This window comes from Mchenga conophoros, linkage group LG16 (genome assembly GCF_057382185.1).
Source record: "Mchenga conophoros isolate Kocher_MC1m ecotype Shallow Benthic linkage group LG16, M_conophoros_male_GT1.1, whole genome shotgun sequence".
NCBI classification, from domain to species: domain Eukaryota; kingdom Metazoa; phylum Chordata; class Actinopteri; order Cichliformes; family Cichlidae; genus Mchenga; species Mchenga conophoros.
In genome coordinates this window covers 24,375,465-24,614,774 of record NC_140541.1, presented here as the reverse complement: position 1 = coordinate 24,614,774, position 239,310 = coordinate 24,375,465, and the positions used below count along the sequence as shown (strand labels likewise).

Genomic DNA, 239,310 nt, shown 5'->3' with positions numbered 1-239,310 from the left:
CGTGACTGGTTGGAGGGTGACGGGACTTAACGCAATCTAGCGGGGGGAAAAGGCAACATTTGAATGACATGCTGCAGTGGTGTTTAAACACGGGGAGTGCAACGAGATGAGTGGAGAAGAAGTGCTCAGTGCATCAGATGAAGTCTGAGTCTATTTTTCAGGTCTTATTGGAATCTGCACATTACAGCAGTTTCCAAGGGAATTGTGAACTCATAACCGCTGAAGACTTTCACACACCAGTTTCACCCGAGAGCATCATCAACAACAACAACAACAACAACAAAAAACAAACTCGGAAAATAGGTGTTTTATCTTCCTTTTTTTTACTGGAAGAAATGTGTGTCACTGTCCATGTTCCTTCCCAAAGTATATCATCATAACTGCAGGATAATAATACACAAAAAGTATTTTTCTTTTTTGCAAAATGCAGAAAATATCACAATGTAAAGATTTTTTTATGTAAGACCCCATTTTCCACCAAAACTAAGATTTCTGATCATTCCTTTTTCACAGCAGACTCTTGTCACCTCAGCACAATGTAGAACAATTATCATCATATCGCTTTATATTCTTGCTGTTAACGAATTGGTGTTAAAAAAGAACCAAAAACTTTTGCAAGATTGCGCTGAGATTAATGTTTTTCCCTCAGAACAAGCTGCATAAAACAATGTTACCTCATGAGGTCACCACAGACTAAGGTGCACTACGAACTTCACTTGCCACACCAGACTGAGTCAAACCGTATGGAAAACCTTACTCTGGATCTAATTGCAATAATCCAGTAACCTAATTTGACACGTGTGCTGTAGTTCGTGAAATTTTTTATATTTATTACTCTATGTAAAACTAGCATTTCGATCAAGCTGTAATATTAAAATGTTAAAGTCAACAGGTTTATGGTCAAACTATGATTCAGCAGTATGCACAAAGCCAATGAGCAACATCCTGCTTTCAGCAGCCACTAATACAGACCTAAACCAATTAGACTTCATTTACATAAAAGCTCTGACTCACGTTTCAACTTCCCTCCTTCTAATGCACATCGTCGAGGAGGAAATTACACAGCATACTTGCTAAGTTTGCAAACAGTAAGACAACTGGCAATTTAATGTATTTAGTTATCAGCTGACTATGAAAGTTTGGAGATTTTAAATTGCCTACATGTGCCCAGAGTGAATATTGTTGCTGAAAAAGGATGACCAGAAAGCATTAATGCAAAGCAGTGTGTTGGTGCAGCAGCCAGCCCATCTGGTGCCATGTTACTCTTTATGTTCTTGGAAGGATTAATGAGGCCATGCATATATTTTACAGACAGTTTAATGTCCACATGTAAAATTGACAAATGCAAAGTAGCACATAGCTGCAATCAGTTATCAGTGCAGAGTAAAACTCCATTTAGGATCTGAAACAAGTATAGTAATATATATATTAGTATATAAAATTGTCAGAAACTGTTAAAGACTGTATAGACCAAAGCATCCAATTATTGCTTTTCTTCCAATTATACGAAAACGAAAAGACCACCCTGAAGACGTCTAAAGCGTAGCTTGTAAGAATACAATAGCTATACACAATAACAGTGATTCAGCAAAATGTTGTGGACAGCGAGGCAAGTTTCATCTGACTGGACACTTTTGGCTTGATTGCAGCATTTTAGGTTCTGCAACTTTTGGTCCACCTAAATAAATAATGGATTCTTCAATATTCTACAACAGATTTATTCCTGGCAATGTGGAAAGAGCTTGGGCAGATTTTGGAACACAAATACCTTTGTGTGGAAAACTAATCTCAGTTCGAGGTCCATTCACTACTTCCAACTTCATCACACGATTTAATTTCACTTAAACACCTTAAAGTTTCATTTTAGAGTTCTCTTCTTTCTACATATATTCCCAGAAGGCTTCTGGAAGAAAACACAGACAGCTGATGCACTTCCTCTGGATTCATCTCCCATTCAAGTGACTTCTTCAGTCTCAGACTGACTGCAAATTTCTCCAACCAATCATTAAACTGAGCTTGGGCCTCAGTGTTAGGCAGTGGTGCTAATTTTGGCATTGTGCAACTGTACTCTTTATAAGGATGGGAAAAACCTGCATCCAGCTGACTTAAGAAGGTGCTTTTAAGACTTTTAAGACAAAGTTGGAGAGGCAGAGCTTAAGATGGTTTGGAAGTGTGCAGAGGAGGGATGGTGGATATAGTAGACAAAGGATATTGAAGATAGAGCTGCTTCTCTGAGGAAGAAAACCTCAGAGAAGTGTGTATCTGGAGGATATGCAAAAGTTTGGTGTGACAGAAGAGGACCCCATTGATAGGGTGAGATGGAGGCATATGATCCACTGTGGCGACCTCTAAAGGGAGCATCCGGAAGAAGGAAAATGTGAAGTTTTAGAGAATTTCACACTCCTTAAACTAAATGCTTGCAGCTTGTATCTCTAGCATCCTGTCATGTCCATGAGGCATGCACACAGAAATGAGAGCAGAAGAAAAGAAGCGGAGGAGGAGGAAGGAGGGGTAGATCTGGTTTGTTCTCCGCTGCTGATCCTTCCCACAGATGACCTCATGCGAGAGAAGGAGGAGTCCGACGTCCCGTAGCCTACCTTGGTGGAGCAAGTGGGGATTGAACTCGTGTGGAGATACGCTCAGAGTGCTGGTGAAACTTTTAGGACTTTAATATCCATGACATTTATCAGGTAAGATTTAAAGCGTATTCACAGATTGTTTGTGTGGTCGTCGTCGTTGTTGTTAGTTTGTTCACCAGTTGGGAGAAGTAGTGTTAAAGCGTGAGAGTTTTAGTGGCAGTTTGTTGGGAGGAATGTCGGGACATGCCCATTGAGCAGTCTTCAAAACCAACGGGACTGACAGCAGTCATTGGGATTTTTATTTTCAGTGGCACAGACATATTCAGTCTCTTTGTTCGAGTTGGTTTCTCTGCTGCTTTTACTTTACGTTACTGAGATGCTAAATTAGGTCAACTTTAAGGGTAGTTATTCGGTAAGTGGGTTAAAAAAAAATCGCTTTTTTTTAGCAGGTAAAGTTTCCATTCATTTGGATGTTAAACTCAAAGGAAACAACTTTAAAGCAACTAAAGTAAATTTAATCAAAGTAATTAAAAAGATTTGTTTCATAAATACTGACTAAAGAGGTGGCATTTTAATCGATTACTCGATGGCAATAATTTTTAAAATGGCCTCATCTGCAAAAATCTCTAAAAAATATAGTGACTCCATTGCAAAATTCTGAGCACAGTTTTCAGTAAGTAGCAGTAGTTGTTGTTTATTTCTGTTTTCGTGTGGAGAGAATTATAGAAAGGTCGGAAAAGCATCACTTTCCAGGCAGGTTTTTTCATGTCTAAGCATTTTAAACGTTTCTGGTGTCATTCTAAGGCTTTGAATGAAATACAGTATGAGTCAAGGATGGGATGGCCTTGGTCCACACCACATGGTGTGTTCAGTTGATATATGGGTGGATCCCTGGTATAATAATCCTTAAAGTCAGTCATGCAAATATATAAGAAACGGGAAACTAGATGTAAGGACTACAAAATTAATCGGATACAGCAGATAAAATTCATCCACTGGGGGAAATCATCCAACTGCCCACATGTGTGTCAGAATAACTGGGGAAAACCCATTTCAGAGTTGGACTATTCATTGAAGGTGAAGAAAGACCATTGCAGAGTTTCTGTATAGTCGATAAAATGTCAAATGAAAATAAATATTTGGAATTTAAGATTTAATTGGTGCAGATTCGCATGCTACACAGTGTTGAAGTGACCTAAATTACTTTATCACCAGTAATCCGATAAGAAGTGAGGTGAGGGTAGCTATGGACCAGATGTGGCCATCAATGTGTTGTGTAAACACTGTGCGCGCATCATCTTATGCACTGTCAACGTTATTTTCCCCTTTTAGAGGAAAAGGTTCATGGGCATTAAAAAATGGAGGCAGGAGGAACACTTGAATTCAGGGTTCTATTCATAGAGATTTCCAGTGATAAGATTAACTCATATCAATGTTCAGTGGATTGTGTTTATTTTTTAGACTGCATGTCTGAAAGTTTCATATAGTGGTTCGTGTCTGTTATCAGCTTGCTGAGGAAGAACAGTGATAATTGTATTGTCCTCTCATTAGGACACAGATGATTTCCAGAAAGGTCATTACTTTTCTTATGACCGTGTGGTCTTGCTTGATGCTAATGCTCTGTATTTTCTGATTGGATGCGGTGGTTTTGAAAGCAAAACCAAATCCAGATATAGCTGTAGGACTGTAATCTTTTCCACCCACATAAATTGAGTCATTGAAGTTGTTTGACCACTGGCTGGATATGAGTTCTGCTGCTTTCAGCATATTTCCGTAGAGGAATCCTCCTGTAACTAAGCCAGGTGCTCTGAAAATCAAAGTTCCAGTTTTTTGTTTTCACCTCCTCAGAAATTGCTTGTAAATGTCAGGATGAAGCTTTGATCGTTGATCGCATGTGAAGTCATAGATTCAACTTGCTCTCTGATCACTGTCTCTGATAAAGTCTTCATAACCTTAAAGCCTTCAGGCGTTCAGCCTTGAGAGAAGCTGCCACAACATTTGCTATTTCCTCCACTCAGCTGCTTGTTTCATTTTAGCTCCGAGGGCACTTTGCCTCTCTAGTGTTGATTTCCCCCCCCCCCCCCCCCCCCCCCCCCATTTCAGACTCAACAGGTGGGACAGGCTTTGCTGCCGACAATCATGCTGATGGTCAGTTAACGGGAATATGCTCTGTATTAACTTTCCGACATAATTTCAGGCAATTTTACGCTGATTATGAAACCATTAGAGAGGATTTGCATGCCTCTGTGCCAAGGCTAGAACTACCCCAATTGTCTGTTATGAGGTGTTTGAATTGCAGGGCAGTCATCTTATTGAAAGTCCCTCAAGAGTCTGCTTCCCACTCTCTGCAGAGCCTGGTTCCCATGGTCCTCAGCCAGTTGGCTTATAACAGATGCTGGCATCAGAGTCGTATTGTTATGGCTGAGGAGGGAAGGTTACTGGAGCCAGTGACCTGACAGACAGCACACACTGAGCTGGTGCTTATAATAAGGATAATGGTTTTGTCCTATTGAAAGGACCCAGTCCATGGTTCCAACAGGAAAGCCAGATTTTTAGCGGCTTGTAGGGTTCAGGACTCCATATGTGAGCCTACCGGATGGGTTCTGAAAGCCTTGGTGTAAAAATCTGGTGTGAGTAAGGGTCTTACTGCACATTAGCTTGTGTGTAGCCTTATGGGAGTGCCCTATTTTGTAACTACATTAGCAAAAAGTTTAAGAGTGCTACTGTGTTACATATAAGTCTCCATGAAACTCCATCCGTTGTCATGATTAATTGCAACTTATTTTTTGTTTAGCTCTTCCCTCACATGATTTACTTGCATGCTACCAAAACCTTCTGAAATGTGATTGCACAGATTTACTATCAGTGCAAATCAGAATGTTTCCTGTAGCAATAATCTCGTTTCTTGCTTTCAGAATCTGCATCTTCATATACAGATATCTGATTTTAGAGATTACTTTATCCCTAACCTGTTACACATACTTGTCTGTTTTGGTTTGGTGCGTTAAGACGTGCCAAAGCTGTCACTCAAACTGCTGGACAGCTTCCAGTCGACTTGTTTGCAGTTGCAAAGCGAAGGCCAATTGCAGGATTTTGTGACCGTAGCCATGTGATTTCCATCTACGTTTGAAAAGCTTAACGACGGTTTGTGTCTGATGAATGTGGAAACTTTCAAGGAAGGAATCCCCTCTGCGTTATATATCAAGAGGAAGATTATGATGCGCATTGTGTGTGGAATTTACAGAAAACACATGCGAGACACTTTTGCATCTCAAAGCCATTAAAGTGGTTTTAGGGCATGTTGTGACATAATGACATAAAGCAGAAACGGTTACCCCCCTTGAGCTCTTGGAACCTGAACAAAGCACAAATTGTTGCAGGCTGTTATGGAGTTGGTGCCACCCTGTGGGGTAGGCGCTCTGTTGAAGTTATCATAAGAACCTGCAAGTAGGGCTGGGCCATATTATACCGTTCACGGTAATACCGGTATAATGTTAGGCAACGATAGGAAAATGAAATATCGCGATAGAATGGGAGTAAAACGCGCATGCGCAGTGCCTTTGTTTTCATACGCACATGGCCGATTGTTGAGTGAAACAGATGAACCAGAATTGGTTTGTAAAAATGGTGCAACTTCCGTGATGTGGAACTGGTTTGGCGTTTGTCCGTCAGATACACGACAAAGCACATTTTTTTGCAGAACATGCAAGCGGCCGTTGTTATTGTCATATTTGTCGGACTAAGATGCTCTTAAATCTGGGAGTAATCTGGGTCCTGAACTCCGTATACGTCAGGTCAAACAACACTGCAGCATCACTTAGAGTTAAAAACTGTCTAAATTCTTTCATCTTTAATAAAACGATCAGCATTGCTGCTTTACCAGGTGTAACTATAAAGTTTAACTTCCAGGCATCCATGAAAACAAAAGTTATTACATTTAACGGAGTTAGAAGTTAGCAGGAAGCTAGCGGAAGTTAGCTCGCTAGTTTCGCTAGTTACCTAAGCATGATATTGCATGTTCTGACTGAGAGATTTCTGAAAAAAATCAAACGTACAGCTCTGCTATCACTTCCAACATAAATGAAGACAGGAAACTAAACAGCAGTGACGTTTGTAGGGTTACTGAAGTTGGGCTAGCTGGTATATAATACACAGCTATGTTAGCATAACATAAACAGTGAAGCTGGAGGACGAACACTAACACTTTTCCACTTATAAAAGTTAACGTGAAGGTTCTTCATGGTTAGAAACAAATGCAATCGCATGGCAGGATGCTGTAAACGGACCAAACTTCAGTCAGGAGAACAACTGAGATAATCCATCCACAATACGAGGTTAGTCATTAATATACTGCAACAACATGGGAATAGAGCAGCTGCCAGAGAATTCAACATTAATGAATCAATGGTACAGAAGTGGAGGAAGCAAGAAGAATGAGTTTAATCAAGTTTGATTTATCTGACTGCTTTGTTTCGCTTAATGTGCCTTATAATCCCGTGCACCTTATGGTCCGAAAAATACGTACTGCACACTACAGTTTAATGTTGCAAAGCACCTCTTTTTAACTTCAGTGGATATTATACATGGTTATGCTCAGGATATGTCAGCCCATTTCTACTGGAAATGCCTTTTGGTTAAACTTTCAGCAAGGAATTTGCATTTGCACTGTTACATTTTTATAAAGCTTTAATGTACATAAAAACCAGCTTCTTGTTTAAGTGAAAATAAATGGAAGGTTGTCTTTTTGCGCTAGTAATGTTGTGGAGTTGTATTTTGTCTCGCATCAATTATATCGTCGGTTATATCGTTATCACAAATTTTCAAATATATATCGTGATAAATATTTTTGGCCATATCGCCCTGCTCTACCTGCAAGAGTATTATACCAGCCTATTTTATGTTTACTCTTTAAAAGATGTGCATGTGTCAGACGCAACATAACATCACCATCAGGAAATATTCTGTCGCATTCTCGGTGCTGGGACGACAGATTATGTACACACCTTTTGGCAAAGTGGCAAAGCTGTGTAATTGCATTAGCTCAAGTTTCATAAAGGGAATGGCAGCTTGTGTATCAAATGACTTTCCTTACCATTTAATTGCCACATTTCCCCTTGGGTCATCTAATAAAACACTGCAGAATCACAGCCATTTATTTGGAGTTTGTCTTGTATTTCAGTAATGCTGTTGACATTTGCAGAATTTAATAGCCATAAAAAATGCCCGGCGTTTCCTGCAGTATAAGTTGAAAGTCCAGGTGTGAGAGCGAGTATAGTGTGTATGTTTTCCCATATCTGAGCATGTGGTTAGGCTGTGTGTGTCTAAATCACGTGATTGTTTGGAGGTGCTTCTTGGTGCCAGCTGTTAGTGATTTACATTTTCAAGCTATTTTTGAGAACTCCAGAGATGCGGTGATAAAAAGAGAGAGGGTCATATATATAAACCAAAAGAACGTGTAAAAACAGCACAACACACTATTTGGAGTATTCACTTTATTTGTATTTCAAATGAATTTGATGATTATTTAGTTGACACTAGTTTAGAGTCTGTGGGAGGAATGTGCGATGACCTGTGTGCAATATCTCCTTTGCATGTGTGACTGGTGTCTGCAAATTGCACATAGTTGTGTGAGTTGTACTCTCATCTGTGTGCGGCTTGTTGCTCTCCTTCATTGTAGAGTGGGCTGGACCAGTCTGCAGCAAGCACCCGTGAAGGTTGCTGTAGACGAAGAAACCAGGAAAGCCAAACTCGATGGTTTGTTAACAGTTTTACTGTGGCCATATGTCGCCATTGTGGAACGTGTGCTGTTTTGCACTTGCTTTTATGTTCTCCTGGTCTACATAAATACATTGGTTATGTTTGGAAGTATGGAAGTGTTTGGGTTCCCACAAACCGATGAGCCAGTCGTCAACAAAGAGCTGCTGTGTGCAAATGTTTTGTACCCAGACCAATTGTATGTCAGCGTTTACCCGTTTTTTGGTAAAACGCACACCTGAAAAACTTCGTCATTTTGGAGCCATATTGCCAACTTACAGAATGGTAACCTGTCTCAAGTGTTTATTGATATTTGTTTGTTCATTATTACTATTTTATGAAAAATGAATGGAAATACAAAAGTGCAAACACGGCGGTGAAGATCTGTCATTTGTAATGCTTTTTTTTGTTTGGTGCACTGGCGCCTTGCTATAATTCTTTTTGTGACTCACTGATTGATAAAACCTTAATAGAGATGTGTTGCGTGGACTTCCTGTAGACTTTGCGCACTGCTTGTTAATGTTTTACTCTTACTCAAATACCAGTCTCTCACAGAAGTGAATACCAAACTTAGTCCAAGTAGCAACGATTTGGCTTTATTTATTTTTACTGCAGATTTTTATTTCCACTTCACTGCTGCAGCAATTTAGTATCAGAGTGATAAGAGAGTTTAGTCATTATTGAGAACAAGAGATGAGGACGGAAATTGACGCAACATTGTTACTCAGTGTGGAGTTACATCGGAGGTGGTCTAACCTGGGAGCGAAGAGCGGAAACCATGCCGGCTCATCCGTAAATTCATAGTACCTAGTGATCTTTATCTAAATTAGTGCTGTTTTATGCAAATTCACTGCATGGTCTTGCCTTACTCTGACATTCCCACGCCAGGTTTAGTTTCCAGACCCCGAAATGTAACTCCATATTCAGAGTACTCACTAGCCCATTAAACATGCCTTAACGCTTCTAGATCAATGGTTCATGGATAAAACCAAACAGGTTCACTCATTTTCACTGCTGACACAGGGATTAGGGGTATAACCGAACACAAAAGGCACTGTTTTTACTCCATTCTTACTAACTGTCCTACTTATTCACTGATGCTAAAGTCAGTTAAACACTGTTTATTGCCATTATGTAATCTCAGGTGATAGACAAAAGGACAAAAGGGGGTAAAACACGCTCTTGAGTTTGAAGCTTGGCACGCACCTGAACTTTCTGTTAATGAATGGTTACTTCAGCTGCTGTAATAGATAAAGTTTTGTTTCTGCAAATTTTTTTTGTTTTTTTGTTTTGCCTGTTGGGAAAGATTTTCTTCTATTTTGAAGCTTCTCATGCCAGTCTTATAAGTAGATCAGATTTGTTATCTTTTGAAGTTTTGTACTAAGCCATTTGGCTCGTCATCCTCAATAAGAACCAAGCTTATTTTGCCCCAAGCTCGAACCTTGGATTTGTCGCGGCCTTTGATGAAATGATGATTTTCTACTGGCTAAAAGTAAACAAACAAAGGAGTACTGACCTTTTTTCTCATTGTTTTGAAACGTTTTCCCATGATATTTGTTAAATTTGCTGAAATGATCAAGCCACATGATATTACTTACAAGCCATGTAGTAGTTGATGTGATGGTATTACTTTGCCCTATTAGTATTATTATTATTAGAAATGTGTAGTCCTTCATTTCCTGTAGAAATGCACGTTGCCGAGTTCTTCAAAGGCTTCTTTGTGTTCTGGGAAAGTTTATGCATTGGAAATATGATACTATAAACCACTGCTTTTTCTGATGCTTAAAGGCATTTCTTGACTACAGAAACTTGAATATTAGCTCTAATAACAGGAACATGAGAGCATTTAAGTCCATTTCAGCTACAGGGAGGTAGTAGGTTTGATTTCTAGTCCATTTCTTTGACACTGGTGTATCCTTAAGGCTGCTGCAACTTGTACACATGATTCATTCAGACTATGCAGACCTTTGAATCAAATGGTGACCAGAGTGCACTCATTGGTTTTGCTTCTGCTCTTTCTTTTCTCTCATAACTTGTTTGGCACAAATGGTGTCACCTCTTTGGGTTTCTCATTATTTTTGTATACTCATTTGTCATACTGGCTTTCAGAGTTCCAAGATGCATACATGCATACTGATTTTTTGACATTTGTAAGTTGTTTGATACCACATGCCCATTACAGAGACATAACTTGGTTTAACTTAGAACAGTTTTTGTGTATAGCAGTGTGATGCGGTGACTTTTACAGTAGTGAGGCAATTACTATAGACGTCCTGGTGAAAATGTTCAACTTTAGAACAGTAAAAAAATATTTTAATTTTTTAAATCTCTTTACTAGTTTACTACTAAAAGCTGTGAAAGGGGTGACTTTTTCTTTAAATAATTCAGCTGTTATAATGACAGTAATCCTTAATCCATGGCAGTTTTGGCCCTACTTGCCTGCTAGATACCATTTATGCTATTTCGAATCCCTGAACTAGATGGTCTTGACCATGTATTTGGTGTTACTATTTTTTGGAGCATGTTTAATGCTCACAAACTATATGTGCTCATGTATGCTTAATGGTAAAGACCATCAGGCTAACAAAGCATGCTAGTAAGTGCTTAGTACTCCATTTTCTTCTCCAAATATTACCACCTTTAGCTCAGGAAAAACCTGGATAGCAGACCATATGATCACCTGTGTAATTTGTTTGTGGGTTAATCACAATGTTTAAGTCATCCATTAATATTTCAAGGTATTTCCCCCTAATTACAAGATGAAGGCCTGCTTCCTATAGGCTGGTGCAGGGAAAAGGCTGAGCAGGAAACACTTGAGTCAAACCGGTAGAGAAGTGCCATAAAATATCTGTCCTTTTGTTATTTCTCTTCCAGTTGCTTTAGTGTGAATAACAACCTTTTGTTTACAGTGGCTGACACTCAGACTGCGCTTTCCTCTCTACCTACTTCCAGCACTTCCTCTTTCAAAGGTTTGTTAGCTAACTTGCCCCATTGTTTATGGACCCTTGAACTCACAGGCCAGGCTAGGCCTGTTTCCTGCACCCAGCGAATGGACAGCAAATAAAAGAGATAATTACGGATTTCACATGAGAATTTTGAAGTCTCACTAGTTTGCTTCTAGGCTAGCTTGTTTGATAAACCAGCTTGAAGGTCAGCCCAAAGTGAGAATTTCCATGTTGCTATGACAACAGGGTGGAAAACTGAGAGCAGTCAGTCATGTAGAATCAGTTGATGAAGAGAGCTGGCAGGGCATATCAACAGGAAAGAGATGAACGCAAGGGGTGGAAAATAGCTGTTTGCTCCAATGCTGGAAGCTCATCTGAGCTTGAGGGTGCACTCTCTATTGTTTGCCACTTAATAAAGTGCAAAGCAGACTAACTCACCAGCATCAGTGTTTGTTAAATGTTCCCCCACCAGATGTAATCAGGACAAACAATCCCCTTTCTGTTCTCTATATAGGCATCTTCTCAGATGACTATGGTATAGCGAGCTGGCCCCATTAACCACATGTCACGTCGGCATTGTGCAGGTGTTTCGTAACCTGTCTGGATTTGAACTGTGTCACATTGGGAATGACCTGGAAAACAAATATATGGATAACCCGAGGCTCCTTTTAACCCACCCAGGCTCCAATTTCTTTTTTTTCTAAAAGGGAAGCTGCCTTGACATTATACCGCAGATTGGAGTCAGTTTTATTTTTGCCTTGAGCTTTTACAGAGTAACAGACAGCTCTCGTGTGAAGGTCTTCGTGCTGACATGTATGTTTGGTTAAAATGCTAGCAGTGGGAAAATCATGATGCGGTCTTTTGTGTGTATCCCTTTAGATGGTCTGTTGGAACTTTATGACAATTTGCCTCAAATAAACAAGAGCAGCAGCAAATTTACTGCTACTCCTGCTTTTTCACTGGGTAAATGTTGTTTCTGCAGACCCTTGAGCCTTGGTGGCACTTGCACTGCTCTGTTTTAATTTTGAGAGGCCCCTAGTAAGGGGCCATGCTAATATACAAACACAGCTTTGTGCACTGGGATGAACCAGACCTTGAAGGCTTAAAGAATATTGATTCCCATCGCTCTGCGTAGCATGCGGTTCGTGCTTCTTCTCTGAGGGGACTGTCTTACAAATGTCAAATTTATAGCCCTGCTATGCTGATCGAATTACTTCTGCTGTCGTGGGGATTAAGCTTTGATTTCATTAACCTTTTTCAGGATTCCCCACAACCAGTGCCAATAAAAACAATGCAAGGCTTAGGCGGCATTAACACAAAATGTTGTTCGTGATTATCCAGAAGACTTAATGAAGACACTTAGTTTGTTATGAAAATCATCCTACTTTGTCTGTTTTTTTTACATTTTGATCTATAACAGTGTATTCACCGGTCACCTTAGTAGGTACACCCCGTAAGTATTAGGTTGGGCCTTCAGAGTAGCCTTAAGCTTTCATGGCAGAGCACAGTTGCTGCACATCCATGATGAGAATCTCCTGTTCCACCGCATCCTAAAGGTGCTCTACTGGATTGAACTCTGCTGTCTGTGGAGGCTATTTGAGTCCAGTGAACTCATTGTCATGTTCAAGAAAACATTTGGAGATAATTAGAGCTTTGTGACATGATGTGCTTTCCTGTTTGAAGCAGCCTTCAGAACATGGGCACACTGTGGTCTTAAAGGGATGAGCATGATCAGTAACAATATTCATTTACCCCCCCTACTCCTAACCAGGGCCAACACCAACACCAGCAGCAGCCTGAGCTGTTGATACAAGGCGGGATGGATCCGTGCTTTCTTGCTGCCAAATTCTGACCATCTGAATGCTGCAGTGGAAATTTAGACTAATCAGACAAGGCAATGTTTTCACTATCTTATGTTGTTCAATTCTTGTGAATATGTGTGAATTGTAGCCTCAGTTTCAGTGTTCTTAGCTGAACATTTGCTTTAAGATGTGGACTTCTGCTGCTTCAGGGTTTGAAGTGTTGTGCGGAGCTATGCTCTTCTGCATAGCTTAGTTGTAAAGACTGGTTAGTTGAGTTACTGTTGCCTTCCTATTAGCTCAAAGCGTTTTGTCCCCTTCTCCTTTAACCTCTGACATCAGTAAGGCATTTTTCTCCCAGAGAACTGCTTCTTTGTTTTTCAGTGTTTTCGTGGAAAAAATCCCAGTAGATGAGCAGTGTCTGAAATACTCACTCCACTCCATCTGGCACTGATATCATGTCACTTAAATCACCTTTCATCCAATGGTGGAACTTCCCAGTAAATATGGTCATCTTGACTGTATTTACAGTTTGTATCAGTTTCATTGCAGTAAGTCAAATTCATCGAGTTCTTGCCTCATGATTGGACGATTACCTGCCCGCATTTATCAATGAACATGTGAACTGGCCAGTGAGTGTAGATCTAATTGGCACCAATATCATTTTAAGGTTTTTCATTTTTGATGCTTTGGGGAGTTTAAACAAAGCAGTGTTTGTAACACAGTACTTTAGTTTACCAGCTGTTGTTCCGTGACCACCTGTGGCTGTTGCAACCTTGTGTCATAATTGTGTTGGGTTGGCTAGAGTGTATCTATGCCAGTGTCTCGAATCACTCTCCATTACACTGTATGCAGCAATCTTTCTACGTTTTCCCTTCCCGGAGCTAAAATGCTCACGGACTTTTAATAATGCTGTCATCATTGTGCTTTTATTTAAGCTGTCATTACGACAGTGATGACACATGGTTGGCTTTCTTTCAAGTAATATGTACATTGTAACTCCGCACCTGATGCAAACAGCTGATAGACGCATAGCTCAGAATTAGGAATGATTAACTGTATACCATGCCTGAAGAGGTGAACCTCATTCTCTCACTGGGTGCTGACTTTGTGTGTGTGTTTGTGTCCAGTGGCTGTGATGGGGGGGATGGAAGGAATTTGTCATGTTGGCTTTTAGAGTTTTAAGAGGGCGTTTCTCATTTCCTTTGGGTTCACCTGCGTAATGTTTATTGTTACTGTGGCGATGAGCAGCGAGCTCCCACACAGAAACTACCAACTCCTCCTAATTTTGCACTGTGATGTCATGAACTGCAATATCTCTGCCTCTACACATGCGTGAAGTGTTTCCAGCTGCGCGTCCTTTACCCGGAGTCGATTGTTTTAACCGATGCATGAAACTATACATTTTTAGACATAAGTTGTAACGGCCGCCGTTTTCTTTGTGAGTATTTATTACACGGCGTGCTGCGGGGAAAAGCCTGTTCTAATGTTTGAGTCTAAGGTTTATTTTTTTAGCACCTGGCGGCTCTTTTTTTTTTTTTTTTTTTAACTTCTCATCCGTAAATAATCTGCTCTTTCACGTGATTCAGTTTATTTTGAAAAGTCTCAACAGGATCCTGAGCTTTATTGTGAAAGGTTTATGTGGAACATAAACAAGCGGACACGCGAAGGTGTTACCCTCGCTGTTGCTAAAGACAACGCATAAAAACAGGCGCTTGTCCGTCAGTAGTGTGGGTATATAAAATATAAGAGAAAGAGAGAACTTTAAGAAATTAATATAGCCACTACAGTGACCATCAGAACAATGAAAAAATATTGTCGTAAACAGTTTATTTTGCGACACCACGAAACAAACGATAGCGTAAAATGAAACAATAGATGTTTTTATATCGTCATCCGATATATATAGTTATATCGAACAGCCCTAGTGTGCACATGTCTTATACTATGACAAATCAGGTGCATTTCTTGTTAAGGTTTGTTTTTGGGTATAAAAAGGTAAAGGATTAAAAAAACAAAATAAAAAAATGGTGTATAGGGGGGAAAAGGTTGATTCAGAAGCCTCTTTCAATAAGCAGTAAGAGGACCTAGATTTGTGAAGCCTGGCCTCTGGGTTAAGAACTATGTTTTGTTTGCACATGGCATATCCTTATTTGGTTGAAACCATTCTTTTCTCTTCATTGGAAAGATTGCTCTGCTGCTATTAATACAGTACTGTAGGAGCCTGTAATGTGTTCAGAGGGATGGTAACCAAAAATCCCACACAATTAACTGTTCTAGGCAACGCTGTGTTATGAATGTTTTTACTGTTGTCCAGCTACGTAAAGACTATAAATAATCCCAAAGTAAGCAAGAACATCCAGGCCAGACCTTGAGTTCATGTTATACCGTTTAACTCTAAGGTTTCAAAATGAACACAGGGTTGGGAGGAACCATGGATATCAGTTGTAAACACCCAAGTGCAGCCCCGTAGCGTCGATTGCATGTGGAATTCAGGACATTCGACCGACTGTTTTCCTGCATAACAAGATAGCAGAACTTGTCCTTTTCTGTTTAAATATTAGAGCATTCTTTCCATGCTCCCCTCCACTGATGACCTGCAGGAGTGGGAGTGCTGTGGGAACACTCCCGGGCGAGTGCCAGCTAAACAGATAGAAATGCAGATATACAGTACACTGTTTTGCCATTGCTGTGTTCCAAGCTTGAGGACACATTTGGCCTGTTTTTTTTGCTTAATTCTTGATTAAAAACAACAAAAAAGGCATCGTGTGTTTAATCTGTTTTCTTATTTGCACGTGAATACAGAAAACGGCCTCTGTTTTGTTAGACTGACAATGGATGCATCTCAGTTATCCTGTTGTGACTGTGGGTTAATGAATGTTTTTATTTGCTTTAACCCCAGGGGCTCTGCAGAAAGGATTCCAGGAATCTTGCCATGTTCAAGGCAGTGCTGAAGAAGAACAGAGATGGAGGCAAGGGGAGCAAGAAGGATTCAGGTATGTGTAAAATCTGGAAGAAAAACAGCTAGGATCCAGGAATCAGATACCCCAAACACCAAGACACTAAAGCTACATTCAGAGTTTATAAATTCATTCCTGACTAAGCTTTATGAAGTACCCTTCACAGATTGCCTTCTAGTTAAAGATTGAGAATGTGATAACCGAAGTGAGTTAAGTGAGCTGAAGAGAACAGAAGAGAAAGCTAAATCTGAAGTGTGCTCTTGGCAAATATACAAAACTGATGGTGGGGGGGAAAAAAATAACTTTTTCCATTTGACCTATAAAAAAAACAAAACAAACCAGTGCTTCATTTCTAGATATCTGTAAACACTGTTGCCATAACTAGAATGGTACTTGAGGAAAAACCTAAGATGTGCACTTGAACTTTAAAGCTCTTCCTGTACTTGTCCTCTATGCGGGGAGTTTTCCAGTTTTGGTAAAAGATGGTGTGGGAAGAAATGACAGCTATATGATCTCACACATTGTAGGTCACTGGTGACACAGCGCGCCATAGACGGAAATCACGCAGCCATTGCTACATCTCTAACTGTGAGATCAGAGCAGGATACCTTCTTTCTTTCTATCTTTGATTTGACTGGAGATGCAATGTGACCGTTGTGTCATAACAGATGTTTCACTTTGGAAGCTTGCATCGGGCCTTTCCAAAATGACTAATCATGAGTCAGTCTTAGCAATACATTGTTTACTTGTACGTGCAATGGCTTTCTCCAAAGACGTGTCTTGAAATAGCAGGTTGACCATTTATGCTTATACTGCACCTACCAGCCTAGACCTGCTGTAGCACCTGAGGGCTTGCCTCAGAAGTCTGGTTCAAACAGTCTACAGTGTGCACGGTAGATGTCTCATAGCTCCTTCTATCGTGCTCTATCATCCTTTGTCTGATGTGATTGTTTCACTCAACAGCCGGTGTTAAAATTAAAGGGGAAACCGTGACTTTCTTTCCACAGACACACACACACAATACTTCACCACATCACCTCGACTGCTTTCCAGTACATTAAGGGATTGAGATCTGAGCACTGCAGCCTTGTATACATTTTCCTTAATGAAGGTGTTGCAACCTGTCTAGCCTGTATGAATCACTCAGATAGCGTAGTTTTCTTGTTATTCCACACTTAAACACAGAAGTTACTGGGTGTGTGAAGACCAAGAGCAGCAGAGTTTTATGGCGGGATAGAAGTCTTTATCCCCAGCCTCAGTTTCCCAGTTGGAACCCATCCATCAAGCTGAAGTGGCTCTGCCTCCTTTTCTCATGCTGGGACAATAAAAGTCTTGCCACTCCTTTCTGTTGTTTAGGGCTCTTATGGTTGAGAGGTCAGCTACAACTGCTACCTTTGCCCCACTGTTGTGCCTGCATGTGGCCTGTATATCTGTTATATATCTTTATTTTCTGGGCTTTAACAGTTTATTTAGTTACTTGACCTCAATGAAATGTAGGTAATGTCATAAAAAGTTGCTGGCAGATCATCTCTTTATAATCTTGCCCTTCCTGGGACTTAAAATGTAGTTAGGAATACATAAAACCTGATGATTGGATACACTACGCATTATGTACATGCATTTTTTAAATGATTATTTATTAGTCTTATAAGTCTGGTTTTTTTTTCTGGCCCTCTAAGCGTCCTTAGAGGCTGGACTCTACAGACTTTCCTTTCTTCAGAAGATCCAGAAGGACAAAATGTCTGTAAAATGTGCTCAGCAGCATATAATGGAAATAAGTGGGAGGAACGACCTTGATAATCGTATAATTGCACGAGAGCTCAGCATATGTTGGTCATGACTTGGTGGCTATGGACTGGAGGCGACTTTAAAACAGTAAAGGAAACTTGGCCCCCATGCCAGATACCACTACAGTCATTAGCTCTCCTTTGGGATCTCCCCATTGCCAAGACCACAAAAACACACAGCTTGCTAATTTAGTCTCTCCATCTTGTGCTCCTCCTAGGTCCTTCCTCCTTCGTTTCCTCCTCCTTCCCACTTGCCTCTCCTGTAGTCAATCTGCAAGGAATCTGTTTGAAATTGACCATGTGAATCCCTTTTAAGTACTTTTTTATGGTCTGCCATTCCATGAGTGGGCACTAGTTTGCTGTGGGTAGTTGCCTTTTGATGTTCTCATTTTCTGAGAGCTGGGTAATTGTAGCAGGGACATGCTGTGTATAGGAATCACTACGGTCGATATTTGGGACACTGGGAAAATTATTGCATTATAAAGATTAAAATGTTGTTGTAGCTGGTGTTTGCTGGGAGGGTGCATCCCTCTATTTAAAGATCAGGTTGGTAGAAATAATGATGCTGTCTCGCCATGACACGAGTTTATATGAAATTGCTCTGCTTTGTTCTTTAATTTTTAATATAACAGCAGTCGGACTTAACAAAAATGAATAAGGAGAGTTATGTTCTCAAGATGCTGTTGCACGGTGGTGACTTTCCTTTGGGTGAGTTCCTTGGAGACAACTTTTTGTCTTAGTTGGAGTTCAGTCAAGTAATTAATCAGCTGGTTTTCTTTAGCAGCCTGTAAAGTACATAGTTTGTCACCATGTTTTTTAGATCATACCAAGGACCTTTGTTAAGACATGTGAGTCTACATTTTTCCACCAAGATTTAATGCTTTTTCTGGCAAACTGGCCTCAGTGGCCCATTTCTTTACCCTTCACAGAGGCCCCAGTAGCTTTCTCCTTTTGAAGCCTTACTGTACTGAGAGGAGTAAATAGTTGCTTTCTTCACATCAGTTCGTGCTGATATATCCAGGAAAATTGCATTTTTGGCTCGGCTTTAATTGCTGAGTGTGACCATGTGTTACCGTAATACCTGAATGAATGCCCACTTACTTAGGCTTACTGCTCCATGTGCTGCTTGAAGCAGCTGCCACACAGTTGTCTGTCTGTTGTGGGTGATGTAGTGTTAATCTCACTAGCTGTCCACTCTTTGAGGTAACAGTTTCAGCTGTTTATTCCTCCGACTCCCGGCACATTCACCAGCCTTGTACACACAACGAATATGCAGTTACCAGCAGTTGCCAGGACTTTTCTCCCTTTGTTTGTCAGTATAGCGACAGAAGCCACACATGCACCTGGCTGGACCGGGAGGAGCTACTCTGTTGTTGACCTGAGACCTGGGGTCAACCCCTGCTTTATGTCCCCACAGATAATGGCCAGCCACTTGCCCTAGTTTGCAAATATTAGGAGGAATTGTGGGTCTAATCATTTAAATGTGAAGGAAAAGCAAACCCCAGATGTGGTTCTATTTTCCAGTTAAACCAATATACGAAAATGACTACGTCCCCCATAAAACGTGACAACTTTGTTCTTTTTTTTTTTTTTTTTTTTTTTTTTTTTTTGTCAAGGGACTATTTGGTCACATTACTTTTATTATCAAGGTCTGATACGGCATAGAACGTGTTGGCTCTTCAAACACATGACGATAAGCAGCTTTACACAACAACAAAAATTTGTCACCGGTTCAGTGACTTGCAAAGTTTCTAAGTCTTTTAATTCCATTTCAAAGCGATTCACGGCCTGAGCAGACTCTTTGAATTTCAGGAAGATTAAGTGAAAAATTTATGGAATCTAAGTAGGGCTGAACGATTATGGAAAATAATCTAATTGCGATTTTTTGCCCCAATATTGCGATTGCGATGCGATATGCGATTATTTTTTAAGGTATTTGTCTTCTGTATTATTAAACAAAGACAAGCAATACATCATATAGTATGGCCAATACTATATTACATTAATTTTAAACTGTTCTTTCCTGGAAGACAGACCTCTGTTATGATGACATGAGGTGATGCATGAATTGATGACTGACATTTTTATTTAACTTCTTCAATCACAACAGTATATTTGAACATACACAATAGTTTATTTTTAGCTTACAAACATCTGAGCATAAAGTGCTGACAAGGAACCCTGGTGTAAACATTAAAATGAAAGTCAGTACAATGTGCAGATTGCAGAAATATACATTAAAAAAAATCAGTGGCTTTACCACACTCAGTTTTTCGACATCTGTGAACTACTAGACAGTCATTCAATTAAAAAATAATATTAAATAAATAAAACTAATAAATAAAAAATACACACATCTTACTGATCTCTGCAGTCAGTAACATTACACATAAAGTGCAAACATAATAGCAATTGTATAAACACACACACAAACACGCCTTTAAAATTTAAAGGCGTGAAATTGGACGGTCTAGTTCTGATTAGCGTCACCGCTGTCTCGGTGGAGTTTAATAAACTCGGCCGTCTGCTTCTTGCTATCTAAAATATAACCAGACACTGGTGTAAATTCTCGACTGTCTCATACTTCTGTTTAATAAGTTTTCTGTTTGACGTTTAGTCAGCTGTGTGAAAACCAAGGAGGAACCCACCGGGGGATTAATAAAGTTTTATTTTATCTAATCTAATAACTTTAATCTCAGCCAAACCGATTTACTCACGAACAAACAAAACACTGAAAAAAGCCCAACAATAACATTTTTAGGTTGTCTAAGTGACTTATATATTACGTTTAACCCGAGCAGCGAAACTCCGCGGTGATCTGAAAATGATGTGCCGGGAGTTGTGCCGTTCTCGGCCGCATCAGTAACCCTCGAGCTCCCGGCTAGCTGTCGAGCTGGTGGGTAGCAGACGCCTCTGAAAACGTCGAAGCACTTTTGCAAATATGGGATATCTTGATAAACCGAGCAGATATTTGATGTTTACACAACTACTTTCTCGCCTGAAAATATGTTAAAAGTTTATTTTGTGACCCAGAAAGATTAGTATGAGTAATTTTAAAACTTAGTAGCGGCCGCCATTGCTGGAAACTGGAGTTTGGCTGGGCCGCGCTATGAATTCTGGGATATGGTAGTAATTTGGACAGCCTTCGGCGCGTCGCTGTGACGTAATCGGTCTACAAATGCAGCCTCAGGAGGATGCAGCCCATGAATTGTATAATATAATCGCAGTATAATCGCAGCCTTTGCGGTTAGAAAATTGCACTTGATCATGTCGCGATATTATCGCAAATGCGATATATCGTTCAGCCCTAAATCTAAGTGATGTAAAAGACCCGCATTCAAAGTACTGGTCATTCTGTGTGTGTGTGTGTGTGTGTGTGTTTGAGAGAGAGAAAGAGAGGGCATTAAGAACTTTGTTGCCTCAGCTGTGGCGGAGAATGGTACGTGCTGTCTCTGCACTTTCTGTGCGCTTCTTGGGTGTTTTGACATAAAACAGTGATTTGTTGCTAAAGGTCAGACAACAGCAAATTGGTTAACAAAGCAGAATTTTTGTTCAGGTGGCTTTCTGATTTTTAAATACTGCTGTGATGTTGGAATAGATTAAATCTTTTAAGGCAGGCGCCAGAAAAGCGAATCGATCGTACTTTAGGGGAAGAGTTTTTTGGTTTGTTATGTTGTAAAATCTCACATCTATTGTGAATTTTATTGCAAGCTCTGCTCTGCATACTCGTGTATCACCTCTCTGTTGAGGTACAGTGTTAGAAGAACAGCTGGCATTGCAGAGATTCCAGGGAGTTCTCTCTGTTACAGCTGCCCCATTAGGATTATCTTACCGTTAGGGGAAGACTTTCCTCTGTAAACAATAACCACAGGTGGCTGAGTTATTTGTCCAAACATAAAGGAGCTTTTGATATAAGGTTCTCCATTCGAACAAAGGCAGCTTTTTTTTTTTTTGTTACAGGGAGGGAAATGTAAAATCCCGCTTGGTTGTATGTTATCTTTGCTCTGAGATGGCGTCGGTTCAGAATGAAAACACTCAAACAGACTTGCTTTCGCCCCACAGTTTTGTTTCATTGTCTGGTTGCAGAGGATGTGTGTGTGTGATGTCGATGCGTGAAGCCCAGGTTCTGAGGCCTTTGTTCTTTGCTGCTTCGGGTGCAGTCTTCATGTGTGAGTTTAGGATCACAGTAAATTCTTTCACCGTCTCGTGATGTCTAACACTCCACTCAGACATTAACAAACACCACTAGGTGCAGAATCTGCCACAAGTTCCAGTACCTCACTGTCTGTATTTTTCTCACTGAACAGCTGGCAGGCTCTTCTCTATACATGTTATCCGCAGACATTTGGAGAAACGCTACCTGCTTGGCCTGTGGTTGTGAGAAAACTTAAAGAAAACCTCTGTGAGTATATGTAGCTACAGGAAGTGTAGTTTCCAGAGCTCATTCGCTGTGTGACCATTACAGAACAACCACTTAACAACCAGAAAATAAATGAGTGTCAAACAATCTGAAAATACATTGTTAATATCCTTGGATTTACCCATCATATGTAAAGCTCAGAACATTACAATTGTCTCTTTTGTCATAACCTCTTGATTTTACCACTTAAAAGAAAAACTCTTCCAGGTATGAGGCTCTAGATTGCCTATAGTGATAACCTTCAGCTTTTGTCTGAATAATCTGTGATAAATAGGCTTTTAAAATCACCTCTACAGTTGTGTTTGAATTCGTCTCTGTCTTTTTTTTATTTCAAAGAGAACTGGTGATAGGTGTGAAATGGGTTTTTGTTTCCCATTTTGCTCCCGGTCATGTTTATGTAGTTTTTCATGTCCAGGCAGTTGCGGTAGGACCTGAAATGGTGGAGAAAGAATGCACCTGATTTACAAAGGAGACCATTCAGTGCACAGACCTACACGGCTATCAAAGCACTGCACAGCCAGCAGGCAACGATTAGCAGGGCGTAGCTCAAACCACATCTTTCACTTAGACACACACTCATGTGCAAATGCACAAACACCCAAACACACATGCAGACTTGGATGCCCACAAACCTCAGGTGTATCCACATTAGACACTCCCTGTCTTTCCTTCTGAAAAGCAAAATATGGACTCCAGGGAAAAGCAGTGAGCCTGGTTGGCCCACCTCGAGGTTACTTTTTGCTACAACAAACATTAGGAGCAGGACATTTCGCATCACATAATGAAGGACTTTTAAGAGTGATGGTTGTAATCATTTTTGATCACATTCCATATATATAGATTTTGGATTGTCAAGCTATTTTTGATTGTTGAAGCTGGCTAGCATTTTCCAGGAAAAGCACATATTAACAACCTGTACTTCAATGACAACCTCAAGTCTGTTGCTTCTCTTTTTTCCTTGCCCTGACACTGAAATGCACAAAATGTAACATTTTTTTTTTTTTAAAACCAAAAAAAGAAAGCTCTCCCCTGCTTCTGCTTTACAATGACATTTTCTCGTAGATCCTCATTAATCCTATCACCATTTAGTGGAAATTACTATAAGTAATAAACTGTTGTGGTGCACATGTGACTGTGGTCAGAAGAAAGACTTCTAGGAACAGCTGGAAGACACAAACTAAGTTCAGGTTATATTAACAGCTAAACAACTGTTATCCTAAACCTGTATTAAAAAAGTTTTTTTTCAGCATATAAAGATCCAAATCGGAGGCACAGACAGTCATAGTCCCATGGATGTCTACCCATGCTACTTGCGCCAAGTTTAAAGTGATAAGAGGTCACGGTAGTATGGCCTTTGTGACTTTTACGTTCATTCGTTCACAGCTTTTCTCTGAAAGAGGATACAGACTCAGTCATCATCAAAAAAAAACACGGTGATAACCTCCAGACTGCTCCACTGACGACTTCAAAATATGACTTCCCAAACTAAGGGGGCGAATTGCCCCCCCCCCCCCCCCCCCCCCCTTTATCCCACACTCTTTCTGCTTACTCCTCACCCTTCACCCATCAGTCGGCAAACAGTTTTTTCTACTTCAAAGACTAGAAAAAACAGTTTATCAGTTAACGTGCCTGCGTGTTTTCACATGGTCTTTGAAGAGGTGATAGTGGCTGTCATGACAGTTCATTGGCTGGAGAGGTCAGCGGGCCACAGGTTTTTCTAATTACAGCGTGACCTTCCTGGGCAGACACATTCCTTCTGTCTGATTTCTTTTTTTTCCTCTCCTCCATTTTGCTTTCATACCTTCCTCAGCCATTGTCTGTGATTTAAATAAGTACCTAAAGTGTTCCTTTTATGCAGTAGATGATCATGTCACCCATAGGAGATACTACAAAGTGCCAGCTGTTCGTTGCTTCGCTTTGATATTTTTCCCAAGCGTTTTGAGGGTTGGGTTCCTTCTCATCTGCTGCCATCTCTTTGCAGACACCAGCCCATGCTGTCACAGTGTCTGACTCTCAGAAAAGTCTGTGTGGGTGTCTGTTGAGAACTCTGTTCAGTCCTGGGCTCGGCGCCCCCCTTTCTTTCTCTTTAAACCTACTTTGCTCTGCGCTGCTCTGTTCTGCATTTCTGAACACAGATTTTTTTTTCTTCTTTCCTTTTTTGTAATTGTGCCTGCAGATGAATGTCTTGCCATCCTTAGCTCAGGAGGGTTTGCAGCAGCCTGAACTAATGACCTTGGTTCCTTTGTGCCCACCCTCAAAGGAACAGAGGATAACTGCTTCAAGTAGGAGCAGTTTGCATTGAGTGCTTCCTTTTCACATTTAAAAAGTCTTCTAATAAATGTGTTATTTTTGGATCGGTTTTTATTTGAAAACTCTGTCTGCTCAGAATTTGCTCAAAACTGACAAAAGCATAGAATTGAATTTGGAAGTATATGCAGTTGAAGATCATCCTAAAAAAGCACTGCTTGGTGCCCGAATGGTTTATCTACTTTTAAATATATTATTAATCTTTAAAATAAATGTGCTTGTTGAAAAGTTCCTTCTGTTCTGAGAATGAATTGAGGCAAGATTGATTGAAGCTAAATTTGCACAGATTTCCCACTGACAGTGAAGAGTACAAAGCTGCAAGCTTTTCGCTGGTCCTTGTTTGCTTATGGGATTAGGCTCTTTGCAAGGATTTGGTGAACAGCCTTTGTGCCGCATCCTTGTCCATTTAACATTACCGAACAGGCTGTTGTCCAGAGGTTACTGGTGTTCTCATGACCTCACCTGGCCCCAGATGAAGCTGTGCCTAATGGTCTGTGCTAATGGCAAGCTAAATCTGTTGTTAAACCACATCTCCATGGCAACCTAGGTCTCCAGACCACATTTTGCACTTGTGTCTGAAAATAAACCCCACTTTTGTCTCAGAGTAGCTTCTTAATATTTCTAACAGATAAAAGTGAGAAATTGTAGGTTTTTGCAGAAGTATCAGGGTGGAAAAAGATGTACATCTGTAAAGTCATGTCCATCCCTCATCAGTCAGCATTGTAATTCAACCACATTGCAGCGGTGTGGCTCCCCGAGCTCTGTTCACAGTATTAAAATGATTGATCATAGCTTAGATGCGTGTGCTAGGCTTGTCCATCTGTCCTATGTGACAGCTGTTTCTGCGAGTTGGAGAAGATGCCATTGCAATTAACCCCCATGTAAAACCCGTGCAAGAATTTTTTTATGGCATTACTGTGGAAAGATTAATGGGTCAGTTGCTCAGCAGCACCGCAAATCAACCCTTTTTAATTGCATCAGTAAAAACCCCCCCAAAAAAACCTTCTGTACCTAGACCAGGGGTCGGCAACCTGCGGCTCTTTAGTCCTTATACTGCAGCTCGGCATGGTTTGGGAAAATAAATTAGAAGTATTTAGCTGAAGTGTATTTTATTTATGTTCATTCTTTTTTTTTAACTTGTACTTCTAAATTGGAAGATTATTGTGATATTGAAATGAAAAAATAATCAAATATAATTTTATTTTTATATCGCTCTAAATAAGCGTCACACTCGCGGAAGCCGGTGTACCCGCCGAAATACCGTACATTTATCGAGACTTTCAACCCCAGGTAGGCCAATTATGGATCTTCGGATCCACATTATGTCAGCAGCTGTTCTCAACCGTGAACTATGTTAAAAACAAACACCGCTCACGCCTCACAGATGACAGCTTACAGTCCTGCGTAAACATGAAAGTGACTTCGTACAGCCCCGATTTGCAGACCCTGTGCGCAGAGGTTCAGGAGCAGAAGTCCCATTGTAAACCTATCACAGCAGACCCGACAATGTTTGCATGAACATGCTTTTCAGCATCTCTTTATTGACCACTTTTCATACACGGTTGCTGTACGCATACAGCCGGCTGTAACTTTTCAGCTCACAGCCCGACATATACCACCAACAACAGCATAGATGGCACAGACGTTAAGGCGGCGAGGCGTGATTGCGGGTGCCGCTCAGGTGCATCCGCCTCCCCTGCAGCGTCGCTGCAGACGACGCCCCGCCACACACCTTAACCTGGTAAAATACATATTTAGGCAGAATTTTGCAAATATCTATTTTTCATTTTTTTTTAGCAGCATAGTGCTTTTTTTCCAATTATTTTTTTTAAAAGTCAGGTCAAGGCTCCAAAAGCCCAAAGGCGATATAAGGGTGGTAGCTCACAACAGTTTTTATTTGCTACATGGATCATTTTAGTTCAGCTGGGTGTCTTTTTGTTATATTTCTTTAAGAGTTCAAAATGTGTTAATTACATAAATAAAATGTAACTTTCTCTGTAGCACTTTCATAAGCAACACACCTTAGTTGTTCACACAAAGCATAAAGGTAAAAAACAATATATACAGTGTTAACTTAATTTTAGATGTCAAAAAGTATTTGCGGCTCCCAGTGTTTTCTTTTGCGTGGAAACCGGGTCCAAATGGCTCTTTGGGTCTTAAAGGTTGCTGACCCCTGACCTAGACCATTGACCAGAGAGAAACATAAGAACACTAAAGTCCACCAAAGAAAATCTCAGTAGACTGAAATTGTCTATAATTATTAACCAGTTAGTTGTGTGTAGCACAGACTACATTACCTTGATATTCTACATTTTGTTAGGTACACTACTGCTTGCCTTGTTGGCCTAAATTGATATTAGACATTAAAAGCTTGTATTTTCAGCATAATAAATTATTTTTAAATTGTTGTTTTATGCTGAAATAATGTCAGCTTTGTTGGTTTTTCAAGTTCAAACACACCGATCTTCTTCTTTTATATGATGCCAATTAGTTTGAAGCCAATGTAATGTAAAATTAAACATTAAACTTAGACTCTTAACAGAGTTTCTGAGTATGGTTGACTCCAAAGTTGCAAAAAGGCAGGGGAGTTCATAAAATGCTTTCTTTCTTTTTTTTTCCTAAAGGTGGTCTTTTCCTACTACTGCCAAAGATATCGGCTCAGTCTTACACAGCTATCGATTTAGACCTTTTCTGATCAGTGAGAATTTTTTTCAGGTGAGAGTCTATTGACCAAACAATTGACTGGTCGACCCTGACGCTACAGCTATATTCTTTACAAGTCCTTCGCTGCACCTATTGAATATAAATAATTCATTAAGAATGCACCCCTTGCTGGGTTAGTGCCACTCAAGTAAAAAATTTTAAAGCACAGAAAACAACTTACTCCCTAATGTTCACTCAAAAGGCTGATTAGTGTCATACAAGGATGGATAGGAGGCGAGAGGGATATTTACCCTGTAGTCTGGCAGTGAACAGTGTCCCACTTGTCTAGTCTGGGTACTGAGGAGGCCTGCAGAGAGACATTCAAACATGATTCTACCAGCATGAATATCAATAACTCTCCAGCCAAGACTGTCAACAGTGGATGTGCCATAATTTATTCTAAAGCTCTTATGAAATGAGGTCAAACCCTCGACAACTCAGCATGGACACTGGGCTCATTTGGATTTCCATGGATGGTAAAACATTTGCGTTTGTGTCATGTACATCTTTTGTTTTCTTTTTCTTTTGTCTTTTGGATGCATTATGCTAATCTGAAAGAGTGTAATTATTTTTTTTCTTTGTAGGAAATGCAACCAGCTGGAGCACCTGTGAAATAGATTGGTAGCATCCTTCTGCATTCTGTCTGTCTAATTAGAAAACTGCAAGTGGTGGTGTTGTTGTTCTTGGCAACACAATATGTTTCACATCGCAGGATTTAGGTTTGACTTAAATACCCTTTTATTTTCTATGTGCTACCAGAGGTCCTCAAAGATTCTCTGTACGTTCTTTTTAACTCAAAAACACTTCTGCCCCCCCCCCCAAAAAAAAAACCACACACACACACAGAATCACTTTGCAGAATCACACCATCATTAATCTGTCAGATGCATAAATCTTTGTGGAGACCCAGACTTGTGCATTGTATTCATAAATTCTAGTGTACCCATTGTCATCTTCTATAAATCTTAATTAATGTGAAATTGCCTGCACGTGCGGAGGCTGATTTCCACCCCTTTTCATATATAGGCAGGTAGACACACATTGGGGAAAGGAATAAAGGGAAATGTGCTGTTTAACGGAACAAAAGCTTCTAAATTGGGGGGGAAAGATAATCAAGACTTTGAAATAAGACCCGTGATCCCTGTAATAGGCATGTAACTCTTAGGGAATGTGTCAGAAGGTGGCAACTGTCTGACACTCGTCACGATAGCCATTCCTGCTTGCACATACCAACCCCTACATGGTACAGGTTTTGGACCAGGCAGTCAGAGGAAGATCACATTCATGTGTGATTTGCTGACTTCAAACATGATTTCAGACATGCAAGTAGTGCACCATTATCCACTTAGTGTGGCCTCCCTACTCGTTGTTGCACTATATTTAGAATCACTACCACTTTTGTGTCCTTAACAGGCGCCTTTTTTCTTTATTGCATTAACTAACAGATAACAGTTGGTAAGGAAAATATTTGGTCAAGGCAGGCCTACTATCAGCACTGAGTTCAGCTGCAGGTGCGGGCAACATGAGAGACTGGGACTGTTGTGGAGGGCTGCACCGTGTTTCTCTATTTATAAGCTTCTTGGTGTGACCCTCCGCAACAGTCCCAGTTTCTCATGTGGCCACTTGGGTAAATTAATTTCACCTCCCTTGGTTCAGAGCAAAGATCCCTGGTGCAGAGCAGACCATGCACTCATGTACGTGCACGCACATAAGTGCACACTAACGTAGGCAAATCTGTCTTAGATGATTAAGGATCTCTATAAGATACACCTCAATAAATATTTTTATTGCTAATTTGTTTGTGACAAATAACAGAGCAGTATAATCAGCTGCCTCCCCAGTGACCCTGCATCGCCTCAGCCTTTAATTACCAGCTACAATCTAACTTCAGGAACTTCTCCTGGTGGCACATGAAGAAGTCCTGCACCTGCTGAAGGTTCTAGTTAGTGTTCCCTTCATCCTCAGAGCAAATCAGAAGAGCAGAACAATGAATAAACGCTAGAATTATAACTTTCTGTCCAAAATGGTGAAAGTTAAAGTTTGTCCAAAGACTCTTGACTGGTCAGCCTGTCTGTAGGAAAGCACAGGATATGAAGGGTGAAAGTTACCCAGTGACTGCACTATCAAAATAAGAGTGATTGAATTTTCCATTAGTAAACTGACCAGAGACTGTTTTTCTGTGGTTGGATGATTTAAAAAAAAATAAAATAAAAAATTGGCTGTTGTGTTTATGTCAAACATTGTCTGTATTTTGGATTTCCACCTCAGGATATCAGACAAGCTCTGAGACTCTAAGATCTACTTCATTTTAGTATTTCTGCTAATATGTGGGTTGTTGTCTTTCTGGTCTGCTTCTCGGCCCCTTTATTGGCATTCCGGTTGCTTCCCTGTCACAAATCTTAAAATAAAACATGGCAAAGATATTGTCTGGTTCATATCTTTTTCCCATACCCACTTAAATTGGCAATTTGTGAAGAGGAATGGGAAATGTCATGGTGCCTGCCCAGTGCTACCCTTCACCTCCTCCTCCTCTTTCCCCCCAAGACCCACACATACTCCTCCCTTTCAGTCACACTTCCCCAGGGGCCAGTGGGGAAGGCATTCCAGAGCTCGGGCTACTGCAGGGCTGTGTTTCAGAGGAAAGAGAGCGAATCGCACACTCTTAGTGTTTCTAGCTCCAAAACCCTTTGCAGTCTTACTTTGCCTGCAGCATCTTAACATTGCATAAAGCACCTAATTACCAAGTACATATGCATTTAAAGCAAAGCTTTCCTGTTTCTAAAAAGCTAAAACTAAAGATTCTCCTCAGGGACCGCACGGATAGATAAGTAATCCTGTGAAAACAAGTAAGAGAAGAATATCTCTAGAGAGTTTGAAAACTTCATGAAATTTGATGGTTGCAGGCAAAATTAAAATCTTGCGGCATGGCCGTGGGGAGGATGTTAGTGCCTTACTTTAATTGTAGCAAACAGGAAGTCATTGAAATGGGAAAAATCCTGCCAAGATGTCACACATGACACTATTTCAGGAATGAACCTGGGCTGAAATTGGAAAAGCCGAAACAAAAAAGCCATAGCAAGAGAGCTAACAAGTCGGTGGGATTTATTATTTATCACTTTATCAGTCTATGTTTTACAGCCTTTTCTCAGGCTGCCTTGTACAGTATTTTGACCGTTTCTATGGCTACCACTGACTGAGTAAAGTGGTCTGAAATGAGAAGGGCCTCATGGGGAAAGCAATGATGCCTCCTCAGTGTTTCCCAGATTGGTTGCATTACTTTGCCGCAACAAGTAATTTTTATTTTTTTTTTGGTATTGGAAACCAGAAAGCTTTGCGTCTTATTAACATATTACATCCAATTTGTCCTGCGTCACTATAGATGACTCGTACTGAGGACCCTCCCCCCACTCTGTATTCTTTGTCTGTCTGTCTCTCTCCTCTCTGCGGGTTTCTGTGTGTTAACCATGACAGCTTTTGTGAGACTGTCACCTTGGTCTCGGAAGTACACAGTAAATCCACATTGGCACTCAGTCTAGCGAAAGAATTCTCTTCTTTGGTGGATTGTTCCATGGTCATCGTGCTTTGTGTGCTGACTGAAAGAATCTGCATTAATTATAGTCTTTCTTCATTTTGTGTGTAGGGCTTAAGATTAACTGGCGAGAAGCTGATACTTGACTGAGTTTGTAGTTTTGTACAGTATGTGTGTGCAGAGGGGGGAGAAAAACGTATCGTGGCTTGTTATCGCAACATACTGCATTGACTTATATCATAGTTTGCACCTTAAACTTTAGATTTTTGGGGCAGGCAAGTTGATAAATTAATAGAGACAATACTGTTTCTTTGGTAAATTGTTTTTTTGTGTGTAGCATATATAGTATAAGAACTGTTCACTGAGAAATGTGTCAGCCATCACATGGTATCACAAGCCAATGAGTCAGTATGCATCCCTCCCTTCATTAGGGTTTAATCTAGTTCATTGTCTGTGAATGGTGACAAGGTTGCTGTGAAAATTTGAAGCGACTGGTGTGGAAATGTCATTGTCCTGTCCTGATATGTTTGGGCATACTTTTAATTTGGTGTTAGAGAAAGGGTGTTAGCACTTTGTTACCCTGTTTAACAGTGAAGTGAACTACTGGATAGTACAGAGTAGAGGCAAATAAGCTACATAAGCAGTATACCTTTGTAGGACAATGCAAAAGGCCCGTGTCTTTCACATGGCAAATGCATTTGCTCACAAGGAGTGACGGATCCGATTTGTTTGCACAGATTTAAAAGGAGAAATGCACTACACAGACTCACTTCAGGTAATTACAAATGAGTCAGCAGTGTAAACAGAAAGGTAGAAGTGGAAATGAGATAGGACACATGAGAGGGGGGGGAGTATTAATTTGAAGTTGTAGTGATACGACTTTGGTGTGGATAATCACTTTGCATACTAGCCTTTGTGCATGACTATATAATGTAATCAGTTTGCATCAGAAAGAAACACGAAGGCCTAAATGATCCACATGCATAATTAAAATACTTTTGCACTTTTAACCCATACTCATATCAGTATTTATTCCGTTTTAAGAGTTTCCTTTTATGAAGTTTTAATGAAAATGATAGTTTTTCCTTCTTTATGGCATTCTTGCAAACTTACGAGTCAGCCAGTTGGAACATTTGTTGGAATAAGCATTAAAGGTTGTCATAGTTTGACCTGGTCAAATAATTGATTTGTATGCTAATGTATATTTATCTAAATCAGTATCTTGAAATAATATTGAACTGTTTTTATGGGTTGGGCATGTCCTCGTGGGCTCTGGACCTTCACTTTGATGAGGACGAAAGAACGTGCAAGAGACTGTAATCATTTTTACATCATCCTGGGCCAGCATGGTATAATTAGAAAGGGCTGATTTCTTGAACCACAGCAGGGGTTGAAATTGCAGGCCTTGCCCCAACCAGGGTTTTGGAAAGTAACTGAAATAGCACTGGCGAGTTTCTGTCCTTGTGTCCTCCTGCGTTACTTGGTATCGCTCAGATGGCAGCGCAGTCGCCATGACACGCTGCTGCTTATCCACCAGCACTGGGATGACACGCTTTTATGTGGCGCTTCTTGTTTTCAGAACCAACTACCAAAATTACAACTTTGTCATAATCTCTTTAACATGCATTATGGCTGAAATCTGTATCGGCCACGACCTGCTGGCAGCTTTTACTGCGTAACCAGGAGCAGACTTTGTTGGAATAGTGCTTCCGTCTAAATGGGGGCGGGCGTGTGCCTTGCCCTGCTGCAGTTATCAGTAACCAGCGCAGAATCAGAAATGATAGTTCTTTCATTATTATTTAAAAAGTAAAGTTTTATTACATGCACTGCAACCCTAAGCTTTTCTAGACGTTATGCAATTGGCTGCACAGGAGAACGCAAATGTTATGAAAAGTAGTTTCACATTAAAATCTTCTGATTGCTCACATAGGGGCTTTTTTAAAACACATCTTATGCTTTAACAGTCAAGTTGAAGTTGAAGATTTTTATGAGGAAAGACAATAAACGATAGCTCTGTGGTCATGTATGTGGTGGACATGGTCGGTGCCTTAACCCCAGGCGCACTGGGGTAATTAATTGATGTAGGATTAGCAATAGAAATGCAAGGCTTGTCATATGGTTTGTGTTAAATGCTCCCCACTGGGGAGAAATCAACTTAGCTTCCTTGCATCGTCTCATCTCTGTTTGCATAACCCACAGTCACAGTTATATGCACAAACACACTCCCCTAAGGACCCTTTAAAGCGTCTCTGTCAGTGTGCGTGCAGTGGGTCCCACTCAGGTCAAGGTAACGACAGGTCCTGGCCTTCACTGGGTGACCTTTGAATCATTCACAGGTTTTTTTCCATGTCTGCAGGCATGCAGAGGTGTCATTGCGGCCTTTCTGCTTCCTGTCTCTGGCATTCTTCTTTGTTTAGGAGCCCTTTAAAAAACAAGACTGCTTTTTGTCCCCTCTGGTAAGGCAGAGGCGTGGAGTAAATGGGTCCCTGTTTCTGATTAGCCCAGCAGACCAGCGGAACTCATATCCCCAAAGAGAGACATGGGTTGCTAATAGTAGTTTCCCCTCTCGCAATTGAGTCTTCTGTGATTTCTTCAAACCTCAGGCTACAGACAGGAGTCAGCACTAATTTACTGAAGACTTGAAAACTTAACCGAAGCTAATTGACATTACTGTGGTTTACCACAACGGCAGTTACTATTTCGTTCGGTGTACTGACGTATGATCTGTATTGCTAGTTGGGTATTATCTTGAGGTTGATAAATTCATACATATTAATTTGTGGCAATGATGAGTGGGCAACTTTAAATCTGCAAAATAGATTACATTGCTATTAGCCGGCGCTGTGCCTAGATTGGTCTTTCCATGCAGGATTGGTTTTCACTGAAGCAAGACTTGTTTTTTTCCATTTAGGGATCAAACTCTTACTGAGGTACTGAGCAAAGTCATGGTAGAGATTGTGGGAAACAGTTTTTGTGTATGATGCACAGTATTACTGTGTTTTGATAGGTAAGGAAATATCTAGGCCTACGTGTGAGTTTATTTTTTCAAAATCTACTTCAATTGAAAAACTATCAGTAAAGTCTTATGGGTGCAGACAGTGCACAGACTAGGACGGAGACCCCTGGGTGCACGCCCTGGGAGTGTTGCTTGGCAGCCACATGGAGAGTTGAAGCTCACAGCCAAACGTCACACCCCACTGAACGGGATTGTGGAGAGACCCTGAGCGCACAAACAGCAGCTGCAGGTGTTAATAATCTGCAAGCTGAACTAAACAGCCAGTGAGTTTGTGCTTTTGTGCCTCTGTGAACTGCTTTGATACCTTTGAGATCAATTTTAAATTGTGATATTTCGTTTTAAAGGGAAACAGAAAAGTGTGCACAATGCACTTTCATCAAGATTAGAGGCAGCATAACATGTGCAGTCATATATTTTCAACGAGGATCGTGTTTTTAATATTAGTCATCAGAGAGCAGTTTAGCTTTTGCACCTATGAAGGCCCACCTGTGCAGGCACATGGTCTCTGGTAAGAGTAAAAAAGCCAGTTTTACCTCCTTGAAGTCTCAGTCTTGTCAGGTTTGGTTTATGAAGCTGCTAGAAACACATGAACGAGGCTGCGACACGTTAACTGAAGCTCTGTGGGTTAAGTAAAAAGTGTCTGACAAGGCTGGATATTTTAAAACAAAGATGAACTACAATGAAATGCGTAATGCACTAAAACCTTTTGAGAGCAGAGTTTTTCATTTTTTTGTTACCACAGCTTGAAATATAGTCATTTTCTTTAGCCTTTATTCCCCTGTTTGTGCCCGTTGTGATTTAGTACAACTGTCGGCCTAAAAACAACAGTTTCCAGTTTTAAACGTTTTATAGTCTTAGGTCAGAGACACTCAGCTGACATAGCTGGTTTGGGTGGTGGGCAACAAACACACTGCAATTAGCTGAGTGGCAAAATGAAAGGATCTCAGCAAGACGAGGGACGCAACACTTGTTTTCAGACTAAACATGAAAAATAATAAAGGCTTGTTGTTTTCCCAGCTCCGAATTCATCAGTGTTATAGTCTTGCAGAGAGAAAAAGATAACAGTACAGATAAAGAGCTGGAAATGAAACTCTTGAAGTCACAAGCTTTTTCCCACAAAATACCTAAAATACCTGCAAACAACAGACAGTTAGTGAATTGTCTATTATCTCTACTCTGTGGTCAATGACACGCAACTGTGTTTGCACCACTAACGTAATGTTCTCATCTGTACCATGGTCGTGAGAAATTCTAACAGGCCCATGATCCCTGGTTTAAATATATATTATATGACCTTGTTTTTCAGGCATCCAGGTCTGTTTTGACTTTTTTCCCCCCACCTCTACCAGACATCCTTGTTTGTCGTTCCAGCAACCTTGTGAGAGACTTATCGGTGATGTCCTTTTACTGAAAACCAACAGTTTTCACTCTTTTCCTTAATGTCTCCAAATTTCTGCAGTCATTTTTTTCACAGCTATTTCTCCTTCAGTCCTTACTATGACCTGAATGGACCCCAGAAATTTCTTGACTGTAAGAGAAAACTGGGGCCAAGTTCAGCAAAACTTACTATTAGTGGGGATGTTGTTTGTCAGTGGAGAGAGAATTATCAGGATTCTAACCAGCACATTTTCTGAAAGGCTGTAACTGTACGTATATTTTTCTTGGACTGTTTGATATGGGGCGATCGTGGCTCAAGAGTTGGGAGTTCGCCTTGTAATCGGAAGGTTGCCGGTTCGAGCCCCGGCTTGGACAGTCTTGGTCGTTGTGTCCTTGGGCAAGACACTTCACCCGTTGCCTACTGGTGGTGGTCAGAGGGCCCGGTGGCGCCAGTGTCCGGCAGCCTCCCCTCTGTCAGTGCGCCCCAGGGTGGCTGTGGCTACATTGTAGCTTGCCATCACCAGTGTGTGAATGTGTGTGTGAATGGGTGGATGACAGGTTGTGTAAAGCGCTTTGGGGTCCTTAGGGACTAGAAAAGCGCTATACAAATACAGGCCATTTACCATTTACCATATGTTTTGTGCATTCTGTATCCTTGCCAGAGGCCTGTGAGATAGTTGAGTTTTACAGTTCCAGGGAAAAAATGTGAATTATTTTAGCCCTGAGATGCCGAAGCCTCTGCAGGTTGTTGGGATATCTCAACTGACATGACTCTTAAGTGTTGCTTGTAGGCTGGAGGCTGTGCCTATTGATTAGCAGATGTGGTGGTTGTCAAAGAGAGGGCTCGAGGGTGGGCTACACTGCTCAGCTTCCTGGGTAAAGCACATTCCAGGGTGCTGGCTTGGATGCAGATCTCATCGGGAAGGAACACTGCACGATGGTTGTGGAAGCTTGGACGTGCACTTCAGTCTCGCAGTGTTTGCCCATCCATGCTACATGTGTCTTTCAGGTTTCCTTGAGTTCCAAGGGAGGGTTTTTTGTTGTTGTTATGAAATATCCATTAGCATGTTATTGGTCTGTTTACAAGTGACAGTAAAATTTAGTGAAAGGCTGACAGCCGACTTGGTCATGAAAGCTTTTTAATGACCATGTTTTAGGCGGTTTTTTTTGGCATTGCATTTCCATTCCTTTGATGTAATTTCTAACAGTTTTTGAGTCTTTGAAACCTCATTCATGTTCAATATTTTAATTTCAAAAAATATCAGTGAGAGACCAGAACATTTTTCTATTCAAACCTGTGGTACTTGCCTGTGTAACAAGGTTGCACAACAGTACAATGATTGCCCAGACACAAAATTGTGTGGTCATGATTTTAAAAAAGGGACTTTTGCTTTTCTTGTCAAAAGCTGAAGGATTTTTTTTTTTTTTTTTTACCTGATAGCTGTATGTCTTTTTGACATTCAAAAATGCCATCCTGTGGGAACCAAACTGCTTTCTGCTGCAGGAAAGGTTGCCAAGGTTTCCTCTGAGGTTTTTCATTTCTGGCATTCAGAGTCAGGAAGGTTTTGGTACATGATTTCATTTGTGTCAGCCCCAAGGTCTATTTTTTAATCTAAAGTGTACACTAAGGGTTTTTTTTTTCATTCTAAGATACTTTTTTAAAATAGCAAATTATAACTAGAACTATAAAAAATACATTTATTGAGCTGTCCTTGTAAAATTTTGCAAAGTTGAGTCTTTAAAACCCAGGAGACATGTACTTTCTAATGGCAAGACACCTTTTCACTGGCCCAAAATAAATTAAATAAGGGTGTTTAATGTTTTAGCAGTAAAACGGGGGTATATTGAAGCAGTATAGTTTAATCAGACGAATTTAAGAAGATCAAAAGTTCAGACATATTGAATATTCAGTGGATTCAGCATTTTTTCAGATCTAAGAGCAAGGTTTTGCCAGATTTGTTTAATGACCGTTAATTTAATTATGTGTATAGTTTAAAACAAAAACGACTACATCTACATGTGGTCAACCACAGAAACCTGTGGTTCTGAATAAAGCCACCCAAGCTCAGAAAATGTGAATTAGTGAGACAAGATGAAGCAAACCAGTTGGTAAACACAGCTAATAGTCGGCGATCAGAGTCATATTGCAATACATTGGTTGTTTAGTAGCCCTCAAAGCTTCAGATCTTTTCCTACACAAAAATCCAAAAGACACTAGCAGAGTAAGAAAATATGGTAAGCCTAAAGTCAGTGGGTCTATGTTGGGTGTCAAACATAAGGCTCAGGGGCCAGAATCGGTCCAGCAAAGAGTCCAGTCCTGCCTCCCTTTGAAAAACTTAAGGCAAGGCATAAATTTGAGCTTTTTAACTGTATTTCTTTTTCAACTTTTCTTATTGATACAGACGTCCCCCATGGCTGTGCGTACTAAACCAAAGTTTAAAAACAAAAACCGAGCACTTTCTGTTAATTAACCAAATCTTTGTTTAATAGTTACAGGCAGTCTGGGCAACAAGCCAGCGGTAATTTTACACATTTATGTTTACAGTTTAATCGTGCTGAGAGATTTCCTCCATTTACTATAGTCTTTGTCATGCAGAAAAACTGAAAGGTACAATTGAAAGTGCTCTGCTTTTTCTTATATGAAGGTTTATCAGGGGTGAAATGTGCAGCAAATCCTCTTTACACTGACAAAAAGGGCAGTTTCACTGGTCCATCCCACTCAAGATTAAGATTTGTGCTGATTAGGCTTGACGAATATTGAAAAGGGTTATGAAAATATCAGACTTTGCCTAGATCAAGTCCTTCTTTCTGTTTCATGGCATGCAGAAGTGGTCGTGCTTTGTAAACGCAGTAACAAGGTTGTGGTTCTCCTCAACAGGTGACGTTCATAGCCATAGTGTCCAAAGAAGATTCCCGACTGAAGGAAACCCCCAGCCCCAGGGGCCTGGCAGTGGTCTCCCTAATGCACAGGATGAAGTTTTCAGGTTAAGCCTTGCCAAGGGAGTGTCCATGTCGCTCCCCTCCTCACCTCTGCTGCCTCGGCAGTCCTACATGATGCCCTTGCGCAGTAACAAGCGATCACCAGGTACTGCTTGATTAAATTCAGTGCTTGCTTTTCCCCCTCTACCGTCTAATTCTCTTTCCTAAAAGTTAACTGCATGATGCTTGCCATTTTTCATATTATGAATATTTTTTCAGATCTGTTGTAACCTTTAATGTTCCCAAGTTGAGTGATTTTGGTTATTTTTAGTCTTTCTATTTTTTGAAAACCCATCCAGTCACTTAAAATAGATCACACGTCAGGTTCCTTTGCATAACTGCTGACAGCCATCCAGGAGTGCTAGTACAGATTTTAACATATTTATCTCAAAATATAGAAATTGTGAGCTTTGTCATTCTTGGAAAACTAAGTCACACTGTATCGAAAGTAATGATAGCTGGACCACTCTGGATCCCAGCAGTTACTCTGTGGGCGCAGTCTGTTTACAGAGAGTTGTTTTTTCCACTTCACCCTTGTATTTGATCGCCTTGTGTCGAAGAGGAGGCCTCCTGCGACTTCACTGTGTGTTTACACTTTGCTGGCTGATAATAGGTGTGTGTTTACATTTGATCTAAATCCTCCAAAGCTTCTTCTGTCCATTGCGTTGAGGGCATCTTTGTCAGCGGTTGTGGAGAGCTTCAAAGCCAGGAATACCTAATTGTGGCGGAACTCGTTTTAACCTGAGTCTTTGTATTTTGGAGACTTTGCAAAAGGGAGAGAAATCCTTTAAGTGGCCATTGTGGTCCCCACTCACATGTGGCACTCATCTGTGGGCTATCAAGCCATTGTTTAGAGTGGTTACAGCTTTGATCTATTTAGTGTAAAGATGAGGTGATAGGAAGTTTGTAGGTTGTGAATGTCTCTGTGAAAAAAATAATTGAATAACTGCAGTTTTAAGGGTTGAAGATTGCATCGTATTTCTTTGCATTTCTTAGGAAATCCTGTTTGCTGTAGCATTTTTCACTGTTATGCACATTTTCTGCAATTCTCCCAAATCCCAGTACTGAAATAATCCTGAGACCGCGATGCAGTGCATTATGCAGATGTTCAGTGGAAACTGAAAACAATTGCAAATGTGCTTTCTTGTTTAAAAAACACAAATGCCCTGCGAAGTAGAGTTTTGTTTGTTTAGCTGCCACTCAAGTTAAATGTGTTCATTTTCCTCGGATGACTCAGGATTTGCAATGAGTGCTTGAAATGAATGAGCACAAGGGGATGAAGAGAGCTATGAGGCTGGGTTTGTGAAGGAGAAAATGGCCCAGGGGACAGGGGAAAGGGGACACTCATTAAAAGCATATTCCCTCTTGGGGTGCTCTGAGGCATGAAAAAGGGGGAAAAAGTGGAGGGACAAGATAGGATTTTATGGAGGACCACCAGCAGGAGAGGGCTGGGGGAGGGTCTGTTAATTCTCCTCCACTGTCCTCGCAGATAACTGTGAAAACCCATGGACGAGAATTATTAAACACGCTGCAGGAAGGGTTTCAGCTTTGTGACGATGATGCTGAATTTACCTTTTTGTTGAGTCATCAAGGTGTATATTCATTTAGTACGGATCACTCTTGAAACTAGCACGCGTTCATCTGAGTTACAGTAATCCGTATGCAGATGTTTGTAACAGCAAAGCATGAATTATTGGTAAATTCTGACACAAACATAAAGTTTACAAGCGTCTGGTCCTGTTTAATCAGAGCCAGAGGATGTTTTCATCCAGCAAACACATGTGGAGATCAGTCACTTCACAACAAAGGAACAGTGTTTTGGAAATGTATGCTTGACCTGCAAGTTCACTACAAGATACAATATACAGACGTTTCTTGAAGGCGAGGGGTGTACTGCAAAGTGAGATTACTAATTTACAGCTGTCACCTTAGAAAAAAAAAAACAGCAGCACTCAGTGATAAAATTGTTCACTTGGATCAAAATGCTTATTTTAATACTCCCAAAAGTAACAATTTTCTGTAGCATTAGTCTTTTGTCTTATCTGTAAAACTGTTGCTTTTTACTGTTGTATTTTTTGTGTTATTTACATCTTTTTATCACCAAGTTATAACTTCTCTCATTTAAGTAAGGGACACTCATAGGGATCGTTTTGAGCAGAGGAAGAATCACATGACCTGAGAAACACCTATTTTTATATGAGAGTGCAAAGCACTGGAACACAAAGCCTGGCTTGACTGAAAAAAGTAGCTAACCACCGTTGTGATCCCTATTATCTCCAACTGGGGTTTAGGTTTTTTCAAGCTAGCTTGACAAAGAAAGGCAAAGAAAGCCTGACTGTGTTGAACTTCATTTGTAGTGTGTAATATTTCCTGCAGCTTAACATCTCTTACAGAATAAACTGCTTATTATATACAAACTTTGATAGTTCACATGTCATAGATCGGCTTGTAATGGCTATAATCTTCGTTTTGAAGCTAGATATTCATTTTTTCCTCATCAGAAAGTAATAGAAACAATCCACGAAGCTTCTCTAAACAGAGAGAGTTGCTTTTATTCATGTGGCACAACGGTAGTGATTTCATATAACATGGATTATTCAGTGTGTAGAGACGAGATTGATTAGATGTAATAGAAAACAATGTTGCTTCAGACAGGTGAGCCAACACATTTGATCTCCCCTTTTAAAAAATTGCAGTTTCATGTTTTCTGATCGATTTACTAAAAGGGCATAAGGACATGTTCCTATAACTACATAAAAGAGCTTTAAATGGCTATCAACATATAAGTGCCATGTTAAATATAATAAAGCCCGACCTGTTATATTAGGTCCCTTTACATAGTTGACTTGATGCAAAATGTCCCCATTTATTCTTCCTTTTTCTATCACTGTGGGATTGTTTGATTGAGGTCACGAGGAATATTTCCCATATGTATGACCTATATCTGAATACACAACGCTGCCATTTAACTGATTGATTAATCCAGTGATGTTACCTATTAGAAGACTGAAAAGGGCCAGTATATCTAATTTTATTGATGCATACATGGTGTGTCTGATAGCAAGGCTTAGTTGCTCCATCAAAGATCTTCTGCTTTCCTCTGAGAGACATTTCTCTACAAAACAATAACTTGCCAATAGTGGAGAAAAGCAGTTGATTAATTTTTAATTTTTTTTTTTTTTTTTTTTTTTAGTGGTGTGAAACTACTCCTGTCAGCTAGTTCAGGTACACCGCATTCATTTATACATGCAGTAAATCCTTAAGTGCATTTTTTCGCACATCTGTTTGGTCTCCCTCCCGTGCTGCACATCAGCGCTGCACGGGCAGGGGAAGTGGTTTCACAGATTCAGAAAGCATTTTGTGGCTGGCCTTCATTTCCTGACACATTGGATAATCTACTGCAGTTTGGAAGGCCCCAGCTAAGTGGTTGTTCTTTTCATGAAAACTTCACAGGGGACAACAGAGAAACATTGAGTTAATTAGGAGTGTGACGGATGCCTGAGCCGCAAAGTCTGGTGGCGTTGAGTGGCACGGCTTTGATCAGCTAAGCCCAGAGCTTAGCCATGAAACACAGCGCTCTGACATGTGTTGTACAGCACCTAGACTTTACTGTGTGTTTAAAGAGCCACTCGCAGGCCCGTGAGGTGATTACGCTCTTTTGAATGTACCTGTCTTGCCTGTATCCCTCTTGTGCTACACGACTGTCTTCTTTTCAGTTTTATTTTTTTAACATGCTGGTTGAGATAGAAAATTGGGTTCAATTTTGTTCTTGGGTTTTCGGGGGAGTTTTTTGTTTGTTTTTGTTTTAGTAGTTATAAATTCTTTGTGCCCCACCTCGTGACATTCTCCTGGGTATCTCCACAGTGACCTCCTCTGGTTATAGAAGGTTATTGTCCCATTTTTGGATTAAAAATCCTAATGGGCTGCTGATTGAGTTACGGGGGAAACCCCTGCACCCTTGTTGCATATGCAGCAGCTTGCAGCATCTCAGTGTTGGTCACAGGAAGTGTTTGAAAAATCATAAATAGCGGCTGAAATATTTTGGTCCCCATGATTTCCACTGAGAGGCTGAGGAATGATTGAGGCTGAGTTGATATGGACGCTCTTGTTGTACGTGCGGTAGCTGTGTGACCTTCCTGTAGGTAGACCCATGCTTTACCTCTTTGTCAGCCTGCACTGGCTCATAAAACAGCTATTCGCATTATTGTATTGCTTTTATGGGCAGTGGATCATTTTAATTGCCAAATATGCACTGTGGTCCCATGGGGATTGTTCTCTGGTAGGCTCTCGCGTGTATCAAAATAGGTTAACTGTTCTGATGGAACGTTGCCTTTTGGGGGCTTAAGGGATGATTAATTTATTGATTAGCTGAGCAGGCCTGCAAATCACCGCCAGAGAGTATGACATGTATTTGGCATAATCTCTCTACCTAGAAAAGCTTGGAGACTCGTTATTTTCTAACATCCATGTGCGAAGGTCACCTTGCTGATACCATTCCTGCTTAGACTCCTTTGTTTTCTCTTTCTCTACTGAGGAACAGTAGCTTTTGGCTTGCCAGACCTCGTCATGTTGCGTGTGTGTGTGTAGGTGGGTGTGTGTTTGTGTAAACTGATGACTTCATTGCTAGTGGTCTGATCCCTTGGCCTCGTTGTTGCTTATCTCCTCTTTATTTCTATTTTGTGGCAGTAGCTGTGCATCAACAGCATCCAGGCTGCTGTCTCTGAGTGGTGGCTAACCGTTTGAGTCATTGTGCAGTGTGTATTTTTTGTTCCTGTTTTGGTTGGTCCCATAACTTTAGCTCTGGCTGTAAGCGATAATAGCTCTACAGGCCACATAAAAATGTTCTGAAGATTATCTTTAACGTCTTTTCCAGAAAGATCTCAAATACCGCAGACATTAGGTAATGGTAATTTTGTAAAACACTTCAGGATGTCTACATAGATTTGCACGTTTTCGCAAAGCCTCATTGATAGGAAGCAGTCATTAACAAGATGTTCAAGTTGTTTCTGGTTTAGCTAAAACCACCTTGTCTAACAGAAGGCTGTTGTTTGCAGTTATACAGCTGCGGATTATTTTGAAACAGTTTTCACATTATTTTCAGCTTAACACAAATAATATTAAAGGAAACATGAAGGCGAGTACAGGTTTGATATATCAGTCTTCTGTCAAGAGGGTAGAAACTCTCTTCAAAGCCAGCTGTAGCCCTTTTGAGGTGAGCTCTCCTGAAGTCAACTCTGGGGTTTTGACAGTTACCAGACAGCCCTGGGGGAATATTGATGCCTTTCCGAGAGCTGAGCTGTAAAAGACCTTGTGAGGCTACAGGGATCCTTTGAAATGTTCTTCTGATGAGCACGCTATGAGAAGCGCTATCCAGTCCTCCACCTGACTGCACTTGACTACACCACAGGTTTAGCTTCTTATCACATGCGGTCTCCTCTTTCTTTCATCTGCAGTGAAATCTCAACTCACCTACTGCCCCAGAAACCAGTGCTGGATAAACTGTCATAGCTTCCTCTGCTGCTCAGTAGTGCTGAGATGTGTGCAAGATGTCGTCGTGTATTATAATAGATTGCCTTTTATGCCACTGTTCCACTACAGATATGGCTCCAGAACACTAGTTGGCAGTAGAGTGTCTGTTCAAGTCGATCCACTCTTAACAGATAAAAGTAGATGGACATGCAAAGGAAGAACTGATGGCACTAAATGGCACAACAACCAGTTGTTGCATGCCGCACTGATGAATTGATTACGACGCTGTTAAGATGAATATCGATTCTTTAAAAAAATAAAATAAAATTTAAAAATTTGACATAGTCCGACATAAATTCGACTAATATCGGCCAGTATATCAGTTAGGCTCTAGTTTGTGGTGTAGATTTAGCACAGAGGCATAAATTCCAGTTAATGCATATTTAAAATCACTTTGTGAAACAGGATATCTGAGAGTGGTGATGATTAAACATGCAGTTGTGTAGTACAATACAAAAATCATATTAACCAGAGAGGACTAATATTTCTGACTGCTAAAAGAAAAAGGAATCACAAGTTTGTGATTTCAGTTCCTAAAGCAAAATGCTTCTAATACTCTATCAGCTTTGTTGGTTGAGATTTTGGTACGAATATTAAAAAGACTATATTATAAAAGACTGGGTGCATTAGACATGGAGTAAACATGCAGAATTCAGAATACCATCTAGCATCATCTTGCCAGCATATATTCGTTTTCGCTTTTGAGTTGAGCTCGTCGTCACATTTGGAGCATAAAGACGAACGTTGTGGGACTGAGTTCATTCTCCTCGGCTGCACAAAGAAGACACACTGTCTCATTGAGAAGTTGAAATGTGAAGAAGTCAGAGTCCATCTTGAAGAATGCTGGGAAAGCTTCTTGATCACTTCCTAGCTATGAACAATCCTCCCTTTCAGTGGTGTTGACTGGACATTGTAAGTTGTTGGTGATAGGTATTTGACAGGCTGGTATGTGTATAAATGTGTGCATGCGCCTGCTGACTGATAGCTTGCTGGTTATGGATTCCTGTGTCTGATAGTGAATACCAACCAGTGGGTGCTCTGCACTCATAGACTGCAGTCTGTATACTTGCTTTTCCCTGCTTGTTTAACATTCATTTATGTCTGTGAAGGTTCTCAGTCATCCAGGTCATCGTAGTCTAAGGAGCTTGGAAAGAAAGGCGTCTGGTCTTCTTTAAGTTGCTTGAAAACGTTTCACCTCTCATCCGAGAAGCTTCTTCAGGAAGCTTCTTCAGTTCGAACTGAACCCCCCCTGGAAATTACGCCCCTGTTGAGGGTGAGCTAAACCTGGCCTGGCAATTTATCTAATATAGCAAATTAAACCGACATAACATGTTTGGCAGTCAACAAATAAGCTTGAAGTAGGGAAATGTGGTCAGTGTGGTCGTATTTGTTCAATGAATAAATTGTTAAATGTATTCTTCAGATTATTTTTTTCAGACTTCAATCATCCAAACAAATAAATGGCACCAACAGCAGAATGAGATGTTTGGCACTGACAGAGAAGATTTAGCAAGTTTTTCATTAGCACAAACTCAACTATGCTGCTCAACCCACAAAGTCATTTTCTTTACAAATGTGGCACCATTGAGGCGAAATAAAAAGGCCAACGGTATAACATTTATTGGCCAGAAACAAATTTCCTTAGTTTCTGTGCTAGTTTTATAGAAGTTTAAAAAAGGACCGTTCATGTGCGTGGGCTCACATTCATCAAAAGGAGACGCAGGCAAGCTCGTTCTCTTCTTCTAATCAAATAAGGCTTTTGTAAGATGCAAATACCTCAATAACCACGTACTTTGTACTTGGATACACAGTTTTAAAAACAGTTAATAGAAGTATGTGTCTTATTGTGCAGATGAACCTGTTGTGGAGGTTCTTGTTGTTAAGAGCTTTGTTCACTGGTTGTAGACTGAATCACCTGTAACTTCATGGAGTCAAAGAAAGTATTAGTGTGAGATATTACCAGGTACCCTCAGAGGTCTTGTGTAGTCCATATCCTAATGGATCAGATTTATTTATTTCTTTTTGTAATGTGTAGGACTATCATGGTTTTAAGCAGGAATGCCTTTGTGTCAATGTCATAATAATCAACCGAGATACAAAGAAAAAGCACTTTTAACAAGATTTGAAAGGAATGAAGGTCAAATGTTGTCATCCTGCTTCTGTTTTATACATAGTTATATTTGGGTGCTGTTGGCCACATGCTACTTTCCACACCACTCCAGTTTCTTTTTTCTCTCCCTTAGTTGCAGCCTCCTTTTGCACCAGTCTGCTGGTTTTCCCTGCTGTTTTCCGAGGGCATCGGAATGAGATGGCTTCCTTTTGTCCAGGGTTCATGAGGTGTTCTGGATTTGTTGTGTCTAGCTCTGAGATGTGATGTGGAGATATAGCGTAGTTGATAGCTCGGCGATATCGCTCCCTGGAAAAAATCATCACATCCTCCCTTGTTATGATTTCCTGTCAGTTTCTTTTTACAATTAATAAATTTACATTTGTGATTAATCATATACCCTTTGAAATTGATGCAAGTCAGAGTGCAACTCATTTTTGCCTTTCTCTTGTTGTCCTTCATGAGGTCATATATCAAAGGGCTCAATTTCTGTGACCTTCTCACGCCTGTTATAAATGGCAATTGCTTCTTTATCAGTGCGGAGCGTTAATGGAAACCTGTTAAATCTTGAGATGAGATTTTGAACCGAGAGGAAATTCTTCTGTGCCTTGTCTGATGCTCAAAAATGTGAGTCATGCCGGAAGACCTTTTACCATTTCTCTGCATTATCAGCCCTTAGATGTGGCCTAAAATTATCCATGATGGGCAGCCACATGTTTGTCATTTCTCGTGTGGATCCTGTGCTCCTCTTTGTAAACTGAATCTGAACTTGAACATATGGTTTAGATTACTCAAACTATGCCCCTTGTTGTTTTATATGAAATACAGTCAGTGGAACATATTAGCCAGTTCACTTTTCATCCAAGTTATTTACCTGAACTAAGTGTGTGTCTCGCATACAACGCTCTCCGTCCCTGTAGTCCCGTTTTAATTGGAGCCATGTGACTCCCGGGTAATAGGTTGTGCCTGACCATCTGCAGATGAATGGAGGTTTTCAGGATACTCTTTGGCTCTGTCTCCCAAATAACAGGCTGACTTTGATCGCTTTTGTAAATGCTTCACTAACCCAGTCCCTTCAGGCTTTAACCCATCTGTCTGCACAAATCTGTAACATCCCATTGCGTTTGAATGCCAATCCTTAGATTATAGTGCTTTTAAAAGAAAAATCATCATCACCTTTAAAACAGTTTCTTTGCTACATGGGACAGCTTCTGCGCAGCTTCTCTGAATGGACGCTCCATTTGGTTTTGGGCTTTTACTTTGAGTTCTTCTAGTCACTTCTAGTGACAGACGAGAACACCCAGATTGTACATACAGAAGCTCATGCGAGGTATCAAAAGCCACCATTTTTCCACTATGCATTTCAAGTTGCATATCCATAGATGGCACTGTGCATCAAGCAGAAGCGGTTTTATAAATTGCTCCATTTGATTCACAGGAATTGTTTGGGGTTGGGAGTGACTGAATGTGGTAATGTGGAAATCGCAGTCTCTGATCTCCTGTCTGTTCTCTATGTTATGACTGGGGTTACACATACAGTTATCTGATAAGAGCCTGGAGGAGGAGGAGGTTTTACTTGCAGGAGGTCAAGGCCAAAGTAGTTGCAAAGAGTCGGGGCATGCTGTTTTATGGATTTACAGATCTAAATAACACAGTCACCTCCTGTTTTCAGATTTTTTTTTTTTTTTTTGTGGTTACATTTTTGATCTGCTCTTAAGTCTCGGTAAAATGTGAGTTCCAAGTAGAGAACTTAAAAATGTGTTTTAACCAGTGAATTGGCACTTTTAGGAAAGATCAGTAGGCCTTTGCTGCAGTGCTGCTCCACCAAACTGCATGTTTATTCCCAGCAGGGCTGGTTAAACAGCAGCTTTTACTGGATATCGTTTTTTTTTTTTTTTTTTTTGTGCAAAAGTATAAATGTTGCACAAGCAGCTGCGCATCTATGAGGATGGGTATGCCAGTGGTGTGCAACATTTAAAATTGTTACATTAAATATTCTAATAATTTAGTTCTTTGCATTTCACACATTGTCTTACCTTTTATGGGAAATGGGGTCAGAGTACTGTCATGGTGTGAGTGCAGGGAACAGTGCAGCTAGCCAAAGTCATCGCCTTGTGCTCACAATGACGTTCCTCTAAGGGCTGTTCCATTGTCCCAGATACATCATCAGAGTTGGACACTTTGCGGTCAATCTAACCAAAAGATGCAACTATTGTTGCCACAATAGAAGGACACACTTTCAGATAAAATAATGGGGGGGGGGGATGCTTTGTCTGTTTGGCAATTTTCTTCTCTTGCATTTCCAACAATGCACGTGTGCGCTTGAGCAAGGATCTTTAGTTCACTTAGAGGCTAATTGTTGTGGTTTCCTGCTGTAGTTTACATTCCCAGAGCCAGCTAGCCGCTTTTTTACCGAGAGTCTCCAGCAATGCAGACAGCATTCTGAGTTGTCAGACAGACCAGAGCTGCTATCAACGCAGGGAGCTGTCTGAGAGTGTGTGAGTGAGTTTTATGTAAGCTACGGAGTGCAGCTAAGCCTGTCCAACTAAGACACCACTACCTCTCATCTCCAGTGCCATCTGGAACATATTAATCCTGTGAGAACTCTCTCTCTGTTTTCCCTCGGTCTCTTCTGCATTTCTTTCCCCCCCCCTCTCTCTCTGTCGGATGCACGCGCTCTCTCACTCTCTCATTCTCCCTGTATCTTCTGTTCGTGCTGGCAGGTCCAGTTAGGAAGCCCAAATATGTAGAGAGCCCTCGCGTGCCTTCTGATGCCATCGTGTCAGCTCGGAGGAAAGCGACCGATAACAAGGAGTCGTCCCACAATGGTGAGTTTTACTTTTGCAAATTTTCTAAATGGCTGTTTTTGCTGGGGTTGAGGGGAAAAGTGCACTTAAAAACTGCCGTAAGAGAAAATTATGCATGTCATTGCCTGGGGTCCTCATTGTTGTCAGTGGCTTTTAAGAGCAGGGCTTTGTTATTTAAGGGTAGCATCAGTTACTGATGACTCAGTTTAAGTACACAGTACATGTGAGCCCCGTGCAAACACTCGGTAGTGCCGTGTTTATTCTAAACTGTGTGTTTAGATTACAGAGGAGTCAGTTTTCCAGTTTGTGGGGACATGTTGTCTGAGCAAAGCGCTGGATTTGCGGATTTCGGGGTATAATGGGGACAGGGGCTTTCATTTCTCAGGAACTATACATGAAAATTCTTGTGCTTCCACATGTTTGTGAGATGTGCTTTCAGCGTTATTACTGCCTATTCTCACTTTTGTTGGGCGTTGTGTTTGTGTTTAGGGGTAATGTTCCCCTAAGTGCTCAGTTTAGATTTCCAGTAGAGAAGACTGGGCTCAAATTCCTCCCATAGGCTTAAGTGGAGATGTAAGATGTGTAATCTTTAGCAAAAGGCAATGCACAAAGAGCGCTCTATTGTTATGCATGGCTCACATAACGTACATAGAATTTAGTAACTCGGCACAGCTGACTGTCGCATACTAAGGCACGAGGGTGTGTCTGACGTTCAACTAACATAGAGCTCAGAGTAGGCTACCAGCAGATAGCAGACAGTAAATAAATATGACCTCGTCAGTTTCCGTACCGTTACTTTTATTTACTAATTACAAAAGAGAGTCCTTGCTTGTGTGACTGAGCAGAAATATATTACTGGATAAGTCCTAAACCAATGTTTTTGAGCACAAATGCAAATGCCGTTCCAAAATCAACACCCTATTTCTTTTCTCAACACCTTTCCACTATTCCCCACGCCTCCTTATCTAATCTTACCCTCTTCCCTCTTCATTGCTTAATGATGCAGTGAAAAAAAAAATGCTCAAGGGGAGGTGATGTTAAACTACTTCAGATCACAGAAAGGACTTGTGTGTTTAGTATGGACTCGTCTTCAGTTTCATGGGAGAATAATATGGCATTTATTTTAGCACACTTTATGTTGTAGATGTGGAAGTTGGCCTTTTTCTTCTTAATAACCATTCAGTAACTTAAAAAATTAAACAGTAAAATCGATTTTTCGTAAAAGCATTAAGGCCCTTTGTTGTGATTGTGAAAATTATGGTCATGTCCTTCCTTTTATCTTCAGTTATTCATAAGTGTGTTTAGATCTTGGCTGTAGATTTCCTGGCCACAGCTTAAAGGTGCACATGTGTATATGAACACCCCACACTTCAGTTCATGCAAGAACAAAAACCTTTAATAAAGTCTAAGTATGTCTGTGGACCACTGTGAGAAAACTTCTTCCAGAGATCTGCATGTTTCCAGGAGCGCAGTGAATCTCAATATGTTTTAAAAAGGACGAAGTTTGGCGCCATCTGGATGCTTCCTTGAACGGGCTCTCCCACCAGTCTTGGACACTGAGCGTGAAGGGTCTTCTTCAGGTCATTTGGCAAAACCCACAGAGCTTCAGCAGTCCTCTGCAGAGATCGAGGGGGGAAAGGATGACCGTCTTAGCCGCAGTTCATCAATCAGGCCTTTATTGTAGAGCAGCTGCACTTTGAGCAAAGGCATGACAGCCTATTTGGAGCTTGTCAAATGGCATTTAAAAGACTCTGAGAGCACGAGGAGAAAGATTCTCCTGTCTGACAAAACAGACACTGAAATCGTTACGGAGAACTCTGAGCACTGCCTGCCGAACATAATCCACAATCAACACCCCATCGGGCACTGTTCATCAGCAGACAAATACCTTCCGTGTGGTTAAGCATGAAGGTGGCAGCATCAGATTAGATTGGGTGTTCCTGTTAGTGGCAGGGGCAAGAAGAGCTGAGGAAGGTATGAATGCCAGAAGCGGGCACCAGAGACTCAAAGTACATCCTTTCGGCACATCGATGAGACGAGATGAACCTTTTGATGCTTCCAAACCATAAACAGTATTAAAGATGGATGTGTTCTTGCAGTTCTTGAACTTATCAAAGTCATCCACAGAGGACAAAACTGGTGTAAAGAAATGGGGTCTATAGGAATTGACTCTCATTTGAAGCAGTGCTAGAGGAACTACACTTTCTTTCTCTTCCACAGCTTTTCAGCTCCAGAGGTTGCCCCTCATTCCAGATGCTGAGCTTTAATGTGTTTGTAATATCTCGTAATAGAGTTCTCTCAGAAGTGGATGTGATGCTTGTGGAGTGAAACTATAGCATAATGCTAGGATTAGATAAGGAAGTTGGACATTTTGTTTATTGGCTTATTGGGATTCATTTGCGTAGTTGTAAAACTGATATTGCTCTGCTGTCTTAAAACGAATCAGAAATATGCTGAACTTTTTAAAGCCTTATTTTTTTTTAAGTTGTCTGTATATTATATACACCCTGGTAAGCATTTGACACTTAGGGAATAAGCCCATTAACATTAAAAAAATGTAGTTGTTTTCTGCAGCACAGATAATATACTCAATACAAGTACTGAATAATGGGTTGAAGACTTTCAAGAGTTTGTTGTTTTTAGGACCCGGTTTTGATTTTAATTTAATTGAAATGCATATTAATGACAAAAATACACATTTTAACCATTAAAAAAACATCTGTGATGCAATAACAGATGAAAAACTGTGATAGGGCTTTCTGTACTGAAGCTGTTATCTCATGCATGTGGCAGATGTACATGTGCAGGCCTCCAAACTATCTTTTTGCTACTAGATATACATGTATAGAATCATTTTACTGCAAGAAATGAGTTACAACTATCCGATAATTTAACTAAATTTTGCATTATGTTATTTTTTGGGTCTGCTCCCAGTGATAGAGATGATAGAGATCTGGTCAGTTTCTGACAAATTAGAAATGACTGCTTCTAGGACACTGCCCAGTCGTATGTAGTTTATTTTTATTGCACCACATACAACTGTTGGTATAAAAGCTCCCAGGCATTTAAGGCATTTCTGTCTTATTCTGTTCTCTGAGAGTGATTTTTTTTTTTTTTTTTTTTTTTTTTTTATATAAATGTTTTTCAGCTGAAGAAATAACCAGTCCGTTTTAAGGTCAGACATCTACTTACTTCTTCCCTTTATTTGTTCTGCGCACAATTATTCAGTAAATACTGCAGACAATCAGCTGATAGGAAAGAAGAAACTTTCCATCGGGTTCTTCTCGCAGCCGTAGTTGGCAGGTTAAAAAATGTTATAGCTGAGAAATTATAAGAATATAACAGCTCATCACCTAATCGTGCATAATCAGGCACTAATGGTGGCTAATTCTGATAGCCCAGATGCAGCAGAGTGAGGCTCACTTACAGTCTTTTGAATACTTTCTCCCATGTGGACAGAATCATGCATATGCACCATGGGTCACATGTGACAAGGACATTACCCACTATTGCTTTTTTTTTTTTATTTTTTATTTTTATTTTTTTAAACAGAGCATCTTTCAGCTTGTGTTGTCCTCTACTTCAGACAGAGTAAACTGTTGAAGCAGCATGAGACAACTTCATTGCTTTAATAACAAGGTCAGCATCACATTGTTGAGAGACTGCTGGAATAATGGAGTTTTGCAGGATGAAGACTGTGTGTCATTTACAGCACAAATAAAGTGGGAGCTCTGAAGAGGGGCTTTTACTGAAGGACGCCTGTCCTGAGTGTCCAGAACCACGTCCACATCTGTAGACAGAGACAAGTCTTTAGTGCTGCTGAGGCTGATTTTCAAAAAAGTTGAATGTAATTTTCTTTTGACAGTTTTTAATGCAGCGTGAGTTTTGTCCCTGTGTTGCATGGTTACTTCACTTGTTCGTCTTTTGGGTCGGGCTCAAAGCGTTGTCATTTTTCATGCTCTGCATTGTGGCTGAGCAGGATGGGCTGCAGGCTAAGAAAGGAAACATGCTTTTGACCTACTCAGGAGTCATCTCGCATGGCACTGTCTTTGAGAAAGGGTTATGTTTCCTGTGCCTGCGTGTAACTGCAGAGGGTATTTTTATTTTGCCCGAGTGTCCGCAGTTGCCTTTGTCTTTGTTTATGTATGTGTGTGTTTGCATGCTTGAGTGTGTTTGCAACAGGCAGCCAACAGTCTGGTTGACAGAATTGTTTCAGCTGTGCTCTCGGAGTCCCGTCTCTGTCTCAGTCAGTCAAGACTGAACCACAGGTCCTGTCCTCTCCTACAATTATGTCTCTCTTCAAATCCCTCATTTTACAACTCCAGTAAGACCAGTGTCCGAACACTTAACACCTGTTTGTTCATGTATTTATTATCTTGTCAGTGTTAAAACAATGGTCAGGCTTATTTGGCTAAGAATTATGTGAATTTGCACCTCCTAAACCATCTGGTTAAAATATTAAGTTTGCTCCATTTTAAAATAAAACAGTAGTAATCTTAGTCTCGTTTCATCTGCACTGTGTGTGTTACTCATTTGTTAACACTTTCTGGAGGCTGTGTCACCCTTTGTGGTGCTCTTTGCACTCTATTATTACTAAACCAATAAATCCCAGCTTATGCAGTGGCTAAATTTAATCAATTATGAATACGCTCGTGAAATTGTATAATCATGGCCAATTGTTCCCAGTTCATAATGATATTCAGCCTGTCATTGTTCATAATTTGCTCTTCAGGAGAATAGTAACTTTGAGGCAGCAGAAATTAATGCGATGTGATTTTTGTTTTGGCTGGCACAGAGTGATAGTTTTGCGCGTTTCTGTAGCCAATCATGTTAATTGTTCATTCACTCTTTAGCTTTTTGATTAAAATCACCTTTTCACCGTATTTTTATTTTTCCTGCGCTAAATCGTAAAGCTTGATTAGGGTGGTCTGCTCATCTCTGCAGGATCTTTACAGCACAATCTCTTTGGCCCAAGGGGCTGAATCGCCATGTGAGGAAGCTTCAGCTCTGTTGGTCTAATAGTTAATGAAATGCCATCTGTATCTGCCATTGCAGCAACATTAATAACAGCTGGCGTATGGTGTCCAGCTGAGATGCCAGTCACACTATGATTACTACCTCTATGCCGTCTCCCACCCCAGGTACGCTGTTATCTATAGTCTTGATCTCATGTAATGTCTCGCTGGACGCTCCATCTGCGCCTGCAGCAGATTCTAACTCTGGAATGTGCAATAAGACCACTCAACTTGCTTCAGGGGGGCACGTCACCTTGTACTCCTGAACTCAAATGGGGAAGCAGGATGCATGTTCTCATTGAGGGTTCATTAAACGGGCTCCACTGTTGTGGTAATGAAACTCCAGCTGCTAATGAGCACCGGCTGGATTGTTTTCTTGGCAGCGAGTGAGCTAAGGCAGCTCCGCAGATCCAGTCTGTTCTACTGATTCTCTCCCCCCCCCCCCCCCCCCCCCCCCCCTCTAAATTCCTCTGCTTCTCCTCCTCCTTCAGTCTTCATTCTTCTATCAGGGAACCACACGGCTGCTATTTCACACCTGCTCATAAACTTCCTCCGGCAGCAGATAACGATGTTGTTTTGTTTTTGCCTCCATTTGCTGTACAGTTACCGGAATAACAAAGTGGTTCCAGCTACATCCCTGGTTTTCCATAACTCCAGGGTAGCGTAAAAAGTAAAGGACAAATCTGATGCTTTACCTAGAACAGGGAGGGTTTTCTTCGGCTAGCCATTTTACTTATTATCTGCCTTCCATTTAGATAAATAAAACTATTTGCCCTGACGTGTAACTGACAAAAATGTCAGCTGTCATATGACTGGAGACCTAGTGTGGCTCCCCTTTTGTACATAAAATCATAAACTTAGATGAGGTCCGTCTAGGTGGTACCAATTAATAAACTAGGTTAATAAAGTCGAGAAGAGTTAATAACAGTCTTGAGAGTAATGTTCCTGACTGACTACAGGCATCATTTGTGGATGTGATATTAGAGCCAGTGTGAAATTACTGGATATTTGCTATATTACAGCCAGTTTTATTCCATCTCACCAACTATTTTACATCTAGGCACTCTATAGCCTTGTTAGAAAAGTTAGAACTTGGACTCTCCTAATAGCTTTTTATTTTCTTTGTATATACAGACTTCCAATTAGGACTGTAGTGTAATGTAGTGTGAAGAGGTCCCATCCACTGGATTACCCCAAAGCCTTTTTAAATTCTCCCTTAAAGTACCGTAGAGTTGATGGAATAAATAAAATGTGCGTGTTTGAGGTGTGTGTGTGTGTGTGTGTGTGTGTGTGTGTGTGTGTGTAATGATAATTGAATGTGAATAATTGGTTCCTGCTCTAATTATTTGTTATATTTTAAAGTTGTTGTTGTTGTTTTTTTTTTAAAGCACATTTGTCACCCTAGAGTTAGACTACTCCTGTAATGTGGGATTATTAGGGTGTTGCCGAGGTCTGCAAATTGTTTCACTCTTCTAGGATCTCATTATTGGAATATTATAGCACTCTGAAACAAATTAGCTAATTATCATTTTGTTTACCTCTTTCCAAAGGTTTTTCTTGCCTTTGCACCTAAGTTATAATTGGCAGAGCTTAGTGATTATTAAAAGTGTCCTGATAGATAGATAACCTGTATTACTCTGGCACTTATCTTTAAAAACACATTTATTTGACCTTTCAATTACTGATTTATACCGATCAGACATAACATTATGTCCACCAGCCTAACACTGTGTTGCTCCCCCTTTTACTGCCTAAACCACTGAGGGATGGACTTTGCAAAGGTGTTCTTTGGTATCTGGGACTCAGATGTTAGCAAAAGATCCTTTAAGTACTTTAAGTTGCGAGGTTTGGCCTCCATGGATCAGACTTGTTTGTCCAGCAAATCCCACAGATGCTCGATTGGATTGAGATCTGGGGAATTTAAAGGCCAAGTTAACACCTTAAACTTTGCTGTGCTCCTCAAACCATTCCTGAAGCATTTTTGCCTTGTGGCGGGGGCCCATTATCCTGCTGAAAGAGGCCACAGCCATCAGGGAATATGATTTCCATGAAAGGGTGGTCTGCCTCTCTTGGCTCGCCTTCTTCCCATAGTGCATCCTGGTGCCAGGTGTTCCCCAGGTAAATGGCGCAAATGGTCATCCACTTGCCCATGTTTCGTGCTTTTTACACATTAACTTTGACGACAGAATGTTCACTTGCTCCCTGATATCGCCCACCCACTAACCACGACGAAGAGGTAATCTGTGTTATTCATTCCACCTGTCAGTGGTCATAATGCTATGTCTGATTGTGCCATGTTGGCATATTTCTGTAAGGAGGAGGAGAAAAGAATAACTCGTCTATATATTTGTACATCTTCAGTATGTATTTGGGATACATGTGTGGTTAACCTGGTGTACCCAAATAACAAAACCAAGCAAAAGAGCATTAACACGACACAAGACCATACATAACATTTGAAAATAGCAAAGAAGACTAGCAACAGTCCAGTTATCTTCTAATTATATCAACTTGACACGGAAATCAGAAGAACTCTGCTGCTGAATGCATTTAAATAATTAAGTCATAGCAGTATGTTTTCCTTGAGAATCTGCCAAACCACATTTTGACCTTCTAAACTATCCATCCATCCATTCGCTTCCGCTTATCCTTTTCAGGGTCGCGGGGGGCGCTGGAGCCTATCCCAGCTGTCATAGGGCGAAATTCTTCTAAACCTTCTAAACTAGTCAGTAAAAAGTCCTTTGTGAATTCAATAAGCTTCATGACATAATTAACAATGAGATGCAAAAATTGTCTGTGTTTCACGGATTTTAAGTATCTCAAATTGAAAACCTTTGGCAGGGGTCACAGAGGATGTGAACCAGGAGTTATTTTGCTCTACACTTGCTGTCAGAGTAGAATGGAGCGGTTGTCAGATTTCTCACTACTGCCTGGGATCACTTTCCTCAGGTGTGCCGTGCCACCAGTTTCTCATTATCTCATAACATTACTTCATGTTTTTGCATTCTTCCTCTCCTCATTATTTTACAGATACTACAGTAACACTCAAATGAGCTGAATTCTGGATTGTTACTGAACAGGAGATGTTAATTAACTTCAGCTAGTATCTAAGTGCATCCTACAGCTGTCACAACAGTCCACTGCCTGAACGTTAAAGATATTTACTGGTGTTGGCCAGAGGGGCCGATGGCGCGACATGGCAGCCTCGCTTCTGTCAGTCTGCCCCAGGGCAGCTGTGGCTACAACCGTAGCTTGCCTCCACCAGTGTATGAATGCAAGAGTGAATGAATCGTGGCATTGTAAAGCGCTTTGGGTGCCTTGAAAAGCGCTATATAAATCCAAACCATTATCATTATTATTATTATTTCATGTGAAATGAATGGGAAATAATCAGTAGTAACAGTGGTTATTTAAGTACTTATTATGCCTCCAATAACATTTCAGGTTTATTTATTTAGTGTCAGCTCATTGAGATTCTAGAGCATGGGTGGGCAACTCCAGGCCTCGAGGGTCGGTGTCCCTGCAGGCTTTAGATGTGTCCTTGAACCAACACAGCTGATTTAAATGGCTAAATTAGTTCCTCACCATGTCCTGAAGTTCTCCAGAGGCCTGGTAACGAACTAATCATGTGATTCAGGTGTGTTGACCCAAGGTGAGATCTAAAACCTGCAGGACACCAGCCCTCGGGGCCTGGGATTGCCCACCCCTGCTCTAGAGTATATCACGCTAAAGGAAACGGCTGTCCTGTAAGGCTGTAGTTGCTGTCACGTTAGAGCCATTGGAGAATGTAGTTTATAACGGAAAGGTGGCTCATTGCATCCATGAGCAGGCTTGACAAATCAGGAAGAAAAACCAGTGGCACAGCTGAGATGCCCTGCAGCAAGACACCCAGCAACAGATAGTACTTCCCCGTAGCTTATAGTTGAGCAAGTAAGGGCAAAACAGCACATCCGCCGTTTTTTCTTTTCACGAGCTGCATCAAATTGTTTTGGGATTTTTTGTTTTTTGCCTGCCTGTCACATTCGTTGACATTTTTTCGTGTATCCATGTATTCGTCTGTCACTTTGTCAATGGTTAATTGACAAAATGTTGAGCATGATGAATAGGTGGTGATGACAACTATGAAAATGAAATGGAGCTGGGATTTCCTGTTTCGTATTTAGAATGAAAAGTGAGTAAAAGAGGCCATTCAACTAGAATCCATTTAAAAGTTGTTGACACGCTAGTGTAATCAGCAAACCTTCAGCTTTATTAATGCAGTAAATGTGATATGTTTATGTTTTTTCATAGATGCATGCACATGATGGACGATGTTAAAACGCGCTCGCAAAGTGAAGGTTTTGTGTCAAGCTGTGGGTGAAGTTGGCTGTGCAAGTAAACAATTTTTTGGCACAGCGTATTGATTTTTCCAGAGAGACCACGGGTTAAAAGGGGTTTTATTGATTTGGCCCGTGAAGTTTTTATTTGTATGTGCTGTCGTATCATTATGTCAGTCTTTCTGTCTCTTATGATGTATTCATGTCAGGTCTTTAACAACCCCGGCGCCATTCTGGAGCTGCTGATTGGTCCTCAGAGGCGTGTGGTTTTAAGTGGCTTTGAAGAACCTGTGATGGAGTGGTCTTGTCAGGGCAAAGTAATAAAGAGCCGGGTGATCGATTTAATCCAATGACGGAAAAGAAAAAGTTGCGAAGGAAAAACTGAGTCAACAAACAGGATTAGTTTCTGCACTATATTGTGGTTACGAGAAAACTTTGTAAACCCTTTGGAATTGCCGGAGTTTCAGCGTTGGTCACTCATAACATGTACTCTGTTCTTCATCTCACAGTTATGGACAAACAATCTCACTAAACTAAAAAGCACACACGCACTCTAACAGCTGTGCTTTTCATGTCTGTATTAAATACACGAGAGTAATCATTCACATTGCCGGGAAAAAGAGCAAGAGAAAAAGGGACGATGTGCCATGAACGAGGCAAAAGTCAAGAGATTTGGCCAAAACAATGCTAAACATCTCATTTGGATTTGTTTCTACACACCAGCAACCAAAACCTCATCTGAAGTGTTAAGCATGCTGGAGAGAACATTTTGGTTTGGGGCTGTTTTGCTACTTCAGGGCAGGAAACCTTTGGAGCGATCGAGGCAACAACGAATTTAAAATTGTATGAGGAAATTATACAGGAGAATGTCGGGGGAGAAGCGTAGGAGATATTGGATTATGCAACAAGTCAGTGACCCTAAGCATACAAGAAAATCAATAACAAGAAGGTTAGAAAAAAATATATATTTTACAATAACAAAGTCAGGGTCTTGACCTTATCCCATGAGACAGATGAGTGCTGCATGACCTGAAGGCGGCTGATCAATGACAGCATATATTGATAGACTGAACCATTTTTTGTTGGTAGCGATGATCCAAAATTGGTCATCGTTATTCATCTGGAAATTTCTGATGGAGGTTGTTGCTGCCCAGGGAGATCCTACATGTTACTAAATTGATGAGTTTTTTCCTCAAGTTTAAGTCTCTGACTGATTGATTAAGCTGGTTTGACAGATGTATGTCTGCAATTATGAGTAAAAATCAAACCAGATTTTATGAGAAATTAATTAGATCCTATCGATTCCAAAAAGAAGCTACTTTCGGTTCCTACCGTAATCGCAAGGGGTTACCACAAGGGTTTGTATTTAAACAAAGGAACTTGTGTCTCCTCCTGGAATTGACCCGAGGATCTCTCGCAGTCCACAGCTTACATCATTAAAGCCAGAGCTCACAAAATACAGTTTTGCCTTTTTTTTTTCTTTTTTTTCAGCAGCCAAACAATGTTGCACTAATCTCCAGAAGGCGAAGATTTCAACTATGTTTCACAGTCGTTTTCTCTGGCATGTTTCTAGTTGCCTCACATGGTTTGCACCTGTAAAGCTGTTAGTCTCGTAGCATCTTATTCCTAGCTGTTGTGGATCTGTGTTGATAGCCACTATAAAAGCAAAAGACAAGACTCTGACAGGCTAATAATAAAAAAATCAACAACCTGTCACTGCCTGCTAATGTACAGTAGCCATAAATGTGTGATATGCAAGGTGCCCCCTTTTAAAGACCCCAGACCCATTACCATTTTATTGCCAAATGATTAATATCTGTAACCATCTACTAAAAGTTGATGAAGCGCATACAATATGTGGATGCATGCTTGAAATTATTCGACCACAACAGGCTCTCAGCATTGATGATACCCGTTCAGAGTGGGGTTATCAAGTTGAATTGTGGATGTGGGAAATGATCTTGTATGTTATTTTCTTTACACTTGATAATATTGCTGGGTGAAGGCTCAGAATTGACTTATATAATCATTGCGATGTGCATTCAGGACTGAGCGGCGTCTTTGCCTGAGTGATTGTAAAAGGCTCCCCTCGAGCATTTAAATGAGCTGGGTGACATTCCCTATTAACAATGGATTTTCAATGCATAGCGTTCCCACTTCATGGCATTTGCAATGGATATGGGGTGATGCGAGTACAGCATGCATTAGGTTAGCATTCTTTGTCTGCTACTATGTGGACAAAAGCTTGAATTTATTCAGTATAGAACTTGTAGGCTTGTGGGATAAGAGAATTTTTATTTATATTCATTTATTTATTTATTTTAAGGCTTGTAGAATGTTTAAGTTTTTCTAAATTCAAAGTAGTTCTAAAGGACAGAGCAACTTCTCCTGAAGGCAGTGCCAATAAATAAATGTATAATAAAATAAATAAATGCATAAAAGATACACTTTAAAAAAGACAACCCGGTGGGCAGATGTGTCAAGGGGGGTAACATAAATCTTCTGCACAGCCTAAAGTTATGGATACTGTATGAACTCGTCTGGCAGTACTTGCGATGCATATATATCTTGTTTAACACGTTTTGTTCTTGGCTGGAGGAGGCAGGCACGCGACTAAAGTGCCAGGCCATAAGGGCTAATTCGGTTTCGTACCGAAGCCTTTGATAAATTGCTGGCATGGGGTGTTCTTTGACTAAATCCTTCTTGTAGTTACAGTAACACCAGCTGCTTGCATTTTAATTATGATTACATTTCCAGGGAAATTCAAGAAACTTTAGCGTTTATTAAATCTGTATTCGATCTGTTGCTGCGGTTTGTGCATTTTCCTTAATTGGGCACGCTTTGCATGTCTGGAGTAAATGGTTAGCCTCTTCTCAATGATAAAAAGCCAATCCAGCTAATGAATTAGAAGTAGTCATTACTTACATTATTGATTAATCTACTGATGATTTAAAAAGAAAAAAGTGAATTGTTTAACATGTCAAGAACAGTGAAAACTGTCGCAAATTTGCAGAATTTGGGTTCATTTCTTCAGGAAACTTATTTTGTTTCACTGAGGTGAAGCAGGATCATGACATCATTGAGTTTTTAGGATAACAATGAACGCTCACTGAAGGAGCTGATTATTTTTCTATCGATCGACTAAGCAGTAAAGAGTTCCTCTAGTTAAGTATGTAGTGGGTATGACTTCAGGATTGTGTGACTGTTTATAAGGCTCAGTGCTTGAACTTCAAACGAGATAGAGAGAGATTGAATTTAGGGCGTTTATTGCCAGCCCCACACTTCACTGATTAGGCCTTTTTCCAGTTTTATTTTGGGTTGCATGACCCAGTAATTTCACCAGGTTGGAGAACTGTATGACCTTTTGATTGCAAGACTGGCTATTATGACAATTTATTTACTTTAACAGGTAATGCATTATCTGTGTATTGGCATTTGTATGCTATTTGCATGCCAATGGTGTTTGTCTGGTGGTCTGATTTTGACTTGACTCGGGCTTGGCAGCACATTATGCCACAGGACTTGTTTGTGTTTAATCAGATTCACGGTCAACATTATTAATAGCTGCGGAAGAATGGAGGTAAAGGAGAAAATGAAGTAGAGGAGGAGAAAGAGGTGCTGCCAGAGAGATGAATAATAAGCTTTTTGTATCTCGGACATTCTCACTCTTTCTCCCGACATCTTCATCATCAGTGTATGCTTGCCTTTTTGACATCACTAGATTGCAACATCCACATTTGAGTTGCTATCCACAATGGATTTTAGACGATAAACCCAGTATTTTGCATATACTGTTATTATTTATCTGCCTGGTTTTTGGTTTAATATGTAAAAAAAAAAGGTCTGTTTGTGTAAACAGAAAGGTGATTACAAGTTGTCTCTTCCTTGTTGATGGCATCCCAAGCTTGAAATTGCAATCTAAAGTAATTTTAAGGCTTGAGAATGAAGACCACAGACAGTTCAAGTTGTGTTGCAGGAAGCAGAGGTCCACTCATTGATATTCAGAGGCTCTATAAGTGAGAGCTGTAAACAACCCGAAAGCCCTGGAATTGGCGCTCGAGGCATGTTGTAGGGCGCGTACTCACTCACTCACTCACTCACTCACTCACTCACTCACTCACACCCAGTCTCTGCTTTCTTACAATGCTGGATATTCACATGTATTCACTTTCTTTTAGAACACTCACACACCAGCCGTGGCCGCACACGCTCACTCTCTCTTTCCTCTCTTTCTCGCACTCTTGCTCTCTTTCCTCACCTTCTCTGGGTCTGCAGCATAGCATTTCAGAGCAGTGTTGAGGAGGGCAGGGCCAGCAGCGTGGCCTTGTGTGGGGCATCCAGTGTAGAGAGGGAATCTGCCTGCTAGTGTTAAGCATTTCTCTCTCTCTCTCTCTCTTTCTCTCTCTCTCTCTCTCCCTCTCTCTCTCATATCTGTAGATCTGCAAGCGGAGAAACAGCCAAGCTCCTCCTCCCCTGCCACTCAGGAACTGATGACAAGACTGGGCTTTTTACTGGGAGAAGGGATCCCGGGTACGGCACGCATACCTATGGACGACAAGAATGAAAAGAAGGTATTTCATTTTCTCCCTCCCCTCCAGCTCCTCACCGCACTACCAACAGCAGCTGCTGCCATCGCTGCAGCACACACAGAGAGATAGAGGACAGAGAGAAAGCACAAGGGGAGAAGCTAGTTGTGACAGTGTTTCACTTGAATGGATTTTTTTTTCTTTTCCTCTTTTTTTTTTTTTATTTTTTTGCAGCTTGATTTTTTTTTTTTTCCCCCGTGTTCGTTATGGACGGGGTTTTAAGAGGCACCTCTGGAACTTGTTTTCTTGGGACCTCAAGCAACGGTAACTGTCACACTGTTTTGTTTGAACTGTTCAATCTGTCCTGAAGAAAAGTAACTGCCTATTCAAAATTGGCTGCATGTGATTTTATTCCTGTGCATGCTTTTCAGCGCGGCATGCTAGTCTCCCAGTAACTTGAGTGCTATTCCAGGGGCTCTTGAGTGTGTAACAAGAGTGTCTGAGTCCGGGTACAGAAATAGAGTTGTGTTAGGTCTGAGCCTCAGTTTGTTTGGCTTTACTAATTAAGCTGGGCTGTGTGAAGAGCAGAACCCACCACGTTAGGTTTTCATCTCGTGCCTTGGACTGTTTTTGACACTGAAGTAGCAATTCTAGGAATGCAAAGACTTAGAAAGCATTTCATGAATTGTGTTCAGTAGTTGGGATGTGAAAAGAGGAGACGGGCGGTCTGACTCTATGTAGATCTGTGTTCTCGGAGTTCATGTGAAGAGCAGCACGTTATTGTCATCTGTCAGCAATTGTCTTTTCCACCATACTGCTGTTTTACAATGTGCCTTTAACTGTGTTAGTTTTTAGTTTTGCCTCACAGAAAATTAAATGTCAGTCAGGTGTTAGACTTACTGTGTTTATTGGGTGGGACACCGCCTGCAGACTGGAAGTTGACTAGTTATATTAGCATTCCTCAAGATATTAGTCATGCTGCCAGTCATTCTCCCTATTCTTCATCCCATTCTTCTTCCCTATCAGCTTGCCTTTGCACGAGCCTATGGTCTAGAATGAATCAGTCACACTTGGATAAGCATAGGTGAGCTTACTTTTTTGTGAACTCTTGTTCATGTTTGACAACAATGTTTTTTTTGGGTTGCCAGTCTGCCACACCCAAATTTTTCAGTAGTGCAGGAACATGTATAAAAAAACGCTGTGCTGTACCAGTACAGATGTTAACCAAATATTAATATCATGTTAATGATAAACACATGATATTATAAATGATTGCTCTTTTTGTCTGGTTTTTATAGATCTGGTTACATTGCCAAGTCATTAATTTGCCAAAAACACAAAAAATAAAGAGTTAGTTGTGAATTTGACCAATAGCATTATTCTGCTGTCAACAGATATCAGGAAAATTCTATTATAGTAAATATTTTTGGCCACAATAATTGTGTTGTGTATAAATATTGTGACAACCCTAGTTGGGGAAATACACATGTTATTTGCACCTACTTGCAGTAGCATGACAGTAACATAACTGTGAGTAGTATAACAGTCTACTAGCAGTATATTATGCTTGTGAAACCAACTATACCTGAAAGCCACCCCACCCCCCCAGGCAACAAATAAATCTCCAAAAAAGGGTTTAGTTTATTCTACATGGGGAATAAACCAAATTGAATTTTATTATTTAATTCGAGCAGTTCTCACAACAGTAGGAGTGTTTTATGTAATTATTTCTCTGATTTGGCTTAGAACCCAACAATCTTTGGAGCGCTACTAAGCTGTATTAGGGACCATCTTTTGTGTGTTTTCAATTGTAAAGTCAGTGCTTTTGTATGCTAAATAAATGGGCCTGTGGTGAGAAAAGTTCAGTTTTCGTAATTTTGTTGTGAGACTAGGGCAAAACTTGCTTTAAAACCTACAAAGTCATAATCAGTTGTTGGAAGGTGTTGCTTTGCATCTCATTGGGGCAATGATAAGCTACACTGTATTGTGTTTGGATCCAGTTAAAGGAAGATGGGGAAACTGGACAAACCAGCTTTAATTTGGATTTCTACGGTTGTCGGTTATCTCAGACAAAGATTTAGCTGTTGTATGGTTGTCAGACAGGCTGGATGACCTAAAAAAAAAAAAAAGGGTGTCTATTGTGTTCACACAAACTAAAGACTACTTCCCTTGTGAAATACTCTTCAGACTTATTTTGGTTCCTCTAGACATATGAGTGTGTAATTTTTAAGCCTTGCTCCATTTATAGTGCTTATGGCCTTCGGCTTGTGTGTCATGCTCGCATGTAAAGCGCTTGTTTATTTGCAAAGGAATTTTTTGCATTGCTTTCACATGATCCAGGTCAAAGTAGACAGTGATTTTTCTCAATACTCCTTCCAAATAAGGTTGGAAAATTATTTTTTGTTGCTTTTTTTTTTCTTGTCTTTTCTTGTTCGGGCTACAAAAAAATGTGAACTTGTTGCCAGCTGACTTCATTCTCCATTGACATATTTGATTAGTAAAGTACATTCTTGGTGTACCTTAACCCCCTTTTTTCATCTCTCTTCTCCGCAGTGCTCTCTGACTAGCCAGGGCATCAGCCCCTGCTCCACACTAACAAGCAGCACGGCGTCTCCCAGCACTGACAGCCCATGTTCCACCCTAAACAGCACCGCGAGCCGTCCCCCACTCAGCCGCTCCAGCCCCTGTGGGACCATCACCAGCCCCAGTTCCACGCTAGAGAGCAAGGACAGTGGGATCATAGGTGAGGAAGAAAAGCCTGTTTAATAGCTCCCACATTATTCTCAGATTGCAACTTTTATGGTACAAGAAAAAGGTTTAGTTTTTAATAACAATGCACGCCATACATGTCATCTAGAAATATAATTCAGTTTATTTAAACTAATTAGATTTTATTCAAGTAAAATCTAAGTCTCATTTTTGCATTTTTGATTTTTCTATCATCTTGGGATTTTTAGACTTTAGATTAGCTGTTTGTGTCGTCAGTGGCGAAAATGCTGAATGTCCATGTTTCTGTGCTCTGTAGTGAACAATGGGTAACAAGCCATTAGTAGATCCAGTCAATCATTTCTAAGCTGCTTGTTTGAAAAGAACCCCTCGTGCAGTTTATCCTGCAGTCGCATTACCACAGCTAACTTTTCCCCTTCTCGTGGAGCAGTGGCATCTTGTTCAAGTTGATTGAATTACTTGTTTCTTTCATTGTTTAGTTTGAGATGATTCACTGAATTCTTTTTAAAAAAAGTTTAATGTGAACTTTCTTTTTAAAAGACTGCTGCCTGTGGGCGTTTGCCGTTTCTACCTACTGACACAGCTCAGGTCCTCAAAGGTGGCCTGTAGAGTTTTGACCTGATGCTGATCTGTGAAGCAATGTTTGCATAAGTGGTATTGCACTGATGCCTGGCTGCACTAATGTGCAAATTAATATAATGTTGCTCCAAAATGTGTATGCCAGCTAAAGATGTAACATCATTGTAGTTATTAAAGATGACTGTTTTTTTAAGGAAGCAAAAGAAGATCAGATCAGATGAGCATGATGTGTCTATTGGAAACAAGTTCAAAGAATTGCCTAATGATGAGTTGCTGTGCATCCACACTGCCTGACATATTTTACCTTTACAAATAAAGCAGGTACAACAGATTCATATACCAAAACAAATGTCAGGAACTTCACCAGATCACAGGGCATTGATCCTTTCTCTCTCTCGCTTTTTTTTTTTTTTTTACTCATCTCTGGAATTTTTCTTTTGTGTTGATCTTTACTCATACCAAGGCTGCTGGCTTGGGGCTGGCTATGAGCTCTGGATAGCTTTAACTTTAACAACATCTTCTTCTTCCTTACCTTCTTTAAAATATTCAGTGTTCAGCTGGGTGAGGGTGATTTAAGGGTCTGTGGAGTTTGATGTTGGAAACACAGTGAGGCGGTTTGCCTCTAACAACAGGTTAGTGTGTGTCTGTGAGTGTGTGTGCCTATATGTCTGTGGCACTGTGCACATATATGAAACTAGCTGGCTTGTAATCAGACATACTGGAAGCTGATCAGCCAGTCACTACTCCATGTCGAGAAGTTGAATATCGTCTGATTCCGATCCCTGGCCAGTTGATCGGTCCATTTGTACTTTGTACTAAGGATCTGACAGATTAAACAACATTTAATGTCGACTTTGAAGGATATTTGAATACTCTTTACGGGGTAATGTGTACAGAAGTTCAGGGTTGCGCTGTATGCATTTAAAAATGTCTTACTTTGTTCATAATCTAGCAGCTATACACAGGTCAGAGGTGGAAGTAGGTGGCACTTAAATTTCATTTAAATGAATGGTCTTTGATTAAACTGTTACTTTTCACATCATCTCTTTTAATCCAAATTACATAAATCTAAAAAAGAAATTTTCAGTGAAAATAATTTCTTTTGTGCATAGCTCAGAAATATGGCCTCACCATTGCCTCCTCATTTAGTTTGCATGGACCTGTGCAAATTAGTCCCCACCTCACCCTTTCAACCATGTGTCCTGCATGACTGAGCAGCTTGGTGCGAGATGCACTAGTAGCACAGCTCATAGCAATGACAAAAATGTAACACCAGCCTCCAATTTATCACTTGTAGCTTACCAGTGCCTGCACTGGTTTCTGGGTTTGATGAGAACATTAATAATACCAACAGCTCTGCTGATTCCTTAGTAGTCTATTAGTTTGCACTTTAGCATGGACACCCAGTCCCCTTTGCAGCATTGCTTATAATCACTAATCACTTCCTGTGAAGCTCTTCTAATTTTAATTTGCAATCTGACTTGCTTCATCTGCACTATGAGTTAGAACAAAGAAAACACACCTGTGCAGTGTCAGTCACTACTCGTTGTGTGAAACCTTTTGGGATCGAATACCATCTGTGTCACATTATATTCATCCTTCCCCATGTACGTCATTGGGTTTAGACAGAGCTGTATCGGCATGAGACGGCGTTAAGGTGACAGTTGCCACAGTGTGACGTTGTGCTGTATCTGTAGTAATAGCCCTAAAAGACGTCAGGGGATTTACTCAAGCTGACAGGAAGATGGCATAGTCTATTGATGCATTAATTCAACTGCCGTTTCTACTCACAAAGCCTCCAGTGCCTATAAAAATGCTGGGATTCCATTCTGAGTGAGGAATGAATAGCAAATTGTAACTCTATGATGCTGTATTTATCCACTGTTGAACCCCCCCCCCCCCCCTTTTTTTTTTTTTTTCCCTGACTGCACTCCTAGACTAGAGGACAGGGTGCCAGATTTTAAACTTTTCCCTTGCCCTTATGTTTGTCTGATATTCTTGAACTAATAAGAATATCAGACTTGCTGATGAAAATTATAGTTATGCAGGAGAAAGTAATGCATGCCAAAGCAAGATCCAACACAACAATTTGGATTTCCAATACTCCAGAGTTGACATAAATGATTACCATGATTCAGTCATTCTGCCCCCCAAAGCAATATCATTGCTAACGTGCTGAATAATTTATGTAAGCTGCGATATAGTATCTTCCAGCTTGCAGCTTTGACACCACCCAGGATAAGATGTGCACTGGTGCCAAATGTGTTGCTGTCAGTTGCACGCAATTACGTTACTTTAGTTAACTCAAAATGAGTTTTGTGAGAGAATGCCATCTCTGCAAGTGTGGTTGTTAACTTCAGTAAGCAGGTTTCAGGAAAGTTAGCGAAACGAGCTGGTATGAAGTAAAGTCATGCTGCATAAACCCAGTTCTTAATGGAAATCGGTGCCTCCGTCTCTCTCAGCTCTTTGCTGTGGTCACAGACAGATTGCTGGGAGGGTGCATTAGCTGCTCAAACCCACAGACCCACACAGACATGCAGAAAGTAACACTAGTTGTGCATCAAAATCTGTCAGTAATGAAGACGTTATGAGCAACTATCAAACACCTGAACTTTGAAACGGACAGAACACAGTTTTGCAGAAATGCAGCATGTGCTATAACTATGGTCAGCTTGTTTTCCTTTCTTGATCCCTAATTCTACGACCCCTTTATTGTACACCCATTACAAACTATGAAATGCCATGTGCATGTAATTTTCGAGTCTAATTAGCTGTGTTTAGCTATCCTTTGAAGCTGTGACTGACTGGCTGCTTCACTGCTAACAGCAGATTCTTGAGCTGTATCTGCAGCAGAGGGCTTTTAAATCTGCAGCAGAGCGATGTTAAATTAAATTGTTACATCGGTGACTATGGCATGCTAGTCTGCTATGTACTTGAGTGGGCGGGTGGAGTGTTTTTGGGAAGGGGGTGTAAAGTACCACTGGTCTACAACATCCCACCCACGCTCCTTAATAAAATTGTGCAGGAAGGAAAAGAAAGAACAAAGTCACAGTGCGTCCACAAGTCAGACTGATGCCTGTGATTAATGTTCTCTGTTCTTTGAAGTTTCACTTTGACTCTGATTTCAGAAGCACATTAATTTGGCTTTGTTTTGCATTAAAAGCTCCTTGATGGAATTAGTGAGACTTTGCAATGTCTTAACATTTACAAAACAGCTCCCTCAGAAGGTCCTTCACGAGGGGCCTGGACTTGACTGCATGTAGTTGTTTATAAAATAAAAATTCAAATTTTCACTAAGCTTGAATAAATAATTACATATTCTTCTTAGCAAGGTCCTGTAGTTTAGCCAGTCAGATCACGATGACTTTTAATGCCGTGGTCCGAGCAGGGTTTATCGTGACTGCTGCCATGAGAGGACTTCATGTTTGCCCAGGAAACCAGCGCAGGAATCACAGGGTCCAAGATGTGTTTGTTGTATTAATATTAGTGGTGATGCAACGTGCTGCGCCATTATGAAATCCAGATTAGTAGTGTGTGATGCAAACATGGCCAGCTGGCTGGCCGGCTCCAGTCCACTAACAGTGCTGATGTTCCTGTATCCAGCTGCCTGTCATCATGGAGAGTTAGTCCTTTCCTTTGCTTTTAAGATTGTGGTAGGTCGCTGTGTTGGCTCGAGGGGAGATTAAAGGAGTTCTTCTTCTAGAAGAGACACCTGTCTAAACTGAAGGGGTAAAAAAAAAATGTCCATGTTTGGTTTTATATTGTTATTCCTGCTCTTTTGCATTTTCCCCTCCGACTAGTTGTTGCAGTTGCTGTTTGCACTGGATGATTCCAAATCATTCAAACGCTGATTCTTAACAATAACAATACATTACGTTCTATAAATCTGTGCAATATTACTTTCCGAGTTTCACGAGTATAGGAAGACGATCGCTGTAAATATAAAATGAGCTTCTGAGAACTGTTGATAGGGCAATCAGCAAAACCACCAAGCCACTCAAAGCTGAAAGTTCCATTACAGCTCGGTGTCTCACTAGAGATTAAGACGGATAAATGTTCATCGCACATAAAGACCATTACTCAGATATATCTTGTGCCTCTTCCCCTCATTTCACCTCCCTCACTTGCTGAAAATCCCTTCTCTCTCTCTCTCTCTCTCTTTTTTTTTTTTTTTTTAAATTTAAATCTGCTCTCAGCCACCATCACTAGTTCTTCAGAGAATGATGACCGCAGCGGCTCCAGCCTGGAGTGGAGTAAAGATGGCAGCCTAAGAGGCAGCGGTCGCCATGGCCTGGCACAGAGCGTGCGGGCGGACACCTGCTCTCCTGTGGCCGAAGAAGACTCCAGCAGTGCCACAGCAACACCTGCAGACACCCCATCCAGGACAGACCAGCAGCACCCTAACATATCTGCGGGTGCTCCAGGGCCACCACACCCTCCGAGTCACTCACCTGAGGGACCCATTGCGTACCCGCCACAGACATCAGCTTCCCTCATGATGCCGAGGCCAAACTCTGTAGCAGGTAAGACTCCTTGGTTTTTGAGGTCTTGACATCTGGAGTTCAAGAAGTATACAGGAAATGCTCTGTATACTTTTCATCTGTGACTGCATTGTGTTGCCTGTCAAGATCGTAACCGTGAGATACGACCTGTGCCAGAGGCTGACATGTGGCATGTCAGTTTAATCCAAGCGAGTGACAGACACCGAAGAGTGAGAGCATCTGTAGTAGGTTTAGAAGAAATAAGAAGTCAATAGTTCAAAGAACGGACTGTGCTTTTCAGAACAGGAGTATCAAGGCAGAAGTTTGGGATTAGACAGCTGCTGTGTGGTGTGGCTCGCCACTGCCTCGCCATGTCAAACCTAAGCACACGCTCCGGTCTGGCTGATCTGTTCTGCATTCCTGCCCTGGAGCCTCCCTGTTGTGGTTCAGCTTACCATATCCACACAGCTGTCACAGTTGTTGATATTTCCCCCTTCACCCCCTTTTCCCTTATGTCTTTTCACCCATACTATTCCCAGGTCTCCTCATACCTTATTGCTTTTGACCTCAGCCTATTTTTGGTGAATCAAACAGCAGTACGTTTAGCATTTTCCTATATATAATTTTGCCTAAATGCAGTTTGTAGCTAAGCTGACAGTATGAGTCATGTACAGCTTTTATCATCCACTCACTCACCCACCTCCCTTCTTTACTCCTTATCCCATTCAGGGTTGGAGGCGTTGCCTGCAGTTTATCCTAGTGGGGTACGCCCTGGACAGGTTTGACTAGAGATGCGCAGGACCCCCCCCCAAAAAATTACCTTTCAAATGCAAAATATTATTTTTTATTACAAAAGACATGATCAAACTTTCCCTCAAGCTGCAGTAAGTTGCAAGATCTTCTCACACTTAGTTGAAAATAAAGTGCTCTGCTATTGCAAAGAGGCACAAAGAATTATACCCAGCTTTCCCTGACATACTTCACACTAGCAACATATTAGCATGTAGCTATAAGTTTGATTGCGACTATTTGCCTGCACCGCCGTGTACATGTTCCGCATGGACATAGACTCGGTGCATCTGTATTTTGACACGTAAGTGAATCTTGAACTAATCAGGAGTATATTTTATGGCTCAAATGTTAATGCAAGCTTATGCTAATGATTTTACTCCATAATTAGCAGGGCTGCCCATGCTTGTTGATAGAATGAATGTACACTTGAATAAGCGTTGACGGACCAGAGTGGTATGTTAACTGTAAGGCTGTAGAAACAAAAGAGTGAGACTACATTAGAGTCCAACTCAAAGGAGCAAACAGAAAGAGAAGAAAAGACAAACAGTTTAGAGCACAGATGAAATGTTTGTTACATTGAATTTTGAAAGCAGACAATTCTGCCAGTGAGGGAAAATCACAGCAGGGGCAACCTGGGCTGAGCTGTGAAAAGAAGCATAAAAACATGAGTGACTCAGGTCAAACACCTGGCCTAGACAGAGACGACTCAAAGTTTAAAAGACCTCATGAGACTTTTTCCTCTAGAATCTTCCTTGAATATGTTGTTTTGCTTTACCTCTTTAGTCTGTATGTAGCAGCTGCCAATGTTTTGAAGTTCAGATACTTGACTCCTGCCTCCCTTGGGTTTATTCTTGATGAAATATAGTAACAGTTCCCGTGTGTCTACTTCTAGACTGTTTTCTCTCTTTGATAAAATCTAGTCCCAGTTCCTATTCAACATACCAGAGAAATGCAACTGTGTAATGTCCACTCTAGGCCCTTACAATTAGAAGCAGGTAAGCAATTTAACTTGTGAAGGCAGTAATGGAGTAAGATGGGATGAGGACAAGCTATAGAAGAAGTAAGGAGTAGTACATGGTAGGCTCACGGTACTGATATTTCCTTGCATACCATAGCTCATAGCTTGCGCATGTATTTTACACAGTGGCCACTGCTTTGATATTTTCTGCAGCCCACAGTTGGATGTGTTGTTCCCTGATGATTCTATTGTTCCAAGAGTCCGTACCATTTTTACATCTCATCATTATTGTGTGTGACATAAACCTGGACGGTCCAGGCGCACAGTGGCTCATAAAGCTTAACAGACCAGAAAATGTTTGGCTGTTTATGTGTGTTGGTTTGCGTGTGAGCACCGGTGTGCTTGTGTCTGTCTGTCCTCCCAGAGTTTATGGGCTGATGTCATAGTTATGCAGTGTTGCCCTCTGAGACCGGCAGAACACGCACCTTAGATTGGTTCAGGCCATAAATGAAGTTGTCTCATCGCGTCCTTGATGCTCTCTCCCAGGGTTTCGTCACACAGTGTAAAATCTTTCTTGGGGTCACAGCATAGCAGAGACGGCACTTCTGTTCAAGGAAATTGTATTCGGTAAAAACCCCCAAAAAGTAACGAGTCTAAAGAAGCAATGAGAGAAAAGAAGCTACCACGGCGAAACATAATGTATTCATCATTAGTGCATTCATTCTGTGCCAGAACCTTGGTGACTATTGTTTGTCCTGTGTTTGTGAAACAGCATCTGAGATAATGAGCTGTCTGGTTAATCTATAAATTTCTCTTTATTTTATTGATAGATATTAAATAGGAGCACAGAGATTAAAGGCAGAAGCAAACAAATAATCATGAGTTCATTTAGGGCATAATTGCTTCATGCTACAGTATTGCTATTAGTTTTTAATTTTATCTTATGATTATCTCCACCAAAAAGACAAGGTGCTGGAAACATTCCTCAGAGTGATTGAAATTATGGCATGATATAGTTGCTGCTCATCCATGATGTGAATCTCCTGTTTCACTACATCCCAAAGGTGCTCTATTGGATTGAGATCTGGTGACTGTGGAGGTAGAGTGAGTACTGTAAACTCGTTTTTATAGACAGAAGATGAGTACACTTTGGACACAAGGGATCGACATGGTTAGCAACAATACCCAGGTGGCCTGTGGCATTTAAAACCATGTTCAGTTGGTACTAACAGGCTAAAAAGTGCAGAGAACCACCACCAAGAATGGATCAATGCTTTCATGTTGTTTAAGCTAAATTCTCACCTTAAGCATTCAAGTGTCACAGCAGAAATCAAGACTCACCAGACAGTTGTTTGTAAAATGGCTCGTTGTTGGACAAAGGTCACACTTTCTTAGTGTCAGAGTGTATTTTGGCCATCTGTCTGATGCCGATCAACAGATGCATTGCTGGGCCTCTTGAAGTCTCCGTAATTATGTAGAAGGAATGTCTGCATATTGCTGAGAACTGTCGTTTGCACTGCCTTGATGTTGCATGTAGCGTGGGTGTCCCTAGGTTTTGGTGGGAGCGCCACTTTTTGGTGCCAACATGTCCTGTGACAAATTGCACAAATGTTACAAGAACAACATGAATTCATTTAGATTTGTCTTTAGCAGAGCTTTATATTAGGGATTGTATATTACTGTCCACCTCCTAAAGGAAACTGTTTGCTGCTGAGGCAGATTTAAAAGGTTGTTAAAATTGTTACTGATTTTCATCTGGCATCGAAATATTGCATTTAAAGATCTAATACGTGAAATAATCTACGTGTAATGATGTTTACAACAGCTGTTCATTAAATCTAACAAACGTGGCAGGTGCATTGGGTGTAAGATGCACTAAGAGCCTGAAATAAATGGGAACAGCTTTTTCCCGGGCTTCCAGGTGCTTTGTGAACTTCTCTATATCAGTTTCTGTGAAAGTGAAGCCAGTCTGCCCTGTTTCCCCCAAATAGTTCCATCAAACCAAAAAGCAGTGCTGTGGTAAATTAAACTTGATGTCAAATTTCAGCATCAGGATTAGTAATAAGCACTTGTAAATTAACTCTATGCTCTGGTGTTTTCTTTGTTTTATTATTTGCAATCCACTATTTACATCTATCTGTCGCCTCTATTGTAAGATCTTCTGTATAAACTAGAGTTGTTGATGGAATTTCACCTCCTCTCTGAGGTGATATACTCAGTTTATAAGAATCCTAATTTTGAGTAATTGGAGTTGAGCTTTTTTCTTTTTTCCTCTATAAAGGCTTACAGAGTCAAAGGGCCATATTAGTGTTGGCCACTGGAATTCCATGGTTTTGAAATCTTAGCCTGAGCTGCTTGTGGTTGGGTTTCTCAGACAGGGAGATTTGAGTGAGGGTCACCGTGGCGGAGGAATGGTGCTACAATGCTTGTGTGGTGTTTAGCTATTCAGCAGGGCTTTGTGGTTTGAGACAAAGTCAGGTATGGCGCACTCATTGCTCGCTTGTACTCCAAAGTCATACATTCCTCTGGCAAAGCTCGTGCGCCGGGCTCTCTTCACGAATGATAACGGAGCCAAGACTGTGGACTGCAGGCAAATTCGAGGATATGTTGTTTGTCTACTAAAACACTGATGAGGTAACATCTGAATGCTTTTGTGTTTTATTAGAACGACTAAAATCATCTTAACCTTTTCCACATAAATACAACCTATGATTTAAAGATGTTTGCAAAGGTCACACAGTAATTACAAACTCATAAAGTGGCGTAGCCCTTAAATGTAATAATCTCACACTGATTTATCTCATTTGCTCTCATTTGCTGTCTTTCCCGGTAGTTTCTGAGACCATGTGGTCTATTGTATTGTTTTAGGCTGTGTGATCATGTTTAAAGACATGCCAACAGTGTGTGCGATGTCTCCAGGTAGACACGGGAGTCACTTCTGCTTCTGGCTTCATGTATATATTGATCTGTTTAGTGCAGAGTTTAAAATGAAAACAAAAAGAGGAAAGAAAGCCCATTCATTTTCTCGAGCATGAAAAGGTCACAGAGAAATCTTCTAACGTGCCCTTTTTTCAGAGAATTGTTTGGTCCAGCTGTCACAGCAGGAGAAAAATAAAATCTGTTACAGATCAATCAGTTTGAAAGCCCCTTTTAAAATTGTGCTCGGCACTCCATTGACAGATTAGGGCTTATCAAATGCCCAATCTTAAAAGGAACAGAGCGTTAGCTAACCACAGAGGCATTTATATATATGAAATAGCTTATGGAGCAGTTACAGTGGTGGTTTGTTTTTTTTAAAGTAAATGTTGTTGATCTTAGCATAAGGCTATGCAATTATTACAATAATAATTATCCCTTAATATTTACCACATCACATTTTGGGTTATTTAGACCAAAATACTCAATTCTGCTCTACAAGGGCCTGATATCCACTTATGAGGACATTATACTGCTACTGTTCTCTCAAAATTTTAAACTAATATCCTCATATGTGGCTCTTATTTTTCAAAAAAAAAACAAAAATAAGGTTAAAAAGAAAATCTGGTAATTCTTTGTTTTTACATTCATCGGGCCCCAATGTGACCAAATATCAAAGAGAAATTAAAAATGCATGCCGTGGAAGAATTCGGGTCTTAGGAGTAATAGGCAGACAAATGGACCAAACATCAGTGCGTGCTGATATCAGCCTCTTTGCAAATAAAACAACGTTTATTGATATGAGGGATCAGATTTTCTCATTTGTGTCTGAATGTTCAAACGTTCGTCATGAAAAGCTATTAAGGCGTGTTTATACCAGCAAAATCAAACCAAATAAAAGGAAAATGGGTATTTGCATTGGCTATAAGCCGAGAACAGCCAAGAACTGATTTATTCATACAAAATCACAAAATGGGTAAAGTGTAACTGGCTACTATAAAAACAGGAAGATATGTGAAGGGAGTATTTGACTCCCTTCTCCTCTTTAGTAGATTCACCTTGTAAGGAGGCGAGAGGGAGTCAAGTTGGGGAGGGAGGGTGGGGGTGGTTAGAGCAAAGGAGCTCAGTCCTCTTCTCTGTTCTGTCATGGGAAACACAGAACAGGGGGTTTTCAAAGGGCAGATCTGCCCGAGGAAAAAAGAATCCCATTTTCATCAGAATACAGTCTTGACACATTTGTGCAGCTTCAAAGTGACTGCAAGTGCAGACTTCAAGGTATCATATGTATGTTTTATCAATGAGTAGAGGTGAGGAAGAATAGGAGGGAACTCGGGAGTAAAAAGAGGAGAAGAAATGAAGGGGAGGATTTGAGGGATGAGGAGGAATCGTGTGGGAAATCTTGGCCTTGGGGAAAAAATGTTGATAACGACTCAACAAAAGAGAAATGTAGTTATGGTGCTGGGTGCGCTGTCTGCCACGGACGTGAATCAAGGAGTCTATGCAGCTATGCAGCTCCTTTAGCAAGTCAAATTCGGTATTACGTGTCTGTTGAATAAAGCTCTACTGTGCTATTTCTTTTATTCCATGCAAAACAAAGAAGGAAGGGGGGAAAATAGACTGACATCTTGCGGCCCTCCTATGTCAGCATGAGGATTTAGTGGCGATTTGTTGCATAAAGCTGATTTTTCTCTTTATTCTCTTTTGAGTCTTGTCCATACCTCCCACAAAATCCACGTGATACTCTTTGTTGCACTCATTTATGAGTCTGCTGCTTTTTCGCCTTCATTTTTTTCCACATTCCCCTCTTTTAACCCCATCTCTGTGCAGTCTGGATTGTTGATTAATACTGCAGCCGTTGGATAACAAACTTTAATCAACCACTGCGAAGTGAATCTCTTGGTTTTCCGTTTATATTTCCTCTAATATTCTCAATTTCCCCCTCTGCTGCTTGCATACCGAGTTATTTATGTGTGTGTGTGTACGTGCAGCATGTGGACAGAGATGATGTACGCATACGTGTTAAAATTGTAGAGAGGGTGATGCTCTGTTGGAAGGCAGCGCGTTCATTTAGCAAGTGCCTAATGCTGTGGGTGCTGTGACTGACTGAACACTAGAGAGGAAGCAGCCAAGCACTCGGCTCGGCTGCCAGAGTGCCGGCATGGGAGCACCGGGGTGGAGGAATCGCTTTTGTGCCCTCGTCCACTGGGAACACTCTCCAGAGATTTAGCTGTGAGTTTACACCCTGCCTACTTGACTGTATGCCTGCCCAAGTATCTCGTCACTGGGGAGATAGAGAGGGCTTTGAGAATTCCCACCATCCTTCCTTGCTTTGGTCTTAGATGTAAGTAGTTGTAGCTGATGAAAAGTGGCATTTGCTTTACAGCAAAAGGTCTTCCAGGTCATGCGCGTTTGCTTTTATTGTTTTCTTTTCTCTTTGTTTGCAATTCCTTAAGCTTTATCCAGTGTAGATGTTTGTGTATGCACAATGCACTGCAGTAAAAGTAACATCAGGCCCTTCTCCTGTTCCAGTCAAAGTTGCGTTGATGGCAGCTTCCTCAGTTCCCGTTGCCAGCAGACCGGTTTTAATTAGCGGGACATTCCGGAGAGTAAGTTAGCGACCGAGTGAGGGAGTGAAGTGAGCGTTAGTGACAGTCTTTCCCAGCTGATATTGATAAAGAAGAAGAAGAGAGGCTTTGATTCTGCTCTTCACTAAGCCCAGGAGAGCGTGGATCGCAACGGCGATAGCATAGTTGAAAAACGAGCAGCAGTTGGAGGAGAGGCCTCGCCGCACTAATGCACATTTTTATTATGTTAACAGACCGTGTCTTAGACTTCAAATTAAAAGCTGAGTTGTAATCACTGGCTCATCAAGTGGTTTTAATCTGTAGACTAGTAGTTTCAGGAGATATCCTGTGTTTGGGGATGGAAATAATTGCCTGCTTTGAGACTTGTTCTCTCTCTGCTTCAAAATGAAGCTAAATCCTAATGAAATCTCAGTAGATTTGAACTCCATAACAACTCAAGTTGTGATCTGGTTTTAATTAATTTTATTATTTCATTTCACGTCAAATGACTTACAGATATTGTAGTTTGTAGTACACAAAAGTCCTGAGATTACACCTGTGCGTCCTGTAGATTGACAGTGATGAGTGCCAAACCCGCGGTGAAGCATTTCTATAACTCGTTGTAGTTTTATGAAAGGTAAAGGTAATCTGCCCTCTCCGTACAGCCTAGCAGGCGTGCTTGTGGGGATGGACCTCTCATTGCTATATCGTGTCCAGCTGTCAGCTCAAATCAAAGAGAATCGGTGCATATTGCTCTTGACTTTAGAATACTGCTATTCTTCCTGCCACAGTATATGCTGGTAGCTGCTCACACTGCCCCTGCAAATGTCAGAGCGCACTGGCTTTGTTCTTTCCTCACTCATCCACCCTCAGACATGGCATAAGTGCCACAAGGTTTTACTCTAGTGTGTGTTTCTGTCTTTCTCTTTATAGTTGTGATGACAAATGTACTCGGGAGGTACTAGACTGTCAGCTTCACTCTTTGTGTGTGTGTGTGTGTATGTCTTCTCTCTTGTCTACAGCCACCAGTTCCACAAAGCTTGAAGACCTGAGCTTTCTTGATGAACAGCGCAATACCCCCCTCCGGACATCCATTCGCCTACCCTGGCATAATACAGGAGGAAGGCCCCCTCAGGACGCTAAAGGTGACTGGGCTATTCATACTACTGCTGTAGGCACTCAGGGGAGATATTTGTAAAATAAACGTGTAAAATATCGCAGTACATAGGATAATGTTATGTGGTATGACTCTGAAAAACCCTGAAGTTAATAGGCAGCCAACGGTAGTTCTGAAGTTTCCAAAGTACCACGTCTGAGTGCAGAGCCAACAACAAAACTGTGCAAATACTTGAACACTGCAATGTAAACAATGCAGCACTTATGGGTATTAACATTATCCTCAAAAGCCTTTTTTTGGCTTTTAAATCATGCCTTTTTTCCCAGCTAACTTTTATCCTGGTTATGTGTTTTGAATCCTCTGAGAGATCCTGCAGATTAAATATTTCATGGGAACATGAATTACTGAATAAGTCATCACTGGATATATACTCAGACTATTTAGTCTTCCTTTTGAAAATGTCCTCTTTCATTTTCACTCAGTCTCAAACATGAAGCTGATACATAAGCATTTGGTCAGTGGTTCTGAGCAGGTTTTTTCTACATGAATTCGTACATACGCAACAATCTTAAACAATTGGATTCTTTTCTATAAATTTTATGGGAGATTCAGTTCAACTCAATTCAGTATTATTTATGCAGCGCCAAATCACAACAACAGTCGCATCAAGGCACTTTATACTGTAAGGTAGACCCTACAATAACGCATACAGATGAAAACCCAACAATCATATGACCCTCTATGAGCAAGCACTTTGGCAACAGTGGGAAGGAAAAACTCCCTTTTATCAGGAACAAACCTCTGGCAGAACCAGGCTCAGGGAGGGGCGGCCATCTGTAGCAACCGGTTGGAGAGAGAGAAGGAAGACAGGATAACATACATGCTGTTGAAGAGAGCCAGAGATTAATAACAAGTATGATTCAGTGCAGAGAGGTCTATTAACACATCTTGAGGGAGAAAGGTGACTGAAGAAGAAATATTCAATGCATCATGGGAATCCCCCAGCAGCCTACACCTATTGCAGCATAACTAAGGGAGGATTCAGGGTCAGCTGATCCAGCCCTATCTATATGATTTATGGTATTTGTTTTTCAGATGGCACCACCTTTACCTAAATTTTGCAACAGTAGGTCAACATTTCAGTGCAGTTCATTGCAGTTGTATTCATATATTGCAAAAATCCCAACATGTGCCATCTTAGGAAACTCAACCTAGTACGCTGAGGACCTTACAGTTCTGATTTGAGCAACATTTAGTGACTTCCTTTTTGACTGGGCGAACCCTCCGACAGAACTAGACTCGGGATGAGCAGCACTCGTTTGATTGCCATGAGAGGAGAGTGAAAAGAAAGGGGGGAAAAAAGATGAGAAGGAGAAAAGCTTCAACTGTGGGAGAGAGAATACACAAACTGACATGCATGAACAATGAAATGGAGAAGAGGTGAGGATGTCGGTGCACCATGTGAGGCCTCCTGAAAGCAAAGGCCTGTCGCAGCATAATAAGTAAGGGGAGATTCAGACGTTAGCTGAGCGAGCTTTAACTATAAATCTATGAAAGGTTTTGAGGCTAATCTTAAAATTAGAGATTGGGTTTGGCTCCCAACCCTAAACAGCCAGCTGGTTCCACAGGAGCGAAGCAGCTTTAGCCTCTGCTTGTCATTCCGGCTTAGGATACTGAAAAAGCAAGTCATGGTCATTAGGGGCTTTATATTCAAGAAGATGGATTTGAAATCTAAGGGGATCCAATAAAGAGAGGTTAATAAAAGATAACTCTTTTTCTAGTTCCCGTCGATACTCCTTTTGCTCAAGTTAGAGTTTTTCAAACACTGTACTTATTTTGCTGGTATAGTAGAAGGTGGTGATCATTTCAAGTGTCTCAGAACCAGCTCGTTCGCTTTTTGGTTTCATTGTAGGGCACTAGAAACATAAACAGACCTACACCTGCCAATATAAACACTCTCAACTGCCCCTCCAATTACAATAGGCTTTTGTGAACACAGGCAAACTCGCAAGGTGAAAACACTAGCAGCTAACAGCAGTGATAGTTGTAATGTTGAAAGGCGCATTAGCACTAAAGGTAGCAGTCATTTAGTGATGTTAGTTAACAAGTGTTATGAGATCTAATTAGTGCTGAAGTAGACCAGATAAGAGTCCTCTTTCAGGTCTTCACTCTGATTCCACTTAATTGAAAATGTATCCTCTACAGTGTTCAGGGTTTTTCATGTATGTGGCTCCTTCTGGGAAGAAGAATGCGGGAGATGCTCAAAGCATGTTTGTAGGTTAACTGCAACGGAAAACGATTTATTACAGTAAAGTTTCCAGCATTTAAAAGAAGTAATCATTTGTTAACTTCCCGGAGACATGGGAAAAAAAATAGAAGTAGTGTAAACAATTTTAATCTGTTTCATTTCTTTTCCCGTTTCCTTCAGCGCGTTTTGCTCCCTACAAACCCGTGGACATCATGCTCAAACCTTTGCTGTTCGAGGTTCCCAGCATCACCACAGATTCTGTGTTTGTGGGCCGAGATTGGCTCTTTCAGCATCTGGAAGATGTCCTGAAGGCCGGCGAGTCCACAGAGAACCATGGTGCTGTGGTGGTGGGCAGCGTGGGTTATGGGAAGACGGCCATCATCTCCCGACTTGTGGCGCTGAGCTGCCATGGAGGACGCATGCGTCAGATCGCCTCCAACAGTCCCAGCGCCTCCCCGAAAAGTAATTAGTTTTAGTATTTGCCTTTGGATGTGAGCACTACATTAACTGCTCGTGTTTAGCTAATGTTATTATAATTTCATTTCAACATTAGCTTGCAAAGTGTGGGAGGGAAGTAATTATATATTCGTTGGCAATATAAAATCAAGTTGACTAATATTACATTTACCTTACAAAAGAATGCCCTCACACACAACTAATGTTATTAATGCTAGCATATACATATATAGAGAGATGTTAGTTTATATTAATGTAATAACTTTATATATTGGTGACCATGTGCATGTCTTCCAGCTGGCCCAGGACAAAGCACAGAACTTCCTCTCAGCCAGCCTCCACAGCCCACTCCACCATCCAGTGCTGCCAACACACTGAGGACCAGCAGTTGCCCAGGAACTCCCGAGATGCAGCGGCACAGGGAGGAGGCTGTCAAACGCCTGGCTGCAAAGGTGCGCCTTTCAACATCTAAGAGAGCTCACAGTAACAAAGAAGCAGGAATCAAAGAAGCTGAAAAAAGATTGCACTAGTTATGGTGGTGTTTACTCAGGGAAAAAATGTTTGGTGTGTGCACTGGATCCAAAAAAAGTAATTTTAACAATTTTCAACAGTGAGTAGATTATTTTTTGTTTTTGATGGATGGATTTGTTGTTTCTTCCTTTCTTTTTAAAAATTAAAAAAAAAAAAAAAAAAAAAAAAAAAAAAAGGAAAAAGAAGGAAAATCGACCAAAAAGCATCTCAGGTTTTACCAAGTACTTCTACAACAGCTTCAGTCTGACTTCTGAAAACTCCTCTTTAATAGTGACCACAGATAATTGTGATATATTCTGTTGAATGATGCATAAAATTATACATAACAATAAGGGTAGGTTGCAGTTTACTAGTCAGTGATTAGAACCTCCTCAGGGAGCAACAACCCACAGCCATTTATCTAGGCGGCTATCAGTTATACCGACATGTATAGCACTACTACTGCTTAATTACTGGTTGGTATCCGTTCCTGTGTCAACTTCAAATAGGTGCTTAAATATATTGTAAGGCCGCCTGTTCAAGTGTTGAACTGGGATGTTTGAACATGATAAGGATCCTCAAAATTCCATGAAGCGGAGCAACACTGACTACTGAGGACAGTGCTTACTTTTTTGACAGATGAATATTCCATCTGTTGATTTTTCTGGCGTTACAAGGATCGCAAAATAAAGTCTAAATACTGCCTCTCTGGGAAGTTTACGTGTCAGCGCTGTTGAGCAGAAGATTAAGTGTTTTCTTGTATAAGCTTGTCAACATTTTTCACAAGATATAAAGTACTGCACGGTAACAGCTTTACATGTGTTCTGTTACTCCCCCACACCGTCAGTAACATTGTTAACCACTTGTCTGTGACCGAAACCCCCCCCCAAACATGCATACCAGACACTGAGCATATTTCTGCACATCTTTCTCTTTCAGACTTGTGAAGTGGACAGACAAGTCCTCGATGTTTCACTTTAAAATGTTCCTCTCTCGATGCACGCCGACTAAGCAGTGTGCGGTTTTTGCCTACGACTCTTTTATTTTAGTTTTGGAATTGTTCGCTCTGTTTCCACTGAAATTTCTCTGTCGATTTTTCACTCCCGCATCTTTACTCGCACCACCTCTTCTTGTGTTGCTGAGGGTTCAGTCACATAGCAGGTGCACGTTCACTACATTTTGGAAATACTGCTTGCTAAAAGCACCATTTGATGACTTTGGCACTGCTATTGCCTTGTAGCAGGTCTAATAAAGATGATTGGGGGCCACCGGGATTCAGAGAAGATTTGTGATCCACTGTTGTAGTCAGTTGAGTTTGAATAGTGCTGTGATGGTAGGTTGTAAGGTAATTTAATAGGTGGCAGCTTTGTGAAGGACTTTCTCAGTGGATGTGACGTCTCCTACTGATTCTGCTGCGTTTAATGGTACTGATTACAACCTGTTGTCCTTCTAACACCTTTAGAATTTAATACTCTTATCCTGTCAGGGAGGCCTCCTAATTAGTGACCCTGTCAAAGGGGACAGTTCATGCACCAGACAGCTAGGGTAATGCAGTGAGCTTCATGTAAATGTCTGTGAAACTCAAGCAGTATCTCTTGAGCCAATTATGGTGAAAAGTGTTTCCAATAGGCGCCTTCACAGGGGCTCTGTTCCTGTGATGTGTGATGCACCGCTGAGCAGCTTCTGTCAGATTCTGCCAGTGCTTTTTTAATCATTGATTTAAAAGTGGTCTCATAACAGGAGCACTGAGGCTACTACCCTTTCTGCTTTATTCTTATTATCGAGACGTGCCTTTAGGTAACATTTCTGAAAATGCATTTATTGTTTTGCCAGCAGATGAGCTACCGAGGTTTGACTGCAGAGCCTTGCATCATCGTGTGTCGAGATTCGTATTGCTCATTGATGAGGCGGTAGTCTGCGTGACTTGTATGCTAAATTAAATCATCACTGCAGTAGGGGGCTTATTAAGAGTTGTGTTCATGCACACAGCAGGTTACTTGACTTTGTACAATAATAGGCATTCAATATATCAGTTTCCCTCTTTGTTATGTCACATTTGTGATGAAGCTCAAAAAACGTGTGACGCAAAAATGACAGAAAGGAGTGTTCGGACTTCTCTCAGACGTTTGCTGCTTTTAGGGTAAAGCATAACATCAGAGAAAAATTCTGGTGGTCGTGATTTTTGACAGTTTCTGGAGAAGATGTGAATCAGTGGTTGTGTTATTGTTTCAGTTGGTCCATCTTCTGACTGGATGTCACATGTTTTCCTTACTAAAGATGGGTTATATACATCCAGGGAGTTCAGCTATAATTTTTAAAATCTTACCTCCCTCTTTTCTAATTTGCGCTAGCTTTAATTGTGCCTTTATTGGCATGTGAGTTATATGTTATTATTTGAAAAAGAAAGAACCATAAATATGCATTTAGATCTGTGCTGTGGGGAGAAGTTTGGGTCCAAAACATTTATTGATGCTAAATGTTAAAAAAAAAAAAGTCTCATATCTTGAGGCTTTAGTCATTTTTCTAGAAGCTGGTCATCGGTTTTCTGTGGAGAACTAAACAGCAACAGCTGAGGTTGAGCCGTCAGAGGAACCGATCACCTGCTCCTCCTCCTGTGGGCCTGGAAGTGTGTCAGCTCCTCCAGGTTGGACTGTAATTAGTACAGTCATCTTCCTTCTTCTCCACCTCTGTCCCTACATTTTCCTTTTAAATCAGACCTCCTTTGAATGCTGCGGAAACCTGCTCAGGTACAGAAGATTCTACCTTTAGATATCCACCTGGGATCTACTCACTTCTTTTTATAGCTTTCGTTGCCCAATCTCTTCATCATCCCTTCTGTGTGAAATAATGAAAGGATAAAATCATGTCTTTGACATTGTAGAGATAATATGTAGTTTTATGGAGGCTTGTTGGTATCAAAAGCCTCACTTACTTACTTTGTCATGGTAGTTTTTCAGTCACCAGAGATGTTGGTGTTTGTAAACGCTTTAAAGTTATCAAATGTACCCATCAGTCAGTGAATCATATTTTTAATTCTTCCTGATTCTCAAAAAGCAATGGCTTCACTCGCGTTTGTTCTCGTTCCTTTTGTCTTCCAGGTGGTGGCTTATCATTATTGCCAGGCAGATAACACGTACACTTGCTTGGTCCCAGAATTTGTGCACAGCATCGCAGCCCTTCTGTGCAGAGCTCATCAACTGAGTGCGTACCGGGAGCTGTTGCTGAAAGAGCCCCACCTCCAGAGCATGCTCAGTCTGCGCTCCTGTGTCCAAGACCCCATGGCTGCTTTCCGGAGAGGAGTCCTGGAACCGTTGGCCAACCTTCGGAAAGGTAAAACACTGTAGTTGTATATTGCACTATTTCATTTTCATCGTGTATGAGACCACTAATCTCATTTCATAGTATTTTAATATTTAGTTTATTTGTAAATGTCTTTGCAGAGCGAAGGATTCCAGAGGAAGATTACATAATCTTAATAGACGGGCTGAATGAAGCAGAGTTCCACAAACCAGACTATGGAGACACCATTGCATCCTTCATCACAAAAATCATTGCCAAGTTCCCCTCCTGGCTAAAACTGGTTGTCACTGTTCGAATCAACTTGGTGGTAAGAAAGAACTTATAAAGCATGGCTCTGAGTTCACTCAGATGACAAAATATTCACTGTTATAATCACCTCGAGTCAGAATTACAGATGTCACATTATACTGGTGATGAGTTTTAGTTTTAAAAAGTTTATCACTCTTTCTTCCCTCTCGGTAACTACTCGGCTTATCCGCACACTTTACGGCTGATTAAAGTAACTACTGCTAATGGCATTCACTCTTCTGTTGCTGCAGCTGCTTCTCTCACACACTCAGAGACTCGCTTCCCACAATGAACTCACACAGGTGCAGTTTGGCTGTTACACTGTTGAGTGAAGTACTGGATACAGGCAAGCTGTTAAGGGCTTGATTCTTAACTTAATTACCAGTTTCGTGTCTGCTCTTATCCTCTCCTATCTGCTTTCCAAGCGCTCTGAGCTGAAGCTTATCAAAAAGTTTGAACACTCAAGACTTCTGTTGTTATATTTTTTTATACAAATTGAATGAAATTTGCACAGGCTGGTTTAACTAAGCATCTTTAACTAAGTGCTTTTACAGTCTTACCTTTTAATATATTTTAATGTTATTAGTGCTAGTTTTCACTTACTTAATATACTGTATTTTTCGGACCATAAGGCGCACTGGATTATAAGGCGCATTAAGCGAAACAAAACAGTCAGATAAGTCAACTCATTTTTCTTGCTTCCTCCAATCCACATTGATTCATAAATGCTGAATTCTCTTGCAGCTGCTCTATTCCCATGTTGTTGCAGCATATTAATGACTAACCTGGTATTGTCGATGGATTACCTCAGTTGTTCTCCTGATTGAAGTTTGGTCCGTTTACAGCATCCCGCCATGCGATTGCATTTGTCCCTAACCCTCGGGAACCCTCACATTAACTTTTATGAGTGAAAAAAAGTTAGCCTTCATCCTCTAGCTTCACTGTGTTTATGTTATGCTAACATAGCTGTGTCGCTAGTAGGGTTGCCAACCGTCCCTTAAAATACGGAATCCTCCCGTATTTCGAAACAAAAGTACACGTCCCGTATTGAGCTAATAAGGGACGCACTTTGTCCCGTAATCCAGTGAGAATCAAAAGTAGTCTATAACTTTTAATGGAATTAACGCTTTGTTTGAAAACATAATTCCCAGCCCCTCTCCTGCTTTGTGACCAATGAGCTGACAGCACACTTATGACAATTCGAGTATGACAATTCAGATTACCGCTAATCTCATTGGTCGAGGAAAGGTCGCTTACGGAGAAAATACCGGAAGACAACAGATGACCACAACAAGAAGCATGGCCAACAGGGAAACAAACGCCGACACGGCGGTGCAAGTCTCGGACGACAGTACACCTAAAGCTGGGCAGACACTGTGCGATTTTTTCAGTCACGTTATTCAGCTCCTGCTCAAACTGCACGATTGACTCGCAGGGGCTAGAAGTTGGTAGGTCACGATGCAGGGTCTCACACTATACCGCCCGATGCTCTGATGCGACCTGAGTGCTCACACTGTGCCTCCATAACACGAAGGTTATAACAGAAAATCTGTCGCGCTCTCTCTCTCTCCGTCTTACACTCACACAGACACACACACCACCACCATCAACTTTGCTAAATTGCTAATGAAAAACATGATCAGGCAGCTGTGATTGAGCAGCAGTGTAAATCCAACTATTTTCACGGTTGTTGTGGTCGTGATAATTTTGTGATGCCACATCGAAAAGGCTCGGATGAGCTTTCCAAAGTTCTACAAGTTGTGCCTCCATCGCTTGTGTCCAGATCACACGCTGCACAGCCGTGCTGCTCCATCTTTTACGCCAACGTTTACGTGTTTGCGCGCGAGCAGTGTGAGCGGCTGTGGTGAGAACCTCACGAGCGATTGATGATCGGGAGCTGGTCGTGAGGTGTTAATCACTTCTCGTTACCCCACATATACTACACGATGCACGATGAAGGCCAAAATCGGTCCGATCACTCAAAAATCGGCTCAAAATGGGCCTAAAACCGCACAGTGTAAGCCCAGCATTAGAGCAGCAATGTTTGTTCCCCTCAGAGAAAGGGAAGAATGGGAAAAGCAAAACACCTGGCTGGAAAAAGTTAATATGGGCATGTGCAGTGAATATCAGCGCTATGTGGCCAGAAGTGTGATAATATAATTTATTTTGTGTAATAAACAACTGCAAGGATAGATGATTACAACAAATAGATGACTAATACATAAAAGTAATACATAGATGAATAATGATGATGAGTTAAGATGCGTAATCATGGGAACAAGCGGGTTTACAAACAGGAGCAGCTGATTAGCATTAGAAAAGCTGAAATAATATTTCAACTGAAGCCGATTGTACTAAATGCACTAAATGTGCACTGTTACAAGAATGTTTTTCTTTCTATTGTTTTCTATTATTTTAAGTTAAGCCGGACAGAGTTCTTTTAAAGAAAGATTTACTTATATTCTCAAAAGTTAAGCATGACAGGCTTCTGTTTAAGAAGGAGACCTGTTTTATTGTGTTAATGTTGTCATTTTGAGCTAAAAATAAATGGCTAAATGATCATTTGTTTCACATGTGTTCATATCACAAAGAATATGCTATCTACTTAAATCAAATTCAAGTCAAAGGGTTAAAAAAATAATTTCACACACAAAAAAAGAGCTAGAAAATTCACCACACTGGGAAGGGTGAAGACAACTGGGTCGCCCGACCCTGGCCACGAGGTGTCCCTTATTTATTTTTCAGGGAGTTGGCAACCCTAGTCGCTAGCATATCATTTTATACCAGCTAGCCAAGCTTCAGTAACCCTATAAATGTCACTGCTGTTTAGTTTTCTGTCTTCATTTATGTCGAAAGGGACGGCAGAGCTGTACATTTAAATTTTTTCAGAAATCTCTTAGTCATGTATATCATGTTTAGGTGGAACTAGCGAGCTAACTTCTAACTCCGTTAAATTTAATAAATTTTGTTTTCATGGATGCTTGGATGTTGAACTTAATAGTTACACCTGATAAAGCATCAACGCTGTCGAATTTTGAGAAAATTAAAGGATTTTAAGTGCGGCTTATAGTGCAGGAAAAAAAAGTATGCCGGTTGTAGCCAACAGTCCTCCTGCACTTACAGTTCACACTGGCCCTGTGTCCCAATCCATAAAACACTGTAAAACACATTTATTGATTTGTTGACCAGAACATTTCATATCCTAAATCAAAAAAATCTAACACTGTGGCAACCCTAGAAAAGAAATGAATCAAAATTCTCTCATTTTAACAAATGTCTAGCTGGACATGCCGTCACCTCTCTAGGCACTCACTCACTGTCACCAGACCCTGCACATTTTTACATTTTGACAAGTGTTTCCTGAGCTGCTCCCGCTTGTTATTCTACTCTTTACAGAGTCAGGTATATCCAGCAACATTCAGGAAAGAATTGAGACACATGACCTGCAGGGCAGGAGAGAGCTGAGTCAGTCACTTTGAGCTGACACTAGGTTGACCAGTTCCAGAAATGCTATGGACTTGGATTAAATTCACGCTGCTGACAACTGAGGCTTTGACACTACTGATGAACTACATGAAAACTTATTTTCCTTGCTGGGGGAAAAAAGAAAGCACTGAGCCTTGGATAATAATGTGGTTTTTGATTGACATCTGGAATTTGAGTTATTATTGCTCAGTCAGAAGCCAGGGTCGAGTGTTGTCCATCAGTGTGGGCTGTACTATATAGTGAATTCAGCCTAGCTATTAAGAATTCAGGCAAGGCCCTGTCAGTGAGGTGAATCAATATATTGTAGCGCTGATATTTTGTATTCACCTCTTATGCTCTTCTATTAATGCATTAGAATTGGTTTTTTGACGTGGAAAGATGTTCCAGGTGACTGCACTTAAAGTAATACATTTCGACTACACTGCAACATCCATCCATCCATCCATCCATCCATCCATCCATCCATCCATCCATCCATCCATCCATCCATCCATCCATCCATCCATCCATCCATCCATCCATCCATCCATCCATCCATCCATCCATCCATCCATCCATACATACATACATACATAAGCAGAACACTGCAACATATGTGTTGTAATGTCTTCTGACAAAGTGAAACAGTGTTTAATGAGAGGGAGTTACTGTTTGTGTGAATTTGCTAGGGTGACGTTTTTAGCCACCTGGAGGCTGGCAAAGCAAGAACAGCAACAACAACAAGGTTGCAGTCGGTTATCGGAGATGTGTTTTTGTTGTCCGTGTGGTAGATTTCATAGTAACAACTGTGCTGGAAAGGAAACGTGTGGTTTAAGGCATATGTAACAGTAGCTGTTTTTTTTATAACCTCTGTTAGTGAATCCTGTGCACATGCTGGTCTGTGGCAAAGGATAGCACATTGTTAACCATGCCATATGTGTCTTTTACTTTCTTGTAATCATATTTTTCTTGTTATATTTCTGTTTTGTTCACATTCCCACTGTAACCACTTAGCAGTTGTCTGCAGTAATGAATCGAATGGCACTGTTGTTTTAATGGGAGCTATATGACGACTTCGCATGTGAAAACCTCGGAGTCGGTTTGACAATGTTTTTGTAAATCAGGCTCCTATGATGTTCAGTAAGTTCCCTTTAAGTGCAATGGAAAGGCTGTTAGTCACTGACTGAAAATGTCTAATTTTCCAAAAATGTAACAGAAGTCAGTTAAATAGTTTTTAAGAGAGTTGGCAGTCTTTTGCAGAAAAACCCTGTATGTCCTCTCTTTTTATTGTTTATTTTTTTTGGGGGGGGGGGGGGGGCTACGAGTCCACATATTTGGGTAAGATGCAGGAAATGGTTGCAAAATCACAAAGAAATTCCAAAATTGAATTCTCTATGTCCGGTGGGACGTGATGAGAAATATTACAAAAGCAGAATTCAAAATGAAAACAATGAACAAACAGGGCTGCGTACAACCACATGCCATGACACATAACGACAGCACAATGCTTAATAACAGAATTAATGATAAACTGAAGATATTCTACGATAACTGGACCATGCACAGCATTCAAAATAAAATAAATAGAGAAATAGATACAGTAAATAAAGAAAATGTATATAAAATGTTGTTTGGACATGATGGTTGTCAGTCCTGCTCCATGCAATAGACTATAATGACCATACACTTGCATTACTCAAAGGTTCTTGAAACTGAAATATGAGCTAATGATGATGGTTCCTACTTCCTTCAAAAGTTTTTAGAGCAAGTTCCTACAAAAGATCAAAAGCACAAACTGTACGCTCCATGCTGTATTCTCATACCGTTTCCCCTAACATTAAAGCTCTGGACACAGCAGTCAGCAGCATTGCCATTCAGTGCAGACAGTGGTTACATTCGGCTTTGTAAGTTATCTGAACCATTTGGCCATCATTAATATGCAAAAGCCATCGGTAAACCTGCGTCTGTGTGTGTATGGCTTTGCTATCTAAGCTTTCGGCTACAAGTTCAGAAACTCTGCAGCTTAGTGTTTGTATAAGCTGCAATTTAGCTTGAAATTGGAAGCACTAAATGATCGACTTTAAAGCATTATCACTTCATACTTGTAATATTATGCGTGTACATTTGTACTTGTCGCTTGTACTCAGGTGTCTCTTGCAAAAAACCCCTCAGTGAATAAATAAAGCTTATCTGCTTTACTGCCCGACTAACTCGGGGCATAGCAAAAATGAATCATGGAAGAATAATCAAGATAGCATTGTTAAGACAAGAAAATATGAAGGCATGAAATGTTTCTTATTTGCAGACAGAATCCGAGTTGTGCATAGAGATGAAATTGTCACGCTATTGTTTTGTGCTTTGAACAGACAAATAGCATCTCACCTCGGAGGAAGGGTTCGATATATTGGCCCTTGCCTGCTAGACTAATATCTGGACAATCTCTGAGGTGTTGTTTGCACCCCCTCCCCCCAATCTTGTGGATTGTGTTCGGTATGTTTTATTGAGCGTGTGCATACATGTGCTTGTGTGTGTTTGTCTGTTTGCGCTGCCTTCTCATGATGAGGGAGAGGAAAAATGTTATCTTGCGGAGGCAATGTTTCTCTAGCCTCAGACAGGCAGAGGATTGGAGGATTAAGGTGCATTGATTTCTCCAACCCCTGGGACACAGATTGAAATGTGAGCCCTAGTTCAGACCTCTGCTTGCCCGCTAGCTACCATCCCATCCATCCCCTGCCTCTTAATACTCAGTTTCCCCACTCCTGTTTTCCTCACAGCCACATTTTGAACAGTAACAAGTGTCTGCTTTGGCCTGATAGCTCAGCATGCTTGCTTCCCCACTGCTCAAAGAAACTCCTCTGATAATACACGTACACAGGCAGATTTTGTTTTTCTTAATGGCAGCTCAGGATGCAAAGAATATTTTTGCTTTTAATTAATTAAATTATTTATTTATTGGCTGTGGTATTGAGTAATACAGCTGTGTCTGTAATGCAAACACTGCACCAAATTACTTTTTTTCATGCATTGACACTTTAATAGTACATTGAAGCTCAGATGTATGTTTTTATGTCACGCTCTGTCTTTATCTTGTCTTCAATAGGAGATCACCAGCCTCCTGCCCTTCTCCAAAATCTCCCTGGATGACTTTTCTGACAACAAAGAGATCAGCAATGACCTCAACGCATATATCCAGTATCGTATCAACGGCAGCAAGGACATCATGAACAATATTAGCCTGAACGGCAAGGCCGATCCCATCACAGTCGGCAAGCTAAGTAGCCACCTGATCTCCCGCAGCCAAGGGTCCTACCTGTATCTCAAACTCACCCTGGATCTGTTTGAAAGAGGCCACCTCGTGATCAAAAGTGCCAGTTACAAAGTCGTGCCTGTTTCACTGGCAGAACTGTACCAGTTACAGTGTAACATGAAATTCATGACCAATTCAGCCTTTGAGCGCTCACTGCCGATCCTCAACGTATCGCTCGCCTCGCTGCACCCCCTGACTGACGAGCAGCTGTTCAACGCCATCAACGCGGGGTTCGTCCAGGGGGAGCTACAATGGGAGGACTTTCAGCAACGCATGGAGCTGCTCTCGTGCTTTCTCATCAAACGGAGGGACAAGACGCGCATGTTTTGTCACCCTTCCTTCAGAGAGTGGCTGGTGTGGAGAGCTGATGGAGAGAGTACGGACTTCCTTTGTGACCCCAGGTCAGTTTTCTGCTAATGCAATAACTTCGCAGCTCTCAATTTGGTTTGCAGGCTTCTGTAATGCATTTAGAGTTTGCGTATGTTTCAGTAATGCATTTAGAAAAGGTTCTTGAATTGCACAAATAGGCATGTAGGACAGTAAGAAAAGTACAACTAATGCTGCAGAATAATATGATAAACGTGTCTTCATGTGAATGAAGTTTTGCATCTCAGAGTGCTTCTGAATTAGTTGTTTTAGGTCTCTGACAGCTTTAATCATGCCTAAATTTGGTGTCCATCCTGTCGGTTGTCACAAAGTTCTTACCTAAAATGTTTAAAGCAGTGTCCTGCTTATTTCCGGTCCTCAATTTTAATGCAGGAGAGCAGAATTTAACGTGGGATATGTCTGCAGAAGGGGAGAATAGCTGGCTCTGGATGTATTAGAGGCAGTAATTCAGTGTTTTTCTTCACATATCTGCGCAGAAATCGGTCCATAATAAACACTGCAGACTGCACCAAAGCTTCCATTTGTAAATAAACCCCTTTAGTCAGCAGTTTGCATACGCAGCCCTGCAACATCATAGATCAGATTTCAAGCAGGCTGTTTCACTTCTTCGAGTCGTCTTCTCTTGCATAATGACTCCATTGCATAACATTTGTGAGAATACAGCTGTGGAAGTGAAGCATGTTAGATTAATGCTCGAATCTTGCAACAATGGCATTCAGGCTTCACTGAATGTAATTTGAGATTTTGCAGAAACATTAGACTCCCTGAAGTCCTGTTTGTTGGTGTCAGCTTGTTGCATGCCAAAGTCTTCCTTTGTCTCGGAAAAAATACACACGGCATGCAGAAAAAAAATTGAGTGTGAAGTGATGTGATGATGTGAGCATTTACAGACACATCACAGCACTAAATTGATTAGCACAAGGCCTGTTTGCGACGTACAGCACATTCAAAAGGTCATCTCAGAATGCACCTTTGATACAGTGAAGCTGTTTGTAATAAAGCAGCACCTCTGCAGATAAATCCTGTGCTCTTTTGGAGCTGTCAGGATTCATCCGAGTTCAGATGCCTGACTGCAGCCTTCACCCTCATATCAAACACATCGATTCTCCTTCCACTGCCTCTCCCCGGTCTGAATTGTTCACATGTGCTGGTACCGTATTATAATTGTCAAATTTCAAATAACAAGCCGCACCAGCGTTGTTAGTGGATTACTCGCTCCCTCATCTGCTTGTTTGCAACCCACTAATTTGCGCTGCTGTTGGCAGCTTGCATTGGTCATCGGTAAAATGAACTGCTGCGTCTGTGCTCATGAATTTGTGCTTTGTTAGTAGATCACCCGCACAACTTTTGACTCCTGATCAGTGCTTTTTTTTTTTTTTTTTTTTTTGTCTTGCAGCCTCACACTGATTTGCCCTGTTTTAATAAATAGTGCTTTTTGTGAGGGAGGGGGGGTACTGACCTATGCATTTTGCAGATATTGCATGTTGCAATGCGAGGCAGGCTTATCTCTTTTAGCAGTACTTGCAGTGCTTACCTAATTGAAATGCTGGAGCCACACGCAAATGAGAGATTTCAGTCATTCACACTTCATAAATTGAATGATGTCACTTTTTTCCTCCCTGTTGCTCACCTCTGCTCACACGGCGATGCCTCCAAACGGACGAGAGCTGAGCTTCGTATTCTGGTCATTCACAGCCTTCCAGCTCCATCATTAAAAAAACAAAGGCTTGTAGTCTGGCGCAGGAGATGCACAAAGAGACAAAAGCCTCCTGCACTGCCTCTCTGTTTGTGCCTGGGCACAACTAGAGAGGATTTTTATCCAGATCAAAGGGATTCGCAATCATGCATGCCTTTTTAATGAAGTTCTGCATTAATTAGTGCCTCAGTGACACTCTTCCCCCCTGTTGTTCAGAGGGTCATTGCCAAACATTTTTAGCTTATTCACACTAGCTCCAGAATACAATAGTTCTCCATGACAGTGCCAGGCTCCTCGTCATCAGCAGAATGAATCAGTACTTTCATGTCGTTTGAAGCAGAGGAACAATCATTCCTACTGTTGACGACTGAGTATCCTATCTGTTCCCTTGTTTTCTAACCCAGGACCGGTCACGCTCTCATGGCTTTCATGTTATCGCGCCAAGAGGGGAAACTGAATCGGCAGCAGACAATGGAGCTGGGACACCACATACTCAAAGCACACATCTTCAAGGTATAGATGTGGAACCTACGTGGTCTATGCATTCATCTTTATTCGAAATCCATCCCTTGCAGGAATTTCTTGGTGTTCACTTTCTCTTGATTTATGCACTGTGACAATGGTTCACCAGAGGATAAGCCGTGGGATGTGGAAAGCAACATTGACAGCTTATGCCCCTCAGATTCGCTGGTTTTTACATATGTGTGTTTGTGTATTTACTCATGCATTTATGCATCGGCGTGCGTGCAGGGTCTGAGCAAGAAGACAGGCGTGTCATCCAGTGTCCTTCAGGCTCTGTGGATAAACTGCAGCACTGACGGCCTTTCTGCAGCCCTGGCCTCCCTGAGGAACCTCTACACACCTAATGTCAAGGTAAGCCTTTGCTTCAGGTTTGCTCCTGCGCGTCTGTTGAATGCAGAACAATCGGCTTATTAGCTAACGATGAAAAAAACACATTATTGATAACCTGAAATGCCTAAATGCAACAGGTTGCTTTTGTTGAAATGCAAAGTAGAAGCTTCTTGAGGGGATATAGGAAACCTTTAAACACTATATATTAAACACACAGTATATGTATCCAATTTTCAGCATTTTCATAACCCTTTTGTTACATTGGAGTAATATAATCATATACACTGGTTAGGTCATTTTAAAGCAAATGCATCTCAGAAATAACTGCAACTTTCTTTAGATTTTAGTTACACTTTTAATCCCCGAATGTTGCTCCACGCAGAGAATGTTTTATTAATAACCGCTGTCCTTTTATATTGTTAATGTGTCCAATTATAATTTGACAGGTAAATGTTAATAAGCTTCGCGCACGAGCCAACTTCCTGTGTACTGCTTTTCAGTCGTGTTTCGAAGGGCGATAATCATTTGGCCTTTCCTGGAAAGGCTGTTCTGCCAGCATGATGCATTCTGGCTCGAAGAAAAATTATCCTCCGTACTTCTTTGCCGTTAGTGTTATTGTTTCAGAGGGCGTTCCATCACCTGGTGTCTGTTTGTGAGTTATTGTATAAATGTGTAGTATTAGTCAAACAGACATTTACAAAATGACCTTATTCTCTCCTCTGGGGGAGGGGTGGGGGGGTTAATTATGCTACAGAGGATCCAGAAAATAACACACACTTTCATCTCCTGTCGTCAAACACTCATTTCACTCTTTGGTTTTGTTTGACTAGGCCTTTATTATTGATTTACTCGTAATGAAAGCGAATACCACACTTGATAATTGCATTCGCTAGAATGTGGCCGTTTCATTTGCCGTCTGAAAAATCTGAAGATGAGAATAAGAAGTTTGAGCTCTGTATGAGCCATAAAATGAGTAATGGAAACAATTCTGCTGCTCAAACATGGGTGGTAGTTCACATTTTTAAGTGTATAATTTAGCCAGTAAAGAGTAAAATAGTTAAACAGTCATCTCTTCTTAAGAGAATAACATTTATTTTTAATTCAGATTTCTTTCACCTTTAAGTACATGTAATAAAAAATTCACTTCTTTGCAAAGACCTTGAAATAAATATTCAAACGTGAATGCTTTCTGCATTTTTTATTTATTTTTTTGCTTGTATGATCAGGTAAGCCGTCTCCTGATGCTGGGAGGGGCAAACGTGAATTACCGCACAGAAGTCCTGAACAACGCACCAGTGCTTTGCGTCCAGTGTCACCTCGGTCACCAGGAAATTGTCTCACTGCTGCTCGAGTTCGGCGCCAGCGTGGATGTTGTTTCAGAAAACGGCATGAGCCCCCTCTGCTTCTCAGCTGCTGCAGGACACTTGGGACAAGTCATGCTGCTCTGTAAAAAGGAGGCTAAGGTGAGGACTTTTCATATTGTGACTACTTGACAACTCTACTGATGTAGTTTTCTTGTGATCATAGACATTTGGTTTCATTTGGCCATCTTTCTGGATTTCTGGCTTTTTCATATGCAGGGTTTGTATGGGTGCTTGAAATCATTAAAAAAGGCTTGAATTTAAATATTGTCTTTTCAAGGTTTGAATAGTGCTTGAATTTTAGATGTGGTGCTTAAACGTGGTTGAAACCATATTTCATTCACCACAAATAACTGAATGAGTCACAAAGTGTGAAAGCAAAATTTCTCCATCTGGTCTGCCTTGCACCTCTGCGTGCCAGTCTGTTTCAATGTGTGACCCCGCCCTCCCCCTGGGGATGAGTGCACTAACTTGACGTTGCTGTTTTAATGAGTGTTTGATGGAAAACGACACTGGTGGAATTTGCACTCTGAGTCACATGACAGGTGAGTCCTAGTAAATAATTTTCGAGTATGTGTACATAACACATGCTAATTTTAAAACTATTATTATTATTTTGCTAGCTATCAAACGTGCTGGAGAAATGCACTGAGTGTGATAGTACAGTAGTTGGTTATGGCATGGTGATTTATGGTATATGCTGTAAACATAGCTAACATTACTTAGCAGTAGCAGTAATGTGAGTTACTTCACTCAAGTAAAAGCTTTAAACGTTAGTCTGATACTTAACTAGCCAACTTGAGGCTTAAGGGAATAATGGTAATAAGAGGGACTGATCCATATGGGCACAGAGAATAGCCACTTTTTGTGGTACTGAAGTTCCCGGGCTTTCATTCAAAATCTGTTTATCGTGAGCACCCACCCATTAAACATAAAAATTATAAATAGCTTCAAGCTATTTCAAGCTATTGATGCCTGTGGGCACTATCAGCCACTGAGACAACAGACAAATTTTAGTGTTTTAATGAATGAATATTTCATACATTAAGGCTGCCTGTTTATTTAAGAGAGGTGAACAATACATTATAATTGTACATAATAATATCACAGATGATAGACTAAATAAATAGATTTTACTTAGATGCTTGTTCATTCTTAAAGTCTTATATGTTGAATTGAACTGAATGTTATCTGTTCAAAGGCTCTCCCAGTCAGTGCTGTTCTCCATGCCTGTCTTACTGTACATGATGTTATTAGCACAAACACTTTAAAAGTTACTGTGACTCAAACATAGAAAAATAGATTTTTTATTTCCCTCACCTAATATTTAAAAGTATTTTATAGCATATAACACGTTTGAAAATATGCTTTGGTTCACATTTAACTCCAGAAAATCATAAATCAAAATATGGATATTACCTGTCCACAGATTCATGGTGCAGTAACTGCTCTTTTAACTGTGTGGTGTCTTTGCTTTGTTTGGTGTTTGTAGACATGGTTTACATGAGTTTTTAGCTGAGATTCAGAGGTTTCTGTGGACACTACTCATGTCAGCACTTATATTTCTGACCTCGTGTTATAATCGATTAAACGTGGTCTCCTCTCTTTTGCCCCCATTTTTGATGTTGTGGGTGCAAATGATCAGGCGTGACATTCTCATAATAAATCAGATAAAATACTGCAAATAATTAATCCTGCATTTGTGTGATTAAAATGTGTGTGCAGTGACACTGTTTTAAAGATTTGGCCTAAATAATTCTGGAGTGAATGAGCCTAAACATGATGACCTGACTAATGACACCATATCACCTGTGTCACTCACACACGCACGTATGACTTTGCCAGTTTCAGCTGAAACAATTTCAGTGTTTCAAACCATGTTCCAGAGTTTTTAGTTCACCGTTCATGAGGTTTCAAGAAGAAAATGAAAGACAGATCTGAATGTTTGAAAGTGTTTTGGAAAAACTCTGTAAAGAATAGATGAATTTATCCTTTGAGTATTGTTCAACTGTTTTATTTTGTTAGATAAGTTGAAAAAAAAGTTAAACAAGCAAGTAAATAACGAAACAAGGTAAAACGAAGTAAGAGCAAAAAGTTAACAAGTAAATAACGAAACAAGGTTAAATGAGGTAAGAGCAAAAAGTTAACAAGTAAATAACGAAACAAGGTTAAATGAGGTAAGAGCAAAAAGTTAACAAGTAAATAACGAAACAAGGTTAAATGAAGTAAGAGCAAAAAGTTAACAAGTAAATAAAGAAACAAGGTAGAGGAGAGAAAACCCCAACAATCCCCTCTGAGCAAGCACTAGGCGACAGTGGGGAGGAAAAACTGCCTTTAAACGGGCAGAAACCTCCGGCAGAACCAGGCTCAGGAGGGGGCAGTCAACTGCCGGGACTGGTTGGGGGGGTGAACAGAGGTGGAGCAAGACGAGGCTACATCAGTTGAAGAAGCAGTATTGTCCCTCTACCGGAAAAAGCTGAAGAATCTTTTCTTCTTTTTCATGGACTTTTCCACGAGCGCCTTTTTGTCCAGGATGAGGGTTCTCAACTCCTCGATGGTTTCTGTGTTTTGCCTCTCAAGTTTCTTGCATGTTTGTTCCACCTGTTCTAATGTTGCTTGTGTTTCTTCAAGCTTTTCTTTGAGGTCTTTGGATGTTGCCTCCTGTGTCAGCTTTGCCTTCTGCAGGTCTGCATTTCTCACTTGATCTTCTTTGTGCAGGCCTTCTAGCTGCTCATTTCTTTTCTGGATATCGCGGAGCGTACACTGCAGGTCCTCATGCGTTTTGTCTTGTTTTTGCTTTTGGGCCTGCATTTCTGTGTTTTCCCGCTTCAAGTTGTTGAATTCCAACAATATCCCCTTAATGAGCTCTGAGTTGTTTTTGGCCATGTGATCAATCTTTTTCTGCATGTGTGAGCATCGTTTTTCTAGTGTTTCCTTTTCTCCCTCCAGCTCACTTGTTTTGACCTTCAGTTCATCACAGAATCCTTGCAACTTTTGATTTTTACTCTCAAAGTCCTTGATAATGCACTTTTCTTCTGGCAGTCTTTCTTTCTGTTGCTCTTTCTCTTGAAGGAGGTCTTTATTTTGGACCAATGTTTGTTCCAACTCTGCCTTCACCATTCTGTACTTTTCCTGCATGCCTTGGAGCTCGCGCTGCAGGTCTTTTTGCTTTGTGTCCTGTTGTTCCTTCTGTTGGAGTACTTCTTTATTTTTTTCTTCAGCTTCATCAAGCTTTCTTTGGAGCAGGTGATTCATTTGGTCCATGTATTGCAGATCCCACTCCATTTTATCAATCGTCGCTTTCCTGCCTTGAAGCTGCTCGGACATTTCTTTAACTTCAGCGCTCTTTTTCTTGTTTTCTTTGATGAGGGATACAATCTGCTCTCTGGCTTGAGCAAACTTGATCCCCCAGCCCTCATTAATAATGTTGATGTCGGGCTGGCGCTGTAGTGTTTCTTCCAAGTGTTTGTTTTGTGCTTCCATCTGTAAGCACTTCTTCTCCAGGTGACGTTTTTCTTCTTCAATTTGTCGAATTTTGTTCTGGAGATGGTTGTTTTCATTCCTACTCTCCTGTAATGCCCTTTGGATGGATAAGAGGCCATTTGGAGAAATTGGCCGGCCACGCGTGGAAGGAGAGGCGGCGAAATCTTTTTGTCTTGGTTGCCGTAATCTTGGATACATGTTGGCGTTTGTATCCGATGACTCTGAGAGGTTTCCAAATTTTTCTGTAGTGAACGTTTGAAGGCTGCAAACACAAAGGCTGCGACGAAACGAACTGAAAATTGCTGTTTCTCACCCCTATTTATAGAAAAACTTCAAAGGATCCTTGTGACATCCTTGTGACATCCTTGTGACATCATCACTCCTAAGCCAATCAGATTGTCACATGACATTTTGGAATGTGGAATGGGGATATGTTTTTTTTTAAACAGTTTTCAAATGTAACTTAATATTTAAGTGTTTCTTACTTGACCCGCTTAGTCGATTAAAAAGTTAATTGCCACGAACACCCCTAATGTTATATAACAGACCACAGAAAAAAAGACAGGTTTTTTTCTACGTGACAGAGCTATAATAAATGTTTTGTTTTGTTTTTTATTATCCTACTTTTTCTAAAAGGGAACATTATTTAAAGAAAATGTATTTAATTAAAAACTCTGTATTCATCTAAAGGGTATACCAAGAAGGGTGAGCTTCCTGCTTGAAAAGGAAATGACCAAAATAAATGTATTTCTCTGCAATTACAAACTCTGTGTAAACAGTCTTGGTGTCAAAATAAAGCTAACACTGGTGAGATGTCATCAGAGCTGTAAATATTACTGCAGATGTTACTATGTCAAAGTTACTGTGACTCAAACATAGAAAAAATGATTTTTTATTTCCCTCACCTAATTTTTAAAAGTATTTTATAGCATATAACACGTTTGAAAATATGCTTCAGTTCACATTTAACTCCAGAAAATCATAAATCAAAATATGGATATTACCTGTCCACAGATTCATGGTGCAGTAACTGCTCTTTTAACTGTCTGGTGTCTTTGCTTTGTTTGGTGTTTGTAGACATGGTTTACATGAGTTTTTAGCTGAGATTCAGAGGTTTCTGTGGACACTACTCATGTCAGCACTTATATTTCTGACCTCGTGTTATAATCGATTAAACATGGTCTCCTCCCTTTTCCCCCTATTTCTCTGGGCATGTGTGCTTAACTAGTTAAAATAACAAACATCTGTCTCCTATTTTTGTGTCACAAAAATTATTAATTATTATTAATGATTAAAGACTTATTAATTTGTGCAGTTTTCTTGTTTTGTGTGGTTGTTGTTTTTTGTCAAGTGGAGATGAATATCTTTAAGTTGATTTGTTCACATTTGCACATCTTTCTGTTTTAAGAGAAATATGTGTTTTGAGTTTGTACACTATATGCATATAAATCAACCATTTCCTTTTTCAGTGTTTTCGTGTGGTGCATTTTTCTCTGTTTTAACAAAAGGAGAACAAAGGACTTTTAAGTCGACCTAAGATGATTTGTTTCAATTTTTACATGGTCTTATTGAGGTAATGCAAATTGAAACATTCATTCTTTTTTTGGTAATGTACTGGAAAAGCTTGATAATGGACTTTGAAAGTGCGTAAAAATTACTTAAATTTGAAAAATGCGTCTGAACCATGCATACGGTATATTTACCTCACAGGTTTTTGCTGTTTCTGTTTATTAAAACCAAGAATCTTCTTTTTGCCAGGTTGATCATGTAGATAAGAGTGGCCAGTGTGCTCTGGTCCATGCTGCCCTACGAGGACACCTTGAGATTATCCAGTACCTGCTGGAGCTAGAATGGAGTGCTGAGGGGCAGCAGCAGGACTGCTCTCTGAAGAGCAAAGCTCTGCAGCAGGCTTTGATTGCAGCCTCGAGCATGGGGCACACACAGGTCTGACTGACACACATGCATGTATTTTACCAGATCCATAGACATAAATGCCCTTTTTTTTGTACTGTTTCTCGCTACAAAAGAAAGAAAACATGGATGTACAAAAAACATACTTTAAGCCACACAGGAATCCTGGTTTTTCCATTTTTAATAGTGAGACAAGACCTTTACTTTCTTGCATGGTTTCACAACAGCCTTCACAAAGAATTTCTGATTTATTTTTTTTTAAAGATCAGAAGGAACTATATCTGACTTGTTGCTGTTCGTGTTGTTCTGACAAAATCAATAAATCATCGTTTCAAAAAAAAGAAAAAAAAAGAAGGAACTATAGATATATAAAATAAAAATGAGCACACAGCGTTCTCTGTGAATATGACTCAAAGCCAGAAGTACTGTTCAGAATTGCATGTAGATTCACAATCGATAACAGTGCAGCGCCTTCAACTGCCCCGGTGAGACGTAGACTCAAGGTTTAGTTTGGCTCCCTCGTTAGCTGGAATTGGCTCCCAAGGCCTGGATTAGAATAACATAACTGGGCCAAGTGAAGTCAACCTGCATGCAGAAAAGACCCTTTTAAAGTTCAACTATTTGAATGCGCGTTTTTGTTAATGTTTTTTAAGATTAGCATTTTGTATACTGTAACCTCTCAAAGGTTTATTTGATTTTTTTTTTTTTTCTGCTGAAACAGCATGTCATTAATCTAAGTTTCTTTTTTGGCAGGTTGTGAGAGGCTTGCTGGCGTTGAATAATGAGCACGCTGTGCAAATTGATAGTCATGACACACTGTGGGGAGAGACAGGTATGTTCTCATCAATCTTTTTGCATTACACGGCTCTTTTGTACTATCACCAGCTGTTTTTGCATTCTGAACCACACTGCTGTAATTGAATGCTGCAGTGGAAAGTCCTGTATCTGTGCTCTCCACAGTAATGCTCTCTGTTTGATGCAGAGGTCGCTCAACCCAAATGTGGGTGCATTTTAATGGCTGTTGTAAGTCCTCCTGTGCTGTACTTTCTGGTAAAAGCATTACTTACTCTTGTCGTGTAGCTTTCTGCTTGGAATTCAGTCCACACAGTATTTTCCTTTTTTTTTTTTTTTAGAAAAATTGTCCCACTGAATTTTAGGAACAGTATTCCCTCGGTGCTTTATGTTAAAACAACAGCGTCGACTCCACAGTTGGTTTTATACGCTGCTAGTCCCACTCAGATTTAGAATGAGTAGTAGTTCCTGTTTTGTTTTTCCTGAAAGGATTATTTTGGACTTTTTAAAAGTTTGTCCTTCCCTCTGTGGGACAGTTTGTTTTCATTTGAAAGTGATTGAGGAGTCAAAGCAAAAAGCCATGTGGTGCTGCAGGAAACGGCATGAAGTCGGAAAAGCAGAAGGTGGCTGTCAGATTTAAGACGGGTTACTTGAAGGTTGTCTGACAGAAATGATACAGCAGACTGCAAGGCTGCATTGGCCGGGAAGCGTTCATGCATCATAATTTTTAGCCATTAAAGCATTACTACTTTGTCTTTAATGCAGTATTTTAACGGTAACTCATTACTTTTGCTGAACTCAGTAATCGCATTAGAGTGAGTACTTAATCATGTTATTACTTGTGTTCCACGAGTCTTCAATCTGAATAATGGCAGGGAAAAAAATCATTAAACATACAATTTCATCACGTGCACAGCATGGTAAATGGCCTGTATTTATATAGCGCTTTACTAGTCCTTAAGGACCCCAAAGCGCTTTACATATCCAGTCATCCACACATTCACACACTGGTGATGGCAAGCTACATTGTAGCCACAGCCACCCTGGGGCGCACTGACAGCGGCACTGACAGCAACCACCTGACGCCATTTTTAAAATACGAGACGAAAAAGATTGTCTTCAGTTTTTAAGTGTTTGACGTTTTTCGAATGTCTATAATCTGTGATGGAGAAAGGGAAAAATTTTATGTACTACATAAGATTTCTATTTTATGTCACAGTGCAGAGATCCAGATGTTCAATACAGATGGTTAAAAAGCACAGCTATGCTTTATTTTTCATTGATCCTAGTAATACTTGTGATGCATTATGTAAGAATGAGACACATGTGGTGTTAGAGCTTCAATATTCCTCACAATCATTAGTGCAGGTTGTGTTAAAACATTGGCCACATTTTTGTCATCATCATTATGAACATCTGCCCTGAGAGTCAAGTGTCCAGATAGCATTAGACAACAGTATTAGTTGTCGCTGCAGTCATAGTAGAATATGTATAAAGAAGAATTCTCTTTGTGTGTCTCTCAACTCTAACCCAGCAGGATTTAGCATTCAAAGTTGGCTGCTTTAAGAATGTAGGTCAGCTTCTTAGTGGAGAGGTTGTCCAAAGTGTGGCTAACTGCTGCTTGTTCTCTGTTAAATGACTGCTTCAGATGATTTTGCAGTGCTGGCCTGGGACAAAGATCTTTCCCTCTGAAATATAGATTAGATCTGCTTGGAGCAAAGTAAAATCCAATAGTACACGTGGCTTTCCAGTATTTGACTTTCAGCTCTTTTTAACAAAGTGGATGTTTAATCATTGCTATCACCTCACCTCTTCCTTCTAAAGTAATAACATAGTGGGTCACAGGTGGCAGTAGTCAGAGCTGTGGCTCCGCTGACCTGAAACACAGTGAGTCTTAACCCCTTGACCTGACCTTGAATTAACATATTTTTGCACCCACCTGGCACTCATTAAAACTGTGATCCTGCCTCATCTGTATTCAAGGGGATTAAATCTGTAAACAACAGTAAACACAGTTATGACCACAATGTAGATTTGTCTGCACTCAGTCATGCTTGGGGGGGAAAAAATGAATAAAAAAAGCTGGAATTTTGCTGCAGACATAAATTGAATATTTAGTGGTGGAGTGGCTGCACTGTCTAGAAATGACTAGATACAAACACCAGAAATTATTAGCGATGAAGCAATATTTGAAATCCCTTTGCTGCTATTCAGCTGCAGCTTTATTAATCCAATTGTTGTGCTGTGATGCAGAGAAGATGGAAAGCGAAAAAGAAAATTCAGAAATATCCCCTTGAAAACCAGCCTTTTGTCGTTGCCTCAGAAACGCTCCTCTCATAACGATGTGTGAAATGTTATAGCGTGTTTAAAATTCATCGGAGTATTACATCTCACTGCAAATAGACCTGCTGTCTCTTGTGTTTAAATAGAAGAAGATTTGATTGTACATCTGTGCAAACTCTATCTTTTAAAGTCCCCTCTTAGGATGCAATAAACCTCCCTGTTATGCAAAGAAAGGCAATTTACCTGCAAAGAGTCATTCTAGTTGTTGTAAGCATGACTGGCTTGTGGCAAAGAGCCACAGCATTGTTGTTTTGCATAAAAGCAATTTTTGTTACATATTTTGGTCTTTGAAGTAGATACTACCGTTTATTTGGGAAGTGAACCCCCAGTTCCTTGGGTGAAAATCTTGCAAGATCCTTTCATCCACCATGATGTTGTCCCTATGTCGACTTTATTTAAATACTTTTTTGTCTAGCACAAGCTTTAGTATTTTGTGGTCTTAGTCCCTGAATTGCAAAGCTATGATCAAACAGCAGGATTCTTGACCCCAGAGGAAGATGTTGAAGGGGCAAAGCGACAAGGACAATATCAGTTATCCAAGAATCAGGAAGTTTGGTTTACTTAAAGAAATACAGCCGGGAATTAAGCTACACTTTCAAGCTCGGTCTTCATGAAGAAATTGTAATCATTTGAGTAAAGTGAATTCATTTTCATGTTCAAGAATTTGAAAATAATTGAGCTTTGTGACACAGCATGTCATCCTGCTGGAAGCAGTGTGATCATAAAGGGATGGTCAGCAGTAATACTCATGTTTGCCGTGTCGTTACTCATGTACGGTGGGTTGGGTCTCACCATTACACCACCAGCAGCTTAAACTGTTGATACAAGAATGGATGCATTCTTGTTGTTTATGCCAAATTGTGACCCTGTCGTCTGAACGTTGCAGCAGAACCAATTTTAGTGAGAATCTTGAACCTCTGTTTCCTGTTCTTAGCTGGCACATAGTGTGGTTTTCTGCTGCTGTAGCCCATCTGCTTCAAGGTTTGACACGGTGTGTGTGTTTAAAGATGCTCTTCTGCATACCTTGGTTTTAAGGGGTGGTTATTTGAGTTGCAGCTGCCTTCAACAAGCTGTTGAACAGGCAAAACCAAGTGATAATTGTTCAAAACCATTGTCTGGATTGTCTTTCATCATTTTCCTGCAACCGTGTTTTTTTCTTAAATTGACAGTCTGTCAGGTTTTTTTAATGAAACTCTGAACAGTTCTTGTTCTGAAACTATTACAGGCACAAGCATGGACAAACTGAAATATTCCTTACTGTGGTTAGAAAGGCATTTGGCATTGTTTTGAGAAAAAATTTAAAAAAAAAGAGTTCCAGCTTTCTTTTTTTTTTTTATCTGCAAAGCTTTGCTTAAAATGTCAGGTCACGACCTCTCTGTTGTTGGTGTGTCTTGAGCTCTGCCAGCCTGGTTGCAGAATAGGGCTATTATACGTTTACCTAGTCTATCAAAGTGATTTAAAGACGCTTTGAAGGTGGCTTGTAGGTGGTCTGCACGGATAGGAAGAGGAGAGGTGAAATGCAGGAGAGCTGAGATGAATAGCTTTCAAAACACAAGATAAGGAAGGATATCTTTGCAAGTCGCTCTAAAACAATAAAAGTTAGAAAAGGAGCTCCTTATTCTGTGAGTAGGAATGTTGATAATCTTCTGTAGAAGCTCTTACTTTGAAGGTTCGAATAAATACCCTCATCAATATATGGAAAGGTCTCTGAGGATGAAGAACTTCTAAGAATAACGTGTAAAAACATGAAGAGTGCAGCTCTTGAGCTGCTGATTATATGTTCATTGTAGGCCACTACCATCCCCACTCTGGCTAACGCCGCTCCCTTGAGAACAAGCACAGCCTAAGTTTAGTTCCTTAGAGTCATTGTTCTGCTCTGTGCCGTGTGAGAGGATATCCATATTTTGAGCAGATGGAGGCTGGGATTGGTTGGCTCTGATGACTGTTCATCCAGATGGATGATGTCAGAGAGACAAGAAGGCTTAGCGGCACCTTAAATCTTTGTGAGAGCAAAGCTGCTCCGATTCTTAACGTTGGATCCCTCTTTGTTTGGATAACCAGCACTCATTTAAGACCAGTCCATCTGCTGACGAACTGTAAGCATCCAACACTTGAAGAATCTCTTTTCTTTACAAGCATCAATTAATACAGCGTTTGAGTTCCTTTTCTTTAAAATTAATTGGCTAATTCCAGTTAATCTCGGTTTGAGGAAGATACAAAACGTAAACAAGAACGGGCATTTAACACAGTTGCTTGATTTTTCTTGTCTAATGTTTGTCTGCTGATGCATGAAATGACTGAATTCTCATCTCTTTGTCCAAGGCCGGGGGAACTTGAGGCAGGAATTTAATGAGTTTAATAAGCATAAACATAATTATCTGATTTAAAGTCAATTAGTAGCACGCTGCAGCTTACACTCCTTATTTTTCCAGAGATTCTGGAGTCACTGTTTCTATCTGAGCCGTACACAGTACTTCAAGGGTACTAAAGACATTGGATGCCTCTTTATTAGCAGCAAACAACACTGTGTACTGGACACATTTTGTTCGCTTTCAAAGTGTTTCTTTTACGATATATTAATAAGTAAATGTGTCTGAAGAAGTGCCTGTGTCCCCTTTCCTCACTTTAGCCTTGACGGCTGCAGCCGGTCGTGGCAAGATGGAGGTATGCAGCTTTCTGTTGGAGCAGGGGGCGGTGGTGCAGCAGGTCAACAGGCGGGGGGTGTCTCCTCTCTTCTGCGCGGTCAGACAAGGACACTGGCAGGTGAGAGTTTCTGAGTGGTTACAAATAACAACACTGCTTCCAACTACAGTTACACAGTGACATCTTTCTCCAAACGTGTGGCATTTGATTGCATTATGTGTCCTGCCCTCACAGTCTCCTGCTTTCTTAAATAACGCTGCGCGTGAGCTCTGTATAGCTGAACCTTATTCGCCTGTGTGTTAGATTGCAGAGCTGCTGCTACAGAATGGTGCTGACATTAACATCAGTGACAAGCAGGGCAGGACCCTGCTCATGGTGGCCGCTTGTGAGGGTCACCTGAGTACTGTGGAGTTTCTGCTTTCTAAAGGTGAGCGGTGCACCAAAGCATCATATGCCAGTTAGCTAGTTGTAGTCAACAGTGTGTTCATATGAAACAACTGTTTGTTTGTTTTTTCCATTGGTCTTAAAGGTGCATCTTTAACGTCGATGGACAAGGAGGGACTGACGCCCCTGAGCTGGGCATGTTTAAAAGGACATAAGAATGTGGTGCAGTTTTTGGTAGAGAAGGGTGCGGTCATCGACCACACGGACAAAAACGGACGAACTCCACTGGACCTCGCTGCCTTCTATGGAGACGCAGAGATTGTGAGTGAAATTGTTTTAAATTTGCTGAAACACACACACCCCCTCCAATATCCTTAGAGACACAAAAACACCACACGTCCCAATCTTTATTTAGCCTTAATTAACATTCCACTAAGGTTATTGAACACATACTGTTGTGAGTTAGCTGCACTCTTGACTGTGGATGCATTGTTCATGTTTTCTTAACCATCTGTGGCCTCCTATAGGTCCAGTATTTGGTGGAAAGAGGAGCAGTGATAGAGCATGTGGACCACAGTGGGATGAGGCCTCTGGATCGGGCCATAGGTTGTAGGAACACGTCAGTGGTGGTGACTCTATTAAAGAAAGGAGCAAAGCTGGGTAAGAACTCTTAAAAAATGCCTTGACTAAGGGTGAAACTGCTTAAAGCTGTATTTTGTATATTTATTACCAACATGTCAAATTGAGACTAGTGAGTGAGGGAAACCAGTACCAGTTTGTACAACCCTCTTTGGACAGCTTTACGCCTGTGGTTTCTACAAAGTGCCCGCAGAGTACTGTCACATCTCAGTAAACACAGAAAGACAGTATTTTGTTACGTTTCTATGTCGGGTTTGTTTCTGCCCTCTTCTGTATCTCATGGTACTAAATACAATCAGACAAAATTTGTGGAATGTCGTGGGAAAACTGTTTCCATTCCTGCTTTTCACTCACTGTGGGCGTGCGTGCGTGTGTGTACCCTAACTATAAAGAGTATGTCGGTCCCATTTCTCCCTGATGAGCTGCTTGGCTAATTTAAGAATGTGACTTATCACCCAAATGACATTCATAAAGCTACATTTCTGCAGCTTATCTTCAGCGCACTCTGCTGTCTTGGAGAAAAAAAATAGAGCTGAACCTTTAAATTTTCCTCGGCGCAGTCAGCGTGCATTTACTGATGAAAATGTGACATCATTTCAACTTAAGTGAGCCATAATTGTATATTGTCACACTGCACTTTGTAACACAATTTGCTTTCGCTTCAAATAACAACCCTTCCTGTCGCATGACCTCTCTTCTCTTCCTCCTAACTGTTAACTGGCCTCAATAAACTTAAGGCTACAGAACGTCTCCTTATGATCGATCAGGTACAATCTTTAGGTAACTTTACCTTGTACCAAATTAAAGAGAATACGATGTCCGTCTGTTCAAGCTGAAAACGGCACCATGAATTGCCTTCTGCTTCCGCAGGGAACGCTGCTTGGGCCATGGCTACTTCAAAGCCTGACATCCTCATCATCCTCCTTCAGAAGCTGATGGAGGAAGGAAACCTGCTTTACAAGGTATCTGAAATAGAAACTGATTCCTCTCGACAGTAAAGATGATTTTCCTGTTTTAATGAAATGCTTAAAAAAAACACAGACATGGCTCCTCCAATCTTTTTTATAAAAAGGAGTGGAGAAGGATGGTTTTTTCTTGCTTAGATAAATGTAGACAATGAATCGATGTGCATGTTTCATAGCACTCAACAAAGGTGCCGTGATCGATGTCTGACATTTAACAGATTGAGTTTGCAGCAGAAAGGACAAACCTGTCATGTGTAACTTGTTAGTGTGTGTGTGTGTGTGTGCGCGTCTTATCTGAGCTTGTCTGTTTGTTGTATGTGTGATTGATGAGAAGGGAGGACTTGAGCCAGAGAACAGCTATTGTGGGAGTATCTGGTGGATGCCTTGGCCTGCTTCTCTCCCCTACATTATTCCGCTTTTCCTTTGGTTCTCTCCTCTTCCTCACCACGTGTTTGCCCTTCATGTGTCCTGCAGAAAGGGAAGATGAAAGAGGCAGCCCAGAGGTACCAGTACGCCCTGAGGAAGTTTCCCAGAGAAGGCTTCGGTGATGAACTGAAGGCATTTAAAGACCTGAGGGTCTCCCTGTACCTCAATCTCTCCCGCTGTCGCAGGAAAACCAATGTACGTCTCTCAAGAGACTTTGATTTCTTCTTCATTCATATTTATTTATGAATGTGTAATAATATTGTTATTGATATACTGTGCAAATGTTGTGAACCCTTAATCGATATTTCAATTTTGGGCTCAAATCAATGTAAAGATATCTGTGGGAGGTCAGGATATTTGTAAAACACAGTGAAAGCTGGGTCGTGGTTTAGGGGTGGATTTCAGTCAGTATTTTCTTGTCACAACAAGTTTTCATCCACCATGTAAACCATGGCAGCACCCTGATTTTTTTTTTAGCATGACAATGATCCCAAACAACTTACTAGTGCAGTAAAAGCATGCCTGGACAGAAAAAGAAACACCCAGTGGAACTCAATCAGTCATGGACTGGCCTCCACAGAGCCCAGACCTCAACAAGACTGAAGCAGCGTGGGATCATCTTGACAGAGAATGGACCAAAAGTCAACCAACATGCAAAGAAGAGCTTTGAATGATCTTCAAGAAGCCTGGAAACTGCATTCTTCAACACAACTTGAACCTAAGAAAGTTCAGGCTGTGTCGAAGAATAAAGGTGGTCACACCAAATGTTGACTTCAATGCTTGTTTCCTTGTGTAGTTGCACATGTTTCAATCAATGTGCACATTTCTCTATTAAACTATTAAAAAAAAAAATAATAAGGCCCCACTCAAGACCTTTGCACAGTATTGTATGCATATATTACTGTATAGAAAGGAAAGGAGGAAATCTGTGACTCTGCTGTGGTTTGAGTATGTGCAGACACAAGAAGGCTTGTTAGTGTTTAGCTGGTAACATGGGTGGTAGGGGTGGGAGAAGGGTGCAGATGTGCTCGGTAGGTGACTCAGACCCAGACAGTTCTAATGTCAGCTTCTCCGCTCACTCATGTTTTACAGAATGATGGAGTAATATTTAAGCTGGGATGTGCATTTTGAAAATGACACCAAAGAAAGGATCATGAAAATGTGAACATATGAAAGGTTTTGGGTTATTTTCCCCCCAGATAATAGTTTCTGCAGATTTAGTTTTGTTTACAGTCCAAAGCCCAAGTCTAGCAGGAAGACGTTTGTAGTGAGCCAGCTGTTTGTGCAATTACATGCCGCAAGCAAGAAGATATGAGGGAAACAGGCGGCACAAGGTTGTGTGTTTTCTACAATAAACTAACTACCTGGGGTGCCTGCCAGGCATTTTATCACTTCACATGGGGAGTATAAAGTGTGAGAGAGATGTTGCGTGGATCGCAGTCAGCCGTCATATAGTGTTTGGAAACATTGTTTGTGTGTGTGATACAAAACAGACAAAAAGGGGAAAAAATGCACTCAAAGCAAGAAAACTGTGACATAAAATGAAGTAAGTCACAGATGTTCTACTCTGTGACAGGAACTAAGTAGTGTATACTGGTTTCCATTATCACTATAGCAAGAAGAGAATAACAACTGGTTCAAAATCATTTATCCGTTTTGTTTTTTTGCCTCGGCTGTAGGATTTTGGGATGGCTGAGGAGTTTGCAACAAAAGCGCTGGAGCTGAAACCCAAATCCTATGAGGCCTACTATGCCCGTGCCAGAGCTAAAAGAAGCAGCAGGTAAGCGGTTCAGTAACTCCAGACCAGCGTTGTGTTGATGTTTTTATTTTATTTATGCCTCGGGTTACAATGCCTCTCTCCATTCACAGGCAGTTTACAGCAGCCTTAGCTGACTTACATGAAGCAGCCAAGCTGTGTCCCAATAACCGGGAAATCCGCCGTCTGCTGGCTCGAGTGGAGGACGAATGTAAACAGATGCAGCGAACTCAGACCAAAGGAGGCCTCGGTGGGGCTGCAGCTGCATCCAGCCAGGCATCAGGAGGCCACGAGTCTGACCAGGAGCAAGACGAAGGGCAGGACGACCCCTCAGAGCACAGCCTTGCTAGGAGTGTAGAAGGCCAAAGAGATATTCTTGAAGAGGAGGAAGAGGAGGAGGATGCCATGCAGCATGACAGGACAGGTGAAGCCTGCTGGTCCCAGAGCAGTTACTCTTTTAACAAAGTCTTACCCTCTGAGTCAGCGGCTGCCAGCATCAGTGTGGGACACCAGAATCAGAGTCTGAGCCCCAGCTCACCCCCAGGCCCCAGCAGGCTTCCTCCTCACAGGTACCCTCGTGAGCACCGGGATGCCCTGCCTCAACAGGGGCTGGTCCTGCAGCCAACTAAGCAAGCCCAAATTGTCAAGACCAATCAGCACATGAGTTCCATGCAGACCGGGGGAGGAGCCGTGGGGGGTCGCTCGGCAGGGGCCAAATCTCAGTACGCTCCCTCCAGTCCGTTACCCAGCCGACACATGTCCAGCATGCTGAAGCCGGGCCCAGGTATCGACATCGGCCCTCTGCCCACCCCAGCTGACGAGCCCATGTATGGGAACCGCATGTTGCTGGCAGCTGCCTCCTCTTCCATAGGTCACAGTTGTGAAAGTGAGAGTCTCCACTCCTCTCAAGCCTCTTACTCATCCTGCAGCAACTCTAAAGGTCTGGGCCAAGACAGGCTGTCTGCCCACTCCGCATCGTCCTTGGATGGCTTGGCCTGCTCTGGTCCTGGATTCCAGGGGAATCACTCAGAGTCTGGAAAGGAAGGGATGTGCGCTGCAGCGGGATCTCAGGGAGGCGGTGGCAGCAGCAGCATGCGTGTGTCTAGTTCCACCAGCAGCCTGGCATCAAGCAGCAGCCTGTCAGACAGCGGCAAGCTAGGTCCTGACGTTCGCACCAAGATCACTGACAAAACAAAGCACAGCCAACAGGGCAGCGCCGCAGCCGAGTACAAACCCAGGCCCTTCATGGGCATAACCGACAAGACAGCCCGTTTTCAGCAACAGCAGCAGCAGCAGATTCAACAGCAGCAGCACCACGGCTTGCAGAGTCACCCGAGCCTGCAGTCTATCGGTCGCAGCTGGCTGAACCACTCCTCCGACGGCCTCGTGTGTCACAACATGTCGACAATGGGCCTGCAATCTGTCGACGGCAAAACGGCGAGCTCATACCAGGAGCAGCACAAACCTCCACCACCTCAGGGTGGTATGGCGATGAGTAGCTTACAAAATGGCATGCATGCCAAGGAATTTGCAGAGAAGTTCTGCCAAGCTGCCAACTGTTACAAAGAGTCCAAGCCAGCACTGGCTATGCCACACACGTTAATGGACAGTAAGCCTAAGCAGCCTGGCCTAGCTCGAGATAATCCTGCCATTCACGTAGCTTCAATGAAACCAAAGCGATCATTTATAGAGTCGAATGTGTAGACAAGCGTCTTTTATCTCTCTTACAATCCTTAACGCACACGCGCACAGACACAAGGAAAAATCTAAAGTGAGAGGGACTTGTTTCATATTTTTTAACCAACCCCAGAGTGCAGTCTGACGTTAAGTCTTATAAGGAGTACAGTTTGCAAGCTGTTTGTTTTCCCGGGAATTCAGGCACCGAGCAGCGTGCAGAAGGCTCCAAATTTTTACTCGTCCCAATCTGCCGCTTCTGGCTGTCAGCTTTTGTTACATGACATGTCCGTCGTCGTTCAGCCAGGCTGGAGACAAAGCACTGAAGGAAGTATCCAGACATGTACTCTACAGTCCTGATCAACAAAACTGTGGCAATGAGCACTTTACACAGTTAGCAAGTGCTTAAACAACATATTCAGTTACAGCTTAATGTTATTACAGAGTAATTCATTTACGTCCATGGTGCTGAGAGCAAAGAAATACGGTCTCTTTAAAAATGATTGAGAACCCTTTGTTTTCTGCACACTTTGCTGCAATTGCTTTTAATTCAATTTGAATCAAATTGTCATTTTACACTCAGTAGCCCAAAAATGACAAAGTGCAAACACATTTGCTGAGTTCTTTGTAATTTCATTGAAAATCAGACACCGAAGCCTCTCATTCATCTGTTTAAATTTGCAAAAGAGCAAAGTGTGCACAAAATAAATGGATGTGAAGGAAGACGTAGTCCCCGGTGAAACGTTCAGAGGGTTTAAGGGACGGGCATTCCTGTGTTTTACGAAGGACGTTATAGATCCTCATGTTGTGTATATTATATAAATATGTACTTTTCCTTCTTTTCAGTGAAGGTCCATGTTAAGTGTATTGACAAGTTCCGACTTGTGTATCTCGAGTTTTAGGCACAATGTTGTTCAAATGGTGTTAAAGGTTCTAAAACAAAAAACAAAAAAGCATTTGTTAAATATGTTTGTACATTATATAAAATCACCATTAACACTGAATTGAATTCCTTTCTGTATCTGCTTGTTGTTGCTGTCTAGTTTAATTTATTTACAGCGCCAATGGCTTGGTTAATTGTAAAAGCAATATATTTTATATAGTTATTTTTGCACAGCTACTAAGACATTTTATGATTCTCAGTGTTGAGATTTAAGTGCATGCTTCAATTGCAGTTTATATTACAGAGTGGAAAAAAGTCTATAAAAGCAGAAAAATGGTTTGGGGACTCAGTGCCATCAGTTCTATTTTATTATGTACATTAAATGCAATTGTTGCCATGTTTTCAGTATTGTGAGCTTTATTAGCTGTGATCACATACTGTAATTGAACGTTTTTGCCATAGCTACCATGGGAGAGAGAAATAAAGACCCACTGAGGAAACAAAATTGCTCTGTTCACTTTTATCCTTTGGGCTGATTTGGTGAAGCATCGGTCATAAAGATCTACAGGAGTGTAAACATAACTCTACCATGTGGTCACAGTTGAAAGCAGTTCAGCAGATTAACATAGCTCAACTTGTCCTGGTTGCACTATACACGCCATTTTCCACATACATTAGCCAAAGAATTAAAAGCTACTAGAGCCAGTGAGACTATTTCCATAGAAGCTGAAGATTTTTCCTCTTCTGAATTTCTGCTGTATTTGCTTTAGAAGCTCCACACTTTATCAGCCTAATCAAAAACTGAAGCTGCACACGGGAAATAAGCCAGTGTACGGTGTTGAATGAGGACACTGAATTTAAAGATAAGGTATAGAAAACGGTTGCAAAACAGATTCTTCAGGACGGTAAGTTTCTTCTTCGTGCATTCTTTTATTGCAGCATGTAAGATTTTAGCAGTGCTCTAATTGGAAGCTATTGTACACAAATAGTAATTGAACATTCATATATTCCTTTCAAAGTATTTCTTTTTATATGTGGAGTAAATTTAGTGAAATATCTCTGAAATGCAATGTATTTACATGGAGCTAGGATTAGCTTAGCTTTACCTGTAATGTGTCAGTGTCCATCAAGTGTGTCATAGATGCGTGCGTAGGACTGGTGTATGTAATGTTAGAATAAAAAAGAATTTTTAAAAGACAGGGTGGGAACCTAACTAGAAAACAATTGCCGGTTTCCCAGTGATGGTCTTAAATTGTGCCGATTGCAAGCAACTGGCAACCAGCCGGTCGCTCAGAGATTGAGAGCGTTGCATGCTTAACTTGAGTGACCAAGGCGATCGCACAGGTTTCCTGGTGGAAGACCAATTATCTCCAAACAATTATGGTCTGACTCAGACTGATTGCAATCGCTTCAGGCAGACTGGCAAAAGTTTGCAAATAACTGCAGTCTAATTTATAAACGCTGACAGATTGCCAACACTCAGTTGCTTGTAATCTGGTTATTTTCCTATGTAATAGCAAGGTGAGTGTCATTTTGCAGTAAATCACCATCCTGAAACAGCTAAGTCAATATTTGTGCAGGAATTCCTGTTTTAACTCAATTAGGTTCTGGTTGGACTCTGAATTTAAACCGTTCATATGAGTTTCTTGTCCATGTAGAGGGCAAAAGATTGATCATTTTTGCTGATGTATCACACTTGTGATCACTCTGATCACAAATGCCAACTTGGTCCTACTACGTTGCAAACTGACAACAGGGTGTTACTAACTTTCGATGGCCGTTTTATCACCTTCTTGAAATCACTTTGAGGACATCAACTGACTGCAAGTGGGTGTAGACCTGGCTCCTGAATCCAAACAACCATTTCAAACTCAAAAGAGTTTAAGTTTGTTGCACACAATTGCAATACATTTTAGTCATGCCACGGCCTCCGGTGGCTGTTTTCCCTGTGGTGACCTAAGCTTGTAAAAGTACAGACATTCTGTACAGATAGTAGTGTTAAAAATAATATTTGATTACTGAGTACTTGCATGTAAGCTTTAAATTTCCAGTTTATCAGATACCACTGAGAAAATGTAGGGAGTAAATGTGAAAAGATGCCAGAAAAAGAACTAGTCAAGTAAAATACCGATACCTGAAAATTGGGCATTGCAACTATTGCATGTTTAAGATGCACCATCTTCACCACTGAAACCAAGAAGCTAAGTCTATGGTTGGTTAGTGGGGGGTGAGCTATTGGTTTACCCTCGTGGGAGTTTCATTATGACCCAACGATGATTTTTAAACAACAGCATTCAGTTTTACATGGCATCTTCCAGAATTACTGAGCTAGAATAAACCACTGCAAGCTGTTAGTAACAGAGTAAAGCTACAGTAGGTTTTAAAATGTCACACTATAGTACTTAGTAATTAATAACTGGAGTAAGATTATATAAAGGTTGCTGAATATTAGCCAAATAATGACCGATTTTTGATAATGCTAACTCAAGTCACAGTCAAAAACACGTGATGCCAGTTGCACAGATAAATGCAGTAAATCTAAAGTTCTAGCATCAGCCTCCATTAGCGATATGCTAATAGTCATGCCAGTCCAAATAAGGCTGTGAAAGCAAACCCATTTTATTCTTTTTATAAAAAAAAAAAAAAGGATTTTGAGTTGTACTTCACTTTATTTTTTTAAAGGCACATTAAAATTGCATAGTTACAGTGTTGCTTTAGAGATTCTCTCTTTAAATACAAGTATATTTGACAGTTATGTAAAATATAGCTAAAAATAATAGTTATTTACTGTATAAATATCAGTCAACTTCTCTGGGATCTCAGATTCTGATCACTTCGCCAGATGTGACTCTTGAATAGCACCCTGAACAAATTCATAATTACTTCAATCAGCTTTTGTTATCAGATGTTGAGCTACTCTGAGCTCCTGGTTCGACTTCCACCGCGTTATAGCCATCTTCAGAGACCTGTTGGGGGTGAGGAGTGTTGTCTGCAGAGGAAGGTTTGTCATGGGGCTGGTTTTATTCTTGCCTCTAATCCAGCTCTCAATAGATTCCCGCTCATAGGAATAGCCATCTGTGGAGCACACATACAGTGACATCCCAAATACACTGAGATAATACAAGTAAAAATCTTTATAGTGAAGCTGTCCCCATCTTTGGCTCAGTTTAAGACGCTAGGGACCAAGTGCTTTTAATTTGTAAACTAACCTGCAGCAATGACCGGATCCTTCATCAGCTCTCTGGTGATTGGGCACAGGAATTCATCTGGGGCTTCTGAACCATTCTGCTCTGCCTTCAGGGCCTCGATTCTCCTCAGGAGACGACCACGAAGGCCCACCAACTCTAAAAAACCAAAACGCCGTTCAGTGTCCTTTTTAGCCATGATGGTGATTTATATCGAGTACCGTGCACCTTTTGTTAATTTTCAAATGTAGTAAAAAGGCTGGTCTCAACATTTCATTTGGCATCATTTAAACCTCATTATCATTACCTTACAAAGACCAACCAAAGACTGTTGTATGTTAATGGTATTCAATAGCGATTTCAATGAATTTGGGTTGACGCAGCGAGGCAGCAGGCACTGAACAGACTGACTTTGTTCTCTCTCAGAACAAAAGGGAGGATAAATCTGAACTTGCACATGATCACTCTGTACTGAGACACAAAGAGCCAGACACCTCGCTGTGTCATGATGGCTGCTTAGCTAACGTCTCTCATTATCCTGCTTGGAAATTAAACTCCAACAGGTCCAAAAAGAGGAAACTCACTCTGCACACAGCTGCATGTCTCTGCCCACTGACAGCCCCCAGTGAATTTATCGTCAGCTGCAAATTTCACCACCAGCTAAAATGGAGTGATGACCTATAGAGCCGCACATGATTAGTGGTGTGTCGGCGTATAATGGCAGTGCCGTGGAGGTGTAGGTCTCATTCAGACAGAGAGAGCAGCTGCAGTGACATTTTCTTTCACAAGTCCTGAAGATTTGGTTCACATATGGTGACAGCCAAAACAAAAAGAGAGAAAAAGCTCATTTATTCCTTCCTATCGCTATAGGTGACTGCTAAATCATCGCATGCATCCAAAAAATTTTAAGCTGACGTCACAAAAAATACATTTTCAGGAAATTTTATGCAGCCTTTATGGTTTAACTAACACCAAATGTGGCCCCGAGAAAGTTGGGATAGGCTCCAGCGACCCTGAAAAGGATAGGCAGCAGAGAATGGATGGATAATTCATTTTTATATTTATGCTTAGTGTGAATTTTTAGGGACATTACAGTTTTAAGTAGCTGCAGACTACCACACTCTCTGCTAATCTGAGTAATTGCACCAGACCTCTCAGTCATGTTTGTGTTTCTTTAATCCAGTTGCTTTACAGACAATCCAAGAAGTGTAGCATTTTATTTGTATGTAATGTAGCACAAATTATAAATAATATTCATCTGTGTGATTTAAGTCTAGAGATGAAGGTTACTAACTAAAACAAAAAACAAACAAACAAAAAAAAGTAACTCCAAAACCCATTGCTGCATTGGTTTTGTCCATCTTCGATATACAGTCTATAATAAAACTCACTTTCAAACAAGTTGGTGCACAGGGTGAAATGGAAATAAAACTGATTTTAGTGATATGCAAATCATATACACCTTGTATGGAAATTAACCAGTATGAAGACAACATACCAGACATGTTTGTTTCAGCAAATTTGGAGAATATTTTTTGTTGCCATCAATTCTGCACACTGGAATAAGGTTCTGTTTGGAAAGTAAGATTTTTTATTTATATACTGGCCTGAACTAAATATATATATATATATATATATATATATATATATATATATATATATATATATATATATATATATATATATATATATATATATATATACACTGTTTTTATAACCTATGCAGAGTGTTCTCTTACTTAAGAAAAAAATTCAATGACTTGACCTTAGTGTCTTCACAGGGAGATACAGGCCTGGATGAGTGAATAAGAAATGTTTTCATGAGCTGTACTGAGGTTTATCATTGATGTGCCAAGGTCATGTAATACTGAGTTTGGATGGCAAAAATGCAAAGTTGCAAGGATTTTTGCAACTTTTATACAACTGTGGCTTAAAGTTGTTTCTAATGATTACACTTCTGGATAGTTTGTGTGTAGTTTGGTTTGCAAATAGCGGCGTGTGCAATAGTTGAAATTGAATTCATACTGATATACAGTATGCGCTCTAAATTTTTCTATCATACATCATGATGTACTGGTGAATATTTGATCCATTTATAGGATGCAATCAGCCTCCAACAAACTGGAGAGGTCTTCACAATCAGCTAATGCTCACAGGGGACCAGTCACTTCACTTACTGGGGAAATTAAATGTTGTGAGTTTGTCTTAATTTTGCACTCATTCACTGAGCAGGAAGCAGAGATGGAGGGAGGAAAGAATTCACGCTCACATTATACAGACTGACTCGCCTTTACCATTAAGTCTGTGCCTTGAAAACGCTGCATTTAAGTTGAAACGCAGATGAAGCAGGGAAGACGTGCTGTCGGAACAACAAGTAGTTCAGATCCTATTGGAAAAATTGCAGCGTCCAATCAAACGCCTTCTCACATTGAAACCCCCCGAACCAATCTGAGTCATCCAATAAACGACTCTTAGATGGAAAAACTACACTTAACAGGGTAATGCTTCATTTAAGATTTCCATAAGTTCCCACACATCTTTTTCGTGGAGACATAAGCCATCAGAACTATAGCGTCCACTTTACATTTAGATAGATAATTTGATGCAGGGCTACAATAAAAGTGCAGAATGAGGCTGTTTCCACAGAGATATGCCGAATTATATTGGAGGAACTTTTCCCCCCTCCCCTTACTCAAAGATTCATGAATATTTCATCGAGTAAAGTGCGCTGGAATCCAATTTGCTCTGTGTGTGTCTGCAGCATGTGTGAGCGACTGTTTGTCTATGCATGTGCACACATTTACACAAGCAGCATGGATGGAAAATGATAGTTGTTGGTTGTGCAGCACAAAAAGGCCACGAAATGTGGCAATCTGCCGTTTCCTCTGTCCTCATTCTGTGGTAATGATGAGAGCTGTCCTCCATACCAAACACATGGAAAAGACATAAGGCATGCTTTGCATTACTGAACAGCAAGCAGGGGGAAAGTTGGCTTTAACGCTTCTGCTACTGTCCAATTAAAGCAAACCCAACAACAGGCAAGAGGGTGCTTTTACTGTGATTAAGGGAGAGATTGTGATTCAGCTGATTACAATTGGCACAAAGTACTCGCAATTAGGCAAGAGGCAGGATTTCTGGGCGTTATGGCTCCAATGCAGCATGCAAACTGCAAATTTCCTTTAAAACTGTGTGTTTACAAAAAGAACTCCAGATAGGACTTTACTAAGCTGACATACATAGGAGGGAAAAGGGGTAACAGCCTGACTCTGTCTGGCTACCTATTCTAAAATATTTTAACCTTACAGTGTGTGAAGTATTTGTCCCCTTCCTGATTTCTTATTTTTTGCACATTTGACACACTTACATGTTTAGATCATCAATCCAATTTCAATATTAGACTAAAATAACTTCAGTTAATACAAAATACTGTTGTTAAATGATGACATCTAAAACTTACTTGGTCCAAAATTTAAAAGTAATCACCCCCTAAACCTAATGAATTGTTGTGCAACACTTGGCAGCAAGAACTACAATCAAGTGTTTGAGATAACTGGCAGTCTTTCACATCGCTGTGGAGGAATCTTGGTCCACTTTTCCTTGCAGAACTGTTTTAATTCAACCACACGTGGAGGGTTTTTGAGCATGAACGGCTCATTTCAATTCAAGTCTAGACTTTAATTGGGCCAAAACCTTAATTTGGGGTTTTGTTTTGGGGGGGTTTCAGTTTGGATCACTGACCTACTGCACAATGCTTGACCTTCATAGCGTGGATATTCTCCTTCAGGATTTTCTGGTAGAATGCAGAACTCAAGGTTTTATCAATTACAGCAAGTCGTCCAGGCCCCAAAGTAGCAAAGCAGCCCTACACCATTGACTACCACCATCATGGTATGATATTCTTTTTACTAAATTCTGTGTTAGTATTACACGATGTGTAACTGGACTCAGACTTTCACCTTGAAACTCTCCCAAGGATCCTATTTTTCTTTTGAGTTGTCGATACATTGCTGGAGTAATTTTGGAAGGCTGGCCACTCCTGGGAAGACTCGCTGCTGTTCCAAGTTTTCTCCATGTGTGGCTCTCACTGTGGTTCGCTGATAACACAAAGCCTTAGAAATGGTGCTGTAACCATTTCCAGACTGATAGATGTCAATGACTGTGTTTCTCATGTCTTCTAAAGTTTCTTTTGGTTGTGGCATGATGTGGCATGTTTTTTATGGTGATTTCTTGATTCAACAGATCTGACAGTAATGAGATCGGTGGCTAGTGAACTGGGGCAGGGTGACAACTACTTTATCGCAAAAGGCCAGATAACTTTTTTTCTCTTAATAAATTGAAATCATTCACAAACTGCATTTTGTATTTACTCATTTGGGTTATCTTCAACTGATATTCAAATTTGTTTGATGATCTGAAACGTTTCAGTTTGACAAATATGCCAACAAAAAGAAATAAGAAAGGCACTGTAAATTTCATTTTTGAATTTGTGTGAATGTTTAATTGCTTCAGTGGAGATAATAATGCTGACATTTGCACATTATTTGCAGCTGTACTGTGATGTTGCTGCCTACATGAGTTGTGATTTCTTTTTTTCTGGCCACAGTTTGTATGGAGCCTTTCTGCACTGTGACCTTGGTCGAACCTGAGGGGACTAATCTTGTTGTCAGCAGGATTATCATTGTTCCCGAGGTAAAGGTCATCCAGCAGGGTACTGTCATCCCAGCGTGATTTGCGATTGTATAAGCAGACAGACATGCTGCTGCTTCACGCCCTTAAATCACATCACTATTTGGGAGGAGTTTTTGGAGGGGAAAAAATAAATCAGAGCATCAATAAAAGCAGCTTACATCATGCTTTCTAATTCAGTCTTGTTATGTGTTAGGATCAGGGAATAAATCCTCACAAAAGCACAGAATCCCAGTGTGTGTCAGTGAAGTGTACACTGATGTTAGTGGTTGCTTTAAATTCCATCCTCACCAATTCCAAGCTCAGCTGCTGTTTCCTTGTTCAGCTGGCTAAGCTCTGGTCCATCAATGTTGTTGGCTTTAAAGACACTGACGAGCTCCACTAGTCCCTCGTCACGCAGCCAAGTCTGCACATCGTCCTCTGACCAATCAGTGAGCAGCAACCCGGAGTGACCTGGCAACTTCCTTCCTGCAAAACACACAACAGGGAGCCAGGAAGTGCTCTGTGATTATTCCCCTAACTCCTGCAACAAAACATACCCGTTGTCAAACAAACAGATTCCATTCGCACTCCACAGTAAAAGGACATGTCCCCTCTGTGAGTGATAATTACTTTGATGCACACTCAAACATGCTGAGGACATTTACATTAATCTTATGCTAACCTTACACTGAGTTGTCATGGTGTAGTTCAGTGGAGACTTGCTTTTTCCCCAGTGTTGCTGAACAGTAGCCCCACATTATGAGTATTCCAAGCACACACACCTGACCTCCCACACAAGTATGTGATCTCCCAAAGGAAAGAAAATGAAACCCAGGGGTGTGTTATTTCAGGCTCCGCCAGCATGTAGCTCGTCAACCTTCGCGACACTATGTGGCCATCATTCATCATACAACGTGGCGACAAACTGGCCTGTTGTGCGTTGGCCCCATTAATGAAACCTCACAGCAGCTTCATAGTTCACATTGGCAGTCATTAACCAGGATTAAACCTGAAGACTTGAGGTGTGTAGCTCATTACTACCTTAACCATGTGTTAGGTTTTCCCCTCCACCTCTTGCTGTCTCTGCTACCCTAAAATAAAAAAATAAAAAAAATCTTCCACATAAAATTCTGCTCTTTAATGCCCACCTGAAAACATGTCTGTTGCTGGACTGCATTTGAATCCAATCAGGGTTATGTTTAACTAATCTAATCAAAATCTAGACATTAAAAAAACAATAACATAAGAACAGCTATGATAATGATAATAATGATAATAATAATAAATGATAAATAAATAAAAATAGTAAATTATTTAAGCTGTTTTCTGTCTGACTGTGGAAAAAAAAAGAGGGCTTTCTCCTGGAAACTGAATGTTAAATCTGAGGTGATGCAAAACCTTCCATAGACCCTTTTCAAAGCTGAATTCTTGACTTGTCACAGTAGTGAAAGCACAGGTGGAATTAATGATAGCTGAGCTCCATTAAATTTCAAGTAACCCATGACGGTCAACCAGCGTGCACAAAAGCAGGAGCTCCTCTCTGCAGCCCTGGCAGCAGCACCTCGAGTCTCCAAGTCTAAGGAGCTGGTAACACTGTGTCAAAGCATGGCAGTTGACTGAAATAGCTCAGAATGCTGCGTTTGATTACTCAGACAGATTCACATATGAAGACTTCTTCATCATTTCCATTCTCTACATCTTATAGACTGGCGAGCTTCATTTCTTCTTGTCAACAAATCCCAACAATAAATCAGTCCTACATTAGCCTGCAAAACCATATCCTGAAGGCACGTTTTTCTGCAAAAGACTCTCATTGTTACTGAAAAAAAAAAAAACCCAAACTATCTACACTTGGTGACACATTTCTTCGCTTCAAAAAACCTATTGGTTTATTTTCAGGTCAGTTCTCCAAAGCAGCGGTCCCCAACCCCCGGGCCATGGACCGGTACCGGTCCGTGAGTCGTTTGGTACCAGGCCGCGAGAGTTGAGGCTCGGGTGTGAAATGTATGGTTTTCAGGGTTTGTTTTTTTTTTCAGGGTTTTTAGCGTTATTTTGTTATCGTTTTTTATCGTTAACTCTGTTTTCCTGGGTCTTTTCACGTGTGTTATGAATGAATCTTCTTTTTTTTGGTACCAGTACTAGTTTTATTTTGTTGTATTTATCCGCGACACTTTAAAGGCCGGTCCGTGAAAATATTGTCGGGCATAAACCGGTCCGTGGCGCAAAAAAGGTTGGGGACCGCTGCTCTAAAGACCTTCCTGTTCATTCATTCATAATGCTCATTAACCAAGAGATGAGGCAAACACAGACTAATTACTCTAGGAGCAAGTTTTCATTTATGACCACTACTATAGTTTTAGAGAGTATTCAACATCATACACTTCACTCCAGGCCACTATAGTCAAAACAACACTTCTTTAGTTTTAACATTATGGCTCTGTTTTTGGAAATGATTGTGGGAAAAAAAAAACACTAGGAAAACTAAGCTGAGCCCAGCTGCAGTGAGAGCAACACAACAGAGCAGGCATCAGTGATAACAATGAAAAGGTCAGAAAGAAAAGGTGAAGGTGGGTTGCAAAGCAGCTTGCAGCTGCACAGAAACAGTGGTTATGTTAAACCACCTTAATAAGCATACCATATATGAATACATACAAAAGGTATAAGGTGAACTGTCAGGTGATTTGGGCTAATAAAGTAATCCGGTAATCTGGAGGGATCGCACGATCATTTTATGATCAACTGCTACATAATCAACTAAAATCACATGTCCAGATATTCATGCTTCGCTTATTTTATTGTTTAATTTAATCTTTCATTTTTTTATAATGTTGTCTAAACCTCAGCCTGCAGTGGCTCTGTGTCTACATGATTAGAATAGAATAGAATAGAATAATCCTTTAATTGTCCCACAAGGGGAAATTTGGCTCTTTCTTGGTTCTGGGCTGCATTTCAGCCTGTGTTGTTGGAGATCTTGTGAAAATCGATGGATTTTCGATGGAATTATGAACAAAAACAAAAGAACGATCAGATTCTGATTCACCATGCAATACTATCTGGGAAGTGTGATTGAAAACAGATTCATTTTTGGCATGACAATGGTCCCAAACACACCGCCAATGCAGTAAAAGCATACCTAGATATAAAAAACACACACAATGGGACACTACCAGTCAGAACAAAAGGCAGCCAGCATCCAGAGAACTTTGAAAGTCCTTTGCATATGTTTAATAATTCTAAGTTTGGGTTTACTAGCAAAATATGGAAAAATGAGGGTCGGCTCGAGACTTTTGTACAGTGCTGCACAATAAACGACAAACAAAAAACCATCACAAGTAAAAACAAAACAGTAGATCCACAAATTGAATTATCCAAGCAGCTGTACTAGATGCTGAGACCTGGACCATCCATAAAGAATGTGAAGAATTAAAATAAATCAGCACTGGTTTAAGCTGAAAGAGTAGCTGAATAACTGAAGATTTCTAAGGGCAAAACAGTGTGATGCATTTATTTACCTTGGCACTGTGTCTCCTTTGATTCAGCTGCTGCCGAAAAACATAAAAGGGAATAGGTTCAATGTGTGAAACGAGAGAAAGAAACAAGATTAAAGGGGAGATAGAGAGAGGCATAAAAAAAGGCAGATCTTCATAGAGATGGAATTTACTTTGTCAACATCAGCCTGACTAATGGCAGATAGGGAAGCTGCAATGATGAAGCTTCAAGGCTTCCAGATGTCTAACGATTGCACCTTTTCATTTAGTATTCCAAATATTTTCTTTCATGTTGTGGTATAACCTTTTTTTTGGTTTTAAGCAGTGTTTGCCTCCATAGGAACAGCCTTCCAAGACTCAGTGGTACTTTGCCCTGCTGCACTAATAAACATCAATCACAATTCCTCCTCTAGACACTGCAGCCAGACAGGAGTACACATGTAATAGGAGCTTCTCTGGCTGGACAACTCCCAAAACACTCTTTTGGGAATCTTTGGCGCTGCAAATGGCTTCTGGGCTTTGTACCACTGCTAACATTTTGTTTTAAAAAGAGGAGTGATTGTGCATTTGCTGGTGCCAACTTAAACAATCCTCTGCTGAGTATTTACCAGTGCTGTCATCCTCATCTCCAATTCTCCACACGTTTACCGATCTGTCCATAGAGCCCGTTGCAATCCAGGGAAAGGTGGGAGATAGCGCAACGGTGGTTACATACCTCCAGGAAGGAGCAAGAGGAACGGGAATGTGAAAGGTGTGTGTGTGTAATTGACTGAAACTGGCACAGGAAGAGAGCGGCCTTAAAAATCTGGTTCCCTCGACACTTACGAAAGGAAAAAAAACCCCAAAAAACTAGCCTTAGATCGTGCAGCATCTTAAACTCTTTCAAGGACATCAAAGCGGTGTGCTGCTTCTTACCTGTGGTGCCACATCAATGACGGTGCAAAAGCAGTGCCGGGGAATATACTTTTGCACCACTGCACCCGGTGCTTCTGGGAAAAGCTAATCAAGCAAAAATCACACTTTTTGATCTGAAACACCAGGACTCCTATTCTGCTGTTTGTCTAATAGCTGCAGAGATTGCATTGCGGTGGGAGGTCAGGCCGGGTCATTTACCTGTCATGTTGTTTCAAAGTTTGGAGCACGGTTCCCAGGCTCTGTACACAAAGTCCAAACACACGAAACGGGAATGTTTGACATCTGTGTTTATGGACGCTGTGATTTATTGTTTAGAAGTCCTCGACCACAGTTAACTATAGCAGCAAACAACAACAAACCTCCCCCCCAACCCCATATTATGGGTGGCGTGTTTGCGCTTTACTTACCGCATCATATACTGCGACACTTTTATCCACGGAGCTGTTGAATATTTAGAGTAAACAAAGTCAACTTCATTTGCGGCGTGCATATGCGTGCATTCACATTGTAGAATAATGAGCAGAAAAAAGGGATTCTTTTCTAAAATAAACACACACACACACACGAAAACCCACCACGCAGAGCACAGATTAACCTTCAGCGTGTTTGAATTTCAGCCAGGGACAACAGAAGGACCGAGCAGAAGCTATATGATAACAAAATGCACTCCTCCTGTGGTCGACTGAGAGAACAGCACGATCAGTGCTCACCATGGCACGGCCGTTTAAAGCGCAGAAAAAAAATGCAGACAGAAAAAAATGAATTTGAATATGAATTGTATCAAATTATGATAGGAACTAATAACACAAATAGAATATTAAACGTGACCTGAAAGGTACAAATATCAATAATTAGTTGCTGAAGCAGGGGGAATTATGGGATGAAAACACTGGAGGAAGTGATTTTCATGTGTGTGTATGTTTGTGACAGAGAGTGTGATTAGCGTCTTACCCCGAGACAACCCATTCTCCATCAGAGGAGAAGGCACAAGACAGAACTGGGGCCGTCTGGCTGGTGAGAGTCTGAAGCAGCTTCATGGTACAGGCTGGGGTTCAACACACACAAGCAAGATGAGACCAAAGTTAAATTGTGTCTGTATTCGATCTCAGCAGTTGACTGAAGTCCAGAAAAAGAAGTAGAGGTAGATGACTTTTTTCCCCCTTGTAGCTGTGCCCCCTGCTGACAACTACTTGGAAACAAATGATTTTTATTTTTGCCAATAAACTCACATCGACTGCATTAATTCTTCATGCTAAAACCAACTGATCTGCAGCAGCATTTATATAATCATCCTGCGAATACACATGCATTAAGTCAAACCTTCTCCCCTTTTTCTCTTCAGCAATAAAACATAAACACACCATTTTCTCTGGGAGGTTAATGTGTTATTTCCAGGCATATTCCTGATTGATGTGAAACACCACAGTGGAGTAGAAAACCGTAACGCCTGATTAAACCCGACAAATTAACTATACAAGTGAGACCAAAATAAACTAAACAAATGTGACGTGTGGATTGGAGATGTCAGCAAGTGTTGATAGGTGACTTGAAGGGAATGCTTCAGATCTGACAGCATTAAAGGCTCGACCCATGGAGCTAATATGCAAAGCTGGAATTAGAGATTTTTCCGTGAACACATGGGGCTTGTACACACTCACACAAAAACAAAAGCGGGGACTAGAAAAAATTTTCCATTTCGACAGCAATCTCAGCTTTGAAATGCGCCCCTTGCTTCCCTAAATCACGTACACTTGAGTCTCTTTTTCATAAAATAGTGGAAGAGAGGTTCGAGCGCACAGTCCTCATGCCAAGACAAGATAAGTGCACATTTCAAAAAAGGCCGAGCTCAACCTCCTTCACATCTGAGGACAAAAAAAATAAAAAAAATCTAAAGCATAATGAAATGAGGACAGACATTGTCTGGTGTCCCTCGGAGATAAAGGAAAAAAAAAATCTCCACGGACTTGGGTCACCACGTGGGACACATCAAATCCTCCCAAGAAATGGCTGTTACCATAGCAACACATATTGGAACCTAACAACATGGTGTGTTCACATACATAACGAAAAATACAGTCTGTAGCCGGGGTACGTACGTGTGAACATACACAAATGTTCCTCCTCTGCTGCTGCTTGTACAAGATGTAAATGTCATCATGGATACATGCAACTGATTTCCTTCCAACTCTTTCTCACACACTCACACGCACACACACACACACACACCTCTGCTGCTGCTGCTGTATTTCAGCAGAATGTCTTAAAGTGATCCATTATTAATGAGTCAGTCTGCAGCTGATTTACTCCACACACTAATAAAATTCTTCTATTCTGCAGAGAGGTTTCAAGGTTGAAGCAGTCAGCACATTCTCCCTCCCTGTCTCTCCCGCTCGGCAATCGAGTGAGGGAGCACTCAGGTGGGGAAGCTGGGGCAGAGGGGTCGGCCTACCTGCTCCTTCACGCTGGGAAACAATCCATATTTTCAGCTGGCTGTCCTGTCCGCAGGAGGCCAGTCGAAACTCCACACAGCAGCCATCTGCAGAGCCAAAGAAGCCACATCCCCTTTTTGTTAAGATTCATGCTTGAATGCGTCTGAAAGCAGAGGGCGGCAAATATCATCTGACGGCCTGCTTTTTAGCTGCAACCCATTCATTACAGCACATACAGCAGTAACACTAACATAACAAGTGTCTTTATTGGAGCCAGGTACTTTGCTTCTAGGATTACATGCAAGTTGCTTTTAAACTGAAAATTGTGCAAGATGAACCTAATGCAAAAGGAACTAAGGAAGGAGAGCAAAAGCAATGAAATTGCAAAAGAGTTTTGATGAGGGAAAAAGCCCCACAGAAAATGAGGTGAGTAACTGAGATGGTCAACTTTTATTTTGAACAGGAATCTGTAGTTCTAAAGATTTGACTCAATTTACCAGCACCATTTAGATGAAAAATGTGAGAAGATAGATAGAAATCCCATTTACCCTGACGTAAAACCAATAAACGCAGCTGATGTCTCATATTTTATTTTCAGATGAATTTCTACAGCAGTAGTAACAAATGAAGAGAACTTACTAACGATGAACTGGGCTGCAAAGCAGCAACAGGTGACTCCCAGGTCGTGAGCGTCCTTCTCAGCGTGCAGAAGGCTGGTGTAAGCATCCCAGAGTTTGAGGTCTCCACGGGTGCAGCCGGTCACAAACATCTGGGCACATGGAGAGAAGCAGCAAGCCACGACGCTGGCCTCGCTTACGGTGGCACATCTGCGAGGGGGGGGGGGAGGGGGATGTTGGCACCAACTTGAGTGTGACTCGCTTTAGACTTCAAGGTTTATCAGGAAGTGTGTAAAATTCGAAGGAGGGAAATTTAATTTGTTTAGGCTGTGGAGTCCTGCACTGAGTTTAATGATTTAAACCACCTGTGGGTATTAATCAGAGACACACAGCAGGCCTAGGGGTGCTCAGAAAAGCTGTTCCAGAGCACAAAAGTGAAAAATCAGAGGATTAAAACACAAAATAATCCTGATAAAATGCTTTTTTAATTGGCTTATTTAATCAGAATTACTGAGTTGGCTGCTTCTGTGTTTGTCTAGCTGGTTCCTCTGTGATTTTGTTCCATCTGTCTGTGATGACAGAGCTGTAACTTGAAGACGAACCTGCAATAACTTTAAGACAATTACTCCAGTCTGTTGAAGATTAACAAAGCAAGTTTCAAAACTTTATTAGAGCTCAGTTACTTAAAGATCCTGTAGAAAGATGTTTTATGTATTAAGAGATCCTTTCCTTTATGTCAAGATCATTTTTTTAGTTTATTTTCTATTCCCTTCTCACCGTTTTGATTTGTGTGTCTAATAGAAAATTCAAGTTACATTTTGTGCAACATGAAGTAAGAGAATCTGAAGAGACACTGATGTGTGCGATGACTCCATCTGCTGATAATGGCTGAGAGAGGTTTCTAAAGGTGGAAAGAGTGATTCAGACTTTCCCAGTTCAATTATTAACCTCCAGTCTCAACTTGTACAACTGTTATGTCAAGACCGCACACAGAAGGGTTAAGAAAGCACTCCATGTTCAGATAGCTGACATTTATCAGTAAGCAAATATTTTATTGACTCCGTTATTGGTTTTGAACAAAAATACTGAAAAACATTTTTCACGTGTGAATTTGTAGTTTGTTTTTTGTTCCAGTCACGTGGACAAAAAACTATTTGGAAACAGAGAAAAATGACCTCGGATTGGATAAGAGTCTGACTAGTTAGCTCTTATTTTAATATTAACTAAGGCATATTTTGACATTCATATTTGGAGAAGATTACATTAATTATACTAAAATTGTCACTGTGACCCTGTGTGATGCTTATTGTACCTGCGTAGCGTTTTGGAGCGGAAGTCCCAGAGGGCCGCGGTGCCATCGCAGGCTCCTGCCAGCAGGAGAGAGGAGTCTGGCGCCAGTGCGCAAACTCTGAGAGGACTGCGGCCTGGGTGCTCGAGCGTAGCCTTCACCTCACCTGTTTCGGCGCTCCACACGATGACAGAGCCGTCTGTGGAGCAGCTGAGCAGGAAGCTGCCGCAGGAGCTGAAGCAGCAGCAGTGGACCCCGTAGCCGTGACCCCTGAGAGGAGAAAAGGGAAGCTCCGAGAAGTCGGCCGTGGTATAAACACGGAGCGTTTTATCACCGGAGGAGGTCGCCAGGAGGGATGGAGAGAAGGCACAGCAGGTGACCTCATCTGTATGATGTCGGAGAGTGCAATTTAAAGACACCATTTTGTGACAGATGTGCTGTTGGCTTGGAAGAGGTTGGCTCACAAGGTGGCGCAAAATACTCAGATATTCCTGCACGAAACCAGCTGATTTCGCCTCTTCTCCCTGCTGTCCTACCCGCTTCGCCCAAAGAGAGCAAAGTCACAAAGCTGTCACCACAACCTGTTGCTCCTTATGGCTCAGCAACTGCTTCTCGACTTCCTCTTTCTACTCGGCTGTAAATCTGTGTCTCTCGCTGTTATCGGTCATGTGATACGGAGTTACACAATGTTTACAGTCAAGTGTTTTCATTTTGTATAATTTAATTGACTATAACCTGAGATTTTATATACATGCATATAAATAACATTTGCATATAATATGTATGCAGTGAGGCAAGTTAGAATTTTTTTTGAGTACCTCTAATAGTAAAATAAATGAACATGTAAACACTAGTATTTGGATGCATCCAAATCCTTTTACATATAATTTAAGCACTTTTCCTCTGCCCTGTAGTGCTGTTTATCTATCATATGACTGAAAGACTCCATACTTGACTCATATATATAATTTTTTTTTTTTAAACATATACACATTTATGTATGTTTACATATCTCCTGTCCTCTGTTGCCACATAAACGAGTGTAGAGAGATCTTCTTTGTCCTAGACTACAAATAGTGCATTGTGGTGCTCAAAGTGGACAGAAAAAAAATCCTACAGTTTCCTTCTGGAAATGACCACATCACCTACATAAATCTGCAAACATTGGGAGGATTTTCTTCCTACCAAGTGACACTTGCCAAACAGTATGACTCTAAAGAGATAGTCCTCCCAAGACACTGGACTCATGCTGGTGACAGCCAGGTAATACAAACTGCAGGTATATAGATAGCCTTCTCAGTGATCGATTGAAGCCTTGTCTTATCTGTTTTTTTGATCAGTGGAGAGGAAGTAAAGCTGAACATATTAAGTTTATTCTCTTTTTTGTGAAAAAGGAGCAGGTCTCAATACGTGTTAAAATTCCACCTACTCCTGTTTGGGTAGAGTTTGTACATAATATGTAGCATTTAAGATGATTTCATGTTGTTTCTTACACACTGTACATTGAGTGTAAGCATTTTCACAAAAGACACTTAGATTTTCCTTTGTTTTCTTGATATGAAAGCATCCAGCTATGCATACTATACACAGAGGAAACCAGCTGCGGATTAACTACCTACAGGTTTAACAGATTTTTGGGGGTTTCTTTTGTGTTTTTAAGCGAGTAATAAGGTCATGACTTCAGACTGCATTATATAAAATGACATCACTGCACTGTAAACATTGTCCACCTCATCATCACATGACTGATAACAACAGCGAGCGATACAGAGATTTATAACTATGTAGACAATGGGGAAATATTTAGCCATTTTAACACCAAAAATATCGACTGACTTTCATATTTGTAACAAAAATTACAACAAATATCTTGTCATTAACACATTTCATTGTAACTTTGGACATCAGGTATTAGGCTCAATGACTCTACAGCACTAAATCTGGCTTATCTACCCCATCCACCTGTAATCATTTTTTAAAAATTTAAATTATAACTATATTTTTTTTCCTCCCATTCTCTATAATATAAATATACAGCTGAGGTCATAAATTACCCCACAGTCACTTGAACATAAAGTTCCAGGTACATATAGAAAAGAACACTCTTTATTTGCCTGTACCTCTTGTTTCCTGCTCTGTCAAAGATATGATAATCCTCAATTCATATTTATCTGCCTCTGTGACATTCAATGTGGCTCCACAGTCTTCTGTGTGTTCTTTCAATCAGGAAAGCGGTCAATACCCTCACAGCAGGAAGCAACAGAGCTGAACAGCTGGAGGAGGGAAGGAAAGCAGCGAGGGAAAATGAAGTATTAAGCCATCTGTGATACGAGAGCTCATCAGTGAGGAGGATGCCAGCAGCAACAGCGCGCCAAACAAACGTACCAAGGAGGTCAAAAAGAGGAAAGGAGACGACAGCCTACCCAGCTCCCAGACAAAGTTTGACAGCCCCATCTACTGTGCAAAAAAAGCCAAAACCCACAAAGATGACAAAAAATGTGCTGGCAATATGCCGGTACAGACGTGTGTGTATTTAGTGCATGCATATGAATTTTTATTATAGCTTTAGCAAACTGATGAAAACAAACAATTAAAATATGAGATATTAATAAAAGAAAAATGTACCTAAGAAAAATATTAACAGCAGCAGCGAGGGCTTAGTGTTGCTATTTTGAAAAACCGGTTTATTTAATCCATCCACACCAGTGTTCAAAAATAATATTCCTACAAAAGTCACTACTCATTACACAATTTTCATAATAAAATGCAGTTACTTCAAGTCTTCTGACTTCAGCTGTCTTGAGATGCCTCCAGCGGTCCGTGACACTGACTCCCCGATGGATTAAAGCTCCAATGCAGGTTTCACGTCAGTCCACGGGATGTCTGACAAGGCTCTGTTTGAAGGAAACGCTTGGAGATGAAACACTATGCACCACATTTAAGAGGAGGAAAGCTCCTATTACAGCTCCTGCAAATGTTTCCTACGATATACTGTGCAGGACACATACAGTACACACACTGCATATAGAAAAAGAAAAACATCCTCCTCAGAGTCAGGCACTACAATTCTGAGGAGTGCTTTGAGTGGATATTCAGATTAAGTGCTACGACCATCCTTATGCAATGATATCATCTTCATCAAGACCGTGCAGTAAAAATACACTTAACATGTAATAACTATGACTTGAGTGAAAGAATTAGCACTTAATGTGTCAGTGATCCCTCTTTGCATTACTCAGTGAACTTGTGAATGCATTTAGACAGAGGAACTGTTGGTACGGTTAGTAATGCTTTTTTCATTTATTCAACAGTTGTTACATTGTAAGTCTCGTGCCTCTGCTTTGAAAAGAATACAATGTAAAGTAGTTGAGAAAATAAATACACATACAGCACACACAGAGATATAACTTAGTACCGATGATAAAAAAGTAAAGTCCCTGCTCAATATTGTATTTCGCACAAACAACATTGAGCCGAACAGTCAGTGTGTTTCAATAAACAAAACAGTATTGCACTTGAAGATACAAATCCATTAAGTGTTTTGCCTACACTTGCAGACAGACCACAGTCCTGTCCTTCAAACTGCACATTGATTTATTATAACCATGTAGTCACTTGGGGTCACAGGTGAAGAGAAGGCCTCCGACACCCATGAGAAAGTTGGACATGTCCACTTTGGAATGTGTTCACTGCAAGAATTCAGTCCATCGCTTGTCGAAGAATCTCCTCATCCTGTGGCCGGCTCGTCCGATTTCAGAGTCATCTTCGTTAAATCTCTCACAGTTATCGAAAACCAGGTTCACGTCGATGATGAATGTCTCCAAGTTTAAATACCTGTAATGATTAGAAATGGGTTTAATTTCAACTCATGAGCACTGTCCGAGTCATAAAATGTAAAATTAGGAATAAGATATGTTATGAAAACATCCTAAAAACTACAACAACACATACTGGTTACTGGTTAGCTTCTCCTTGATGGTGGAGAAGTCCATCGGTTTCTTGATGACTTTTCTGTATCCAGGAACAGCTCTGTGGTTGACTGGGGTGAGAAAAGGCCAGGCATCCTGATGGGCCTCCAGCTCAGCCAGCAGCACTCTGCAGGAAACAAAGAGCAGACACAGCTGAGCTTTTTGCATTGCAAATATATGACTTTTCACTACAACGGTCTGATTTGTTTACCCTTTAGTGATTTAAAATGTGAATTCTATTATAAAAATGTGTCACAGGAGCCTAATAATTTTAAACAATGACATAAGCTATATTATCAAGCTTCTAGGATCTAATTGCACAGTAAGTATATGCATGTGCGTACCGGCATATTCCCAGCTCATCTTTGTGCGTTTTGGCTTTTTTTGCACAGTAGATGGGGCTGTCAAACTTGGCCTGGGAGCTGGGTGGGCTGTTGTCTGCTTTCCTCTTTTTGACCTCCTTGGTACCTTTCTTTGGCACATTGTTGCTTCTGGCATCCTCCTCACTGATGAGCTCTCCATCCACAGATGGCTTAATGCTTCGTTTTCCCTCGACGCTTTCCTTCCCTCCTCCAGCTGTTCGGCTCTGCTGCTTCCTACTATGAGGGTATTGACCGCTTTCCTGTATGAAAGAACACGCAGAGGACTGTGGAGCCACATTAAACATCACACAGGTAGATAGATATGAACAGAGAGCTGAAAAATGAATAGCAAAAAACCCAGAACAACAACACACACACACAAAAGAATATTGGCTCTATGATCAATCCCTCAGGGGACGCTGATGTACCTTTGACTCACAAGCTGGACAAAACCAGTCCCCATCAGGCACTGTATTGATCTTGGGTTTATGGCAGTAAGTGTGGCAGCCTCTATCACAGCCATCACAGAGTAAGAGCAGCTCTTCATTATCTCCTTTTTGACAGAACTGGCAGTGCTGGAAACAACAGCAACAAACGGTGCAGGAAAATGAGCATCCCTCTTTAAAAATTGTAATAGATTACCCCAACTGGTTTAATTAAAGCTAAAACAGATTAGTGAGATACTGAAAAAGATTATAAAAAATAGTGATTTATTGTGAATGAGATATATAACTGCTACCAAATCTTTCCTGCATTTAAACCTTCTCCAGAGCTTTAACCAGCTATCTGTGCCATCCTGCGTTGGTATCCTTGACTGTTTTTAAGAAGGCTTGTATATTTTTAAATTAGTTTTCATGAAACTGAATGAGAAGCTATGCAGCTTATAAGACTGCATGGTGACTCTTATTATATGCGATCAAATAAGGTAAACAAATCTGTGATGAAGAGAGAGAGAGAAACGTGCAGTGAAAGCAGGTGACACCAACCACTTTCATGATGGCTCGTTCCCAGGCAATGGATTTCTGCAGCTGCTGAATGCAGAGTGACAGCTGAGCTGAGCTGCGGACTTGACCGAGGGATTTGCGCCACAGTCTCATCCCAGGAGCCACCTCCTCCTCACTGCTTAAAAGGTCACGGGAAGTAAGACCACTTGTAAAATTAACTGAGAAACATGAGAACAAGTCAATTGTACAAAAAAAAAAAAAAAAAAAAAAAAGAGTTGCAAGTTCTTCTTTCTGGTGTCCTGAATCTTGCATTGTTATTTTCTACTTCTAATACAAAGACAGGCAAGGTGGCCTGTGTCTGACAAGTGGTATTTTAAGATCTCGTAAAGTACCTTCGCTCAATGTTCCTCTCAAGTTCTGCCAGCCTAGTAACCGCTATGTCAAGGGGATTGTTGGGCCGCCGCACCATAGAGCCAGGAACATCTTCTTGACTGGCGTCTCTCTCTCTTTTGTTTTCCTGAGCCAGGGAAGAGAAGGGCTTGTGCTCATGATAGACCAGATCCTTACTGTCAGACTGGGGCTCAGGGTGCATCCAACCCTGACAGAGATATCAGGGAAATATGGCCATCACAACACCTTATTTTAATCACACAGGTATATATATTAAAGAAAATTTCAATGGCCTTTCCGAGGAAATAATTAGAATAAACACTGAGGTTTTCTAAACAGCTGAAATGCTCGTCACTACCTTGACCTGCAGGCTGGCGGAGATGACTTTCCTCTCCAGAGCTTCAACCTGTCGCAGCAGGCGAATGTCCACCTCCATGGCCTTCTCCTCAACACACCAGCTCTCCACTGCCTCCTTGCTTACCTCCTGCTTTTCCATCCCTGTCACACCAATAGCTGCCACCAAATATGTATGAAAACATTAAAGCAAACTGCTTTCTAAGGAACGCTTTTAAAAAAGAAATTCCATAGCCAAATGTGTCACATCACATTAAAAACTCAAATAACAATACTTTTAAAAATCATGAAATGCTGAATGTCTGCCGACTCTCAAAGGAAATGTGAACCCACCATCTTTGCTGTTCTCACAGAGCTTGGTCATATGCTCCATATGTTTTTGGATCTGTTTCTGCAAGGCCTTCTCTCTGATGCCCCGGCAATGGAGGGTCTTGACCAGACTGTGCAGGTTCTCCATGTCAGACACACTCCACCAGCCATGCAGCATTTCTGGAAACACACACAAATTGGAGAAGTGACTGTGCTTTTCAATTCTAGCAACATTTGTTTGTTCGACTGACAATCGCCACGGCATATTCTGTTGCTGTCTGGGCAATAGATATGTTCAGTCCAGCATATCTGATTTGTGCATACTGGCAGCGTGCCGTTCTTACCCTCTGGGATGGGCCGAGGATAAGGGTAGTCTTGGGTTTTGGACCCCTCTATGGCAGCATATGAGGCACAAGTGGACTTGTCACTTGGGGACTCTGAGGTCTCGCACTTGTTGATAGAGTTATTTTCCAGAAAAGAGGCCTCATTTCCATGACCCTCTGCATGCTGTGAAGCTAGATCCACCATAGGGGGTAGAGGTGTGCCAGAGAAGGGCAGGCTGGGACTTGCCACTGAGCTAGACATGTCATGCTGTGTCAGTCTGCCTTCATGAATGCCAGACTTTACTTGCTGAGAATAAAAATGCATACACTCAGAATTATGATCAGATTACAGTTTTATTCCAATGCCACATGCATGGTCCAACAAAGGAAAAATTGTGATGTAATATGGACTAATTCTTGCAACACTTATCAGCGCTCTAAAAACTCATGAACTGATCCTTCTATCTGAGATGGAGATGCATTATTGTTATCCACCAACCTGAAAGATAGGCAATTCTGTGTTACTGATCCCAGGAGTAGTGTTGTAGCTATCTGTAGCTGAGGGATTAGTGGAGAGGAAAGAGGGGGATTTGGTTCTGATGGGTTGTGGAGAAGATGAGGAAACTGGTGGACTGGAACCAGAGGTCACTGAGGACTCGTCGCAGGGAGAGCGAGGAAATAGGCTAAACCACTGGCTGCTTTTTTCAGTCAGTGTCTTGGACAGCTGGTCATAATGAAGGCTGGACTGAGGACTCTGGGTCACCCAGTGAATGCTTTTCAGCTGAGTAGCACTGAGCAGAAATGGCACCGCAGTGTCCAATTTATCCATCAGACCCTGCTGAGTAGGGACTATCTGTGAGGCAGGATACGAAGGATAAGAAGCCGTGGTGGGGACTTTAAAAGAATGACTGTTCTGTGTATTGATGTCTGAATCTTGACCCATTTTGCCTACTTCTAGAAGTTTGCTGAGCTTAGATAAAGAGCCAGGTTTTTGGAGGAAGAGATTGTCTTTGTCCTGCTGGCTAGCTGTATCATTGTCTGTGCTCTGTGTGGAGCTGGAGACCACCGGATTTGTCTGTTCCAACTGCTCCCCTTTTACTCCGATCACCTCAGTAGCCCACTGTCTTCTTCTCTCCTCCTCCTCCACTTCACAGCCTAAGTAACATAAAATGAAAACAATGTTAAAAACAAAAAAGAAATCAGTAAGGATTTTGATCCTAAACACACTAAACAACGACCAAAGGAGACATTGGTTTTGTTTTGCACCTTCACTGCTCTCAGTGCCTTCAACAAAAATGCCACTGCACTGTGGAAGGACCCAGTAGCGCCGCTTGTATCTGTCCTGGCCAATCATCACAGAGCGCAGTAAGTGGGAGGAGTCAAACAGCTTCTGTCTAATCTGACTCTGTTGCTAGAGAGACACAAAGTTCAGGAAGTTATTAACCCACTCACACAGAACCTGGGAGTGGTAACAGAGAGAAAAAACATTATGAAGGCCACATTTTACTACACTAAGCACACAAAATTCCAATTGCATGTGTGAATTTCAACAGGACTCTTCTAATTTGTAACCACAAACCAAGTGTACAGGGAGACCCATGTTCCTATAGGAAACTAAAGGCTAATTTATGAAAATTGTTTTGTTGCTCAGTACTTATCTTACTAACAGAGTTTTGCTTATGAGTCATTGCTGTGTTAAGTTTGAATCACTGAACATGTTTGCAGTTCAGTGGTCGATGCTGTGCACTTCATGCTGGTTTGTTATAATAGATCCTCATATTACATTTTATTTCTGGCAAACAAATCAGTCAAAATATGAGAATAAAATGCATCATGTGACTGTTAAGTACTCAAAATAATAATCTGTAAATTGTAACCAATTATTTCCTGCGTTCACCTAGTAGCATTTCAACCATTCAGTGTAGTTAAATGCTACCTTGATGTGTGCACATCTTTTTATTATTATTTTTCTACCACTCCTGGGTACTTTACATTTATGAGTAATTCTTGAGATTGGGGTTTCATTTACCTTGTATGTTTTCTCAATCTGTTTCTCAAGTTCCTCGATGCTGGCAGAGCGTACACTGTCATCCTACATGGAAAAAAAAGTGGACTATTGCCATAATCAGCACAGATTTAGTCAGAGGCTCAAGTTAACAGCATTATGTTTCCACTGACCTCCTCTTCACATATGTCTGTTTTCTTTCCTCTTTTTCCACCTGCTTCTTCTTCCTCCTCCTCCTCGTCATCTCTTTGGTCTTCACTGTCATCGTCCTCATCTTCCTCTTCTTCACTGTCCCCTTCTTTCCTCTTGGATTTGTTTTGAACACTGACGAGCACAAAGGCATGGTTGTTCTCTCCTGCCCAACTGTTGTCTTTCTTCCCCGTCTTCTTGGTGTGGATACTCCTCAGTCTTTCAAAAAAGGAAAAAAAAAAAAGAAGAAAAAAAAAAACAACATAGGAAAAAAGTAAGTGCTGGTCACAAAATGTCCAAGTGCATGCACAAGAATCTTTGAACAACAGCCGAAATCACGTATACTTACTTCCGAAGCTTTCCCTCAACAACCCACTTATCCTTCCTCAGGTTGGTCATATAATCTATGTTTTTGTCGATCTCACTGAAAAACATAAAAAATAAAAAATAAAAAAAAATGTCGAAACCGACATTTCGGTGACCTTTTTGTGCAAGAGGATGAGGCATTTTCAATGCATTGCAGTGTGCACCAGATGTGCTTCAAAGTGTAGAGCTAATAAAAAATTGATGCCACGTAGTTTGATGCAACCTTGTGAAACTGTCAATCAGACCACGATTTGTCATATTCCTTTTAATACTTCAGCTATTCCATTAAAACTGAAGACTCCATGAATAAAACAAGCCTGAATGTTCCACTCTCAGGCACAGAAAGAAAATTAACACACACTCGTCTGGCTGAGTGTTGCGACACAAACAACCTGCTGCTTAACACTGAGAAGACCAAGGAGCTCATCGTGGACTACAGGAGGAATGCTGACCCACGTCCACCCATCTACATTAAGGGGACGGGTGTGGAGCGTGTGAGCAGCTTCAAGTTCCTGGGAGTTCACATCTCCGAGGATCTCATCTGGACGACCAACTGCTCCAAGCTGGTCAAGAAGGCTCATCAGCGCCTCTTCTTCTTGAGGACTCTGAGGAAGAACCACCTGTCCTCAGACATCCAGGTGAACTTCTATCGCTGTACCATCGAGAGCATCCTGACCAACTGTATAACAGTCTGGTATGGGAACTGCTCTGCCTCAGACCGGAAGGCGTTGCAGAGGGTCGTGAAAACTGCCCAATGCATCGCCGGAGCACCGCTTCCTGTAGATGTCCTTTATGGCAGGAAGTGGTGCTCCGGCGATGCATTGCCATAAAGGACATCTACAGGAAGCGGTGTCTGAAAAGGGCTGGGACAATCATCAAAGACCCCAGTCACCCATCACATGGACTCTTCACCCTCCTGCCCTCTGGGAGGCGCTACAGGAGCCTCCGTACTAAGACCACCAGGTACCGGAACAGCTTCTTCCCCACAGCTGTCAGACTCCTGAACTCTGCCTCCTGACATCTGACCCACGTTAACACATGGACTGGACATACACACACCCACAACCACCTACACACACAATGGACAACTGTACCCTCAAACACACAATAATAACATGCATATACAGCCTGTACATACTTACAGTTATAGCATATTCATAACATACATAAGTAACCTACATACTTCATACCATGTACATTATAACATACCATAATAGACCCATTTCTATAATATACTCACATATCGATATTATTGCTAATATATATTTGTAATATATCTATATCATGGCTAAAGCACTTCTGGATGGATGCAAACTGCATTTCGTTGCCTTGTACCTGTGACATGTGCAATGACAATAAAGTTGAATTCTATTCTATTCTATTCTATTCTATAAGATGCAAACCCTTAAAGGAAGCATTTACTTCAATGGTTATTAAGTTTACTATTTATGATTATTTTTTTTAGGTGGGGTGAAATGAAAACACTGACATCATGAATTTCAGTTGGAGGCAGGGCACTCACCTGATCACAGCCTTACTGCAGCAAAGCTCATTTACCAGGAATGCTAAAACAGAGGCCTTCTGTGACGGACTGTGGGCTTGGAAAGGCTTAGTCCTGAGACTAAAAGCCAGCATGGCCACCTCTTTCTGTTCAGAGTGACCCTCCATGTAGATCTGCAGAATCTCAGACACATTGTCCCGGTTGATCTCCACATTAGTCAAGTTGTCCCCCAAGATGGTTTTGCTCTTTAAAAAAAATGAAATAAAAACAAAATCAGTAAGCTTACATGAGACTTCCTTTTTATGTTCTGTAGCCTTACGCAAAAAAAAAAAAAAAAATCACAATATTGTAGGTGTCTGATAGAAAACTGTCCTTTCAAGCAATTATCCCTTCCTGATGTTAAGTGCTTAAGTGTCTCACAGGATGTGTCACATCTGGGATGTGCAGATTATTAAGTCACACTCTGTATATCTCTCTTGGCATGCACACAACAGCTTCTTAGGAGAACATTTAAGTACAGTCAATCAAAGAAATGTTTATATCCAACTACACAATAATGTGGAATGGTCTGGGGAGGAATTAAATTTGTGATTTAAAACTAAAATGGGGCATAAGTACAATAATTACCCACCTAAAGACTTTAGATCTCTGAAGTTAAAAACACATATGGAGCAAATAGCTTGGGTCTTGTTTACAAGGTAAGCTGCTGCCAACATTTCCTTATACATTTATACGTGTCTACTGTCACTGCTGTCAATTCTTTAGTTATTACAGCTCACTCAGCATTGTAATAACCAAATCAGTGAGAATGCAATATTTAAAAATCAGAAACACCACATTTTAAAGGGACACAGTAGCATGTCTGTGCTGTATGTCTGTGTGTGTTATTTACACCACAGGAAGCGTTTACACTTCCAAAAATCCAAACTGCAATTACAACAACAGATTCACCTTGTGACCTGCAGGTACCCCAGGATCACACACAGCTGCAGAGAGCATGGTCACCAACAGGTCCTGGACCTTTTCCATATTTTCCGCAATGTTCAGTAACCCTTCTTGAAGGTCACCTATAGTGAGCGGGTCTGAATTTAAATCCAGTCCCAGCACCTTTCCAAAGCTGTGCAGAAACTGCAAAACCATCAGGCAGTTAGAGAAGGTGCTTCCTGCTAATACCAGACCAGGGATACGGGACAACTCTGGAAGAGGCTGTAAAGAAATGCAAATAAAAACTTAAAGTATGATAAAACCTATACAGAAATTATACACAAAACTATACAACTATAATAGTTACTGGATTGCAGTTTATAAAACATTATTGCAAACTGCTCTGATTTTGAAATTAAAAATGGGGTGCATGTTCCAAGACATATTTTAGTGAAGGACTAGTTTGAACACTTGGTCAATGTTATAACACGAGGAGCCACACGGTGGCACCGTTTTAACCCTTTTCATGAATTCCAGATGCTTTAAATGATCTTAAACATCTGTTTTGTTACAGATTGTGAAACAATTATACCATAAATCACCAAAAGCAGTTCTAATCTTTAAGGATGTGCACAGCTCCAATAATGATAATACTGGTTGATAACTATATCAAAATGATCACTGGACTGGTGGGAAATCTGCTCTTTCAGACAAATGGACACTATTCAAGACGGATATATGAACTCTTATTTCTATTTGCCAACATCTCAGCCAACATTAACACAGAGTGTGTATACCTTATGATCCGCTAAACACATGTCCTCATTTGGCTTCTTCAGCTCCTTTGCTTTTTCCAGTTCTAGTCTTCTGAGCTCCAGTTTCCTTTCCTTGTTCAACTGTTTCTCATCTTTCTTTTCTTTTTTCAGACGTTCCTTCTCCTAAAGGAAAGTTAAATCCTTACAAACAATATACTTATATTTACACTGATTTACAAAGTGAAGAACAAAAAAGAAAAGAAAAAAGAAATGCTTTTAGGATCACCATGTGCTTTCTTGTACTGTGTACTGCATTACTGAATGAATGAATTTATAATTTTGTTTTCATGTCTGGTCATTTACATGGCCAGTTCCTCATGAAATTATTCAGTCATAAACAGACCGCACATGATGTTCCACGAGATGCTCAACAAAACAACAAGCACAAACACAATCAAACAAACACATGAGTCTAAGAATGAAATTTATTTTATTCTTCACCTCTTATATTCAGTCACACCTCATGTTATGTGCACACAGAGGGACCACAACACCATATTCAACAGATTTCCTCAACCCATCTTTGTGTGCAGTTAGTCTAACACAGCATTTACACTTCTCCACATCCTTCTTCTTAAGAACATGTCTATTCTGACAGGAGTGGTCTCATCCAGGATGATAACACTCTCAGCCACAAGTCAAAAAGGGTTACTAAATAATTTAACCATGATGTAGACCACATGGTAAGGCCTTCAACAGATCTCAAAATAACGGGACACCTGTGAGAGATTGTTTCAAATAATAGTGCACAATCAGAAGAAACTGGAAATAAAGGTTGGTTTTTTTGGGGGGGGGGGTTTATTTCTCTAAAAGAAGAACAGATTTTGGGAATCGGTGGCAAAACTAACTTTTGTTTTAAAGCCCTTCTGGCGTTATGTGATACTAGGGGTGCAACGATACTCATATCGATATTGAACCGTTCGATACAGTGCTTTCGGTTCGGTACGCATATGTATCAAACAATAAAATTTTTTAAATTTATTTGATCAACTTTTCTTCTGACGATGCTGTCTGTGTTGAGAGCTCAGTGGATCTGCGTTCGACTACTCCGCCTAGGCTGCACTGTCGAGCACAGATCCACTGAGCGCAGCGCAAGCTAGCAAGACAGAAGCTAAGCTCCTTGCAACATGGCAAATTGAATCTCCTGCACCCTCATTCAGATCTGGCCTTTGGAACTATTTTGGTCTTCATGTGAAGCATGACCCTGATGGTAAGCGCGTCATGGACAAAAGTAAAACAGTATGTTGGATGTGCCACGCAATGCTCAATTACATGGGTGGGAACTAGAGATGGCACGATACCACTTTTTTATGTCCGATACCGATACCGATATCATAAATTTGGATATCTGCCGATACCGATATGAATCCGATATAGTGTTTTTTAATCAACAAAACTGTTTTTTAAATATCTTGCTGCATTTTGTATAAGTTCATACTCAAGTTTAAAACAACAACTACACTAAAGCTATTCTGTTATACCTGTATGCAAAAAAATATATATTTCATAGTTCAGCAATACTGATCAATCTAATAAACTTAAACCTACACCATCCTCCCTATTCTGGTATTTTAAAGAGTACTTAGCGTAAATATTAAGCAACCTAACTAATAGGGTTCCAACTCCCAGCAACAACAAAAATAAATAAATAAAAAATAAGGAACCACCCCTCACGCTCCACCTCATGATGCTTAATCAACGTAATCAACCTTAATTTGATGCAGTGTGAAAAAAAAAAGCACAGAAATCAATTATTTTTCAAGAAATATTAAATAGATTCAACATCTTTCTTGAACAAAATTGCAGACTGCACAGATAGCTTACTAGGGTATATATATTAGACTTAATAGTCACTATATACAGTAATGGACTTCTATTCATTTTACATCAAATTAAAACTTTGGGTGTCAGATAATTATTTATTAAAAGCTAGACATTTTAAATGAGAATAAGAAAGAAAAGTATGTCTTTGTGCCCCCTTTTCCCTGTTAATGCCCTATCAGCCCCCCTGGCTAAACTTTGCTAGATCCGCCCCTGCACAGTTACCAGCCGTCAGCTACGTAGAAAAAGATCCTCGAGTAGAAAGTAATAATAAATAAATTCTAACAACAGCTGATCAAGCTTAAACGTGCTGCTGTTGTTCAGCCGCTGGTTTCCTCTTTCTGGTGCAAAGTGGGCCAAAAACAAACCAGAGAGACGGACTCGCGACAGAAAAGCCGATCAGCTGATCGTTAAGCAGTTTCACGATTGAAGTAGCAGCAAGAAGAGGCAGTCGCTCCATATATCGTTTGGTAAGCTTAACGCAGGAATGCTTTACAAACATTCAGAGATGGACTTACACACTTGCTTTACTTCTCTCGGGATAACTTTGTCGGAGATGAAATGCCGGGTTGCTAGCGAAGCTCCACATGCTATCCAGACCACCGACAGGTCCCGCATACCACAGCCGCTCTATCACGTGATGCATACTGCTCCGACGTGCTAACGTTCTGAGGTGAGTTACGGCGTGTTGCAAGTTTTGTGAGGTGCTTTCGTGATATTTAATGGATCGGATTACATTTTTTATTTTTCTCCGATATCCGATCCAGTAATTTAGGTCAGTATCGGACCGATACCGATACGTAATATCGGATCGGTCCATCTCTAGTGGGAACTACTGCGTTAGCGCAGTTTGCCCGTTAACGTGTTGACGCCGTCCAGCCCCACGCACGGGGCGATCCGCGGTAGCTCGTTAACGGAGATTTGCCGTGTTGTGGCGTTAACGTCATTTCAGATTAACGCTGACAGCACTAGTGGGAACAAAATGAATATCACTGCACATTTACTCCGACATCATCCTAGTGCAAAGACAAGTGGAAGCAGACAAAAAACAACAAGCACGCATGCTACAAACTTTACCCGAGTCATTTAGACAGCCGTTAGCACATGATTCTCCTTATGGGGACCTGATATGTTTAATATGCTGCTGAGAATATAGCCCATTTTAATAAATTAATTTTAATAAATGACAAATTAAAAAAGCATGAACATTTTTTTGTATTGAAAAAAATATCGAACCGTGACACCAAAGTATCGAACCGAACCGTGAATTTTGTGTATCGTTGCACGCCTATGCCCCTGTACATATGGTACTATGTCCCATCATAGCACACTGCTGAACTTTCCTTGTTTCACTCATCCTTCCTTCAGCAAGTCTGCAAAAACAAGCTGTGATACATCAGCAGTTACTCACCTCCGCCTTCTTGCGGGCCTCGACAGCCTTCATGAGTATCATGTGCTGCCTGCGTCTTTCCCTCTCCTGGTAGAACACAGACGCGCAGATTATATCATTTTCAAAGAAAGACATTTGTTCACAGATGTCATTCCTGATGACACGCACAAAGACGTAACAGTCGGCGCGTGTTGCACATTGTACATTGTATGGAACGGTTAAACAAAATGGGACACGGCGATAAACAAAAAGCAAATGAGGGCAGTGATGCATACACAAAGCATAAGCTCAGTGTTAGACACAGCCATTACAAAATTAATCTGAGCGTGTTGGCGAGAAGCAGGCTGAGAGTTTTAACCGCAAGCAGCAGATATTGTTTTGCAGCGACGAGCAAAATAATGAATGCATCTCCACTAAACTGATGAACCACATCATATTAAAGTACCAAGACATCATGGAGATTATATATTATTATTGCTGCATATCTATACAATCATATACGCATAAAAAGGACGAAAGCAGACACATGACATCGTTTCAAAACAAACAGTGCAATAGAAATATTTATTAGAGTGCGTTGCATTCATTCGTGATCATTCTGGGCAGATAATGGATGTGTGTATCTGAGAGATCAATAGTGCAGACATAAGCGGTGCACTGTACTGGAAAAGCCATGCAGACGGATGTTGTTTGACTACAGCAAAAACTAGGAGTTAACCATTGTTGCGATGGCAGCCATATAACACAACACATTCACAATACGTTGTCAAAACACACAGAAGCATACTCATACCATATCTAGTCTATGTCTCTCCAACTCCTGGCAGAAAGAGTTGTCAAAATATTAAGAAACAGAAAAATTACACATTACAAAAAAATTTAAACTAATATAAGAAATTTCCAACGCGTGTGACTTAGGCAACAATACCTGGTGCTTCAGTATGACGGCTTGTAGTCTTCGCATCTCCCTCTCCTTTACAAACAAAATTAGTTCAAGTGGAAAGGAAACATAACACACGTAATCATGTGTTCATTTATACATGCGTTTGGAATGCAGTGCTTTTTAAACTACAAGGCAAAAACCAAAAACATTACGTAAGCAGCGACAGACGTTCAAATCAAAACAAAGGTTAGCTCATTAACCTCCTCTCACCTTGTTACGTTTCTCAGCTTCCAGTATCCTGGCACTCGCCGCCGCTTCCCTTTTTTTTCTCTTTTCCTGCAAGCGCAAAACAGACCCGATGCACTCATTCAAGCACAAACAAAAGATGCTATTAACTGAAGCAAACCTTTGAGATATCTATCAAATGCTTTTGACTAATATATTGACTCATTTTCAACTAAGACATCACACAGAGAAAACTTTAAAACTGAGTGATTTCCTTGTTACATCCAAGATTGCCGTTTGTCAGTCTACTTAAAGCCAGCGGCTCCCTGATAATATCAAATCTAACAGACTGAAATCTTGAGCAATGAGATAATTATTTCCTCCAATTAAGACTGAAAGACAAAATGGCAGTGGTTATTATTAAACACCAGCAGGCAGTGAGAATAAATTAAGCAAAATTTCTATCAGTAATTATAGCCCCAATGAAATCCTGTTAAGAGCCACTTGCCAAGCGTGTCAACTGAAATTTGATTTATGAAGGCTAAAATATTCACAGCTTCTATTAGTGAGGGAATGCAAAGTAGGTATTTCACCTAGCCACGGTAAACTCTGGTCCACCTCTTTCTTAATGAAATACTGTATTTTGCATTAAGCTCCAGCATGGTCTGAGGAGATTTTCATATTCAATGGCACTTTTTGCAAAAAACCAATTAAGCATTAGTCACATGTACTGACTAAAAGTAGGACCACATAATTTAGGAATAGCCTTTGGTTGCTTTTTTTCTTCTTCCTATAAATCCTATCAACAGCAGAGAGGAAGTGTTTAAGAATGTTTCTGCAATAACTTTCAGGACAAACCTCAAGAATTTGCTGTGCACGGAGTTCTTTCTCCATACGAATTTGCTGAATGCGCTTGATCTTCTCCTGGTAAAAGGATGAGGGCGAGATCAAATGAATTAACTATTAAGTCATGCATGTTATAGAGCGGTGGAGGGGAGCACGGTGCGGGGGTGAAGACGTACAGTGGCTCTATGCAGATGAGAAAGGTGCAGCATTGTGGAGAACAGCAACTTTCTTGTACGGTTTCAAAGCTATTCAAGTGTGCTTAAAACCTTTTCACCTTGGAGTGTGTAAAGAGCAGAGTGGCTCAAGCTCTGCGTGGAAAATTAAACATAAATCCTTACTTGCTGTTTAAGAATCTTCAGCTGTTCCCTCTTTTTCCTCCTCTCCTCAGCAGCCATTATTGCTGAAAAACACATGAAAATCTGATCTGCACAAAGCACGTCATCTAGTGTTTCAAATGAGTCTGATTTGACGACAGAAGTTTACCTTGTTGTTTCTTTGCCTCCTTTGCGGCTTGCGCTATAGCCTGTTTCTCTAGTTTTCTCATCATTTTGATCTGAGCTGCCTGTCGTGCTATTTCTGCAACATGATGAAATATAAAATATGAAGCATGAAATCACACGTGCCGTAAGGTCCTCAAAATATTAGAAAAACCTGACCTACACATACAGTGGGGCAAAAAAGTATTTAGTCAGCCACCGATTGTGCAAGTTCCCCCACTTAAAATGATGACAGAGGTCAGTAATTTGCACCAGAGGTACACTTCAACTGTGAGAGACAGAATGTGAAAAAAAAAAATCCATGAATCCACATGGTAGGATTTGTAAAGAATTTATTCGTAAATTAGGGTGGAAAATAAGTATTTGGTCACCTCAAACAAGGAAAATCTCTGGCCCTCACAGACCTGTAACGTCTTCTGTAAGAAGCTTTTCTGTCCCCCACTCGTTACCTGTATGAATGGCACCTGTTTGAACTCATCATCTGTATAAAAGACACCTGTCCACAGCCTCAAACATTCAGACTCCAAACTCCGCCAAGGCCAAGACCAAAGAGCTTTCGAAGGACACCAGGAAAAGTATTGTAGACCTGCACCAGACTGGGAAGAGTGAATCTACAATAGGCAAGCAGCTTGGTGTGAAAAAAATCAACTGTGGGAGCAATCATCAGAAAATGGAAGACATACAAGACCACTGATAATCTCCCTCGATCTGGGGCTCCACGCAAGATCTCATCCCGTGGGGTCAAAATGATCATGAGAACGGTGAGCAAAGATCCCAGAACCACACGGGGGGACCTGGTGAATGACCTGCAGAGAGCTGGGACCAAAGTAACAAAGGTCACCATCAGTAACACACTACAACGGCAGGGAATCAAATCCCGCAGTGCCAGACGTGTTCCGCTGCTGAAGCCAGTGCATGTCCAGGCCCGTCTGAAGTTTGCCAGAGAGCACATGGATGATACAGCAGAGGATTGGGAGAATGTCATGTGGTCAGATGAAACCAAAGTAGAACTTTTTGGTATAAACTCAACTCGTCGTGTTTGGAGGAAGAAGAATACTGAGTTGCATCCCAAGAACACCATACCTACTGTGAAGCATGGGGGTGGAAACATCATGCTATGGGGCTGTTTTTCTGCCAAGGGGACAGGACGACTGATCCGTGTTAAGGACAGAATGAATGGGGCCATGTATCGTGAGATTTTGAGCCAAAACCTCCTTCCATCAGTGAGAACTTTGAAGATGAAACGAGGCTGGGTCTTCCAACATGACAATGATCCAAAACACACCGCCCGGGCAACAAAGGAGTGGCTCCGTAAGAAGCATTTGAAAGTCCTGGAGTGGCCTAGCCAGTCTCCAGACCTCAACCCCATAGAAAATCTGTGGCGGGAGTTGAAAGTCCGTGTTGCTCGGCGACAGCCCCAAAACATCACTGCTCTCGAGAAGATCTGCATGGAGGAATGGGCCAAAATACCAGCTACTGTGTGTGCAAACCTGGTAAAGACCTATAGTAAACGTTTGACCTCTGTTATTGCCAACAAAGGTTATGTTACAAAGTATTGAGTTGTATTTTTGTTATTGACCAAATACTTATTTTCCACCCTGATTTACGAATAAATTCTTTACAAATCCTACCATGTGGATTCATGGATTTTTTTTTTCACATTCTGTCTCTCACAGTTGAAGTGTACCTCTGGTGCAAATTACTGACCTCTGTCATCATTTTAGGTGGGGGAACTTGCACAATCGGTGGCTGACTAAATACTTTTTTGCCCCACTGTACCTGCCAAATCACTCTAAACAACCTACAGAGACAGTTTTTTGTGACAAGCTAACTGGAGAATTTAAGCACTGCCATAAATGCAAACAACAGAGTAGGCTGATTTTAAAGGTGTAATCACAACTGGAAGTTTAGGTCGGAGACTAAGAGTCAAACCCATTTGTGGCTGTCCAATAAGACAACAAATCTTGTTGACAGCAAATCAAACAGCAAAACACTCGATATGTCTTTAAGCATGAAGTACGAACAGTTACCAGGTTTATAAAGGCATATAAATACAGACAAAGCCTACTGTTTTCAAACAAAATTTTTGATGTGAAGCCTGCCTCGATCACGAGATTTTCAAGCATTTTTAAAGACCTGAAATTTTAATCTGTCAAATTTAAGACAAATGGTCCAAAAAGATGGACAAATTGAGGAAATGCAGGACTGTTGCCATCCATCCCAGGCATGAGAGCCTTGCGAAGATCACACCAAGATCAAAACACGCAATCCCTGAAAGCAGTAAAAAGTAAAAAGCAGTCGAAGGGTAACAGGCAATACCAGCAGAAAACCACAAATGAAACCACTGGACACCAATAAAAACACAGCAGTGCAAAAAGCTTAACTGGATGCTTCACATTTCTTTGTGTACATTCTGTGTAGAAAAGGCCCAACTGAGGCAAAAATGTCTCAGTTGTGACAAAAAAAAAAAAAAACAACCCCTTTTTTTGCACGTTATCAATGTTTGGAGGACCAAATGCCATTGTGCACTCCCAAATGTGAAACATGGTGAAGGGAGCAATGTAGTCTGAAAGCTGTTCCGCTACCTCAACTGGAAAAAGGAAGATCAAGGCACTTAAATAAATCAAACAGAGACTGAATGGAAAAGAACCATGTTCATATTTTGGAAAGCCATGTCAGCGTCCTGACCTCAACCCAGCTGAGATGCTGTGACATGAACTGATCAATCAGAAAATGCTGATGAACTCTAACAGTTCTGCAGGCAGGAATGGTCAAACTTCATCCTCACTGTTCTGGAACTAAGCTATAAGAAAACGTGATGGAGGCCTTTGCACCTAAAGGACATTTTCCAAATTAAGACATTCAAAGTTTACCCACTTCTTCCAGCTTGCACTGACTTTAAAACAACTTCTAATGCTAATAGTTATTATCAGTAACATGGAAAGCTGCATGAAGCTGCATAAAGTCTAATTTAGTTAGACTTTAACTATAATTTAAACTCTGAAGTTAATTAAAATTACTGTGAAGAAATTTCTGATAAGAATTCTGGGTTCCCAAAAGGTTATCAATGATTTCTGAGTCTCCTGGCAGTCTAAAGCCCACCTTTAACAGGTGCCATGGAAACATTTTTCCACGTTAACTGACCTTGAGCTTCCAGCTTACGAAGTAACTTGGCATCAGAGACATCTTGGAAGTTATTTTCACCACCATTTAGAGGATAAGGTTTCCACTGTATAGCCCCAGTGCTATCACCTGTCGGCTGGTGCTCAGACTTTGTGCGCCGGCTGCGCCTCCCATCCATCGCTATGATGCTGGGAGCAATCTCATCCTCAGCCAGTAGGAACCACTGTAAACCCTGGGTAATTTGAAGTAGATACAAGCAGAAGGATAAAAATGGCTAGCTTAGCGCTATAAACTCCATATACAGGGTCATTTTGATTTTAGTCCATTTCTATAACCTTCCAAAGATGCTGGGTTTAAAAATGCAACTTTCACATAAATTTATTTGCACTTTTCTGATTAGCTGAAATGTTCTGCAAAATCAGCACTGAGAGGCTAAAATTAACAAAAGCTACTAACTGTACACCAAAGATTGCACATATAATAATCACTGTTGTTACTGTGAGCTCACGTCTGTAAGAAACGAACATGAAAAAGTAGAAGCCTTTACCTCGGGCCCTTCTCTGGCTTCATAGAAATCCCCAACTTTAATTTTTGTACTAAAGCTGAAGTTGTCTCGTGAGATTTCAGTTATTCCATTCCTGATTAAGTACTGCAGACAAAAGAATAACACACACTAATTAATCCATAGGTAGGAACCACCAAACGTTACATAATCCTTCAACAGTCTGATTAGTACATGCAATCATTAAAAGCTCTAAATCCACTTCTCAGAAAATACCACTACCTTCACTACATCAGGATACTGTCGGAGCTTTTTCCCACACGGTGCAAAGTAAGCCACCTCGCCTTGTAGACGCCCCGCTACAGTCCTGATGCGTGTCTCTCTCTGCCACCTGAATGGAAAAAAACAAAACAAAAAGACACCGAGTAAAACATAGTTAATATAGAATTGATGCTCACAGTGTAGTCTGTGGCCTTGTTGTTCACCAGAGTGTAAATAAATGGTCACTGGCTAGCCCAGCAGTTCCCATGAGCTCCACTGGACTACAGCTTACAGAAAACACATGTAGGATCGTATCCCAGACAGCAAAACTAGGCTGAAATATAGCTTTGCGGCCTCTGCTTCCTGTGAACCTGGTAATGAAAAACATCCCTACAAGATGAAAGGCTGTCCTCGTTCAAGCCTGCAGAATTTGTGGGCAGGGAGCTGCTAATGTTGCATGTCTGTTTTGAGGCTGGATGCAATTAAACCCCAACTGCTGTCCAACTGACAGGCCTCATTTAATTTCCATCCCACTATGATGTATTACTCACAAAGTCCCCAAAGGAGAGAAGGTATATTTTTGTGGTCTGCTTCTATTTGGATATTGATGAAGATGTCACCGCATTCAAATCTGGAAGGTTTTTTTGAGTACCAGCTGCAGTCTTTACCTCACGATTACCACTTTAATCTCCAGTGTGTCTTGTTTACACAAGTCAGCAAAATCTTAAAATTACATGGTAAAGGAGAGAATGATTTGTTAAAAGAATAAATATGTCATATTAATTTAGGTTTAACTGAAAACTCTAATATTTAACTGATGTGGCAGACCTGCAAATATAACTGCACTGTCTGTTGGTGCCCATACTGTGTGTTTTAAGCTGCTCCACCAAGAAAAAGTTAGCTGCAGCTGATGTGCGAAAGGTCACTTTTCAGCCATCAGTGAGCTGACATTTTACTTTAACACCTACAGCCTAAACACCAACACTACAGCAAATATGACACTGAGAACAAATTGGGCATGGTCAGAATATCAAACCTTTATCTGGCTCTTTTGATACAAAGTGCAGACTCAAACTCTCACCCAAACTCAAGAGGCAATCGCAGAACTCTCTCATCCGTAACCCTCCTCCTCCTCCCCGATCCTAGAAAACAGGAGAAATGACTCAGCGCTTTTCTCGCCTTCTGAGGGACCTGAGCAGACCCGCCATCCGTTAAACTATAAATCCTGCTTCAAGGAGACATATTTGATGCCTGTTGTGGCTAACGGTTTTCAGTATTAAACTACAGTCCGCATGTGGGTATCGATACGCAACACCACACAAAACAGCATTTTAATGTTTTGTAGGAGGGTGCAAACCTCAGATGCCCCAGAGGTTCAGCAGTACAAGTAGCATATGCAGTATTGAGTAAAATATGCTATATTTTTACTTTACAAGTTTGTTGACAAGATCGTTAATTATATTTTACTTCAAAATGCGTCCTCTCCTCTCACTGAAGCCTGAATTGTAGCTGAGTTTCATATCAGATTGATATTTCATCTGGATTATGGATTTATTATTTATTACCTGGCTGCGAAGCAAATGTGAAGGGTGGCGATGGTGCACTTTGTTTGCCCATTGCTCCGGTGCTGGTGGTGGGGCTGAAAAAACTACTATGTAGACTTGGAGGTTTGGTAATCTGGATGTTGAGCAGGGAGGGGGTGGCTGAGAGGCTCGAGGAAGACTTTTGAGTAGACAATGAGGTTTGAGCTAGTTTCAGAGGACTTCTTTCTGCATCGCTATCTGCTTCTGTCTCAATGGACTCCTTGACATCATCCTCAAAGGCATCAGAGTCGCTCCCCAGGATGCTCTCTGACTCTGTGGGGGATTCCAGTGTGCCACATACAGAGAGAGATAAATTATTACCTAATTAACAGTCCACACACATTCAAACCACACTGAGCACAGCTAATTCCCAGGACCTACCTCATATTTCACAGCTTCTATCAGCAATAAAGTATGATCATGTTATTCTTTATTTAATTAAAAGACAGGTCTAATTAATCTAACCTGAAAAACTGCTCCCAGAATCTTCATCCTCATCCTCATCGTAATCGTCCCCTAAAGAGTCGTCCGAGTTTTTGCTGCTGTGGATATCAGGCTCACTGCCTCTGACCAAATCTACAGGCAGACAGGATGTGTTGGTTCTGGTGAGGCTCCTTCCCGAATGCACCGTCTGGGTAGTTTTCCTTGATCTGGGTTCCGATGAAGCAGAAGTCTTAAGAGGGGAGGCGGAGCTGTCCAACATTTCCTTGGTGCCAGTGCTCAAGTTGATAGGCATGGAGCAGGGAGGACTGGTGGCTGCTAAGAGAGGCTTGCTGTTGGGGGTGCTGCTCTGGATGCGGGGCTTAGTGATGAGGGCCAGAGGGGCATCCTGAACTGCACCGTTGATCGCTCCGTTAGGATAAAGGTTCAGGAACATGTTGCTACTGCTGATGTGGAGAGAAAACAGCTCACTGATACGACTATAATTCAGGTGGTGTCAGCAACAGTGAAGTGGACGCTTAATTGTGATTTTCTGTTTTTGTTTTCTTTTTGTTTTTACCAGCTTTGGCTCTTTGGTCGCTGAGAGAAAACTTGCTTCACAGAATCCGTGGAATTGAGGGGCTTTATAAATAAAAAAATAAAAAGGAACACACAAAAAGGAGGAAATAATTACACCAACTGTCACTCATATTACACTGCTGTGGGCTGTAAATTAAGGAATTTAAGGTGTAATAAGTGACAGTAACAATGAAGAGATGGCTCGAGCCTGTCAGAAACAATGAAGAAACCCGGGCGACTATGGGAAAAATATTTTCAAATTGTTTGGCTTACAGCCATCATGAGACATTAGCTGTCATCTTCTATTTGTTGCCATTGTCAAAATCTGGCAATCAAAAGCATGCATTTAATGTACAGCCATCATCCGAATTAAAACCCCTCTTGTTACAGATTGCTACATTTCCCTCCTTCTTAGGATAGCGACAATAACAGAGTCCTGCAAAAGAGGCCAATTTCTCTCTCTTGATAATAAACAGCCCAAAGCATAACAGAGCTAATTGCTTGTCAGTTTTGTGAAGTATTCCCACAAGAGCTAAACACACTGTCACTTCTAGTGATGTAGTGGTCAGATGCTCACCAAGTATGACAAAAGCCCAGATAAAGGCGCGTGAGCATTTATTCTCTGTTGTGAAAGAACAAAATCATTTCATGACAGAAACCATGGTGGCTGATAAACAAATAAAAACAGGATTATGTGTGCGTGGATGCGGAGGAGGAAACGCTTTAGGCTTCATTGCTGTCATTTATTTCATGTGCTTCGATACTGTAACTCACCTGTTTCGATTTAGAAGTGTGTAAGAGTAACAGGCTTTGATCTGGGAAGTTTCCACTGCTGTCCTTCGTGTTATTGATGGGATGTCTGTGTTTGTTAGAGGGCATCAAAAATTTGGGCATATGGGACTCTCCTTTTGAGGCCAGCAGTGTTTGTGGTTTGGGTAAAGACGACGAGAAAGGAGTTTTGGGTGAACAAAGAGGTTTCAGTGGGGAACACTGAGAGAGGGACTTTTTAGTGGAGCAGAGGGCAAGAGGTTTAGGAGAAGAGGAGACAGAAGCATGCTTTGGCGAGGATGAAGGATGGAAGCGCTTTGCTGATGTTAAAGTGGCCAAATGTTTTGATGAGTTGGAGAAGGAGATGGGGCTGGGAGAAGATCTAAAAGGCAGAGGACAAGCCGCTCTCTGGGATTGTGGTAAGGGACTGTTGCTAACTGCCAGTCCTGTGGCCTGTATGACACTGGTGTGCTGCTGGCATTCCTCTTCTGAAGTCCTGGGCCTCTGGAGAAACAGTGCTGCAGACTGAAGCAGGCCAGCAGGACTGGAATAAGACTGGGGGTGATAAAAGGAAGTCAAACGAACACTGTTACAATGTCCGTCTTGAGTTGAGCTGCCATCAACTGTGCAAGGTCTCTTCTTTTTACTCTCGGGAGTGTTGTGTGTCAGCCGCTGAGTAGGAGGATGAGGCAAACAGAGAAGACAGAATGTCATTTCAGCTCCTACTGAGAGAGCCTCATGGTGGCAGCTCTGTCAGCTAGCACAAAGCCTAGTTTGACACCCACCAAAGAGGCAGCTATTGACAAACCAACTACCATCTAATCAACAGAAAGCATTTTTTATTTTTCAAATACAAATTAACCTTTATTTGTTCTTACCCTAGAAACAAACTAAAGCAAGCTTTTTCACATTAATCAACTATTAGACTAAAAGGAAAATATTTTGAGAATGTTTTCAGCAAAAACTGATCTTAACGGATTTTCAGAGCTTAGCTAAACACACTGTTTACAGAGCAGTTCAAGAGACGCACTTACTTTGACTTTCTGCTTAGCTGGACTCTGTTTTTCATAACCCGACTCTTCACTGTCGCTGCTCTGGTCATCATCATCTTCCTCTTCCATATCGTCAGGGTCGCTGCTGCTCTCCTCAACCTCGCTGGAGCTTTCTGACTGAGACTCTGATTGGCTGCCACTCATGCTCGATGTCTCTAGTGGTCTTTTGTTGGGTTTCTTAATGGTAATAATACAAAGTCAACATTTTTTTCATTAGGTTATAGAGGAGGGACTAAACTATAAACTTTCAATAGATGAAAACACTAAAGTGAGTTTGCATGGAGTGGAATACACCGCTATCAAAGGCTCTTAAGTGTTTGACCAAATATTAACCTTTTGGTTTGCTTTCTCAACGGCTTTCTGATGTAGCTGGCCCGGCTCATGACTGTTGGCTTGAGGTGTCTCCTTCTTTCCCTTTGCTAGTAATGAACTAGTGTTCATAGCAGGAGCGTTCCCAGCAGGAGAGGAAGCACTCCTGCCATTCACTGTTCCATTAACACCTAAAGAAACTGGCATTGCACATTTATTTTAGTGGACACTTATGAGAACAAGTAATATGACTCATATTACTATCAACATGTTAAGAGGACAATTAAAAGGAACAAGAAAAGTATATGAGGTTAACGACCACACAGTAATTGCACTTAACAAGGCAAGTTTTATATTAAAAGCAGTATGTAATTTGTGCATACGCTTTCCTTGTTAATCACTTTTAATTTACACGTCCTTTTTATTGCCTAATAGGGCACAAAAGTAAGACTAGGGAATAATTTCTCACGAGATCTTTTACCTGAAGGCCGTGACTGGAAATCAACAGGATCGTGGCTCTTGAAGGTTGATAAAACAAAGGGATGCAGACCTAAAAGAGGGGGGAAGAAGGCTGCAGCTGCTCTGGTTTGGGTCTCAGATGTCCGCCACCAATCTGAGTGCGAGAGAAAGACATTGTACAGTTAGGCATTAATAATCTGTTAGTGAACTAGTGGAGAACTGGATTTAACAGCCCTATTTCACAGTATTCACTAGATTCACATCCATTATCAAAATGAGAAAAATATGAAATATATAAGTATCTTAAGCATCATTACCTGGAAAAGTACCAAGCTGTGATGGAGCAGCCAAGGCAGACAAACCGAGACATCCTAGGCCTCCAAACTCAGAGCAGCTTGAACTTGATGCGTTGAGCGCGACAGGAGAGTTGGCTAAATTCAAACCATTGGGGCTGACAGACATATTTACACATTCATCCTCCATTATTCGCAGCGAATGACCTGGAGAGCAAAGTAAACAGTTATAAGAATCACTGAATCTACTGATCACCATCCAGCTTCCTATCAAATCTTTACACGCCTACATGTTGATACAATATATTCCCAATACAGTGCCTATATTGTTAAAGAAAGAATGTATTACCACACATCACAATGGGCTTCATGATGACATGTAAAAGAAAAATATCCAATAGACACAGATCATACAGATCATACAATTCATACTTTTGAATTTTAGCCACTGACTTACTAAAACGAGTGACTAGAGAGTTAAAATAAAAGGATGACTAATCATCATCTCTGCTTGCGTTGCAACAGATCTAAGCTGGATAAAGCAGGATCAAATTAAACACAGGATCTGCTGGTCCAGAGTCTGTATCTGGTCACAAGCGATTTAAAGAAATCACAAAGCCTTAGAAAATGAACTAGGGCTTTGCGCACCTTTGGGACTGACACATGCATGAATAACAAACTCCCTTTTTCTTAAATCAGAATTAGCCTCTCAGTATTTAGTTAAGTGTAGACTGAAAATAAATAAATAAATAAGAGGACAAAGAACAGAACCTCGTAGTACAGTGAATACTGACAGTGGCCTAATAAGTGTTATCAGAGACAGGAACAAATTTCCATTAATCAAGAGAGAGAAATTTTATTTCTGGATAGTTGAATAACATTTAAAAAAAAAATTTATTCTTTGGTCTTAACCTTTGGACTTCATATGTCAACAAAGTAACAAAGGGATAAAATATTTCACCAGATTAAAAATGTAAAAAAATGACCAAAAAGAGGGCAATTTTCTTAGATATCAGTATTGAATCAGACACTTGCTCTTCCACTGTTAAATATAATAGGTGGTGCTGAATAAAACAGTTCAGAGATAAGCTCACAAACTTAGGAATGCTCGACTATAATTCTGTTCAAAGGAGTGTTGTCATCGGTGGGCTTGTGATACGTACCTCCCAAAGGGGATGAGAAATCTTTGAAGGAACTCAATTTAGTTAATACTCTTAACAATGATGTGACTACAGAGGTGCGAGTGCGCTTTCAGCATTTACTGCTCAGTGCAAAATAAATTATCTGGGAAATTTCTATGCACGTTGAGTGTAAGGATGCAAAAATGAATTATTTATGAGAGTGTCTGTTCTTTATTGTGATAGCATGGTGATAGCATGACACACACACACACGCACAAAAACACACCAAAGCCACAACTGGTTTTGCGGGCATCTTATCATGAAGGAAAAAATAATTACAAACCAGGATATGTAAATTTGCACATTATTTTGCGGTCACGGGGCATCTGACAGCTTACGCATCACTGTTGCTTAATGCATAATAGCTTTGGCCACAATTAGTATTCAGAGAAACCAAGAGATGTTGGTGGCTGTACGCACAGTGTGAGGCCGACAGACGTGTCAAATCACACAAAATAAACGGGAACTAAAAGTTGTCAAAAGAAATCCACAAGGACACACACAGCTTTTTAACTGTTGACATTCATTAATTCAATGGCCTTTTCATTTCTATCAAAACTATAACATGTTAAAGCCTGGAGGAAAGGTGCCTTAAATCCTCGACTGCATTGTGAAATTTGAATTCAGTTCTTCTGGAGAATTTAGCTGGATGGCTCCTTTAAATAAATTTGCATTTATAATTTGTGGACCGTCTGAAAAGTCAGTCAGAATGATGGATACGTTTAAAATTTATATTCATAGCTAGTGAACTGAAGACTGCGGGTTCTGCATGCAGCACTGCACTATTGAACTTCAACCTCTCTATTATATATTTTTACTCTGTCTGAAATATGAGTAGAATAACTGAATAAATAATTAATTAAGATCTGAGAGTGATCTAATTAAGATCTACGCTCCAGTCTGTAAGCCTTTAACCTTTCATTCAAGGGGGTTAACAAAAGTACTGCATTGACAATTTCAGAAATTTTTATACATAGTTGAAATAAAAATATAGATTCAGAAGGAATTACACAAACTAACAATTTTAAACATAACAATTGTTTTCAGTACTTGGATGAAACTCCTTTGCAGTCAATTACTGCCTGATGCCATCTTTTTCCTGCCTTGAAATCTTCTGCCTTTGGCTACCACGATTGTGGATCTCTTAGCCTTCAGTTTTGTCTTCAGTAACTGAAAAGGATCTTCTATTAGATTAATATCGGGTGATTGACTTGGCCATTGAAGAATATTCCATTTATTTGCCTTAAGAAACATTTGCATTGCTTTCGTAGTTTACATTGGGTCCATTTGCCCTGTGAAATGTTGTTCATTCAATTTTGCAGGATCTGAGCAGAGAGTATAGCTCTGTACATTTCATAATTTATCCTGGTACTTCTATCAGCAGTCACATCATTAACAAAGATTAGTAATTCTGTTCCACTGGTAGCCAAACATGCCCATGCCATTACATTGCTTCCATCATGTTAGACCATGTTTTAAGTCTATGCTGTTATGCTTCGGATCAGGAGCAGTTTCTCTCCTTCTCCCTACTTTTTATACTTCCATCTGGTTTCACCCAGCCAAAGTTTTCTTTTCTTGCTGTTAACCAGGACTGGTAAGGTGTTTTACATATTTTAAGATGTTTATAATTTTGTCTTTCTGTATAAAGAGCGGTTTGTTTCCATGGTTTTTCTTAACCATGGAAATAATTCTGTGATCATGTACTTTAGTTATCTTCTATGGCCTTTTGGTGTTGCTAAGCCAGCAAATGCTTTCTTTCTTTTCTGATCTGGTCACTTGTAAAATTGCTATCTCTTTGATTTATCTGGTTTATTTTGATCTTCCTGCTTAATGATGGCATCCTTGACGTGCAGTCACATCTTTTTGGATATGATAAAGAGAGTTTCAGTGAACGTCTACCAAATGCAAAATCGACTCCACATGTAGAACTGTAAGGGAACAGGCCTCATCTGGCCATGAAACTGTTCTGTAAGGCAATTGTTTAATTTAAGCCTCTATAAATGGGACTATGTATAAAACTGTCAGTATTTATTTATTTATTTATTAGTTGGGGGGTTTTTTTGTTTTTGTTTTTCTGTTTTTTTACACACAGCTAATGCAATACTTTTCCTAAACCACTTGGATGAATGTTGAAAGTCTTACTAACTGTAACCTTGTTATATTACTTTGAGCACATCTAACTAAGTCTAATGTAAAGTTTTCTACTGTCTATACATACCAGAAATGGTGATGGGAGAGCTGACTATAGGACTACGGGTCGCTCTGGACTTGGTGTGGAGTTTCTGGGGTGGAGCAGGGGATGAGCTGGCTTTAGATGAGGCCATATGAAGGAAGAACGGTTCAGGTGATGAAGCCAGGGGTCTACCAGACTCCATTATCTGTCAAACACAATTTAGTCAACATAAGATACAAAGGAGAAAAACCTGCTTATGGCCAACATACCACTGAGACTCTTATAAGACTTTATAGGCAGAATTACCACATCACTTTAAATAAATTAGAACAACACTGGACTAAAATTATTACTATATATGTTTTGTCCCATGCAATACATTAAAATGGAATATAATTCCTTACATCAGTAAAGAATTTGCATTTGCATTCTGATACCTTAACAGTGACGTATCATTAAGTCAAATCTTGGCACATAATCCATTTGCAAGCAGACACAGGCCTCGACTATACTTGTGACAAGTCATTCATATCGAAAAGGTCTTCAAAGCTCTTTAATGTGAAACTAGTGCAATATAAACTGTGATCATGAGAGAAAATTGAATTTTTTAGCCTCTTAGGAAACCCATTTTCAGTTTTCCTTCTATAACCTTTACATCAAGTCCATACAGATGAATAAAAGAGTGGTAAAGTAATCTCTACAGTTTTCTCTCATGACCCATAGACTTTTGTTACCCCCCCTCCCTGCCTATCATCCAAATCACACCACAGAGATTCACAAAGAGCATGGATTTTCCATTAAAATCTTTTTAATACATACTTGCATATTGTGTTTTACAGCCAGCCTTTGTTACGGTATTTTACATTACACCAACGATTTCTCCCTGGTGGTTCTCAGGCGCATCTGATTAATTTGAGGAGACAAAGCGACCCTCTGAATATCAAGTATCATCCGTCACCAGGAACAGCACTGATGAGAGATAAATGACAAGAAAGCTTCAGCCATGCTTCATTGGAAAGGACGACGCTCGCTACAATGGCTGGCTGCGAGTTTGTGTAGAACAAAGGCGCTTCCATATTTATAAAGCATTATTAGGGGGGAAAAAACATTTACTTTGACCTCGCTACATTATACTTTTCCCTTCATTCTATGATGTTTAGTACGCTAATGAAAACAATTCTCTCCATCAATTACCTATGAATCACTTGTTTAAGTAAAATATAAAATTCAACATCATAGTTGATTCTGAGCAGTTTTACTATACTATACTCAACAGTAGACTTTAATTACTTTGTTTCTTCATGTTACTGCAACATGCTGCAGATACTGTTTGTTACTAGGAATTTTTGTAGTGCAGAATTAACCTGTGTTTTCCCTCAATACAGCAGCGAGTACAATATTCTGTTTTGTTTTTTTTAATGACATACCTTTAAAATCCATTCAGTGAATTTGGTTTAAGTGTGAGTGCCAGAGATGACACGCAGTACCAAAAATGGATAGATAAATAAAAACACCAAGTTCCATGGATGCAGATAATTTCAATTGGTTCACTAACTAAATGCAAATAGCAGAGAAAACATAAAAGCAAACATAAAACATATATGCATATATAAACTACATTAATATATATTAAAGCATTTACTTCATGTACTCCTTATTTACATGTTACTTTTGCACAACAGATGGCTGCTGCTAACAATTATAAATCAGTAACAGTCAACAGCATGGATCAGCAGTAATCTAACTGCAGAGACAGTGTCGTTTTCAGCTAATGGAAGGCACACTCTAGAGACAAAAAAGGTAACCAACAACCTGAACACCATTTAACCAGGGACAGAGCTGAACAAAACAAAGGTGCTCTACATTTTCTTTACCCATCTATGAAGAATGTGGAATGAGTATGTAAAAGAAAACAAAACATTTCTGGTCCCCTTCTAATTAGCATCAGCTCACAATGTTAAATCCATCTTGTAAGACATTAACGTGCCATCCTTTGCTTCAGAACAATACATTTCTTGTGAATGTTTGTTTTTGGGTTGTTGTTTTTTTTTAACATGGGGATATAGGGAAATGTAAAAGCCAAGAGTGATTGAAACCTTCACAGTGGCTGAAATTAGTAGAGAATAAATTAAAGCCAGTTATGTGAAGCTTTTCTTAGCCTACCCCAAGTATATGTACACACACAAAATGTGGAGATGCTGTGCAGACCTTTATGTGAAAATGTCAGCAGTCACTGCAGGTACATAACAAGTGCAGTGGTACACCCACAGATCAGTTGGAAGTCCATACTCCTATTAGTTTCAGTCAGTTCCTCATTCCACCCATGTCGTCTAAATACAAGTTATGGTTCCCTGCCTCGACTCCCACTCCACCCGAAGAATGATAAAGTGCCATGTGTGACCAATACCACCAGCTAAGACGGAATCTTCAGCCTAACCTACATCAGGTGCACATGGCACCATCTCCAGTATATTACTCATACAGTAAGGCAGATAAGTATGTTTGAGGCAAAAGATTGCCTGCTTGGTCTGATAATCATACAGTACAAAATATATCAATCATCATTTCTCCTCGAAAAGTAATAGAAATAAATCAACTGTGACTGATTATTTAATTTAACTGACACTACAGTGACAAAACTATATTTTGCATAAATGACAGTACTGAGCAATTTTTTGCTTGTGATAGGTGTGAAGCAATGAAAATAGTACATGTGCGACACCACTCATTTGGCTGCAGTCTAGACATCGGAATAAGGTGATTATTATAATTAACTAAATTACTATGATGCCCAATCTAAAATATTCTATATATAAACCTGCTAAAACATCACTGGTATATGTTATATGTTAAGCGTGGCATCATGACAGAGGAACTGTGCAGTCGGTACATAAAAAACAAAACACTGCACTGCTACATTATCAATAGTCTGCAAGAGCAGGGTTACTATTCACCTCAGGTTTGCAATGACCCCTTTTTTTATTGGCATAGTGGGAGACAAAAGAATCCATGTGCTCTCCAGATGTTGTGTTCATCAGTAAGGGTCAAGTTGGCATAAAGAACAAACAGCTCATACAAAACTTGTGGGTGTGGATAAATAAGACAATTATGGAGAAACTTGTTGACAAAACTGACCAGTGGAGACAGACCCAGAACAGACTGCTCTGTGACACTGCAGCACTTGTCATTACGATGACACACCTCAAACCACCATCACCACCACCAGAAAGTCTGTGTGGTCAGCAAAAAGATCCACCCGCATCCTACTAACGGCATAATAATCCACTTTTTGCTCTTGAGAAATGCATGAGGGGGAAAAAAAAGAAAAGAAAAGAAAAGGCACAGGGATTTTATTATAATTTTGCTTGGAACAGGCAAAACAAGAAGCCCTTGTTTTACCTGTGCCAAAAAAGGGGGAAAAAGGCCATTTCTTCTAGTCTTGACTGTTTTTAACAAGTATAGAATGCTACACGGGAAACAGTCATAGTTAAGATGGCAAATTGACTCTGACGAATGGCATGAGGCCTTAGCATGACAAACGATTCAAATGATACATTTGTCCTTCACACTGTGCATGTGGATCATTATCGTGAGGAGTGATCTAGCGCTGGGACGTGAAGCCGAAACAGGAGTCCCACATGTTCTACACAGTCTGACATCCATCAAAAACACATTCCCTGAGCTCCTGCCTTCTGCTGCCCCATCAACAGCAAGCACTGGCAATAAACTGTGTAGCTGTGCCTGCAGTTTTTAATTAGACGCATACAGAGAAAGAGGAAGAGAGGGGGTAAAGAGAGAGAAAAGAACAAATAATTTCATGCACCTCAGATGCTATTAATCTGTTGTTGGCTAGGACAGGGAGAATGCCATCCAATTACTTATTTTTCTCCATTGTGAATTGATTGTTAAAGCAGTATATTTTACAACATTAACTTACAATTAATGAGGGCAACTGTAAAAATTAAAGATACAGTATGCCTGTTCATTGCCTAATTATCCTTAACATTCCAACCATATGCATGTCTTTATTTTGTAAGGTAAGCCAACTCTTATTACAAACAGTCACATGTACACCGTTGTTTTGTTATTGAAAACCACATCCTCTATACTTAATCGTTGTAATAATTCCTTCAGCAAATAATGGTGCAAAATGATTATTAGATTATGATAAACTGAGATGATATTGTGAGCATATAACAAAAAGATGTAAAAATTGTTGATACTTTGCAGTTTTTTTGCACACTTTGCAGAACACGCATTTAAAATAGCATTTGAAATAAGGCTTTCCTATGCAGTTTCACTTGGCTTTAGACTGACACACAAGTCTTACAGGAATTCAGCAACTCAGTCAGTCAGTTAATTTTCTGAAAAGGTGCATAAGCCATATAAAGAGTGGGAAAAAATACTGAGAATATAAATCAGGTTCAATTATCCAACAGGAAACAACTGTAAAAATCTAACATGAGCACACTGCTGCTACAAGGCTTGGTAAAATAATTGCTTCAGAGTAACGGATGTCTTTTTTATTCCACTGAACAAAAGACTCCCCTGCTATTATGATTATTGCTTATTTACTCAGTAATCAACTGTAAAGGGATCACGTAGTGGATTATTAGAAAGAACTTGCAAAATCTGTCTGTATATGTAAAAAGGTTTTGAGAGTCTTTATGGTTTGACACTGCATTTGCAACAACCTGTATTTTCTAAATAAGAAACAGCATTTAATAAATGTGAAAATATGAGGCCTAAGAGAGTTTTTAAAGCCTTTGCTCCTTGCTGTCAATGTCCAAGAAGAAATAAAAGGCAGTCAAGATCAAGGTAAACAAAGCTATCACAGTATTTTCACTCCCAGCTCCCGTCTGTCTCACTCTCCAAAGAGCACAACATAAATCACATGGCAACCGTAATGGGAGGTGGGACTGTAGTGTGCCAAATGAAGCAATAAAAAAACATCCTGAGTGTGCCTTTCAAGGCATTAGTGACACTGTGTCCGTATGTCCACTGTTTTATTGAAGCAGATGATTCTGGTTATATTCAAACCAACATCTGTGCACATGCTGAATGCCCTATATGAAGGTCACAAAAAGGGATCCGTGATTTTAACCTTAGAATGTGACACTGCGATAATGAAATTTCAGGCTGTAAAATGAAAACATTAATTTTAATAGCTGATCTTCTAAATCACCATTCTAATGGACATGTGAACACATCTCTGCATTAGAGTGATGCAGAGAAACCAAAGAGCCCTCAATGTCGCAATGTCAGGGAGAGCATGATTAAGAGGTTTATAACAGAGCACTGATCTTCCAGCTTTCACACATTCAAAAGACACTGCAGTGGGCACATGAAAGACGGAAAGACAAGAAAGCTTTTAAAAATCAGGCTTCTTATTTTTAAAGGACGTTGACTAAAGGTTAATGCTTACTTTATTTTAGTTAGTTATAGTCTTCCTCTTTTCAGTCCATCTAAAACCAAGTTTGGTGGTGAGCCACAATTTTTCGAGCACTTATCTTGCTTAAACACCTCTGAGGTAATTAAAGTCCAGGGGTTTTAAATTTGATTCATATCTCCATAGCCAGCAATGTCTGGTGCGATGTTTATGGTGATGTGAACACTGTACTGGTGTGTTGTGGTGAAGAGAGAATGTGAAAGTGAAATTGTCGAGCTACGTTCCCACCCTCACCTGTGGTGGTCATGAACTCTGGCTAATGGCTGCAAGAATCAGATAGTGAGCACAAGCAGCGGAAATGAGCTTCCTCTGAAGGGTGTCTGGGCTCAGCCTTGTAGCCAGGTTGAGGAGCTTAGTTATTCAGGAGGAGCTCAAAGTAGAGTTGCTACTCTTTTACACTGAAGGGAAGCTACTTGAGCTGGTTCAGTGATCTGACTAGACTGGACATCTCCTGTGTGAGGTGTTCAAGGTACGTCCAAACAAGATGACCCAGAGCAAACCCAAGACACACTGGAGAGATTGCAGTTGACTTGGGAAGGAGGTAGACAAGGAGATTGAGGTCCGGACACCTCTACTTATACTACTGGCCCTGAAATAAGCAGCAGATAATGGATAGACAGACAGATAGAAGGACAGATGCAGCAAAAACAACTAGTTCCTCAAACCAGAACACAAAAGCAGCCTGAAATTGGGCAGAAATGTCAAACTGTTTGACTCATGACGCTCATGTCTGGTTGTGATGCAAACACAAAAGGGTTGACTCAGCAGTGACGATATTAAATAAGAAAATTTGAAAGCGATACAGAATTCCAGATCACCTCGCTGTGTTTTATTACACTTTAATGCTGAGCTGTGGCTCTGGTCCCATTTCTGTGTTTTCTTTCCCATTAATAAAAACATTTCTTCCACAAAGTCATGCAGAAAAGAGTACAGATTAAAAATTCTAAAAATTCCCACGCCTGTGGTGGGAGCGTTTCAAAACCAAATACACAAATGATTACAGGGTAGTGCAGGATTAATAGATTCTGCTCAGAGACTTTGCTCACACAACATAGATCTCAGTGACTGGTGAGGTCATCTTTTCTAAGACAGTTTGGCACAATTTATGATGTCATTTATTGCAGAACATGCTTAACAACACTTGTCTTTTTGCTCTGTATAATGCAAAGCAAAAACACAAGGGACAATTAAAACCCACTAACAGCTATGTTATGAATTAGATTAGTTTTAAAATAATAAACCAAAAACGTGTGCAGTTAAATCACATAATATGAACTCACATGGCTAAAGACCCTAAGGTAGCTAAACTGGTCGTGCTTAGAGTAATGAATGAGCATCTAACTTGAATTTCATCATTGAAATGTGTTTATATTTTGCATTTGGATAGACTAAGTATATTTTGCTGTAGCTAAGTCCAGGAGCATAATAAGCACAGGAGTTCTGACTTATTGCTAGGTATGAAGGAAAAGAGTAAAGACGTATAGTTTTATTTAGTTCACTCAAAATGGGACTAGCACCGTTTCCCCCTAATGTAGAATAAAATGAAGCCAAAGAAATCATAATTGCCTACTTCTGTGAAAGATGGGACATGGAATTAACAAATTAAATGAATGCTGACATTTGAGTTAAGCCTCATTATATATTAGATTGATTATTTAAGCAAAATATTATTGTAATCCAAATTCCAAGGTTCAGTCCCGTGACAAGTATTTTCCTACTTCCAGATTTCTTATTTTATTGCATATTTGTCATGTTGGGATGATGTCCTCTTTCAGTAATGCTGTCTTAGTTTTACACCAGATGTAAAGGGATACAACTTTTGTCTTGTTAGTCCACTTTTTCCCAAAAGTCTTGAAAATCATCTAGATGTTTTTTTTGGCAAATGTAAGATGAGCCTTTGTGTTCTTTTTGGTGAACAGTGTTTTTTGCAGGAACGCTCACCTTAACTGACATAAATGAGGTCTCTAGTTCTTTACATTTTTTTTCTGGCTTCTTTTGCGACCTCCTGGATGAATCGTCAACACACTATTAGAGTAATTTTGGTAGGCTGGCCACTCTTGGAACAATGGTTAACCTTCCCAAATCCTCCACTTTTGGATAAACCCTTTTCAGACTAGTCAATGACTTTCTTTCTCAGCTGTATTTGAGTGTCTTTAGATCACTGCATGATACGTTGGCTTTTGAGATCTTTTGGTCTACTTCACTTTGTCAGGGGTTTTATTAATTTTATTATTCATTATTTAATAGTTCTGGCAGTAATCAGGCCTGGGTGTGGCTAGGGAAACTGAGTACAGCTTTCCAAATGAAAAAACAAAACAAAACAAAAAAAGAGAGAGAGGGGGAATATTAGCACTGAAAAATGGTATAATTCTTGTCTAATATTAAAATTTGCTTGATTATCTGAAGCATGTGAGTTGTGACAAATATGGAAAAAATAAATCAGCAGATATATGTGCAAATATTCTTTCACGACACTGTACATTCTATATATATATATATATATATATATATATATATATATATATATATATATATATATATATATATATATATATATATATATATATATATATATATATATATATATATATATATATATATATATGCCAACATGCACTTTATTCCCTAATGCTCTACCAATTCTGCATGTCACTGTCTGGGGCTCCACAAGAGCAACAGACTGAACACAGACAATCCCTGTTGACATTCCACTGCTGTGAGCCATTAAAGCAAAGGTTATCAGAGAAATGGTGAAGGAAAATATCAAACAGTTTTTCCATTCAGAGTTCTTTGTTCTTGGCACCAGGATGTGCCTGGCTTTTAACATCATAATTTTAGGAAAACTAACAGGGAGAGGTTACAAAATTAAAAAGGGCATTTTATTCTTTTAAATATGGTACTTGTAGTGAAATGAAGCAAGATAATGGCTGTAAGATGAGGAACAAGAAAAACATTTGGCTTCTTTTATTAGCACTCAAAACACCTGAAATTCATTGGAGAGTTAATACTAAGCTCACGGTACATGCAGCTGTGCCTTCAATAGATCCACGAGAGTCACTTGGGATACTCAGACTATTTTTATTTTGATGAATGTGCAGCAAAAAATAACTAATTTCCTGTCTGCCTCAGAGCCATCTTCACAGAAAGAGCTTCTCCTCTGGAGCTGACTGCACATTTCCATCACCTGCTTGCACTGCCATATAACACCAGCATTGACTTTGGTACTCAACACTACCGGTAATAGGTTAACGTTTAATAACTCTGAATTATTACCATACCAGCAATCGTGCCAACAACCAGTGGCTAATTTCTATAACTAACAAATATGACAAGTATATAATTGGAATGTGGGCTTAAACATGCTCTTGGTTTAGAAGCACTGCTGCTGTCATTGAGTTAAGCCTCGCTGTAACAACAGCTTGTCAGTCCTTCTACTGTTTGAGCTGAAAAAGGTTTAAAAAAAAAAAAAAAAAAAAAAAAAAAAAAAAAGGCCTTTAAACTACTATACATGTGCAAAGTTTCACAACATCGTTACTTCATTAACAGCTGAATCCAGTGAGCCTACGACAGCGCTAAACAAATGACATGCTAATTCACGTTACGAACAGAATAAGCACAGTTAGCTACTTCTTTACTATGGGAAGGAGCAGAGGTATATGCTTGCCACCACACAGCTAAAACTATCAAAAACCTCTACTAGGTGCATGTGCTGTAACAACAACAAGATGACTGACATTTCCCATTTGGATTTCTGGCTCTTTAGGGTAAGCTCTGATTTGCCCCATAGATTTTTGATTCAGGATTCTTTGCTTTGAGTCAACAGTGACACCGTATGCAAAATTAGAAAGACACCTTGCGATAGTGTGCAAATCAAGTTCCCGCTCACCATGTTTGTCCAGACTTAAAGATTTACTTTAATATAAGCTTTGAAGAAATGCAATAGATGGGCACCAAATATTTGTATCCAACCAAATGAGAGTGTTGTGGTTCTGAAAAATGTCAAAAAAGTGTTTTTGCAGAACATTACAATATAACTGTAATTATGACCTTTGATCTTTTGGCCAGGAAGTCTCATGACATCATCACTTTATACACCAATTATAACAAAATTTTGGCCGATAATTAAGAGATAAAGTTTTCAGATATGGCAGAAAAGCTCTTTGTGCAGCCTCGGTGACCCTGACCTTTGACCACCAAAATCTAATCAGTTCTTTCTCGAATGCAAGTGATGGTTTTGTGTCAAATGTGAAGAAATTCCCCTTAGGCACTCCTGAGATATCGTGTTTCTGGGAATTGGATGTGGAGGATCAGACAACGTGAAAACATAATGCCTCTGGCCACAGCTGTCACTGGTGTGGAATCATAATGAAACTAATTGACGCCTACAAAGCAGGACAAAGATATAAAAAGATACCAGTGCCTTCCACTGTCACATAAGAAGAACTGTGGAAGTGAACAGAAGACAAGATCCGAAAATCTTTAGATAAAAGTGCACTCCTGCAGGTAAACAGGCAAAGCAAAAACAACAATATGACTACACACAAGTGCTGCAGGAGGGTTGATGTTTGGTGCTCTTTTCCCCTGAAACAGCATTAATGTGCATACAATCTCTACATGACAAAAAAATTATTATGGTTTAAGTAACACTAAAACTAAATAATTTGAATTTGCTCTTATCACACACAAAAATCCACTAAATTTAGGACTCCATGAAAACACCAAAAGCCTTTTTGCACCACAGCTCAAAAAATCCACACAGATGTTTTATTTGTCTTTGATATTTGATTTTAATTTTATATTTTCAGTATACGAAATCAAAAGCTGTTGAAGAAAGATCAATTTGATGTATGAATATCAAATAATAAATAATTACCATGACAGCAATGGACCCTTTGCTTCCTCCCCCCCTCCCGAAGCATGCCACTTATCCAAACATTTCCTCCTGGACATTCAGGCTACATGAATATAATATTCATTTTACTGCAGGAGGACAGTCAATGCATAACAATGAGATCTGCTAATGAAATCAACCATCAAGCTGAAATCCATACATATTAAACTAGTGTCTCAATGTCATTTGCTTTTTGCATCGTTTGCTCATTTTCCTCATTTTTCCCCAGGTCCACCCGATATTTTATGGCGATTTATTTACAGTCAAGAACAATACGCGTGTAGCGCAGTTTTATTCTGTGCATGTGTGTTATCCAAGTAATGAGAGGATCCATTACCACATTAATATAATTTGCATAAACATTCTAATCATTACAAACCCTTGCACCTTAGCAAATTGTTTATTTTGTGTCACGTAATGTTAATGAAAACCAGCCGCCAAATAGATGCCATTCATACCCCTGAGTAATCACTGCCCATTAACTGTCAAAATATTTTCAGTAATTCTATAACAACAATGGTCTTCTATCCCCTCCCGCACATTTATATAAATGCTATAGAGCTGTACACAAATAATTAGGTATTCATTTGCTGAATAGTTATTAGGTTTTCAATTTTGGGTATTTACTGTAAATATCCTTTAAAATGTCAAAGTTGTATATTGTAAATCAGCTTGGACCTAGCCTGACATCCCTCATATTCAGCGCAGTGATCATTTAGGCTTCATTTAGCCTTATTTTTGCCAGCTTATCAACTTTGATTCAAGAGCTTCACACAGCACCAAGTTAAAAACACTAACAAACAAACAAAATAATTTCTTGACAACCAAATCTTTCCATCTGCTCAGACAGGCATACCTCTAACTGTACTGTTCGGTGAGCTGCAGCATCAAGACTGAGTCTGAGCAATGTGTAAGAGAGGAACAACAAATTAAGCCTTTTCTTTTTTTTCTCCCAATCATTTTACATGAAAATAAAGCTGAAATCACAACCCTTTCATAAGCCTTAACTTATGTGTTCTGTGATTTTTTTTTCAGCCATTGTCTCAATTTGGCTGCCAAAGCGTTGGTTGCCAAGACAAACAGGTTGCATACAGGACAGCTCTAAAATACAGTTCATTTTAAATGTTTCAAGGATGCAAGTGCTTGCTTGTTCACTGCCACCAATTTCCCTCATTATGCACATACACCCTGCTTAATGATTACACATTTAATCCCCCTTTAAATATGACATTTAAATCCTTTCCCACTAGCTTAGAGGAGAGATAACTGATCAAGTGCTAGGGGATCTCCGTGAGCGACAGAAGGTCACCGCCGCCAGCAGAGCTGATAGGGAAAATGGCGTTGATGCTCCCTAACTGCCATTTTTCTTCCCTGACAAAGACTCCATCTGCCACCAAGCCATTTGCAGCCTCGGAGTTTGAATTTCAATGATTTCCTACCATTCTACAACTCAGCATTCACCTTGATGTCCCCTCCAAACCTTCCTGAGCGCTGACACCACAGATCCTCTGTCCAGGCCCTGGAGGATGCCGACAAGACTCATTCTGCTAAGTGGTATTTGTGCTATTCAGGAATGGTAAGCATTTCATTACCACTACTTATAAACAGAAATAAGCGAAGAACGGACAGAGCATACCGTTTTTTTGCTATCACATCACATTACGTAACGACAGCAAACTTCTGCTTGGTTTCCTCTAAAAGTTACAAATTATAACTTTCTACATAGAGGGAAATTACACACTTAATTGCTGCACATGAAACTTAAAAAAAAGGCTTGGATAAACCTGACTTAGAGCTTCCATTTACAACATATGCCACGTGCCAGCACTCAGGATCAATAATGTAAATGGAAAACATGACACACTTGGATAAACAACATTACCAGAACTAACCCAGAAAAAGCCTGACCTCACCTCCTCACAACCCACAAATGAATCACACGGATCACACCTGATGTGATGTAGTATAAACAGAAGAAATAATGATACAAAACACATTTCACTATTTTCAAAACATCTTAATTTATACCAGCCGTTCTGTCTGGCAACAATACAAGAAATTTACTGCTGGGCCTTTTAGGTACACTGAAGCTTATTGGTAACTGTTACAATAAATCCTTGAGGGATTCTACCATATACACAGATGAAAGGGAGAGAGATCAGCTTTAGATGAAGATGGGATTCCTGTGGTGAGGCTCATTTTGCTATTGCCATTTCAGCTCAGCTTGTCTGCCGTGCCTCAGTGACCCGTGTCTTTCTAGGGTCATCCACAAAAAGTCAGTCATTTCCTCTATATCAACAAGGGGACTGTGTACATGTCATGAATTTCATGACGAAGATAGGTCTGTGCGGTACGTTGACTTTCTCACTATATAGATATTTTGACTCATAAATATTCGAAGAAGATGAAGTCAGAGCCATAGATGTTGGGACAGTGATTTATTTTTTTTGTGCAATTGCAACTAGACTTTCAGTTTTAATTCACGAGGTTTGGCAAAAATATTGCATTAAATGTTTAAGATTTAGTCTTTTAAAAAAAAAAAAAAAAAAAAAAAAAAAAAAAAAAAACTTGTTTTACACAGTCTTTCAATTCAAACAGCTAGTTGTTGTATTTGTAGCATTCCATACATGCCGCCAACAAGAAAGTTGCAGAGTGCCCTCTGGTTAACAACTATGTAACATCAACACTCATAACACAGTTGAAGGGTGTTTTTTCTAGCGCTTCTTTACTTTTTAAATTTTAATTTATTAGCCATTATCAGCCACCTGAAATACCCACACCACTAAATTAGCAAATAACTAATATCAGGCTCTACAGATGACTGATCAGACATTTAAAAAAAACAAAACAACAACAACAACACAAAAAATCCATTCAAATGTGTTGCTTAAAGATGCTCTTGGATTGTTTTCCATGGCCCGTTACTAATGTGTACTACTGTGATGCACCATCCTATCAGTTTGCAGCATCTGCCTAAATCTAAGGAGGCCGTATATTTCTATATGCTGCTTTTTTAGTCACATCATCAATAAACAACAATGCCCCAGTTTAACTGAGAGCTATACATGGCTATGCTATTATATTGCCTCCATCATTTTTAAACAGGCTAGTGTGTAAGCCTTTGCATTATGAGACACTATTTTCCTTTTCCATACTTTCCTTTTGCCATCATTTAGAACAATTTAATCTTGGTTTCATCCATCAGTATAGGGGACACATTTTTCAGATGTTTACTAGCAAAGACTAAGCTGCCTGTGTATTTACTTAATGAAGATAGAATTGTAGACGTTTGCTAAAAGCCTAATAGGTATCACTAAGAAAGAGATTCAATGATCATCCACTTTTGTTTTCTTATTATTAAGACAAGATTATGAAGTTATCGGGACATTTTTTGTTGTTATCAGTACTTTTTTTAAAGAATGGACCAAATTTTTTATTTTGCCAATACTCAGGTTTTTTTTTATTTTTTACTAATTCTATGACTGGTCTCATTTGCTTTAGTTATTCATCATGTCTTTGGATGACCTACTGAATGACTGTCCACACATAGGAAGCGACTAGCAGTAATGTAGGAGCTGAGACCTAGAAATCAACAGCATTCAACAATGTCAAGTGACTACAAGCAAAATAACCACTGGCGAAGCAAAGTAGGAATGTCATGAGTTTTCCTTTTCTCAACTTAGAAGCAAGCGATTGAAGCAACTACCGATGAGATCGAAGGATACAGCACTGCTACAATTTGATTTTGATGATGGCGACTTTTACACATTATGCACTTCAACCCTCTGTGACTAAGCTCAGTGACTTTACTTGATCAGACACTGTGGCAGAGTTGTGATAATTCTAAAATTCTTCTAATTTGCCGTAACACCAATTACAGTTGACTGTGAAATATCTAGGAGAGAAGAAATTTCACGAAATGACTTGTTGCAGCAGTTGCATTACAGTGCCACATTTCACTGAGCTCTTCAGAATAATCCATTCTTTCATAAATGTTTCTAAAAGCAAACTGCATGGCAAGAGGCTTGAATTTACACACCTGCGGCCTGCCTCATGAAACACTGATGCACAACAGAGAAAAACTGAAGTACCTGCAAGCTTGTAATAACTCTTATAAATTACCATCAGGCATTGCGGTCAAAGAAAAAAAAAAAAACCCAACATTTTCTTATTGTACCTCTAATTAGCACTAAGTGATATACTTGCTATCTGATGTACTTTCCAGCTCGCTGTGAAGGCAGCAATTTCAATTTCTACAGGAGCTCAAAAAAAAAAAAAAAAAAAAAAAAAAGGATATAAAGCTACTATATGTGAATCCCAAATTAAATTTTAAAACAGAGGCAAACAATAGCTCCAATAACACCAATTACCCCTATTTGGACCATAGTCATTTAAATATACCCCATAGTCAAAAAAGTTTTTTTCCTCCCCCAAGAGATTTAAATATGCTCTAAAGCCGTAACACTTTAACGCAAAGACAGATAGGAATTAATTAGATACACACAAAAAATGAGAGCAAAGCATAAAGCAGCACAGACTAATTTCATAAAGGAGGACTTTGTTATATTTCAACCTAATTGGAAAAATCTTAATCCCATCCCCAAATAAGACTTGAAAATGAGGCGATCCACATAGTTCAGCATGTCCATTCATCAGTTACATGTTCCAGTTTTACAAAGCACAGGCTTGCTTTTCTAATTAAAAAAAATATAGGAATAAAAATAAGCATTTCAAAGAGCCTAACAGTGGATGTTAACAATGGGCAGTCAATGCAACAAAATACTGTATAAGACTTTCCTCACTGCTGTGACATCGCCACTCGCCGCCTTAAATACAAGACAACAACAACAGTCATTTATTGCTTGATTTTATCGACTTACCCATTCAGCATTCTTCCTATCTGGCAGCCACATGAAAATGTAATAAAAATGATAATATGGACCCCTGGGGAAATTTTAGCATCAGTAGAAAAATCAAGCTTCTACTCCTAGAGACAACAGAGGGCAATGGGACATGACAAAAACACTTAAGATATTGGATTATGACCTACTGTGTAACAAGAGTGGCTTTGGAGCTATGGTGCCAACATTTGGATTTTACAGTGAGTCAATAATTATAATAAGGAATGTATTAGATCAAATCAATGTCATTAATTTAAGCACACTAAAACTCCTCTGGCAAAGCAGCGAAAATGATGAGAATTACTTTCCAACTCTTCTATTGATATTTCTGTTCAGAAACTGAGACGCAGCCACTCCCTTGGTCCAAAGATGTTTAACACACATATGTTAGGAACTGCAAATATTTCTAACCAGTATCCTATTCATGCATTACCATCTGGCTTCATTTTGTTTGGAATGTACAGGAAATGAAGACCCAGACCTGCCTGAGTCTGAATCATTTAAATCCTTTCAAGTCTTAGTGTGGCAAGTGTTAAAACCACTAACATTTCTAGAACTCTTAAGTAACCATTTAAAAAGCCTAATCATTACCAATACCATGGAAACATCAAAAATAATCGCTGAGGGATCTAATATTATCCTCATTTAGCAGGAGTATGATATATTGGGGGTTGGCGGCCCCTTGGAAATCGCCAGTTGCTTGGGAAAAATATGAATTCTCAACTGAGTTAAATTGACTTTGAAGAGGTTCCACGTCAAAAACATCCTTATGATTGCTTTGATTGTTAGTAGATCACAGCAGTCACCTTGAGGTTTTGAGTTAAAGATGCTGACTTTTTAGCAAATATTAAGAACTACTCGCCGAGTGGTAGTAAACGTGAAAAAGTGCAACGCAAATAAGAAAAAAAGAATGCTCTGCTACCTTACCGTCGCAACCAACACATTTCCAGGTTGCAACCCGTTTCCCCAGGCAACTTATGAATATAGACTGGAGATAGCTTAATGTGCCCTGTCAGCATTTCATGTTGAAAAGTTTACACAACTTGAAATGTAGTCATGTTCTGCTACACAATACTTTACAAGTAAAGCAGCCATCATATTGAACCTCAACACCTTTTCAGTTGTAAATCTCTATCAGTAGGCCAAACTTTATAATTGTGGGTCCAAAAGTCAACTTTTCAGAGTTTTAATCTATAGCCTACTTCTTTTTTTTTTTTTTTTTTAAATGTCACCGTCCAAACTAGCCAACAGTTCAATAACAATTTGATGAAAAGAAACACTGCTCAATTTACCTGTTCCCATGGTGCATTCTGGTATTGAAGGCCTCCTATTTTTAATTACCCAGCCAGACTTAATCCAAGATAAACATAATTTAGTCTTTTTATCTGTAACAGAAAACAAGTAAAAAAAAGTTATCAGTTTGTTAAATCTGCTTTCTGAAGCAGACTCTACGTGAACGATCAAGCAGACCAGACTAGCGTGCTTTAACCACAGCTCAATTGGCTAATTAGCATACGTAACATGGGATTAATTAGCATGTTTCACAATCTATATTTATACATAAACCTTCTCTGCAAAACAGGAAGATGGAGCTATAACACCAGATACAGATGTTGGTGAGATATCTATTTTTACCCGAAGATGTTTTTAGTTTGTTTGTACTTAAATTTTAATGGCTAATCTTAACAAAAATGGAAGACATGTTCTTAAAGCTGACACTTTATTTACTTTATATCTGAGTGGACTGCTACTTGAGATGGCTACCTCCCTGCTCTGTTTTTGAAGATCAGCTGTTACAGGTATATCGGGTCCATAATGCAAAATTTTAAACATTCATTAAAACACAGAAAAAGCTTCAAAATAAAGCTGGTGAGGTAAAGATCTAGAATGAAAGAGCTAATATGTCACTTTCATCCGCCACATTTTCAGATATACAGATGCTGTTACCCTCCAGTTGTATTCGCTGCCAATAAAAATGAACTGTATTCAGCAGATCTCTCATCACCTGCACTTGACTGTACATCACGTACTGCACATCATCTCACCAGCTGTGCCACTGTGTGTTCTGAATACTAGTGGACAGACAGAGGTAACTTTAATCAACAGCTTCTGCAGGAACTATGTGAACTACTCCAAGCCTGAGGCTACTTGGGTTACTCAGCTATTCACCGATTTAGCTTCATATGATTTATTAAAAAAAAACAACAACAACAACAACAACAAAGAGCTGCTTACTAAGTCATGGAAATAACAGTCACAGGTACCCTCTGTAACAACAGACTCCTTAACTGCCCTACACTGAACCATGCTACTGAGCGTGCGCCCTCTTGGCTCTAAAACACTAACATCTCCTTGTCAACATTTTCTCCTTTAAATACTTATATCATGAAGTTATATTATCATTATGTTTGCAATATTCATGTAGTGCAGCATGAGCGTTTGCCTCACCCTACACTGAATGCGCTGCTTATTTGGATTATCATGGCGTGTATCCACTCTTTTTAGTGGTTACACTTGCAGTGCATGTTCTACACAGTGCTGTGTGACTGACGGGCGAAACATGAAGCTGGCCTTTTGTTTTGGAATTGCTTTGTGTCTTTATGTTTAGGACCTGTGCTGTCAAAATGAAGGTATTTCACAGATGTTTTTTGTAAAATGGGTAAGTAAAATATCTACATATTCCAGCCATAATAGCAAAATAAAATAAAAAATAAAATACTGATGCAATTCCCATGTTTATTTAAAGAATCCTGAGCACTTTCTAAACTGTGCATATTTAAAATGACTGTGCCCACCTCCATGTGAAAAAGAAAATACAGAAAACAAAACAGGTGGTATTTTTTAACGTTAAAGGAGCAGCCCTCTGCAGCATGCATGCACCAATTACTCGCTGCCCTCATGCCTGCTGAGCACGCTTTTATTAATTATAGTAGAAGCAGGATCTGCTCTGCAAATGGTGTGCATATGTTATTCTTCTGTTTGTGTCACTACTCTGTCAGTATAGATGTTTATGTCTGAATATCACAACTCTTAAAGAAATACTGCTGGTATAACCTCTGGTACTATACCTTTATTATTAAGCATTGTTGTGTATTAAGCACATATATTATCCTTTTCAGCTACGCTGACAAAATGTCATTAGTGTAAAATACTGCTATTCTGTTAGCACCTATTATTAGAAAATACCAGAAGCAACCACCAAAGTAAATAAAGTTCTATAATTACATATAAGTATTTACATATAATTAATTAATTACGTATAATTATCCATCTGATAATTTCTTAGCTGATGTTATCTAATGATAAACGTTTTGACAATTTAAACAAAGAGTACATTAATGATTAAATATTTGCTTGCTGAAATGTGGCATTTGTGGCATCTTGGTTTATATTCATAGTGTTTTTTTTCTTGAAAAGTATTCATTTTTGTTCTGTCAGTAGGAAATGCCTGTTAAGTTCAAAATTTTAACAACCCCATTACTTAATTTCTTTTCTCAACGACGTCAGATTGTGTATTGCACGTCTGCTGTAACTCATTCAGTGCTTCCCTTTAGTTGGGTGGTCCACCCAGAGGTATTTGTGTTTGCACAAGTATATGCGGCAATTTATTGTATTAATCTCAGAATGCCGTCATCCGTGATCAGTTAACTAGCAGGAAATTCCCTTGCTTTTATTTTGCGAGCTCAGTCAAGTTGCCCCAGGCCTTCCCAGCTTATATTTTTCCTTTTGTATCACTCGTTAGCCAAGGCGTGTTTGATTGTGGCAGTCCAGAATATCAACTCACACCAGCTTCTCCCTTTAGAGAATCTCATGAGGTCATATGAACTTCCAACTCTACTGTCTTGGACTGCAGCTGTGATTGCTCTTATTCTGCTCTACAGGTCAATGCCAAACTGAAAAACAGCTCGAATCAGATTCTGCAATCCATCAAGAAGAGACTTCTGTGTTGTTATGCCAAACTTACTTAGGCTGCAGTGTCACGCCTTGTAATCTAAGATTGCGTCCATAGGTTAAGAGTATTATTAAAGAGGTAGCTGATTATATTGCTCGTGTATTTGTTACAAAAAGCTTGGCAGATAAAATCTTTGATGAGAAGAAACTTAGAAATAGTCCTCCTTAATAATTATAAACAATAAACTGCCCCCGCCCCCTCTTCACAACACCACAAACAGACTTTAAATCTGTTTGAAACACTGCATGGCTTACTTCAACATAATCTACTGCACCTGATCTATAGGAACAGCATAAGCTTTAATTCACACCTGTTAATAATAACAAATAATCACTGGTTATGCCTAAAGCTGAATGGTATTTTAATTTAATGTTGCAGCATACACTCAGTGGCCACTATTTTAGTTACACCTGTTCTATTGCTTGTTAACACTAATATCTAATTAGCCAATCACATGACAGCCATTCAATTAATTTATGATAGTAGACATGGTCAAGACAACTTGAGGCTCAAACCAAGCATTATAATTATGGTGATTTAAGCAACTGTGAACGCGGCAGAGTTGGACTGGTCTGAGTTTTTCAGAAATTAGTGATCAACTGGGATTTACACACACAGGCATCTTTGGGGTTTCCAGAGAATGGTCAGAAAAAGAACAAAAAAAACAAATAAAAAAAAGAGCAAAAATGCTTGTTGATGTCAGGTCAGAGGAGAATGGCTAGACTGCTTCGAGATGATAGGAAGGCAAGAGTACCTCAAATAAAGACTTGTTACAACCAAGAAATACAGAAGAGCATCTCTGAATGCACAAGATGTCTAAACTTAAAGCAGACAGGCGGAAGCAGAAGACCAGACTAGGCCCCACTCCTGTTAGGCTAAGAACAGCAAACTGAGGCTGCAGTTTACACAGGCTGACCAAAATTAGACAACAGAGGATTGGAAAACGCTGCCTATTCTCACCTTCTTAGCACACTTAAGACCTATTACTACCAACTGAAAATTGGTTAAATACCACAGCGTACTTAGTATTGTTTAAATGACCATATTCATCCCTCAATTACCACATCTTCCTCTCATTATCCTATGGCAGCTTCTGGCCACAAAACTGATCTGAAACTGGTTTCTTGAACATGACGACAAGTTCACTGCACTCAAATGACCTCCACGGTCACCATATCTCAGTCCGGTAGAGCTTTAGGATGTGGTGCAACGGATGCACAGCTGACAAATCTCAACGTGGATGAAAATCACTAAGGACTGTTTCCAGCACCCTGTTAAATATCATAGAATTAAAACAGCTCTGAAAACAAAACGAGATTCACACAAGCGCTAATAAATGTACCTAATAAAGTGTCCAGTGAGTGTAGTTTCCTTAGCAGTGTCATTTAAAGAAGGCAGTTATGTTTACTAACCCTTTCACTTTGGCCTCTGCTGAGCCAAACGTTTTCAGGAATGCATTTCTTTTTACAAGTTTCTAATAAGACCAGACAATGATAAGGGGGAAAACTGAGTGCTGCAGCATGCTTAGGACAGCTAAAGGGGGAAATATTTGTGGCAGCAGTGAGCAGATTTTAAATGCACAAGAATCAATAAAAAAGGTGGCTGCTTAAGCACAGTCTTTGCATAAGAGTGGAACACTTCACAACAGCAGTGATCTAAAGGTCTATATTCATTTGTAATACTGCACCTACCTGACCAAGAAGTATGAATATGGAGTCAAATCATTCATTCTCAACTGACCTATTTTTGATTTTATTTTTTGCTGCAAAGGGGGTAAATAAATACTAAACAGCCATCAGCCAATTAACACAGAAGGCAGACATCAAATCCAGAAGCGTCAGTGGTTCAAATTAAGCACTGCGACAAGCATCTCCAGGCGCAGAAAAAAAAAAAAAAAACAGACCAGGAAGATGAGTGAAAAAAAGTAATCTCCCCGACATATTCCTAATAATCCACCTCCCCTGTGCCGCTCCCCTCGAGCTCACCCAATCATAAAGTGTCAACACTGACCTACAAAAAGGGACTCCTGTCAAGGCTTACATGCTTGAAAACATCAATCACGGCAGACAAAGAGGGTACATTGAATTATGCAGCATTAACCTTCGGGGCTTGCATATAAAGACCACAGATTTATTTATGCTTGTGTGTTAAGAGCCTCTGCACTGTTCCTTACAAAGTGCTGCCTGCCAAATTGATGAACCTGCACCTCAGCCCTCAGCTGGAGTCCAGCATCTTTGATTAATGAGTGCAAACTTGTGGAAAGGGCAAGAATAGGAGAGACAGGGTGAAAATGGGTGAAACACAAATATTATAAGACCCTGGTTGTTGTTGTTTTTTTCTCCACACTTGCTTTTAAAAGGCCATTGAAACTGAAACGGAAGATAAAACTATATATGCGTTTTTAAATCATATATACGGTAGTACACCTAGTAGTCTAGGAAAAGAAATAAATTATACAAAAACTCACTCTGCGCCTTGCACTAATGTATATTGCTAATGGAAATTTAAGTGTGCTAAGCAGTTCTTTTAGACAACTTGTAATTAAGTGAATGATTGAGTTGAAAATCACGAGCTAAATTTGCCTTTGGAGCCCAGACAGCAAAGCCCTACAGTCTTCGTAGCACCCAAATGCCAAGTTGCTGACTCTATTGTTTTCTCTGTGTTAAAGGCTCATATTAGGAGCTTAACAACACTGCTCTGTGTGCAGAGCTCTTCAAGGGCATGTGAACTGAATAAATATGAGCCAAATGAGTGACCTTCTACCTGTGTTTTGATTCACTGGCAGTTACTGGATGCATGCATAACACATCAAGGCTGTGATCTGATTTATCTCGCTGCCTTGGCTACTGAAGCCATTTAAATGATGAACTTTAGCAGATCTAACGCTCGCTGCCATTTCACTGAGACTGTAAACGCGAAGGTCACATCCTTGTTTATTAATATCAATTATATCTGTGAAGGCAAATCTACTCAAGTGTGCGGCAAACAAAAGATGTGCAGTGACAGGATAAGCTCTATGGATTGCATTGAGGGGTTTTTGTTTGTTTGTTTTTTTAAAGAAGTGGGATAAATATTATCATGATAAAGTCTGAAGGGAAAGATCTGCAACAGTTGTTTATGTTTTCCTAAATTTCTGCTGTGATTGATGTGTAGTTTTTCCAGATAGGCAATATTTGTGTTTACTCACAAGAGGACAAGATTTTCCGAATTAAAAGCAAGCTAAGTGTGTTTAAAAGTGTGCTGCAGGAAACAAATGGGGACAATGTTATAATGTCCTGATTTCTGCGATGGAAGTTAGGCCAAGTTGTTGTTTGTGCCACCCGATTTATAACATTCTGCAAGGTTAAAAAAAAAATCATAATAATAATTTAAATTAATTTAAAAATAAACAAAAACAAGCAAGAACTGAATTTCTATGACTTCCCACATATATGAAACTGTTTATTAAATGTCATTAACAAAAATCTAACTCACCTTAACTCCAAAAAAGCACTGTTTTAATCTCACTCAAAACAGGTAGTTTTTTCTTTTTCTAAGACTCGTTTACTATCATTACTGTAATAAACACACAGCGTCTAAATAGAGGGTGCTATTTTAATAGCCCAACATGGCGAATGTCTTGTGGTTAATATGAAAGCTGGCACAAAAATGGAGGGCATTGTCATAATCTCAAAGGTTACATTTCAGCGCAGACCACAGCTGCAGCGTTAGCTGTGCTTTTCCTTTTAAGAGGAAGAAACAAAAAACGAAGACAAGAGGCGGAGAGCGAGCAGCCCGTCTGCCACATTAATGCAGAATCATTTATTATTAGCTAAACATTACGGAAGCTCATTTGTGTTATATCCAGCTGTTGGACAATTTCATGACACGCCACGAGCTTAAACCCACGACAAATACCACACAAGCGGGCAGTCAGACGTTACTTTTAAACATGACACACTCCTACAAGAAGCGTAAAGTGAGCTATAAATTTAATAGCTAACTTTCCAGTAACGTTTGCGGACTCGCGGAGAGCAACACCGCCGCCAGGTACTGAACATCACTGTTAGCATTAACCGCTTACCGAAGTCTTCTTTTTATACACAAGTTCCAGTGTAAACATGATAGCAGTTATATCCTTAACAAAGTTTACCGCAGCAGCATTTATAACCGCTCTACATACTTTTAATACCAACTTTTTCATGTTTTTTTTATAACTCACCGAGCGGACACAGCTTCACTGAAGGCAAGTGTACGGTAAAAGGATGCTGCTGGTGAAGTTAGCTTAGCCATCCCAGACGAGCGAAAGAGTGAAATAATACATGACATGCGTGAACCTAACGAGCGAAGGTCGTCAACTCACCTGATTATCGTCTTGTATTCCTTAAAAAAAAGGAGAAGCGGAAAGGAAAAGGTGTTCATTTACGTCCCGGTCAGTTTAAGGGCTGTTGAAAGAGATGAGTGGCGAAGTGGTCAGTGATTGAGTCCGGCTGGTCGGTAACGCGCTGCTGAACGTGTTGATCTCTGATCGCAGATTGAAGAGCCTCTCCTCCTGATTCACTCTCCAAGCAACTCGAGCGAAGTGACGTCAGCTCCAGGGTTCGGAGAGGCTACCATGCAAAGTTGTGTGGCATCGTAGTCTCTAAGATGGCAGCATTGCAAACATATACATCTAAACATTATGCAACACCAAGCTCAGTAAAGATCACATATCGTGGACCTTGAGCATCAGTATTAACAAGGATACAAATTATAGTAATAAACAAATAAATACACATTCAAAGTAAGGTACCCAGTAAAACAGTTCATTTAAGGGGGTTGCAATTGCATCAATGCCAGTAGTTACATGTGCATCTTGTCAAACTTTCCAAAAGTCTGGACTCCTATAAAGAAAATATGAGCGTACTATTGCTTTGATGGTTCCTGGAATAAAATGTATAGAAAAGCGATATTGTCATTCAATAAAGTGCTGCATTTGGTCAAGTATGTGGCCGTCTGCTCACATCTCAGTGCATTTAGGCTTGTTTAGACATGACTAAAAACATCCTGCAAGTTCAAACTGAGCATCATCACACGGTAGAAAGGTGATTTTAGTAACTTTGAACATGGCGTACAGGTTGGTGCCAGACGGGCTGGTCTGAGTATTTCAGAAACTGCTGATCTACTGGGATTTTCCCACACATCCATCTCTAAGGAGACTATTCACTGAGTGACAGTACCTCCATCTGCCTCTGTTTCTAGTTTTTCTGATCACAGCGCACAACTGGCAACAGGAAACAAAGTGTTACACTCCCTAGAAAGAATGTAACTATAGGGAAATGTGCTGCTCATGTCTACTAGTACTGTAGATTAAGGTTATAAAAATAAGGATAAAACCATGTGATTTGAAATTCCAGCTTGTTTCACACACACGCACAAAATGGGTAGTTATCTTTTCGTTTGTTTGTTTATTAAAAAGAAAAAAAGAAGATACATTGTTTCAGTTTCTGTAAGCCTGGCCAAAAGCATGCTGGCATATGAGTTCCAGTTAAACACAATAATTAAGGCACAAAGGCATGTTTGAATTAAAGATGTAGAGAAACAAACCCCCTCATCAGCATTTGTAATCTATAACATGTTTCTTTACCTGTTCCACGTCCCTTGCGGCCATTGATTTTCCTCCTTTTAATTCTGCCATTATGCAGCTGTCACAGAAAGCACCAAATGGACAAACACGCTGAAAAGATTTTATACATTTGTCCTCCGAGCCACAGCATAGCTGGGCTTTTTACTTTTACAGCGACGATAAAGGAACGTCTTTTTCTGGCCACAGTCTTTCATATTATAAAATTAAAATGTCATCCTAATTGTTAAAATAAAAATCCCAGTCAGTGCCTGCGGTGCAAAGCAGCAAGCGGGGGGAAGGGCAAGTAGTCAGTCCCCTTTACAGAGTCTTGATTAGAAAGTATAATTAGATATCAAAGACGCAGCAAAGATGATGTCTCGAAAGATTGATAGAAAACAAGATGTGCGTTTGTTTTGTTCTTATTATTATCACTTCACAGAAAACACAGAATGCCCTCAAGACACAAGAATTGGACTCACTGCCACTGTTGTTTTTCTGTCATATTTAAATCATTTAAATTATGTCAGCGCACAATGTTGTGATCCTTTTCACACCTAAGCCTTCCAGCACATACATTTGATTTAGCATATTGCACAGTGCGGGCTAAAGTGGGCTAAACCTGTACATTAATCTCTTAAGTTTGCAGCTATGTGTGTAAACTAAAGCTGCATTGTGATCATTTTCATTCATTTTTTTTAGCATTTAGTTTGGCTCTCACAACAAATCAAATCATAAGGTATGTGGTACTGCATGAAGTTTATATGAGAGTAAACACATGCAAGATGTAATATAATTCACATCAGTCCTGTGGGATACAAATAAGTGAAGTGACTGGTCAGAAAGCAGTCATTTGCATAGTAGTCTTTGTTTTCTTCTGTTAATTGGAGCATGTTCCAGGATAGTAAATGGAGGAGAAACATGAGATGACCAGAATGAAGGACAAGAGAAACAGATGCTCTGTATACAGGCACCTTTCCCAGGAAGGACAGGCACATGAATAGAAAACGAGCACAGACAGAAATAACTGACATCCAACACAATCGTGAGAAAGAGACATAAGGTTCAACCAAAACCCGTAAGGCAGGAAACGGCCTTAATGCATAAAGAGTCAGTGCTCCGCTGTGTGTATTTGTATTACTAAGCCTATGAGCAAGTCATGGATTTCATTTCTGTTCCATATTTTATTGATACATAAGTTCACTCAGTGCATGATGCAGATATTTCTTGGCTTCAAGTGTTTTTCTGTCACATTACTGTATCGCGTATTTCATTCACACGTACAAGTGTTCATTTTAATTAATCATTCTGGGTTGACCTCTTCCTGCTCTGAGCAGTGGTGTGGCAGAAGTGTGAATTCAATTTGTTTCCTGTTTGTAAGAGAGAAAATCAGACAGTGCTGCTTTTGTGATGAGAAAACAGAGCAGTATATGACAGCAAAATATCTACAGTGTATCTAGAAAGATGGATTCTGAGGATATAGCAGTATGACTAAGCTAAGTTTGGAACTGGAACTGTAAAAATTAGATTAGTGATCAGTGATCCTACTGTAATAATTGTTTAAAAAAATTAAGACACTGATTTAGATCACATTTCCAGCTGAATCCTTGCATTATAGTTATATATCTAATAAATTATCTTATATTGCATGTTTTTAACTCACTACTTGATTGTAGGATAACTAATAAATATGAATATGGACATAGAGATATACAGGATTGTAACTTTGAAAGACCTGAGCTATAAATTTATGATGCTGTTTAACACTCCAGTAACACATCAAAACCATCACAACCAAACCATGACTATGCAGTTAATGCTGTCACATTGTTATCTAGTGCACTCATGTTATAGATTTGACACACCCTTCAATGTGGACTTACATATGTCGGTAAAGCCATTAAAAAACAAAATCACAGATTAAGTTCATTCTACTGACAAAATATGAATTATGCAATAGCTAAATACTTCACTGGACTGAAACAGTACATGGCCTCCCCTTGCTTTTGTAATAATGAACTAGTTCAGTATTCGATACCGGATGTCGCCCAGATTAACAAGGTTTGTGTCAGGTGTTGAGGAACCAGGACACACTGATGAGAAGAGGGCTACTGGAACAAGGAGGCATAAGTGGGCAACAGACAAGAACAGGGCGTTGATGGAATGCTACTGGACAAGTAACCCCAGCAGAAGGGCTTACATGAAGAGGACTTGGGACCTACAGAATCTTCGATACCCAGCATCCAAACGGATGTCAAAATAACTAGTAGCTCAGTGTTCCAACATTCGGAAGAAGGAACTGCTTGATGAGGTACAACACAAATGCTACGGCAAGGGGGGGGGGGGGGGGGGGGGGGGGGGGTGATACCATCACCCAGACCATGCAACCTCCCTGAATAGGATCCAGTAACTATGACAGGGTCTCCAGTATGAAGAATGGGACAGCATGAGGAAGAAGCATGAAGAAACATGAGCATCTGGCTGCACAAATGAACCAGCTGCTAATGGACGGGAGGCTGAACTGAAGGCTGGACCAGTTTGATCCAACTACCAACCAATAGCCTGCCTCAGTACCACGTGGAAGCGAATAAGATACCTGAGTGGGGCACAGGAAGAAATTGGCAGGTAGATAGAGCACCAGAAGGCAACATTGCAAACATTGAGGACAGCTAGAAGTACCTGTGAATCCTACAGGGAAATGGGAACCATGAACAGGCCGCTAGGAAAGCTGCAAGCTTCAGAGGGTAAGGTAAGTCCCGAGGACTCAGCTGAATGGAAAAAACAAGATCCAGTGATCAGCTGGGATAATGAAGAGGAGGAGACATGTCAATGGCTTGTATGTCCTCCAAAAGGTGTCAACACCACCAACAAATGCAGAAGAGCATCTCTGAACACACAACATGTTGATGTAGCCACTGCTGTAATATAAGGAAACTTTGGATACAGTTTGCAAAAGCTGACTAACATTGGGCAACAGAAGATTGGAAAAATGTTGCCTGTTCTGAGAATTCTTGATTTCTGCTGCAATATTTGGGCATTAAGTTGACAATTTAACATAAAAAAAACCCTGAAACCATTGATCCATAACAGACTTTAGGCTGATAGTGGTGTAATGGTGTGGGGGATATTTTCTTGGCACAAACTGAGACCTTTAGTACCAACTGAACATGGTTTAAAGCTTACCCCAGTAGTTTTGCTGACCATTCAGTCCATTTATAACTACAGTGTATATCTGCTTCCAGCAGGATAATGAAAAATGATTTCTTCAGCATGACAATAAGGTCCTTGTACTCAAATGGTCTCCACAGTCACCAGATCTCAATCCAGTAGAGCACCTTTGGTATGTGGTTGAATAGATGATTCTCATTCTGGACGTGCAGTCTATAAATCTGCAGCAACTGTGTGATACTATAATGTCAATATGAATCAAAATGTCTGGGGAATGTTTCCATCACCTCTTTGAATCTGCCACAAAGAGTTAGGGCAGTTCATAAAGCAAAAGTAGGTCCTGCCTGATACTAGCAAGGTGTACGTAATAAAGTGTCCAGTGAGTTTTTTTTTATTAAAATGTATTCAGATTTAACATTTATTAAATTAATAATCCTTTAATTTCTCAGTGTTTTGTTACTACAACAGTTTAAAATCAAGAAGCACACATAACCTGTGCTGAACAATACTTTATTCTAATAGAAATCTTAAGAGACATGCTAGAAATCATTCTTATGAATTACTAACACAAGCTGTTTAAAACTAATGTTTCTAGACCTTTTTTTTTTTTAATTTGTGGAAGAAATGTTCTATTTCCCGTAGACTCAAGATACATTTGTTCCACTATCCCACCTTGTGGCCAAATCTAGAAATTACCTCGACTGCCAGGAAGAAAAGAAAAGGTGTTTACAAAGACTCTCTATCAATGTGCTGCATCAGTAAATGCTGGTTCACAACTGCTTTTAATCATTCATTGTAAAATGTTAAAAAAAAAAAAACATATCAAGAACGTGTACTTGCCCAGCAAAGAGGCATCCGTTGACAATTTCTGAAGAAACTTTGATGGATTGCAGGCTTCTTGGAAATCTGAAATTAGATGTGCATGAAAGTGAAGGATATCCTGCTGACTTCTTTCAATTCGGTTTCATCTCAGCTTCACACTAAAATGTCAACAGAACCGATGGACTCTTACAGGGACAGACACCCTTCAGCTGACAGTGATTAAGAATGATTTTCACAGACTCTGATTTTGGTAGTCCAGGTCATTCTTCCAGTCTAATTTATGCAGTGACATGTAGATATTATATATCTAGCATAAATGGGAAATATAAGACAGACTAGAAAGTATTCCTATTTTCTGAAATGGCATTGCTAAAAAAAAAAAAGCAATAGGGTTACTTGTTGCATACTATTAAAAATCATACCAAATGAATCTTATATATTATGCATTAGTGCTTTAAAAAGAATGTGCTGTGTATTTGAGTGCAATTTTCCATATTCCCCTGATTACCCATTATTACAAACACAAAATATGGTTTTAAGAAATTTGTGCAAATTTATTGGAGAAAACAAAATCAGCATCATACAAAGGTTCCTGCCATTCTTCTGCAATATACTCATTCCATATTCACATCATGCTTTAATCCCCTATAATCATTCACATTCGGTTTTCTTCTAGAAATTCTAATAGTAAGATTGTCTTTTCCACAGGGCAGCAAGTAAACATTTAATCCCACAGTCTTTTAACCCTTTAAACTATAAAGTGTGATACCCATTGAAATCCTGGAATGAATTAACAGTTTAAATATTTACTGGCTGTATAGTCGGGACAGAAAGGATTCCATGTGCTTTCCATAAACGAGAAACAGCAGAGGAAAACAAATATAAAAGCATTCTGCCAGAAAATCTCATAAAGTTACCTTAAAGTCTTATAATGTTACAGTCATTTTTATTTTTGTGGATTTTTGTTCACCTAAATTGCAACATCATTGTGCATGAAATAACAAGGTGGCTCCTCATGCTTTCTTGTTTGGAGGAAGCAATTAAAAGAGTCCTCTAACTATTGGAAGAAATACTGGACTTTTTTTTTAAGGCAAGTTTAAGCTTTTTATTTGTTATATTCCAGTATGGCTCATACAGAGCTCTGTTAACACTTAAATATATAAAACGTAACCCTGACCGGGTTACAAGGTTGTCTTAGCTTTGGCTTGAAGATTACAGGAGTTTAATTACAGCCTATTTTACACTGTAGAGTTTGAATAATCTGAACAATTACAACAGAGACAAGGTATTCAAAAAAAAGAAAACATTATTGATTGCATTTTAAAAAAACAACAACAAAAAAACAAAAAACACATGAGATACATATATCTCTTGTGTATAAAGTGGCAAAAATCCCCCCAAAAACTTGTTAATATCCCTTCTTGTTCACCCTCAAGTTTGTGGGACTCCAAACCAAGCTGAATTAACTCTGTAACAAAAATTCCTGCATGCACACAAAACACGTGAAAGTCACACTCCTCATATAATCTTGCACACCACTTAAGGAAGCCATTAGTGCATTTGTTTCAATATGCAAAATAGGAACAGCTGTTGACCATTCTGTAGTGTCTGACGTGTAACCTGACGTTAACGCCCAGTGGTAGCTGAGGAAAATGCACCAATCAGAGATATTTACAAATGATCTGTTGTTAGTGCAGGTGACTAAAAAGCATGTAGATGTAAAAGAAAAATGCTTAGCATCACATTTCTCCCAAACACACATTATTCTGAGTCATGCCACTGACATGCGTTAATCCCAAACTGCTTGCGTAACAATTTTAAGAGTGGACTTCTCTTTGAATGGGAAGAAAAAAAAAAAAAGATAAAACAGCCACCCATGGGGAAGGGTTTGGTGTTTCTTATTTAGGAAGAGAGCGAACGTTCTCCTATGGTGTGCTATCAGTCTCCTCAGCCTCCACCAGGCACGACTGGTCTGTGTCAGGGACTCGGAACGGAGGGTGGTACTCGAATGCCGTGACGATGCCGGAGCCAAAGTTGTGCTTCTGGTGCAGAAACCAAACAACACCTGAGACTCCCACGATAGCCACCACGCTGAGAATGACGAGGGCAGAGAGCACTGCGCTAGGTTCTGAGGGAGACGATTAACAATATAAGGGAGGTCACAATTAGTACCAAAAACCACAGGAATAAGCACAGAAACCGTGAGGAAATAAAGCTCAAAGGTTGACTTACTCCGCTTGGCTTTCTCTTTATCTGAAAAGTAAATAAAGACAGAAAACACAATGTGAGGCACCAATCGCAGCCCTGTTTTCTGAAGTGACAGATTCAAATTCCAGTGCAACATAAAGAAAAAGAAAAGAAATCTCACCCTGGGCGGCTTCACAGATTACCCCATTCTCCAGGTCATCACTGCAACTGACAATTTCCCACTTTCCTGTGTTTGTGTGCAGAGCTGCACATTTATCCATGGGCGCGAGATCTGACGTCAAAGAGCCATCCTCCCAGTTAGAGAAAGTCACCGCGTTGTCGTGAAGCCAGGTCATGTTTTGAGCTGACCAGACACATGAATTGTTATTTCACATATTTAGAGGTTTTAGGGCAACTATAGTTAAAGAGTATATTTTCATTAAGCTTCAGCATTCCTCTAGCATTCACAGACAGACACAGAAGTGATGTCCATCTTTTTGCCCTTAGTTTCTCAGTTTTCCACCTAGTGACCTCCAAACAACGCTGTTAATTAGTTATGAAGCTAGCCGAAAGGTTTTCATGAAACTTACTGTTTGAGTCGTAATACATTCCAAGCCACACGATGACCGGCGGGCTATTTTTCCACACTTCGGGGCTATAGTCGATGACAAATTTATTCTCCTCCTCACTCTGGATCGTCAAAAGTTCTAGGAAAACAATCACAGTAAATATGAACGCGTAATCACACGCGTTGATAATGCAGTCGATTTGACTTCTTGTTTTTAAACACAGGAAACATTTGAACGTAACATGGCTCGGTCATCTACCGAAGCCTTTGCAGTGAGTTTTTGCATCTTCAAAGCTGTAGCTTTTGATTTTGTCTTCGTCTCCGTGGACAAAGTGGTAACATCTGTCCTTAAAGGGCACCCAGGTTCGTCCATCTGCAGGGCAGCCTGAAAGAAACAATGGAGAGCCACCCTGAGACCTACAGTTCAGGACAATTTAAACCAACACTGTCGATGAAGTGTGTCGGAGAAGTGCCCCAAGTTTGTAGGGTTAAAACTACCCGAGGCTCTGGATCTTCTTTAGTGTTCTTTGCCAGGACTTCACTAATGCAGCCCACTGTGTGGTGTACACAGCCAGACTAATCTCAGTCTTCATGATATTCCACTTTGTGTCACTGTCATGAATCATCACGTGACCTATACTCCAGCAAACCTCTGTTTTCAATCTGTTGCTCCTGTCTGCAGTGAAATCAATGAATGCCAGGGTGACACGCTATTGCTAGCTATACATGTTCCACCATGTTTGATGCTGCTTTACAACTTTCATCTGTTCACCATTTTGATGCCATTTGTTTGGTGTTATGCACTACAACTTTTTTTTTCAAGGTTTTGAGAGCAACAACCTCACATTTTTGCTTTTGTGCATCTCAAACCATTTGCATCTAGTGCAGAGCCTCTGAGGATTGTGGTTATGAATATGACTGAAAAGGAAACATGTACTTCTATCACCTTGCTGTTCAGTCACAAAAAGCCTTGTGCCTTTCCACAGATTCCTAAGCAGGGGTGGGCAATTAATTTACCCAAGGGGTCATGTGAGAAACTGGGCCCCCTGGGTAAATGAATTACCCACCTCTGCTATAAACACACTAATGCTTTACTTGAGTCTGATTATTATCCTGCAGTGAGAGACAACTTCACCTCAATGAAAATGACAATCTATTCTAAGCCACACGGGCTCCTCTTTGTCCATGTGGCTTAGAATAGATTGCTATAGATGTCAAACAGTCATTTAGGTGCCAGGTGTCCAATTACTTTTGGGTATTCCGCTTAAAGAAAAGTGCAAGCAAGCACAATTGTTTTGGCATCGTGATAACCTAATCAAACTAAAACTGAGACCTGTAAAGCTATGTCCATTATTTCATTTCAAACCGATGCCCTTAAAGCACATTAATGAGAACAAAAATGGGAAATCAGCAGTCAAATTCATAAAACTTGAGACGCTTTGCGTCATAACCCAGTTGGTTGCTTCCAACTTGTGACCACAGTTCCTCTTTTATTAGTGTCTCTATTCTGTGTCTGGCAAATGGTGGCATGATTTTATTTATCAATTTATTTTTGGAAATAAGGTTATGTGCTAATATGGAGTTCTAGTACAGCATAGGCGCAAAAACTTGTGTTTTCACTTCAAATCTGCCGTGATTAGCCACCCTGAGGCGAAATACAAAGAATGCTAATGCAGTAAGCACTCAGACAAGGTTTAAAAAAAAAAGAGGTGAAGCCCTGATTCTTTCTTTTAAAGAGCCTTTGTAAACAAACGACAGGCGTGCACTTTCACTCGGATACGTGCACGTACGCAGTGTGCTAACGGTGGTTCGCAAGTTACGTGATACAAGCAAAATACAGTGTCGACATTCAGGAAAGTTGGTTAGGTAACATTAATAAATGTATTTACATTTCTACCCGCAGTCTAAAAGCACGAACCCCTCCAAACCCAAAGTAAACACACACCAGAGAGCGCAAATAACACAGGCCTACGCACTGTTCAACCCAGCGGTGTAACGGCCTGACAAACCATAGCATGCCTTTAAAACATATCGCTTCCTTTTAGCTTAGAGCTGAGGTTCAGTTTTAAGACCTTACCTCCCGTCAAAGCCAGCTGAACACACAGCACGGAGACACACCACAACAGCGAGCGGTGACTTTTCTTCAGCGACTCCATGTCTGAAATCTTGTAGCACCAAACTTGTTTTCTGACTGTTGCTCGGTCCAGTCAGCCGCAGCGTGAGCAAAATCCCACCCACCCACACACCCACAGCAAAAGCACAGCACACGAGTCACAGCACGGCCTGAACACGAGTAAACATCGCGGTTATCAGTGGGAGATGGTGAAAGCAGCATTTATTTGGGGTCGTTATTGCTGATTTCAATGGCTTGAACAACGCGGAGAACGATATAAATATAATCTCCTGCGCATTGTAATTACAAAATACGGCACGTCGGCAATTAATGCAAACGGATGCAAATTAATGGAAAAGTTTCATCTTCCGTGCTTCTGTGAATATAATTCGTTTGTGTTGTCACAAACAAGTGCAGTCCACTCGGAAGAGCTTTTGCAGCACGATTTGCACATACTAGCCTTTAGATGGCGCTGTAGGTCCAGTTTCCACAACAGTTTGGGCAATGTACTGCTATTGCTTCTCACAAACATACGATAAAAGGGTCTCTCTGAGTTAAAATTGCTGTAATTGTAGACTTCCCTTACTCATTTTGCTGATGTGGTGAAGTATTTCAGATAATGTTGTTAATTACTGTATTCAGATTGTCCTTTGAAAAAGGATAATTAGTAATTATTAGTAACAGTAACCCACCATGTGACAAAATGTATCAAAATGTAAATGTCAAAAGGTTGTTGGTTCCTATTTTACATACTTTTATTTTAATTATCAGCTCACATATAGGCAAAGGTGCATTTATTCAGACATTCTTATCGATTTGTCGTCCCCTCCCTGCATCTGAAAATTTGCTTACTGCTTAGAAACTGTTTATATCATGCTTATTATGCTTATTCCTCTGTATTTAACCACTTAGTAACCAGATTAAATTAAATATAAATATTTTTTTAAATTAATTTTTAAAATTGTTAATTGTATATTTAATTGCATGTTTCAAAACTAAAAAGAATTCGTCACCATTATTTTGTCAAAAGCAAAACAAAACAAGTTTTTGAAGACGGAGCCTTTGCAATTGTTTTGTTATGTAAACATGAACAATTCACTGTCTGTCTGTCCTCTTAAAGAGGTTTAAATGAATTTCCTAGTAAATTTAACATCCTAGTCCCTCCAGATATACACATATAAAATTGTATTGTATTTAATTTTTTTAATAAGTGGTTTCGTTTCATAAGTATTTGTACTGTTAACTTCAGAACTTTCTGTGTGATACCTATTACACTTGTTTATCACAGGGTTCACTGATCCATGGCTTTTTCAAAATATAACACACACACACACACACACACACACTATATGGTTCCACTCTTCTTGCAATTTGAACACCCTGAGCTGGTATAAGAAAACAATGCACTGCATCAAAATGGGTATGAATATAGGATGCCTCCAATGTAAGCAAAGAAGAGAGTGGATATGAGGGCCTCATTTAGGCAAAGAGTGGTTGTTGTTCGGGGGGAAAACAAGGTTTCAACTCCATTGCTTGTAGGCGCATGTGGCAAAAACACAGACAGCTGGAGCGTGAGTTTTGCTCCTCGTCTGGAGCCGGTGGCTTCCCGTAGGGTGGCTCAGCACTCTGCAGGAGACTGCGGGGACCCATCTGCCATGGCAAGGCCTGCTCACAGACAGTCACATCCAAGCTTCTAGAGCGCCCCAGTGCACCCACTCACCCCGCCCAGGCCATGCATGTTGTCAGAAATACCATGTGACAGAGTTAATATCTTTCCTACCAGGTCCTCACCTTCTGGGCTCAAAGCATAGCAATTCATAAATATTGGTAGACCATCTCAACAAGAAGCCTATTGTCTTCCTCTTATATTAGTGTCAGAAAGTCAGAGCTTCAGTTTAGCCTGGATATTTAATATAATAAAAAAACTGAACTGTCTTATAGTTACCTTAAGGTAAAAATACAGGATATATTTCATATTACACCACATCTTGGAGGCCTAAATGATCACTTCTGATGCATGACTTTTTTATATATATATATATAGTCGAAGACATAATATTTTGAGCCAGCTGCATGAGATAATAATGTCTCATTAATTCAGTGAGTGGCTATCTGAAAGACTGATTAATGTGGAAGGAAGGAGATGTGCATGGTCACATTACTTGAGTGTGTTTTCTGGGAGAAAACTGACAGCAAAGTGACCTTTATCAGCTGCTGTGTTGACGGGGGAACTAAACAGATGTTCGTTTTCTTGCATTTTGTGCATGCGTGTTTTTTTAATTTTATATGGCTGCTGAAAAATGTCAATCCACCAATAATTTATAAATGACTATAAAGATAATTTTAGGATATTTATGCATATGCTTCTTTTGGCATGTATATTTTTTTGTTTGCCAATTTGAGCTAGATTTTCTTTTCTTTTTTCCAAGCTGTCTGAGAAAAGGTAACTCGTTAACGCATATGTATTTTCCAAATTCTAATAAGGCCAGTTTCCTTATAAAACCTCAATTGGAAGTGAGAGACTAAGTGAGAGACGCTTTGGATTTCAGCCCTCTGAAGCTGCAGCCAAGCTCCAATAACAACCATCATATTAAAATTTATTGTTTGACTGTTTTAAAAAAAATATTGTGCTGGCAAACCGCACAAATTACGTATTTTACATAATTAACTAATGCAAGGTTACCAACCAGTAAACTCAATTAAGATTTGTATTCAAGATTCATCATATAAAAAAAAAAAATTAAAAAAAAAAAAATTATCAGGTCTCCTTGGAAATAATGAGGCAGAGTAAAAGTAGATTTCTTTTTTAATCCAAAAAAGTCAAAGAAATTAACAGAATAAAATTTGGGCAACAATCTACTAGGGTGGAAAAACAAAAGGAAGTTTGGGGCTTAACAAACACAATAAAACAGCACAATAAAACAGAAATAAAGAGGAGAGATCCCTTAAACTGTACAAACAAGTTAAGTCTGGCAATTGTGGCACAAGTTAAAAAAAACAACATGTAACTCATATAGCTCTAGAAAATCTCTTATTACCTAAAGCAGTCTGTACAAAAATCTTCATAAATTAGAACTTTTTCATATAACTTAATGTCTGTTCACTACGGTGGTTGCTTATACGAGCAATTTTTTATTGATGCACCTCTTCGACTCTTGACCCAGATACTATGGCACTTGGTTCAGACACCGCTAGCAGCATTAACCTCACAGGACAGTATTACTCGTCAGTCTCAGGCATTACACAAGAATCTCAAGTAGAATTGGCCCTTTGTATCTGTTGCACAACCTAGCTAACTACAGAGGAAATGCTGCTCTTTGTAGATTCAACACAAAGTTTGTATAAACGAGCACAGATTGAGTGAACACCACAAAAGCTATGCTGTCAGTGATAATCTGAAAAGCCTTTACATTTGCCTGTGGAATCTGCTGCCAAAAAGGCTATGAAACTGAGTGAGTGAACGCAAGTAGAGCTGTCCCCAATAGTGATTATGTTATTCCATCTTAATAAGATAAAAAAAAAAGAAAAGAAAAATAAAAGGAAACAGGTTTGAGGAAAATCAAAAAGTATTTAAAAAAAAAAAAAAAAACAAAAAAAAAAATCCTAAAGGGAAACAGCTGTTTCCTTTCAGGCTGACAGGCTCCTGAGTGTGGGATTTGGTCTGGAAGGACGGGCTGGACCTGCTAACCCGGCCTAATACAGAGGAGAAAGAAAACTGAGGTAGATAACTGCTCTGACTGACAACCAGGTCGAATCACAGGCTTACTAGAGGACACCTTAGTTAAAATGGTTCAACTATTTAACAAATTGCCACTTATTTTTAAAGCACTATTTCATATCAGATTGCTTCCGTAGCACTCCATCAGTTTTTTTTCCTTTTAAATGAATCTTTACTATAGTGTTGCACCATCCCATTTTTCCTGTTACCATGAAAGTCATCTGTGGCACTTGCTGGAGCCTTCCTTCATACTTGTGTGTGTACTGAACTAAATGTAAATGTACAAAAAAAAAAGAAAAAAGGCACACTGTCCAATCTACACTCTTTTTTTGCATGGTCACCTTTGTTAAAGAGACAAATGATGGCATTTCCTCACAAGCTTTGGTGACGTAAACTACAACTGAAAGTGCCAAGTCTGATTGTTTCCTATCAAAGAGTGAGGCGCAATAAAATACACATATTCATCAAATTTTTACCCTTCGACTCTTGCAACATTTGGCCAAGTTCTATTTTAAGGCTTTGATTAATTAATTTTCCACAATCATACGTCCATGTTTCCCGTTTTTGCAAAGTGAAAAATACCTACCTCATCAAAACGACAATTAGTAATACCACCTTTAAAAAGAGAAAGCACAGCCAACAAAACAAAATTACACCCACCCCACCAAGCTTAATTTTAGCTATTCTAAAAAACACATTTCAACATCCACACGAATGCACAGCCTTCTTTCTAAATAAATATTCCATCCAATAAAATCATCTTTGGAAAATTTCTTTTGCTGCTCTAGTAGGTTTTGGAGGAAGGGAGCAAAAACACATGTTCCATTAAAAAAAAAAAACAGAAAAGGAAAAAAAGACCGCCTGCAGGTGAGAGCTCTTATCAAATTTTTTTGGCTTATTGCTGCTTTGTGGTGGTCTGTTCAAGAAATGTATCAAAACTATTAAGGCAGATTTTCAGACAGCAAGACTGAGTTCTAAGAAAAAAAGAAATCACTTTACAAGAAAAAAACAACAACACTAAACACATCACCATATCAACACTCACACAGCAAGCACAAAAAGGTTATTTTCAAATATTTGGCAAAAAAAAAAAAAAATAAAAAAAAAAATCCTCAGGAAAAAAGTGAACAGAAAACATCTTTGCACAACTGGACACGTGATTCTTTCTTGTGTCCTGTGCGACCCCTAGTAAAAAATAAACGTTCTAGTATGAAAATAAAACTTCTTTAAATAAACTTTGAATCCTTTGATGAACTTAGGTGTACGCTCTGAAAACGATACCCGAAATAGTATCACTTTAAACATTTGAGCAAAACAGTGAAAGATCCTTAGCGTCCGCTGCGTTTGTAGACATTGTTGTGTGGGCTGTTGTCCAAAGGTTACCTCAGCACTACTTGGTTTGTTGATAGGAATAGGGGGAATGATTGCCGGATGAGTCCACATGTGACTGTCCACTGTTTTCCTGAAAGAAAGAGTAATAACTCAGTTTTTTTTTTGGGGGGGGGGGCCAAATTTTTTGCTAAAAGTGAGGCTGCAATTTTGTTGCTGCACATACTTCCACAGGAACAGTGGCTGTCGGCAGATGTGGATACTGTGGGATATATGCTCCTTGCATAGCTGTATTGGGAGCCATAAACTGCAAGAAAATGGAAAATGAGACTATTCACAAACCAAAATAAGCATATCTTAATAAATTTTTTTTCCTCTAAGACAAAAGTATAATGAGTCAAACAATCTCTCAGTTAATCTCATGCAGGTTTCTCTCACCGTTCCTGCACTACCCAAGGAGAGGTGACCCATCTGCTGAGTGAGAGGCGCCATCATAGAAGCAGGCTGCAGTGACAGAGATGGGTCAATAGAGGGCGATATCACTGTACCCTGCAGAAGTAGCAGAAGGTGAAATTTACAAGTCGAGCAAGTTGGCTATAAACATCTCGACTGGCCTGACGCATCAGACACTGTTTGTATATTGTTGCCAACTCATTTCAAACTAAGACCATCATATTTTAAATCTGTTAGAAATCATTTAGCATATGTCATTAAATACACAGCTTCATACAGTCCATTCAAAACAGTCATTTAGACACCCATAGACAAACACCTTGCTCAGTCCTCAAAAATAAATAAATAAATAAATAAATAAATAAATAAATAAATCAGCGTCATCTGTGTGTAACTACTACTTTATGTGTCCGTCTGTTTACAGTAAACCAAAGACATATTTGGTGACTAACAGATTATGATTAAAAGAGAAACAGCAGAACAAAATATGGAGAACTCCAGTTCTTACTGGGTGCTGCATGATGTAAGGTTGATGAGGCATCCAGGATGGGTTCTGCATCTGGAACATCAACAAACACACTCTATAAACAGTCTGACTCAGAGCAAATGCTATTTCCAGAGATCACGTCCTACTGCGATGGCACATAAACAAGCATAAAAGGCTATACCGGCATTTGTCACATACTTGACCTACATCTCCAAACACCCCCCCCAAAAAAAAAACTATTTCAAATCTCAAAGACACATGTTTTACAAATATTTTTGAAACTAAATCACATATTTCTATTACAATGTTCATGTATTTTACATACATATGTTTTAAAGTGCATATTTATCAATAGAAAAAGTATTCAAACCTGATATGTGGAAAGCGTAGACATGTAGGGAGACATGGAAGTTTGAGTAATCATCCTGTTTGACATACTGTATGGTGCTGGAAAAAATCTGTCAAAGTGTATTGAGAATATTATATTATATGACGTAAATATATTGAAACAACAACAGTGCATTATACATGTTAATCTAGTTTACCCATTTTGCATAGCAGCTGAACTGGGATCATATGTGAGTGTCATTCCAGCCTGAGGAAAAAGAAGACAGGACTTTAGCAACTTAGATGAAGTCTGCAACTTTAAATAACATAAAACCATCAGCTGTGGCGTGACACTGGGTCTATATACACACACTTCTGTTTGTTGGGAACAGAAGATGTTCATCTTTTTTTTTTTTTTTTTTTTTTTTAAATAAACACTGTTTGTACTGACTGACCAAACACAGTCAGCTGATGGTGGTTTGTTTTGTTTTGTTTTCTCAAAGTGTAAAGCACTAGACCTAGCCAGAAATTATTACCACGCACTAGAAATGCAGTGCCTTGAACAGCACATGCTGTGGACTAATAATGTCACAGCGTTTATAGCTATAACTTGTGCTCCGTGAAGTGGGGCGCACGTTGTATGAGGTATCAAGGAATCAATTGACACTTCTATCCCAGGATTTAAGAACCTGTGATGATGAGTGTGCTCCAGCCTTCACAAACCAGATGTTAGATGGCTTCTTTTTGCAGATGAAACCGCTTTGCCATTAAGAAACAGACCAACAGTGGTGTTGTACTTTGTTCCTCTTTTTTGGGAACAGAAGTTGCAGTCATTACTTATAATTCCCTTTTAGTTCATTCATTTGGTATAGCACACACTGTATGACACATACATTCATGCCCTGTAGAACAGGAACTAAAACTAGAGTCGGACCTTTAGCCCAAGTTAATGTTGAGCCTAGGAACGAAGACAGGATAATCTGCTGACAGGAGTGTTACACCCATACGATAAAACAAATGAGTTCAGTGGTGATCAGCGACACGGAAATTGCTCTTTAAAAAGAGCTTATTGATATAGCGCTGACTGAATGCAGACTGTACAGTCTATGTACAATGAGTAGTACCCACAGTAGAGACAGCAGAAATCTGTGCAATCTTTCTTGCTCTGCAGCTTAAATACCATGGAGTTGCAAGAAATGGATCATCCTAACCAGCTGTAGCATTTTGAGTCAGTCAGTGCTTGTTCCAACAGTTAATGAGAAAAGCCTGGCTGGTAAACCCCCCCAAAACAAAACAAACAAACAAACAAAAACACCCCAGTTTTCGCAGAACCAGAAAGCTTTTCTGCAACGTCACCAAGAAGCCCTGAGCTTGAATGACAGAACTAGCTTGTACATTTGCATTTCTCTGGCACTTGCCCAAGGAATCCGATTATCTTCACAGTGTAATATATAAATACATTCATCTTGAAGGGGTGCTAATGCTCAATTGACACATTTTGTGACTGTGCAAAGGGTGAATGACAGAGCAAACAAGTTCACCATGTTTGAGTATGCAGTGTGGTCATGTGTATTATTAGTCTCTGTGAAACTGATTGAGGAAATCCATCTCCTAGCCTACTATATACATTTTTAACTTCTGACATTTTTAATGCTTGCAGTTCTAAAATAAGACACAAGGAGTGTTTATTACACTGCTGCAGGTTTCTCTGAAAGGACTGTGTGATAATAGTCACAAAGCAAGGTGGTTTGATGATGATCTATGAAGGTACTTCAGCTACTAGTTCACCTTGTGTACTGACCAAGGGTACTACTTTTTAGCTTTCCTCCATATAATAGTGCCATTGAGATTAGACTCCACAGATATTTGTCCTCTACCAGCTCTGCCTAAAGCATCACCTGAAGCACTGTCAGTGAACTGAGAGAACTATGACATAGGTGGACACTGAATATGAGCAGACAATTTTACAGGCATTAATGATTTGGAGGGGAATAAAAAACCTCGGCTGGCAGTGATGAGGGCTACTAACAGGCTTAAAACAAACAAACAAAAAAGTCAGTCAGTACATGCAAAAGAAGTGGCTCCACAGTGTAGTGATTTACACATTTCCCTAACAAGCAAATCCCAAGTTTGATCCTGGGAGGAGACAGAATTCCCTTTAGGGTTGCGTCAGGAAGGGCATCCGACATTTAAAAAAAAAAGTCTGCCAAATGAAACATGCGGAGCTCCCCGCTGTGATGACCCCTCGTGAATAATGGAGCAGCCAAACGTTTCTTTTCTGAATAAGCTGAACACAACATTGTGAAATGTGACAGCTTTTACTGCATGCCTTTATCTTACTCAGTGCCATCTCCATAATTAAACCCAGGACTTCCCAAACCTAGTGATCAGTGAACTGATGGGCACAGCATCACAAAAGCTTACAGACCTGTAAGCTGCATAAAAAAAACAAACAAACAAACAAACCCAAAAAACAAAATGTAATCTCAAGCAAGTGAGCAGCTAAAGCAAGGAAGAAAACATCAAGGCACCATTAAGGCAGAAATATTGAATAATGTGTTGTTTAGATGTATTTTTATAGTGTATCACAGATTTTGTCTTATTCTTTGAGCCGCCCCTCTAGCTGGTATACTATCCAAATTTCATGGTAGCAAAAGAAAAAGAATGTAACATTTAAACTGGCGAGTAGGTTTATCTGCAAATCTTATGACGTTAATGAATACAAGACTTTAGTGTTTTAAATGTGTCATATAATTATACAAAGACCCATAGAACAATAGGCCTCAGTCTTTCCACTGAGAATCTGATTTCTTACATAGATACCCAAGATTGACTCTTAAGAGACCCTCTAAGGAATCTGCACCAAAATCCACGGGATTTTCTAGGAATAGTGGCGCTATTTTCTGGAGCAGATGAGTTTAAGTTAAATTGTTATGGCAAAACATATGGCAAAAACCAAACTATTGTCATGAAACAAAAACAAGCTACCAAGTAAATCTGAAGTTACCATTGCTGAGCTTCAAATCCTGCTTCATAGCACAGGCCTCAGATTTTTGCCCTTTATTATTATTCCTATCTGCCCGTGGATTAGTAGCTGAGACTCATTCCATCAACTTACCAGTCTAGAGTCACCATCCCTTCCCCAGTATCGACCATTCTGGCCAAATTTATTCTGGCTTTGTCTCTTTTTCTGTCCACCATCAGCAAACTTGCAGAGCAAAGGTTCAGTTGGCGCTAAAATGAAAAAAAAAAGAAAGAGGCATGGCAAGAGAATGAAATATGAGATTTGTGTTTAACAAACACTATTGCACAGACTCATTGTTCGCCATTATTTTCTGTGTAGTCAGTCACTCTCTGAAGCCTAGGAGTACACATTTACTAGCCAGCCTGGGAACACAGACATCTAATTTGGCAGCTGTGGAGCTTTAATCCCCTCCCCTTCCTGACCAAGGCACGGCCAGCAGAGACTACTTCAGTCTAATAATCCAATTAAAACGCTTAGAGAGGGAGTGAAAGCCACACAGAGCAGCTCTTTCGTTTTCTTTGTCTATGCTCTGCCTCTTCGGGCTGAGTGTATATGAGCTCTTTACCAGCAGACTCACTGACTCCTGTTGGAAGAATGAACCACTGAGCCAGTCACTTCATCTGGCCCATACAACTCCACCCAATCTTATGCAGACTAGCCCTAATAGACTTTATTTTCTATCACATCTTTTTGTTAATGACATAGGTGTTAAACCTTAAATGCAGTATTTTGTACAATACACACCACCAAATATAGTATAGGTATAGTGTATGTTCTTACCTGCTACACCTGGAGGTGTCTTAATGAACTTTCCATTGAAGTGTGAAATGACTGCATCACATTTTTCCGTTGACTCCATCCTGAAGCCCAAAAACAGAGTGAAAAACAACAGAAGTGACATTTGCAGCAACAAGGCGTCAGGTGCTTTCCTAAAATGACTTCTTTATCAGTTAGTGGAAGCGGTGGTTTGTCATAAGTGATTTTTATCTACAAGTTCATAGCGTGCATCTTTTGTAGAATCAACTTGAATGGTTTTGGACATGCACAAAAAGATTCCCGTGATGCAATATGATAATTTCTGTTTTGCCAGTCTTGACCATGGCTTTGACTGTCAGGTATTTTAGTTAAATGTCAGGTTACGCGAGTACGACTGGCGGAAGCTATTATTATCACTGCAATTAAATAAACCAGTCATTGTGAAACTATTTTTAAAGGCGTTTCCATTTGTCCATACATGAACAGTTTCTTTGTTAATCGACAACAGCCCCAGTGTATGTGTTTTTAGGTATTATTTTTAAGAAGTGAAACAAATTCTGAAAAGGGCATTGAGATTTTTACAACAAGAATTTTTTTTTTTTTTTTTTAGTGATATAAAGATTTATTTCTACTTTATGACTGGTAAAAATAGAGTAGAACATAGCAAATGTGATTAAAACTGTGGCATTGTTAATAATAAGTTAATATCAGACTTCCTGTTGATTTTCTTGCCTGTCTGGAAAGGCCCATGCCACATGTTTCTATTCCTGGCCTTGACGACACTTGTGTTTTAGTGGCGAAAAGTAGTCTCTTCCCATTTACAGTTGTAAAGATACCTCTTTTGGCCAGGAAGCAATCCAACAATTTTTCAACAAAAAATATACAATGCTAGGTAGAGGCCAGAGAAGTTTTTCAGTTATTTCACATGCTTATTTGGTTTAGTCATACCAGTGCGGTATGCACAGGGGCGGGGGGGAAACAACAACAACAACAACCTCTCAATACCATTTCAAGTTCTATTTCTGACAATAAATTACAAAAGAATCCAACCTTGCAAAGCCCACTCCTCTGCTGACTCCACTGGAGTCCCTCAGGATGCGAGTTGATATGACCTGGCCAAAATGCTTTAACATGTTCTCCAGTTCCTGCTCATCCACAGACACAGGCAAGTTGGAGATGTACAAGTTTGTTGGGTCTTGTTCTTGTTGCTAAGAAGACGAAGAAGAAGAAGACGAAGAAGAAGAAAAAAAGAACAAAGCGCACATATATCAAAACATTGTAATTGCAATACCAGAAATGCCATAAACACACCTGGAAAAATATTCCTTTGTAATATCACATCCACACTGACTTTTTAGTAATGTGTAGACGGAAGAGGAAAGGAGCCACTTCCTTAGGAATTCAATATTATTTATCCTCAGTAATGGGGGAGTTTTCAGTAATAAGGGGTTGGCTAAGAGCACTGATAAGATGATATTTGCATGCGGCTCATGGTGGCTTAAGGCTCGCAGCTGGCTTCTTGATGTATTTTAAGAGCATCAGCAGAAATGCAAGAGATAGCTATGAATCCCTGGGGAGAGGCCTCTCACTATAGGCATCTGTGTTGTGTTTTTCATAAACAGCAACAATAACAGAAAATGGAATGACAACAAATTAGCTGCAGCTTAGGCAACACCAAACAATAGCAATGTGTTCAAACATAGGATTTAACCCTCAAAACTGAATGGTTGCTGGTGCCAGATGGGCTGGTCTGAGTATTTCAGAAACTGTTGTGTGGGAAAATCCCAGCAGATCAGCAATCTTTAGGGTTTACAGAGAATAGTTTGAAAAGGAGAAAATATCCAACATACTGTTGATGCTAGAAGTCAGAGGAAAACGGTCAAATTGCTTTAAACTGACAGCAAGACCAATTACAATCAACATATGCAGAAGAGCATCTCTAAACACACATCAGCAGCAGAAGCAAACAGCGGGTTGTACTCCTTTCAGCTAAGAACAGGAAGTGAAGCTAAAGTTCACACAGGCTCTGCTGAAACTGTTAGATCTTTGCCAGCAGAGTGGACACCCATAAATCAATCAATAAATAAGTGAGCTTCTTTTTATGGTTGTTAGACATGACTTAATTGTAAATATTCACGGGGAATTTTGACCCAGTACTTACCGTTACTTGTGACTTATGTAAACAGAAGTTAGATTGAGGTGAATGACCTCATTTTAAAGATCCAGTAAGTCGACTTCAATAGCTTATTTCTATCTGGATTCAGTTTTGCCTTAATGATCCAAATCGAAGTAACAATGACAATGGTACGCATATAACGACGTATCTAAAACCTTAAGAAACATTTATTTTTAATGTTTGTATTTAAAAAAAAAAAAAAAAAAAAAAAAAAAAAAAAAAGCATAGTGGTTGGAGCAAGATCCCATTGGACCGCAGACACGGAAATGACACAGGACACTTGCTCCTTGCTCAGTGTTGTGTGGGAAGGTGAACTATTTTTTCCCAGACAATCCACTGTTACCAAACAAACTCTCAATTATTCATTTCCTTTTTTGAAAGATATAAAGCCACAAGTTAAATAACATGACTTCAGAGGCCACCATCGAACCATCTGTTATTTTAATATTCCTGTATATTCATTTAACAATATTCAAAACTCTAACTTGAACTGCTGTATAAATATACGATTATATTGGGAGATTTAATGAAAAGTCTTTGAAGTGGGTAGAATATCATCAGCCTGGGCAGACATACCGTAGGAGCACATCAACATGGATATACATGAAGTGATGAAAAATAATCGAGCTGTGTCACCATCACCAATTTTACTCGCAGTACTACTTTTTTTAGACAATAGCAATTTCAAATAAAACATTAAATATTAAAATATTGTTTAGAGCTGTAATATAATCTGCTTTGGTTTGCTCAAATGTAACATGAATTTATGGTCTGTTCTCTAAACTTCCACAACCTTCAGTTCCTTTTTAAGTGTTTCATTCAAGTTAACAGACAGAGCTGCTTCTGCTTCATGTATTATTGAGTGGGGCCTTTTCTAATAAACTAATCTAACATCATTTATAAAAGCTGAAAATAATGTTTGTTACAAAAAGACCACCAAAGAATTTTATTTTAGTATTTGGTATGACCTCCTAGTGGTTTTAATGATAACATGTACGTGATCTGATATGTACTCTACAAAGCCTGATGATCCAAGTCATCCCACTACAGTTTGAAAAAACGTCCTATGATACGAGGAATGTATTCGATTTCTCTCATTAATTAAGTGTCCCCATAAATATTCAGACGGGTTAAGGTCATGTAATTGTGGAGTGAAGTCCTCCGTGGTCTTCTTTGGTGTTAAAATGGTTCTTGCAAAGTGTTGACTATATTTTGGAACATTGTCCTGCTGTAGTATAACTTCTTGAATACTGCCAAAACAATGTGTCACAAAGTATTTGATACACAGTAGTACCCTTGACTCCTTATATTTACATGAGAATTTGGCTTCTCCTCTTTTTAAATGCAGTTTAGAGATCACTACTCACATTCTGAGAGCCTTCTGTTGATTTTTGACTTTTTATTTTGCTAATCATGCATCTGTGAAAAAAGCTTTATGTATCGATTTCGTAATGATATAGTAACTTCTGGTCTGCGTCACTGCGATTTTAGTATAACTGATACTGTTTCTCCAAAGTGCACTGGAGTTTCATGCACCTTTAAAACTTTCAGTCAAGCCCTGAGAATTTGACACAGAACAATTTGAGTCACTTTGTCCTGATGTCGTGTTTCCCATCATCACGGCGCTACTTAACGCGCAACGCAGTTCACAGCCATATTTATAGGAGCTGAGCAACAACTGCAACTTGATCTACTTGAACAAGCTTCTGATGAGTAGATCCAATCCAGCTGAGCATCAACTGATTGCCAGCTTCAACAGAAGAAAAACAAGTCAAGGAAATACTGACCAATCCCAGCAAACATGTCACAATGTTGTTGTTTCTTTAAATGTTTAAAATCCTCAAACTTTCAGATTATTTTTAAAGCTCAGATACAAATTAATTTTTTGGCATGCTCTCAAAAGCAGAAATGTACTAAAAAATGATAACAAATGTTTTCTAGTTTTGTACAAATGAGAACCAAAATGGAAACTGATAGAACACAAGTGAAGAAGACTATTAATGACAGCAAAAACGACACCAGGGAGAAAGCTGCAGGAAGAGGTTGGAGATTCAGCAAATGTCTTGGTAGAGTCCTTTTGACAGCAGTCAAGTAAAAGTACTTACTTTCTTTTGACAAGACATGAACTATGACCTCCAAGATCACTGAACATCAACTCCTAAATCACGTTTAAAGCACACACACACACCAGAAATACCTGTTACACATTAACCTACCATTTTGTTCATTAATAATTACTGCAAATGGAACAACTGCAATCCAGCAGAGTACATATTCATTAAAACTCATTTTACATTGAGGGCCACATACAGCCCACTTTGATCTTGGCCAGACAAGTGAAACTTCCCTTTCTGGCAGCGTAAAGACATTTACCTGCACATTTAACCCCGGAGATATGACAATAAAAGCTAGTGTTTCTACATGATAAATGTATAAAATTACAGGAAAAAGTTCTGGTAGCTCACTGCACATTGTGTCCCATATTCCTGTTTTTCCTGTTCCTGTCCAGTAGCCCAGATTGGAGAATTGGCGGCCAATTCTGGCCCTTGGCCCTTATGTTTGACAACCCTGCTACAAGTAATTGTATAATTCACATGCAGCAACCTAGAGGCTGCCACAAACTGGTGCATGGGTTACTTTTGTCACACATACAGTAATTACACAAATAGAGACTGTTCTCAGCACACACTTCCTGTATGATTCAATTCAGTGATCAGAGCCAATGAGCATACTGGTTGTGGAACGTATATCATGCAATCCTGCTATGTAATACCTTAAGGATTAGTTTTAAGTTGATCAAGTAGCCAGAAGGAGGACAAAGAGTGAAGCTGAGTGATTTGTATTGATGTGATATCAGGATTAGTCTGCAATGAAGCCTTACCTTTGCCATCTGAGCCTGGACACCGCTTGTCTTCAAGGTAGCCACAGCTTTCTGAGCTGCAGCGGGGCTATCAAAGTCAACAAAGCCATATCCTGAGGGGATAAAACACATAATTAGGATGACATTCTAGACCACAGACATTACATGAGGAGAAGACATGGCTCTCAACAAATTCTGAATAACTCTACAGGGGACCCTCTGAGCCACTCAGCAGTCAAACTGAGAAACATGTTGTTGACAGTTTAAACTGTGTGACATACAAAAAGTGTTTGAGCATGAACCAGCTTTTTAAGGTCATGCCACAGCATCTCGGTTGGATTCAGGTCAGGACTTTGACTAGGCCACTTAAGCCATTCAGAGGTGGATTTGCTGGTGTGTTCTGGATCATTGTCCTGCTGCAGAACCCAAATGTGCTTCAGTGTGAGATCACGAGCAGAATTCATGGTTAAATTTACCACAGCAAGTCTTCCAGGTCCTGTGGCAGCAAAACAGCCCCAAACCATCACATTACCACCACCATGTTTCACTGTTGGAATGATATTCCCTTTCTGAAATGCTGTGTTAGCCTTCTGACCCTGCCAAAAAGTTCAGCTTGTCTCGTCAGTCCACAGAGCATTTCCCCAAACGTCTTCAGGATCATCAGGATGTTTTTTGGCAAATGTGAGACGATTTTCTACATGAACTCTGCTATCCATGCCATTTTTGCCCAGTCTGTTTCTTATTGTTGAATCTTGAACTCTGACCTTAACAGAGATGTGAAGCCTGAGGTTCTTTAATGCTGTTCTGGGTTCTTTTGTGAACTCTTGGATAAGTCACTGATGTGCTCTTGGAGCAATTTCGGTCAGCTGGTCACCCGTGGGAAGGTTTACAGTGCTCCAAGTTTTCTCCAGATGTGTATAGTAGCTTTCACCGTGGTTCAATTGAGTCCCAAAGCCTTAGAATTTGCTTTGTAACCCTTCCCAGGCAGAGAGATGACAGTGACTTTCTTAAGTGTTTCTTTAGATCGTGTTATGATGTGTTGCTTTTTGAGATCTTTAAACCTCCTTCACTGTCAGACAGGTTTTATTAAAGTGATTTATTGCTTCAAGTGGCTGCCAAAAGTTTTTTTTAATAGTTTGTGCTGGATTTGACTTTTATGCCCCAGTAACCACTGAAATTAAACCTACAGCCTTCTCCTCATTCATTTAGAAGGGGTCATCACAATAACTGCCCAAATAACTACTCAGAGGCATTTCAAAGATCGATGTCAAGTGATGAGACTTGCTCTTACAAGGAATTTCTCTATACCAGGAACAGATAATGATAGAACCACCAATAGCTATCCTTGAGATAACTATTCATTCTATATTTTAAGATGTAACTTTAAAATGTGTATTTTTGTATATTACATGATATAGTTCTTTCTGTTTGTACATATAAATATGCTTGATTTGTGCGTGTGACAGCATGTTTTTCGAAAGTAGGGGGGGAAAAAAAAGTGCTGAGGCTGCAGATACCAGTGGGTCAGTTCAGCTCTTTGTAATGGGGGTACAAACAGGGTGTATACATAGTTTATAGCTTCTACTGCTCTTGATATATAGAACACATTTAAAATGAGTCATGATGAATGTATCAGAACAGTTCCAGCTAAAAAAAAAAAAATGGGTCACACTGTTTTAAAAAAGCCAGTAAAAAAGCCAAATAAGGCAGTTTTTAAAGTGGATAAATAAGGTCATCGCAAAAGCCTGTTCTATTTAAAATTCAGTCAGAGCCTCGCAAGGTCTTTAATGGTTTCTCATTTCACTGAAGGACTTTGATTTACTGGCATCTCTATAATCCAGTAGAGAGTGACAAAGCGATTTCTTAATCCCATTACCCCTAGAGATTCAGCAAGCCCTGCTTTAGTCAGGTGAGCAATCTACTAGAACTGGAATAAGACCAACAGTGTCACTCAGCAAGAAGAGGAAGAGTTGGGCGCGTCTTCCTCCTAGGCTCACTGATGATAGCGACAAAGCAGCGACAAGAGCCGCTGCTTAAAATAACACGAGCTGAGAGGCAGCTTTAAACAGCCTGACTGTCTGTTTCCTGAAATGATCTGAAACTACATGTCTGCTTGATTTTTTTTAATGACAGAAGTCACACCCTGGATGCTGCAGTTTTTGGAGAATTTTAGGAATGTGTAGGTGCTATATATCTTGCGTGGCAGTTTCCTTTCATGCATATTGAATCTCAAGAGAGATAAAAGAGGGCAGTGCTGGTAAGACAAAAAAAAGAAGATGACACACCTTTGCACTTATTTGTAGCCTTGTCCAGGATAGCTTTTGTTGATACAATTTTGCCATACCTATGGGAGGAGCAGAAAGGCGAGGTATTGTTAGCAGGTTTGCGCACCAGACAAAGCCAGTTATAAAACACTTTGACTGAGAGAAGAGGTTGAGCAACAATCCATGACATCACTGTAAAAACATGAGAAACAGGAAGTGGTTTCCATGTGGTGCTGAAAACCCCACAGTGCTGCAAACAAGTAATCTCCAATTTCAAATAGTCCCTTTACCTAAACCAGTGTTTTAAACTTTTAACAGTCTCATTGTCTCTTGCAAGAAGGAGGGTTGCTGAAGGGCAACATCCTTGCAAAGTCTATGTGTCACAGGCTGTTTCAAGATTATATTTAGGCTTAGTAGTGAACTATATACACATTAAAACCGTCTTCACAGAAGACTTTTTCACTGACAGATTTCTCTAAAGTACTGACAGACCCATGCCTCATGAAATACAAAGATTATCGCATTCAAATGATTCTTTCTTGGCATTAGCCGTCTTTCCAATCCATCGCTTGAAGGTTTAAATTAGTTTAGTAAATGCAAAGTGGTTTACTTGACCATTTTGCATTGCATGTCATGCTTACAGGTCACCACAGATTCCATTCACTACATTGCTCCTGTGCTTTCCCTTTTAATCAGGATACCCTTTTAAATTTCCATGTTACTTAAGACAAAACCCTAAATTGCTCTGTCACAAATATTATGTAATAGAGATAAAAAGTGCTTTTGTAGGTACAACGTTTAGTCCTCTTCAAACTAGAAAAGGGTTAGTAATAAAATCTGTGACCAAAATGGGAATAACAAGACAAAAGGAAAATCTCCAGAATCTTTATTTAGTTTTGTTTTTTTAAAATTGTACAGTATTTTCCAAATCTGAAGGGTTTATATGCCCTTGCTTCAGGACACAATGTAACCCGAAACAAACTGGAGGATATATAAGCTACAGATGCTAAACTGGGTGAAAGAGCATGAACTTATGACCCCTCTTTCTCCTGAACATTAATTTTAATTTACTCAACTACAGATCCTGTTACTTCTCTTACAGAACCATCAAAATGCAGAACATCTGCATGTACCTAACACGTAACCGCTTATCACAACTTTCAGATCATTCGCTGTGATCCAGTGAGGTATTCTGAATGCACAAGTCAAGTCTTGTTTGCTCCCATATTTAAAAAGGAAGTGGTAAGCAGCACGTTTGATGTGATCTCTGCGATGCACCTATATACACCACGACAAATAAAATGATTCCAACTACATCCTCACATGATTCGGAAAAACAAAAAAAATCCCCAGGGTCAAAAATTTTCTTTTGGACCCGAAATTTACCTATAAGTCTCTGCATACAAATGAACCGCACATTTTTCCTTCTTATTCACTGTCATATTTTTAAGATGGGGCCTCAGAGAGAAAAGGAAATGAAATTACTGATGCGCCATGGTCTGTCTCCTTGGTATATAAAAAGCAATCAGGATGCAAAGAGGGCTGTGAATGAGCTCAGTGCATACCTTTTCTTTTTTTTTCCCCCCACACATACGATATATGAAATCTTTGACTCTGTGCCCTGCATGCTGTCAAGTTGAGTTATGTTCTATTTTTCTCTTTCCATGTACAGTCCTTGAGATAACTATTAAATCAGTATTGAAGTGTATCCTTGAATATTGCTGTTATATTGCTAAAATGACACATTTACCTCTTACGTCAATCTGTTTGCATTCTCATAAATTTACAGTATATGAACAAAAGCACTGGGCCACACCTCCTAATCTTTGAATTCAGCTGTATAAAAATAAAGCAACAAGCCACGCAGTCTACCTTTACAAGCAATTGTAAAAGAACTGGTTATCCGATACCACCCCTGCAACAGGTTTGTGAAATTTATTTCCTCCTGGATATTCTACAATTAACTGTAAGTGTAAGCACATCAACTCAGCCATGTAGTGGCAGACCACGTAAAGTTAGAGAGCCAGGTTGCTGAGTGCTGAAGTGCACAGTGTGTAAAAGTCATCAACGCTCTGCTGACTCAGCGACGGCAGAGTTTTAAACCTCCCCTGCATAAACATCAGGACAAAAATTGTGCACTGAGGGCTTTCATGGTGCGATATTCCAGAGTGCTTTTGTCCATATAGTGTTTTTCATTAGTCACAACCAGTGCAAACTAAAATAAATCAATGAATGATCAATGGCAGATAATAAAGGACAGCGCAGGACGGTGGTACTCACGGCTGACAGAGGTTGACTAAGTCATGATCTGTAGTTGAAGGGGACAGGCCTCGGATGTAGAGGTTTGTTTTGCTGAGCTGCTCCCAGCCTGCAGTGCTACTGCTGCTGCTGTTGTTGATGCTGCTGTTGGTGCTCGGGCTGGGTGGAGCCATGGGATGTGACAATAGAGCAGGTTGCTGTTGTACGTCAGGGAAACAACAGGTTAGACTCGTTTCAAGGGTTCATCAAAAATCAAACAGGGTTTATTATCCATTCATACATGTTGTTACAATAGACACGTACAAGGGGAAAAACAAGGATCTGTCTGAACCCTGGAAACCATCATGGAAACATGTAATGTCCAGTGTGAGAATTATTATTATTATTTTTTGCATACCACTGATTCATAGATACAGGGCAATCCTCAACATACCTCTGCAGTCAGCATAATCAGCCCACACAGCCACCTGTAGCTTTGACATCAGCATCACACTAACGTCACAATGCCTCAGGGTGTCGAATAAGCTATCTGCAGCCATCTAAGGTGTAGCTCTAAACCCTTTAACCTCAATATTCTGCTATAACATGCTTTACTTATTTAGGGACGGCTTTTCAGACTTCAATATATATGTATGACAGTCTTTTCACAAAGTGAACCAACGCTTTCAGTGTCAGCATTGTGTTTGTTAGCTACTGAGCCTCTTTATCGAAGGCGGGGAATATAAAAAAAAAAGCAAAAGTAAAAGTCCTCTGGCGACTGAGCAACTTTGAGCTTTGTGTTTACAAGACACAGATGTCCCAGTCTGACAGAACTTCTCCCCTTGGGGATTTGTCTCCCTCCTCGCTATCTGACAGTGATTACCCCCGACCTCCAATCCCTCCCCCCACCCCCCTCTTTGAAGAATCACACGCTGAGAGGAAGCTGATGGCATCCCAAGCACGAAGTGGTGACAGGATTGAGCAATCCAAATCTGGACGTCAGCCTAGAGGATCTTCTCTTGTGACCAACTGGTCGCCTGCCTCACATGCCTTCACCATGAAACAAGCCTGACCTACTGTTTTCCCACTGACTCCAGGCAAAAGTCTCTATCTCCCTCACCCTTAACCACCAGTCACCCGCTTTTCGAAGCATGGTGAGATTGCTACACAATTTGAACAGAATGAGATTAATGAGAAACAACTGATAAAAGTCAAATTATTAATTGCCTAAGATGGTGTTTCTCTTGATAACAGCAAACACAGAGTTTTCACATATTGTCAGGCCAAAAGATGTAAACAATAATTACCTTACTGGGATTCTGCAAGTACCGTATCATACACGTTCAATCTTAACTAGCTACTACACCTCCTGTATCTTTTTTTTTAATCTTCACAGTTTCATTAAAATACACTATACGTAATCCTTTTATATTCCTGTGGATGGTTATGGGAGGACTTAAGCCTGTGGGTGGCTACACCCTGAACCAGTCACCACTCCATCACAGAGCCAACAAGGCCATGCTTACGGTCAATTTAGCATCACCAATTAACCTAACAAGTATATTTTTGGACTCTGGGAGGAAGTATCGAGAGAGGCACAGGGAGCGCATTCAAACTCCACACAGTCAGCAGATACAAAGCAAGAACCCTCTTGCTTTGATACAACAGTTCAATGTGCCACCCAAAACCAAGAATAACAAATAAGACAAGTCTTATTAGGCAAGGCAAGGCAAGTTTATTAAAGCTAAATTCTTGGTCTCTCAAAAGACAGACTCTTAAGCAGACATGAATCACATCCTGGAAAAAAAAAAAAAAAAAAAAAAAGCATAGCTGATGCTATCTCTGGGTACATCATTAACAAATATATTTGTCATATTAAGAACTTAAACAGTAGGAAAGGAGATGGAGCTTTTGGTTGTTTTTCTTCAAGTTATATCTTTAAAACTTATATCTTTAAACTTGGCAGAGTCACTGCTGAATAATAGTTTTGTTTAAAAAAAACAACAACACTCTTTTCAGCTCTAAATGCCACATAATATAAAGTGAGACATGCCCTATATGCATGCACCTCGGTGACTGTTTATAACACCAACACACAAGGCAAGGCGATCTTAAAAGAGGATTCCGGCCACAAAGACCACAGCTTCATGTTTCAAAGCCTGGGACTCAGGTGGCTGTAACCTCCCTTTTTCTGTGGGGCTGAAAGTGAATTTGGCTTTCAGACAACTAGCTGATGCAGGAGTGCGAGAGACTGAGATGGGGGAGAGGACGACATCTTATCAGCCAGCTACAGACCAGCGGAGCCCGTCATATCCTAGCCGGAAATATACACAGGGTTTCCAGTAACAGGCCTCACCCATGGAGCTCTAGCCACAGGATAACAGCATGAGCAGCGCAAAGTAAATATGCTTATTCAAACCATTGACTCAAGGGGTGTTTTCGACATCTATATGTAACTGGCACAAAGTAAATCCATCAGCGGGCAATGAAGCATCCATACTGTGTAATTATACGCTATAGAGGGGAAGATCTGTAGCCTTCAGCAAGTAAACTCAGTGAATGCATTTACTCTCGAATAGATAAAGCAGCCAGTGGCTTACTGCGCTGACAGAGAGCGCACTGAAACAGAAACCAAACAAAATAGAGACTGGTGCAAGTAAACATGCACCCTAGAAGTTGTTATGCGGGGTTTAGTTTATGTAAAGTGGTGTCGATGGCCAGTTCATGTTGTCCCTACTACAGGACCTGGACCGCAGCCCAGGAGCAGCAGGTATTCTCATTATTCATAAGTAGCCTATGTGGCGATTACATCACAAAACGTGAACGCTGCCACTTTAAATAACAAGTAAAAAAGTTTTCTCGGTTCACATTCGGTTTATGTGCGCTGTGCGATTCTGTCATACAGACTTATTCCATAAGGCTGCCGACGAGGCAACTTTACGTCGTAAGCCTGGTCTTTAGTAAATATTTGTTTATTTACCTGTTTGCGATGAGGAGTCCTTATCGGGTTTCCAGTATTGGCAAAAATCATCCTCAACTGGACAGTGGGTGTTAGTTGTTGCTAAAGCTACAGATTTCAGGTGAAATGCACCAAACTCCAAGTACAAGTAGAATATATGTTGATAGATATCCTCCTTACTCCGCTAAAAGACAAGAAAACTGGTTTCTGCGCATATTCGCTGTATACATATCCTTGTTGTCGTCGACTATCCGGCAACAGAAACCTCCGCAAATTGTCCCAACTTCAGTCGCCCAGCCCCGTCTCTTTTCTACTTAGCGACTATACGGGCTTCATTGATTTGCAGTCAGCGCCGCACAGGACAGACGCCGCTACGGTGGGAGAGACCATTTATGCTTTTGGGCGTAGGGGGGTTGGCGTTCATGAAAGGTAGCCACAATTAATTCCAGCTACCACATCTTTTGTTTAATGAGTATTAAATATATGTCATGTATTATAGCTGAACTGTTCTTCATGTGTGCGAGACTATCTGTAATTTCCTCGTTATCTAAACACATAAAACCAAGGCGCTGTTTCTCCCTCTGTTGTCGTTATACGTATTCAAGGCTACATACCAAACGTTCCACTGTGCACATCCACCGTCCTGGATGTGTTACCTTGGTGTTGTTCTACGTGAAAAACAAAAGGGCAAAACAAGATCTGTGCTATTAATTGTTTAGGTGCAGCCACCTGTCATCAAGGTGAAATCCAGTGTTTATGGGTCATGCGTCACCCTACCTTAAGCAGCACATTTATTAGCCATTAGCCAACTCTACAAGTCACGGTGAAGAAATTGGGATACACTAATAAAAACCTGAAAACAAAATACTGTGTCTACCTACAATCATAGCTTATAAGGTCTCTCAAACACTGTAGCTACATATCTGGCTTGAAAATACTAAAGATAATATGTTTTCTCTCATGTTGGTAAACTGACCCTTTAACCCTCAACCTAACCACATTTTTTGCATACATGGAATAACACTGGGACCCTGGGGGACCCAAGAAGAATTTACTATTAAAACCAAAAATATAAGAGCAAAAAAATGCAAACAAAATTAACAAAAAAAGAAATAATAAAAGTATTATCACATATGCAAATAATGAAATCTAAAGATTATTTTTCTTTTTTTTTTACAAGTACAATCAATTTGCAAGTTTCTTAAAACTAAAATCTGTACTTTTTAAAAAAAAATTTTATATAGCTTGCAGCTTTTATGCAAAGTGCAATCCATACTATTAAATAAAAGCTTATTTACCATTCTTTGATTCTGGCATCACTTTTGATTCTGGTATAAATTCGTTTTCAGTAATTTCAAGTGTCGTATTTAAAGGGGGAAATCAATCCATCTTTTTTGACCTCAGTGTGATTTAAATAAACATGCAACCAGCCCGCCCAGAGATGTAATCTCTACCGCATGTTCCTGGTCTGCTCCGGGGCCTCCATTATGCTTAATTTATGCTAACGTGGTAGTGTCCATTTGGAGAAGTATTCGCCTACGGAAAGGGGTTTTCAGCCACCACAAAAATGCTCCTCTGCAGTTCTCCAAAGTCCCAGCAAGCATAAAAAAATACAAAAATACAAAATGGATAAACAGTGGCTGCAGTGGATACTTTTCATTGTTTAACACTTGGTTTCAGAACTTAACTCTCCTCCCAGGTTACCTGATGCACAAACAGCAGCAAAGCAGGAGTAGCCCACAGACTGGTTGTACCACTTATTTTTTGATATTTTAGCCCATCTGGCAACAGACATTTTCTGCAGGTTGATGGTCAGTATGAAGCTGCAGATGGACTGCATTGATACTTTCCTGTCTGTGATTCAGGACCAAAGGTAGCAACTTTTTCCAGCAGATCATCCAGCTGAGCATTGGACAGTCACACCAGCAGGTGGTTTTCCTCACTTCCAGGAGGGCCATTGCTGTGCAGATTGGGGTGCGTGTTGTAGCACTATCAGCTCTCCTATTTTGTGTGCGACGTAACCAGGTCATGTCTAAGCTCTCAAAGGTACAGTAGATCCAGCAACATCTCCAACATTCTGATAACACTGAGCTTGGGAAGGTCCCCATTCAGATGATGAAAGCAGCAATGGCATCTGAGTTTTTCTTTAATGAAAGAGTGCACCTACATCTCCTGGATACTATGTGTTCCTTTAGTTTGTACTTTAATTTAAGACTAATTGTACACATTAGGTGAATAAATAGTTCCATTTATTAAAACTGCATAGGTGGAATTGGGTATTTTCACACAGATCCTGTGGAACGCCAAAACTGTGTATTTTTAAAAGGTACTAATTAAAACAAAAATAGAAAACAAGAAGCCTGCCCTTCTTTGAGGTAAGAAGGGCAGGCTTTGGTATAAAATCAAATCAATCCACCTAACTGTCACCAGCTTCTGATTGGAAAACACAATGCTTTTGGGAGAAAGTGTTATGCTACAGCCGTTGTACAGATATGCCTTTATAGGCTGCTTAAACAGCTTTCTTTCATGGTCTGGATTTCAGTTGGGTTAGGCTAGCAGCTGTTTTGTATTAGGTGCGCATGGTATTCTTTACCAGTATCTCATCAAAATGCAAATTTGCAAAAACGAGAGACATACTGTGGTGGAGTATATTGAAAAAGGTCCCCAGGGCCTGAAGTCACTGAAGCGATCCTGAATCTATGATATCACTGTCCTTTTAATGAAGGCATCTATATTGATAAATGTAATGTGCGGTAAATATTCCTTAATGAGACCAACCAAAGGTCACCGGTAATGTAGAGAGGCTCGCCAGGCCAACAGAAGTCAATGGTTCAGCAGTAAAAGAAACAGAGAGAGAGGTCTGATTCAGCAGTCTACTCAGGACACTGGAGGGGGGTGGGGTGGACAGAAAGTCAACTGAATACCACTTTTTATGAAACGGTGAAAGGAAAGGTTAATGCAGCTTCCTCCTTGTGAGTAGAACTAAAAACAAACAAACAAACAAAAAAAAAAAACTAAATTAACTCTGTATCTTCAACTCCATTATTTATAAGAAAACTATTCTGAATTTATTTATACCAATCTATTGGTTAAAGACGGCTGGGGTAGGGTAACAGTTGCCCAGAGTGCATGTCACACCATTAACCATGGGGCAGTCTAGACTGCACATGCAGATTCACTCAAACAGGCTCAAACTTGCATATGAGCAAAGATTAAAAGATCACATACAAACCTTTATCCGCACAGATAGACAAGCTCAAACTCTCTCTCTCTGACTCTTTCTCTCTCTCATACACACGCAGAGACACACACTCACACTCACTCTGGGTATTTCCAAGGGAAATAAGAGAGTGAGGTTATTTTAGGACATTGTGCTACTTGGCTACTTGTTCTCGCTCTTCCCTGAACTCATGAAAACAGTCTGTACCAGCAAACAAGGGGGATATAAGAAAAAGTGTTTTGCCCTCACAAATTCTAACAATAATTACAGCCTCACAACTCGACCTGTGAAAGCCAGAGACACGTTTGTTCTCACTTCCCCCTCGGCGTTAGACTCCTGACAAGTGGCACTGCACAAATCAGGGTTGCATGGAGTTTTAGCAGCTCCAGGAAGCTGTTAGTAACAGCTCTGTACCTTCCTGCCTGGATGCATGGCTTGGGTTGAGGTGGGGGTGCACAAACTCTCTTTGGTAGCAACAGAGTCATTTCCCCTGACTCTTGGCTATAAATTAGCCACAGGGAAAAAAAGAAAGAAAAGCTGACAATGCCTATGTGTGTTTGTCTTTAATTCAGGTGCTGGCAGGGGTGGCATTCCTGACAACTCCTATCAGTTATCCCAAAATGACTGAGTCACCCGCTCGGTAATGAAAAATTGAGGATGATCCTTTTTAGCGGCTAAGAATGACATCATACATTATGGTTCAGTAGATCATACATTAAGATGTTTGAAATGTCTTCCCCACTCCTCAGTGACCCTCACCATATGGTACATATCTGTGTTTGACTTACAGCATTATAAAGGACTTGGATTATTACACAGTTTGCAGCAGTGCCATTATTTGTCAGGTCCTTTGGTTAGGTGATCCTTTAGTTGTCATAGAACATATCTGTTTATGTATGAAAGAGACAGATTAAGGACACAGTTGTTTAACATTTATTGCACGTACAATGCATGGCAATGCAATGGATGAATCAAGAATCCAGAATTGAAAAAAAAAGTCACTGCAGCTATTTCTCAGGGAAATATTCAGTGTTAAATCTAAAGTACTAATAGGTCATGATAACTTAAAAATTATAGCATAAAAATGATAGCGTTTGCAAATAAATTATAGTTTAGTTGAATTTTTTTCTGGTGTGACCTTTTCCTTAGAAGCCACAATGAAGTGATGTAAAAGCATCATAAAGATAGAATTGTAAATACATACCTCCTAAAGACCACACATCATCTCTTTATATGTGTCGTCACATAAAGGGTTTGTGTGTTCACGTTTGCCACATTTCCATATATATGCGAAGCTTTTCTTAATGCTTAAAAATTTCTAAGAGGAAGTAACTGCAAGTGAGGTTAAATTGTGGAGTTTGAACTTCATTTTGTTAATGTCAAATGTCCTGCAGTAGTAAGCGTGCAAAAGGAAGTTCTTTCATGCCTGATACTCATATAACCATTGGGCTGCTCCATTGTGTGCATTCTGCTGCCAGGCAACTCTCAAAACTATATTGTAAACATTGTGTGGTGCTGTTCAGTCTTTGCATAATACTGTTGTCTGCGGTTCCACCTCATGTATTCGCCTTGACATTAAAGTTTGATAATTAAAATTTAGGCTGGTGGAGTCTAAGAGACATTTACAATAATTATTAACAATAGAAAATGAGAAGCAACAAATGAAATTTAGGGAAATTCAAAGACTTGGATACAGATGGCAGGTGCAGTTCTATCAAGATCACAGTAAGAGATTATTTTGCACATCAATTGCATGTCACCATAGCCTTTTCGCACTTTACACACTCATTGTTCTTTGTTTTATTAAACACTCTGGTGATCTCAGATACCAGTCCTACCAGCCATCCATGTGTTTGAGGATGTAGAAATACACCTAAAAGCATGATTTTCACAGCTTTCATAATATGATAACTAGCAGAGTGAATACATGCTGTGTTTCCTCTTGCTCGTAGATATCCATCTGGAATCTAAGTCTCTGATAAAATTTTCATGAGCCTGAGTAATGAGGAGCACTAGAGGGCTCTTTATGTGAGCCGAGATGCCCACAGGTCAACAAGGGACTTTCCTAGCCATTCTAACCTCATATACCCTTTCATTTATTTAGTTTTACTCCATGCACACTGACTCTTTGTACTATTTTATGCTACAAGCTGTATGCTTCCCACCAGGATTCTTAATATTCAGTCGGTTTCTTTAATGTTTTCACTTCTGAAAATGAATCATACCGATTTGTGCCTTTGAAGATGTTATGAAAGGACATGCTATATTTATATCACAGCTGTAACATCAAAACCCAGCTTTTTGAATTCATGCAGATAGTTTTCAGGGATGTTCCACATGCCTCATCAGAGGCAAAAAAATCCTTTGAAAACATACAGTACATGCAACCAAATACTGTGACCAGAAATCCCAGAAATTTGAGAATGTTTTCCCATGAAGAAAGTTATTCAAATATTCCCACTGCATCAATATCATTCACAGCTCCCTCTCACAAACCAAAGTGACTCTTCCTTTCCACGTGACTATTGATTGTGGGTTTCCAGATTGCTTTATCTCAACCTGACAAATTAGAAATCAATGCACATGTCTGAGCACAGCCAACAATAAGTTATTGGCTCATCTTGACTGTTCAGGATCACTTATTTTAGGATAAAGTTAAATAAAAAGGTAAAAGTAATAGATAAAAGTAAAATATGATAATTGTTTGGGTTTACCACAGTGGTGTCAAAATCTATCATCCAAAGTAAAACAAAACTCCAGATCTAACAGATTGAACGATATTTAAAGTTGGTAAAGTCTCTAAAATGAAAATATTCAGGGATGGCAGGACTTGCCCATAATGCAAACTGCATTTTGTTCAATGAGAGCTTTGCGGTCTTGCTCTGAAGTATACAGGAACAAGGAGAGAACTTCCTCTCACTATCAATCAGGAAATTCTATCAGCATACAGGAAAGTATTGTTGCAGCATTTCTGCATGGTGCCAATGCCTTCTATACTATACTGTGCAAAAGGTCTCGAGCCACCTGCCATTTCCTTATTTGCTCAAGAGTTTTGCTCTGTTCTATGGACCACAGTGTGTGCAGAAATAAGTACTGTGATTTTTACATAAATTAGATCACATTCCTAGGTTAGTCCAGGACGTTTAGGACATCTCATATTTTCAGCTTGCATTGTCATGTTAAATAGCAAGGATCCACCTGGAGTTAGAAGAGTACTGCCTGCAGAGTTTCATCATTGTTATTATTATTGTTATTTTAATGTTGCGGTTTTCTTGAAAGACAGGTTTTTTTTAAGTTCTCTTCACCTCTTCTCAGACTTCTGAAATCTGATCTGGGTGTTTCTCCCCACCCCCCTTTTCCCAACCTCCTGCATGCCAGAGTACTTGGCTCTGCCCTCAGTCTGGTCTCAAGTTTCTGCAGACCTACAGCAGATTGTTTATTTTGCTGGACATGGAGGAAACACGGATGGACCCTTCACTGGCTCAAGATTTACTGTTAAGCCAGGCTCCCGTGTGATCTGTATTTAGAACAAGACTCCCTTTAACAGCAAGCTCTTTATCCTTTGCAAAAATGGCACATTACTAAGGACAATGGGATTGTCTGCTTGGGTAATGTAATGCTAGGGGATTACATCATTTGATACAACATAGCACTGGGTAGACAACAGTCTACTAATCCTGCTCGCTGAGGTCATTTATAATTCATTGAAGCACACATACCATCATCCTATTTTGGACAAAGGGCAGAAAAATCTATATACCCTAGTGATGGTGGAGAAGGACAAAACATTTCCCCGGAGATCATTTCTGCTAAAATTTATGAGGTTACTCTTCACCACTGACACCACAGTGTAAGTGCTGAGGTCAGGGTATTAGGTAAAAATAGCCTTAGGAAGCACATGCATTGTATGTCTGTATTAAATAGCTGCATGCAATTAAAATGGATTACAGATATGAAGGTAGCAACACTAGCGTTTTCCTCTTTTACTTCTTTTAAAACTTTTCCATCAGTAGCTGTGGGGTTAGTGAAGTACGTGCAAATACTGTGGTCTCACCATCCAGGAAATGCATATCTTGTTGACAGAAATTCTTCCTGTGAAATTTGAAATAAATTATGGTGCACACGCCTTTCATCCTAGCCATCAGAAATGCACAGTGAAGCTCCTTTAGAGGCAATTATGATTTATGGGACACACAAGGGAGAGGGAAGAATGTGCATTCAGTACTTTGGAGGAACAGAGAAGCAAAGAGAGCAAATTGCAATGTGAAAGAGAACTGACTGCTCATGAACCGGCGTCTACAGTTTTCTCACTTTAAGCGTGGTTTACTTTCACCCCCAGACAGGTCATGAAGAGTACAAATGCTTCTTACTTAATTTCATTTTGTGATGTTTTTGGTATCATGTCCTGAGCAGCCAATCAAGTAATACAATTTCCTCAACGGGAATTATGAACAAAGAGTGAATTGAGGCCTGAACAGAAAGAGAAAATGGTACTTGAGGTGAATGATTGTGTGGTCAATGAAATGAGTCATATGCTTTTTTTCAGTATTTCGTTGTAGCTACACTGCTTATCAGTATACCACAGTCTCAGTGAAAATTTTCTTTACCAGAACCACAAGACTAGGGTTATGTCAGATTACTATGAGTTCAATGCAACCATGAAAAAAAAATATGTGAAAACCAAAAAGACATGATGTTTTCTTAGAGGAAGTTGGTGCTATGAATTGAGGTTGTTTGTGGCCGTCTGGGTCTGTAAGGCAACTCAGCAGGAGCAAAGGTGGAGGTTGGAATGTCAGTGAGGGTCAGAGAAGGTCACGGGGAAATGACCTTTTGGATGAGTCAGGAGTCCATTCACTGGAACCCCAGCTGTGATGGACAGGTCACGTGGAGGTCTCCACCAGTTCATACGCAGACATGCTCATACAGTCACCCTGCTTTGTCATTTGTAGACATTACAGACCAAGATGGAGAAAACTTTGACGGCTCATTTAGGACAAGATATACCTCCCTTTGTCAAATAACATATAACTTTTGAGTAAAACAGTTAGACCTATGGCAAAACTTGAGAGAGCTAAGATAAAATATCTGAAGAGATACTTCAGTAGATTCAAAAAAGGTCAACCTGAGAACTGACCACACTGTTCAACTAACAACAGACTGCTTAGCTTTATTTGCTAAAATTATATCAGAACCCCCCACCCCCACCCCAAAACAAACAAACAAATAAATAAATAAATGAATAAATAAATAAAATGAAATGAAATAAGTAAATAATTTAAAAAAATGACCGGCTATGTTTTCTATCACTTTGGCCAATGAAATACACCCAAAATACAAGTAAGGCAAGATGAAGAGAGTCATCCTTCACTTTATGAAAACTAAAAGGAAATAAAAATTGTACAATTTTTAAGACCTCATGTGTGCTATTATCATGATATTTTATGTGTAAATATCATGGTTATCTTCAGTAGTGACAACAAACCTGTTTACTATTTTAAAAAGAGATTATTACTACTACTACTATTATTATTAGTATCTCTATTAGAAAAGGAAACAAAATCTGCCTGTTCTGAACCAGTTTTCAAGGTAACGTTATAGGTGTTCCTTCCAAACGATAACAATACAAAAACTCAAAGCATACAAATGGACCAGGCCAGATAGACAACACAATTAGCCTTATCTTTATATTAACTCATTAAAAATCAAAAAACAAACAGAAAAAAACAAGCAAACAAACAAAAAAAAACTATCCGACTTCACTGGCACATGTATTTATCTTATTTATTCTCTCTCTTTCCCTGCTTCACCTTTCGTTTGACAGAGGAAGGCTGCGTGCCCGTGTCTGTGTGCGTCTTTGGGGAGAGTACCTGCGCATCACAGGCATATATAGTTTGTAGGCGACGAGTGCGTGACTTCTGAGAGCCCTGCTAACTAAATTGCTGTGTTTTGTTTTTTCATAGTATCGCTGCTTAAATGAATTGTTCACTGTGGGCCAATCAGAACAACGGGAAATGCCTTGGTGCTCCCGGGGACAGTTTACGGACTTGTATCCATTGGTATAGAAGAAAAACTGTACGTATACAGCTTCACTGGGTTACAAAATATACTGAACTTTCATCTCCCGAGAATTTTCACTTAATTACTTTATATTGTCAGAGCAAGAAATTAAGAGCGTCATCTCAGTAATTCACTCTCAGCTGCCATCTACTGGTTGTTCTTGTATTTGTTTGGCTTCACTTTCCTTTGGCCAGCCTGGGAGCGTTTTGTCAAGGCTAGAAGTAATGTAGGTCAGAACATTTACTCCAAAAATATGTCACTGCAGTCATATGCAGTTTACACAAAATAATAGGAAATGTTATAGGATGTACTTTTTTCAAACAGGAGGGACTTTAAGACAGCAGGAAGTACTATAAATAGTATAGCTACAGTCATATTTTGCTGAGAACCTACTTGAAAATATGTCATATATACATATTGAATTGAATTTGATAGTTTTAGTGACTGTTAAAATAGCAATGAGCTTGACTCCTGATTGAATAACTCTTATCCAAGGCTCAACAATGTGTTAATGATTTTGCTATAATTTTGCATCACATTACACAGTAATTTAATTAGAAAATAACCAGCATGCATTAATTTTGGGCCTGGTGAAGGATCAGAAGGTCTTTACATATCTCATAGCACATCCAGTTTATGTATTTTTTCACAAGCACTGCTGCTTGAACATTGTTTAAACCCAGGTAGTACTCCAGGACTATTATAATGTGCATTTTTGTTGCTGTTGTTGTTGCAATGTCTCATTTCCTTCTCAGTGTTATGCAGTACATTTTGAAACAGCCTGTAGTTTGAAGTGGTACACACATGCATTGCATGTTTTCAGGCCAGAATAACCAACTAAGCAGGCCGAGCAGGCAACTGCTCAGGATTCCCAGAGGTCAACCAAACCCTAAACCCACTGCTTCCCAGTTTACTGAATCAATTATGTACTCATTTATTAAAGGACTGGGGTCTCTAAATGTTTTATTTAATCCATATCCTGCTTACAGTGTCATTTGACACTGTAGCCTATAAAGAAAATGGAAGCTTACAATAGAGGCCCATCAGTATTCGTTGCAAGCAGTCCCTTCAGAACTTTGTTCTAGTTATAGACTTAAAAACAAAACAAAACAGGCTCAGTTCATTTGACAGAACCTGTTGAATATTCAGTAACATTCAGTTTATATATGTATGTATATATATGTATATATATGTATATATATGTGTGTATATATATATATATATATATATATATATATATATATATATATATATATATATATATATATATATATATATATATATATATGTGAAAAGCAAAATGAGCACAACTTAACTCGAGTTTGGGCACAGTTTTCACATGCACAACAGTCGGTTTGCAGACGCGTAGGCTGGAAGAACCCTCAACCAGCTAACCACCCAGCTCTCCCGTGAGCTCCGCGCTGATTGGCTAAAATCGAGTAAAGGCGGAAGTCTACAGTATGAGGGGATTCCCCGAGGGAAGTTCCCAACTCAACTAGGCTATGTAAAACATACATTGCCATATCCTCTCCAGCGCTTGGTAACTTTGCATCTCAAGATTAGGCGACGACGCTGCGGTAGTGTCAAAACAATAAATTCGACTTCAACAGTTACTCGAATGAAGGTAAGAGGACACTCGCACTGGCAGCGAGGTAAACTCATCTCAGGACTTCTCGCTCAGTCGCTTTATCCGACGCCGGCTGAAGCTACGGCTTGTCAGACACTTACACTTTAAAGAATACGGAACTGTTTAAAGAAGATTTTGAGCGACTCTTTTAAAATGACCCACGGCTGTGTCCCGGTAGGCTTCAACATTAGCGTTACTCTCCTTTTACTTACTGAGTCTGTGGCTACAGGCTACTACTTATCCAGGAGCTGTTGGAGTGTAGTATCGCTCACAGGTACTGCGTTACTATGGCATTTATTAGGAAGGCTGTTCCGTAATTGAGCGGCTCTTTATGAGACTGCTGTCAGGAGTTAAGATAATGATAGGCATCACTTTAGCTTTCTGACAGAAGTGCAGTCGTCCCAGAATTGCTTAATGCTGTCTGATGATCAGTACTAACAAGAAGGAGTGTCTGTTTCACCAGTGTTATACTCATATATTACACATGCACTGAGTAACTTTATTTGTCATTACTTTACAATACTTGATCTTCATCTTCAGCTCTTATAATTCCTTACAGAACTAGAACAAGGCTTTAATGGTTGAAATATGAAGGGAATTTTTAATTCTACCAGACCTGCCAACATTCATTGGTAATAAGCAAATATTTTGAAGATTGTTTACTCAGTTTTGGCATGGTTTTGTCATTTGGATCAGTAGCTCATTTAAAGCAGCCAAAACAATTTGGCAGCACGTTAAGGATTTCTTGACTTTTTCAAAAAATATTTTTAAAGTGCACGAAGACTAGTTGACAGTTGTTTGTAAAAATGTTATAAAAATGGCCGGGATGGGGATAAAAAAGGAAATCTTTTTAGTTTTATAACCGGTCTAATAGTGTTCACGGGGTCTTTTGAGAGTGTTTTTCCTTTTGTTGGCATGTTTTACAACATTTTGTAGTTTCACTCGTAGGGCTCATGTGTGCTGTGTCAGTGATGATTGTGGAGCACAAGGCATGGAAAGGAACATCGGAGACCAGCTCAATAAAGCATTTGAAGCTTATCGTCAGGTCTCCATTGAAAAGGACATTGCTAAAAAGGAGCTGCAGAAAGTGGTAATGATGAAGAGCAACTTTTTAAAAACTTTGTGCAGAATGGACCAAGAATTAACAATATACCACAACACATCCCAGAGCAAATTAAATTGCTAGCTTTTCAAACAAATAATGTTTATTCTAATTATGTTATTAAATGGCATATATAGAATAGCATTATTATTAGTTAGGTTGCTTCCAGATATGAAACTACAACACAGTGCTTAGACCACAGTGGATATGCTGGTTCTAGACAAATAACAGTACCTCCATTTTACAGACTGAGTATTATGAGCAATATACTCGAGACCTTCAAAAGCAGATAGAAGATCAACAGCAACTGATTTCAGAACTTGAAGCAAAGTTGTCAGCAACAAGGCAACCATCAGGTTAGTGATGTGTTAGTTTGTTATTGACGTGTTAGTTTTACTGCTTTTTTTCCCCAGCTGGTGTACCGAGTAGGGATTTACTTTACACATTGCTTTCAATTCTGTGGATTGAGATGTAAACAAAGCGATGGACTATCAGACTATATTGAGAATTCATTTGAATTTCCTCTTTTATAAACTGCTCATTTTCATTGTTTTCATTTTCAGGAGAAATGAAATGCGAGCCATGTAGTCATCTTCTTGACGGGGCCAGCACTTATAGGAAATTACAGTACCCGGTATGTTTATAGTTATAACATGCTCTTTCTGCATTTAGGCTTTATGAAAACTACAATATTGTATTTCCAAAACAGCTTTCCCGTTAGGAAATCAGAAATGTGATCGCATACGGCTTCCTCTCGCATATGTAGAAGTTGATGGTACTTCTGCTTTACTATGTTGCATGTGTGTTAAGGTAAAGGGATGTTAAAAGAACACTTTGTGCTAGTACTCAGTGAATACAGTATTAACTGTAAAGCTTAAACTATTGCTTATTCAGATTTGTCACTCTAGTTGTGTGACAGTGTTTATGTGTCAAGTTTACATGTACTTTAAAGAAAGCTAAGTGATATTCTATAAACCCTATCAAAATGATGTTTTAGTAATTTTACATAGTTCTGATTATTTGTTTTCCTGTCGTTCAGGCATTCAGGCCTGCTTTGCTACTGTAATAGTATTTACTCTCTGTTGCTCTCCTCACTCAGTGTATCCACTTTTACTTCACCAGATGGTGCTAGAGGATAATATCGCTGCACAGTTCAGCAGCTTGAGTTTTACAGTTATTATTATTTTTCGCTGGGAAATATAAATGTGTGATGTTTAAATAAAGCTGCAGATGTATGAACAATATTCCCTTGTGTAAATGATCACTATAAATTTAATGTGTCTTTTTCAGGAGAATATGGGCTCTGTTGCCGTTGCTCCTAATATGCCAATCAACAGCAGCGTTGACTAGTATGTGTCAATCTTTTTTTAAAGCCATGAACATTATGGTAAAAGAATGGTTTTTCTTTTGTTCCTTACTCCTGCTTTATCTGTTTGTCAGTCAGGAAATGCGGGAAGCATTTGAAGCCATTGAAGGGAAATTTCGACAGATCCGGTCTTTAACCAAAAGACAAAAAGATTACTTAAAAAGATTCCATGGAGGAAGTGATGCATCAAATGGTAATATTAATATTTACTGACTATTACCTTCTGTTTTTCAGTGTCTGAATCTGAAAGCAATTGTTTTCTCTAATTGGTCACATAAAAAGCGTGTTTAATTTAAATAGGCTTGTGTAGTTTATAACAGCTTACGAGTTTACTAGCTTTTTGTCTTGTTGTTTAATTGGATAGCGACACCATGACACGGACTGTACATGAATGCCTGATTGCCCTACGAACCTTAGCTGGCCACCTCTGAAAAAAGGTGGATAAACACATTTAATAATTCCACTGACAAAATGCTTAATGCCAGTTCTACATAATGCTACATAAAAAAAAATAATGTGGTTATATTAAACATATACCTCTAAGTACTGAAAGGCCAACTTGGAAATGGGAATGCAAAAACAAACTAGGCATTTTTTAAAATGTGTGTAACTTGTGAAATCGTTGCCAATTTCAAATGTCCTTAAACCACATCTATGTCCGCGAGTTGACTCGGAAATAAATAATAATCTTTATTTTTCTGCCTTCTCAACAGATCAGCGGTTCTCCATGCCCATCCAATGCACAGACCGTACCGCAGATTCAGAGGGACCATTTTCCTCAGCTCTAAGGACAGTGGATATCTCTCCCATGCCTACCTCTCTGGCATCCCGTGGCACCAGCCAGGAAGACAAGGACTTGGTAGAATCTCTCACCAAACTGAGCGTCAAATTCCCGCCCTCTGCGGACAGTGAATATGACTTCCTGAACAGTGCTCCGGATAGACAGATTGGTCTACCCATGGCTGTCCCGCGACCTCTCAGTAATGTCTCCTCCACACTGACAGAGAAGGAGTCCGTGCCTTTTGTCTACCCTAACTCCCCCTCCCACACAACATCATCTACACTCTCCCAGGAGAGCGTGCGGGGACCCCAGCAGGTGAGAATCACAGGAGAAGGTCTGAGAAAACTAGTAGCAAATTATCAGTTTCTGATTGGTCTTTACTAATGGAGGAGTGAAACAGTGTGAAGTCCAAAAATATCCCCTTGGCTAAACTTGAAACGTATTACTGTGTAATGTGTGCTGATTCTTTTTTTACTTAAGCATGGATGCTCTAGTTATATTTGGCATCTTTGCTGGAAAGTGTGAGCCAGATGGAAGCACATTACAGTGTCTGAATGTGATTTGAAACAAGTACGATGGTTAAGTGGGATTTTATTGCTGATGTGTCTAAATGCCTAATAGGGTAAAAAAAAGTGAATGACGTGCATTAACGGCTGCAAGTTGGTCCAGTTTTCATTATATGATTCAGTCGCTGGATTACACCAACACAGGCATTAATAATAGGTATGACTATTTGGATAGTTTGAACACAGTATTCATAAATAGTAAGTTAATTAAACACTTGAGAATAGCATTTTGCCTTTACTTTTCTGCCTAGTATTTGTTCTAACTATTGGGTTAACAGGGGACATGTGTTCTTTAAAGCAACAGATACCGCAATTTTGAGGCCAAGTGGTCCAGCCTACTTTAGTAGTAGGCTGCGTAGAGTGACTGTAAGGACAGTTTAGAGCATAAATAATACATTTGTTCCCTTTGATTCATCTTGCTCTGCAGTCTGTCTGGATACCGGATCTGTGTGATGCAGCTGCTGTGGGGACAGAGCTGGAGACACCTCAGAGCAGCACTCCTGAATGTGCTTTCTGCAATGCTGTGGTTCCTCCAGACCAAATGAACAGCCACCTCTACTTGCATTTCTCTCATAAGAATGAAGCAGACAAGTGACGGTAGAAGCAGAGACTGATGGGAAGAAGCCACAACTATTTCAAGACTTTACTGTTTTCATGGTGTAGCCGTGCCTGCCATGAAGTACAAGCGCTGTACTGGACTTCAAATGACACTGCAATAAGACTTGAATTCATTTATTTAATACTGAAGAATTAAATGGTACATTTCTTTGCCCATTATATTTTTCTAAAACCCCACTGAGATTTTACAGTGATGCGTATGGTATATGTGAGCAAATAAACACATTTAGACTCGTAACATTTTTTATTACTTGATTTGTTTTCAACTTGCAAATATATAATACAGTATGAATATATAATATATAGATTGGTATATGCATCCATTCATAACAAAGAGTGCGTGTGATATTACTTCATATTATATCTTTAGCACGTTTATACATTTTTATTTTAAAAATAATGAACTTTCAAAGATATATCACATTTCTAAAGCTATAATATTTCATACACACACACACACACTTTTTTTTTCTGAAACAAGACACCTCTCTCACTTTATGGTGGGTTTTGGATCTCAAGGAATAATAATATATTATGTATTAGAAATGCCCATCATCTGTATTAAATTAATCAAACATAAATTATATCTGGAATGATTAACGTAGTAATTCTCGTCATTCCTCCCCATTTTTCACTTAAGCCAGAATAATATAAAGCAGCTGTTTATCTCGGTGTAGAAACATTTCCAACTTTCAGATACTTTTATGACCATATGTTCATTAAGATTGTCCACAGAGATACTCTCACTCATTAGATGGCAAATTACCCTGCTATCTGCTACTTATTGTTTTATCACAGGCAATATTTAACTGTTTATATGGGCGCATTTATTTTAATGATTATAGGAACGTGATATGAGTCTTCTTTCATTTCAACTGTGCTATTCAAAGTAATAAAGTGACTGAAGATGTGCCAGTTTTAAATTACGTTACACTGCTACACCGCTACGCTGTCATGTGACTGGAAAATAACGGCAGTTTTTTTCCCCTTTGATACGTTAAAAGAGACCGAACAAGGAAACACAGGTGTTTTATAAATACACGTTTATTTTTTACAGTGTGTAGCGATCATTTGACTAAACCTGAATCATTTTTAAACAGCAGCATCATTTCATGACTACCGCAGCATTTATTCACACCTTTGCAAAGATTGCAGTGATTTTCACCATTCAGTGTGATGATGTTTGAGAAAACGGGGACACTGTGTTGGAACACTTTGTTGTGCAGTGAGGCCCTTGCAGACCTTCAGCTTTGGGTTGGTAACACTTGTGCTGGATAGATGAGCTGGTGTGAAGACTGCAAACAACGTTTTTTTCTCTTTTTACAAGTGCTGAATATTAGAACTCACTTACAACAATCAAGTACCCCTAAAAGACCGACTGATTTGTTAGTTCAGATTTAACCTCCTAAGACCCGAACTCTTCCACGGCATGCATTTTTCATTTATCTTTGATATTTGGTCACATTGGGGCCCGATGAATGTAAAAACAAAGAATTACCAGATTTTTTTTTTTTACCTTATTTTTGTTTTTAATAAAAATAAGAGCCACATATGAGGATATTCATGTAAAATTGTGATAGAACAGTAGCAGTATAATGTCCTCATAAGTGGATATCAGGCCCTTGTAGAGCAAAATTTAGTATTTTGGTCTAAATAACCCAAAATGTGATGTCCACAAATGTGGACGCCAGGTCCTAGGAGGTTAAATGATATCTGCTGCTGAGCCTGTCTTTGTATTATATAAATAGCTCCAAAGGGTGTAAGTAAGTGATGTTATAATGCTATTAACTACCCTGAACTAATGAGTCATTAGACTAATGCAATATTCTCACACAATGCAACCTTTCTGTAGAGGGAAATAATGAAAAGACCAGCCAACTGGAGTATTACAAACGTGAATATTACCTACATATTGATCTGACGTAATGTGTCAGACATAATGCATGTTTCTTTTGGAGTGATATAAACCGCATAATTCTTCTCACATCACATCATGCGAGCCGAGAAGAGAATTTATTCTCTCCTTTTTTTTTGGCAAATACATATCCCTAATGATCCTCTCTGGTTAATCTGTGAACAGTCGAACATTGTGCTGCCTGCATGCTTTTCTCTCTGGGATCATGAACAGCTGCTTGCTCATAATTATGTTGTCATTCATTGTTATTTGGAAGAGGAAACTCGTACCGACAGCTATAATTTTTTATTTATTTTTTTTGATAATTCCATACACTATATTTACTCACGGGTGTATACAGCAATGTGAACTGTTTGTGAAAAGTTCGCTTTAGCTGTAATGACTGTTGTTGTCATCATTTTCAGAAAAATACGAGATCCATCTTTCTCCTTGGGGCATTTGCTAGCGGAGCTGGTAGATCTGAAATATATTTAAGAGCTATAAAAAAAATGGAAGAGGATGAAAAAAAAAGAGAGAAGGATATGGATTGAGACGGAGAAGTAGCAGGCTGATTACAAGGTGTCAAAATTGCCAGGAGCAAGAAGGTGAAAGCAATCAGGGGTGAGAAGAGTGCAGCATTCGTGAGGGGCAACTAATTATCCATCTCATTTGTGGAGAGAAGCATTTGAGGCAGCTCTAGCCCACTGAATGGTGACAGATTGGTGCGGAGGAGAGGGGAGGTGTTAGAACAATGGAGCCCAGCTCACCATCATTACTGCATGCTAATCAGCAGTGCTTCTGCACCATCAGTCGGTGCTGCAGCAAGTTCGGGGAGACAGGGAAGTCACCAGCTTCAGGGGACTATAGTCATTCCTAAGTAGGGAAGAGAGGGAAGAAGCATGCACAGTATAGCTGCGTGCAATTTGTTATTGTCTTTTTTAGGCTATCTTACGTCTATCCAAGTTGAAATAATTGTACAATGAGTGTTTCACGTGCATTTAAGAGTAATAGTTATGTAGGGAATATACTAGGCAGTTTAATGGCTATATTCATGCCAATGCCATTAAAAGTCTGAGTTATAGTTTGAGTGTTATGAAACTGTTATGAAATTAATGCACCACCTCTCTTGAGATGGATATAAGTTTAAAAATTCAAACATCACTGTGTGAATATTTATTATATAACTAACTAACTAGATAACTGATTCTTCTGTGACCAATATTTAAAGAAGACCAGTCAGGTGCAAAAGAGTGCAAAGGGAGATTTTCATTTGTGGTTTTTCAGTCATATAGTAAAACTACTTTAATAAAAAATAAATCAAAAATTGTAAAAATGTATTTTAATAAGTAGTAAATATCTATGACATTTCCTTTTCTTCTAGTTTTGTTGTTACAATTGACTATATGTAATATTTCCCTATAGACATAACATTTGTTTATGTTTGGTTTCTGACAATAATTGATACAAAGCAATTAGTGTTGTAATACATTCAAACAACAATAATGATTAAAATATCTCAACTCTATAAAAGAAACATACCCTTTTCTTTATTGGCCATTAATTGGATTATAACGGCAATAGACAATAGAGCGAAGAGTCACCATTGCCCTAAATCATTATTTTCAACAATTACTCTTTTAAATATTTAAACAATGTTTATTAAATTGTGCAATTGCTAAGGAAATATAACACAAATGGAAAAAATAGATTGTTAAAGGGTTTAATCAAATGGAAACAAAACAGAGAGATAGCAAGTGGATTAAGGTCACATGGCTAGAGTGCCCTCTTCACATCAATGTCATTTAGATAATTAACAACTTAGGAGAGAAGCATATTCAACTGTCTGTGCACTGGTCACCGTTGGCATGAGAGACTGCCAACTCTCATGGCGTTGTGAGCTGAGAGTATCACCTCACAGTTGTCTTGCCATGCGTTGGGCTCCTTGTGCTCCCTGTGCAGAAGTGGTGGAGCTGACTTTGTGTTCGATTAAATGTGTTGAAGCCATCGCTGCCTGTGCAAAGTCTCAGAACGGCCCCTCTCCATTGTGTTTGTTTCAGTGCTGGTCTGAGAGCCCTGATTTCTGGAGCAGAGATTTGGCAGTCACAGCAAGTGATGACAGAGGCAGTGGTGAGATCGCACCCGGAACCCCAAAGGAGGCTCACATTTCAGGCGGATGAGAGGTCCATTCAATACACAGAACACAAAAGCACTGATCAGTGGAGTTTGATGATGCTATTGTTCTGAAACCTCACTGTTCAGCCACTACAGTAAAGACAACTTTTATTTTATTTTTTTATTTGGGGAGGGCTGAAGTGTTGGGTATTTGCAAACTTCTGAACTTTTTGAAGACATTTAGCTGCCAACTTGAAAAAAAAAAATTACAACTGAAAGTCTGGCTCTCAAGATGTCATCCTCCTGTTATTTTATTGTCGCCGTTAAATCAGTGTAGGTTGTTTTTCTTCTTGACACATGGGGGTGGGATTGAGCATGGGGATGTTTGCGGAATGGTAACTTGCAATTCAAGGGTTAAGGCAGCATGAAAGAATCCATTCTCGGTTTAATGACCTAGCCTTGCTGGGCGAGGACGACAGGGAACATGCTCTTGACTTGTACTGAATTTGCCAATTAACACCTCCAATAACAGGCTGCCTCTGAACATCACTAGTGTAGAGAAAGGAGGAGCAACTCTCATGCTTTGTTTTTCAGCCTCTGATCTCGTAATGATAAGGTCTGTGATTTCTTCATATGCAGAAAATTATTTTGCCTTATACACCATTTGGTTAAACCTATCATAGCAGAATTCTCTATTGTTCCAGTAGCTCTGAGAGAAACCCTTAGTTCAAGAGCTGTGTTTTCACTAATTATCAGGCTGGCAAAGTTGGAAATATTTTATTTTTCCTCATGCTACTTGAATCCTTACGTAGTTATTGGGCATTCTATTTTTCGCACACAGCCATATGGCCAAGTAGAGCTTCAGTTAGACACATGGCTGGTATCTAAGATACACCGTGCTTGATTAGCTTTTTCCCTTCTTATTGTTGCACATGAAAATACGAGACAACAGTGCTGTCCTTGATAGATGTTTCAGGAAAAGATCTTTCCCTTCAAATAAGGTCCCCATTCTAGTCACCCCTCTGGTTTCACACATGCTTATCAGACTCCCAAACAACACCTAGTACAGGTGTGAATATCAAAATCCCCAGTGAAAATCACAGTAGATTCTCTCATGTGGTCTTCGGAGTCCTATTACATACAGCAGTGGCTATGCATCGGGGCTGGGATGCTGCTGGCTAACAGCAACTGCAAAAACACCTTTGGCTAAGTGTAAGGTGGACCTCCTTACACCAAATGTGCTTAATGACTAAAAGAAAAAAAAAAAACAACCACACTTATCTAATTGAAAAAAGGTGCCTAAGTGTACAGTAGCTGGTTGTTGCCCGGTACAATCACACCATAACACAGTTGTTTCGCAATTCATTAGCAGGTACTTTCACAATATACAATAATTGAAAGATGGCTGCATAATTGATAGCAGTTCACACCATAGGGAAAGTGCAGTGATCCATCTAATGATAGTAATAAAGTGTAGAAAGATGGGATGAAGATAATACCGCTTGAAGTGTGAGCTATGTACATTTGTGATGAGAAAGGCCTCACACTGAGACTTTGTCAACATAACAGACACCAACACCGTGAAGATGTTAGTCATATTCATGCCATTAGCACCGAAGAGATTCACAATGTACCTCCTTGAGGTTAGCAGATCATAGCTCTTATTTTCATTCTGACCACCTTTGTGTCGTGTGTAGAAGAATATGAACCTTGTTAGAGATGCTACATACAAATCAATTCATTTATTCAGTGTTAAGAAACCATCTGGCTTGATCAGAACTGAAAGTCATCCTGGCAGGCCACTTTACTGACTGACACCTCATAGAATTAGTGGGAGGACGGCTTAATTTACCGTCTTTGCTCAGCTCAGACAACACGGTTTATCATCTTGCCGCATTCTAAGCTCAGATATGAACTGAAAAGTCCTCCGCAAGCTCCAGTTACCTTGAGTCTTTGTTACAGCAATGAACAGATTCAGCA

At 40.0% G+C, this 239,310-nt stretch overlaps 6 protein-coding genes across 24 annotated transcripts; 2 read left to right on the top strand and 4 right to left on the bottom strand.

The window, feature by feature from the left end:
• Window positions 1-2,538: 2,538 nt before the first annotated feature.
• LOC146556872 (protein TANC1-like) lies at window positions 2,539-114,863 on the top strand. 4 transcript variants are annotated; one of them, XM_085250609.1, is made up of 27 exons: window positions 2,539-2,690; window positions 15,980-16,073; window positions 38,055-38,261; window positions 48,515-48,619; window positions 62,367-62,500; window positions 65,009-65,198; window positions 69,958-70,284; window positions 78,495-78,617; window positions 81,018-81,299; window positions 81,591-81,745; window positions 84,902-85,133; window positions 85,244-85,410; window positions 91,957-92,564; window positions 94,651-94,759; window positions 94,997-95,119; window positions 96,325-96,561; window positions 101,701-101,886; window positions 102,607-102,685; window positions 107,618-107,751; window positions 107,935-108,058; window positions 108,161-108,336; window positions 108,543-108,675; window positions 109,392-109,421; window positions 109,525-109,616; window positions 110,094-110,240; window positions 111,725-111,825; window positions 111,915-114,863. In XM_085250609.1, the coding sequence occupies exons 2-27, from the start codon at window positions 16,013-16,015 to the stop codon at window positions 113,503-113,505; spliced, it is 5,853 nt and encodes a 1,950-aa protein (XP_085106735.1). In that variant the 5' UTR covers window positions 2,539-2,690; window positions 15,980-16,012; the 3' UTR covers window positions 113,506-114,863. The 4 variants fall into 4 exon arrangements, with proteins under 4 accessions (XP_085106735.1, XP_085106737.1, XP_085106736.1 ...); XM_085250611.1 differs by lacking the exon at window positions 38,055-38,261; XM_085250610.1 differs by lacking the exon at window positions 109,392-109,421.
• A 2,155-nt stretch (window positions 114,864-117,018) lies between these two features.
• Window positions 117,019-133,053, bottom strand: LOC146556871 (WD repeat, SAM and U-box domain-containing protein 1-like). 2 transcript variants are annotated; one of them, XM_085248365.1, is made up of 12 exons: window positions 130,973-133,053; window positions 129,683-129,870; window positions 129,064-129,150; window positions 127,566-127,659; window positions 127,022-127,055; window positions 126,813-126,853; window positions 126,615-126,698; window positions 126,308-126,414; window positions 125,724-125,753; window positions 122,521-122,697; window positions 117,568-117,702; window positions 117,019-117,433 (listed from the first exon to the last, which is right to left on the bottom strand). In XM_085248365.1, the coding sequence occupies exons 1-12, from the start codon at window positions 131,368-131,370 to the stop codon at window positions 117,243-117,245; spliced, it is 1,566 nt and encodes a 521-aa protein (XP_085104491.1). In that variant the 5' UTR covers window positions 131,371-133,053; the 3' UTR covers window positions 117,019-117,242. The 2 variants fall into 2 exon arrangements, with proteins under 2 accessions (XP_085104491.1, XP_085104492.1); XM_085248366.1 differs by lacking the exon at window positions 126,615-126,698 and having other exon boundaries at window positions 126,281-126,414; window positions 130,973-133,052.
• Window positions 133,054-133,531: 478 nt separating this feature from the next.
• Window positions 133,532-185,500, bottom strand: LOC146556870 (bromodomain adjacent to zinc finger domain protein 2B-like). Of its 13 annotated transcripts, XM_085248364.1 has the most exons (41): window positions 185,299-185,500; window positions 178,297-178,389; window positions 162,583-162,732; window positions 161,809-161,968; window positions 158,434-158,616; window positions 158,139-158,270; window positions 157,682-157,857; window positions 157,331-157,525; window positions 156,303-156,968; window positions 155,530-155,591; window positions 154,995-155,416; window positions 154,512-154,802; window positions 154,028-154,088; window positions 152,968-153,076; window positions 152,731-152,832; window positions 152,205-152,415; window positions 149,047-149,139; window positions 148,902-148,963; window positions 148,576-148,641; window positions 147,763-147,828; window positions 147,538-147,582; window positions 147,403-147,429; window positions 146,631-146,696; window positions 143,381-143,521; window positions 142,611-142,865; window positions 141,681-141,904; window positions 140,142-140,216; window positions 139,777-140,011; window positions 139,628-139,690; window positions 138,865-139,009; window positions 138,551-138,753; window positions 138,098-138,451; window positions 137,620-137,905; window positions 137,300-137,455; window positions 136,971-137,125; window positions 136,615-136,820; window positions 136,265-136,400; window positions 135,707-135,853; window positions 135,261-135,538; window positions 134,900-135,043; window positions 133,532-134,782 (listed from the first exon to the last, which is right to left on the bottom strand). In XM_085248364.1, the coding sequence occupies exons 3-41, from the start codon at window positions 162,586-162,588 to the stop codon at window positions 134,635-134,637; spliced, it is 6,552 nt and encodes a 2,183-aa protein (XP_085104490.1). In that variant the 5' UTR covers window positions 162,589-162,732; window positions 178,297-178,389; window positions 185,299-185,500; the 3' UTR covers window positions 133,532-134,634. The 13 variants fall into 13 exon arrangements, with proteins under 13 accessions (XP_085104490.1, XP_085104477.1, XP_085104479.1 ...); XM_085248351.1 differs by having other exon boundaries at window positions 138,098-138,753; XM_085248353.1 differs by having other exon boundaries at window positions 136,265-136,397; window positions 138,098-138,753.
• A 5,557-nt stretch (window positions 185,501-191,057) lies between these two features.
• cd302 (CD302 molecule) lies at window positions 191,058-195,508 on the bottom strand. The gene is made up of 6 exons (XM_085249939.1): window positions 195,360-195,508; window positions 193,542-193,667; window positions 193,305-193,421; window positions 192,896-193,078; window positions 192,760-192,780; window positions 191,058-192,655 (listed from the first exon to the last, which is right to left on the bottom strand). Exons 1-6 carry the CDS (start codon window positions 195,436-195,438, stop codon window positions 192,453-192,455), a joined length of 729 nt encoding a protein of 242 aa, XP_085106065.1. The 5' UTR covers window positions 195,439-195,508; the 3' UTR covers window positions 191,058-192,452.
• A 2,680-nt stretch (window positions 195,509-198,188) lies between these two features.
• Window positions 198,189-218,331, bottom strand: rbms1b (RNA binding motif, single stranded interacting protein 1b). The gene is made up of 13 exons (XM_085249236.1): window positions 218,009-218,331; window positions 215,071-215,246; window positions 212,812-212,870; window positions 210,548-210,639; window positions 206,541-206,698; window positions 205,515-205,594; window positions 204,828-204,943; window positions 201,928-201,977; window positions 201,753-201,840; window positions 201,404-201,454; window positions 200,881-200,991; window positions 200,669-200,749; window positions 198,189-200,575 (listed from the first exon to the last, which is right to left on the bottom strand). The coding sequence occupies exons 1-13, from the start codon at window positions 218,057-218,059 to the stop codon at window positions 200,504-200,506; spliced, it is 1,185 nt and encodes a 394-aa protein (XP_085105362.1). The 5' UTR covers window positions 218,060-218,331; the 3' UTR covers window positions 198,189-200,503.
• Window positions 218,332-228,717: 10,386 nt separating this feature from the next.
• tank (TRAF family member-associated NFKB activator) lies at window positions 228,718-233,562 on the top strand. 3 transcript variants are annotated; one of them, XM_085250175.1, is made up of 8 exons: window positions 228,718-228,888; window positions 229,840-229,981; window positions 230,241-230,349; window positions 230,557-230,627; window positions 231,284-231,342; window positions 231,434-231,552; window positions 232,073-232,455; window positions 233,134-233,562. In XM_085250175.1, the coding sequence occupies exons 2-8, from the start codon at window positions 229,883-229,885 to the stop codon at window positions 233,299-233,301; spliced, it is 1,008 nt and encodes a 335-aa protein (XP_085106301.1). In that variant the 5' UTR covers window positions 228,718-228,888; window positions 229,840-229,882; the 3' UTR covers window positions 233,302-233,562. The 3 variants fall into 3 exon arrangements, with proteins under 3 accessions (XP_085106301.1, XP_085106302.1, XP_085106303.1); XM_085250176.1 differs by having other exon boundaries at window positions 229,828-229,981; XM_085250177.1 differs by lacking the exon at window positions 228,718-228,888 and adding an exon at window positions 228,895-229,065.
• Window positions 233,563-239,310: the final 5,748 nt, after the last annotated feature.

Bases quoted from the DNA above. Each gene is read 5' to 3' on its own strand.
- LOC146556872 (XM_085250609.1), top strand. From the start codon at position 16,013: ATGTTCAAGGCAGTGCTGAAGAAGAACAGAGATGGAGGCAAGGGGAGC. The intron at 108,676-109,391 runs GTAAGAACTCTT...AATAAACTTAAG, and splicing joins AAAGAAAGGAGCAAAGCTGG to GCTACAGAACGTCTCCTTAT. The intron at 109,617-110,093 runs GTATCTGAAATA...TGTGTCCTGCAG, and splicing joins AAGGAAACCTGCTTTACAAG to AAAGGGAAGATGAAAGAGGC.
- LOC146556871 (XM_085248365.1), bottom strand. From the start codon at position 131,370: ATGGTGTCTTTAAATTGCACTCTCCGACATCATACAGATGAGGTCACC. The intron at 126,699-126,812 runs GTAAATGACCCG...TTGCTTGATTAG, and splicing joins ACTTTGAAACAACATGACAG to CTTTTCCCAGAAGCACCGGG. The intron at 117,434-117,567 runs GTTAGTTTACAA...TGTGCTCCACAG, and splicing joins GGATCCGGTCATTGCTGCAG to ATGGCTATTCCTATGAGCGG.
- LOC146556870 (XM_085248351.1), bottom strand. The intron at 158,271-158,433 runs GTAATGATGCTT...TCTCGCACTCAG, and splicing joins ACAGCTTGGTACTTTTCCAG to ATTGGTGGCGGACATCTGAG. The intron at 149,140-152,204 runs GTCAGTTAACGT...ATCATGTTGCAG, and splicing joins TCGTAAGCTGGAAGCTCAAG to AAATAGCACGACAGGCAGCT.
- cd302 (XM_085249939.1), bottom strand. From the start codon at position 195,438: ATGGAGTCGCTGAAGAAAAGTCACCGCTCGCTGTTGTGGTGTGTCTCC. The intron at 192,781-192,895 runs GTGAGATTTCTT...TTTACTTTTCAG, and splicing joins AATCTGTGAAGCCGCCCAGG to ATAAAGAGAAAGCCAAGCGG. The intron at 192,656-192,759 runs GTAAGTCAACCT...CGTCTCCCTCAG, and splicing joins TAAAGAGAAAGCCAAGCGGA to AACCTAGCGCAGTGCTCTCT.
- rbms1b (XM_085249236.1), bottom strand. From the start codon at position 218,059: ATGATTTTTGCCAATACTGGAAACCCGATAAGGACTCCTCATCGCAAA. The intron at 204,944-205,514 runs GTAAGAACATAC...TTTTCATTTTAG, and splicing joins GACACCTCCAGGTGTAGCAG to CGCCAACTGAACCTTTGCTC. The intron at 200,576-200,668 runs GTATGTGCAGCA...TCTTTCTTTCAG, and splicing joins CAGCCACTGTTCCTGTGGAA to GAAAACAGTGGACAGTCACA.
- tank (XM_085250175.1), top strand. From the start codon at position 229,883: ATGGAAAGGAACATCGGAGACCAGCTCAATAAAGCATTTGAAGCTTAT. The intron at 231,553-232,072 runs GTAATATTAATA...CCTTCTCAACAG, and splicing joins AGGAAGTGATGCATCAAATG to ATCAGCGGTTCTCCATGCCC. The intron at 232,456-233,133 runs GTGAGAATCACA...CTTGCTCTGCAG, and splicing joins GCGTGCGGGGACCCCAGCAG to TCTGTCTGGATACCGGATCT.